Source organism: Oryzias latipes, chromosome 16, assembly GCF_002234675.1.
Source record: "Oryzias latipes chromosome 16, ASM223467v1".
In the NCBI taxonomy this organism is placed as follows: domain Eukaryota; kingdom Metazoa; phylum Chordata; class Actinopteri; order Beloniformes; family Adrianichthyidae; genus Oryzias; species Oryzias latipes.
The window spans coordinates 7,893,785-8,160,711 of record NC_019874.2 but is presented as its reverse complement, the minus strand read 5'-3'; the positions used below and the strand labels follow the sequence as shown (position 1 = coordinate 8,160,711).

General features: G+C 41.7%; 2 protein-coding genes across 8 annotated transcripts; one reads left to right on the top strand and one right to left on the bottom strand.

Moving 5' to 3' along the window:
- The first annotated feature begins 33,074 nt into the window (after window positions 1-33,074).
- On the top strand, window positions 33,075-219,649 carry adgrb1 (adhesion G protein-coupled receptor B1). Of its 7 annotated transcripts, none has more exons than XM_023963830.1 (32): window positions 33,075-33,670; window positions 83,633-84,539; window positions 139,687-139,845; window positions 140,194-140,298; window positions 141,878-142,042; window positions 142,385-142,549; window positions 144,529-144,693; window positions 145,069-145,233; window positions 145,320-145,421; window positions 145,503-145,609; window positions 145,814-146,008; window positions 146,459-146,527; window positions 148,585-148,693; window positions 150,193-150,336; window positions 159,636-159,711; window positions 163,186-163,288; window positions 163,398-163,441; window positions 173,449-173,575; window positions 183,567-183,670; window positions 183,761-183,863; window positions 183,938-184,088; window positions 184,178-184,247; window positions 184,506-184,572; window positions 186,827-186,912; window positions 195,420-195,518; window positions 202,514-202,685; window positions 205,035-205,130; window positions 205,218-205,257; window positions 207,571-208,220; window positions 211,821-211,856; window positions 212,004-212,162; window positions 218,035-219,649. In XM_023963830.1, exons 2-32 carry the CDS (start codon window positions 83,810-83,812, stop codon window positions 218,230-218,232), a joined length of 4,761 nt encoding a protein of 1,586 aa, XP_023819598.1. In that variant the 5' UTR covers window positions 33,075-33,670; window positions 83,633-83,809; the 3' UTR covers window positions 218,233-219,649. The 7 variants fall into 7 exon arrangements, with proteins under 7 accessions (XP_023819598.1, XP_023819599.1, XP_023819602.1 ...); XM_023963831.1 differs by lacking the exon at window positions 195,420-195,518 and adding an exon at window positions 188,166-188,225 and having other exon boundaries at window positions 141,875-142,042; XM_023963829.1 differs by having other exon boundaries at window positions 33,076-33,670; window positions 141,875-142,042; window positions 218,038-219,649.
- Window positions 219,650-259,525: 39,876 nt separating this feature from the next.
- On the bottom strand, window positions 259,526-265,991 carry LOC111948933 (girdin-like). The gene is made up of 2 exons (XM_023964112.1): window positions 263,787-265,991; window positions 259,526-259,704 (listed from the first exon to the last, which is right to left on the bottom strand). The coding sequence occupies exons 1-2, from the start codon at window positions 265,879-265,881 to the stop codon at window positions 259,526-259,528; spliced, it is 2,274 nt and encodes a 757-aa protein (XP_023819880.1). The 5' UTR covers window positions 265,882-265,991.
- Between the last annotated feature and the right edge of the window lie 936 nt (window positions 265,992-266,927).

The following is a 266,927-nucleotide window of genomic DNA, read 5'->3' as shown; positions in this document are numbered from 1 at the left end:
AGAGAGAAATGTGCTATCCTATTGAGCATCTTTGTAGGGAATTGAAACATGCTATCTGGAAAAGGCGTCCTTCAAACCTGAGACAACTGGAGCAGTTTGCTGATGAGGAGTGGGCCAGGTGCATGAGTCACATTGACAGTTACAGGAACCGTTTAATTGCAGTGATTGCCTCAAAAGGTTGTGGAACAAAGTATTAAGTTAAAGGTCCCATCATTTTTGTCCAGCCCTGTTTCATGATTTTATTTTTGTGAATAATTCTGTCGAAGAATGGTTGAAAGCAATGTCTGACTTTTAGTGATGCGATTTCATAAATGTTTATTTATAATTACTTTTGTCAGATTCAAGTTATTTCTGTGACCATTGTGACTTCTTCTTTTAATTACCAAGGGGTACCAACGATTTTGCCCATGTGTAATGTCTAATCAATTCACATTTCAGTTTCCTAAAGTTCCACTGTTGTATTTCCACATCCAAATAATCCAAAGAGAACATTTTTAGAACATTCTAACACACTGTATGGTCACATGTCTTTGCTGAATTCAAAGTGTTTCCACACATTAAACTGGAGTAATGGACTGATCAGTTTTGCTGATGTCATCACATGTGTGGTCATTTTTATGTTATAGTAAAATAAACCTACCATGCCTCAATCCAAATGGTTTTTAAAAGATTGATTATAATTGATTTAGTTCATTTTGAAACAATTACAGGCTGTTTGTTGTTGGTTGGCTTATTTAGCTACACAGCTACTGTACTTCCTGCCGTTGGCTATACAAACAAAACTAATAGAATCTGTGATTCTAAGGATTGTTCTTCTATTGTGAAATTATAGTAAGAAGATCATGTGAAATGCCTCGCAAAGTAAATAAATGACTAATGAAATTTAGTTCTGGTGAGAAGACAGTTGAGTGCTTGCTGGATAAAACAAATAACAGCCACAAAAAGCCCTGCTGACCTTAGAGACTGAGGTTGACTCAGTGGGCCTGTGAGCTATAGATCTACTTAAGTAAATCTGTGCATGTCTCTGTGTTTGTGTGGTGACTCTGATGAGGGCTGACAGACTTGTTTTCTGTCACCAGATGGATGCATGCATTATTCAATCACAAGGCAGTTTCATGCTGTTTCTCTTCCTGTCTCATCACTGCTACCAAAACCAAACAAAGCAGAATTTGACAACAGAGGAGCAGCAGGGCTGCACATTTTCTTCTATATATCTGGTCCAGCAATTGTCTGGTGTGTTTCCTCCACTCTCTTACCCATGCATGGGTAAAATGACGATGACCAGGGTCAAAATAAATCCAGTGTCTGAAACTGTGCTGTGGATGGTAAAGTACCTATTCAACTTGTAATAGTTTACAAATGATGTTTTAGGGTTATTAACTACATTAAAAAAGTAAACTCATCCGGAAGATTCCCTGATCTATGTCAAAGGTAATATTAATTTAATTTTGCCCTTATATCCCCTCCAGTTTCTCGTCTCATGGATGGTGGTCCGGTCGCAGGTGATAGAATTTCTTGCTTTCAGACGGGTAGGTCGGGTATGCAGTACCTTATGGACTGGGAAGGTTATGGCCCAGGAAACCGTCAATGGGTCTCAGACCGTCACATCCTCGACTGGGACCTCATCACCTGTTTCCAACCCCTTGATCAACCTTGTTGTCCATTTGGCAGTTGGACTTAGCGGGAGGGTCATGTTATGAATTGCTCTTTGTTGTGGTTTTATATTTTGTTTAGTCTGGCAGGCTGTGACTTCTCCTGGATGACCAGTGGTCAACCCCTGATTGAAAGATCTGAGGTTCTGTTCCTGCCCTGCTTGCCCATGTGTCGAAGTGTCCTTGGGAGAGAGCCACTGAACCCCACATTGCTCCTGGTGGTTATAGGTTGGTGGCAGTGTTCTGCAGCGGAGCTGCCATCGGTGTGTAGATGTGTGTGAATGGGACAGTGACTCAAAAGAACATTAGGGCTTGAAGCAAGATAGTACAGTACTACATAAATGTACCGCATCTACCATTTACAAAATGGTTATTAGTCATTAATGAAGCTGTCATGGTTGTTGAACAAATTCACACATTTCTGACTTAAAAAAACTCTAAATTAAATCATTAGGCAACTATGGCTTTGCTACACCAAGACTGCCATGTTGTTATTGTGGTAGTGGCTTTTGCAGAAAGGTCAAGAAGGTACTTGAACACTTAGACAAATGCACATTTTTGTCTTTTAGCTTCTTTTTAGTTGGAAGGTCATAAAGCAGAAATCTCACTTTCAGCTTAGCTTGTCAGTGTTTGTTTCCTTCACCAGAATTCCTTCTGGTCTTCCAGCTTTATGGAATTTAGCAGTGTGGAGCTGAGTTTTAGGCTGAAGCATCTGTCTAGATACATTTTCATCTGCTGTTGTCTGTTCTGCCACTCCCCACTGCTTTCTGTTTACAGCAATTTTTGCATGACATATGCTGCCTTGATTTCTTTAGACCGTGGTCTTAGTCATAATAAATAATGGTGCAGAATCTTCTAGTATGGTGCTAGCTTTGGCATCTCCTCAGAACAGCTGTAGACTGATTTTAACACCCAGTATAGAAATTACATGGCTAAGTTATTCCTACCTCAAAACGGTAATCTGAATCTTAAAATTTCTGCCTTGCTGACACCATAACAACATTTGGGATCAAAACCCTGACAGCACCCAATCCAGCCTTTAAACTTGATGTCATTTCACAGATCAGAAGAGGTTTTATGAAATAATTTGTTCTGAGAAAACTGTGATCGTGATCATAGTTTGATTGCTGAATACCTCTTCATTTGACAATGTTGATAAAGTAAACTAACCCTAAACCTTTTTTAACATCTTTCATTAACGTTTTTGAATATAAATATAAAATGCAACTGTTATCATTTATTTTTTCCATGTAGAGTGTTCTGGTTCTGCAGTGACAATGTGTCGTCATGCATTTGACATGAGCTTTTCACCTTAAATTGGCTGCATTCAAGTCCCAGCCGGGGGACCTGAAACAGAATCTTTGATGGGGACCTTCCTGTATCCAGTAGTCCTTCATGCCAAATAACTTTCAGTTGAAATGATAGACGAACGTCATCATCCAATCAACAATGTCCCAAAATACCTTCCTTTTTCCGGCTTCTGTAAAAAAGAAAATGTCCAAAAAACAAAATAAAACGTTGAAAAATGAAACATAGTGAGAAACTGGAAAAAGTCAGTACTATGGAACATCACTGATTGGATGATGGTGTCTGTTCATCATTTCAACTGAAAGTTACCGTATTTGGCATGAAGCCCTGCTGGATATCATCATCCAATCACATTCTTTAATTGTTGTTTTTGCATCACGGGATTTGTTGATGTGATTTGGCCTTTCTTCTAGTTTCTCAGACTAGAAGAAAATTAAAAATTTTAGAGAATTTTAACACGAAGTATTTAACTAGATGAACAAATGATTACATGTACTGGAACCTATCCATACCGACAATATGTGCACCACAACCCCAATCTAATTGCCATTAACCAATTTGCCCTGCTGTCAGCAGATGAAACTGAGCTGTTCCTTGAAGTTGATCAAGGCGTAAATACACTGGGGTTGCAGCCACGAGACTCAGAGGTATTGAGTTCGGGAATATCCATCAACAAACTTCAATCAAGGTTTTTGTAATGGAAGTAAAAAAGTCAACTGCAATTGTTTTTTCTACTTCAGCTATGAATACATGTTGAAGGAGCAGGTGTATTTTACTGCCACAGTTTAAGAATAAAGTGATAAATAATACTAAATAATCAAATGCAAACCTTCCAACTATGGTTCAAAAAAGATGTCATCTGTAGGGATGTTGCATGATCAGAGATTTTCCAGTAGGATGAAAGGAGTGGACTTGTCAAACTGAATGACAAGCTGTGCTTCTAGTGGCCATATGCTTGTAATGTAATTAATGTTGTTTCTAGTGATGTCGTTGGATCAACTTTTGTGCGATTAATTAATCTATTTTTGATCGCACTTACCTTTTACTTAACGGTCTTTACTTAATTATTGCTGTAAAATTCTTCATTTTGAAATATGTTCATTTAAATTCATGACATTGACTTTGGTTGAATAAAATGTTTGCCAAGCACACAAACTCTAATCTAAAGAAATGTGCTTCAAAATTGTGTTTGGAAAAATCTTTCCATGTCAGTCCCTGTCTAAATCACAATTTGACTGAATTGTATATTCTGCTTTTTATTCCTTGTGTTTATGTCTTTGCTGCTTTCTTTTAACTGCTTGCCATAGTTGCTCTATTTTATTCAAGACATCTCAGTGACTTTGTTTCTCTTTTCTCATTGCAAGATCCTTTTGTTGTCTTTGTGCATTCCATTCATATTCTTTCAGTTTACACTGTTCAGTTTAATAGTTTCTGTCCTCACAATAGCTTCTACTGGTTTATTTTTCTTTAGTGAATCAAGATAAGTTGTAATTTTCCATGCGATTGCCTCCTCATTGCCTCACACTGTGCCTGGTTTCTTCTCCAGAGCCATTAATCATAACACCCTCTGAGAAAAATTCAAATTAAATCAAATATTAACCCTCAAATCTGTGTCTGTGGGGAAGTGAACCAAATTTGTCATTAATTGGTGAATCATTAATATTGTCATTTAAAATTCATTCTATGTTTTACTTTTTAAATCAATTTGTCGACGCTGTCAGTGGTAAAGAAGAGGATCTTAAGTGTTTATTGAAAGTTTACTTTCTATGGATGCATTGTCAATACTTGCCTCAAAATTGATTTGTTTAAAGTTTTGCAGTAATTATTTCTTTTTTCTGCTCTGCTCCAGCACATTTGGCTGATGAGTCTGTTTTCTGTGTCAGCATAGTGAACATGGCTCCATGGTGGTTCTGCTAATGTTCTAGTGGAACACAGGACTCCCCCTCTGGGTTCGGTCTCTGTAATTCAGCTCCATCAGTGGTGTTTGGAGGTTCATCATGATATTCTTCTTAAACCGTGTATGCTTTCATTTGTGCACAACACACATGTACAAACGTTCAGTGGTGCTGCCAGGGGGGCGGAGCTGCTCCCCCCCTGCAGAAAGCCCCTCTGAAACATGCCCGGACTATTGTTAAAGCCACACAATCCTCTGGATGAATCAATATTTTAGGAAAGAAAACTCTCATCCAGAAGCAAAACACCACTATTTTATCAATATTTTGCAGACACAACAAAGTATAATGTGTCCAACTCGTTACCCTAATTTACAGTAGAAAAAAATTTTAACATTTTTAAAACATAGATTAAAAACACACAAAAATTTGTTCTTGGTTGTTTATCACAGAATGGCTTTCTTTAGCATAAAATGTCCATCCTGTTAAATTTATATACACAGTGGTGGGCAGTAAGAGGCCTATGTGAATCTATTTCCACCATGTAATGCAGTTACTATTTGTTTTATCCTTATCAGTATGGATCAAGGTTTTTTTGGAATCTAAAGGCTCCGGAGCCACATACGGCTCTTTCACACTTTTGTAGTTATATTTTGGTAGGGGTAGTTATTGTCAGGGCTATTCCTTAATCATTTTTGCTTAATGTCCATTCTGTCATTTACCTGTTTTTATATATTAAAAAAAACGGAGTTGGGTTGCTTTTTCCCAGAGCCTTCTGTGTGAAATTTGCATGTTCTCCTCATGCACACAGTTGTTTTGTCTGACTTCTTCAAAATCAGTTCAAAAACATGCTTCATTGGTTCATTGGTATCTCCAGACAGTCCTTATGCTGGTTGGGGTGGTCCTGCAACAGACTGGTGACCTGTTCAAGGTGTATCCTACCCTTGCCTATTAGTAGCTGGGTTGGCTCCTGTGACCCCTAAATGGATTCAGCAGGTTCTGAAGATGAATGGATGGTTGGATGATCCAAGACAGGGCTGGCCAGTTCTGGCTTCCCAGCTCTCTCTGGACTTTGACGACCTAAATTGGGTGTGTTCAACCAATTAAGACGTTGAGTCACTTGATTCAACTAATCCGTAAAAATCTGGTCAGGAAGAACTGGAAACAGGCAGAGTTGTGGCTCTTGAGGACAAGGATTGGCCAGCCTTGTCTAAGAGGCTTCAGAAATAAAATAGGCTTTTGCCTTCTCTGGCCAGGATGTCTTTGCAGATCAGTTAGTGCACATGTCATCATGTCAGATTTTTTTCATCCTGCCCCTCATCTTCTTCAAGAAACTATATGGATCACTGATGTTACAGCCCATCATTGACCAGGAAGGTTTAAAAACAACTTGCTTCAAATAAACTGTGGAAACCTAAGTGAGCCTTGCGGTCTATTAGACCTGTGCAGGATAAAGCGGAGCTTACAGAGCTTTCAGTTGTTGTAAACAGAAAACTCTGCCTTCTTTCATAATTAACAAGACGCTCCTCCAACTTTAGCTGAATGTGGAAAAGTTAATATTTTATTAGAGTTTAATGGATGAAAAGCCTGCTAATACTAAATAAATGAAATGTGTTCATTATTTTGTCTGCTACTTTGCTTTTGTCTAAGAAGAAACAATTAAGTGAGCCTTGCTGGGATGTCAGCACTTAAAGGAAAGCGTAATGGTGGCTCTCATCTCCCCATTCTTTTCTCTCCTCATAATGTGTCCCTCTCTGACAGTTCCAGCAGCTGTTGACCTGGAAACTTGTTTTGGCCAAATTACACGCATAGACAAAATGACAGGAAAATGCTGCTTTGCTGATGTCAGCTCCTGCTTTAGATGAATAGAGTAGTGATAATTATTATTCAGAGCTAACAACTTTGAACAAAGTATGCTGGTTGAAAGCTGCACAGAAAAGCTGTTGCTCCTGACCCCCCCGAATCTCAACACATCACACACCATTCGCTTTCTACTTACAATTACTTCAATATGCTTGCTGTCAGTTACCAAATCAAAAGGTTAAACATGCCCAAAGTGTGCTTCCTATAGCACACTTTAGCAAAAGAATATATATTTGAGAGCCTCAGTTTATGTGTTCCAAAATAAAGGAAAAAGGTTGGATTGGCAGCATGTTGCAGTAGCAGGTAGCAAAAAAAAAGTTCCCACACATCACAAAAGTCTCCAAACTTTTGCAGCTGGCGAAAGAGAACCTCTTCATCGGGAGTTGCTATCATTTTTGGGGACACTGACTGCACATGTCATGGTGCCTCTGTCAGTTCTCCTCCCCCACCCAGCTCTGCTCTGCTCCTGACTCACAAGCTGTGACTACTCACCTCATCAAACCACCTGTGCTACTTAAGGAGACCCAGCTCCAGCCTTCATCGCCAGTTCGTTAACCCTGATGGTGCCTAGTCTCTCTGAACTCTCGGTCTGGCCCCCTTGTCTGGCACCTTTTGCTAACCTTGTCTTTTTGTGCCTCAGGAATCTCATGTCACGAGAGTCACCTTAGTCTTACACCACCTCGAGCAGCAGCTGTCCTCCTTGTTACGCTGAAGCCTTCCTTCCTTCAAGATCCCCAGCCACGCCACTCATCAAGATCTCCAGCCACACCACTCGTTCCAACTCCGGTTCGTCACGGAACCTCATCTGGACCGCCAGCCTCGCCTCGACCTCGGCCTCGCCAAAACCTCCAGCCACGCTAACGCTCAAGACCTCTTGGATCCGCAAAAAAATCTCTTTACTTACCAAACCACTTACCTGCCTCCTCCTTCCGGGCTACAGCATCTGGGTCCGTCTCGTGCTCGTATCATGACAGCGCAGACACAAACAGTCTATCTGCAGCTGGGATGGAGGAGCGATCCGAGCGCGGTGCTGGTTCAGTGACAGCAGTGGAGGTGCTGCTGTCCTCATGTTTGCAGGACACCTCTATTCACAGCAAGACTTCACTAATCCCACTTTATCGTGTTTTGCTGCAGGTGTGACATATTAAAGACACAATGCAAGGTTTGTTGTCACCCTATATCTTCAGTTTCTCTCCCCGTACATACAAACAGGAAATTCAAAGCACTTTATAAGAATGCAAAAACGTTGGTAACACACAAAATAAATTTTTGCAGAAAAAATATAAAAGATAAAATACATGCTATTCCCAGGCCTTTAGTGACATCAATTCTGTCCTCTGTATGGTGTGGAGGACATCTGCCTGCTGAGAAAAGGGAGAGATGGTTTCTGTGAAGTTAAGATGGTCGGCGATCCTGACCCGCTAATCTTTTTGCTCATTTAAAGAGCCTGAATTGATGCTGTGTGGAAGGGCTGGCAGAAAAGATCAGGACTTTTTTCTCAATTTCTCATTTTATGTCCACTTTTTCCTATCGTTTATTTTTTTTGTTTGTCTTTTCATCTAATTTTATTTGCTACTCAGCTTTTCTGTGGTCTCAGGTGTCGTTCCTATTCGTTTCAACACGAGGAAAGTTGACATTTTGATTTTATATGGACATTTATTTTCATTTTCACTTGAATGTTCTGTACACTTTATGATGAACGGTACAGCGTGTGAGTGACTTCCACCTCAGGTCCTCTGTGCCTGTGAGCAAATACAAAGCTGCAGCGCTTTGCCTAAATAAGCATGCTGGCAACTGCATAAGAAACATGGATTTTCTGCCAGTTCAGGTTTATGACCACACTCAGCCACTTTTTCCCCTCAACGGGTTTGTTTAGATTTTTCATGGCAATGACAAAGTCACACACACTGGTATTAACTGTCTGTATACGCCATGTGGAAAAGAACATAGATGTGTAAAAAAAAAAAAGACAGTATTTTCTTTATTGTGTTTTTCTTTGTGTCTACTCAGCTTTAAAAGCATCAAACTGGTGATGAATAATGTTTCTAAAATGAAATGCTTTGATCATAAAAAAGGACTAGGGGGTCATTTTCTGGATTTTCTCAACCGTGATCTTTGCTTTCGGGAAGAAAATCATTTAAACACAAAGTGCTTTTCTGTCTTGATCCTACTGATCTATGGATAATTAAAAGGCATTTTTCATGATTTGTGGTTTTTAATCTAAATCTTCTTAAGTCATTGTTCTGTGTTTGCAATAAACACACTTAAGGTCGAAATCTGTGTCTTTGTTGTGTTGGAAACATGTAACATTATCTAGTTGTGATGATTCTGTCATCATGATCGTCTTGAGAACCTCACATATCTTAGGCTCAACTCTTGATACATAATCTTTTGTTATCACTCAGAGTGACTCGCTGGTGTGGGGGCAAACCCCCTATAAATTACAGCCTTGTGGTCAGGAGCAGTGGTCCCACCGAGAATCAGTTGCCCCAGATGTTAAATCTACTATTCATCTGTTACAAGCAGAGTCTATTAGGACCTGAAGCATTTTACAGAACCGCTTAAAATCTGCGCACAGCAGGTAAAACTGACCGCATACTAAAGTCCTCTGACTTCTCCAGACTGGATACGACTTTTAAGTAAACCACTCCAACGATCTTCAATGCAATTTAAGGAGTTGAAAACTTTAATTACTTTGATAATATTGAAAAAAGTTCAGTTTTTGTGTGATATTGTTCGTTTTTTTATGTCTAATTCCTCTCCAGAATCTACTAAACTAGCTAAAAAGGTTTTCTTCACTTCCACAGGACTTGTAGTAATCCAGCAGGTGAAAGCTGAGGTTAAACTACTGACTGTATAAGAGAACTGGAGTGAGTGAGAGAGACGTCATCCATAGAAAATGCTTTATTTCTGGCTCCAACCAAATTAAGTTGGCATTTTTATAGAGCCAGACGCAGTCAGAAAGGAGTGCTTGATCCAAATCGGTCTGAGTTGTCGTTTCTGTGGCAACCACACTCACTAGTGTTTAATTGAGCTCATTGGAAGGCCACACCCATACCATTTCAAAGAAGGCTTGAGAGAATCTCACTCTCATCTGATTGGTCTGTTCATAACTTAAATATTTTACAGGAAAAACATCATGATAGAAAATGAGGATTATCAAGAACATGTTCATAAAAGGCTTCAGAGCAAGAATAGTTATTCTGACCAATAATGAGGTTTCTTTTTTCCAGAAGCTTATGAGGTTTTGATTTCTTGGAACCAGCGGATACTTCCTGTTTAGAATGCCATGGGGTCACTCAGTCCAGTCCCAATTTACAGTCAATGGGTTAAACTGACGCAGCATCAAAGCAGTGCTCAGTTCAGACTGTAGGGTCTCAGGCTGGTTAAGTGATTCCGTAACTATAGTCTGAAGCAGAGCAGTTATTTCCAAAAAGAGGATGCAGGTGAAGAAAATATAGTATGGCTATGAACTAAGGCACTGCTAATTGAATGTTTTCTGCTTGTTGGTGGACGCTGTGAGTTGGTGTTTGCTTTGTTGAATCTTAGAGTGATATTTAAAGAATTTGGGACTAAACACCATTTGACTCTGATGTGTTTCTGAATTGAAGCCAAAGTGCACCTGCCTGAATGAATGTACCGCCTCTGTAAGAATTGCCTTTAAAATGGCTGCTGCATTATATCAACATAAAAGGGAAGATTTTGAGTGCTGCAGCCTTCTGCTGCTTGCTTCATTAGGAGGTTACATCCATCACTTGCTGAAAGATAATACAAGTCAGTTCTGAGGCCTCAGGCTTTCAACAGTAATGAAAAAAATACAGGTAGATGCAGAATAAATTAATCCTACACATAAGTGATAGTGCCATATAATAAAAGAAAGCAGAAAGCCGGAAGTAGAGAAATAAGACATGTTTTTATCATTTTGTGAAGGTAGTGGATAGAGACAGGGAGAGAAAAAAGCAGGAAATCAAGGATTTGACTTTTCATTGGAAAAACTCTGTTATAAGTTTATATTAGCTTCAGAAGTAAACAAAAGGTATTGATTACACACAGAACCATAAGGAAGCATTGTAAGTTTAGCTTCAGTTTGTGAAGGAGGACAGACTCTTGTAGTGTATGAAAACCCAGAATGACGTATCTTCATAATTCAGTCCTTCAAACCACAGGCTCTGCAATGTAAAGCCATGCTGCAGTGAAACTCAAACTCATTCCAAATCTATGTTGTAACAAAACTGTGTGAACATCTAAACCTAAACATGAATTGTTGTAATTTTCTTTACAAGAACTGGATACATCATGAAAATCAAAAGGACTTTAAAGGAAGATATGCATTAACTCTTGTGCTATCTTAGATGACCCCACCCTTCCATTGACGTATTCTCCCTACCATGACAAAGGTGGATAAAGGTGGAAAGATTTCATGTAATCCATGGAAACCAGTGAAGATCACAAATCATTGGAGAAAAAAGGTTCAGCACACTGTCTAGTGCGGGGGTCGGCAACCCGCGGCTCAGGAGCGACAAGCGGCCCTTTAACGCTGCCCTAGTGGCTCCCTGGAGCATTTTCAAAAATGTTTGAAAATGTAAAAAGATGGGGGAGAGAAATACATTTTTTTTTAATATGGTTTCTGTAGGAGGAAAAACAAAACACAAACATTCTTAACGTTTTCCAATCCTGTAAGAATGTGTAGAAAATACATTGTAACGCCCGGCAAGTTGCAGCGGACGAAATGAGAGCCAAGCTGTCAAAAATATTGAGTGGTCAATCAACTGGCTGTGCTACATAACTATCCGTGTCCCATACACCGCACGACACCGGACAGTCTCAGAGAGGAGTAGGCAACACGAGAAGCTAAGGGCGCAGCCTCGTCCGACATATCAAGCCTATTTATTTTGAACAAACACCACGTTGTACATTGCACAGGTGTAATCAACCTTTCTCCCTTCCACACTCATGGTGCAACATAAAGAACCAACATAACAGGAAGAATGAACTAAGGTGGAACAACAAAACTGCCATATGCCAAAAGAAATGTGGCCAAACAGAAACGCTCCTGCTGAGGCCTAATAAGATCATCATCCCACATCCCACAATCTCCTGCTGCTAACAGACCTAAAATGCACATGACCGCCACTACAATTTCAACATCAACATTTCTGTCAACGAAAATTTGCGTCATGGACTGCGACACACGTTTCTACCAGCAGGGCTTCTTTTATTTTTATTTTTTTTAACCTTTAGCGGACCGCTAGGCAGGTGGCTGATATAAATGAACCACTGTCAGTTGCGGGCATTGCTTGATGAAGTTCAAAGGATATATTTTGAACTCCTGCTGCACAACAAAGTCCGATGGATGTCCAGGGGTGACGTTTTGGGTCGCTTTGTCGTCTGTTTCGAACACGTGAAAACATTCCTGAAAAGCAAAGACCTGAACTACCCGCAAGTGGAGGATACTGTGGCTCGAAAAACTTCACTTTTTGGTGGATATGACTGTGACAAGCCACCTAAAACGACTGTCATGGGGCACGCACGTTCCATTTTATTGTTTTGTGTTTGAATCCTCAAATTAAAAATGACATCAAAAATCGGATTTCTTTATTACATCTCTTTAATTTTATCAAAGCAAGAAACATAATTTCTTGTTATTATAATGAAGTTAAACTTGCACAACAGAGCAGTCACGTGACGCGCCGTTCTCCCCGGAATGCACTGCAGGGCAAATAAACATTTAATCGTTATTGCTCATTATGTATTTGTAGCAACTTACTCATTTTGATAGTAGGCTAATATAGCTAATATAGATACATATTGCATGTGTTGCCTTCATTATAAGGCTTAAATAGGGCTTTTTAATATTTTGCGGCTCCAGACACATTTGTTTTTTGTTTTTTTCGTCCAGTATGGCTCTTTCAACATTTTGGGTTGCCGACCCCTGGTCTAGTCAGTCTAGATGACCCAACTCCCAACGTTAAAGTGCCTAGGATAGCACAAAGGTTACAGAGAACCCATATATTGGTTTTATATACTGATTCACAAAGCTTATTTACAGCAATGATTTGATATTTATAAATGAATATGTGATCTTTGTCGGAAAATACCAAATTATAAACACAGTGGAGGACTTCAAATCCCTGGGAGTATACATTGACAACACCAATGCATGTAAAAAGGTCAGCTTCTGCTTTTTGAGGAGGAATAGGACATTTAACATTTGTAGAACCATGATGAGGACGTTTCATGAGTCAGTGGTCTCTAGTGCTGTCTTGTTTGTTGTAATCTGGTGGAACAGCAGACTGAAGGGTTGCAGACTCAAACAGATAAGATAACCTGATCTGCAAGTCCAGGACGTGATGGGTGTGAAGCTGGACTCCTTTGAGACAATAATTGAGAGAAAAATGCTTCAAAAACTGCAAAGCATACTGGATAATTCCATCCTCTGAATGTCAACACTGCAGGTCTGAGGCCATGGTTCTTGACCAGAGAAAGGTAGTTTGTCCTCTCTAGGTGGAGTGCTCTTTTCCCAGCTGGAGGAATTTCTTGGGGTCTCGTTCACGACTGAGGGACAGGGATTGTGGTGTAAGATTAACAGGAAGACTGAAGCAGCGTCCGTTGATATCCCGTCGGTGCGTTGGTCCGTCGTGAGGAAGTGGGAGTCTGAAAGGAAAGCTCTCAATTTACCGATGGATCTTTGTTCCTCTGGAGCATGGTCAAGAGCTCTGGGTCATGACTAAAGAAACCAGGAGAAAAGTCTGTGATTTTTAGTAGACAAATATTTCTGAGGACAAAGCTGGATTTTATAAGAGTTTAAAGCTTTTTTAGCTGCAGTTTTTACACGTTACAATTTAATTTTGTATGAAACCAGTGCCTAACCCTGTTAAAAAGTATAGACTAATAAGGTGCATCAGTTACAGAGTGTCATGGTACCCCCGGGAGTCGTGTCCCCCTTCCATTCTCTTCCACTGATTGGACCCAGCTGCCGACACTTCCATCATCAGCCCTGCAGTATATCAGATGGCCGGTTTCCAGTATTCATTGTCAGTTCGTTGCCAGCCATGGTGAAGTACCTGGTCTCATGTGTTCCTCGCTCTTTGTGAAACTCTCGTTGTCTTTGAATCATTTACTCAAGTTATCATTCCTGTCTGTAGGACAAGCTAACTCCACCAACTGCCTGCCTGGGTCCAGTCCCGCTGCTATCTCTCAAGTCATCACTACATCAAGACCTCCAGCCACGCCACGTCCTCGAGCCATGCTCCGCCAGCGGTCCGCCAGTTTCTCTCTCAACTCGCCACGAAGATCTTAAAACAGACAAGAGGTGTATTTTCCATCTGGTCCTCTCCTCGTCACGGACTCCTCCGGAGCTTTCCGTCCACGTATCCATTCATCTATTGCCAAGAACAATAAAATCCTCCACTGCAAAAACTCTTGAGCGTGATCCTTCTGGGTTTCAGCGTTTGGGTCTGTTCTTGTCATTGTCAGTTATGACACAGAGAAGCTTTTGCACCTCTGCATCCAGTCTGCACTTCATGTGTTAGATAACATGTCCTGTTATTTGTGTACAGCACAACCATCAGCTTAATACTTCATGACACATAGACCACCAGCTAGTGGTTAGGAACCTTTACACTCAGATGTTCATAAGACATTTTGAAAGTCTTTCAAATGTTTTTTTAAAACTAAGCGTTAGCCTCAATGACCAAGAAAAACCCATCTGTCGAAAATCTGCCACAAAAAAGCTAAGTTGACGAAATAAAATGCTGAAAAATGAAATGAAACGATAAATAATAGAATATGTATCTGAATTTCTATAGAAATATATTCGGTGTGTGGTCGTCATAGGTGAATTAGTCAGAAGGTTCTAATAAGCTACAAGTTCTGCCTGTCTCTTTTTCAAACATGTTATTCTTAAAATCAGTTAAATGGAGAGTTCTTTTTTCCTTCTTTTTAATTCCTAAATTGAAAATAATGGAATGACTGAATGACTATAATGTTATTTAGTTTCTCTATGGTTGTTTTTATGGCATGTTGGAAATAAACAGACAAACTCTTCACTGCTTTTTTTGTTTTTTCTTTTATAATGTCAAATGCAATAAGGTATTTGGAAAAAGCTCAGTGGAATTTTTGTCTCCTGGAGTTAGAAACCACTAAATGCATCAGCAGTCATTTTTTAGGATAAAACATATGAGCAGACATAAACAATGGTCCTGTTTTGTCAACTCTTCTCACTCAAAAGCTTTCTCTAGCAGAATTTCTTCTCATTTTCCTAAAGGAGATGCTGGGCAAATTTAAAGCTTGAAGCAGATGAACACAGTCATTTACTGAAATGTCAAAATGTACTGAATGACATGACAGCTGCAACTAAATGTTGTATGTACTGCAGCTGCAGGGGAATTCTGTCTAATGGTGCAAAACAGCACATATGGTGTTTGGCTCTGCACATGTGCGATATCACTAAATAAGAGTGTGTGCGTGTGTGTGTGTGTGAATGTCTTTAAAATGCTCAAGACCACTTATTTTTCTTCAACCCCATGTGTAAGTTTACTGTAAAAACCAAAAGGACTCGGTTTCTTCAGTTTCTAGGGCTGGAAAACTTCAGAAATGAGGTTCAGCCTAAAAACTGTTTCCCAAGTTTGCAGTAAAAAATATATCAAATGTGAAAAAATAGAAGATTCAAAAATCTCATCGTGTACTGGTGGAAGGGAAAAGTAAACTTTAAATTAACTTGAACCTCTTGTGGATTCCCGGGACACACATTTTCAGCTTTCACACACTAAATCTGCTTTCCTTCAGCTGCTATGTGCTGATGCCAGAAAACCCTCTGAAGATCAAATGCTCTGTCACTTTTTTTCAGATCTGATAATACTGAATACTACCTGATGTGTGCTATTTTAAAAAAATTGTTTTCGCTTTTAAAGCTAAATATGAACTACAGCATTGTTTCTCTTACGTAACAGTTACAGCTAACCCCCTTGGCAATGAATTAAATTTACAAACACTCTCAATAAAATTAGAAGGTCATGGAAAAGTGTATTCATTTCCACAATTCCATTCACAAACTTTCACAGACATTTTAAAACTTTCCCCTACTGTTCTAATGATTTTCAAATATTTGTTTGTTTTTGCATAAATTGAGATTCCAGCTTCTAAAACCCACAAAAACAGGATTTCAGAAAATTAGAAAACGGTGGAGAAATCATCATTTACTTCTCAGTTTTTGCAGAAAGATTAAGACAGAGATTATGATCATATGTGTCATGGTGGCCTGTCAGACTCCTCCCCCTCCAGCTCTGCTGCTCATCCCTCTCAGTTGTGACCACTATACTCATCAGACACCTGCTACTTAAGGAGACCCAGCTTCATCATTTTCCGCCAGTTCGTTAACCCTGATGGTGCCTAGTCTCCTGAAGCTCTCTACGTCTGGCCCCCTTGTCTCGTCCGAAGTTAACCTTGACTGTTTTCTTCGCTTCAGGTCCTCACCTCATGCCAAGAGTGTCACCTGAATCTCACCTCCTCGAGCAGCAGCTGCCATAACACTCCTCGTCGACGTCACCTGTGTTTGTCAGCCACAGTGTCTGTGCTCCTCTGGATCTCCAGCCATGCCACGAACTCTGTCTGGCCTCCCAGCTCTTGGGACTCTGCACGTACGGTACCGGAGACTACAATCAAGAGCCGCAGCCACATTACCCACAGCCTCGTCAGGAATCAGCAATAACTTAAAATAAACTCTTTACTTACCTTTCACTCACCTGTTCCAGCGTCTGGGTCCGTTCCGTGTACTAGCCATGACAATATGATCACAACTAATCAATCCAAATAAAGTCTTCAAAGTTATATTTCCATCTTCAATACTTGGTTGAGAATTCATTTGTGTTAATAACTGCCTCAACTTGTTGGACAAGTTAGAAATGTCATTTCAAATGATGCTGGCGACAGAATAAAGGTGCTGTGAAGGAAGTCAACATAAAATGTTTTTCTGATTTTTGATGCAGCATATCATCAAAAGCCCAATGTCCAGTTTGAAACTTAATCTTCAGTCTGCTTCAAGCAGCTTGTACTGATGTTTCACCTACTTCAGGTGAAGACTTTCCATTAATAAGGTCAGTTTCTGTCTCATGGTTCTTATCCTTCAATTGCAGTTTTTGTTCTGCCTTTTTCGGCAGGTTTACTTTACTGGCCATCAGTGTCCAATTACTTTTGGACTTCTTACAGGAGATTGTCTATGATAAAGCCATCAAAGTCAAAATGGAATCTCATCCCTTATTGGCTTTTTAAGAGTATTTTTCCTCAATCAGTCCAGCTGTTCTTCAATCATCAATGGTAGTCTGAGTTCAGGTGTTGTTCCTTTATGTTTTCAACATGCCACGGCATGTGCTATACGGGTTTCCACAATGTTTACTAAATTTGGGCCAATTTTTAAATGTACCTTTATCTCCAAAGTTCTTGAATAAATAGTTTACATCCTACTGATGGTATTTTTAGAAGAACACTATCCTCGATGATACTTTTTTAGCTACAGACTCTGCTGAGTGTGTGGTTCCTGTGCTTTGAGACTTGTCCATACTGAAATTGTCGTCCACAGAATTTTAATTTTCAACCCTTTGTGTTAGTTTGGTATCCTCTTTAGAGCCCTTGTCATGGGGGGTCCCTTAATGGCCTTCTTGTGTTCTCCTTGTATCAATTGCCACTTAGTTCTGTTGGTAGGAAACCTGATGTCTTTTTCCCTGTTTTGCAGACCATTGTCAACCATGTGTCTCTCAAACAGAAAGATCTGTCTGCTGAAACACAATATAAATGCCTTTTGGCTGTGAAGACATAGACACATTTAAAATGTTTGAAGCCCCATTGACAGTAATACAGAGGTAGTGGTTTTTAATAAAAAGGTCTGTGTCCCTTACCGATGATTTAGGTACTTTCAACAAACAACCGAAATCTACTGCAGCTAATTTGGACCTTAGACTGAAAAACAAATCAATTCAGTTGTAAAGTTTTTACACGTAAGGCAGATGGCAAAAGTGAGACCCACCCTTTCTTTTAACCTTTCAGCTACCTGCTCAACCAAACAGTAAAGCAGACATTTAGAAAACGTTAATAGTCAGTATTAATCCCCAAAGGCAATAAGAAGCACACAAAAAAAGGATTTTGCCTTGGTTGGTTAGGTTAAGTATTTTGATAGTCGTTCATCACTGTTGCCAATAGGCTGGATTATTGCAATTCCTTACATATGGGGTTTAGCGCTTTAGTCAATGCTCGACTCCAGCTGATACAAAATGTAGCTGCACATCTTTTAATATCCTCCTGTTTCCCCTATTTTAGCATTATTTCATTGGCTGTCCTGACTATTCATTTTGGAATCTATTTTAGATCCCTGCTCAGCTTGGAAACTGTCTGCCTCTCTGAGCTGCTGCAACCTTATGTTTGCTCTTGCTCTCTTAGGTCAGCTGATCAGCAGCTTCTAAAATCAGCAAAAACAAAGATACTTTGAGAGCTTTGCTTTCTGGTTCAGCGTCCCCTTTACCACAACAGATTGGTACAGCGACCGCATAATTGTGGACACCGCGCCAATCTGCATGTCAGTCTGATGCTCTGATCTTCCCTCACTCGTGAACTAGACCCAGAGACACTTAAACTCCTCCACCTGGGACAGCAGCACCCTCCCTTATCCGGTCATGGACCATGGCCTCAGACTCAGTGGTACTGACCCTCACCCCAGCAGCTTCACACTTGGTCTCAACCCCCCCCCATTGCTGGAGGTCCTGGCTCAATGTAGGCAATAGGACAACAAAGAGCAGAGAGGAGATCATGTGGTCCACAAACCAGACCTTTTCCGGTCCCTGGCTGCACCTAGAAATCAGTGACGTGCAGTCAGGAGAGGCAGGTGAGGCTGTGCCTCCCCTATCATTATGGGAAGAAAAGAGAAAAAAATAAATTCAGTTATTATATTTAATCAGTAATTTGTGCTTTGCAGTCATTTTCCATTTAAATGTACCATTTCTGGGTGTTTTTTCTTTTCAAAATCGCTGAATTTCCGCATGTGCCGTTCAGATACTAAGTGACGTGCGATGAGGCACCAGACCACTGAGCCTCACCTTGGATTGCGCAATACCTATGCAGTCAGACGATACTGCTGTCTCTCTGTATGTCGGTTCAATCACTTGTACTATATGAGCTGAGTTTACATAATTTAGCAGATGTATATGATGTACAGTGTTTGTTTTTATCAATAACTGTATGTGAGGGACGTGTTTCTTGTGCTGAGCGCTAAACGCCGGCAAAAAAGCCGCTGGGTGAGGCCAGCAGTTCTCGTGCCTCATGTTAGGGGGCGCCGGTGAGCCCTGAGATTATGACGCTAACAAATACTAGAAGAAGTGATAGCAAGCGGCAAGTCATTTTCTTCAGAAGGAGCGGCGTATGGACTTTATTTACAAGTTAAGGTAAGACAATAACAAGGTTTGTGCTTTTTTCTATGCTGCAGTTTGTACATGAAAAAAAACATGTTGAAATTATATTTTAAACAAAACACGTTAACTGTTGTCAATCAAATGGTGAATAAGTTAATCATTATGGTTCATATGTTTGTAAATCTGACTGATGACGTCAGTGCCTCACCAGCCATTAACCTCACCGCACGTCACTGCTAGAAATTCTGTCCATGGAGACTATGAACTGAACCGGTAATAAAGGGCAGCCGTGACGTAGTCCAACATGCACTGGGAACAGGTCCGACTTGCTCCCAGCTACGCGACCCAAGCTCCTGTTCCAGGCATACAGAGACCAGGCATCCCTCAGTAAGGCCCCCTGGACCCCATACTCCCAGAGTACCCTTCACAGGATATCACAGGAGACGCGGTTGAACGCCTTCTCCAAATGAATAAAACACATATGGACTGGATAAGCAAACTCCCACAAACCCTCCTGCACCATAAGAAGAGTGTAGCGCTGGACCACTGTTCCACAACGACGATGGAGACAGCACTGTTGTTCCTGGATCTGAGGTTCAATCATCAGACGGGTTCTCCTCTGAAAAACCATAGCATAGACTTTCCCAGGGAGGCTGAGGGGTGTGATTGTAGTTGGAACACGCCTTCTGGTCCCAATTCTTGAAAAGAGGAATCCCCACTTCTGTCTGCCAGTCAAGTGGTACAGTTCTCGACTGTAGCACTCAAATATGTTTATGATACCAGCTGTGAAAACAAATGTTAAATTTCACAGGAGGGGATCAGAAATGGAATAGATGCAAGGAAGACATTAAAAGTTGTCAACTGTTAAAATTTTAAAGCATTTATGGAGGGTGACAGAATAAATAAATATCCACAAGATTTATTGATTTATTTTATTTTTTTAATTTTGATCCTAGTTGATCGTTTTCCGTTTTTTTCTTTTCTTGTTATTCTGTGAAAACCCTTTTTGTATAAATTTATGTTTAGACTGAATTGGAAAAAGGGGCCATAGACTCAAGTTCAAAACAAATAAAAGACATTTGAAAATCTTGAAAATAATATATCATAAAATTATCTGCAGACAATCTTAAAAATAAAGATGATTTCTGAAATAATACAATGTCGATTTACAAAATGATAATGTACTTCATGTTTGTCGTGTGATCTATAGATACTTATAGGTTTTCAAGTGACCTGAATTTGTGCTTGTAAAGAAGTTAAGAACCTGATACTAAACTCCTTTTGACGAACAGTTTCTTTGTGTCATGTATTGTATACAAAAGAGCAAAAGGGGTCTATTTATGATTAAGAGTAATATTTTAGTGGTGTATGTGGACATATGTGCATTTTCAAATCAATTTTAAGACTAATTGTCCTATTTTTGATACTTCTCTATGTAGATATATACTTCTGTTGCTTTGTATTGTTTTTGCTTTGATCTTTTCGTGTAAAAAATTTCCAAATTCAAGAGAAAAAGACACACAAGCAGGGAATTTAAGAGGATAAGAAATGTCAGTTTCTCTTTGACCGGACAAAATTAAAAGGTAATTCTGTATGTTTCAGTGTATTTTGCAATGCACAGTCAAATTCACATAATAAACTGTACAAACATCTTAAAAGGTTCAGCTTTTTGCATTCAGAATGATCAGATTCCAGCAAATGTACCAATACCTATCCAGTGTTTAACTACTAGCTCTGCAGCCATGAGTAGAGAGCAGACTTCTGAAAATGAAAGGGCTTTCCATCTCATCCCAAGAGCCCTTCAAAGCACCTTGGAACATGATCATTTATTCCAAAGCACCAACGCAGTCGAGGCTAAAAGCAGATGCTGATGAAAAAATGCTGAGTGGAATAATCAAAAAAGACAATGCTTTCAAGGACATCAACAGCCAACATACAATAATAAACCCAGGGGATGGTGGGGACCCAAGATTAGGATTCCATTTCAAAAGGTGACAACCATCAAGTTTTGCTTTTAGATGCAGATCAAGACTATACATTTTCCAAATTATTAATCAATTAGTTGTTTTTGCTTTTTTTTAGCTTGATGATTGGATGTTTTTGAAAGGATGCCATTGACTTTGGCAAAGGTTCCTAATAAAGAATGAAGAAACTACCCCTGTTCATTCCATTCAACTATTACACACAAAAAGAACTAAACACAAAGTTATTGAAGAACTAAACCTTAAAAAATGCCCATGCTATACTGAGTTATGACAGCCATTACTACAGGAAATAAATGGCTGTGGAAACAGTTAACAGACACCATATAAAACAAGTACTATAACAGAAAACTCTACTTAACATCTACCAACAGAAAAACTTAACAAAAACATAAAAACAAAATACATAAAAGGCTGTTTAAAGAAAGACAAAACTACAGATTTTTATAGAACCACCACACTCTCAAATGACCGGGGGGCTGCTGGGTCCTGACCTCCGTCTCCGTTTCTGTGGTGGGGGTCAGGTGCACGGGAGGGTGGTTGCTCCTGGATCTTTTTCTGACGGTGAGGCTCTTGGATGACTGGATCGTCCGGGTTGCTGCGCTGTCTGCCCCTAGCTCTGGAGTGTGGGGGGCCTGGCCTCCTGCCTTTGCTGGAGCGTTCAGTGTGATCAAGGTACACTCTAAGAGGCACACTCAACCCATCCCCTTACTCACCTTTGCACAAATATGGGCATGGGTATTTTTTTTCTCTTTTTCTACACCGCTCTTCACATATATTGGTAGTGCGAATATTATGTATACCTGTGCAGTAATCTTGGGAGATAAATCCTTAATCATTAATGTATGATTATACTTCTAACCCGTAAATAGTTGTTTGCAGACTATTTTATTTACTTATTTTTTTTTTTTTTTTAATTTTCGTTTTGTGAACAAAGTTATGTCATTTACTCACGACACTTTATGTTTTGACTTTGTATTAATGACTACCCCCCACTCTAACCCCTTATCCCCTATCTCTGACATCCCACTTTGTTTCTTTACCTCCTCTTTTTTTTCCTTTTTTCCGTCCGGTCCAACAAGGAATGCATACAAATATAAGTTTCATAAATAAAGCTTAGCCTCAAATACAAAAGGGGTTTCTACAAATATACACTCAGTCTGTCTGTAGATCCATAAACCCCTATCGTAACAATAAAATCTGTCCAATGCAAGAGGCACTCAGCTCTGATCTGCTTGCTCAGCTGTTGGACAGGACAAGTTTAAAAAAACAAACAACAACAACAAAAAAACATCACAACTCTTAGAATGGACAGTTTTGTTTGTGTGCAAATAAACTGATAAGCTTTTTAATTTGGTGACATTTATTGTTGAGTCACAACCTTACAAAGTGCTGAGTTTGCTCTTTGTTACTCCCCTTCACTTGCATTTACACTTAAACACTTATTACAGACTCAGTATAGCACATGCATTGATAATTACATCCTGCGCTCTAATTATATATAAACCTTTTTAAAGCAAATGGAAACCTAAAGACGTTTCTGTATGTTGTGGTAATTCCAGTGACAAGAGGCACTCACCATCACTGCCTTTACTATATATAGGCCGCCTTTGATTCAGTCTTCAAGATATGCACATTCACAATCCTTCCACTCAGTCACACACTCATACTTTGTTAAATTCATATTATTCCCTCTATGTTCCATAAGATGACACATATTCACATCTCCTGCATCCCTTTCTTCCTCTCTCAGCAGAAATGCAGCTGAGAGATGAGATGTAAGCAGCAGAGATTTTTCCAGCTTGGATGGTCCCGTCCTCCCCCGCACATCCCAGCCACCGTGGAACTGGACTGGCTCCAGGTCCTAGCTCAGATCGCCAAGCTTGTCAAGGCCTGAAAATATTCATGTACCAATGATCAACATTTCACATTAAAGACGCCTCATGAAGAGTTTTACTTTTAAAAATAGCAGGATGTGCTGTGTGCATTTAAATTTATGTCAGGATTGGACAATTTGCTGTATTAAAAAAAAGAAACAAAAGCTAATTTATTAATAGCCATTAAGCAGACAGAAAAAATCATTCCACTATTAACAAGGGTTCCTTTTTCTGAGTCTATTAGATAATAGAATCTTCAAAGGTCAAGCTGTAATTGGGGTTTAATGTGCCTTACAATGTTATCCAGCATAAGCTTAACGAATCAAAATGACACAGAACTGCATCACAATATAAAACAGTAACCACAGAACTAAAATGAATCCATTTAGAAAGAAAAAAAACTGTAAAAGCAAGAAGAAGAAGATTTTTCAGAAGTTTGCATTAAGTTCTCTTCCATTTATGTCCAAATTGACACAAGAAGAAAGCAAAAGAGCTACTGTCTGCAGGTAAGGTCTGGGTTGGCTTTCTGCAGAAATGCTGCACAGAAGCTGCTCTTCCAAGGTGGGTGGATAGTCTGTGGCCTTATTAAATATTTAATTACACATTTAGACTCTTTGGCCACATGCTAAATTAGTCATGTCTGATAATGGTGTGCAATGCAGATGACAGGGCACAGCAGCCCCCAGGGCAGTGTAGCCCACAGAGTCCTTCAAAATATTCTGCTCATCCACCTTACTGAGTAAAGGAAGAATTCCAGGTTGAATATTGGTACAAAAATAATTATGATGTGTAATTAACAGAAAATATACACTCACCGGCCACTTTATTAAGTCCACCTTGCTAGTACCCGGTTGGACCCCTTTTAGCCTTCAGAACTGCCTTAATCCTTGGTGGCAGAGATTTAACAAGGTACTGGAAACATTCCTCAGAGAGTATGGTCCATATTGACAAGATAGCGTCATGCAGTTGCTGCAGATTTGTCGACTGCACATCCATGATGCCAATCTCTCGTTCCACCACTTCCCAAAGGTTGAGATATGGATGAATCTATTCAGCCTGAACCGTTGATACAAAGCAGGATAAATCCATGCTTTCATGTTGTTCACGCCTAATTCTGACCCTGCCATCCAAATATGGCAGCAGAAATGGAGACTCATCAGAAAAGACAAAGTTTTTCTAATCTTCTATTGTCCAGTTTTGGTGAGTTTGTGTGAAGTGTAGCCTCAGTTTCCTGTACTTAAGCTAACAGGAGGGGCACCCATGTGGTCTTCTGCTGCTGTAGCCCATCTGCCTCAAGGTTGAACGTGTTGTGTGTTGCTCAGACCTCGGTTGGTTCCAGTGGTTCTTTGAGTTCCTGTTGTCTTTTTATCAGCTAGAACCAATCTGGCCATTCTCCTCTGAGCTCTGGCATCAATAAGACATTTTTGCCCACAGAACTGTCACTCAGTGGACATTTTGTAAACCCTAGAGATTGTTGTGGGTGAAAATCCCAGTAGATTAGCAGTTTCTAAAATGCTTAGACCAGTTCGTCGGGCACCAACAATCATCCCAAGATCAAAGTCACTTCAATCACCTTTTCTCCCCATTCTGATGTTCAGTTTGAACTGCAGCAGATCATCTTGACCATGCCTACACGCATAAATGCATTGAGTTGCTGCCATTTGATTGACTGATTAGAAATTTTCCTTAAAGAGCAGTTGGACAGGTGTGCCTAATAAAGTGGCCATTGAGTGTGTACAGAGTTTATTAATTTATTTTGTGCTTCTGCAACTGCCTGTGTTGCATGCCAATTAGCAGCCTCAGGAATCCCAAAAACTAGCCAGAATCCTTAGAACACCTTTGTTAGATTGATAGCAGTTCATACTTCCAGGGCCTGTCATTGAGTTTGTTGAATACTGCCCTGACAGGCACCAAAACCTCACAGCCACAACTTTGAACAGCTGAAAAGACATTGGAGGCGGAAAACATTCTCCACTTGAACCCACTCTGTCTCTTGGTATCTGGGTAAAGCTTTCTCAACTGACTCCCACAATGCTTTCACACCTACCGGAGTCTGTCTGGCCTCCTCCTCCACCAGTGAATCAACTTCACCACCAAACAGTGATTGGTTGAAAGCTCTGTTGGTCAGAAGATACAACTACAAAGTTGATCATGGATCTTGTGCCAAAGGTGTCCTGGTGTGATGTGAGCGGATGGCCCCCCTCATGCTTGTTGTAGATAAACTGTGAATGGAACAGAGATATAATAGCTAAGCACCACTTGGTTTCAGATCAGTTCCTTGCAATTGGTTCAGCTCACCAAGCTCTTGAAAGGCGCTCTGTTCAAAAGCTTTGGGGGCTCAATGGGTTTGTATACCAGACTTATTGTCAAATTAAAGATCCACAGTAAATACAAACCCTACTCTTTTTAACAATACTGTAATATAAACATGCCCATGTATTAAAGAAAAGCATCACAACCTCACTATTATGAGATCATAAAAATGTGCCACAACATGAAAAATGTTTGCAATTAAAAGTAATGTGCCCCAAATTACAGCTTCATTATAGCTGAAAAATAAGACGAGGGAAAAGCTTTTAACAGTTCTTAATTCCATTTTATATGATGTTGAATGGCAATCTTCATCCATGTCAAGCATTAATTAATTCCTGAGTACGTGGCAATCATTATTTCTTGTGTTTCACAGAAAGGCATTACAAGATGAAGTGCCTCGTTTTGCTTTGCTGGCACAGCTGCTTTGTCTCCACACCCACACACTTTTCTCACACTGTGTGCTCCTATTAGCTCAACAATATTCCAAAACAAAAGGCCTCTTAGCTTCTTTTAAATACAGTTTTCCAACTGACTAACACAGATTTAGATTTTCCAAAGAACTGATGACTGCATAAACACATTAGCTTTTGGACATGTGAGGATAAAATTAACGCTTGAAAATAAAACAACACCACTATGCAGCACAGTTTAGATGTATTGCCCATCCATCCATCTTCAGTACCCACCCACTCTTGTGCAAGTTGCTGGAGCCTATCCCACCTACATCTGGACAAAGGTATTGGTGGGTACTGCATGCTTCACCAGGCCATAGACTCGCACATGTACGTACACATACACACAGAAGGAACAATGCAGTTGACAAATAATCCCTGAATCATGCATTTGGACAGTGGGAGGAAGCAGGAATACCCAGAGAAAACTCACACATGCATGAGGAGAACACACAAACTCCAAACAGAAAGAGCCCAGCTGCCCTGACAGTCATCAGAGACCTTGCATGCAGGTCCTTCATGCTGAAAGCTGACAGCACTTCCCACTGTGAAGTCCTAAATGTATAATTACTTGTTTTGTTTTTATTAGATTGATTTTTCAAATATGCCTTCTCATATTAGTAGACATTGTCTACTAATATGAGAAGGCACAACCCCACAGGGGTTGCAAGCCAGTAACTTCTGTGCCGGTCCCAAGCCCGGATAAATAGAGAGGGTTGCGTCAGGAAGGGCATCCGGCGTAAAAAATTGCCAAAATAACCATGCGAATCATCCACAACACTTTAGACATACCGGATCGGTCGAGGCCCGGGTTAACAACGACCGCCACCGATGCTGTTAACCTACAGGGTGTCGGTGGAAATTTGACTACTGTTGGTGGAAGAAAGAGGGGAGGCAGAAGGGTCCGTGGCCAGAGAGAGAAGGGAAAAGGCAGGAACATAGGTTTGAGAATAGGGACTCTTAACGTTGGCACAATGACAGGGAAAGGCAGAGAGCTGGCAGACATGATGGAGAGAAGGAAGGTAGATGTACTGTGTGTGCAGGAGACAAGGTGGAAGGGCAGCAAGGCACGTAGTATTGGAGGAGGATACAAACTGTTCTATCATGGTGTTGATAGGAAGAGAAACGGGGTAGGAGTGATTCTGAAGGGGGAGTTTGTAAACAGTGTTCTAGAGGTGAAAAGAGTCTCAGACAGGATGATGAGCCTAAAGTTAGAAATTGAAGGGGTGATGGTGAATGTAGTCAGTGGGTATGCGCCACAGGTTGGCTGTGAGTTAGAAGTGAAGGAGAGATTCTGGAGTGAGTTGGATGAGGTCATAGAGAGTTTTCCCAGAGGAGAGAGAGTTGTTATTGGAGCAGACTTTAATGGGCATGTTGGTGAGGGCAACAGAGGTGATGAGGAGGTGATGGGCAGGTTTGGTGTGAAGGAAAGGAATCTGGAGGGACAGATGGTGGTGGACTTTGCGAAGAGGATGGAAATGGCTGTAGTCAACACTTACTTCCAGAAGAGAGAGGAACATAGAGTGACATACAGAAGTGGAGGTAGGAGTACTCAGGTGGACTACATCCTATGTAGACGAGGTCATTTGAGAGAGGTTAATGACTGCAAAGTGGTGGTAGGAGAGAGTGTAGCCAGACAGCACCGCATGGTGGTGTGTAAGATGACTCTGGAGGTCAGGAAGAAGAAGAGAGGGAAAACAGAAAAGAAGACCAAGTGGTGGAAGCTACAGAATGAAGAAACTTGTGAGGAATTTAGGCAGAAGTTGAGGCAGGTCCTGGGTGGTCAGGATGAGCTTCCAGAGGACTGGGAAACTACAGCAGAGATTATCAGGGAAACAGGTAGGAAGGTGCTAGGTGTGTCATCTGGAAAGAGGAAAGACGGTAAAGAGACTTGGTGGTGGAATGAGGAAGTACAGGAATGCGTCCAGAGGAAGAGGTTGGCTAAAAGGAAGTGGGATGTAGAAAGGACTGAGGAAGGTAGACAGGAGTACAAGGAAGCGCAGCGTAAAGTGAAGAGAGAGGTGGCAAAGGCCAAACAGAAAGCTTACGATGAGCTATATGACAGGTTAGACACAAAGGAAGGAGAGAAGGACTTGTACAGGCTAGCCAGACAGAGAGACAGAGATGGGAAGGACGTGCAACAGATAAGGGTGATTAAGGACAGAGATGGAAAGGTGCTAACAACCCAAGAGAGTGTACAGAAAAGATGGAAGGAGTATTTTGAGGAGCTGATGAACGAGGAAAATGACAGGGAAAGAAGGGAGGAAGATGTGGTTGTTGTGGAGCAGGAAGTAGCAGAGATTGGAAAGGATGAGGTTAGGAAGGCTCTGAAAAGGATGAAGAGCGGAAAGGCCGTTGGTCCTGATGACGTACCTGTGGAGGTATGGAAGTGCCTAGGAGAGACAGCAGTGGAATTTCTAACAAGGTTGTTCAATAGGATTTTAGAGAGTGAGAAGATGCCTGAGGAATGGAGGATAAGCGTTCTGGTCCCAATCTTTAAGAACAAGGGTGACACGCAGAACTGCAGCAACTATAGAGGAATAAAGTTGATGAGCCACACAATGAAGCTGTGGGAAAGAGTAGTGGAAGCCAGGCTTAGGAAGAAGGTGGAGATTTGTGAGCAGCAGTATGGTTTCATGCCCCGTAAGAGCACCACTGATGCCATTTTTGCTTTGAGAATGTTGATGGAAAAGTACAGAGAAGGTCAGAAGGAGCTGCATTGTGTGTTCGTAGATTTAGAGAAGGCGTATGACAGGGTGCCGAGGGAGGAGCTGTGGTACTGTATGAGGTCGTCTGGAGTGGCAGAAAAGTATGTCAGAGTAGTTCAGGACATGTATGAGAGAAGTATGACGGTGGTGAGATGTGCTGTAGGTCAGACAGAGGAGTTCAAGGTGGAGGTGGGACTACACCAAGGATCAGCTTTGAGTCCTTTTTTGTTTGCTATGCTGATGGACAGGCTGACAGACGAGGTAAGACAGGAATCTCCCTGGACAATGATGTTTGCGGATGACATTGTAATTTGCAGTGAGAGTAGAGAGCAGGTGGAGGAACAGCTAGAGAGGTGGAGGTTTGCTCTGGAAAGAAGAGGTATGAAGGTCAGTCGTAGTAAGACAGAATACATGTGTCTGAACGAGAGGGATCAAGGTAGAAGCGTTAGGTTACAGGGGACTGAGGTGAAGAAGGTGCAGGAGTTTAAGTACTTGGGGTCAACAGTTCAGTGTGATGGGGATTGTGGAAAAGAGGTGAAGAGGCGAGTGCAGGCAGGTTGGAGCGGTTGGAGGAAAGTGTCAGGAGTGTTGTGTGACAGAAGAGTGCCAGCAAGACTCAAAGGAAAGGTGTACAAGACAGTGGTGAGACCAGCTCTGCTCTATGGGTTAGAGACGGTAGCAGTGAGACAGAGACAAGAGGCTGAGATGGAGGTAGCGGAGATGAAGATGTTGAGGTTCTCCTTAGGAGTGACCAGGTTAGACAGGATAAGGAACGAGTACATCAGAGGGACGGCTCATGTTGCCTGTGTCAGCGACAAAGTCAGAGAAGCCAGACTGAGATGGTTTGGACATGTTCAGAGGAGGGATAGTGGATATATTGGTAGAAGGATGTTGGAGATGGAGCTGCCTGGCAGGAGGGCAAGAGGACGGCCAAAGAGGAGATACATGGATGTCTTAACAGAGGACATGAAGTTGGCTAATGTTAGGGTAGAAGATGTCCATGATAGAGTGAGGTGGAAAAGGATGATTCGCTGTGGCGACCCCTGATGGGAAAAGCCGAAAGAGAAAGAAGATATTAGTAGACATTGTCTTCTGTGTTCTTTCTGTGTTAATGCGTCCTTATGTGCTGTTATGCATGCCACATTATTCCTGACTGAAGTCAGCACAATGACAGTAATGGAGTGAAGATGCATTTGTTTGTGCTCTTGATCTAAAAGCATCTGCTGATTTCACATCAGAGGGTTTTCCCAGCTATGGGGGCAAGCCTCGTGGCAATGGTAACTATCTTTATGTACATGTGTGCCAGGCTGTAAGAGGGTTAGTGCCTGAATACACATCATTTGCAGCTTGAAGAGAGAGGGCATGAATCTAAGGGCATGCATGCAGAAGATCCTATCATGGCGGTTTGTTTATGAGGATTCTGAGTCACCGTGGTGCATACTGTGGCTGAAATCCTACATTATAGGACACGGAGCCCCAATCAAAAAACATCTGAATCAGTGAAGTGAGATGACTGCTTCTTGAATTGTTTACGGTTGTACTTCTCTGGACAGAGCTAATAGCTGCTGAACTACATAAACTGAATTAACTGATCAGAAAAAATAAGCCAAACTGTTGTTTATGCTGATTAGCTGTATGGTGCTTTTTATGGCAAAATATTTACATTTAAAAGAATAACTTCAACTGAAATTGAAGTTATATATATGGCTCTATACTCCACCACAATGGATTTGAAATGAAACGTACAAGATGTGTGTTAACTGCAGACTGTCAGCTTTAATTTGAGGATATTTACATCCAGATCAGGTGAGCAGTGTAGGAATTGCAACAGTTTGCATTTGTGCCTCCCACTTAAGGAACCAAAAGTAATGGGACAGAAGAATAATTATAGATCAAACATTCAGGTTGCAAATCCTTTGCAGTCAATTAAACCCTGAAGTCTGGAACGCATAGACATCACCCGACGCTGGGTTTCATCCCTGGTGATGCTCTGCCAGGCTTCCAATGCAACTGTTTTCAGTTCTTGCCTGTTCTTGGGGCATTTTCCCTTCAGTTTAGTCTTCAGCAAGTGAAACGCATGCTCAATCGGATTCAGGTCAGGTGATTGACGTGACCATTGCATAATATTCCACTTCTTTCCCGTAACCCTTGTTCTATCCTAGGCACTTTAAAATTGGGAGTTGGGTCATCTAGACCCAATAGACAGTGCTCTTAACCTGTTTTCTTCAATGATTTGTGATCTTCACTGGTGTCCATGGATTACATGAAATCTTTCCACCTTTATCCACCTTTGTCATGGTAGGGAGAACACGTCAATGTAAGGGTGGGGTCATCTAAGATAGCACAAGGGTTAAGAAAGTCTTTGGTTGCTGCTGTAGTATGGCTGTGAAGCGCCATCCAATGAGTGCTGAAGCATTTGGCTGAATACGAGCAGATAATATTGCCCGAAACACTTCAGAATTCATCCTACTGCTTCTGTCAGCAGTCACATTATCAATAAATACTTGAGAACCAGTTCCATTAGCAGCCATACATGCCCAAGCCATGACAATACCACCACCATGCTTCACTGATGAGGTGGCATGCTTAGGATCATGAGCAGTTCCTTTCCTTCTCCATTCTCTTCTCTTTCCATCACTCTGGTACAAGTTGATCTTGGTCTTATCTGTCCATAGGATGTTGTTCCAGAACTGTGAAGTTTTAGATGTCATTTTGCAAACTCTAATCTGGCCTTCCCGTTTTTGAGACTCACTAATGGCTTACATCTTGTGGAAACTCTCTGTATTCACTCTAGTGAAGTCTTCTCTTGATTGTCGACCTAGACACACATACACCTACCACCAGTGTTCTTGATCTGACCAACTGTTGTGAAGGGACAGAACTCTTCGGTCATCCACATTGTTTCCATGTTCTTCCGGGATGTTTGGTGTTGCTGAGCTCTCCAGTGCATTCCTTCTTTTTAAGAATGTTCCGAATACTCGTTTTGGCCACGCCTAATAATTTTGCCATTTCTCTGATGGTTTTCTTTTGTTTTTTCGACCTAATCATGGCTTGCTTCACTGATAATGAGGAGATAAAAGGTCCAGAGTTTTTGAAGTGTGTTTGGAAACTGTTGCTGTCAACTCTCAAGATCAGATCCAAAGAGCCGTCATTAGCCGCGGTTACATGCGCAAAATATCAATGGTCGGATTAAAATTCAACCGTGTGCTCAGAACGAACGTTAACATGGTCACACTGAAAGTGTGACCATGTTAATGTTTCAGAATAAATCATTTTGGGCATGCGCAGTAGTGCTGAAAAAACCGGAAGAGGAAATGAGTCCCGTTGTAAACACATGGAGCTGCCATATACATTTATGCAGCAGCTCGGTAATATACGAGATGATCGTGTAAACGTGCTTTTATTAATGTTATGAATATTGTGAAGCGCCTGGAGGTTGGCCTAAGGCAAACCTGCGGCAGGCACGTGACAGGAAGGCAGCAGGACAATACTTGACCGATAGGAGGGTCTCCAAGGTCCCCAAAATCGTCTGATGTCATCAGTATAGAGGTTATAGGGGAAGTTTGTGAATTTTTCTTTTTTTTAGTACTGTTCCACTGAGAGGGCTTCATTCTCTGCAGTAAGGCGGACATCATGAATGATCACTGGATTTAACCATGACCATGTATTTGAGAAGGATACGTCACCAAAAGGACAGCAACATGAAGCTGGTAGAAAGACATACGCCTGAATGTCTCACATTTTTTCATCAAACAAATGTTAAAAAACATCAGTCTCCTTCAGAGTGCACGTACGGGACAACAGGTGAAAGTAAAATTATATTTTGTATATGGTGTACATTAAAATGCAAAATGTTAAACTCACAGAAAAAAGAGAATCTCTGGAAACATTACAGCAAAATGAATAAAGAAAAATTCGTCTGTTGTCAACTTATTCTCTGCCATGATAATTGCAGGTGGTGCAAAAAAGCAAAATCCTTAATACAACATCCATCTGACGCATATTCACTCCAGAAGAGGGGGCTGATGGGTGTGTTCTTTTTCTTTTTTTAACCCACAGACACCCTTTGAGCTTTGAGACAAGTAAAGGTAGAATCCACATGAAAAAGTGTAATTTCACTTCAAAATAAGAGCATTCCCAAGAGAGAAGCCTGCATGATGTTACTATTTCTCCTTTTGTGGCACAAATTATGTTGATCATTCCAATGTTCAAACAGTTGTGACATTTTGGCATTTAGCGTTACACCTGTTCATCTATACAGCGATTTCGAAATGAGATATCACAAGATGGAATAATAGATTTGTTAAATTAAATGTAGAACATGAATAATAGACATGTTGCCCTATGTGATTTTGGAAAAAAAAATAGAATTCTAAAAATTGGAGAAAAAATAGAATGAAGAGGACAGTTGTTTTAGTGATTAATTTATCATATTTGATTCCACGTTCATTTTAATTTACACTCTGAAAGTCAAGTCTCAAGTCTAGTTTGTGTTTTGAACTAGAGGTCATCTCTAGGTGTGTCCGGTGACTGTGAGTTGGAGGTTTATTTTGAAAGATTTGCCTGGAAGTAATGTTGGTGCGCTTTGGGTCACTTGACAGCAGCGTGAGCCCCTGGCTTCCAAATAAGGAAAGTGGCTGTCGCTGCGCGCGGACTCGCGGACAGACAAGGACGCTCCTGAGAGCAGAGCCGGGAGACGGCGGCTCCCAGACCGCCACCAACCTGCCTTGGTTCGCCTGACCACTGAAGGCGCACGTCTACCTGCGCGCCGTGCGCACCTTGCGCGCGGGAACAGCTCCACGTTGGGAGAACATCTCAACTTTTTCAGACCGAGGAGAATTTGAGGGGAATTAAAAAGAAACAGAGCAATAAAGGAAAAATCTATTGAACTGAAAACGGAGCTAAAACTAAGACATCGTTTTATTCTGTGGAGCCAGGAGGAGCAGAAGAAGTTTATTTGGGGGACTAAGTGACAGCAGGAGAATTGGGACGGAATTGTCTGGAGCTGCTTTACGCACTGGGGGCGCGTAACGGACATCCAGAGCAGCCGCCGTGCGTTTTTGCGTTTTCATCTTCCAAGCACAACCTTAGTTAGATTCAACATGAGGCAACTCTTCTTTGAGTCCACGGAGCGCTGCGTGGACTTGTAGGACTTCCCTTTTTCTCCTGTCGGAATTGTTCTGAGCGCCCGGAACGCAGCAGCTTTGGTCACTGAAAGCTCGGTCAAGGTAAACGGTCTCGGTTTTTTACTTGGATTCTTTTTTTTTTTTTTTTTTGAAAAAGGTGTCAAAGTCATTTCGATGACCTCTCAGTGACTTAACTGTAGGGTTCATCGAAAGTTTACTTCAACCCGTTCCGTGTGCGCGGACTGCAGGTGAGCATCCGGGAGACGCAGGCAGGCAGGTGGAGGGAATGTAGGAGCCGTCTGGATGTTTGCTCTGAACGCCTCCATGTCTCCTTCCTGCTGGGCAGCAGAAGCTCTGCAGCCCGAACCGGTTCCTCCGGAACCATCAGTTCTGGGGTCTCTGGGGGGGAACGCAGCGCAGCGTCTTTGTTCTCCGCCACGTTTAGATTGCTCTCCAAATGACAAAGTACAACTCTTAACTAACTTGTCAAAAATGAATTCAGGAATATACACTATTAAAAATATGTTATTGTTTTGCGCAAAATTGTGGCTTTTAAAAAAAATCAATTAATTTAATTGAGTTAATTAATGACTTAGCTGCAATCCAGCGTCCTCCTGTTAGGGGGATATGAAGATGAGCAGCGTTTGAGCTCTTCATCCCAGAGAAGGACCTGAGTGCGTCAAGAAACACAAAGTATCTGTTTTATATTGACATAAACCTCTAGTGTTTTTCCCTAAAGATTTTTATTTCACTTTTTTGCTCATTTTTTCTCCACCTGACTTCACTCCAGAGGGGAAGGTGATGGGATGTCAAGGTTGGGGTGTGATGAGGAGGTGACCGGGCCAGCGGTGTTCATGGAGAAAGAGGAAGGCTGTGAGCCTGCAGCCCTCAGCTGGCTTCATCGCTGATGGCTTGTTGGTGTTTGGACCTCATGGTGTCCTCAGTTGTGAAGGAAAGCCCAGACAGGACAGGCTTGGCCTGTTTGTGAAACTTTGAGAACTGGATTAAGGCTTAAAAATATGTCATTGCTTATAACCATAATAAAAAAAATAACTGGTGGATTGATGCAAACTTTAATTTCAAAGTTAAAGATGATGGTGGTGGGAAGAAGCCATGAGTTCGTGTTTTCCCGTTGCTTCTGAGCAGTGTGTCGACCGTTGAACGAGGTGCCAGAGGAAGCAAGAGCAGATATGTTCCAAATACCAAACAAGAAGGGGGGAATCTCAAGGCTTTATAAAAGCAAAACAGATTTTGTTAAGTTTTCTTGCCTTTAAGATGCTTTATTGTGAACTTGTTTTTTTTCCTCAAATCAAAAAGGAAAAGATGGAACAAGAAGAACGCTTCTAAAGCTTAGATAAAGAACATTACTGAAATCAATATGTTGATTAATACTAAGATGAAACTATAAAGGCTCCACGTAGTTGAACTCTTAAAAATGGACGCTGTTCACTGAGGGAGCTACAGCTTTGGCTAGGGAGGCCGACGCCATGTTGGCAGAGTCCGTCGGCGTGTTGTTTTTGTGGATATTTTGGATATTGTCAGATTTTCCTTTCCAGTAACGACCTTTCGTCCGCAGCAGATGACATCTTAAACTCTGCGGCTTCATTTCCCGCCTCTGCTGCTCGTTTTGTGTTGTCCTGTTTTTTTGTGTCCGTGGTTCAGCGGCTTCCTCCTATTTCTTATCTTATATTAATAATATCAACATTTCAAAGGCAAATACGTTCAAATGTGTCTCTGATAGCCATATAATCAAATGCTTTTTCCACGCGAGACTTTAGTACTGGACGTGCATGGATTTGAATCTCTCATAGTTTATTGCTAAATCTGAGTGCTGACCCTGCCCCCCACCCCTGCTTCCTCCCCTCAGGTGTTCCGATTTGCAGTCAGCTGTGTTCTGCATCAGTGGCGTTGCAGACATCCGCGCATGTTTCTTTAATCCAGAAGTCCTCCTTTGTGTCTGCGCTCCTGGAAACACCCTCGCCGTTGACTGCACCCCCCCCCCCCTCTCCGTCCTCCTTCTCGATTCCCAATTTTCAGACAAGGTCACAGTGTCCAAGGCTGCGCACCATCAGAGAACCTCACATCTGTGAAATCAGAGGGCCAAAGATGAGAGGGTGAGAGGGACGCTGGGGGTGTCACTGAAATGCGTGGGTGACAAGGTGACAGTCAGATGATAAAAGATGGATTAAAAGCCAGATGGAGAGGGGCTGTTGACTCAAGACCTTCTGATGTCAACAGGCGGCGTCTGTCTGAGTCTGCCCATCGCTCAGCGACTGAGACACGCCATGGAGGAAAAGCACTGGAGTCAGTCATTACAAAAGCCTTTTTTAATGTTATTCTACATGTACTCACAGAGTTGATCCTGTAAAAATATTCCTGTGATCGCCTGATCATTGGTAGTTTTGGAAAGAAGAGTGACTCGGGCAGAGGTTTCATTGTTCAGTCCTTCAGAACCAAAGTAGAGGCTCACGGCTCAACCACCAGGTAACCTCTGTGTCCCTATCGGCTTCATGCCAATAAATATGTCCGAACATATGTGGCTGCACATGACGGCGCAGGTCTGACTCATACACACTCGCTGCTGCTTTATCTGTGCAGTCTGTGTAATCTCCTGTCATCCATTACAGCTGCTCTATCAGAAGTTTTCTGCGTTTGAAACCCTTTTCAAACTGAGCAATGGGTTTTCTTTTGAAATATGATGCAACACAATAGGCAAAAACATCCTGCATTTATGTGTCACAAACACGTTTAAACCTGTTCTAATTATTTTAGCTTGTCTGTGGTGCCAGAAACCGTTTCGGCTGTTGCTGGGATGGTGTGGCCTGGCTGATGTCCTGCTGTGTGGGGCTGGGGCTGGACAGCCTCAGCATAAAGCTCAAAGACCTGAATGTGGAGCGTTGATATGGTTCACATTTGTGCAGTGAGAATTCAAAGCGGCGGCAGACCTGAGAGCGGCAGCTTGCAGGAAAGTGTCGGATCACTTAATCATCCCTGTTGCTAAGGTATAAAAGCAGTGCAGCATGGCTCGTCTTTTGTCTGGAAACAACTGCGGAGAGAGCAGCCAAGCAGAAACTGAGCTTAATACTGGCTGCTTGACAAACATGTTCATAATCATCGTCGTACAAATGCAGACTTTGATCCTTTGTTCAGCGACTGCCGGCTGAGCAGTGAATGTTGTTGCTTTCAATCAAACTACAGGGTCTTTGTGGATGTGGAGCACATCTCCAGGAGCTGGATAATCTTCATTGGTTCTTTTGGTAGTTGAAGGACACTCTGAGAGGTCAGAGGCAGAACTTCCTAACTCACCAGTCGTCTTACATAAAGCAGGCTAGCCAAGTCAGTGTGAGAAAAAGCAGCAAAGCTACATCAGAGCAGATTTAAAGTATAATTAAGTCTGTACTTAGAGAAGTATGTTGAGCTGCACAAACTATTGATTTATCCAAAGCAGCGGATTACCCAATTACACCCCTGATCACTCTGGAGCGCCAGGCTTTAAGACTATTGAGTTTTCTGAACAAACAACACCACGGCTTGGCTGCATGCTCACAGATTGGAAATGATGAAGAAAAAAAAAATCTATCAATGAATTTTGTAATGAATTCCACTATACTTGTCTTGGAGCACAGAGTTGCTGCTGGTGGCTCGGCGGATTCTTCTGCACTGGGGCTTCTCAGCTGATGTGCACAACATGCCAGACAACCTGCTACACTCATGGTCCATGTTCATTTGATGGACCTGAATGTAGAGGATGAAGGAGTTTAGGGCTAACTCTGAGGAGCATTAATGCTGTCAGTGTTTGAAAAGCATGTTTAAAGTAGCGAGGGGTAATACTTGAATCTTTATCTTTAGTACCAGTGTTCCTGTTCATGTCTGACATACAGAGAGATGCACAGTTGGAAACGCATGGTCTGACAAGAACTCTGTCCTTAATTTCTCTTTTTGCTGCTGTGCAGCTTCAGTTTGGACTGAAGGACTGCCAGGGAGAATTCTTTCTCCCTGCTCTGAGTTTAGATGCTCTGGTCCAGTTTCAGAGTTCTGGATGTGCGATTTGCTGATTTGGGTTTTTGAGTGTCAGTTATGCCCTAATCACAAATGCCCTTGTAGGTGGATACCGACTGTCTGTGGGCAAAGGATGGGCAAATCTGCCCACGCAGGTGGCCCACAGGAAATATCAAGGTCGTCGACCACTCTTTGAGTACGTAGAAACAAAATGTTTGTGCACATTTTTTCTTTGGTCATACTGAGAACACTTCTACAACACACCAGGGTAGGTGAGGGAGGAATAGGTGTAATACAAGCAGGTCGTATGAATATTTCTTTTTTTCAACCCCCCTGAACCCCGAGGACTGTGCAAGGAGTTGGACAAGTGAAAGGTGCTGCACTCCCTACGTGCAGCTTGTCTGTTACCGCCGTGTCACACAGCCACCACGTACATTTTGCGCATATTGCACAGATGAAAGTTGGTCATACATGAATATACGTATAAAAAGGGAAAAAGGTGTTCTTTATGTGTCGTTTTTACAGATGTATCACGAACGCACCACCTTCAAATCACTGAAGAAGTACGAACACGTAATCCTACGTAAAACCCAAATGTGGCCCAAAATACATGCGTCAGTTACATCTTTTTAAGGTGGTATGTGCGGCGGATACATGAATAAAAGTTCTACATTGATGGTACATGCATGAAAAGTCTGTTAGATATATGTGAAATGGTCGTGGAAAGAGACAAATTTACGTCTGCATCCTGCAAAAATCATGCACAATTGAGTAAGATTGAGGTATTAATTGTGTATACACTACGTAAGATACGCGTAAACAGAGTAATTCTGAACTGTCCAAAAATTTTGAACAGCTCAAAACCAAATTCTTATAAACCCCTGTTGGCCAAAACACTCGACAGACATCTGAGCACATTGACCGATGACAAATGCAAGAAACACTTAGGAATTACGTAGATCATGCATGTATCGTTAAAGACTGACATTTCATACGTTGAAAATGTATGTAGTGACTGTGTGACGCAGCCTTTAGAAATTAGAAAATTAAACAAAATATAACTGTAGTTTTTGTGGATGTCCTACAGGTGTTCTACAGGCACTTACGTATTACCTGCACACTCCGTGTACGCACACCTAACTAACGACTATAGTGCTGCATAATGGACGCCATACAATAGGAACACTCCCACGTCATAAGTGTGTGTAACATCCATTATCTCTACAAATACTTCCTGATACACTTACCACACACACAGGACAATGGTGCGTTCTATTTTGATGACGTCCTTTAAGGTGACTGCAAGGGAACTGCGAATTCTCTTAAGGTGCAGCGGCTCCTCTCTATGTCGCTCCACGGACCCGGACAACCCAAAAACCTGCAGCACCCGTACAGGTCAACCCCCCTGTGAGGTGTGGGTGCAGTGACCTCGTCTGTGTGACACATAACCTCAGTTTTACAGAGGTTTAAACACAGGGACTGATTCTCAAGCTTATGTACACACAGGAGGACAAAGCAGGATGGGTTCAGCTCGGCTGCTTTCTGTCTGATCTGATCAGGCGGAAAACTGCAGATTCTGATCACTGGCTGATGACTGTTCATCTCCAAAGAGAGGTGACTTATATCTGCTGGTATTAGCTGCTACAGATGAAAACGGAGGAGTTCAAATGGATCCAGAGCAACGCAAACCCTGTTCCCTAGCAGTAGGGAGCGCAGCGAGTGGACCTCCTGGAGCCAGCCGGGGTGGGGGGTTCTGCTGATTGTGTGCCATTCTTGCTCAGTGCTTGCTGGAAACAGTCAGGAGTGTCTGATATCTCCAGTCCTCTTTTGTTTCACAGTTTGTTGGAGCAGCAAATGCATGACGCACAGCTGAATGCAGAGGCTGGACAGTCTCTCCTCTGTGTCTCGTTTGCCGCTGGGCTGTCATGGGGAATGCCCTCGTTTTCATACGTCCCCATAGCTTCAGTCATAAATTTTAAATCATTTGAGACTTTTTTGTTTAGCCTAAATGAAACTAAATCATGTTTTCCCTTCATGGGGAACATAAAACTGTTTAAATATCCTGCTATTGGAAACTGTGTGACTCTTGTTGCTGCCTTAAGCAGATCTTATCTCCATGACAGACATGAAATGTAAGAAGCGTTCTATTTTTAGCATTTATGCTCATTAATCACTTTAGTTGGTCTGAAAATAAACAGACAAAGGTGCAGCCCTCAGGCCAGAAAAACCCTGAGCTTTTCAAAATGGAGAAACTTGCATCCCTGCTCCTGCCGAGTCTGCAGGGCTGCACTCTGCTGGATTTTGAGATGAAAATGATTTCATTTGACTTCTGGTTCCAAACTTATTCTCCTGGAAACCTTATGTAGAAGCAGTTCGAGTATGTCAGCATATAAGACATGTGGCTGTGAGTCAAAGCCTTCTGTTAGCAGGAATCTCTTGTCTTCTATTTCTGTCGACACGTTGGCACGTCGGAGAAGGAAGCCGAGGAAACACCTTTACACCTCGGTGTGTTCTGATGACAAAAAGGCTTAGCCAGCGGTGGATTTAACAGCTGCAAAGCGTCATGGATACAGGAAAATCTCGCCACATTTGCGTTTTTTGCAGAAAACCATTTTTAATTGTCAAATTTTTTAACATATAATATTTATAGCATAGTTAGTTATTTTAGTACAAAAATCATTTTTTGCTCTAATGTGCACAGACGTGAAACCCCAAAATGCTCTTCAGTGGAAACGTCCAGACGTACAAATCAGTAAATCAGTTTCATTGTTCGGCGTTTTGGTGGCTGAACATTCCAGAGCGTGAATCCTGAAAATATCAGCAGTCAGAGCTTTTAAGGCGTGGCTCTGGGCAAACAAACCCTCTGCATCCAAAAGCTCCTGTTCGGGTATCGAGGGGGGGGGGATACAAAATCCAAGAATAGCCTGTTTTTTAAAGTGGCTGCATTACATGCAGATTTTCATGATGGTGTATTGGGCGGGGTGTATGTGGGTCACAGTGTACAGGCTTGTGTCAGATTGGGGGAGGGCAGGCGGTCATGACCAGCAACCTTTTTCTGGGAGGGCTGTGACTCAAAGAGGTTTAGAGCCAGTGAGTCATTAGTCTGCCTCAGTTCAGCACCGCATCACAACAAGGTGTGCTGTTTTCTGTTTTTGCAAGCTGCGTCGTTAAGTTGGTGTCTGCGTGGTCACTTTGCTCTACAGCTACACACTCGGAGGGCCAGCTCACCTTGGGAACGAGAGGTGCCACAATCCTTAGTTTGAAAGTCAAAGATACACCATTGAACCGAATGGGGGGGGGGGGGGGAGCGTTGTGTCCAGACTGCATCCCAGTATGCTAACGTTGAAGATGTCAAACCGCGTATGTCAAAGGAATTTATTATTTACTCTTTTATTACCCCTTGTGCTATCTTTGGGGTCCAGATGACCCCACTCCCAAAGTGCCTCCAAGGCACATTAACTTTGGGAGTGGGGTCATTTGAACCCCCACCCGCTGAGCCTTTTTTCTTTAATGATTTGTGATCTTCACTGGTGTCCATGGATTAGATGAAATTCTCTTCACCTTTATCCACCTTTGTCCTGGTAGGGAGAACACGTCAATGTAAGGGTGGGGTCATCTGGACCCCACAAGATAGCACAAGGCTTACACCAGGCTAAGTATGAACCAACGGAACAATCTTTTGTCATCGCTACTCACCTATTAGCAAATTAAAAATAGGATTTTGAACTTTAAACAAGCTTGTATCCATCATGGATAATCCTGAGCATCCTCTCCATCCTGTTCTGGACGGTCAGCGGAGTACCTTTTCCAAGAGGCTAAGGCGGCATCGCTGTCACACCAACCACTATAGGAGATCATTCCTTCCTCACCCCATTGGACTCTATGACACATCATTCATTTGTAGTAGATAAACTCATTTGAGGTCTGTCTGTTTTTTTAGAGCTGTTAGGTGAACCGATTGTTGTTGTTTTATTCTGATTGTCGCCCACTGTTTGTGTGTTTGTATTGGGGCTGTATGCGGACGCTACAACAACTGGGATAAATAAAGTATCTTTATCTTATCTTATCTTATCTTATCTTATCTTATCTTATCTTATCTTATCTTATCTTATCTTATCTTATCTTATCTTATCTTATCTTATCTTTTTAAACAGAAAAAAAAAAAAACGTGACCCAAAAGTCTAGATTTTAACAGAATTGTGGGAAAAGTGAATCATTGCGTCCCTACTGGGAAACAGCTGCATTTCCGAGAGAAAACGCCAAAAATTGTATTAAATGGCCTATACTAAGATAAATTAACTTTTTGAGCTTTTAAGTGTATAGAAATGTTCATTCCTCACTATAAATAACCCCAAAGCGGTGTTTTGATCCATTCACGCATTTCTAAGTATTCCTCTAAAAACCTGCTTTCTGAGCACCAGCCCCTCCCAACTCACGAAGATGAGCTGATCGTCACATTGTGATGTCACAAAGTGAGGAAATGTCACTTCCAGGAAGAGTCTGTGCTGCCAGCCCCGCCCCTAGGCTTACACACACACACACACCCACAGACACACTTCTATGGAGTTAAAGGACAAATCTTTTGCGTTGTAGCGGCTTTGTTGTGCGGAATTGCACCTTTTAAACAGATTTGCTGACCTTGTACTGAATCCTCTTGCATCCCTAGCAGACCTAAGAAGCCTGAATGGCTGCATTTTAGGACTCCGTGTCAGTAAAGTCGTGGACAAAAGTGTTGAGAGCTGCTGCAGGCGTGCCCGCGTTCCGAAGTTTCTGATAACGATAAGAGCATTTGCTGTAATCTCAGGAACAGCTCAGCGTCTCCTCACAGCCACGTCAACTCCTTCATCACAGCATGCTGTGAAGCGAAGCAATGCCTCCAAATTTTCTGCATGCGTGTGGGCACGCTCACGGCATCTCCCCCGCATGCACACAGACACAGATGGGTCACTCTGCTTCCTCCACAGCTTACTCAGCGGTGGCGTGACCCTGTTTTTGGCTGAGAGTGTGAGCTATCATCAACACATTATGTTGTAAATTCTGCTCTTTTATAACTAGTGGCACTATTCTTTTAACCCCCACAGGCTCGTGAGGGGTTTAAGAATGCTTTTCACATCATTTTTGTCTGTCACCAGCAGCGTGTTTATGACAACATATAAACTGAGGAGAAAACATGCATCACATACTCCATATTCAGGTTTTGCTGTGGTGGTTGGGCCGGCACTGCAGCTGCTTTAGTCTCAACCAGTAAAACAGCAGAGGTGCTTTCACACTGCAAGGATCTTTTGATGATCTTTTCTTTATCCTCCTTGATGAGAAGAAGAGAAGCCTTTGATCTGGAGTGGCTAGATAATCATCCATAGCAGAGCCCTGATTTGTGTCTCTGCCCTGGGCGCCCCATCAGGAGCCATCAGTTCTGGAACTAATCATCTTTATCCCGACTCTCCTCGCTGAATAGCGCACCTTTACAGACGGGGAATCTGCGTTAAGGGTGGGGCTGTTTTCACGCCAGACCTGTGCAGGGAAGGAAGTCTGTTGTCTGAGGTTATTTGGGAAAACATGTGGCTGAGGCGATTCAGTTTAGGCATCTCTGCCAGGGTTTGAGGTGAAAGACCCACATCCAGAAGATACACTTCTTGATGGAAACTGAAAGACTTTCATAAATAAACAAAAGACAAACTTACTAGACCTAAGCATGACAAACGACTATATTATTGACAGACATTCAAAGAAAACTGAACATTACAACTAGGGTTGCACAATAATATCGTTGCCAGCAAGATGTCTGCTCACCCCGCCCATCCTGCAAGCTTCTGTCACATGTAAGTGATGTCACCTCTCAGTGCCTGCACTAGAGAGCTCTGTCTGCAACACGTTTGTACAATAAAGTAAAAAAAAAAAGCTCTGTCTGCAACATGGTGCAGCACTCACCCATGTGGGCTTGTTTTACTGTGTCTGAGACCAACGGCTCACTCGCTGTTTGCAAAATGTGTTCGACCAAAGTACCACAAAGACGGAAAAATGTCCAAATTTAACACCACAAATCTCACAAGCTATTTAAAAAACTACCACCGCGATGTGTGGAAAGAATATGACAGCGTGCTAGAATGCTTGCTAGCGCTCATTCTGGAAAAAGACAAAAACAAAAATTTGCCTTGTGAATGAATCAAAGGCAGACACTTGGTTGTGATGAGTTTTCTTAGAGTATATTCAGACAGGACACATTTGGTTTGCTTAAAGTGAACCAGAGAACCAATTTTTCAGTCTCAATACATCCAAGGGGACTCTGGTCCGGGACCAGGAACCGCTCTCTGACTCATCTTTGGAGGTGGTTTTGCTTCGTTTCCAATCAGTCTGAGCTTTGGTTCGTCTGAGATTCCTCAACGGACGTAAATGGAAGGCAATGATTATCGTGTTATCAAACAGAGAAAAGGATCCAGCTGTTTATTTGTTAGAACGTTTATTTTAACACTGCTGAAAACGCTTCTAACATGCTTTTCTGTGTCTTGTTAACACACCCGACTGGTGCTGCTGTGACGTCATCCTAAAAGCCACCTTGTAGCTCCTTAATAGATTTTTCTCAAAATAATGTCATAACACCACAACGACGAGACACAGCAACTCAATTAAAATGTGATGGGATGAATGCAGGCTCATTGAAACAACTTTTAATGTGACACATTACTGTTCACTGTTTTCCCAACAATCTATAAACACTAAGCAGTGTACCGTCTAAAACGTCGTCTCCTCAGTAACCATCTTGCACCATGACTCCGCCATACCAAAATAAAAGTGTTGTATCTGATGCTGATACAGGTCAGCGAAATATAAAGTTTGAATGAGTGAACTATCTCGACAAGGATTGCAAAGCGCAGAATTTCTGCCTCTAGTTGCTTTGCCCCGGCTTCTTAATTCCTCACCAATGAGTGAAGAGATCTTTAGTCATGTGGTTTTGTTTACAAGCTTTGGTCGGAAACAGGAAAGTCTGCTTGACGGCAGTCTGAATACAGACCAAACTCAAGGTTCAGGACTTGGTCTGGACCAAATTTCCAGTTCCAGGCTTAATCGTATACATTGGAAAAACGCACATAAATGCAATTTGAGCCTAAAGTTAAAGCAAAGTATGATTGGAAAACGTAAAATTTGTGAAATTCTGTTGCATGCAAAGATGAAGAATGGCAAAATCAAATGTTTGAATCAAAAGCTGTGGGAGGAACTGTCTTTATTCTCAGGAAACAAAAAAAGGAAGACTGCTTTTGGCAGTGTGGATGAGTGGAAGGTCTGGAGTCTACTTTCAGACTCTTCACTCTTCTTACTGCCGTCAAATTCTCTTCAAATAGATGTAGGTCAGATGGCAGAGTTCCCTGCCGTAAAAAAGCCTGATATTCGTCCAAATATTGATTTGTATAACGACTGTGTCTAGCAGCAGTTTGTTCTGTGTGAAATGAATGTCTTAGTAAAGTTTTTGTGCCACCAAAAAGAAAGCCATGTGGTCCCAAAGTGCAGAATTTCCAATTTGCTTTGGTCAGCTGTGTTGTTGAACAGCTCTACTTAAGGGAAGCGTTTGACCCCTCCAGGTTCCACTTCATTACATTTTTCTCCACTTATCAGATATTGCAGCTGGTACTGAGCTCGGCACATTTTGTCTGCTTGATCCTTCAATAATTTGCTGTTCTGGCCTTTCACATGGAGGTAATGATGGATGGAACAATGGGCAAGAAGTAGTTTAAAAGATCTCTTATATTTATACTACCAACCTATTCCTTTTAACTATTTTCAATCTTTTCTACTTTTGTCATTTTCTCTTCACCCATCTCTATTATATAAAACTCTTATTGCAAATATTTCATCTTTTCTGTCCTCTTCCATCCTCAGCAGTGTCAGTTGAATGCCCTCCCTTCTTTACCTGCTGAGGTCTGTGTCCATCTGATCATCTCTGCCAGATCTCGTTACTCAAGATATCAATTTGTTCTGCTGTTAAACTGTGAAACTGTAAAATGCTCAAAGATGCCCTAAAACTTTAGATTCGGAAATCATTAGACTTCCCTGACCCTTTGCCCGCCCACTAAACACACGTGCACATGCACACACAAACATATGGAATAACTGTGCTCCCATTTTGGTAAACCTCAGTTTAATGTCACTGGACATTCAGGCCTGATTGTTCCAAGGGCATGTTGACTGAGGACGTGGCTCAAAGACCAGCTGACACTGTGGGGCAGCGTCTACCTGAAGACTTTAAGAGCTGTCTTTGATGAACGGGTTAATTCATTACGTTCTTACCTTAATTATACTAAAGGTAAATGTCATTTCAATATGTAGAGATCATCAGGAATTCAAGTCAAGATTCAATTGTGGTACAGAAAGATGTGCATGAAATAGGTGTGTAGTCTGTAGGGTTGGGGTCTTGGCCGACAATGTCATGCATACCTGGGATAAGCTCGAATCATAGATGAATATACTCCCACATGGTGGTTAAGACCAGACTTTTGAAAGGCATCACTCCAGGTGGGGAACAGGGTGGAGTTAATGAGCTGCTTATTTAAAGACAAAAATATCCTTGTGATGGGCTGAGAATGAGATTTAGCTCTTGGTATAAAGTGAAGGCCCAATGATGATGATGTGTCGAGTGGCAAAAAATCCAGCATACCAGTAAGTGAGGTAGATCTTCCTTATAAAAGCAAAGCTTCAATAAGGAAAGATCTTGGGAATTTATGGTGATATAGAAAATTGACATCAAGTAAATTCGTAATCTTTGGTGGTGTGACTCTGGACCAAGATGAATAATACCCCAAAATAGAGAAAAGGCTTACTTTAAAAAATCCTATCCTAGAAAGAAATGCAGACAACTAAACAATCTATGAACTTTGTGAAAACACACTAGGTAAAGATTGTTTTGACAAAATTGCATGATCCATGAGATCTATGTCTTTTTAAAGACTTAGTCTTTAATATGTATCTATCTATCCCTTTCTCTTTCTCTCACTCTCTCTCTCTCTCTCTATATATATATATATATATATATAAGTAAAATTATAACTGTTAATAAATGAAAAAAAGAGCAGAAAAGGGAAAACTTATATAATCTGCCCCTATCTCTTCATCGGCAAAGTTAATCACGGTACACCATATGAAAGAAAACAAAAATGATTTTTTGACAACTGTTGTTAAACCCAGCCTACATTTTTAACACATTTACATGCGTAGTGAGATTTGAATAAGTGTTTCTCGTTTAAATAATCATTCATCAGAATTTTGTGTTCCCTTGTGTTACATTTAATAGAAAAGTGCCTTTTTGTCCAGTCAGATTTCAAAATTTCCCATGGTGAGACAGATCTGGATCAAAAGAAAATGAACAAAACCTGGTTGTGTTCTAAATTTAGTGGTGGAGAACTAAGCTCACATTAAAACATTAATTAACACATTAAAAGTTGTAAACCAGTGGGCGTCTGTTTCAAGCTGTTCCTTTAAGCAAATATAATGGATTGATTGAGTAGCTTTTGACGTTATTTTCCATGTCAGCAAAAACAAAACACTTACCTCAGTGTGACACTGCATGTGTGTGTGTACATGAATGTGCATGTGTGTGAGAGTTGTGAAACTGATGGTGATGATGAAGTGCTGAAAATATGAGCAGATATATGCTACATAACATTCAAATGGATGCTGGCCTGCTCTGATGGCTTTTCTTGGATCTGAAAAGTCTTGGTCTTCAGCTGCTAATAGCTGCACTAGATCATCTGAGTGTCTCACTGAGTTTGTCTGCTCTGTGCTGAGGGGGCAGTTTACAACGGCTTTAACAGAACTGGACGGAAATCAAGCTAAATTAGTTTGAAACCCCGAAACTGTCGAGCAGTGGCAAAAGTTCTACAAGGCTACGGATAAAGAGATATTTATCTGCAGGGATTTCATTTTGAGTGCCCTGCAAGGTTTCATTTCTAAAGCACACCAATACATGTTGGGGAATGTCTGCTGTCAGCACTTGTCATGTTCATAAACTGTTGAGTTTCCAATATCTGAACGACCACTGGATCACCTCGTTGGCCTCTTTGGGGTTAGCATGCTAAGATCAGGTCTGTGAGGTCCATTTGGCGCTGTAGACACTTTTTATCAGAGTATCAAACTGCTGACCAGAAAACTGGTTAGTACACAGTTTGGTTTTCACAAAATACCTGGATTTCATTCCAAAGCTAGTATTAGTTCTCCTTTCTTTCTCATTCCTGCCATCATGGAAAAAAAACTCCCGCCATCCGCCTCCTGAGGAACCTTCTTCATTTTTTCACGTTCTCCAAGATCAGAGGAGAATTCTGATGGTAATGAAAGGGGACTTTCTGTGGTAAGCGCTGTTTTCTGTATTTGTTCAGTCACAGCCAACACAGTCTTTTTGCTTTCCATAGCGAAGGGAAACACAACCTGCTTGGCTTGATGTGCACCCAACGGTTCTCACTGATAAAAGATTCATTTTCACACACCAAATGGTAAAAGTTTGATGAAGATGCTAAACTTTCCAACAGCATGAGTGCAGCAAAGCAGACTTTAATTTAGATAGAAATGCTACAGATCATTACACTAATGCTGGGTTATGTTGTAAAAAACATCATTGTGACAAAAGAAAAAAAAATACATTTCAACCTAAAACACAAAGCCTGGGGTTCAGTTAACTGTAAGAAAAATATTTGAAAGGAGAAGCGCCTCCTGCGCTCTGTGGAGTAATGAGGCCATCCTGTCTGAGGAAACTTTGAAAGTTTCTCCGCACACCCTCAAGTTTCATCAGTGCTGACCCAAGCTCCAGGAATTCTCCATTCAGCAAACCGGTGGCTGAATATGTGGCAATTCTGAGGAGCTCCAGAGATTGATTTCTGTCCACATCATCTGATCAGTTCATACGTACACACTAAATCTGCTCTCCCAGACCTCAGCATGGCTTAGACATGGATGCAAACATCTCATCTCCAGAGTACCGCCTCAGAATGGAGTAAAGGACGTGTGGTTTTATCTGACCCCTCCCACTAGAGATGGGATTCCTGCCATCAGATGACATTGTTTCCGTTTGTTGTTTCCCAGTTTAGCTCCACTCAAGCTAACCCTGGCTTTGATTCCTGGTTTTTAACTCACATAAGGAAAATCTGCTGACTGTGTCCTTTGAGGGTGTTGCTGCTTCTCAGATCCTGCTCTGTGCACTTTAGGTCAAGTTCAAGTGGTCATTCAAATTCTTGTTGCCTTTCTGTCTTATGTGTCCTGTCTGCCTGCTTTCCTCTGACCTCTGGCATTTTCTCTAGAGCACTGTCTTTCACTGGTTGTTTTTTAATCCTTTCTTTTTCTTTTCCTTTTGGCTAAAAATTGTAATAAAAAACAACACAGCACATGGTCTTTGAGTGGCTCCGTCTGTGGCTTGTAGGCTTGTAGGCTGGACTGTGCAATATCTTAGTGACAGCTGGGATAGGCTCCAGTAGGCCCCAGAGACCCCAAGAAGGATAAAGTAGCATCAAAATAGCTTTTTTATATTTTATTCATTGTACTTTAAGAGCTTATCATAGTAAACATATATTAAAAAACAGAAAATTAAAAACTTTTGACCAATTGTACACACAGTATAAACAAACAAAACTCACTTACCATTCTCCTAAAAGAAAACAAACATAAAAAAATGATTGTGTCACCCAGTTTGGCATCACCGGGGCAACACTCTGTAGCCGGGCAGAGTGGGAAAGGGTCTTTCCACAGGTCAAGGTTGGGTCCAGGCCAAAGTAATGACGTTGGATCACTCCTTGGTGGCCCCGCCACCTGCAGGAGAGCTGTAAAAATGTGCAGGTGGCGGTCCATGCTAGGTGCCCTTTGCAGCACAGCCCCTGATCATGGAATTTGGCTTTTAGTACTTGAAATGTCACTTTTTAGGAGGTAAACAGCCTGAGCTTATGCAGGAGGTTGAGAGGTACATAGTCAGGCTCTCCTCCGCGCTTTGCTTTGGCCCTGAAACTCTGAGGACTCAACCCTCTTGGTGTTTCTCTGAGAAACACTGGAAGGTGCCCCTTCGGGGGACTCCATTGTCCTCCTGGGGGAATGCCCATGTGGGCTACGACAGTGGCACGTAGAAGGGCATAATTGGAAGGAATGGCCTCCCTGATCTGAATTTGAGCTGATTTGTTGGACTTTGGTGCTCGTCACAGACTGTCCATAGCAAACACCACGTTCAAACACGAGGGTCTCCATAGCACCACGGAGACCTTGGCAGGAGGAGGACGATTGACTTTGTAGTCATTTCTGGGTCGTTTTAATTTTTAATCAATCGTTTAAATTATTTCATTTTTCTATTTCTCGTTTAGCGTTTTTTTATCCGCTAAACGCTAATGTTCATTAGAAATACAATAGGTGAGGCCCGCAGTACACCTGCCTCAAGGCAGAGGGTGCTGTTGATCCCAGAGAATGTGACACCATGGCTAAAGAATTATAGAATTAGCAGAAGCAAATCATGTGCAGAGATCCAGTTGTTATTTAATATTAATATAGTTTAGCATCATTTTTTTAAATGGAAACTTTTGTGTCTAAACTCAGGAATTTGTGGAGACACGTCTCTGGTAAAGATCTCCATGGAGATAGAGAGATTTTAAAACTAAGGAAAGAAAAGGAACACTTCTTAAACAGGTAATCATGGGTTTCTTCAGGAGGAGTTGCGCACGGATGTCGTTTAGAAGTAAAAGTAAGTCAATAATAAAAATTCTGTTGACTTTTTTTCATGCTACACTTTTTAAACAGAAGAAAAATGTTGAAATTACATTTTAAACAACACACTTTAACTATAAATGTTGAAGAAGCTTCTCTGTAGGGTTTTGTGATGGATGACGTCAGTGCCTCACCAGCCGTAAACCTCACCGCACATCTCTTTTCCTTTTGTTTGTTCTCTGTGCTTGGATGGGTGGAACTGTGTGTGGTAGTGCATCATGTTGGGGTTGTGTGTGAAAACCAACTGCTGGTTTCAAACTGAAGTTGTTGAAATGAGGCAGATTTTAAAGGGAGATTTGACCTGAACACCAAACAGTGACACTGCAAAGGTTTTCTTCCCTAAATTTTAAATAAGTCGCTTATCTAAAACTAGAAAAAAATTGTTGTATTCAGTTTTGATGGTGCAAGGGTTTTTGAAGGTCTTTCACAAAAATGTTGTGAAAGACACCCCACCCCACCCAAAAAAAAAAGAATATTGTTACTTTGTAATATTCAAAACATTGACATGTGTTAGTGTTGCATGAAATTCTTTCAGGCCTCCACCGGTTTGTCTCACACTGAATCAATAAAATCATCCATGGGTGAAGCCCTTCTTTGCTCACAGACATTTTCTAGATTTAGAGCCGCTTTCAGTGAAACGATCATCAGAAGAAGAAAATGAAAGTGAAAAACAGCGTTATTCATGAAGCTCACAAAGAAAACCTGCACTAAACAGTCACACTGAGATTTTCTTATCAGGTAGAGAATGAAGATCACTAACATTTAATATCTAAGATAAAGAGCCGCTTCTCTCTGACTGAGAGTAGACCTTTTGCTGTTGCTAATAACTAAATATTCCAGTAAAAAAAGGGTGTTAAACTGTAAAGAGGCTAAAGTAGTAAATGATTCTGCTCAGAAAGGAAATGTTTGGTCGTTTCTTTTTATAAAGTAGAAAAATAGCTGCAAAAATTTCCCATTTAATCCTATTCAGATCCCGTTCCGAGAATGAGGCAGCCAGCTCGGATTACAAAACCTTTTTTTTCTGACATGAATCATAAAAATCAGACATGACGCACAGACTTTTGTGAGATCAAAGTGAAATGCAGACGGTTAGCTCCAGTGATTTCAGACCGGTCTGGAACGGCACAGAACAGCCTGTAGTGCGGAAAGCAGGTGACACACAGGGACTTGAGGGAAATATATTTAATAAAATGCACTCTGCTTGTGTTGATTTTATTTTGCTGGATGATTATGAAAAACCTGAGCTCTGTTCCAGAAAAGAAAACCTTGTTTGAAGCTGATTTTACAGTCCAAGCCTGAGGGTAAAGAAGACTAATTTGGTTTAAGACCCAGAAAGACGTTATGAAATGATTTTTCAACCAAATGAAATGTTTCATGTTTGGATCTCTGGAGCTCATATCTTCCTCTCTTACAGACGCACAGATGCACACGCATGCACACACACATTAATGCTGCCACTGCAGTGAACTTAAGAGCAAAACATGAACGTCTAACATGACCCATGTGAAGTTTTTGCCTACGACAACGCACATTTTTGTTTTCTAAGCTGATGTTTAACACAAACAAAAGGACAAAGAGGTTACTTTTTTTGGGTTTGCATTGTGAGCTTTGAAGTTCAGAGTTTATAAGAATCTTTTGAATCAAGTTGGGTTGTTGGAGGGAAGGAGTGGTTCACAAACAAAGCGCTTCAGGGGAATGCGCGCCTAGTTAGCGATAGACACGCTGCTTAAGCGGTGCATTGCAAAATTAATTAGAAAGCTTCATGCTGAAGAAGATCTTTTACTACCCCACCCCCACCCATCTAAAAGTCACCACTCTGTCTTTTATACGGTTCATTTTACTGGTTTTCCATGTAAGGTGGGGAGGTGCTGTGTGAAGCCCACACCCCCCTGGGAATGCCTACAAAGAAAGTGCAGTAACAGTGCCCCCACAGGCGTGTCGTGGTGTTTTCTGCTACAGAACCACGGCAGCAGCCTTTGGGGGGTTTTGTGGCTTCTATATGCGCTGCAGGATGATAGGAGGTCCGGGAGCAGGGGGGCGGTGGGAGGAGCAGTCTTTTCTGCAGAGGAGCATTCGGTCCTTCAGGAAAGCTTTGGAGGAATTTCAGGGGTTTTTCTTTAATATTTGGCATCAAAAGCAATGGGAATGAAATGTGATTTTTATGTTTTGTCCTCAGTTTGGTGGCAAATTGTAAATAAATCTGTTGCTCAACTGTGAAACATTGGCAGAACTGCACGGCTACACAGCAGCTTCGGGTTTTTTTTCCACAGTCTAAAAACTAATCTTGAAAAAATGTGGAGACTTCAGACATGGAAAACTTCCCCCTGGCCCTGTTCACCTGTACGCAGCAGCTGACGAGGTTCTGTGGTAATGTAGGCTGTAGGGTTTCCCGAGCTTCAGTCCTGCTCGTTCCTCTCTTTGTCAAACATCCTGAAAAGCTTCCGAGTCTGTTGTGCTTCAGTGCTGACATTTTGGATAAAGAAACAGACAAAAACCGTGACATCCCTACTTACACTCTTTATTACTGATAATTACCAGTTACTTTCCAAAAGTCCAGAAGTTTGCATGTCACATCTACCCAGAACATGACTTTTCTGGAGATAGTGTGTGCGTTTGTGTGTGAGAGAGAGATGAAGGCAAACTCAGGGTAAGCAGCATCACACAGTGTTTAGCATTAGTGATTTGAAAGCCATCGTCTCTTCGTCTGGATCTTTTGTTTCACAACTGCAGCAGAAAGTGAGTAAAAATTGTTTAAATGTCAGTTTGTGTTTGATCAAAACCTGCGTTTGAACGTTCTTTATTGTTTTGAGAGAGAGAAAAACAGATTACCAGGAAATGTACTGAAAAGTATTTACAATTTAGATTGTTGCTGTAGGATGAATAAAAAAGAAAAATTTTACACAGGGGATTCATGCAATAATTATCATTCTAAGTGACTTTGTATCAATTACACTGAGCAATGAAATAAAAGTCATGTTAAACTCCAATGAAAATAGTGTTTTTGGTGTTTTTAGCTCGTTCTTGTAGCTTTTTTTCATATACCGTAATTTATTCAATGATGTGGTTAATTAATGCATTTTTTTCTTCTTTTTTCTTTTTAATGTATTTTTTCTAACGGCCGCTAGAGGCGCTCGAGCAGAAAGGGTAAGAGTGAGACAGGAGGAATACGGTAAATGTGTCAAGGAAGTGTGTCAAGTTTAATATAAATTACCGCTTTGTGAATAAATAGCACGAATAGAACCTCATCATGGAAAATTCAAGAAGAAATGCATATAATGCAGCTTTCAAGTTAAAAATAATCGTTAAAAGCAGTGTGAATCACCGCGGTGATGCGGTTATCATCACACCCCTAGTTTGGGAAGGTATATTATGAAAACTATGAAAACTATTTCTGTGTACTGTCTTTCTTTGTAAATATATCATGTGTTGAAACTTTCCTGGATTAATTGTTTTCTTTCTGACGGTGGTCAGAAAATGCAGGGAGATCCTCTCTGCGAAGGCGGATCTTCCTTTGGGTTCACTTTTCTGTTCAGATCCTCAGAGCCTCCAGAGCGGGTTAAAAAAGAATCATTCACCGTTCTTCTGGAGGAAACCTTCTTTTATAACAGTTCTCCTTCACTCTGTATATCAAACATGAACAAGCTCTCACTCCCTCTTGTGCTGCACGAGCTCTCCCTTCCTTCCACTGCGAGTGCTCCCTCCTCTTACTTACACACAGCAGTGTGAGGTTTCAGCACATACACATCCTCATTCTACAACACATGTTTCATTGTGGGCACATGCGGCCTATGTATGTACAAAATGGTTTGTTCTTTAAAAATGTAATGGGTGCGGCTTGTAATCAGGTGCGCTCTATAGTCCGGAAATTACCATATATAAAGAAAAAATTATCTTAAAATTACCTAAGTATTTTTTTATTGGAATTGTGTAGAATTAGTAGCAGATAAAAAAATGCAATTTTTGTTATGTAGAAGTTACAATCAGTGGGCCATGAGTTCCCTGCTCTGCTCCATTTTGATGCATCCACCTGCAGACAAAGATATACATGAATGTCTTTGTTTTCCTCGTCTGAGCTGGAATCTGGATCTAAACTGTTCGACTGGATAGCTCTGATGTTGCTCGCCATTTCTGTTGCACTGCTAATGTTAGGTTGGCATTGTGAAGGGCTGTAAGAGTGGAATCAAAGGGATAATGGGAAATGGTTGCAGACTTGCTTTGTGCCAACAGCCACAACTCAGAGGTGAATTTCTAATATACTCCTGATGCTCTGCAGAAACTATGTCCCAGAAAATGACAACGATTTTGGCTAAAAATGGCATCATTGTAATTAAAAGACCACTGGGAACGCTTTGAATAAAAGATTAAAAGATGATCGGAGTGGGACCTAAACCTAAAGCTGTTCAAATAGGAGCACTTTAACCTTTCAACACCAGAGCGTTAAACACTGCAAATTATTACACATTAATGTTTTAAACACTGCAAATCTGCACTTGACTGGATATTGCACATAGCTTCTTCCTCTTTTCTTTATCTGACCGTGTAGAAACTCTGTGACAGGAGTTCTGCTGTAGATGCAATTTCCTTGGGATGTATGAAGTCCTCAGACTTTGATTCTGATTTAGTTCCAGTGTTGACGTTCTCTGTACTATTGTAACTGTTCAGCCGTTCACACAGTCACTGTAATTCCAAGGGATTCTGAAGTGGAGAAAAATAGCTTTGCGCCGTGAATGGTGCTACATATTGGTGCAAAGGTAAAATGAAAAGCCACCATCCTCTGCGTTATAATCAGCTAATTGACGTTGACTGAGTAGACGGTTTAAGCTTTACGTCATGTCCTAAAGCTTGTGTTACAAGTTACAAAAACTGTTATTTCAATCTATTACGGAAATTCTGTCAAAAATATTAAGTTTCATATCATAAACATTTTGTAAACCCAAATCAAGATCCAAGCAAATCAAATAAAAGAAAAAACTTGTTTGTGTCCCTAAAAAATAGAAGTAGAAACAAAAGCATTCCTGGTCTTTGTTTACTTTTTATTAATATATCTTAACGCTGGCTGGGGCCACACGCCTCGGCACACCAGGAGAGGTGGCTGAACACTACCTAAATCCACAGTGGAAATACAAATGAGAAACTTCACAAAACACATCAACCCAAGACATTTTTACAAGTCGGATACATTTCTTACATGTGTTTTTTTTTCTTAGGAAATGTTTTTAAAACATGAATCCTGATGTATTTCTTTTTGATGAAGAAATTGCAGCAACAGAACCAGCGTTCTCCATTCTGATGACAGTAATTCCCCTGAAGAAGCAAGACGGTCTTTCAGAACGAATGCTCAGCCAAGCCAAACAAAAACAGAATGCCGACGTGATGGAGGAGGCCCACTTTAGTCTGTTTTCATGTCACTTAATCACGCGGGTGCGCCTCGTTTCTGCACATGTGACAAAACACAGATGGAATATTAAGAAGCGCTCACTGTCACCCACATCAAACCCTTCCAAGCCTCGCCGCCTCTTTCCCTCAGCGACTGCTGCAGAATCTTAAGTCCACAGGTGTCAGCCGTAAATTTGTCCGCTTGATTTGCACCATTTATGGATTTCTTTCTACACCCTTCAACCCCAGACCAAAATAAGCTTTGTTTGGTGGCTCTTGCACTTGTAAATCTGCCTGTGGCATTTTGATAGTGGCTGACACACTGCTGGGAGAGCAAATATTATGAGAATAGAACAGGATTAAAATCTGTCACTCAGACAGTTTATTATCCACACAGCTGGCATAAGAGCCCCGGAGCCAGAAGAGCGATGAGGAAACGGGGAAAAGGGCGAGGAAGTTTTAAGGAAGAGGCTTGGCCTGTCACTCAGGACATCCCTGGTAAATAGAGCGGTAAATATTTCAGCCGTCACAGCCGAGTGTGGGCCACCGGTTCCTTTGCATGGCAATGAGAGGGAAGCAGGAGAGCCGGCTTCAAAGGAGCCCTTTAACCGTGGGAAAACTCTGCACACGCGCACCATCATGCACGCCACCTGACACTAGAGGTCTGTGCTGGCTGGATGGACACTTATTTCCAGTCACTCTCCTCTGACTTCTGAAATGACACCTTTGAAGTCAGCTTCTGAATCAAAGCCACTTCCTATCGGTCATGCTAAGCTACGTACACACACTCACACACACACTAGCTTCAGAAACGTCATGTTCTGGGTAGATGTGACATTAGGCAGTGTTTTCTTCTAAAGGCCGTGTCACACAGCCACTACGTACATTTTGCACATATTGCATCGATAGAAATTGGTTATTCGTAAATATATGTAGAAAAAGTTGTGGTCTTAATGTGGAATTTTTTCACAGATGTTTCACGAATGAACCACGTTAAAACCATGTAAGAAGTATGAATAAACCACACAAAGAACACATAACTCCACGTAGAACATGAACCGTGCATGATTATTGCGCCGTTTATAGATAATTCATTGGTGATTCGTGCATCAATTACGTAATTTTAACGTGGCATGTGCGCCGTACACGCATTATAAAAGTTATACATTGGTGGTATATGCGTCAAAAGTCTGTTAGACATACGTGAAATGGTCACGGAAAGCCACAAATTAGCTTATGCATCTTGCAAAAATCCTGCACAATTGCGTAAGATTTACATAACAATTGCGTATAAACTATGTAAAAATACACATAAACTCTGTCATTTTAAAACAGTTCACGTAAAGACCTGTCGACCAAAACCCTCAACTGACATCTGTGGCCATCAACGAATAACGAACACAAGAAACACTTAAGAATTACGTATATCACACATGTATCACTAAAGACCGAAATGTCATACGTGGACAATGTGCCTGTTAAGATGCATGTTTGTAAGAAAACACATTTTTCCAATTATTTTATAAATCAGCCTTCTACAATCAAGACTGCAGCTCAAAGGAGGCCGAAGCTGCACAAAAAAACCTTCAAACGGTGCGCGGTCCTCTAAGTTTTTGTGTCAGTCGCTGTGTGCTATGAATCCACATGATTGTCAGTGTGCTACGGTAAGAGCGGAGGTTATAGCTTATTAAACCTCAGAAAATTATTGATAATCTAATGAGATGTTCAAGAACTTAAAACACCCACAATTTAATGGCCTCATGTCTTTGACACTGGGGCTTTTTCCTAAATTTCCCGCATGCACATTTTACATTTCTGAGGAGCTGACTCCTAGCTTGTTCATGAGCTCATTGTGTCTGCGAGGCCCTCCTCTGTCAGCTGTCAGTGTCTTACTGCGTTAATCTCAACCTAGAATAGACAGAAGCATTTGAAAGCCCCAGGACCGCAAGCTGTGACATCTGATTTCAGCATCTGAAGTGGTCTGAGGAGGAATTTAGCCAGAAAGTCTGCTCAGTTTGGTTCTCACTTGGTGTCTCATGCTGCCATCAGCAGTTTGACATGTAACCGTGAGAAGAAGCTCTGAAAATGTCCTTGTTTTCTGACTTACTCACACAGACGCACTCACACGCATTAACAAGGTCCTAATTTGACTTTTAACTTTTCTGGCTTGCAAGGCCCATATTGACTTTGAGCAACACCTTAAATTAGGGGTCGACCCCAATATTTGTTAGTTTGACAAATTTCGGCATTTGCCTTTTTTAATCATTCCATCTGGGAAAAGGTACATAGTTATGGTCATTTCAGCTCAGGTGCAGCCGCCCATCTCGAACTACTAGCAATTACAGCTGTTACTTGTGATCCATTAACCCTTTTAACACCTGGGATGTCACTGGCGATGCTTAAATCAAACATAATTTTTTAGGTACCATAGCTATTCATCTGTTAACACCATCAACGTCATTCCATCAGATTAGCTTTTCTCTCCGATCTGATTGGCCGAACTAAAATGGATCCAGGACATCTTTTGCCAAAATTTCAACCAGTGTGACTCAGAGATTTTCCACATCCGAAGAATCCAAAGGGAACATTATTAGAACATTCTAGCACACTGTATGGTCACATGTCTTTGCTAAATTCAAAGTATTTCCAAACATTGGACTGGACTAATGGACTAATCAGTTTTTGCTGATGTCATCACACGTGTGTTGTCCTCTGTGATGCACTTGGTCCTTTTTTAACTTATAGTTAAAAATAAATGTAGCTAAATAAACCTACAGTACCTCGGTCCAAGTGGTGTTTTCCCAGATGGATTTGATCATTGATTTATGTAATTTTGAAAGGATGTTTCATTGGTTTACGTCCATTTGATTTGATTCTGCCTCAGACAGATTGATCTGGTTCTGTCATAGGAATACAAATCCATACATTCTATTGTTAAGTTATTGGAGATTATTCTGTCACGTTAGTTCCGATTTTAAACTATCTTCTTTTCCTCCCGTGCACGTTTAGTAGTGCTGCTTGTTCTTTGTAAACTGGCTGTTGGAACTGCCAACAAAACTCAGATCCAAACATCGAAACATCCATAGCTGTAATTCAATAACTTTTGTGATAAGCACAAATAAAAAAACTACTGGTAACCAAAGAAATAGAAAAAATGTCTAGATGTTACCATTATTTTTTTTCTGTTTGCACATATTTTCTTTCTCGCAGTGTTTGGCTCAATCTTACAGTGTTCTTCACTCCTGCTAGCGCTTTATTTTGAAAAGCATTTCCAGAAGATAAGAACGTTCTGCTCTGTAAAACTATGTACCTTCTTTTACATTGATATTTTTTTTGCAAGAATGAAATAGTAATTGGGAGAAAGTTGGAATCTGGAGGTCACCCTGTGTATGCCCTATGATATTTGCTGCTCATCACTGTAAAGTGACTAATGAAGCAGAAAGACTAGTAGGACGTATCTTTGTTGCAGTGTACTAGGTGGTCATGTAGCTGATCAGCTTCAGATTAAAATCCTAATGCAATAATTTTGAAATGTGTTTATGGATGTAAAAAATTGGAGCTTTGCAAACACTTTGCCTCTTAAAATGTTTCAGGAATCAAAGCAGACTCACAGCTTCACTAACCGTTTCAGCAGGAGACGCTATAACGTTTCAGGGTCTGTATTCTTGTCTGTTAAATGATATAAATATTTTTTAGTGATTTTCCCTAAGTGTGTAGTACTTTAAAAATGTTTCATGTTTGATCAAAGTTGATAACAAACTTTTTATTTTGGGAGCTTCTGCTGATTGGAGAGAGTTGTTGCTATAGAAATGTAGACTCAGAAAGACTCGGACCAATCGCTCCTTACTGACGATGTCTGGTCCTAATATGGCGGTGTCGATACTGCAGAAAATGCAGACTGACTTAAATTGGAAGCAGAAGCTGTGAGTGCTGTCAGACTCACTCTGTCCAGTTCTCCTATACAGTCAATGAGCTGCAGCTTCTTTCTCTTTACTCTACCTTGATATTAAAACAGTTTAGGTCTGTGCTGCTAAACTCCACAGCCATGTTTTCTTTTCTTTTTTTTATTTATTTGCAATGCTAGTGTCACAGTGGAAGCACAATAGGAATACTGTAAGGCAGTGGTCCCCAACCTTTTTTACCCTGCGGACCGGTATGACATCATAAGAATTATTCACGGACCGGTTTTTAAGATGTGGTGGAGGATTATTGTAGCAACCCTACGATGAAGGAGGAACAGAGAAGTGACAAGACGAGCTTTCAGCTTTTTAATTGACAGGCATGTCATTGTACATCGCACAGGTGTCATCATCCTCTCCCCTTCCCACACTCATGGTGCAAAAAAGAAGTACTGTCTATTAATTGTAGCTTTCTTTTTTTTTGGAAGTCAAAGGCTCATCTTCTGTCACCTGGCTGGGCGTTTTCCTCTTGGCAAAGAAACTTTCCAAAGACGTTTGTTTTTTACTCATTTTTCTAGCTCCTAGGTTTTATTTTAGCAGTAACCTATCACTGACCTATCAATGACCGAGAAAAGCGCCTTGGCCTGCGTCAAGAATGACATAGACAGATCTAACAGAGAATCCGAAAATTTTTCTAAATGAAAGATCTTTCAGATTCCAAAATAAATAAAACGTAAGTAATGTAAGTGACTTATTCTTTCTGTGCGGCCCGTTCCCAAATACCCATGGACTGATACCGGTCTGAGGCCCTGCTGTAAAGAATCAAAATCTAGTTCTGAAAACACAGTTGGGATAAGGGCATACGATGGTTGACTTCATCTGGATCCTGATCTCTGGCTGTTATTGGTCATTAATCAGTGGCTGTAGAGGTAATGTAATCATTTTAGATCCTCGTTGTTTCTTCTGTATATATCAAGGTAACCTAGAATGTCTATAAATAAGATGCTTTGATGAAAAAACAAACTTTCCGAATTTCATGTTTTTCGTTTTCTTTCAGATTGATTTATATACTTTAGTCAAATCAAATTTGACCACAGTTGAAATCAGTGCTATCTAAAATACCAATGCCAGCTGTTTTAATGGCAGCTTCATTTCACATGGAGCAGCAACCTCAGGGTTCCTAAAAATGGAAATTTAGCAGGGTCCTGTGAAGCAGCATGTAAGAATCCAGACCATGGACATAAGTTAATGAGACATTTTCTGATGCATTTCCAGGGGAGAAAAAAATGTGTTTAATACTGTATCTGGAGTGGGGGAGGGGGGTATATTCAGGAGATGGTTTTCAGTTGGTCTGTATCAGAGCTTTGGAAGATTTTATTCTTCCAAACATATTAATTCTGAGTTTCTCTTAGTGATGGGTTTGGTGAAACTTTGTCAGAGTTTTCCTTTTCAATGCCCGTTCAAAGAAATGCAACCTTATACCAATGGGTGAAAAAACCGGCATGCACTGAAATGATGACGTGTGTGTAGTTAAATATGCAGCCAGCCTTGAATGCACTGAATGATGCAGATAAATTGTAAATATAAATGAGTGAATCCTTTAGTGGAAAATGTTTCACTGAGTGAACTTTGTAGAGACCTTGAGATTGGAAACTTGAGGATGCCATCCATCAATCCATCTATCTATCCATCCATCTATCTATCAATCTATCCATCTTCTTCCATTGATCCAGAGCTGGCTTGTGGGGATAGCAGTATAAACTGAGATGTCCGGACCTCCCTCTCCACAGAATCTCTCTCGAGTTCTGTTGTGGGAACACTGAGGTGCCCTCAGGTCACCCAAGAAACACAGTCCCTGGGGCCACCTTCTGGTGGGACAGGCCTAGAACACTTCCTTAGGATGCATCCAGAGGAGATGTCCAGTTAACTCAGCTGGCCTCTTTTGATGTGGAGGAGCAGAAGCTCTACTCCGAGCTCCTCCCAGGTGACAGAGCTCCCTGTTCTATCTCTAAGCAACTGTGTAGCCACAGACGCTTGGATCTTATCCTTTCAGTCATGACCATGGGTGGGGTAGGTACACAGATTGACCAGTAAATCCAGAGATTTGTCTTTTGGTTTAGCTCTGTTACGGCTGTGGCCGTATTTGATTTTGTTTTGTTTGTTTGTTCTGTGTTTTGTGTATTTTTGTATCGGAGTGGGACTTCTGTGTTTTGTGGATCTTTGGGTTTGTATTCTTTGTCTGATTATTTTCAGGTGTGGTGGCAAGGGTGTGGCCTCCCATTGGACCAGCTGGTGGAGGCAGCCCTTAAAGCCACCATTTGGACATCCAGTCAGTGGGAAGGGAGCCTTGCTGCAACAGTCGCCACTGCTGCAACAGTCGCCACTGCTGCAACAGTCGCCACTGCTGCAACAGTCGCCACTGCTGCAACAGTCGCCACTGCTGCAACAGTCGCCACTGCTGCAACAGTCGCCACTGTAGCTTGGCCCGCTTCTCCATTTTGTTTTTGATTTCACCTCTTGTTTAGTTGTGTGTTGCACTTTTGTATTTTGTATTCTTAGTTCTTCGTAGTTTGTATTGTCTGTGCCCACTCTGATTAGTCATTTGGTTTTTAGTTGTGTTAAGTGAAGCTGTAGGGGTGAACCGCCATTTTCTTTAGTACATGTTTTCTCCTGTTTTTGTTAGGTTAGGGAGGTTAGCGTTCTGTCCTTGATTTCCCTTTTCTTTCATTTGCAGGTAAGTTTACATGTTTCAGTTAGGTGGGGTTTTGTTTGTTATTTTGGCCTGGGTTCACCCTGAAGCCTTTGCTTCACTTTTAGTTCGTATTGATTGTTTGTTAATTTGTAAATACATTTGATATATTTTGTTTGGAGACATTCGTTTTGGTGTGTGTTAATTTAACTTTGGTTGCCAAACCTTTACTTTTTTATGTTATGCCCCCTCGTCGCCCCTAGACACACAAGGGGGCGTAACATAATTGGGGGCTCGTCCGGGATCTTTGAAACCAATTGAGTTTGCACAGTTTGTGGTTTGTTCTGTATGAGTTTTGTTCGGATTCAGTTGAGTTGACGGGTGCGTGTCCTGCGGGGCGCGCACCCCGAGTTGATGGGCCCAATTATGTTACGCCCCCTTGTGTGTCTAGGGGCGACGAGGGGGCATAACAAGCTCTTTCTTCTACACAATGGAACCATGAAGCAGCTGCATTGTTGCAGCCGCTGCATATACCAAGAGGACCTAGTTGCAGACAACATGGCGGCTTGACATCATTAGCTGGAACGGAAGACCAGGACTTTTCAATACTCTTTCAAAATACTCTTCTTTTCGTTCCAAAAACACAAATTTAACTAGCGACTCTAATAGTTGCGTGTCTTTTTCAGCTTTAAGCGTTAAAACGTTTACACTGGAGATGCCTCTGTCAAAGCCTGCTTTGTTCTGACCGTAACTCCTTACACAATCAACGTGATTCAGCTGATCAGCAAAGAAAAGCATATTTTTCCGGCAGTAGGCAACACTTACACCGCGGATTTTCACCGATATGCATATCAAGTGTTGCATATCAGCACAAAGCTGTGTTTCTCCACGACAGAATATGCTGATTCACTTTGATCGCGTTAAGGGTTGAAAAATGACGGTTGTGAAGGAATGTAAACACTGAAGATAAAGCTCCAGTGTAACAGTGACACAAATCTGAAAACTTTTATTAGTATCCTTTTTGAAAGGAATAAAACAATGATTGTTTTTTTGCCCCGTTTTAAGCTCATGTTGTACACTGAACCATTTATTCACTATAAAAAGTTGTAATGAAAGGTGCTAGAATTTTGAAATCTTGCAGAATTTCCGCTTTTGGCTAATGATGTCTGGGCGCGATATTGTCTGCAACCAGTCCCCTTTGCATTTACCCACCTGACAAGCTAAAGGCCCGTACACACCGGGACGAATATTCGCCAGCGTTTTTCAACACGTTTTTTGTGTTCACACCCAGGTGATTTTCGCTGACGATGAGCCGAGCGAACATGCAATTTCATTCCCTGACATTAGATGGCGCTTAATGTAAAAAAAAGAAATACTCCTTTACACAAGGTGGCGCTGAGCAACTTCACGCTTCTTAAAGTCGCTTTTCACTCAGAAGAAGAGAGCAAGTATTTACGTGCTTGTCAGAATCATACAAAGAAAACATGAATATTTCCAGCACCAGTAGCTCTGCTCCAGTTCCAGCGATGAAAAAATTATTGTTCTGTTGAATGATGAAAGACGCCGGAAAAGACGCCGATTTTGGGTACATCCCATAGTTACGAGAAGAGAAGAACGTGGGGAGTCTTATGGACTGGTACAAGAGCTGAAAATGTATTATGAGCGTTTTCGGGGATATTTTAGAATGTCCGTCATTATTTCTTTGCGGCAGTGTAGATGCTACTTGGCGTATATCTTCTTCGCTGGTATGTGTGCTCAGCAAGACAGTTTTGTGTTTGAGCGCCCCCAAGTTGTGTTTTAATGTAACTTCAGAAGCTCTAGACACGTGTGCAAAAGCGCCATTGTCATTGGTCGTATATTTTTTGACGCGGTGCGTCAAACCAAAAAAACGAACCCGAGGCGTTTTTTAAAAAGTGACGCTTTCACGCGTGGCGTTTTTTCGCGTCGGTGTGCACACTCACATTGGTGCCCTTTGTTTGGTCACGAGGCGTTATACGTCGGCGAATATCGCGCGCAAAATTCGTCCCGGTGTGAACGGGCCTTAAGGCTCTGTCCTTACCCCACTTGTTAACGAGACCCCAAGCCACCAAGGATGCAAACAAGCAAAACTCCACAAATGATTCTGTTGATGCACCATTTTTCTATAGTTTCAATTCCCCAAACCCCTCTATGTAATCTGCTGGTCACACACAAAAAATACAGCTAATGATGGAGAGGTGAAGAAAATGTGGATGGAGTTATATGAGATGAATCTGGAAAGTTGGGAATACCATTGCTTTTTTGTGGAGAACTTTAAGACAGTTTGGATTGTATATTGACACTAAATCTAAAATTGATTGGAATTTAGTTTTTGAGGGTCTATAGTTTTTCTTTTTAACATTCTATAGATTGCATCAAATGTGTTGTCGAGCTGGGGTGGTGAGAGAAGTGAAAACAGTCAGTGGGTTGTTCTCTTTCAGGTTTAATCCCCTTCCTTTGTGCTAACACATAGCTTTTTTTGATTAGCTCATTTTCATCTAAATGCAATCTAGCCTGATTTGATTTGCTATCCAGTGCCATTGCCTTTCATATTAATGGGATTACATTGTAGAACAAAGCAGCCATTACGCAGAGACTTATGGCTCTAGTGGAGAAAGGGACATCACATTGCCATCAGTAACATCCCTGCTGAGAGATATGGGCGTTAGGAGCGGGAGATAACACGCATCATGACTCTGATCTTACTCTGCCCCCACTCCTGGCTGTGGGCAGCACACGGCTGCATGACTGGATGGAGTGAGAATGCAAGAGCCAAGAATGGTTTTTTCCCTTTCTGCCCACTAATTTGTTTGTAAAACTGCTCGGGCTGTTTGCTCTGTATGCAGCAGATCCGTTGGCTGGGTTTACAGTCACTGCGAAAGCCACGTTTTGTTTACCTCTGGATTTATCTGAACCCGGTCATTGGCTGTCATTGGTAGAGTAATTGCTCACTGAATTTCCAGTTCTTTCTTTCTTTGCTTGAAGACAGAGCAGCAGTCTTTACAGTTAACCTCATAACAGACTGGTCCCGTAGCACTAATGGGCCTTTAGTAGCTCAAGTGTTACAGTGCTGTAAACAACACTGACGTCTCTTTGCTGTCTGCACCCTGCTCTGTTGGCTTTGACTGATGCAGTCTGACAACATCACAATTTTTTTTGGTCCAAGTGCGGCTCAGGGAAGAGAGCATCATCTGTCTGTCCATCCAACAGCTTGTCCGCACAAATGGACCAAAGAACAGTCAACAAACACCGCAACTCTTAATAAAACGGGAAATACCTTTCTTAACGGCTCACAGTCAGTAACTTTAGCTGTCACTCTGCCACTAAAGTTTAGGATTTTAAGATTTTAATTTTCTTAATTTTTTTGAACTTTTCAATAAATCATGTATTAATAATAATGTCTTTATATTTGCATAAAGCTGTCACAATTAACCGCATTACATCATTGGTTAACTCACAAATAAATTCCAAATAGTTATATTTTTAGCTGCTTCAGTAATTGTAAAAGTCCTTCTCAGGTTTTGAGTTTTCATCCATCCATCCATCCATCCATCCATCCATCCATCTATCCATCCATCGTCCTCTGTAGGGGCAGCAGTCTCAGCAAAGATGCCTGTACTTAATACTAAAACAAAAAAACAAAGAAACCTGAATCTAAATATTCTGAAAACCGTACATGTTCAAGATGGTAATTGACAGCAGCATTACTTAGTAAAATGAACACAATGTAGACCATTGACTGTATCAGAGAACTGGACACAGCTGACTGTGATGTCACTTATAGAGAAGGTCTTACCTCCAGCTCAGCAGAATGAAGCCAATTCAGTTGCCAATTTTCTGCAAACAGGTGCTGCTTTTGGAGCCAGATTTTTCTATGGCAACTAGTGTCACCAACCAGAAATCAGCTTGTTGAAGTCCACAACTTTTCACTGAAATGGCTCAATAGAATCTGTCAGTCAAATGTTTGAGGTGGGGGCCAACAGGCAACACGTGCTTTTACGGAGTCATCTGATAGGTCAGTTTATTACTTCAATAACTTGCAATACAGAAAAAAATATAATGAAAAAAGAGAAAAAGATCCTAAAAAACGTATCAGATGCAGAATGGTTCTTCTGACCAATTGAATGAGTAACTCCCTGGAAGAAATGAAATTCCATTCAATAGATACTTCAGAAAACCGAATAAAATGTTGACCTTTATAATTAAATGTACAAAATGAGTAGTTACTACATTACCCAGCACTGTCTGTTCTTAAGATCCCTTTATAATGCTGTTGTGGCAAAAAGATGTAAGTTTTGGTTCTAGATAATTCATAGTGACCCCCTAAATGTTCCAACATTTAGCGATAGCCTAATGTAACAGAATCAATGATTGATCTTTGCTCAATACCACACATCCTGGACTGCTCTGGGATGACTGAACATTTAATGCTGCCGTCAGTCTGGATCATTTGATGGAAAAGACGAGCAGACTTAAGCATGGAGACAACAACCAGAGCTGGAGACAAACATTGAAACATGATCAGACTGACTTCATGTCTGTGAGCCGGACTGCAGGAAAACATTTTTACTTATATTTTTCTGTCTTTGATGTGTTTGACTGCGCAGGTATGAACACAAATGCTAGAAGAGACTTGAGTCCATTGTTTCATGTTTTAAAAATGGAACTAATAAAAATGTTATGAGCCTCGGTGACCTAAAAAATCTAGAGGAAAGCTAGATTAAAGATATTTTCGGTTCTGTTTTCTTTTATACAAAGCTCTCCTGTAGCTGTTGGGTTTAACATGAGATCAATGTGGAAAAAAATGCTGGGCATTACAGAACGCTTGAGTAAATGGATTAAAAATCCCAGAAAGTTTTTTTCTTTTTTTTTTTTCAGAATGCAGACCAAACTCAGGTGTCATGTTGACTTGTGGGTCCTCATAGATAAATAACAATACCAAATAAAGCAGAAAAGTTGTGGAACAAGTGAACCTTGGTTGAATAACAAATTCCGAGTGAATTGTGTAGCTGTAGAAGCACAATCATCATCAGGGACTGTCCTGGGTCCTACAGGAGTGGTGCCTCTTTACATCAAAAGATGTCCCTGTCTCCTCAATTGTCTTTTGTGTGGGATATACAACTGTCCAATCAGAAATCTTACATTCATTTTAAATTCTGTGTGAATGTCAGTACCTGATGAACTGGTACCATAACAACGGTCTTTCTGGGTCAGAGTTGAACAGTTTTATGACAACATGCCTGATCCATTGTTCTTATTTAGGCTCGTAACTTCTGGTAATGTGAGCCTGGTGTAGAAATTAAAATCTCAACTCATTAAACACGTCTACATTTTCATTGTAATGACATACAGGAATGTATTTATTGCAAGTATATTGCAGTATGTCTCAGGGTCAACAGAAGGGGAACCTGTTTATGGAGCCCAGAGTCATTTAATAAATAACCTTAAAAAGTAATTGAAAAAAAAATCTAATACAAGAATACTAATCTTAAATGTGACAAAACAACAAGAAAACCGAACTGGTGGCAAAATTCCTCTCAAATATTAGCACAGTGGGGCGTGTTTACACCGACTAGCACCATTGCCTCACAGTAAGGAGGTCATGCTTTACATCTCTGCTCTTTTTACCTGCAGTTTGCATGTTCGCCCTGTGAGTCTTCTTCCTTCCAGTGTCTTCCATAAGGTGAATAAAAGACTCTAAATGGCCCCTTTAGATCAAGAGGCTGTTGTTGTATGTCATCAAGTGATAAAATGCCAAACTATTCTTTACACTAGGGCTGCACGAGGAAATCTCGCAATTTGCAATATTAGTGATCAGTATTGCGATGATGATATAACTTAGGATACATAAAAAATTAGAAAAACAACCAAAAACAACATTTCCATTTTACCGCAACAGTTTGATTGAAATAAGAGTCAATACAACTTAGACTCCAAATTACCCTCGTCTCCATAGTAGACATGCATCTAACATAAAAGGGGTCCATCCGATTGGTCAATGACGTAAAGGGGTCCATCTGATTCATCAAATGCATAAAGGGATTTATTTGATTGGTTAAATACTTAAAGCTGCCATTAAATGGTCGTAGCACATTTAAGGTTAACATTTATCGCAATTTTCGCTGACTTTTGCGATATGCATATTGCACAGCTTGATATTGCAATTACGATAAATTTGAGATTTATTGTGCAGGTCTACTTTACACTAATCGATCAGAGCTGAGAAGCTTCAGGAAATCCCCTTACCCTAATCAGGATAAAGTGGGAATAGATGGATTGCGCTTAGAGGAGGTGCTTTTTGAGACATATCAAAATTGACATATTTTGCAAAACTGCAATGGAAACACTTTTTTTCAATTAAATGAGTCACATCACCAACAAATGGATGGCAATGTGCTTCTTGGTAGGAACTCGCTGCCTGGGACACTGCACAGCGGGCGCCACACAGCATCACACAGCTCATCAAAAGTTTAGCGTGTCATGTGGAATTGTTGGATCCACAGCTCCTCTGTAAAATCACCAGCCACTATTTCCCAAAATGGCTTCATCTGTAATCGCTTCTAGGTGTAAGGAGCTCGCCGCTCCACGGCCTGAAGAAGACGCCGACGTCTCCTTTGATAGATTATAATGAGTGCTAGTGCCGTGGCAGAAATTTAAAAGCATCTCTTGGAAATCAAAGTACTGTTGACGTCGGCGGCCATGGGCGGCTGTGGTGCAGCGGTATGGCAAGCGACCCCGATCAGAAAATTGTAGATTCGATCCCCGCCTTGCCCGTCCAGGTATTGAAGTGTCCTTGGGCAAGACACTGAACCCCACCTTGCCTCTGGTGGAAAATTGGCGCCAACAGAGCTGCCAACAGCGTTTGAATGTGTGTTTTAATGGGTGAATGGGACTGTGACTGTAAAGCACTTTGGGCTTTCGAGGAAGGTAGAATAGCACTAAATAAGTATGCGCCATTTACCATTACCACATTCGTTGCCATGTTTTTGAATGACTTATTGTTTGAGGTGGTTTGTGTTTTAAAGGAATCAGTGTAATTGTGAAATAGTGAGTTTTTCAAAATTTCCAGAATTTTGATAAAGTTTTGCACATTTGTGTGATGGAAACGCTGCTTGTGATAGAGGAAAATGTTGTCATCCCATAGCACTAACATAGCAATACCCCCTCTCCCTCTGGACACCTGATTGGGTGAAGAGTATTGAAACTCTGATTGGAAATCAGAACTATAACAGATGCAAGCAACATGCACCACTGGCAGCATGGGACCCTCCCCCCATCTCCCCCCTAAGACTTACAGCTTAAACGTTGTGACCTGATGACTTGAACATTCAACATCTCACTTTGTCTTATTTAGTGATGCCATTGAGCCCCCCAGTCCCGCTAAGTCTGTCACAAAATCAATGTTTGATGTCTTAGTCCATGACAAAGTAATTGTTCACCTCTGCTGGTCTACATTTAAAAGGAAAGGGGAGGATTGATTCATTGGTTTGCTGACCTTGTGCTAGAGTGCTAAAATCATGTCCTGTAAAGACTTTCTAAGATTGATGGATAATCACAGACACACGCACACAAACACATATAAATATATCAGTGTGTGTGTGTGTGTGTGTGTGTGTGTGTGTGTGTGTGTGTGTGTGTGTGTGTGTGTATGTGTATATCTGAAAATATGTCATATTGTAAGCTCATCAAGAGAATGCCAAAAGTGTGCAAAGCAGTAATCAAATCTAAAGGTGGCTAGAATATGACATATTTTTCAGTTGTTTCACGCTTTTTTGTTATGTATATAATTCCACATTTGTTAATTCATAGTTTTGATGCCTTCAGTGTGACTCTACAATTTTCATAGTCATGAAAACAAAGAAAACTCTTTGAATGAGAAGGTGTGTGCAAACTTTTGGTCTGTACTTTATGTCAATATATAAAGTCCAAGACAGCATCACACTGATGAATCACAACTTCAATCCATAACTTGTAATAGTACTATGTTGTTGGATGTATGGACCAACGTATTGAGATCATGTTGCAGGCTGAGACAGTGTTCCCAGAAACTGCAATGCTGCATTACGGAGCGACCTCTAGAAACTTTAAGATACAATAAGACCTGATGGTTGGCCAAACACTGAAACACGAACGCCCATCTGACTCCAGTCTTGGTGGCTGGTTTTGGGTTTTGCTCTGGGAGGACCCCCTCGATCTGCTTCTCCTCTTTCCTCTTGTCTCGGGGGTCCTTGCTGCCACTACTTTCTCACCTTCTGTTAGGGGTGGGATAAGCTTGCATTCCTCATCTTTTGTTTAACTCTTCACATTCCATGACATCATCGTCCACAGTAGAACACGGACACTCGCCTGAGCTCAGGTGTCCGCCCGCCTTTGTACAACGGTGGCGCAGTGCTCTTGCCTCACAGCCAGAAGTCTCCCGGTTCAAGAACACCAATGGGGGAACTTTCTGTGCAGGTTTTCTCCAGGAACTCCAGCTTTCTTCCACTGTCCAAAATAATCAATGTCAAAGGATAATTGGATACTGTAAATTGTCCGTAGTTGTTAATGTGAGTGTGCATGGGTGTGTAATTGTGACCCTGCAACACACTGGCAACCTGTCCACAATTTTCCTTGCCTTGCCAGGATAGGCTCCAGCACTCTTGTGACCCCAAAAGGGACAAAATGGTTAAGAAGATGCATAAATGAAAAATAAATTACAGTTATGTGAGTTTATGTGTATGTGTTGATATGCATGAAAGTTTTTGCACTAGTAGTACTGTAGCATTTGAGTGTGGTAGAAAGTGTTTTTGGACTATCAAAGTAATAATGATAAACCTCGAACAACTCGTTGCATCCTTTTGTTTGTAATCTTACCCCCTCAATGTGTTTCTTTAATCATTCTCCAACTACTTTACCCAATTTTTCTTTTCTTGTACCATGTCCCCCTATCTCTAATATCCCACTGTCCCTCTTTCAGTTTTTCCATCCAGTCCAAAAAAAAACAACAACAATACAATGGTAAAATGTTGCGGCACCAAACTGCTTTTCTTCACGTCAGAATCCGTTGGAATTACAACAGAGTTACGATAGTTCAAAGACTGTATGTTATTTCCTGTCTGCCGGAGACAGCTCTGGGCTTTAACATTTAAACAGTGTTTTAATCACCTCCAAAAAATGAAAAGAAAGAGAAACGTCTCTCTTTCCTGGGTTCCTGTAACCCATCTTCATCCCTGTAGAACTATTCCCGTCTAGTGTTTGACCAGGTCGGGTCAACGATGTTTTAATCTGAGAAATAAAAGATGAAATAGATCGTTATCTGAAGGATGAGAGCTAACTGTTAATGCTAGTTATTAAACTGGTGGACTAACTGCTACTTTCAGTGACATTGTGGGCATCATCGCTGATAAATCTATTATTCAAATAAGAGTTAAATAGATTGAACACAGTCAGGCAAACCCTTTCCACATCTGCTGACAGCTGGAGGAAATCACAGTGTTTTTCTGTTTGAGTAAATTGCAGTGATAAACTATTAATTGGTTAGCCTATTTTTTGAACGATAGGTTGTTTAATACAGTGTCATGGGCTGGTCGGCGAAGAGCCAGAAAAGAGTCGAAAAGTCTAATGATTTCATAACAACAACCTCGCCAGAGGAACAAAAGCGAAGTCAGGGAAGCCATCTGAACTGAAAATCACAGAGTGAGCATACAAAACAAACCAACACCGAGTACAGAAAGCAGTCAAGTTAATAAATAAGAAGCGAGCTAAATCAGCGAAGTGCAGACAGCTGTGCAGAGATCTACAGGGATCAGGTGAGGGTTTAGATCAGATGGGAGGAGCCACAGTCAGACAAGGTGAAACACCAACAAAACCCAAACAAACATGTAGAACCTAACATAAACAAGACACAGTAAGTCAAACTTTTGGGAGAAATGTATTTAAAAAAGGAACAAGATTGGCAAATCATAATAATGAAGAGATAACATCAATAGTCTGAATATTTGCACACTTCACACGTAACCGTATTTAACTTCATGAAACATTGGAGGAATCTAGTGAATTAGCACAAAATATGAACAATTATTCAGACAACCATATAGCATAAAGAACATGCTAACGGGTCAATCACTTTAAATCACAAAATCCATTAAATTCATCATATGTGTTGCTTTGACTCCGCCAAGCCCACTGTCAGACTGATCAGTGCCTCTTCTTCTGCAATGCTGTCAGTAGCAAATACTGAGACACGCCTACAGTGCCCTCTGGCGGTTGTTTAAATAACAACAACACATTTTTAGTAAGTTGCAGAGGGCTAGGGTGTACATCCCTCAAAAGTAAAAACTGTGACTGTTTGTTGTAAAAACTGTGAGAAACTTTACAGCTGTGTAAACATTTGTAGCAGATGGGGCGGGGATGTTACAATTACTATTACAATTTGCTGGTCACAAAGGCAAAGACATAGGCAAATATTGGAGCAGAAAATACAAATGAAAACTCTTTTGTTTTTGTTACTGTTGGCAAAGTGTGGGTTTGGCTTGCTCTCCCTGGGACAACACAGGACTGCTAATCATTTAAAATGCAAATTCACAACATCTTCATCCTGCAGATTTATTTCTTGGACAGAAGTACATTAAAGAAAGCATCCTGGCCTGTCTCCTCTGCGTTTAGTACATCGGGTTTTTAATGGCATAAGTGCAACTGATCACAAGTCAAACTGTAGCTTTATGGCAACCAGAGCAGCATTTCACCTACTCTGTAATGTGAAGTCAAAACTGTCACTACAAACTCATTTTTTTTTTTATGAATCGATCAACTTAGTGCTTTTTTCTATTGTGTGAGGCCCGTTTTGGCGAGCTTGTTTTGTTTTTGCATTAAAAGATTTTTGTAACAATCTTTTAAATATTCAAATAAGTATTATTGTTTTTAATTTAGTATTTTGTCTGGCAGAAAGGTCTGCATGGGCAGTGGTAAAGTGGTAACAGTGCTAATCAGAACATTTTTAAGTAGCTGTGTGTTTTTGTATTTCTTTGTTGATTATTCCAAACTCGGAAAAAGTTTAGAAGGAGTCTATTTTGTACAAGCAGCTTTTGTTTGTGTTGTTTTGGGTTCTTTTATTGGCTAAATGTTGTGCCAAAGCTCAACTGATTGGATTGTTTTATTTTTTTAGCTCTTTTTTCCATGATGTCTGCACCATTGAGTGATTAGAACAGTGTTTTTCAACCAGTGTGCCGCGGCACACTAGTGTGCCGTGGGAGATGGTCAAGTGTGCCTTGGGAAATTGCCCTCATTAACTGAAAAATTAAACATTTCCCATCTCCAGGATTTCAGCTCTCTGTTCATCCAAACAGGCCCTGATAAAACACTGAGGAGTTAGGAATATAAAAGATCGTAAAATACTTTTTCTTTGCGTTTATTTTATTTTATTAAAGACATTTTGATAAGAATGACGTACCGCGATTCAGCTGCAACTCCGGCTGTATTTTGGAAAAGTCCCGTCCTTTTAACTGTCTCCACCAATCATTCTTGGGGAGCTTAATCACATGTCATCAGTCTGACCAATCAGAAGTGGTTAAAGTCTTTACTTCCTTGTCCCGATTTAGCTCGTAAAGTCGCTCAGTTCTAACAAAAATACCAGCTAAAGCTCGTCTTTAGCGGTGTAGCCTTCCACAGAATCTGGTATCAGACCGTGGAACAAGTGAACAAAACAAGGAAGCTCAGAGACGCGATCTCCGCCGGCCGTTTAATGCACTACATCTCCCATGATGCATTGGGTTGTGAGAGTGACAGCGCTCAAGGAGATCTGTTGCTAAACGTCTTGAAATCAACGAACACACATCAAACTGTTTTTACATCTTCTAACTTAACTTTTATTACATCTTTTAGAAAAAAACAGCTGCAGTTTCAAGCTTTTTCTGCCACAATTATCTCAAAAATGCATGTGAGATTGTGGAGGGGCTGTAGATCAATACAGACTATGAGTTTCTCCGTTTTTTTTTTTTTTTTAAATTTTTGGATCCTGGTGTGCCGCGGGATTTTTTTTAAGGTTAAAGTGTGCCGTGGCTCAGAAAAGGTTGAAAAACACTGGATTAGAACACCTCAGACGGTCTTGCAGCTGCCCCAGATGAGCAGACATCTACAATTATTTTGTTAATTCCAGTTATGGATTCGGTGTCCCGATGCCGCACCCCCCAGCTGTTAATTGCAAAATTACTGATAATTCGACTTGAATGGAGTAGTTTTTAGAAAATTCTGTGATAATTTTCCCTTTGGTTTATGCTTGCAGATAGGGGTGTGACTATAACCGCATCACCGCATCAATGCATCAATGCAGGTTTTTTTTGTGAAAGTTTTTTTTTTTCAAGTTTGGCATAAGGTGCGTGATTTGAACAATAATAAACACATTCATTTTTGCTGATTATTTTCTTTTTCTGCTAATTCTGTGTTCGGACTTCAAGGGCTAATGGGGGAAACCTTTAATTACTGTTCTCCTTCACTCCATAACACCAAACATGAACGCGCACTGTTAGAGTGCGATAAATATCACAACATGTTTTGTTTGGGAACTATTTTGTGCAGCGCAACGTTACGTGTCTGTATAAACAAAGGCGGAGCCTCCTGCCCAGCCACCAATTGTGCAAATCCTCCCACTTAAAAAGTTGGAGGAGGCCTGTAATTTTCCTCATAGGTAAACCTCAACTATGAGAGACAAAATGAGAAAAAAAATCCAGAAAATTATATTGTCTCACTTTAAAAAATGTCTTTAGCAAAATATGGTGGTAAATAAGTATTTGGTCAATAACAAAAGTTCAACTTAGTAGTTTTTGTATGCCCTTTGTTGGCAATGACAGCAGTCAAACGCTTTCTTTAAGTCTTCACAATGTTTTCCCAAACAGTTGCTGGTATTTCGGTCCATTCCTCCATGCAGATCTCCTCTAGAGCAGTGATGTTTTGGAGTTGTCGCTGGGCAACACAGACTTTCAACTCCCTCCAAACATTATCTATGGGATTGAGATCTGGAGACTGGCTAAGCCACTCCAGGATATTGAAATGCTCTTACAAGCCACCCCTTTGTTACCCGGGCAGTGTGTTTAGGAAGGTTGTCATGCTGAAAGACCCAGCCTTGTTTCATCTTCAAAGCCCTTTGTGATGGAGGAAGCTTTTACTCAAAATCTGACGACACATGGCTCCATTCATTCTTTCCTCTAGACAGATCAATTGTCCTTGTCTCTTTACTGAAAAACAGCCCCAAAGCATGATGTTTCCTCCCCCATGCTTTACAGTAGTTTTGGTGATCTTTGGATGCGACTCAGCATTCTTTCTTCTCCAATCACGACGAGTGGAGTTCTTACCAAAAAGTTCTATTTGGTTTCATCTAACCATAGGACATTCTCCCAATCCTCTTCTGGATCATCCAAATGTTCTCTAGCAAACTTTAGACAGGCCTGCACATGTACTTGCTTTAGTAGGGGGACATGTCTGGCACTGCAGGGTTTGAGTCCCTGGTGGCATAGTGTGTTACTGATGGTAGCCCTTGTTACTTTGGTCCAGCTCTCTGCAGGTCATTCACTAGGTCCTCACGCCTGGTTCTGGGATTTTTGCTCGCTGTTGAGCACTTGGGATCATTTTGAAACCACTGGGTAAGATCTTGCAGGGAGCCCCAGATGGAGGGAGATTATGAGTGGTGTTATATGTCTTCCATTTCCTAATAATTGCTCCCACAGTTGATTTCTTCATACCAAGCTGCTTACTTATTGCAGATTCAGTCTTTCCAGTCTCCTGCAGGTCAACAATTTGGTTTCTGGTGTCCTTAGACAGCTCTTTGGTCTTGGACATAGTGGAGTTTGGAGTGTGACTGTTTGAGGTTGTGGACAGGTGTCTTTTATGTAAATAACCTGTGCAAACAGGAGCCATCAATGGAGGTAAACCAGTGAAGGACAGAATATCCTCTTACAGAAGAAGTTACAGGTCTGTGAGAACCAGAAATCTTGCTTGCTTGTTGGTGACCAAATACTTATTATCTACCATAATTTACAAATAAGTTCTTTTAAGCTCTGCGACAGACTGGCGAAATGTCCAGGGTGTCCCCCGCCTTGCCCACAAGTGGCCGGGATAGACTCCAGCAGCCCCGTGACCCCGAAAGGGATAAAACGGCAGAAGATGAATGAATGAATGAATGAATGAATGAATGAATGAATGAATGAATGAATGAATGAATGAATGAATGAATGAATGAATGAATGAATGAATAAAGTTCTTTAAAATCCAACAATGTAATTTTTTGGGGATTTTTTTTCTCATTTTGTGTCTCATAGTTGAAGTATCTGAGGAAAATTACAGACCTCCCTCATCTTTTTAAGTGGGAGAACTTTCACAATCGAGGTAGACTAAACACTTTTTTGCCCCACTGTATAAAAGGATGACCAAAACAGTTACAGATGAAATTTAAAAGCATCATTTGAACCCTAAAAATGTCCACATTTTAGATGTTGAAACAGCAGAAAATACATAACATTTTTCTCAGCAAATATTTAAAATACTTTAAATAATTTATGAATATTAAAATAGAACAATTAACACGATGAATACTTTTTATTTTCCATTTTCTAAACCCACTCAATCCCTCTTGAAGTCATGGAGTTTTTGGAGCGTATCCCAACTACTGCTGGGTGATGGCGTGGTACACGCTGTATGGGCTGCACACATCACATAACTTCATAACATGCACACTCACATCTAGAGACAATTTAGCGTATTTTTGGACTGTGGGAGGAAGCTGGAGTGGCTGGAGAAAACCCACACATGCAGAAGGAGAACACGCAAACTCCGCACAAGAAGAATCCAGCTGGGATTCGAACCCTCTCTGTGAGGCAGGAGTGCAAACCATTCCCCCTCTGTGCAGCCCCAATGTCTTATTTCTTAGTTTAGGTAATAGTAATGGTTAGTATGAGTAGTTATAGTTGAAAGGAAGAATAAAAGGCTTTTGCTGCCCAGTTTTGAGTTTCTGCTGCAGCAGCAACATCTGACTTGTGGGAGGAAATCTGTTCATGTGAGGAATGGGGCTTGTCCCCCTAAAGTCACTGGATGACAGACATTCACAGGCCGGTGCAGCATCCAAAAACTGTTCAAGACAGTAGTCCTGCAAAAGAAGCAGTAAAATACACATACAAATCAAATCACCTCGGGCAAAACACAACAAACTTTGCCACATTTTGTATTTTCTCACACACAAAAAAAGAGTTTTCACCTATTTTAGCTATATCAATGATTTTCTAATATGCTGACATCATTCAAACATTGAAAGTTGGGCAATATTTGAGTTTTGTTCTCTTTATGAAAGATGGGATTCATAATCTGGAGTGAGAAATGTTTTTGTTTCAAAAACCCTGGGAAACCCAACAACCGTTTTTTTCAGGGCTTTTGATGTTAATTATTAAACAAACTTGGTTTTTGTTTGGTTATTTTGAAGCAGCAATTAACAGCCGCCAAAATATGTTCAATAAAGACACACAAAATAAATTGGGGGAAAAAATGACATTTAAACAAAAAAGAAAAAGCAAGGGCTAAATTTGACCCAGTGGGTTTTTCAGGTTTAAATACACAGTGTGGTTGGGCAACGCCCCTTCCTTTCAAGGTAATCATTTGCCTAAATTCAACTAACTGGGTGCAAATAATTTCCTGCACTTTTAGAAGTGACAGTTTTTGTATTCATTTAAGCCATTTTTGCTCTCTATTTTACTTTCAGTTTTCTATTCCGTTTAGTCCCTTTTGGGGTCTGGGGATGCTGGAGCCTATCCTGGCCACTTGTGGGCAAAAGGAGGGGATGGACAGGTTGCCAATCTGTTGCAGGGTAGAATGTCCACAATCACACACCCATTCACTCCTATGGAAAATTTAGAGTTATTAACCTATGAAGCATGTTTTTGGATGGTGGGAGGAAGCTGGAGATCCTGGAGAGAACCCATGCATGGGTGGAACAAACTCCACACAGAAAGGCCCCCATTGTTGTACTTTTCATGTCCCCCTGCTAGGACTTGAACTGGGGGCCTTCTTGCTGCGCTAACCACTGCACCACCGTGCAGCCCCTTTATTTTACTTTTTTTTTTTAATTACTTGGACCTTATTTGACTCATCATCCCACCGGAGGCGGAACTGAATAGATTTTTTTTTTCTCAAAATATAACACACTTCTGATTGTGACAGAAAACTTGGATACTAGGGCATCAAACAGCATCAACATCTGAGATGCATCAAACTTTCACCAGAAAACTTCCTGCTCCAACATAATGGAGAAAGTTCCTGAATCCTGTGTGAAAGTGTCTTTCCTTTCCTTAATAAAGGGCCTTTGACATTTTCCACAGTAAACACATTCATCAGCAGAGACAGATGATTATCAGTTTAATTTTGGAGCGCTGCAGGTTTACTTTTTGCAGTCTGCAGGGTGCAGCTGTAGGAGAGCAGCAGCTGTTGAGAGGGAAAAGACTGCAGACTTTTTCTCTCTGCTTGGTTCTGTTTTCAACTTCGTTACCCAGCTCATTTTAGGAACTCATTCACGTTTTGGACACAGAAATGGGATACTTCAAGGCAGGTTCATTTTTTATTTTTTTGGAAGGATTTATTTAATGTATGGTAAACACTACCTTTTATTTTCTGTTATTTTCTGTTCTAGTAAAACATTTAGGGATGAAAATATGTATTTTATATAGTACACATTAATAAGCTATTTCATACATCATTGTTAGTAATTAAAAAGTTTAAGCAACAAAAAAAACTCAAGGATCCATTTGGTTCTTTTAAAACTGAAGGGTCCTAGAAAAAACTGACCCCTAACTTTAACCCCTTAACCCCTACACTACTCCAAAAATAATGATGATGTTTGTTAAGATATCCTTGACAAGAGAGTGGATTTTTGCTGTTTTAGATGTTCAGGTAAAATCAATTAAAACGTTGATTTAAATTGTGTGGGACGATTCCAAGATCAGAGAGTTTTGTTGAGTCTTCTGCATGTTAATGGGATCAAATGTGAGGCATAACCCATAATTTAATAAAAACCTCTGACAATAAAATATCACCCTTCACAGCTATGTGGGTTAGGGCCATAAAGGAAACACATAAAATGCCTCCGTTTCCATTTTTATTTTGACAAATACTTAAGACTTTAGGAATCAATCAAAAGTATGAGTCGCAGCAGCAAACTGACTGCACCATATTCACAGAACTGCTTTGCATTTGGCATTTTCAGAAAATGCTATATCTGGCAAAAACCCAACAGATACTGTACAGCAAAGAACACCATTCTCACTGTGAAACGTGGTGGTGGCAGCATCATGCTGTAGGGATGCTATTCAGCAGTTAGTACTAGAAAAATGGTCAGAGGTGAGGAAAAGATGGTAAATACATGTGGTGGTCTCAAACAGATCCCATAACAGTCTGTGTGATCTGAGGCTAGGACGGCGGTTCACCTTCCAGCAGGACAGAGACCTCAAACACACACAAGTAAATCAACACTTGAGTGGTTTACAGGGTCTATATCATGCTTTTCTTAAGCCTTTCAGAGTAAACTAAATCCATATATATTATAATATTTCACCTTTGGCACATAAAAGGAAAAAAAGAGAATAATTGAGTCATTTTCGCAACTCATTTTCCTAACAGGAAGTAAGACGCCAAATGTGGGTGAATGGATCAAAAAAATGCTTTGGGGTTGTTTTTTTGTAAGGAATTAACATAATACTCTTAAAAACGAAAAAAAAATGGTTTTGCATGATATAGGATATTTAAATTCTAGTAATTTAACCAGAAGACCTGTCATCTTAGCATCTGGACAATCTTTACCATTTGCTACAACTTAAATAGCAAAAATGTTTTTGGTGATTCTATAACTCACAAGCTTCTTTTAAAAATATCTATATTCAATTTTCAGTCACTCACTTTAGCTTCACGTCTGACAGCAAAGTGTTACACTCTCTAACTGAATGGCCTACACCACGATTTACCTACAAAACTGTCTATAACTGAAATGTAATGCTGAACCTCAAAGAAGTAAACATACAGATATGTTTGCACACGTTTGGTCTTCATAGACGAGCAAATCTTTTTTTCTGGGAGATAGCAGTAAGGTCCATGTGCTGCACTGCTAATCAGTCAGCGATCTCTGAGCTGCTGATGTGAAAAGTGATGCTGAATGTGACTCTATCATTTTCTCATCAATGCTTCCCTTGTCTCTCCCTGAAACATCTTTATGAGGGGGACCGTAGCTTCCTAGTGATTGAGCCATTGATGGGACTGGCTCACAGAGCCAGCCTGTTGGGTGTGTTCTCGCTGATTCCTGCTCCCCGGCTGCTGGCTAATGCAGCCCCTTTGTTCTTATGATTGCTTGCTGTTTCAGCCAGGAGCTTAAATGAATAAGAAACTCTGAGCCTCTGCGATCTGCATTTCTGTACAGACCACAGAGGCTGCTGTTATAGTCAAGACAGAGCATTCTTAGATTATTAACAGCAATGAATAAAATACACAACAACACATGTAGTGTCAAGCAGATGGTAAAAGCAACCATTTTTTCATCAAGATTTAGACACCCTTCATGCTTGTATTTATGAGCTTATCATTAAAAGTGATTCAGCCTTTAAGTGATCCATTAAAGCAAAATTATTTAACTGGTTATTTGAAGGGATGGGGGGCTGCAGGAGAGGAGGGGCAGCACAACAAACCAAAAAACAAAACAAGGACTAATTTTAAAAGGCCATTAGCAAACGATTCCACTCAGCAAACAGATTTGAGAATTATACGGAGTCATATGTAAGTCATTTACTCTCCCAGTCCAAATAAATACATAAAGTAATGATGAAATGAAAAAAAAAAAGATTTTTTGAATTCTTGAGGCTAAGCACCTTCTGTTTGTGAACGAGCTTGCTAGATAAAATCAGAAAGTACTTGTTTGAAAAAAGCACATATTCCGTTCGTCCATGCATTTTCTTTGGGTGGGGGCAGCAGTCTATGCAAAGACGCCAGACCTCCCTCCCCACAGACACCTTTTCCAGTTTTGGCCCACAGTGCCCCCATGTCAGCAAAGGGACGTAGATCCTCCAGAATGTCCTGACTCTTCCTTTGGGTCTCCATATCCAGAGTGAGGTGTTCAGGAAGCATCCAGAGGAGATGTTGCATCTGTCAATACATCCTGTTCAAACATTCTCTTCATTGTGAACAGATACTCAACTCTCCCACTCAGACGGTTCATTCTCCATCCACCCACAGAGGGAAAGCCACCTTTTGACAACCATGACCTCTGGTTTCTCATTCCAGCTGCTTCACACTCGACTGCAAACCAGCCCATTCAGTGCATGGTGAAGGTCCTGAGTTGAGGAAGCCAACAGAGCTTCTACAAAAACAGATAATTCTGGGGTCCCCAAACCAGACTCCCTTCACCTCCTGGCTGGACCTCAAAGTTCTGCCTGTAAAAAGGATGAACAGAACTGGTGACAAAGAGCACGCATGCAACATGTGCAACACACAACATTTACAAGCTTGAAAATAAAGTTTAAACTTTAAACCTGTTCATGTGTTCAAAACTTTAATCGGTGTACATTTCTCATCATACTGTATTTAGAGGAAAATAACTCTGCCTACTTCTCCAGTAAATGCTACATTTCCTAGAAAGTCAAAATGAATCTTTTAAAATGTAAGCTTTTGTAGAAACCAAATGTTTTTTGTGTCGGAGGAGCTCTTACTTAAACCTGAGACTTTAGAAAGTGAGGTACGGTACCGATGGAGGAAATGCCAGAGATCTCAGGCTATAGACGGCACAATCACACCAAAGGTGTTGGTGTCATGTAAACTCCTCTCTTCACTAAGTATAACAAAGAATGAGCCATTTAATGTGCTTTTTATGAGTCCACAAAATTCATATAATGGAGTAATCAGATATGTGCACATAAAATGTACAGATGTAAAACAAAATATATCTTATAAAAGTGGAAACATGAAATATCGGCTTTTAGGGGAAAAATCTGCACGTGATTAACTTCTCTTAATAAATGAATGACATCAAATTATTCTGACTAAATGGTATTTCATAAATCGGATAAACCAAAGACATCAGCTGATTGTAAACAGGCTTAATCAGCTTGCAAAGGAGAAAAAATGTAATCATCTCAATGTAGCAGACCAATTTAACGTACTGTATACATACATTTGAAAGGTAAAACAAAGTCCTAGTAAGCCCACTGATTGTGGCTTGTGGTAAAGCCATTTACTATTTTTTTTATTATAGTTATTCATTTTATTTATCTACATAATATTTATTAATTCCTCACTATGAAAATATTGGAAAAAGCAAATGTGGCGGAATGTGTTATGATCTCTATTGGTGGTCAGGTGGTATCTGTTTATAAAATGACGGATTGCTTTGCTGCTCAACAACAGATTCACCACACCCCACATTTGGCTTGGCCATTACAATAGTAAGAACATTGGAGCATTACTTTTCCTGTAGTATAATCTCTGAGTTGTTGCTGTTTTCATTACATAACCGCTAAAGTGACAGTTGGTGTAACTTATATAAACATGTAAAGTTATCAACTGTTCATTTAACATGACTTCAGGGACGTTTGCCTTTTTTGGCGTACACTCGGTCAAATCTCTTTAAAGATTGTAGTCAATGCACACAGAGGCAGCTCTCACCAGCGCACAGCTCTGAACGGGGCATGTATCAAATCTAAGCAGGGTAGATAGTATATGACAAAGGTCACAGAGACAGAGGGACGAAAAGTTCTATCATTTCAGTGGGTATTTTTCAGTCTCTCACTACTGTGTGCCTCCATGCTAGCATTCAGTTGCTTGTTGTAACCACAGTCCTGAAGCACTGCTTCTAAAAGCCGTGTCTCACAGTCGCTACCTGTATTTTGCACATTTTCCCCATATGAAATTTTGGTCTTTCATTATACATGCGTGATATACATAATTCAGATGTCTGTCAAGGGTTTTGGTTGTCTTTATATGATATAATTATATCTCTGATATATTTTAATATTGAGCTTTTTAAAATTTTGGGTCAGTTGAGAACTGTGGTAGTTTGTGTGGTTTATGCACAATTATAACATAAATCTTACAGAATTGTGCATGATTTTTGCGACTTCATAAGCGTAGCTTTCTAACGGAAAAAAAATGACTGTTCTGACTGATGACATATTTGATCAGACAGGAAGAGCGCACTTGTTTCTCAGCTGGAGACCAATTTAAACTTACATAATGAAACAAAAGTTGCTACTCGGGCTGCTCTGAGTTTAATGCACAAAGAACCGTAGCTGTAAATGTCTGTCAGTAAACAAAATTGATGTTTTATTGTTGGGTCAGACACAACATCTAACTCTCAACTTGTCCTTTTGTATTTCACAGGTTCCTTTTCATCTTGAGGTTGACACACAGCTGTGGGCCTGCTGCTGGATCCCAGGACAAGCACCGTTCCCCCATTCCCTTTGTCCTCATCCTCTGTCTCCCTCTTTTTATTGAACTTGAGGAGAGCAGAAAGTTGACTCATTCAAAGAGCTGTCATCTCTTTTTTAACATTAAGTCATGGCAAACATATTTTTCCTTCCTGGCCAAGCAAGGTGGCCTTTTCCAGTGCTGCTTTTGTACTTTGTTCCTCTTCTTCCAATGAGGAGTTGGGGTCAGGTTGTACCCTCTACTTTAGATTTTGATTCCTGCTCCACTTTAGTCCAGAACCGGTTCTTTGGGTATTTTTTATCTTCATCTGTGTTTCCCACTGTGCCTTGTTCTTGGACCCTGCAGAACCCAGATCGACGGCGCTACACCATCTTCATCAAGTTGACCAAGCCTACTAATGACTGTGTGCCCTCACAACTGCGCACATTCCAGTATGATTCCTTACTGGAGACCACACAAAGCTACCTTGGCATGGAAAGCTTTGATGAAGTGGTGGGTCTGTGTGATGCCTCTGTCCCAGTGGCCTTCCTTGAAGCCGGAAAACAGTTTCTGCAGATCAGGAAGGGACCTCCTCGGGCTGGCACGCCGACTCCTCGCACCAGTGGGGATTTCAAAACTGAGTACCTTGTAGTTGGCAAACGCAATCCAAGTATGGCAGCCTGTCAGATGCTCTGCCAGTGGTTAGAAGACTGCCTGGCCTCCAGCACATCTAACAGGCCTTGTGGCATCATGCAGACCCCTTGTTTGTGCTGGGAGCCCCCACCACAGCTCAGCCAGGCTGACAACTGTTATCACAACGGGCTTTATCTGGAAAACTGCTTACCCAGCATCAAAGACAGTGGAAAGGTTGATCAAAGTGGTGAGTACAGATTTAACTTTTTAAATGAACTTACTTTGTGGAGGATAAACTGCAGTATTTCAACAACAAAGTTAAGCTTTCTAACAGGTAAAACAGATGTTTGCATGTAAGACATTAAATATAAATGTTGTGATGTTCCTTTCTGATTTTAAGGGGCATCGGTTTTGGTCAAAAAAATGGATTTAATTCGTAAGAAATGAACAAATGTCTGCAGAATTGGTTGAAAGGCGATAAAACTGTTGGGCTGTTGGAAGCTGGAAGAGAGAAAGAAAGAAGCAAACGGAGGTTTAAAGTTTCTTCTGATGGAACTGAGCTCTGTGACCTTGTAATGTCGGCAGCAGATTCAGTCTCTTAGTAGTCTAGGAAGTGACACTTGATCGGCCCCAGGGAAGCTTTTGGGAACAGAGGAGAATCAAGAGCTGATATTGGATAGCTGTGGGGATACTCGTGATAGGAAGGGAGAGAGGAGAAGAGTAATGCAAATAGAGATAAAAGAAGAAGATGGATGGAGAGAAGGGCAGAAGCAAAATGGGTTGAGGGGCTTGTAGCTTGAAGTTTAATTGTCTATTACTTGATCCCAGCTCCCTTTCGTTTCCCTCAGTGGACAGGATGTGGTCTGACATCCTTTGACGGTCTATGGTTAGAAAATCTCTTGGCTTCCTTTTGTCTCTCTTGCCTCTCTATTATCTATTTCTCCCTCCTTCATCTGCTGGTGTCCAATGTTTAACACATGGTCTTATTATCTGTGTCCTCTTCCACTTCTTCCTTCCTTTGATCTGAGCCATCACCCTCACCTCGCTGACTTTCCCACCCCAGGCGGATAGTGGGCTGATACTGAGCCCGATGTGGGAAGCCAACTGAACAGAGAAAATGGTGTGGTTTGTATCTCCTGTGTTATCCTCCTCCAGTCTCCAAAGCAGCTAATATTCCCATGCCACCCTGGCCTTCCCTTCACTAGGTATTCCATTTATGCAATCCTGCTTATGGTTTACCAGCAGGGTGTGGGCTGTGCATGCCTTAAGGTGAGAAAGGAAGGAAAACATATTAAACATCCCTCTTTTGGTGCGTAGAGCAATGAAACAAAGACACTTTATGGCTTTTCTGTCTTGATGTGTCGCAGCCCACGTAGGCAGATCGTCTCCCAGCTGATAATCTCAGCTTCAAGTGAAAGAGTCACTATGAAGCCCCTTTATACGCTCACATGGCTTTTGAATATTTGGCAGGATGAGTGAATGAACGGATTAAGTTGGTTGGATGAAGACAAAGAGGCTGGGACGAGGAAATGGGTTCTGTGTGGAAATAGGTCGGAGACCCAAGCAGTTAAGTGGAGCCTTACAGTGGAGAAAGCACAGCACGAGATTGTTGTGAATGATGAATGAAGAAAAAACAACAGATACAGAGCAGAGAGAACGGCGAAGAACAATAAAGGAAGCGGACAAAAGGAAAGGCGTGACATGGTGTGAGGCAAAGCAGCCTTGATTAGGATAGATCAAGCAATACACAGCTAGGCCTATTTGGTTTCAGAACTATCAATAACCAAAGACTTTGTTGATTAGAGTCTGTCTCGTATGTTGTCCCACCTTCTGTCTCTAGCACATGCATGTTTTCATCATGGAGGTTCATTTCTTGCCAACGCTTAAGCTCTGCTATTTTGCAACAGAAGGGGTTTCAAAATAGCTGCATGTAGTTTACATATTTAGCAGTTGTACATAATAAATAGCAGCATTATGAGTAAATGCATTAAGAGATTTATTTCAATTTATCTATAAAGCACCAGCTTATAACTGAGGTTGTGGGAGAGCGCTACACAAAAAGCAGAAAACACCAGACAAATCTCTATTTACCATGATTGCTAAAATTCTATTGAGCCCAGATGCTTCCAACTAGACCCGATTATTGTTATTGTACAGTAATGAGGTGACCATGGAAGGGTTTTTGGAGGAATATCTGTAGTGAACAACCACAAGGGGACAGTGGAGAGGAAAACTCATGTAACTGTAACAATACGATAAGAGGAAAAAGCACAACAAACACAAAATCTGTGGAATATCTGTTAAACCAGTGGTTCCCCAACTTTATTAGGCCACAAACCGGCTTAAGGTCAGAAAAATATTTTCACGGACCGGCCTGTACATGGCTAAAAATTGCGTCTGATTTTCTTGTTAGCTTCCAGTTTCCAGAAAAATCCTTTTATTTTTTTACAATAAAATGGTCCTACATGAACTCTAGTTTAAAAACACAGTGTGCAAACATGTTGTAAAATAATTGAGATTCAATAAAACAGAGTTTCTTATCTATATAAGTTATTTCGGATTTGTGTCATTTTATTACTAAAACAACATAATTCAGGTCATATTATTCTTCAGGGAAAAAACCTTACTCATAGTTTATGTTATTATTTTAGTCAATTTTCCGGTGCTAAAATTTGTTAACTGTAGCCTAATGTAGCTTTGCGATAGGAAAGTTTTTCGGTGATACTATTCACAAATCAACAACTTTGTTTTATTACATCCTCTCTAAAATAACTGCAGGGGGTTTAAACTTTCTTTGTTCACTTGATTTTGAGTTGTAGCTATTAAAACGGATACAGATTATCCCAGAACCTTACCCTGAACCAGTAAAAGGGAAAGCTAAAATCCAGACGCCAACTTCCGCCATTTCTTACTTTCAAGGTGTGGTGAATATAAAAAAATACTGATGTCATCACAAAAACTGTTATTTTCTAATTGGAATAATAAAAGGGAAGCTACTGTGTTTGTTACTTTATTAGCAGCATCGCAACATTAGAATATCAGTTGCTCCACATCATACATAGCAGGTTTAATGTGTGGGATCAACTGTTGCTAAACTTTCCTGGTTTTGTATGTAAATGCTGACATTTTTCTTCTTCTGTTTCCTTCTGACTCTTTTCTGTCCAAAGACTTTTGTTTTTATAACTTTCGCTACTTTGGAGGTTTTGATGTTGCGATCAGAACTGGCACTATTAACCCTTGTGCTATCCAAGGCCCTTTAACATTGAGTGTGGGGTCATCTAGACCCACTAGACAGTGCGCTGAACCTTTTTCCTTCAATGATTTGTGATCTTCACTGGTGTCCATGGATTACATGAAATCTTTCCACCTTTATCCACCTTTCTCATGGTAGGGATAACACGTCAATGTAAGGGTGGGGTCATCTGGACCCTATAAGATAGCACGAGGGTTAAGAAGGTGATAAGTGGATTTGACACACTACACAGAGGAGAACGACTTGACATGAGTCAAGATAGAGTCATTGATGGATGTAGAGAAGAGAATCTGGTAGTTTTACTAAATAAAACAAAAAAACAGAAATAAAATAATTTGTTTTTTTTCTCTTTGGCCTAGTACCAAGTTACCCATGAACCAGTACCAGTCCGCATCCGGGGGGTTGGGGACCACTGTGTTAAAGGACAAAAGAAACGAATTAGTCATTGCAGGAGTTAGGAACCATGTAACCACTGAGCACAAAGTCACATACCATCTGTTTTAAGATAAACGAAAATGTGCAAAAGTGGGATAAACATAAAAAAAACACACTCACAACACCTTAAACAGTTTGAAAAGAGCAGAAAAGATAGAAATCAGTCATTGAAGCAGGAAGAGAAGAGAGACAAGATTACAACCACTAGAATATCTGATATAGGACAAAAAGATGTGATAGTAAATCCAACAACAATTCAGAAAAGCAACAAAACTATGTAGTTACTGCAGGAAGGCATACAGTCTCCTTACCTACAGGTGAGACACAGAACAGAGTACAGCCGGATTTTTTGTGTCTACTGAAAGACCTTTTTTCACTTCCTGCCAACCGGGAAAAGATTTGGATGTTATCACAATGAGTGTTGCCTCATAAAACCTTTTACTTCATAAATTTTATTATGGGGATCCCTGTTTATAACATTCATATACACCAGCATTCATTTTGCATTCTCAAAAAGCTAATCTATCATTTAAAATCCTTTTTACTTCTCTCTCCTTTTGAACACAAGCATATTTTTGGGATTGATAGGACTGACTGTGGGTTTGAACTGCCTCTGTTTAAACCTTACACTGGCTTACAAGCAGAGAAACAGGTGTTTGGAAGACATGGGACACCCTGTAAATCATACAGATCCATGTGTTCTATTTGCTTCCCAGGAAACATTTTTAACAAACAACCAATCACAACCTTCCACCTGGTTTTGTATGCTGTCTTTAAAATTACTGCCTCCATCAAAAAGGGGTTGTGAGCACACATTTGCTCAATGGTTTTGATCTAGGCCAGTAGAAAGAGACTTTATAATTGGATTGTCTGCAGAAGCAAAAAGAAAAGAAAAAAAGGTTTGAACCTTTTCCTTCATCTGCCAGCAGCTGGCTGCAGCAGATGAAAGTTCAGTGTTTCCCCCCCCCACAGGCCTCTGCATAGCTGGAGCACAGGTACTAAAGCAGGGACCTTCCAGTCCGCCTCCATAATGGCTGCTGAGGATCCAACCGCAAAGCCAACACATCAGTGCCTCTTCACACAGTAATGCATGGGTCCTCACACGCCTGCGCTCACACAAACAGGTTGCATGAAGCCCACGAACATACAGTGAAATGTTGGAACAGAAAGAGACTTGGATACCAAGGCGACCAGCTCCTTCTGTCTGGGAGTGGGAGACCTACTGACGAAGACAAGTTAGGTGTGTGTGAGTGGGTGTGTGGAAGGCGAGGTGTGGCGCTCTTAGCACAAACGAGTGAAAAGTCTTCATGTGGGGGCCAGTTCACCTGTGGGGGTGGGAAAAAAAATTTACTGCATTCTTTTTCATGTTGATCCTTCTCTTTAGCTCTATCATACTTGATTTCTTTTTATCTGTACACTCATCCTTGTTTGGTTGATTTTAGAGCTTCTACACGGTGAACAGTTATCACAATAACATCATTTTATTTATAATTTCCAAATTCCAAGCTGTAAAAACTCAAATACTCATTGGATTTAATGAGCTGATGTGTATTTTTTTTTTGTTAACTTTTCCTGTCCAGCAGCTGAGCAAACAGATCAGAGATGAAGACCTCTAGGGTTGAACAGATGTTACCGTTACAAAAGGAGATTATGAATCTTCCGACACGTGAGGTGTATATTTGTATAAACCCCTTTTGGATTGGTGCAAAATATTTTTTTTTAATTATGTTTGAATACATTTCTTTTGGGGCCAAATGGAGAAAAGAAGAGAGAGAGAGTGGAATGTTAGAGACGGGGAACAAGATCCAAAAAAAGGAAAAATGTCAAAGGTGTGTATAATATTTAAGCAGATTAATCAACTCAGTAAAAACGGGCTTAAAAAATATCTGATGTCAAAAAGTCAAAATTGGTCTTTTCCCACGAATGCAGAACTCTTGAAATATCAAGAGTGAAATATCTAAGCTATTTAGGCATGAATGCAGAACCATCAGACATTTTGTCGCAAACAGTCAACATGGTCAAAGGAAACATGTCGAGAAAAGAAGACGTGACTGCAACATGCCTGGAGCGTCAAGAGAGAGGTGTTCAGTTCTCAGAGACATGGTCTAGGGAAGAAAGTCTGAATCCCGACCACCTCCAAACAAGACTCAGAATTTCAAATGTCAAGAATGGTCAAAAAATCTCAAATGACAGTGATGAAGAATGATGACCTGGCTCCCTTTTCCCCATTGAGAACTTTTAGGCCCTTCTGAAAGGCCCTAAAGGTAAAAGTTACCTTTTACAGACATTCCTGTGTACTGTAAAGGTGTACTGTAAAGGTAAAAGTTACCTTTTACCTTTACAGTACACAGGAATGTCTGTTTGTTTCTTATTCTCACCTCAACAGGTGAAAATAAACAAGTTAGATGGGAAAATCTTTGTTTTTCAATTACTTGCATCTTTATCTGGACACGAATGGTTGCCCAATATGGTGCACACATTCTCTTTAGAAAATCAAGACTTTCTTTCCAACTGAAATGTTCAGGACTGAGGGTTTGTTTACATTGTGGATTGACCACGAAAACAGGAGATGTATAATAAGAAAATGCATCCTCAAAATATAACTTGCTTAATAATCGTGTTCACAGTGTATAATTATTGTGATTTAATGTTTGCACCATGGACTGCAGCTAATTCCTATGTGAAGCCTTCCACTCCTGTGGCGATAAACTAATTCTGATTTTGATTACAGCATTTATTTCAGAGCAAATCCTGCATAAATGAACAACAGCTTAAATGTTATTACAGAGTGTTAACGTAGAGTTCTTCACAGGTAGGATTATTTGTTTTTTTATTCCAGTCCCTTAGGGACACTAACACCTTTAACACCCTTTAGAAGGGTTCACTCCATCTTCCAGTGTTCTTCATCTGCATGGTGTTCCTTCAGGCTGCTTCGGCTTTCTCACATGGTTTTTTTTCCTTTGCACTCGTTCGTCCTCAACCTGCCTTTGTTCAGTGGACAGTTGGAGAGAAGAGCCAAGTCAAGGGTTCAGTATTTGAGTTGAAGGACTCAAGAGATCCTGGACTTTTCCTGATAAGCATTACAGTTTTATGTAATTTACTAGTTCAGTCTTGTTCCTCATTATACGGAATAGACATTAGGCATCTGTTAGGAGCCATTTGCTTGGAAAAGCCCAGTCCCTCACATGGTGCTCTTTATCTTCAGCTGAGGTGGTCAGAGTTGGGGCGGTTCAGACAAGTCCCTGCAGGAAATGGCCTATGAGCAGAAGCTCACATTCTCCCCTGAGAGAGAATATTGCCCCGTGACCTCAGGTCAGGGGCAGATGATACATAGGTTGACATTTACAGTAAATTATATGAATAAAGTGAACATTTTGGAACACAGACATTCTGTTCAGATACTACTCTCCCCATTTGATGCTGCTATGCTATTGACATCAATAATCATCTTGTATACTGATGCTCTAGTATGACCTTTTACCATACGGCAAGGAGGACACGATTCGCATTAGGACCTTCTTTGAGAGGATGAACTAACTCCCTCTGACAACCATGCTAAACATCCAATTTTTGTCACGTATGATCAATATTTAAACAAGTACTACACAATGACAGGACACATCAGCTTCAGTGAGAGGAATTTTAAAGTGTTGGACCTGAAAAAAACGTGGTGTTGCTGTGTTATTTATGACAGACGTCTATCAGATGTTTAAATCCATCCATCTTCTACACCTAATCTTAATCCTAAAGCTGCTGGAGCCTATCCCAGCCACCGTCATGCAAAGATGGGGTGTAATTATGAATGGCACATGTGAGTGGATGCTCAGAGGAGTGTGTAGTGAGTTTGCTGTACATTTTTCTTTGTTTCCAACATATGAATGATGTGATTTAAATCTGATGGCCGCTGGGAGGGTGGCACTGATCCAGCAGAGAAAAGGGAAACACAACATTTAGGAGTTCATGGCTTTGTCCTTGAAGCATGTGAAGCTTCTGCTTTTTATCTGCTCAGCATTTCTCCACCAAATAATGAGAGTTGCATGTGAGGTTAGTGTGAGGAGCTGCCGCTCCATCCTGGAAGCGAATCGTCAGTGAGGGGCCTTTTTCAGGTCCCTCCCCACAGCGCCTTAGGGTTTATTAAAAATTCATGCTTTAATTAAGCAATTTTACAGCTGACAGTTATTGGTTGATGATAAAAGCTGTGCTCCAGGATGAACGTGGATAAAAGGCGCATGTGTGTGTGTGTGTGTGTGTGTGTGTGTGTGTGTGTGTGTGTGTGTGTGTGCGTGCGTGCGTTTGTGTATGTGGATGCGCGTGCATGTCGGTGGTGTCTTTAACGAGAAACCATTCATTTCCTATCATTCAAAAAACATGTGAATTAGGAAAAAGAGGGGACGAGTTGAACTGTTTCAGCCCTCCTCATCAGTCATGTTGGACTGAAGGAGACCAGGCTGCTGATGCAGGCATGTGATAGGAATCCTGGTATTCTGTGAAAGACAGCTTGTGTCCATAGGTTCCCTCCTGTTCCTCCATTTTCTCTTCTCCACTCCAACAGAGCCGCAGAGATTTGAAGCCCTTCTCCCCTCAGAGAAGAAGTACTCCATTGTTGAGAGGCTGGGCTGTGTCTTCAAAGGGTGAAATTGTGTGAGAGAGAAAGAAGAGAATTAAAATGTTTGTTGCCGGTCTCCTTGGCTGCGAGGACATTTAATGCAGCTGCGACTGTTGCTGTCGTTCTTCAGGTTTGATGTCTTGGACAATGAAGATGAATTACTACAGATCCACTGCAGTACATGTTTATTGCTGCAGTGTGCCAGAGCTGGAGGGAGCTGGGTGTGTGTTAGTGAGTGAACGTGCCTCCTCGTCCTTGTTAAAAACAGGCTGTGGCTCCACAGGGCGGCTGTAAAGGCAGCTCTTCTTGGCTGTATCACCTGGAATGACACCCAGAGGTGACACAGTGTCACACCCACACTCGGTGTGGGAAACACATTCAGAGATTCAGAACTGAGTTCCAGTAAATTCAGAGGATGTTAACCAAAGCCTGCTCTACCGGCCCTATAAGAGTATCTCATTAAAACCGACATCTTCCTTTAGATATTTGAAGACATTTTTCTCAGTAGACAGACACACACATACAGACTGGACTTTTATGCAATGAAGAGCTCACTGGTTAAAAGGATTTCTTAATGAAATCCCAATGACGTGATGATCCAAATGAGTCTTTCTTGCTGCTTTTGGAGGCGTTTGGAAGCGTAGCAGAGTGAGAAACGTCTCTGAGGTGGCTTTCTTCACCGCTCTGGAGAGCATGTTATACATAAAACCACCGGTTAGAGTTAAAGCCTAAAAGGATGTTTTCCTTAAAGTTCAGTGTTGTGATGAATGTAAACACAGGCGTGACCAAGTCTTCTGGACTTTAAAAGGGTCACATTTTACTCTAAAAAGCATCTTGGCATGGTTTGGTAAAACACCATCAATCCCCCATAGAGCAGGCGTCGGGAACATTTTTGGCAGAGAGAGCTATGAACACCACATATTTTTAGATGTAATCTCATGAGAGCCATACAATATGTTTAAAACTAAAAATACAGGGGAATTTGTGCATTTTTTGTCATTTCAACACCTTTAAAGTACAATAAATCTGTGGATTATTTTTAATAACATTGTTATTGTAGGGACTGGGTGGCTCTTGGGTCCCGTTCTAAGTTCCAGAGTTCATTGAATGCATCAAGCAGAGATGCTGGTTGGCCCTCAGTTCTGTCTCTCAGCCTGTCATTGGGGAGTAATGGATTTTGTGATTTTTAAACAAGGCTAATGTTAGCGCGTGTTAGCCCACTCCTAACCCTGTCTTCTTCCAGCTCCGTTCTTCCACAGAAAAAGTACTGACCACACGGATTAAAAATAAAATGATGAGCGAACAGGTGCTTCATAATAACCATAACAATAATAAAAGCATGTTTAGAAGATCATCTTGTATATTACCGAGCTGCCAGTTATCTACTGTGTGGTTGTTTGCTTACCGCTTCCGGTATTTTCAACACTACTGCGCATGCCCAAATGATTTATTCCGACTGAAAATGAGACCCATGTGAACGTTTGTTCTAATCGGTAAAGGTTTTTCTGGCCCCATGTACGCGATTGAATTTTATTCCGACCATTGATCCGATCAAGATGCTTTGCACATGTAACCGCGGCTATTGTCAGTACAGCAATACTCACGCTGCAGTCTGTGGTATGTGTGTGTGGTATGTGACGGGCACCGTGTCCTAATCAGTGCGCTGCTTCACCTTGTTGCCTCCCCTTTTCCTTTCTCACACGCGGCTCCTTCTCAAAGAAGGGAGCGCCCATCTGCTGGGACTGCGATTTGCAAGCTTCAGGGCGTTACAAACTGGCATTGCATCGTGCCCAAGGACTGGTCTAATGAAACTTTTTTTATTTTTTTATAGTTAAAGATTTGTCTGCGAGCAAGATGTGGGCATCAAAAGAGCCACATATGGGTCACAAGCCATGGGTTCCCAACCCCTGCCCTGGAGGATACCTAAATAAAGGATTCAAACATAGTGGAAATCAGCGGAGAATATCAGAGAGTACTGTCACCAAAAAATATCAGAGTACTGTCACCAAAAAATATCAGAGAGTACTGTCACCAAAAAATACCTCAAAGTACTGTCACTAAAGAATGTCTCAGAGTACGTACTGTCATCAAAAAATACCTCAGAGTACTAATATCAAAACATATTTCAGAGTACTGTCACCAAAAAATACCTCAGAGTACTGTTATCAAAAAATATTTCAGAGTACTGTCACCGAAAAATACCTCAGAGTACTGTTGCCAACAAATGTTCTTCTTCCCACAAATAATGGAAGGTTGTAGTCTATTGCGACCGCTGGTGTTCCCTGCATGTTCTTGCGTTTTATCTCCTGCAGAGGTCCAGCTCCTCCACAGCTGCTGACTCTGCCCCCCCTGCAGAGCTGATTGAGGCTGCCACTTCCCACCAATGGCCTGACTGGAAGGGAAGCTTAAAAGCTCCCATGAACCTCTGCTCTAGTGGCGGCTGCTTTCTAAAAGGAATCTGTTCTTTAGCCTGCTCCTGTTGTCTGCCTGGCTTTAGATTGTGAAAGCATTTGGTTTCCTTCTCATTAGTTTTATTATGGCTTTGACCTTTTTTTTTATTTAACCTTGTAGTCTTTGTTTACATTTATGGTAGGTGTCATGTTTTGGAGACTGCATTTCAGCAAAAGTTTTCTTGCTCTAAAGCCTTAGCACTTAAGTTTATTCATCATTTCAGCCTCATTCTGGCTTTTATGTTGTGTCACCCGAATAAATGGCTGTTTGTTTAACTTTAACCTCAGATGTTTAAATCCATCCATCTTCTAAACCGGCCAAATCTTAATCCTAAAGCTGCTGGAGCCTATCCCAGCCACTGTCTGGGTTTAGTTTTCGTTTAAGTTACCGGAGGGACGTAAAAGATGCTCTCCTCAACCTTTGCTGATGTTCTCTGAGTTACTCTGCTTCTGTCATACAATTCTGAGGCGATAATGTAACAGGATTTGACATTTTTAGGGAAATAGTTAAAAGAAACACTTGGTGGTTACGGTACATAAAGTTTGGGGTCAAACTCTCTAGCCATTTGTTAATAATAAATAGTCTTACATCTTTCTTTGTTTTGTACACGTCAACAAGATTATTACAGATTATTTTTGACACCCCTCTATAGCGTCTCCTAAAGACTGAATGCTGTCAAAGACTCTGGAATGTTGGGCCCTAACTAGGCTCCAGCTTCAGTGCCACAGAGCTGCAGCTCCCTCCCAAATGCAACATCAGAACCCCCAGACATCTGCAGTGCGGTGTTAAACCAAAGTACACTCAAAGTCCTGATGAGTGTGAGAAGCTGAATTTGGGATTATGGTGATTTGGCATTTTACAAGGAACAAGGACATTTAGACTTAAGAATGCTGATAATGCTGGAGCTTCTGGCTCCTTTTAGCAATGCCAGGACGGAGAAGCCAATTCCCTTAAGTTACAACACTTAAAAAGAAAACTCAGCATATAAACTAATCGCTGAATGAGATTGCTTTGTAAAGAAAATCAAAAATGATTGTGTAGAGTTCTTCTCCCTCTTACTGTTTTCTATTGTAAGTTTTGTAACATCAAACAAAATTCCGATGAATGGAATCTCAGACTGAGCCTTTATTTTGCCGTAAAGTTTTGTGCCAGAGCCTCTCTGAATGTCTTTCTGTACACTCTGAACATCCAGCGGCTCCTTTTTCTTCATTCGTAGTTTATATTCATTTATTTACTCATTTTGCTTCTCATCAAAGCATAATAACAAAATTACAGTGGGCCTTTTCACAGTTTCTCATTCAGGCTTGATAGACTTCTTATTTTTTCATTGCCTCCAGATCTGCTAAAAATATCAGTGCTCAATTTAATCTCAAAAGAAATGATAATTTATTTTGGAGATATCTAAAGAAAGCACCTTCACTTATTGCAGCTCTGAAGCCTTAAGGCAGAGCTTGGAGGAAATGTTTTCAGACTACTCAGGCTAAATTGAATTTTCTCTCCTTGAGTTTGGCTCTTCTGTAGCAAAAAGATCACTAATGAATTACCTTTCTCTGTGGGGTCTGGAACGTTGTGTCATGCTTCTACTTCCAAGTTAAAAAAGAAATGTGTTCTTAACATGCTGCTTCTTTGTTTGGTGAAGGTTAAAAGCTTCCATGAGTGAGCGCCGCTCTGAGCTTGGGCAGAGTGCATCACGGTTCTGCTGTTAGAGAGAAAGACAGGATACGCAAGATGATGAAGACTGATGCACTTCCGTGTTTCAACGGAACTTTGTTTGCAACTAAAAAAGATGGAGAAAATGTTTGAACAGAACAAACTTCATCTAGAGAGGTGTGACGCTCCCAGTGAGTCGTGTCACGCACCGTCAACAAATGTCATCAATATTCCCACAAACGCAGAAATGAAGGCGGATTAAAGCTGCAGCAAGTTTATTTTTGGGAAGATGAAGCTGTCCGTGTGTGTCAGCGAACAAAGCCTAAAGCTCGGTCTTCATACGTTGGTGTACCATCCACTGAGCTGCTGTTTGGAGCTCTTCACGTATGTTTAGCAGAGGTGCTACCATGGAGACCAAGCCTTGTGGAGCTGCTGGTAAGACAGTGGCAAACTTGCCTCCTGAAGTCTGCTAAAGCCTGTGAGCTATTCTTGGTCTGACGCTAACTTCCTGCTAGCTGCTAAAGCTTTCCACCCACTTATGCTTGGTTTAAAGAACACCATCTGAACATTTAGATTTGGGTTGTTCCAGCGGCACTATATTTTACTCCTTATTTAATGGCTCCAGACTGATGTGACTCACAAGTCAGTCAGCACAGGGAAGAGTTTTTACAGGACTCCCCTCCTGGCCTTGTAACCCTTGTGCTGTCCTATGCACTTTACCATTGGGAGTTGGGTTATCTAGACCCACTAGACAGTGCGCTGAACCTTTTTTCTTCAATGATTTGTGATCTTCACTGGTGTCCATGGATTACATGAAATCTTTCCACCTTTATCCACCTTTGTCATGGTAGGGAGAACACGTCAATGCAAGGGCGGGTTCATCTAAGAAAGCACAAGGGTTAAACACTGTAGGGGTTTCTCATTCTTTAGTGCAACTTCATTGGGCTCAATCACTTCCTCATCAGTTACAAAAAAAATTAATTATTTTATGGAATTCCATTAATTTAAAAAATGTCGGTCCATTTTGAAGTTGACTGAAACCGTGACTCATTTTCACTGAGTGGTACAGTCCAGTCAGGACTGGTATTTTTAGCATTAAAATTATGAAATGGACCCATTAAGCTTCACCAAACCGTGCCAATTTTGGGCTCCTGTTGGTTGTAAGTCCATAGAAAACTGGAACAGACCGGTTAGCGTAGCTACTGTAGTCACACGATGAAATCCGTTGACTGGCATAAGGTCAGTACGACAGAAATAAAGCGCCAAACCAGCGCCAGCATTCCTCTTTGCGTCCTGCATTCCTCATTAACATTAAATGACTTGTACATATAAAGTACCAAAAGACGAGCTGCTGCGTGACCTCCAATGTTGTTGACTGCTTCGCTCTTGCTGTAGTCAGTTTACTACGATACAAATCTACGCCATCGGTCTACACCCTGTATGCGCCGGGACGATCCAACTTTGAACGGAAATGCTCACCTGAATTGCCTGGAACATTCTAAACCAGACTGGACCGGACCGGACCGGACAGGACTGCTCAGTGGAAGCAAGGCATTTGTGTCCTCAGGAACGAGACACTCCACTTCACTCTGACCAGCTCTGATTGGTGTTTGTTAAGCTAATCTAATTTGAAAACTCAACAATTTAATTTTTTTTATGTGTATTTATATAATTGAAACATTTTTTATGGTTCTTCTTGATTAGACTTTAAAATATCTCATCGTCACTTCTTTTTTCTTCTCATGGTGCTAAAGGTGGGAATGGAAGTTCATGCCAGAGCCTTTAGAGGATTTTATCAGGAAAACATGGACGTCTTTGTGCTTGTGTGTGTGTAGTAGGGTATATTTGAGGGTAGAATTTTTAAATTTTCAATCCATCCAATTTCTAAGCCCGCTTAACCCCTTTTGGGGTCACTGGGATGTTGGAGCCTATCCCTGGTGGACAGGCCACCAGTCTGTTGCAGGGCCACACACCCACATACACACAGTCGCATTTACACTTAAAGACAATGTACAGTCTTCAGTGAACAGAGGATGCATGTTTTTGGACTGTGGGAGGAAGCTGTAGAAAATCTACACAAACACAAGGAGAACATGAAAACTCCACAAGGAAAGGACCCAGCTGGGATTCAAACCAGGACCTTTTCAGTGTGAAGTGACAGTGCTAACCACTACTCCACTGTGCATCCCCATTAGGGCAACTTCTCCCTGAATTTTGTTTTTTTGGACATGTGCTCTTTTTAAATAAAGATGTCCTCATCCTTTCTTCTAAACAACAACTTTCAGATGTTTTGCAGTGAAACGCTTTAATGTTATCTGTTCTTTTAGGACATTTTTTTGTAAACTTTTTTTAAAGTTGCACCTTTCCCTCTTCTCTGGTCTCTGAGTGTGGACGCGCTGGTTACTTTCACAGGAATGTGATGGTGACAGCAGAATTACGGTGATATCAGTTCAAATTTACCAGCTGCTCGCTCCACGTTTGCATCAGGTTTCTGGATCGCAAAGGCCATTTTGAATGGTCAGCCGGGATGAACCCCACGGGAGCCCCCTGCTATCTTCTCATCCTCATCACTTTCTGTCTGTTCCTCACACTGTGTCTCTGAGTGTGAGTCACAATGCAGTCACCGTCCCACGCTGTGTGGGGAGACAAAGGCCTGTGATGTATGAGAGCAGTGTAAGGCGTGGGAAGAAGAAAACGCATTGCTCAGAGATCTGTGTGTGCGTGTCCTTCTGCGCTCATGTTTGTGATTCGCACACCTCTCAGTGTGCTTCATATGCTGGACAAAGCTGCAGCATTTTAAAAGGATCCATGTAATGTTGCTCCCATCACACAAACACTTTAAACCAGTGATGCATTCATGTAGTGTGGAGAATTTTCTGTCTTAAAGCCATGCAGTTCGGTGGAGAAGTCCACAGAGGAGACGGTTTGGGTTTCAGCCTGGGCCCATCCTCTGGTTGCGCCAGAACATCATGAACTGTCTCATGGTGTATATCCATCTATATTTCCATTTCTTCCATCTCAAATTGATCTTCTCTACTTTATATTCCACAATAATTCAACAGGTACAGCTTTGGTGACTTAATTTAGCTGCGATTGAAGGTAATTTAACCCTAAACCCTATTGGACATTCATATTGGTCCATGGTTTCTATCTTTCATAAGCAGAGGTTCTGTGTATTACAAATAAAAGGGTTCTAACTCGGATGTTTTATTCTAAAAAGTCATTCTATCAGTGAAATGTTACTGATCAAGTCAGCATGTCTCACATCAAGAGTCCATTTGACTTCAGTAGTTATTTCTGTGACACACACATACATTTCTTAGAAAAATCCTGAGGAGGTTGACGTGTTGCACTTATCAGCCTTGTTGAAAGGCATAAGCCTCATCGACAGCTTTCTTTGCTAAAGATGGATGTGTAGAACGGGAAAAGAGTTAAAAGCCTCATTCCAGCAGGCTGTCAGTCAGGCTGCAGAAAAAAGGATCTGATGGCGCACTGAAAGACCTGGAGAGCATTTTCTTATCGTTCCCACTGAAATGTGGCATCCATCTTCTGAATTGAAATGTCTGGTTAGCTGACCTGCACCTGAAAGTGAAGAGCATTCCGTGTGAAGCTGTTGTGGATCTGGGCTTGTGGAGATGATGCGAGGGGAACAGCGTTAACGTTTTTCCTCCACTGATAGGAGAAAGATGCGCAGATGCTTGGTCCTACCCGCCTGCCAGAAAGTCAGGGGTTGTTGTCACCCAGTCTGTTAGTAGACACAACACTATTACACAACACTGTAACACAAACACAAATCCTTTCTCTCTGAAATCAGTCTGACTTATGGTGTAGTTTAAAGATTTGCCATGTCCTCTCATCTGCATCCAAACACCTGTGTAACTAAAGAGGTCCAGAAGGACCGATGTGAAGGCGTGGTAAAGAGCCTATATCAAGCTTTTCTTAGGCCTTTCAGAGTAAACTATATCCATGTATATAATAATACATTACCTTTGGAAAACTAAAGAACAATCTTTTTATGAAATAAGAGTTATTTTCGCCTCTCTGAGGCTCCGCCTCTCTCTCCTTATGGGTGCCGCCCATTTCATGACGTCAACCTAGAGCCGGCCTCAGCAGCGTGTCTGTGCAGAATTAACATTATAATACGCTTAAAACCTCAAAAAGTTGATGTTGCATGTAAAATAGATGATGGTGTTGGACCCAGAACCTTCAGGAATGTTCCAGAGGAAAGTTCTGTTAAGAAGCTGAACCTCTGAAAACATCTACGATGTCGAGCATCTCTGTGGCGCTCCGTGTGCATGTTCTGGCGACACAAATCCATAACGTCCCATTCTGTCAATGCTGCCAAATCAAAAGAAATACTTCTGCATAGGCATGTGTCCGTACACATAAGATGCCCTTTGAACGGAACCTCCTATGATATGAAACATTTGTGATAATTTGGTTAACAAATAAATGTTGTGGACATCAGTGAGATTAAGTCAAGACATAGTTCTTCAAATCTTAACTTTACTTTGTTCGATTAGTCCTGTTGGTGTAGTTAACCCTCCCTTCCATGGTTTATAGACTTCCTTTTTTCAGTGTTTAATACCATCACATAGTTATGCAGGGAATTGGTGAAGTCACTCCTGGCTTACATGTTTGTCTAATGAGGTGTTTTTAGATTAATTTCAATCAGAAACCCAAAATTCCCTAATCCTCACGCATTTCTGTGAACTTTGAGTTGCCTCTGATCCCTTCAGCAGACGGGTTGTCTGACATTTCCAGGCTGGAAGTTGCTCGTGGCCATCTTCCAGCATATATGTTTTGGCAGAACTATGGAAGTGCAGCAGTTGCTGCTGTGACCTCACAGCAAGTCTGCTGAATTTGCATCTTCCCTGTGTGCCAGTGGGGGTTTTCTGCGGCTTCTCTCTCACAGTCTCTGTGGCGTGTCACATTCATTCCAGCCACAGGCAGCGTTGGCGTCTCACTTGTCAGTCCTGCACAACGCTGCTGCGCGCCATAAAAATGGAACCACATTTTACTGACAGAAGAGACTTTGGTCGGACAAAAGCGCCGTTGTCCATTTTTGTCACAACCACTGAAGCATGAATCCAGGTGAAGCTCAGAAAGTTTTGGACGAAAAGAAAAACCCTAAAGGACACAAGCCTGGCCGACATTTTAAAGGTCCTGAAGTCAGAAGTCAGTTGAAGCGCCCTCTAGTGAGGAAAAAAGCTTGAGACATATAGCCCTGTTTTAACCCTTGTGCTATCCTAGGCACTTTAACATTGGTAGTTGGGTCACCTAGACCCACTAGACCAGGGGTCGGGAACCTATGGCTCGCGAGCCATATATGGCTCTTTTGATGGTCACATGTGGCTCGCAGACAAATCTTTAATTATACTTTTTTTTTCATTAGACCAGTCCTTCTCGGGCGCGATGCGATGCCAGAGGCGCGCAGTAGTAGCGTTGCTTGGAGAAAAAACTATCAGTTTACTATTATCTATTATTTCACAGAGTTTGTACCAGCCGGAAACCTGTGAATTGCCGTGCCTAAAACGGCGCGCTCCCGTCTCTGAGAAAGAGCGCGCAGTTGCGGGGACGGGATGTGTGAGGGAGAAGGGGGGGGGGGGGGCAGGTGAATCGCGCAGGGATGGCAAAAACGTAAACCCCGCTGCCCGTCACTCACTGCAGCGTGTGAGTGTGTGTTTAACTCCGCGTCTGCATGTGATCAGTCTTTCTCACATCTACAAAACATTCAGACCTACGATCACGTTTAAAGTCTCAACGCCTGCATGAAGCAGAAACTCACCACGTATCAACCGGACAAGACCATCAGCAAAACTACCACGAATCATTTATTAGCAACAGCATAACGATGACTTATTGTACTTTAAAAGTGTTAAAATTAAATCAAATGCACACATTCATTTGTATTTTTAGTTTTAAAAATATTGTCGCGGACTGAGTTTAACTTGGCTGTTGGGCCTCGTTAAAAGTTCTGGAGTTCATGGAACGCATCGATCAAGCAGTGATCTGATTGGCCCTTTGTTCTGTCGCTCAGCCTGTTGTTAGGGAGTTTGGACCAATGGGGTTCAGCTATGGGCCGAATAAGGGAAATGGGAGGACTGGAGCGGGAGCAGGGGAATAAAAAGTTGAGAGAAGCGCTCTCGTCTCGTCTCGGCGGGCGAAAATAAGGAGTTGCTGAATTAATTGTACGGCGTTTGTTGCGGTCTGCAGTAACCAGAACAAAGAACCTTAAAAGAGGTTAAGTCTCCGTGCCTCAGTGTGGGAAAGGGACGCTACATTATTGTATGGCTCTTTCAAAATTACATTTAAAAATATCTGGCATTTATGGCTCTCTTGGTCAAAAAGGTTCCCGACCCCTGCACTAGACAGTGCACTGAACATTTTTTCTTCAATGATTTGTGATCTTCACTGGTGTTCATGGATTACATGAAATCTTTCTACCTTTATCCACCTTTGTCATGGTAGGGAGAACACGTCAATGTAAGGGTGGGGTCATCTAAGATAGCATAAGGGTTAAAGGTTATTCTCTGGTTTAAAATAGAAAAAGTCACTGTTTCTGTGCTGTGGGAGGCACTAAGACGACAAACCAGAGGAGGTTGGGGATTGAATTTTTAAACCGCCGGGGGTCCTGAGCATCGCGGGGGTGGATTAGGTAGTGGCTTGGTAAGAGCAAATAAAACATAATGCATTTTATCTCAGTTTATTGTTACAGTAATTTACTGCACTTACATATACGAACCGGTTGTCAGTGGAATCTTGTTTAGATTATAGTTTGCATTACTTTTAAAAAGACTAATTTATGCATTTAACTCCCCTTTACACATGTATTTTGGTGGTCCCCAACCCCCAGGCCGCGGGCCGGTACCAGTCGGTGGGCCACTTGGTACCAGGCTGCAGACAGAAAAAAAATGCTTAAACCAACTTTGATTATTTCCATTTCGTTTCTTTTCTGATACTGAAGGACGTTTTATTTTGAAAAACGACCAGGTTCATGTGATGATCGGACCGCTAAGTTAGAAGGTCAAAGCTAAAAAGCTAATGAAAAACAAGCAAAAAAACGCATTTGGAAAGTTTCTTTGGGGAGAAAAGATCCAGTGAGGAAAACCAGATAACGGTCTTCGACTTCACAGAAAAATAAAGCTGCCATTTACAGACAAAACCAGGAGTTCTCCTACAAATACCGAGACAGTTGTTCTCACGTAACAGAAGCTGTTCTGCCTGATATGTAGCAACTGACTTTTGAATATTTCACATAGACAGATAACAAACTTGCAGACACGGTGGGTTCATGTTTATTAACATATTTAGAAAATACCAGTTTTATGCTCCCCCGTGAACCGCCACGTTAACGTGGTGGGGGAGTTTGAGAGCTTGGGTGATCCCAGGAGCTAAGCTGTCTGCGGCTTAAGCCCCTGGTAGGGTCTCCCATGGCAGATAGGTCCTGGGTGACAAGCCAGACAAAGAGCGGTTCGGAAGCCTCTGATGAAACGTAATACCGAGGACCCGATTACGTCGCCCGGATTGGCGTCACCGGGGCCCCGCTCTGGAGCCAGGCCCAGGGTCGGGGCTCGCAGGCGAGCGCCTGGTGGCTGGGGCTCTTCCCACGGGCCCCGGTCGGGCACAGCCCGAAGGAGCGACGTGGGACCACTCTCCTATGGGTCCACCACCCGTAGGAGACCTCAAAAGGGGCCGGTGCAATGTGGTTTGGGTGGCAGTCGAGGGCGGGTGCCTCGGCGGCCCAAACCCCGATCATGGAACCTGGCTTTTGGGACATGGAATGTCACCTCTCTGGGAGGGAAGGAGCCTGAGCTGGTGCGAGAGGTTGAGAGATACCGTCTAGATATAGTCGGGCTCACCTCCACACATAGCCTGGGCTCTGAAACTCAGTCCTTAGAGAGGGGTTGGACTCTCTACCACTCTGGAGTTGCCCAAGGTGAGAGGCGGTGGGCTGGCGTGGGCTTACTCGTGAGCCCCCAGCTCAGCCGCCAAGTGTTGGAGTTCACCCCGGTGGACGAGAGGGTCATGTCCCTCCGCCTCCGGGTGGGGGACAGGTCTCTAACTGTGGTTTCGGCTTACGGGCCGAACAGCAGTTCGGAGTACCAGGCCTTCTTGGTGTCTCTCGAAGGGGTACTGGAAAGTGCCCCAACGGGGGACTCCATTGTCTTCCTGGGGGACTTCAATGCCCACGTGGGCAATGACAGTGGCACCTGGAGGGGTGTGATTGGAAGGAACACCCCCCCTGATCTGAACCCGAGTGGTGTTTTGTTATTGGACTTCTGTGCTCGTCATAGTTTGTCCATAAAGAACACCATGTTCGAGCACAAGGGTGTCCATCAATACACCTGGCATCAGGACACCCTAGGCAGGCGGTCGATGATCGACTTTGTAGTTGTTTCAGGCGACCTTCGGCCCTGTGTCTTGGACACTCGGGTGAAGAGAGGGGCGGAGCTGTCCACCGATCACTACCTGGTGGTGAGTTGGATTCGCTGGCGGGGAAGGAGGCCGGAAAGACTTGGAAGACCCAAACGTACTGTGAGGGTCTGCTGGGAACGTCTGGCTGAGCCCTCCGTCAGGGAAGTCTTTAACTCCCACATCCGCGAGAACTTCAAACAGGTACCGAGGGAGGTTGGGGACATTGAGTCCGAGTGGACCATGTTTTCCGCCTCCATTGTCTCTGCTGCTGCTCGGAGCTGTGGTTGCAAGGTCTCTGGTGAGTGTCGCGGCGGTAACCCCCGAACCCGGTGGTGGACACCGGAAGTAAGGGATGCCGTCAAGCTGAAGAAGGAGTCCTACCAGGCCTGGCTGGCCTGCGGGACTCCTGAGGCAGCTGACAGATACCGGCAGTCTAAGCGAGCTGTAGCCCGGACTGTTGCGGAGGCGAAAACTCGGTCCTGGGAGGAGTTCGGTGAGGCCATGGAGAAGGACTATCGGTTGGCCTTGAAGAAATTCTGGCAAACCATCCGGCGACTCAGGAGGGGAAAGCAGTTCTCCCCAGGCACCGTTTTCAGTGCAGGTGGGGAGCTGTTGACTTTGACTGGGGACATTGTCGGGCGGTGGAAGGAATACTTCGAGGATCTCCTCAATCCCACTGACACGCCTTCTTTTGAAGAAGCGGAGAGTGAGGACTTTGGGGTGGGGCTGTCTATTACCCGGGTTGTAGTCACTGAGGTAGTCAACGAGCTCCTCGGTGGCAAGGCCCCGGGGGTGGATGAAGTCCGCCCTGAACACCTCAAGTCTCTGGATGCTGTGGGAGTTTCTTGGCTGACATGTCTCTGCAGCGTCGCGTGGCAGTCGGGAACCGTACCACTGGACTGGCAGACAGGGGTGGTGGTTCCCCTATTTAAGAAGGGGGACCGGAGGGTGTGTTCCAACCATAGGGGAATTACACTCCTCAGCCTCCCTGGGAAAGTTTATGCCAGGGTACTGGAGAGGAGAGTCCGTCCGATAGTCGAACCTCGGATTCAGGAACAACAGTGCGGTTTCCGTCCTGGTCGTGGAACAGTGGACCAGCTCTACACCCTATCTGGGGTGCTGGAGGGATTGTGGGAGTTCGCTCATCCAGTCCATATGTGTTTTGTGGATTTGGAGAAGGCGTTTGACCGCGTCCCCCGTGGCATCCTGTGGGGGGTGCTCTGGGAGTATGGGGTCCGGGTAGCCTTACTGAGGGCTGTCCGGTCTCTGTATGACCGGAGTAGGAGCTTGGTTCGCATAGCCGGCAGTAAGTCAGACCTGTTCCCGATCCACGTTGGACTCCGGCAGGGCTGCCCTTTATCACCGGTTCTGTTGATAGTTTTTATGGACAGAATTTCTAGGCGCAGCCAGGGGCCGGAAGGGATCTGGTTTGGGGACCACAGGATTTCCTCTCTGCTTTTTGCAGATGATGTTGTCCTGTTGGCTTCATCGAACCGGGACCTCCAGCGTGCATTGGGGTTGTTTGCGGCCGAGTGTGAAGCGGCTGGGATGAGGGTCAGCACCGCTAAATCTGAGGCCATGGTCTTTGACCGGAGAAAGGTAGCTTGCCATCTCTTTGTGGGTGGAGTGTCCTTGCCCCAGGTGGAGGAGTTTAAATACCTCGGGGTCTTGTTCACGAGTGAGGGAAGATCGGAGCGTGAGATTGACAGGCGGATCGGAGCGGCGTCCGTAGTTATGCGGTCGCTCTATCGGTCCGTCGTGGTGAAGAGAGAGCTGAGCCGAAAAGCAAAGCTCTCAATTTACCGGTCGATCTACGTTCCAGTACTCACCTATGGTCATGAGCTATGGGTCATGACCGAAAGAACGAGGTCCCGAATACAAGCGGCTGAAATGAGCTTCCTCCGTAGGGTGGCTGGGCGCTCCCTTAGAGATAGGGTGAGAAGCTCGGTCACCCGCGGGGAGCTCGGAGTAGAACCGCTTCTCCTCCACATCGAAAGGAGCCAGCTGAGGTGGCTCGGGCATCTAGTCCGGATGCCCCCTGGACGCCTCCCTGGAGAGGTGTTCCGGGCATGTCCCACTGGGCGGAGGCCCCGGGGAAGACCCAGGACACGCTGGAGAGACTACGTCTCTTGGCTGGCCTGGGAACGCCTCGGGGTCCCCCCAGAGGAGCTGGAGGAAGTGGCTGGGGTGAGGGAAGTCTGGGCATCTCTGCTTAGTCTGCTGCCCCCGCGACCCTGTCCCGGATAAGCGGAGGAAGATGGATGGATGGATGAACCAGTTTTATGATGGTTGTGTGGTTTCATGTTGCTTTATTTATCCATCACATCTTAACCCTTGTGCTATCTTAGATGACCCCACCCTTACATTGGCGTGTTCGCCCTACCATGACAAAGGTGGATAAAGGTGGAAAGATTTCATGTAATCCATGGACACCAGTGAAGATCACAAATCATTGAAGAAAAAAGGTTCAGAGCACTGTCTGGTGGGTCTAGATGACCCAACTCCCAATGTTAAAGTGTCTAGGATAGCACAAGGGTTAAAAGTTGGTCACAGCTAGAGTTAGCATCTGGTTGTCAGCATCCACTTTGATGTTGAAGGGAAAATCTCTATCACAGATTCTAGGTTTAAACATGTCCAAAAATTTGACAGAGAATGAAGATTCAATCAAATAAAGTTGTTTCTGATTTGTGGAATATTGTAAAAAGGAGATTAAGACGGCTGTTAAGAAACTTTAGCACAGAAAATGTTCCTGTGAATCAGGATTTATGTAAAATGTAATAAAGGCATTCTTTGGAGAAAAAAATACTGTAATATGGCTTTTATTGAATTTTTTTAAAATCAGAAACAACTTCTCCTTCCTTTTCCTTCTTCAAATCATGGTCATCTGCAAAAAAAATCAACTAATGTTTTCAGATTATTTAAACTACATTTATTTTATTAACATTTTAACGTGAAAAATAGTTTTTTCAGAAACCGGAAGCTAAAAAATATCAAACACCAACTTGGTTCAAACCGGTCCGCGGCCGGAAAATAGTTGGAGACCATGATTTTGAAAGTGATTGAAATAGTTGTTAAAAAAAAAAGCAAACACTAGCAAACTGATTGTCTTTTGGCGTCCTGCACCACAAAGTGCTGTTACGCCTCTGTCCCAGCACCCCCTCTTGCTCTCCAGGCAGGCTTCTACGTCACATGACAGAAAAAGATAACATCAGCCCAAGAAGTCCAAGTGTAGAAGGGACTGAGGCAAACAGCATATGGACAGTGAGAACAGGAGCAAGAACTCTGTTCTGCTTTCACAGGGATGTTACTTGATCTGAATGCACATTTTCTCCTACATTCTGTTTAGAATATTCCGATTATGAATGAGTGTCATCATTTCTATTGCAACAAGTAAAAGCACAGGTACAACAAAATACTGTAGCTCTTTTTCTAGGTGGGTAGAAAAAGGAAAATACAGGCGAAAAAAAAACAAAGGTGGCCAAAAAATCCCCAAAAACACACAGCAGACAGCGGCATGTTCTTCTTTTGTTTGCTGTACTATTTACTAGTGCTTGTCCGCCACATACAGTGGGATGAGGCTTGATGTGAAAAGTCAAAGTGGTGCAACACTTGCTCCAGGCTTTTTCTTTCACAGCTCTATTCGGAGATATAAAAGTCTTGTCATAGAATTCAGGCCGGGCAGAAAAGTGCAACTATCAATTACTCCTTCATGATCATGTTTAAAACGGTTAGCACATCCGTGTTATGAATGGTATGGTACCCATACATCACTACCAAATCTAAGTCCCTGACTGGTCAAAGCTCAGTGTTGTCACATTTTAACAGCCAAGAAGTTCATCAGCTGTCCGGAGAGCCAGATTTATCAGCTGCTCTAGTTTTCATTGAGTGTGTTTGGCAGAAGCAGCTAATCCAGTTCCAGACGGCTGCAGTCTTCATTTCGTTACTGCCTGCCCATTGTCACAAACGCCCCTATAGGGGGGCTGATTGGGTGCAGTGCTCTGTGGTAGGTTCAAATGCAGGTTAAGTGTCAAGCTCCACAGGAAGAGGCTGTACCAGCAGAAGCTGTTGTGCTGAGGTTTAGAAGGCATCTATTAATCATGAGGTTCCCCACATTCATTTTCAACAGGCTAATCAGAGCGTCTGAGCAACTGGAACACCACCTCCACTCTGTCAACCAATCTGACAGGGACAGCACCTATTTAATGAAATCTGGCAAATTTTTGAGCCACTTCTATTCCAGTCCACTCAAAAGTGAATGTAACAGTTCCAATAAGAAACTGAACTAAGATATCTGTGTTTCTTCACAGACCAGAACTACAAGTTAGTAAATCAAGGACTGTCTGTCTGAAAGATAAGATTTCTCTCCATCCAGCTTCACTCCCACCGTCCTCCCAGCCCTTCAGATCAGTTTATTCAGCCTGCGACCCTCAGTCTGCTGCTTCAGACCACCACAGCAAATAGGATGGCACTATAGACCCCAGACTCTTAAAACATCCTCATCATGGTTCTACTGATGTTAAATGACCTGAACCTCCTCAGGAAGTAGAGCCGGCTCTGACCTTTTTCCACAGAGCATACGTGTTCCGACCCTAGTCCACTTTGTTCTCAGTGTGGACTCCCAGCTACAGTATCTGTTGTGAACAGGACCTTTAACATTTGTGGAAACAGTAAACAAGGAGCCAAACTGTCACGGAAAAATCTTTCTTTTCCAATTAGATTGATTTGATAACTTCAGAATACTAAAAATAGTCATTTCTTTCCATTCTGCTACCTGCAACAGAAAAACAAAAAAAACACGCACGATAAAAAAAACTGGCATATTTACAATCATTTGAGCATAAACTTGAATTAAATGAACCGTTGTAAAACTGTCAGGTTTAATCAGCTGTCACACACCTGGATGTAAGAAACTTGTTTTCTGGATTCAACCCATTCCCCTGGGGAAGTGATGAGCTGCAGTTGTGCTAAGAAACAGTTTGGTGAATTTGTGACCACCCCCCAACATTCAACCACCTAATGATGAGGTCAAACGGGCAGGTCCATTGTTCAGTGTCTTTGGTATGACCCCTTTGTGAATTTGAACCAACAGCCTCTCAGTCTACCACTACATCACTGAACAGGTGTTCTATTTAGCTGTCAAGGACAGTAAATCTCATTGATGAATTAGCGTAATGTCAAATGTTTTTTCTGAAATATTGTGTGTTTTTTTTCCTTTTGTTTTTTTTGAACAGAATTGTTTTTTGTTTTTTTTTCTGTGTTCCAAGTGTATATAGTCTGGCTGGGCATCTGTCTTCTGAAATACTTGCATTTGCACATCCAGGTTTACTGTTGGACCAAGATTTTAACATAAACTTTATTTTAGCCTTTTTGGCACCTGTCACCACCAGCAAAGGCTCCTTCAGAGGTTAAAGTAATTTACATTTGTACATATGTGACTGATGAGTGTCTGTTCATTTTTATAGTGTTTGTAGAATCAAACATGCGTCATTAGTTTTTCTAACAGTTTTTAAAAAAGGGACTTTTTTACTGCATTAAGATCACACAAAAGCATTTTCATTCCCTTCCTTGCAGCTGGAGTTTGGCTTAGCATTTCTTCCTCCTCTCTTCTTATCTGCTTCTACATTTTTTTTCTTTCTGCTGCTGTCTTCCTTCATCTTCCTCTGCCCCCCTTCCTCGCCTCTTTCCTTTCGCCGCCTGTTATCTCTTGGCTGCAGTTGACGACTTCTGTCCTCTGGGTGTCAGCACTGGCCTTATCCTTCATACAGCCAACTCACTTTGTGTGAACCGCTCACCCTGTTTCTGCCGGGGCTTCATGTTTCCATGATTATTTCTCTCATCCATTTGATTATGTCTTTTTCAACATTCGCCTCCCCCCCATGCCCCCCCCCCCCCCCCCATGAGCTGTATGTGACATCAGCTCCACATTTCTGCTCCCATCACTGCTCTTCACGCTCCCTTTTTTTGGTAAATCTATGAATTTGTTGTAACCCTATCTATGTAAGCCTCCCTGAGTCTATATGTGTGTGTGTCTGTGGGTGTGTGTGTGTGTGTGTCCATGCACGCGTACGCTTGTGGATGTATATGTGTGTGGTACAATAAGTGACAGCTATTGATCAAAGGTGCAGAAAGTGGAGCGGTAAGAGGAGATGCCCGTCCAGTCATCCTCTCTCCAAATGGAAGATGAAGGTGACTTTCATCAAGTTCATTGTAGACAGAAAAATAAACGCACAACACACACACATATGCGTGCATTCAGTGAAGCATAGAGCACACGCAGCAGCAGACTGAGTAATTGAAAAAGAATGTGTGTTTTGGAGAAGACTGAATGTCAAAGTTAAAGAGGGATTGTGGGAGGTGAAGGAGGGAAGATGAGTTTAGGGCTTATTGAGCAGAATTGGACTCTGCTGTCTCTCATGCTACCACGGCTGTACTGACAAAAGATCCCCTCTGAATTGAGGACGTAATAAAATGTCCTTGCAGAGAGAAAAAGACAACATTGCCTCACTCTCCTTCCATTTTTCTCTGCACTATCAGTGATTATTGGACAGGAAACAGAACCTTTGTTCATTTAACTTTTTTGTTTCACTTCAGCAAAAGATGCCTTCTTATCGTGACATTGACCCACCCACTCCTCCTTTTACCTCACCAAGGTTTCAAGTGGGTGGAAGAATTTCTTACTTTGGGCTGAGTATCATTTCAAGTATTTCTTTACAGTGAAAACTAATGTTTCATAAAGACCAGCTGAATGTTACTCAGCCATGTTCCCTCTGTACAGCTGCACCAAAGCTCTGGCAGAGACCGGCTAACGTTAGCTTTAGTGCAAAGGATTTTTGAAGAGTGCTATCTGCCATGCAGCCCGGTTTGTTTAGATGTGTCTCTAAATCTTGATTTAAATTTTAGTTCAGTCATAAATGTAAAATCGTCAAAAAGATGTATAAAGACTGCAATTTTTTTGCTTAATTCAATTCAATTTTATTTCGATAACCCAATACTGCAACAATTGTCGTCTCAATGGGCTTTATGCCAGTAAGTTTATAATAAACTTGAAATTATAAAGGACATGAAGTCATAGAATTCAGTAGGTAATGGCTAAATAAAACTAAACAGACTAGGCTAAACTGGACATCCTTGCCCTTAGACCCTCCTTCTCGCTTTGGAATAACTCCTAAAAAAAACGGATTATGGAAAAAAAAAGAATAAACCTCAGAGATGTCTAGATGAAGTTGGGGGACGGCTAGGGGCACGAGACGAGCCAGAGGCAGGGTCCACGGCCAAGTACAGAAGCACAGACGAACCAACTAGAATCTGGAATCACTCCCGCTCCCCCGGAGGGGAGTGGGTATAGAGGGACAACACATGATTCGCACTGCACCAAACAGAGGCATAGAGACCTGAATGATAAATAAATGATCAAGAATAGAGGAGAGTAGAAGTAGACCAGGATAAAGAACAGAACCCCAGTAAACCATACTTTTCCCCAGCTTCAACCTTCTAGCAGCCTACCAACAACTTTATTGTTATTGTTAAATTTAATTTAACAAATTAACAGTAAGGTAAATAATCTCAGAATACTAACTGGTCTGATAATAAGCCTGATCAAATAGGAATGCTTTAAGTCTAACTTTGAATGTAGAAACTGTGTCGGCCTCTCTTACATGAGCTAAATTATTCCATAAAACAGGGGCTTCATGGCTAAACGCTCTACCTCCAACTGTACTTTTACTAATTCTAGGAACCACAAGCAGTCCTGCATTTTGTGATCGAAGCAAATTCCTAGGAACTTTAACACTTGAGTTGGGTCATCTAGACCCACTAGACAGTGCTCTGAACCTTTTTTCTTCAATGATTTGTGATCTTCACTGGTGTCCATGGATTCCATGAAATCTTTCCACCTTTATCCACCTTTGTCCTGGTAGGGAGAACACGTCAATGTAAGGGTGGGATCATCTAAGATAGCACAAGGGTTAAGGCCTTACAGGTTAGCAGGAGGATTTTGAACTAGCCAATGAAGTGAAACTAACACAGGAGTGATGTGATCTCTTCTGCTAGTTCCTGCTAACAATCTAGCTGCTGCGTTCTGAACAAGCTGGAGACTTCTTAAGGAACTCTTAGGACACACTGCTGACAAGGAGTTACAGTAATCCAGCCTCAACGTAACAAATGCATGGATGAGTTTTTCAGCATCACTCTTAGAAAGTATATTTCTGATCTTAGCAATATTCCACAGGTGAAAAAAGGCAGTTCTACACGCCTGAGATATGTGAACCTTGAATGATAAATCCTGGTCAAATAAAACCCCAAGGTTTCTAACTGTGGAATTAGGGGCTATACTTATGCCATCCAGGGAGACTATCTGATCAGACAGAGCATCTCTGAGGTTTTTAGGACCAAGTATAATGACCTCAGTTTTTTCTGGGTTCAAGAGGAGGTAATTAATTGTCATCCAGGTCTTGATGTCTCTGATGCAGGCATTCAGTTTCTCTATATGATTAGATTAGATTAGATTAGATTCAACTTTATTGTCACTGCACATGTAGGTACAAGGCAACGAAATGCAGTTAGCATCTAACCAGAAGTGCAATAAGCAGTAGGTACAGAATAAAGTTCTATAGTATGTACAATAACTATACAGGTTAGTATTATGGACATAATTTACAGATATTAATACTATAAGCACGATATACAGATAGGTGTACTATGAATATACTATACAGATGGGCTATGTAAAAGGGTATGAACACTATAGGCAGAACTATGAACATAATTTACAGTATTGCAATGGACAGTAAAGTGCATAGAAAATATTACAATGTGCAGATGGATTATACAGTGTTCCTGGATGAACAGACAGTAGTGCAAGTAATAACAAGTTACTGTTTTTGCTTGTTGTGAATAAATAAATGATTCAGAGTGTTGAAGAGGGGGGGAGGAGTCTATGGTGGTGTGGGGGGGTGTTTTAGGGGTGTCAGAGGGAAGAGTTCAGCAAGGAGACAGCTTTAGGGAAAAAGCTGTTCCTGAATCTTGTGGTCCTTGTCCGGAGGCTCCTGAAACGCCTCCCGGAGGGGAGGAGGTTAAACAGTCCGTGGTCAGGGTGAGAGGAGTCCTTGAGAATGCTGCGAGCTTGACGTAGACAGCGTTTCCTCTGGATGTCCTCAAGAGCAGGAAGTGGTGTCCCTGTGATGCGCTGGGCAGTTTTCACCACCCTCTGCAGTGCCTTGCGGTCAGCCACTGAGCAGTTCCCATACCAGACTGAGATGCAACTCGTTAGGATGCTCTCGATCGCACACCGGTAGAAGTTCACCAGGATGGATGAAGACAGCTGGTTCTTCTTCAGTGTCCTGAGGAAGAAAAGGCGCTGGTGAGCCTTCTTGACTAGGCTGGAGGTGTTTGTGGCCCAGGACAGGTCCTCCGAGATGGTGGTTCCCAGGAACTTGAAGCTGGAAACACGTTCAACAACCATCCCGTTAATGCGGATGGGGTCATTCTGGTCAGGTTTAATAGATAAATACAACTGCATGTCATCCGCATAACAGTGATAATTGATGCTGTGTTTCCTGATAATGTTTCTTAAGGGTAGCATGTAAATCATAAACAGGATGGGTCCTAAAACTGAGCCTTGTGGGACTCCGTAGCTAACGCGAGTGCAATGAGAGAATTGCCCGTTTACATTAAGTACCGATTGGATAAATAGTATTGTAACCATTGGAGGGATAAACTAAAAACTACAACAATCAAAATATAAACATCAGAACTATTAGTTCAAAATTATACTATACTATCATCACGTCTCATTCCATGTAAAATGAAGCATGCTGAAATTAAAAAAGGACAAATACAATCTAAAAATATTCAAAAACTGGAATTAAAAAAATTTATTACATACTTAAAACAAACATTTTAAATGTGAATTTCAGAGTGGCTGGCCTGCAAATGCGATGTTTATGTCATGTTTTGGGTCACATCATGTAAAAAGTGTGTCCGTATGTTGATTCTTCTTTTTGTGAGAAACATTTATTTTGGTTATGTTAAACAAACAAACTTAAAAACATCAACATAAACATTGACACTGATCAATGTCAACATAAACATTGAAAAAATAAAATAAAAAATAGCATAAACATTGAACAAAATTAACCGAAAAAGGTTTTGGGTGAAGCCAAGGCTTATTTCCCCAACCCTGAATACAAACATCACATCTACCACAAATTGTTAGAACCTTAAATCAGAAAAAAAAGAAGAGGAAAAAAAACAAAACAAACACTTCTCAAAATTACCTCACAACCACCAAAGTCTCTCAGTCCATGAGGTATTTTTGAAACATTTTAACTTTATACATTTTCTTAAAGTGCAATATGGATTTTGCATTTTTCAGTTCGTCTGATAATAAATTCCACATGTTGACCCCCTGAACAAAAATACTATTCCTTAATGCATTAGTTCTGACCACTTTGTTTTTAAACATATCTTTACCTCGAAAATCATAATTATTAACTTTTATTTCGAACAAACCCAGTATTTTGGCAGGTACACATTGTTTTTAACTTTAAACATAAAAATTCCAGTACTAAGATCTACTAAATAAAAAAATTTAATTGCCCTTAATTTAGGAAATATTTGTTTTGTGGATTGATTGTATGAAGAGTGATTTACAATTTTAATTGCTTTTTTATGCAGAATAAAAACAGGTTTTGTGTTTGACTTGTAACTATGCCCCCAGATTTCTAAACAATAGGTCAAATAAGGAATTATGAGGGAACGATATAGAATATACAATGTAGCTGTGTTTAAAAAACACTTGACTTTATGTAGGATGGCTAATGGTTTGAACAATTTAGAGAGAACATAAGTTATGTGTGGTTTCCATGATAATGTATGATTCAAAATTACTCCCAGAAATTTTATTTCATTTACTCTTTCAAGAACAACATCCTCAATTTTTAACTCAGAGATGTTTTCCCGTTTTCTATAACCAAATATAATGTACTTGGTTTTATTTTTATTTAAAGACAGTTTGTTTGAATCGAACCATTGTTTGATTATGGATTTGATTCCTAAATGTTTTTCCTCTTAAATAGCAGAAATATAACACGCGCAAACCGTTAGCAGTTGGGGTGTGAAGAAAAATCGATTTGACGATATATCACGATATTATATTTATCGATATTTGTATCGATTAAAAATGCTGTCAAGACTATATTTATTTAATTATTTATGAGCGTCCTTCAGCGGCTGATCGTTGTTTTCCACTTAAACGCACAAATTTCCCACGTGTGGGATCAATAAAGTATTTGTCATTCTGATTCTGATTCTAAACCTCCGACCGCTACTTGGCAGCACCACACATTGACTCTCTTTGAGCAGCTCTACACCGCACAAAACAACTACAAGATCTCAGAGAGAAACAGCTCATGTTTAATATTCAGTCAGCCTCACGGTGTTTGTTGTTATGAGACGTGCACTACTTAGTTTTTACTTGGGATGGGTACCGAACTGAAACTCTGTGCAATGTTGCTGCGAGTATCATTTAAAAATGCGAATTGTGGCTAATGCACAGAGCATCAGTCAAAATGCTGTCGGCTGTCGGCTAGGGCGGCCGGGCTTATGGGTATCCTGTCGGCTGCGGGAATGGTCGGGGATACGGCGCTGGGGGTCGGCCGGCTGGGGGGGGGGGGGGGGGGGGGTTACTGCGTGGTGGCGGGGAGTAGGGAGGGCACTGAGAGGGTTGGGGAGGGGGGATCAGATATTTTGGCGGGGGGGGGGGGGGGGGGGGGGGTTGTAGAGTGTAGGGTTGTAGGGTTATGGGGGGTGGCTGTGGGTGCGTGGCGATCCCTGGGTTACTCAGGTCGCGTGCCTGGGCTGGCTTGCGGAGACGGGGCGCCGGTCGGAAGCTGGGCGGCTCATGGGTTCTGGGGGCCCTGGCTTCGTCCTTGACCCTTGTCTCTGTGTCCGGCGCCCGGTGGCCCCCATGGCTGCCGCCTGGTACGGCTAAGCGCTCCTGTCCTGTGGCCTTGGGGCCGGACACTGGGTTCGCTTATGCCTCTGGGCATTGGGGGGGGCCCTGTAGGGGGGCCTTCTCTGTGCCTGGCTGGTGGGGTGGGCGGTCCCCTCCTCCCCCCCTCCTGGGCTGCCTGGGTCCGGATGCTGGGGGGACTCCTGGCCTGGGGGGCTCTCCTCCCCTCTCCTGGTCTGGCTGGGTAGGATCTGGTTCCCCTTATGAACACACGGTTCACGTCGGCAGCATGCATGTATCTCCACCCCCACGTGCACGTGCACACTGCCAAACTGCTCCCTGTCTGCTTCATCCCTCCTCCTTACCTACAGTGTATTGATGGACAGATATTTTTCGCTCATCTTAGTGTCAGATTTTCACATTGATGTAATATTTGTCTTTCCAGCAGAAATGGTATAATTGTTACAGCTTAAAATAATAACTTATTCAAATCAGTGCTTGTATCCCCCACCTTTCCACCTTTCTTCCTTTTACTCTCTTCCTCCCCCCCAATCTGTTTGCTCAGCTGTTGGACAGAACAAGTAAAAAAAAAAAATGCTGTCGGCAAAGCAGGCCTAAGTTCTGCAGAACCTCACGGCAATAGTTTCTACCTGATGGATCAGTGATACTACGCTCTGAAAAAGGCCAACCTCGTGATAAAAAAAAACACGGACTCGCGGGGAAATCCATGTTTACTTCCGCGTCTGAGAAAGTAGAGCTGGAGTTGCCGTGCAGACTGTCACGTAAATAACGCATCTTCGCCACATTAATGCGCCTCCTTCCCACTGTCACGCTGCATCATCACACTTTACTGTTTTCGGAAAGAATTGACATTTTTTTATTCCTTTATTTTTGAAACACCGTTCAGGCTCCTGAACCAATAAAAAGTACTGACTGGAGAAGCTACATTACTGCAAACTGCAATATTAAAAATAGACAGCACTTTATTTCCTCAGTCCTACTTTTAGAACCTCATTGGTTAAGGTACATTCATTCTATTTTATTTTTCTTATACTGAAAAATATTTTGGAAATCAGATAATGTTGACTGCTACCTTTAAAAAGAAAATATATTTGAAGTTATCATGTGAACTTGCTTGAGTTAAAGCGACATGTATATGAGATACAACTGCAGTCCTCAACGATGGTGTTCGGTAAACAAAATGAATTTTACCATTTTATTAAGATTCTGGGTTATTTCGAAGTCATTCTCTAAAAGAAATATAGAAAAATTGTTCTGATACAGTCTTGGGATTCATCGTGATATGTATTGTATCTTGAGCCGCATATTGATGCGTATCGTAATCGTCAGGCTCTTGTCAATACACACCCCAGCGTCTTTCAAGGTAACCGAGTGTGTTCAACCTCACCATGAACTCTGTGTTCTGATTGGATCTTTTTGTGTTTCCTCTCACCCTCTTTCTGCTGCACTCATGAGATGCCATCATCTCTGTGTGATGATGGGTGTGTGACATTTGTCTTTCACATTTGACCCCTCCCATGGGTCGAGCAGACACAGTAGTGTTAAGGAACCATTTAGTGGTTTAACCGCCCCCCCCCAAATCAAACCCCACAATACTGAGTATCAAGCACTGGGTCTTGTATTTAGAATCTTCAGTATGACTCAAGCATGGATTTGAACTCCCTAACTTCCATATTCAGGACAGACGCTCTTCTTCAAGGCCACTTGCCAATGATCTGTATGTTTTTACAAACTCAATCTAATCTTTGTAATATTTACTAAAAATCTTTTCTTGAGTCAGAAGAGAAATGCATTTTTCCATGACAATCATTTCTTGCATCACATTACTCCTCTCAGAAGTGGAGGATTTTAGCTCGGCTGTTTGTCACTAGGGAACAAATCCTGAAAACTTTTTATGTGGAAGTTATTTCTAAACCTTTTCCTAAAATCTACAGTGTGCTGCTCGTCACCAAATCCAAATTTGAGCAGGTATTCTTAGTGGATGGATTTACCTCACGTGCTAAAAAGGGAGCAAATCCCACATTCGTAGCTGTGGCTCCTGGATGCGAAGGTTCAGCTCAGTTTCTGCAAATCATGGAAATTCTGTTAAGTCCAAACTTGTCACCACAGAACTCTGCAGTCTCCTATAGGTAATTAGAAAACAGAATGCATAATAAACAATCAAATGCAAAGGATATGTGTATTCTTGGGCTTGATGAAGCTAAACGGCTGATTTCATTTCTGAAGGAAGGAAGGAAGGAAGGAAGGAAGGAAGGAAGGAAGGAAGGAAGGAAGGAAGGAAGGAAGGAAGGAAGGAAGGAAGGAAGGAGGGAGGGAGGGAGGGAGGGAGGGAGGGAGGAAGGAAGGAAGGAAGGAAGGAAGGAAGGAAGGAAGGAAGGAAGGAAGGAAGGAAGGAAGGAAGGAAAGGAAAGAAGGAAGGAAGGAAGGAAAGACCATTTTTCACTTTTCTTGCCTATTTTTAGTCTGCAGTGTGGGAGCCATTGTGTTTACATGGTGCGAGGATGCACTGCTACAATGTTTGTCTCCACAAAGTTGTGTGTGCACGTTTGTGCGTGCACATGTTCATCCACCAGTGTGTGCGAGGGAGCGAATAGAGTGCTCTCCAGAGCGGCCCCTCTCATTCCGACCTCACCCCAAAGGAAATTGATTTGCGAGTAATTAAAACCGTGTGTGTCTGGATGTCTGCCAACTTCATGTTCTATTCATGCAGATTAATACATATTTGTCGTCGCCTGCGGGGGCTTAAAGGCATCTGTCTGTGCCATTAAACATTTATGAGCATGCAGGACACAAAGAGACGGAGAGGAAAGGAAAAGACATTCGGCAACACTTCAGCCGGCTCTCCTGATATCAGCACACATCTTAATGGAGTACATTAAATCAGACTGGCCAAACGGGGAATTTCACAATGACAATGACATTCATCACACCTCTTTTTTTTTTTTTTTTAAGAGAAGAAAGCGCCCTCTGTGATCCTTTTTTAATGGTAGATACCATCCGTATCTGATTTGCGCTGCTGGGTGTAGCGGGATAATTTTGGTGTGCTCACTCTTCTTGTCTGTGCATCTGCTTTGATAAGAAATTTAATCCATTTTTGACAAACGAGATCCTTTCAAATGTGGGATACTGGAAACTTGTTGGTGGAGTTAAAGCTGTGATGGATGGTAACAGACCGTCTCACCGTGTGACAATAAGAAAAAAGAATATCAAAGGGCAGCATCTTTACAACAAACCTTCTACCAGCAGGCCCCTCATTAAGATGCATGATGACATTACCATGTATTGTAGCCTATTGTTGGCGTAATGTGTATTGCGGTAACACAGCCTAACATGACTCAATGTGCAATTAAAGTGTCAACGAACTCATGGAGACCTTTGCCATGCTTTCGATTTTTTTAAATGTATCTATATATGTTTGCCAGCAGGCCAAAACCTATAAATAGGCGAAATCACAGAATAAATCACAGAATTTTCATATAAATTATACCAAATAAATGTAATAAAGCATGTAATTAAACAGTAAATGTAATAAATATGATCAAAATAATTTGGCCTACTTCTAACTTACTTCTGAGCCAAACAAAACCCTTTTAATCTCTGATCGGTGTGTTCATGTTTATAAGAAGTCATTTCAGTCGAGGCCTAAATAGTCTTTTTTTTGGAGCATTTTCTTCGTGTGGAACCAACCGATTCGATTCCACTTTTCTGTGTTCTTTTTCCTCCATGTCCGAGGCGATAGTAGAGAAGAGCAACACAACTTTCAGCCGAAATACCAAGGAAAAGCAAAAAATGACCTCAAGGTGTTTGTGGACAGGAATGAGATGAACACACAACATATCACTGAGCAACAATCTGACTGGATGAGTAAAGATTTATTTGTGAGACAGAAAAATGTTCATGAAATAAGTCCACAATCTTTGGCAGGTCAGTTCTGGACCAGTAATGTCGTGTGTGTTTGGGATAAACTTGGACTATAGATAAATGAACCTGGAGACACTGATGGTGGGTAAATTCCGACTATGGCAAAGTATTGTGCCAGGTGGGTGGAGGAGGGGTGGAGAAACCATCTAGAATGCAGAGAGATAAATATTCATGAATTCTAAATCCATATTATGGTGGAGGTTGGCTGAGAAGAAAAGGTTGGCTGTTGGTTCAGGATGATGAGTAGCTGTAGAGTGAAGGAACAGCGTTTCTGGAAGTGAGGAAAAATCCTCCTTACTGAAAAATCTGCTATGGAGAAGCAAGACAAAGAGGAGATTTTTGTACAAACTCTCTTAATTGTGCTATCCTAGGCACTTTAACGTTGGGAGTTGGGTCATCTAGACCCACTAGACAGTGCTCTGAACCTTTTTTCTTCAATGATTTATGATCCTCACTGGTGTCCATGGATTACATGAAATATTTCCACCTTTATCATGGTAGGGAGAACACGTCAATGTAAGGGTGGGGTCATCTAAGATAGTCTCTAGTTCTCTGTCTCCAGGCAGAACATGTTTTTCATGGTCTTGCTTAAGCTGCATGGTGAGTGTCTTGACACTTTACAGAACATTTCTGATAAACGAGGAAATCCTCATCCAGCAGATCACCAACAGGTTACAGGCCTCGACTAAATTCACACTTATTATCAGTTGGGACGTCTTTAGATTGAAGTGAACCACAAAAGAATCTAAAATGATGTTGACAAGGTTATCAGAGTTCTCTCAACTTTCATGGAAACTAGCATGGAAGGGACTGCCCATTTTCACAAGTGGAAAAATGACTTTAATTTACATAAATAATGATCAGCCCTATGAGACAATCATAAGCTGCATTTCCATTGACTGTGAAATGCACAAATTGGTTTTGCAATAATAAATTCTCCTGATGGAAACATGACAATTTAAAAAAAATTGCATTTATTGAAAACAAGTTTTCGAAGGGGGGGATTTTTGACAAAACACATTTTTTTATTTTATATCATTTATTTATTTGAACAGTGCATATGAATCAATGTTTCAGCAACTGCTTCAACATGAATATGCCGGAGTTATTAGAACAGGAGCTAAATTTCATCCTTTGTCCCTAAGGTGTATTGAAATTGACACATTTCGCAAAACTGAAATGGAAATACATTTTTTTAAGTAAATGAGTCACATGACCAACAACCAGATGGCTATGCGCTGCTTGGTATAGGAACTGGCGGCCTTTGGGCACTGCACAGCGAGCGCCACCTGAGGTCCCACAGCATCAAACAGCTCATCAAAAGTTGAGCGTGTCATGTGGAACTGTTCTATATCTGTTCTATATATAGCTCGTCTGTAAAATCACCAACCACCATTTCCCCAAATGGCCTCATCTGCAGCCAGTGGCTACAGCTCGCCGCTCCACGGCCTGAAGAAGACGCAGACGTCTCCTTTGAAAGATTATGATGAGCAACTTTGCCCCGATAGACAGCATCCCATGTTTATAATGGGTGGCCCATCCCGGCAAAGCTGTCAGAATCAGCTGATTCACATCCTAAACAGTTGAGGAGTTACAATAGTTTATTTAGACGTCGCCGGTGACAGTTCCAGTGTTGAAGGGTTAATAACTGGTTCAGACCAAGAAAAGGAAAACTGGTCAAAATCAGCTTCAAACAAAACGTTTCTCAAAAGTGAAACGTCTGAATGTTTTTGCTCATTCTTCCTCCTTGTGAGTGTTGTGTTTTGTTTTTTTGTCGACTTACTCTTTGGACAAAACGAAAAAGTAAAGACTTTTCTTTAAACTGGGGGCAACATGCAGGCTCCAAATTCCAGTCGTCTGCAGCAGATGGGGGTTTCTTCTGCTCTGCACTCCTCATATCCTGTCAGAGGATTCTAATAACTCAATCTGGGAGCAGTTCTGAATTTGGAGGGGGGGGGGGGGGGGGGGGGAGAGACTGTCACAGAGGACAACAAAAAACACAATGAAGTCAAATCACTTTGCATTTTGCATTAATGTTGTAAACCTGAGGTGTGGTCAGTAGTTGGTTATTAGTGACCCAGCTGACAGTAGAGGCTTGAACCACCCTGAGGACCTCAGCTCATAAAGAGACGTGTGGTTGGCCCTGAATTAAAGAAACATCTCCATTTGGAGGCGCTGTTGCTCCCTTTTCTGCAAGGATTAAAGCTGGCTTCATTCCTTCACATAAAATCCATTTTTATAAAAATAGTTCAGACTCAAATTTGAATTTTGTTGTTTTTTTATCTGAACATGAAGTCGACCTTGTGTTTGTTTATCTTTTACTAATCAATTTTTTACCATAAAAATCTTCAGGGTGAAAACAAAACAGGAAAAAAAAGAAAAAGGCAGATGCAGTTTGATATTAAGGACTATATATAAATATTGTTTTACATGAAATTTAACTCTGGGGAACTCAACAACGATTTTCTTCAGGGATTTTAAAGCTAATTAAAGAAATTTGAAGTGTTTTTATTTCTTTTTTTATTTCATTGTGGGAAGCAGCAAATAACAGCAGCCAAAAAACGTAAACTAAAAACACAAAAAAAAAAAAATAGGAAATTACAATAACAATTTTTTCCTTGACAATCATCAAAAATTTGCTAAATTTGACCCTGTGGGTTCTCCGTGGGTATATAAAATGTCAGAGTTGCCAGATTTGTTTTAATGGAATCACATCTGCTTTCTTCATGTCTGAATGAGTCTAGAGACGACTCGTGTGCTGGCCCCGCCCACATTTCTAGTCATGTCAAGTTTTACATTTCAATGTCTGTGTGTTCACTTCCAAAAACAAAATGCAAAAGGTCAAATCAACTTTTTGATCTTTTCATTGACCTTTAGTTTTTTAAAGGTCAGGGAAGGATGCACAGATCTTCCACCACCTTCTGGTTCTGAAGGACACCAAATGAAGCGGGCGCCGGTGAGCGGCTAGGCAAAGGTTTCTGCTGTGTGTTTTCAGTTTGCTGCTCACCTGGGGCCTCATTTATAAAACTTTGCGTAGGATTTGCGTCAGAAGTGGCGTACGGATGAAACATAGGATGTGCGTACGCACAGAAATATTCGGAGTTATAAAACCGTGCGCACGCACATCCTACGCATCTTTCTCTTAATAAATCACAACCAATTCTAAATGCTGCGCAGCTTTTGCGGCCTCATGACACGCCCATAGTTGCCCATAAATAGTCCGTGAAACGCCCACAAATGAATATTCATTGATTGCGAAACCATGGCGAACACGGAGAGAAAATCAAAAAAACGTAACTTCACTCAATGTGAAGTAGAAGTTATCGTTGGCGAGGTGGAAAAGAGGAGAATAATGTTGTTTGGAGGGCACAGTGTGGCCTTACTAATGCCTAAAAGGCACGTGAGTGGCAGACGGCGGCAGACGCTGTAAATGCTGTAGCCTCACAACCTCGGACCGTGGCCGAAATAAAAAAGAAAAGGTCGGACATCAAAGTCAAGGCAAAAAAACGTCTAGCGCTGACACCCCCCCCCCCACACACACACACACACACACATCCGTGTCTGCCACGGGTGTGTTTGTGTGGGGGGGGGGGGGGGGGGACACCGGAGCTGACCCCTCCTGATGAGAGACTGGCGACTGCGGTGAAGTTAGTTTTACGTTGGATATTCGACAGACATTCAGCGCAGATCTCCACTGAGGACTCTTAGGGACCGTCAACAAATTCACAATGCATGAGCTGGAGAAGATTGTAACTTGCAAAAATGAATAAATTATCATTAAAAAATGTTCATTTTCTGTCTTCTGTCTTAATAAATTTTTTCCTTATTTTTGCAGTTTGTGTCTTAATAATTTAGTTCCTTTGCAAATCTTACATTACTTTTTGTATTAAAATTACAGCTGTTCACATAAAATGTAATTGTTTCTTCAATAGCTCCCAAATTAAAACGCCTCACCCAAAGATATATAACCTATGCCGTATGTTTGTACTGACATCCCAACATCAGACACACCTCTTTGTTTTGTAATCAAAGATGTGAAATATTTTATATGAATTTTTATATAAAAATCCCATAGTTGGCATATGCAAGTTGGTCATTTTTTTCAATAGTTCCCAAACCGTACAATCCAAAAATATGAAACCCATGCCAAATTGTAGTACTGACATCCCAACATCAGACACACCTCTTTGTTTTGTAATCAGAGTTGTTTTATATTTTATATAAATTTTTATATCAAAAATCCATATTTTGCATATGAAAGTTGGTCGTTTTATTCAATAGCTCCCAAACCACCTGACCCAAAAATATGAAACCAATGCCGAATTGTAGTACTGACATCCCAACATCAGACACACCTCTTTGTTTTGTAATCAGAGTTGTTTTATATTTTATATGAATTTTTATATCAAAAATCCCATAGTTTTTCAGTTGGTCAATTTTTTCAATAGCTCCCAAGCCGTACAATCCAAAAATATGAAACCCATGCCAAATTGTAGTACTGACATCCCAACATCAGACACACCTCTTTGTTTTGTAATCAAAGATGTGAAATATTTTATATGAATTTTTATATAAAAATCCCATAGTTGGCATATGCAAGTTGGTCATTTTTTTCAATAGTTCCCAAACCGTACAATCCAAAAATATGAAACCAATGCCGAATTGTAGTACTAACCTCCCAACATCAGACACACCTCTTTGTTTTGTAATCAGTGTTGTTTTATATTTTATATACATTTTTATATCAGAAATCCATATTTTGCATATGAAAGTTGGTCATTTTTTTCAATAGCTCCCAAACCACCTGACCCAAAAATATGAAACCCATGCCGAATTGTAGTACTGACCTCCCAACATCAGACACACCTCTTTGTTTTGTAATAAGAGTTGATTTATATTTTATATGAATTTTTATATCAAAAATCCCATAGTTTTTTAGTTGGTCAATTTTTTCAATAGCTCCCAAACCGTACAATCCAAAAATATGAAACCAATGCCGAATTGTAGTACTGACATCCCAACATCAAACACACCTCTTTGTTTTGTAATCAGAGTTGTTTTATATTTTATATAAATGTTTATATCAAAAATCCATATTTTGCATATGAAAGTTGGTCATTTTTTTCAATAGCTCCCAAACCGTACAATCCAAAAATATGAAACCCATGCCAAATTGTAGTACTGACATCCCAACATCAGACACACCTCTTTGTTTTGTAATCAAAGATGTGAAATATTTTATATGAATTTTTATATCAAAAATCCCATAGTTGGCATATGCAAGTTGGTCATTTTTTTCTTTTCTTTTTTTTTTTTTTTTTTTTTTTTTCTTTTTTTAATACTTGTTCTGTCCAACAGCTGAGCAAACAGATTAGAGCTGAAGGCTTTTTGTGTTGGACAGGTTTTACTATCACAAAAAGAGGTTATATAGCTTCAAGAAACTAGAGTGTAGATTTGTATAAACCCCTTTTTGTCGTATTATTTTTTATTTATTTGTTACATTTAGTGTGTGTGGGGAGGGAGAGGGGAAGAATGTGAGGGGAGGGTGGAAGAGAGTAAAAGGAAGAAAGGTGAAAAGGTGGGGGATACAAGCACTGATTTGACTAAGTTATTAATTTAAGCTGTAACAATTATACCAGATCTGCTGGAAAGACGAATGTTACATCAAAGGTGAAAATCTGACACTAAGATGAGCGAGAAAAAAAACTGTCCATCAATACACTGTAGGTAAGGAGGAGGGATGAAGCAGACAGGGAGCAGTGTGGAGTGTGCACGTGCACGTGGGGGTGGAGATACATGCATGCTGCTGACGTGAACCGTGTGTTCATAAAGGGAGCCAGATCCTACCCAGCCAGACCAGCCAGACCAGGAGAGGGGAGGAGAGCCCCCCAGGCCAGAAGCCCCCCCAGCATCCGGACCCAGGCAGCCCGGGAGGGGAGGAGGAGGGGACCGCCCACCCCACCAGCCAGGCACAGAGAGGGCCCCCCTACAGGGGCCCCCCCAATGCCCAGAGGCACAAGCGAACCCAGTGTCCGGCCAGGCCACAAGACAGGAGCGCTTAGCCGTACCAGGCGGCAGCCATGGGGGCCACCGGGCGCCGGACACCGAGACAAAGGCCAGGGATGAAGCCAGGGCCCCCGGAACCCAAGAGCCGGCCACCACCCGACCGGCGCCCCGTCCCCGCAAGCCAGCCCAGGCCCGCGACCTTAGCAACCCAGGGATCGCCACGCACCCACAGCCACAGCCACCCCCCTAAAACCCTACGCACTCCCCCCCCCCCCGCCACAATATCTGACCCCCCCTCCCCAACCCTCTCAGTGCCCTCCCCTCTCTGTGATGGGGAGGGAAAGCCCCAGAGGGTCCCAGCGAGCCAGCCCCCAGGTCGGTCCTACCCATGCACTCACACACACATACTCACAATCATCTGGTTACCCTCCCTACCCCCGCCGCCAAGCAGCAACCCCCCCCCAGCCGGCCGACCCCCAGCGCCGCATGCCCGACCCCTCCCGCAGCCGACAGGACACCCATAAGCCCGGCCGCCCCGAGAGGACCAGGCGGGTGAAGACCGGCCGCCCCCCCCCGACCCCACCCATGTATGGAGGTGTGGGAGTGCTGTGTGTGTGCTGCAGGTAAAATAGGAGGTCACCAGTGTGGGGGGATCTACCGCTGCCAAGCCGCAAAGCCCCCCACTCCGGAGTCCCTCTGTGAGTGGTGTGTATTTGCTGTGTGTGTGCTGCTAGCATGCAGTGTGTGTGTCTACAGAGGAAGTTAAAATTGTGGGGGGGCCAGCGAAAGGTGAGCACGGATGTTTCACCGTGCCCCCCTCCACCAGACCCTCTCCACAAGGCCCTAGATGAATCAGAGTGTCTAATATGCAAGTAAAAAGCGGGGAGGAGGGCGGGTGCCAACGAGAACCCAGAGAGGGGCATCCCCAGTGAGCCCCGCCAGCATACCCCTCCCATCCAGATCCCGGGGCCCTATGTGCCTGTGTGCAATATTTGTTTGGGTGAGAGCGGGGAGGAGCGGGCGGATGGGCACAACCGGGGGAGAAGGCTCCCCCGAGCGACCGGCCCCCCAGCCGGCCGCGGTAGGCGCCCCCCCTCCCAGAGCGGCCGGGCAGCCAGAAACGCCAAGCCAGCCGCAGTCGGAGGCCAGAGCCTCGCGGCGCCGAGAGACAGCCAGCAAGGAAGGGTCCCGGTGCCAGAACGGGGGGGCAGGGGGTCCAGCCCCACCATTCATACCCTGGCCCCCCTAAGGACTAGCACACTGCCCCCCCAGCCCCCCCCCCCCCCAAAAAATAAATAAGTAATAATAATAATAATACTAATAATACTAATAATAATAAAATAATTAATATAATAATAATAATAATAATAATAATGAAATAAACCCACCCAAGTGAACCCATTAACCCCTGCTGTGACTGCGGCGCCGACCCCCGGGGGGCCAGGCCACGCGCCAACTACCGGCCACGGGCGAAACACCGGCCACGGGCAGACGACCCCAGGCCCCAGAGCCCCAAGCCCCCCCCCCAGCCCCCGCCACGGCGACCAGCCACCCAGCACGGCACCCGGCCGCCGTTCCCGGTCAGCCGCACTGCCTACCCTGCGCCCAGCAGGCACCCGCCCAGGAACCCCTGCCAAGTTGCCGGCAGAGTGTGCGCCCCCACCACCACCCCACCCAGGCAACCAGAGCCCCGAACCGGGAGAACGACAGGCCCGGCAGAGCCCACCCCCCCAAACCCACCCCGGCCCACCCAACCAGCCAGGACCCGGCTCAACCTATCACCATCCCACCCCCACTAGGTGATGTGACTAACCAGCTGGAGCCAGGGAGAGTCTGAAGCCGACAGGTTTTTTGTGGAGGACATTATCTCTGAACTAATATGCTCTGACATGAGGTTTCTGTAGTGGTTGATGCTAAGATTATTTTTAGATTTCCAGTTTAGGAGGATAGTTTTCTTTGCTATACATACAGCGGTGAGAACCATATAAGCCTTGTTAGATTCCATGTTGATGTTATTCAGGTCACCTAATAAGCAGAATTTGGGGCAAGCAGGAATCTTATGATTAAACCAGATTGATAAATCCTCACAAACCTTACGCCAAAATGATTGGACAGGTGGACAGACCCACAGGGCATGCAAATAGTCGTCTATGTTGTTACCTATGCACTGTGTGCATGTAGCAGACTGATTGAGACCCATTTTAAATAACCTCTGTCCGGTGTAGTGAGTTCTGTGGAGAATCTTGTATTGAATAAGTTGCAGATTAGGGCTTTTGGTCATATTAAAGGCATTCAAACAGATCTGTAGCCAAAATTGATCACTAGAATTCAATGATAGCTCAGACTCCCATTTTGTCATGGGTAAGTAAATGGTTTCATCTATGTCTGATAACATTTTAAAAATTTTGGAGGTGAGTTTGGGATTTTTAAGGTCCATGAAATGTGTTACTGTAAGGGGAGGGTCTAGGTCTATTTGGGTCAGGCAGTATTTAGTGCTTATAGCTGATTTAAGCTGCTGATATTCTAGAAATTTGTTTATATTAATTCCATAGGTTGAGGATAACGTTAAGAGGGACATAAATTTTCTATTCTGAATTATATGCTGGAACTGCTCGATTCCTTTGTTCTTCCATGAAGCAAAATGAATCATGTTTTTGTTAATCAAAATGTCAGGGTTATTCCAAATGGGGGTAAGTTTACATGGAAATAATGTGAGGTTGTTTTTTTTAAGAAAATCCCACCAGGCTGTTAAGGATGAGCTGATGTTTAAACTTCTGAAGCATTTGTGTTGTTTAATTTTAGAACTGAAGAAAGGTAAATTAGAAATATCTAGGTTATCACAGAGATTTTGTTCAATGTCTAGCCAGGATTCATCCAGCACACCAGGATTCAGCCATTTTTGTACATAACACAATCTGTTCGCGGAGTAGTAGTCCTGGAAGTCTGGAAGGCCTAGTCCTCCTCTATCTTTAGGTTTTTTAATAGTTTTCAAACTAATCCGTGGGGGTTTACCTTCCCAGAGGTATTGGGAAATGAATGAGTCTAATGATTTGAACCAAGTAGTTGGAGGTTTGGAAGGAATCATTGAAAATAGGTAGTTAATTTTTGGGAGAATCATCATTTTTATGGCTGCAACTCTCCCGATTAGAGAAATGGGTAGAGTTTTCCATCTAGTGAGATCAGCCTCGGTTGTTTTAAGTAGTTGGGTGTGGTTTAGCTTGAGTAGATCAGAAAGCCTAGAGGAGATATTTATACCTAAGTACTTTATGTTGCCTGTTTGTATTTTAATAGATGACGGATTTAGATAATTGCAATTAATTGGTAAAATTGTGCTTTTAGACCAGTTTATGGAGTATTCTGAGACTGAGGAAAATCTATTAATTAGGGAGATGATTTGGCAGATGGAAGATTGTGAATTAGGAGTAAATAGTAAAACATCATCTGCATAAAGACTTATTTTGTGTTCTAAATTTTTGGTTTGAATGCCTTCAATGTCTCGACTTTGCCTAATAGCAGCAGCTAGAGGTTCAATAAATTGTGCAAATAAAGACGGAGATAGTGGACAGCCTTGTCTGGTTCCTCTTTGTAAATTAAAGCTTGGAGATGTTTGATCATTTGTTCTGATACGAGCATTAGGAGAGGCATATAGTATTTTAATCCAGTTAATAAATGATTTTCCAAAGCCAAATTTGTTCAGGGTGGCTATTAAAAATTTCCAGTTGACCCGATCAAATGCCTTTTCTGCGTCCAGTGACAAAATGGTTGCTTCTCGGTTGTTGATGGTTGTATAATCTATGAGGTTGATTAATCTGCGCATGTTGGTAGATGAATGTCTACCCTTTATAAAACCTGTTTGGTCAGGATGTATTAGAGAGGGAACTACCTTCTCCAGCCTTCCCGCCAAAGCTTTGCAGATTATTTTAAGATCTGCATTAATCAGCGATATGGGTCGATAGCTGGATGGTGATGTGGGATCTTTCCCAGGTTTCAGAAGTAAGATTATATTAGCAGAATTCATATTTGGAGGTAGATAATTGTTGTCCTTAATTTCTATTGTCATTCTGAGAAAAATGGGAGCTAAGATTTGCCAAAACTCTTTATAAAATTCTGCTGGGAAGCCGTCTGGTCCTGGGGCTTTTTTACTAGGCATGTTGGTTAATGCTTTATGTAGCTCTTCTTTAGTAAAAGGGGACTCCAGGGCTGTGATTTGTTCCTCTGTTGGTCTAGGCAAATCTATGCTATTGAGAAAACTGTTGATGTCATTGTCAGAGGGATTAATTTGGGATGAGTAGAGAGATTGGTAAAAGTTTTTAAAAACTGAATTTATTGCAGCTGGATCATGTGTTGCATTTCCTGTTAGGTCTATGACTGATGAAATAGTTGTCTTCTCTTTGTTTATTTTGAGTTGATTTGCCAAATATTTCCCAGATTTATTACTGTGATCAAACCTCTCCAAGCGTAGTCTCTGTAATAAAAACTGTGTTCTTTGATTAGTTATTTCATTTAATTCGATTCTTACTTTCCTTATTTGTTGTAGAGTTTGTTCATCCGGAGAGTTGCTGTAGGTTTCCTCTAACAGTCTGATTTTTTGCTCTAAATCCACTAGTTTAGAGTTTTCTTTTCTTTTTTTGTGGGATGAGAAGGCGATTTTTTTTCCTCTCATGACTGCTTTCCCGGCCTCCCATAAAAGGCACGAGGAAATACCTGGGTGGTCATTATTTTGAAGATATGAGGACCATTCTTTAGCAAGAAAATCTATAAAGTTAGGGTCTCTGAGCAACGATGTATTGAACCTCCAGCTCCTTAATGAAGGTGGTGATGTTTTGTTTTTAAGAGTCAGGGAAACTGGTGCGTGGTCGCTGATAGTAATGGGGTGGATCTGTGCTTCCGTAGCTATGCTCAACAAGGAGCTGTTAACCAAGAAATAATCTAGCCTGGAGTATGATTGATGAACTGTGGAGAAAAAGGTATAAGTTCTTTTCGTGGGGTGGAATAAACGCCAAACATCACAAAGACCAAAATCCTCCATGTACTGTTTAACAGTGTTTCTGGATTGCCAGATTCTAAGATTTCCTGTGTTATTTAGCCTATCCATCTCTGGATCTAAACACATGTTGAGGTCACCTGCAATGATTAGCGATTTGTCTGTATGTTCAGATAGCGCAGAGAAGAAGGAATGAAAGAATTTAGGGTCATCTACATTGGGGGCGTACACATTAGCTAAACACAGCTGCATATTTTGGGTGGAAAGAGTGACTATTATAAATCTTCCTTCTGGGTCTATGACTGTACTAGTTTCTGTGAATTTAATTTCCCTATTTATCATAATTGTTACTCCTCTCTGTCTAGAATTATAACAGGCTGAATATACGTTGGGAAAATCTGCTGTGGCGAGAATATTCACTGAGGAACTAGACATATGAGTTTCTTGAAGAAACGCAAAATCAGTTTTGAGATCTTTTAATTTGCTCATTACTTTCAGTCTCTTCTCTCTGGTTCCAGCTCCGTGCACATTCCAAGTAACTAACCTTAGGGTGGACATGCTGCTGTTGAGGTGAATGCTAGAAACTGTATGTTGTTGATGGAGGCAAAAATGAGTATATATGTACACATAATTGTGTGCTTGATGTTGCTATGAGGCTTAATGTGTAATGCACAGTGCATGTGATGTAATGCTGGACATCCTGAGTGTCTGAGTGTGTTGTGCAGATCAGTACTATTGTAGAGTGGCTGGGTTATGTGGCAGCTTAGGTGAGGGGGAGGGAATAGTGTGTGAAAAAAGAAAAAAGGGAAAGGAGTGCAGAGGGGGGGATAAATAAGGAAACAGGGAGGGTAGAAACAGAACAAACCTATCATAAACAGGCTTGAAGCTGCTGAGGAGACTGGTGGTGATTTTACCTAAAGTGGAAACCTTTATGCCCCGTGAGTTATGCCCAGTGTGTCACATATAAGCATAAACTAACACCTGTGCAGAGAGTGTAAAGGGTGTGGATACATATCTGGTTTAGAAGAGCCAGGGAGTGACGTTTGGGTCGCGGTGGAGCTGTCCATTCACATAGAGTCGGTCCACAGATATGACAGCGCGGGCCCCTTCGCTCAGAAATTTCTTCCTGATGGGGAACAGGATCCTTCGGCGCTCCAAGATTTCTTTGGGGAACTGATCATCCATCCTGAAGTCGGTTCCCCGGAGCTCCCTGCCACGGCGCCTCACCTCTTCCTTCTCCTTGTGAAGGACAAACTTGGCCACGATGGGTCTGGGCCTGCGGTTCCCAGGTCTCACTGCTCCCATGCGATGCACACGGTGAAAGTTTATGGTTTTAACTTTTTCCTCTGGAAGCTTTAGCTGGCTTTGAATAAAGTTTTTAATTTTTTCCTCGGCCTCTTTGTTTTGTAATCAGTGTTGTTTTATATTTTATATAAATTTTTATATCAGAAATCCATATTTTGCATATGAAAGTTGGTCGTTTTATTCAATAGCTCCCAAACCGTACAATCCAAAAATATGAAACCCATGCCGAATTGTAGTACTGATATATATATATTTTTATATTATATTATTTATATTATATTATTATATTATTTATATTATATCATATTAATATAAAACAACTCTGATTACAAAACAAAGAGGTGTGTCTGATATTGGGAGGTCAGTACTACAATTCGGCATGGGTTTCATATTTTTGGGTCAGGTGGTTTGGGAGCTATTGAAAAAAATGACCAACTTTCATATGCAAATTATTTCACTTTTCTTTTTGCAAATAAGTGTTCATTTGAATTTCTGTTGTAATTTTCGCTTGATTTATTTTATTTGTTTCACTGCTGATCGATCAAACGGGTGTTCGTGTTGGCTGTTAATTGTAAGACTTGCTTTGTGAAATTATGGATTTTTATATAAAAATTCATATAAAATATAAAACAACTCTGATTACAAAACAAAGAGGTGTGTCTGATGTTGGGAGGTCAGTACTACAATTCGGCATGGGTTTCATATTTTTGGATTGTACGGTTTGGAAGCTATTGAATAAAACGACCAACTTTCATATGCAAAATATGGATTTCTGATATAAAAATTTATATAAAATATAAAACAACACTGATTACAAAACAAAGAGGTGTGTCTGATGTTGGGAGGTCAGTACTACAATTCGGCATGGGTTTCATATTTTTGGATTGTACGGTTTGGGAGCTATTGAAAAAAATGACCAACTTTCATATGCAAAATATGGATTTTTGATATAAAAATTTATATAAAATATAAAACAACTCTGATTACAAAACAAAGAGGTGTATCTGAAGTTGGGATGTCAGTACTACAATTCGGCATGGGTTTCATATTTTTGGATTGTACGGTTTGGGAGCTATTGAAAAAATTGACCAACTAAAAAACTATGGGATTTTTGATATAAAAATTCATATAAAATATAAAACAACTCTGATTACAAAACAAAGAGGTGTGTCTGATGTTGGGAGGTCAGTACTACAATTCGGCATGGGTTTCATATTTTTGGATTGTACGGTTTGGGAGCTATTGAATAAAAAGACCAACTTTCATATGCAAAATATGGATTTCTGATATAAAAATTTATATAAAATATAAAACAACACTGATTACAAAACAAAGAGGTGTGTCTGATGTTGGGAGGTCAGTACTACAATTCGGCATGGGTTTCATATTTTTGGATTGTACGGTTTGGGAGCTATTGAAAAAATTGACCAACTAAAAAACTATGGGATTTTTGATATAAAAATTCATATAAAATATAAATCAACTCTTATTACAAAACAAAGAGGTGTGTCTGATGTTGGGAGGTCAGTACTACAATTCGGCATGGGTTTCATATTTTTGGGTCAGGTGGTTTGGGAGCTATTGAAAAAATTTACCAACTTTCATATGCAAAATATGGATTTCTGATATAAAAATTTATATAAAATATAAAACAACTCTGATTACAAAACAAAGAGGTGTGTCTGAAGTTGGGATGTCAGTACTACAATTCGGCATGGGTTTCATATTTTTGGATTGTACGGTTTGGGAGCTATTGAAAAAATTGACCAACTAAAAAACTATGGGATTTTTGATATAAAAATTCATATAAAATATAAATCAACTCTTATTACAAAACAAAGAGGTGTGTCTGATGTTGGGATGTCAGTACTACAATTTGGCATGGGTTTCATATTTTTGGATTGTACGGTTTGGGAACTATTGAAAAAAATGACCAACTTGCATATGCCAACTATGGGATTTTTATATAAAAATTCATATAAAATATTTCACATCTTTGATTACAAAACAAAGAGGTGTGTCTGATGTTGGGATGTCAGTACAAACATACGGCATAGGTTATATATCTTTGGGTGAGGCGTTTTGGGAGCTATTGAAGAAACAATTACATTTTATGTGAACAGCTGTAATTTTAATACAAAAAGTAATGTAAGATTTGCAAAGGAACTAAATTATTAAGACACAAACTGCAAAAATAAGGAAAAAATTTATTAAGACAGAAGACAGAAAATGAACATTTTTTAATGATAATTTATTCATTTTTGCAAGTTACAATCTTCTCCAGCTCATGCATTGTGAATTTGTTGACGGTCCCTAAGAGTCCTCAGTGGAGATCTGCGCTGAATGTCTGTCGAATATCCAACGTAAAACTAACTTCACCGCAGTAGACTGGCGGCAATAATTGGGGAATCCCTTTTAAGTGGAGTGGTGACTGAGGCGCAGGGGGACACCGATGCGCCAGATGCACCGGGTGACACCCCCCCAAAAGCCCGCAGAGGAAGTCGGAACCGGCTCATAAGCCACTCGTTCTCGTTTTCCAGCAAGTCTCCTTGCTGTCTAAAGATACGTTCACTCCGAATTCTTCCATTTGCCACATCTTCTAAGAGGGCAAGATCAGCCATTGTGCGTCATTACGCATTGTGATGGGGCATTTTATTTCCCTCCATTTAATTACATCTGACAAGCTGCAGATGTCGGTAATAATCGACGTGGAAATGGGAAATTGATCAGCGCAAATCTAATTTCTTGTTGCTTTCTGAATGGTTGAGACATACGCCATACATTGTTTTATGAAAAATAAACCAAACTAAAGGCATATGCATGAATACCATTATTCTGTAGCTTATGAAGAAATGTTTTACTATGAAAACAACTTTCCCTACTGGACAATTAATGCATCTCTCTCTATCTATCCATCTGTCTGTCTAATTGCACCTATATCTGCTCCGCCAGACGGACACATTGACGGGAATGTCAGTTTTGTACATTATTTCGTTCTGTTAAATATATTATTTATGAGGATGAATTGCACAACATGCCAATATTGCAGAAAATATTTCACTTTTCTTTTTGCAAATAAGTGTTCATTTGAATTTCTGTTGTAATTTTCGCTTGATTTATTTTATTTGTTTCACTGCTGATCGATCAAACGGGTGTTCGTGTTGGCTGTTAATTGTAAGACTTGCTTTGTGAAGTTTTCATGTTATTTCTGAGAGACAGTATTGTCATTTTCACTTTCACGTGTTTCTTCCATCTGCCGACGGTGTCGCTGTTTCTCATTTCCCCCGTTTTTGTGCGTACGCCTGGGTCAGAGCTTGCGTGGAGGACCGCACATTTTCCCGTCAAGTTTGCTTTTTATAAATCTCAACTATTGCGTAGAGAGTGGCGTACGCCTTCTTTTGTTCGTACGCAACGTTTATAAATGAGGCCCCTGACCTCCATCGTTGTCTGCAGAATGAGCTGAATTAGGAGAGCAGAGCAGCACATGCAGGGTGGGGGCAGAGGCAGTCAGTGGGAATGATGGTTTTCTTCACTAAACAGACGAGTAAAACGATGGGAAGATTTGACAAAAGCCATTTTTTAAACTGAATTTGTTCTGAAAACCCTTAGGATCAGAGTTAACAGTCAATTGAACCAATCCCACAGATGGAGCAGTTCTTCTCTTGTTCTGTGTGCTTGAAGCTGAAGAGTCAAGCTAACGTTTCACATCTTCTGAAAAAGAGCAACAGGTCAGAAGTAAGTTCTAACATGTTCTTACAGCACTAAAGAGAGGACATGGAGGGCCTTTACAAAGGAGAAAATAAATGTTTTGGAGGACGTGGTCCACACGTGGTCCAGAGCTGAAGCGCACAACAAATGAGGGGAGGCTGAAAGCTAAGAAATGTTATGAATGCTGCTCTGTGAGTGGAATGGCATTGAACATGGACAGCAATACAGAAAGTCCTTCATATTAAACACAGATGGGAGTTTAACTGAAACAAAATGTAAAATAAAAGAATATCTTAAGAAAGGACAACGCACAACAAGACAAACCAGGGGGACATTTTGGATGTATATTAGAGGCCGGGAGAAAACTGAACTGAAGCTGTAGACAGGACAGAAGGAAGGAGCAGGACCATCAGGAGACACAGAGGTGACCTTTCCAGGAGAAGCAGCGGCTGATGGGGAACAAAAAGCTCTCCTGAAGCTCACCTGATGGCTGCATAAGACTTTTACAAAGTCCCATGATGCAGCGAGGCTTAAGCATGCCGTGATCCAAGGAAGCAGCAATCCAGACCAACAGAGAAATCCAAAAGTGGGAGGTCAACTGTCAGGAGTTTGGAGAACATGAGGACAAACATTGGCGAAAGAAAGTTCCTGACAGGGACTGTTGGAGTCCAGCCTATTGTTTTGTTTAGTAATGTGCTGCATTTTTCTGGAAATAAGTCAGAATAAATAAGCATTTGTGACACCTCTATTTTTACAGTTTGAGGGGGTTTGGTTTTTTAATATCCAGGTTCTCTCCAAGGAGGGGGGGGGGGGGGGCAGAGGAGCGAATTTGTGAGGAAAATGTATCAAGAAATTTCTATGAAAATTCAGTGAATCCAGAATCAGATTCTCCGTTTAAACCCAACAGCTTCTGTGCAGAAACTTCAGGCATTCTCCATCGTTGTCGGGGTCACACGGCGGTGGGAGTTGCATAGAACATTACATTTTCTAAGTCAACAGTTAGATTTTTTTTTTAAACCTAATACTCAGCCCGTTATTTTTTTGTTGTTTTTTTAAATTACTTTTTCAATTCTTTTCTGTTTACTGCTTGCCGACCGTAGTCATCAGCACAGGGGAGCCACTCCAGGGACGGGCGGCTCGCCTGGTTCCGACCCGCTCCAGGTTCAGACCTGCTCCCAAAAATAAACAGCTGGTTGACAGACAACCTGGAGAGGTTCTGCATGATGAGGCTTTTATTCACTTCCCCCCCAAACATGACTGCCCCTGAATGAGGTGAGAGGTGATGGCAGCTGAGTCACAAACGTAGCCTTGGACCATCCGGTCAGGAGTTTTCCTCGCTCTGAATGAATATCCACTTTATTATTGGAATATTACCCCAAAACTGCAGCAAAATAACTTTAGAAATACCAAAACCACCAGGATTTTTTTGGGAGGGGGGGCCTCTGGCGTCAGATTGTTCTGTTGCTGCTCATGAGTGATGGGACCCCTGACCAAACCGCCTCCTGAAGTTGCCATAAGGATTCTGACAGACAGGCTGTTTTGAGTGTTTTGGAGCGGCACTCACAGAAAGTGCTTTTGTTTCCTCAAAGAACATTGGAAGTGCGTTCTGACAGTCACTTCATAACAAGCAAACAATGACAGGCGAAGGACAAATCCAAACAGGATTCCAGTCATCATCTCACATAAATGCACCAGAGCAACATTGGAGGTGGTGACTTCCTCCATCTCCTCCTCCTCCTCACTTTAGTTCCTTTGGTTTTAGCATGAAGCAGAAACAGACAATAACAGCAGGCTTTTAACACATAAGCAGCTAAAGTGCAATGCCTGGGTTTCACTAAAACACAATAGAGATAAAAGCCAGCACGATTTCAGGTGCACAAATGATTTATTATCTTTAATTGTCAAATGCATTATGGAGGAAGACAGCAGAGAGAGTCAGGTGGAAAACTGAGGCTAAATCTAAAGCCTCTTTGATCGCGTCCATGACAGTCTGCGGAATCAAACCAGTGGATGTTCTTTACTGAAACATGAAGAAGGGTGCATGATTCATGTTATGAATGTGCACTCTTGTCCTCTGGTTCCTGTCCAGGTTCTGCTTTGACCCGACACCCCTCTGCGTCCAACACTTTGATGATGCTGGTTTTTTAGTTTTCCAGGCCACACAGACATGTTTCATTTGTGCTAAACTGAGATCACAGGAGACCGCTCGAAAACCCATGAAGAATTAGCGCTCATCAAACAGTTATGTAAGAGTCAAGAAATACAGAATGTTTTCAGTCAGAGAACAAATGCAGAGCTGATATGCAACACGTCATCCTGCCAGTTTGCATCAGTGACAGGAGAGAAAACCTTCTTTCTGCACTGAGGAGAATTCTCTTTTCCTTGTGATTGTCAGGATTATCTGCAGTTTTCCACACTGGTTTGTGTTTTCCATGAGCCTCCATGAGTAAAGCTCAGGCCTCAAAGAGCAAAAGCGTTCACATGGAATGGGCCTCAGACATGAGTGGGATGTTTTGTTAGAGAAACAAGCTGCTGGCCGTCATTTCCTCACAGTGAAGATGCTGTTTTCCTTCAAACTGATGTCGTTTTCCATGCAGAAACACATACAGAACCTCAGTTGGGTTGAGAGTGGTCACAGCTGAAGTGTAGTGATGCAAGCCGCCGCAACGTCTACTCCTGTGTGCAGGTGGCTGGAGCGGGTGGAGCTCATGGGCGCAATGCAGCAGCGAGTGCGGAGGCGGGATCCAAACGAGGACTCGGACCTGTCAGTCACCTCCAGACGAGGGGTTTCTGTGTGAGGGCGTCGTGGAGGAGGGCCGGCCCTGCAACTCACACTCCTGCTCGGGTGAGCCTTCCACCTTCACCGCCCTGCATCTGCAGGGCTTCTTTCTTGTGGATCTGCTGTGGTTCAGCGGCCTGCCCAGGCTCCCTGATGACCATGCATTTACAGTTAAAAGCATCTTGAGTTTGGGACATATTTTTGGGAGGACCACAGCCTCCGGCGGCGATGCAGGTCTGACCTTAAGGGTCCTGACAGAGGAGGCATGTGAAAACAGTGAAGCACAAGGAGAAAGGCGCAGCTGCACACAACACAAATCACAGCTTTGATCCATGCTGCTCTGTTTGAATAGTTCCGCTTCACATACAAAATGTTCATGGAGATCTGGTTCTCCCCTCCCCACCCCCTCCTCAGGCAAAGGTCTCCATCTGTCTCGCAGTCAGTCGCTCCGCTCGGTGGACAGCCTTAAGCGGGATGATGTGGAAAAGCCCCGCAGCGGACAGAAGAGCCCTCAGACAGGTGAGATGCCTCATGCATCTTTTGGGGAAGGGTGGTGGTGGTGTGTGTGTGTGGGGGGGGTCATTTAAAGAAATTTGTCGACAGGTTCCGGCCTGAGTCAAAACTGACACAGAGATGATCTCTGTGAGGAGCTGCTGGTCACGAACCCACAGCTCTGCACCTGTGTGCAGACAAACATGTAACTCTGAATCATCTGGTCATTTTTTTGTTTGCCATAAGTTGGGAGAAGCAAATGTGGACAACAGTAGTGTCCTTCAGTTGCAGAAATAGGTCATCTAATTTGATTTGTCTTCAGTTTCGGTCACAATCCGGCCTGCTTCTCCTGTTCAACAGTTCAGGTTTTCCAATTCTTCCCATCAAAGTTCAATAACTCTCATTTCTCTGAAGCTATTCTGCAGCGGATCTGCTTCCATTGTTCTGTTTCATGACCCAGTTTCAGCCAGTCCAGGTGCACAGATGGCAGGATCCAAAATTCCACACATAGGTCATGTGTGTAATCACGCCTTGTGGCTTTCAAACAAGCCCAAACCATTATCACACACTGCCATGCTTGACAGTGGGATGGATTTTTGTTTTACAAATTCAAAGCCACGGCTGTCGTTGGTCATAAAGTCATCCACTTTGGTCTCACGTGTCCACATGACATAGAACACAAGTCTATGTCATATGTCATATGGACATTTTGCACATATTGCACCGCTAGAAATTGGTCATACATGAATACAAATAAAAAAAGTTGCTGCTATTTATATGCAATTCATTAGTGATTTGTGCATCAATTACATTATTTGAATGTGACGTGCGCCGTATATGCGATAGAAAAGTTATACATCGGGTGTACCTGCATGAAAAGTCTATTAGACATTCGTGGAACGGTCGTAGAAAGAAAGAACTTTGCAAATGTAACGCACAATTGTGTAAGATTTATGTAATAATTACGTATAAACTACATAAAATATGCATAAACTGAGTTATTCTCAACTGACGCATTGGCCGAAACCCTCGACGGACAAGTTTCTTAAGACCGCTGAGACTAAAGCTTTTTCAAAAAATGTTCCAAACAGTTTGCCGTTTACTTTTTTAAAAGGCTGGTCATTATTATTTCTTCTACTCAGAATAATGAATTACTGGTGAAAATATTGTAAGGTGCTCCTTCATTCCTTTGTCCCCCCCCCTCTCCTTTCAAAGACATGGCTGCCTTTTTATCTGCCTGTTGGTTTTCTGAAAACCCTCAGTGAAAATGGATTCTGGGTGAGCAGCATTCCCGTCTGCTGGACATAAGACATCAAAAATGAGTTTATCAGCCGACAGGCAGAACCATTTTTGGTGCAACTTGCAGGTTTCGAACCCTGCTCCCTGCCACAGAAGCCATTTCTGTGTCAGAAAGCAAGGGGGGGCAGTCACTGGACTTGGAAGGAGCGTATGCTGGCACTGACGACGGCGGAAGACAGATTTAACCTTTGACTCCTCGGCCCTCGTCTTTGTGACCACAGAGGCAGCATGCTGCATGATGAGTCATCGCCTTTTCCTGTCCTTTTCTTCCCCACCCCCCGCCCCTTGCCCCCCTGTTCCCCAGTAGAGTCAGTTTCAGGTGAGGAGTGGACAGCGTGGAGCGACTGCTCTGCCACATGTGGGGAGGGCTGGCAGAGCCGCACGCGGTTTTGCGTGTCCTCCTCCTACAGCACGCAGTGCAGTGGGCCGCTGCGAGAGCAGAGACCCTGCAACAATTCTTCTGTTTGTCCAGGTAAGCCTCCCACCCCCACCCCAACCCCCACCCATCTTCTTCTGGTGTATTCCTAACACCCTCCTGAATGCAGCCCCGCCCACTCCAGCTGTTGCCTGCCCACTGTAGGCAAAAAGCTAACATGGTGACCCCTTTGGGTGATTTTTTACTATCTCACAGCAGGTGACTTAAATGTTTGCGTCGTAGCAAAGTGTTGCTGCTGAAAAACTGGATTAACTTTTATAGCCCTGAATCCAACAACAGTGCAACAGAGTACAGACCCCCCCCCCCCCCCCCCCCCCCCCCCTGAAATGATGGAGAGTTTGGGAGACTTGGTATGTAAGAGTCGTGTTGTGATCACAGTGCATGGCGCGTGGGACGACTGGACGCCTTGGAGCTTGTGTTCGTCCACCTGTGGCCAGGGTCAAAGGTACCGCACGCGAACCTGCACCCCCCCGCAGTTTGGTGGGGACCCCTGTGAAGGACCAAATAAGCAGAACAAGTTCTGCAACATAGCTGTCTGTCCAGGTAAGCACAGCAGACACCATAGGTGCACAAACAAACCATAATTGACGAAACCATAAAATGCAGAAATACTGTTTAGAAATACAGTTTATGGTTTCATCCATTCACATGAAGTCCTACCTGCAGCGCTCGGACTGGTACACGTGTCATCTTCAAAGGCAGCAACCATCCTTTCACTAATCAAGTGTTCTTTACAAGATCAACTTTTACAATTGAAGCAATCAATTTTTGACTTGATTAACTTTTTAATAATATAACTTAGTATTTGTTGTTACCAACCAGCCTGGAATGACATCACTTGACCATATGTTGTGCAGTTATGGTCCGTAGGTCTGCTTGGCAGCGCAGACAGTGCACCGTGTGTGTTAGCACCTAATTTCTCCTGAAGGGTCCAACATGTCGTCTACCCCATGAAGTCAACCATGAAAATACACCTATTCTCACAAACCTGTCTAGGTTTTCTGTGCCTGGACATTCTGCGCTTCATATATTTGGAACGATCAGCTCTTCAGTTTTGTGTTCATTTCAGTATTTTTAACTGTCCCTGGATTCTTTAAATTGATATATGTACACCACAGATTTGACTCTTTGTCATTCAGTTTATTTTATGTAGCAAAAGAAAAACAAACCAACCCACAAAAACAAAAAGGACATAAATTCTCAGCCACCCTAAACCAATCTTTAAAGTTCCTGTGTGTCTTCCCTGCAGAGTTCACAGTCACTCCAACTCCTGATATGCTTGCATCCATAACGAAAAGAAACCCAAAAAGTCGTTTGTTCAGGCGAGTCAAACTGAAAGAAATTCCCAAAACGGAATCCGATGCGTTGGGCGATAGATGTGCCTCTTTATCTCGTAGACTCCCTGAAGTGCTCCTCCATCTCTTCCCTTGGTCCCATTTATCAAATCAGTCCCCGTTACATCAGTCACATGACTCACTGCTGACGTGTCATTCATACAGCGGGGGGGGAAATACAAAAAACATGTATGATGAGACACAAAGCTAATGTGAATCACGTTTCCATGAGGAAATGGGGCTTGACATTTTACACGAGTTTGACACAGAATTTATCATGTCAACTTTTTGTTAAAGGTTTTGCGGCAACACATTCTGCAGTCATTTGCTGACTGCTGAAATACATCACAATCCTGATGTTCTGATATGAAAAGAACTGCATCATTAAAGAGAAGAAAGCTAATGAAGCTGCAATGAATCCGAGTCAAACTGGATCTGAATACTGAGATCCCAATGTGTTTAACTCACATGATAACATCAAACATGAAAGCGAGAACACTGTCATCCCCAGCAGGGTTCCTCTGGTTCTGCCCCTTCAGGACATGCGAGGCAGACCTTACAAATCTAGGATACTGTGTGTCTTAATGTGTGAATAAAGGCAGATGCATCCTGTCTCAAAAACAATGCAGGAGGGCTAGAAAGTGGAAGTTGACTGAGCGGCTGCTGCCTGGAAGAAAGCCAGTAACAGCTCAGTTAGCTTAGCTGTGTGTAATCTGACCAGAAGCTGAAACTTCAGGTTTGTGCTGACAGAACTGCATAAGGAAAGAGGCAAAGCGTTTTTTTTTCTTCAGAATCCAAATCAGATCAGCCACACTTCCCTTTTCCATGAGGACAAAGCATTAGTCAGAGCTTAAAAGGTTAAACATACACACATTGATGTTTCTGCAGCTGCAAACTATGTTTGCACTTTTTCTTTTTTTTGGCTTTCTCCAAAATGTATTTGCACTTGCAATGTTTGTATGTTGTAACAGCACAATCCTGATGTTTTAATCTGAAAAGAACTGCATCATAGAAAAGAAGAAAGCTGATGAAGCTGCAATGAATCAGACTCCACTTATCATGGATCTAAATGTTGAGATTCCAATGTGTTTAACTCACACGTTAACCTCAGTTAGTGTTATCTGACTTCCAACACTCCAGGAGGCCACGTTGAAGTTTGTGTTGTCTCTGTGGTTTCTGTGCCACCAGTGGATGGAAAATGGAACGAATGGGCCCCCTGGAGCTTCTGCTCCACTACGTGTTCCAATGGGACCATGAAGAGGACCCGGCAGTGCAACCCTCCCTCGTACGGAGGCTCTGAGTGCAAAGGGGAGTGGCAGGAGACCATCCACTGCGATCTCGGGGAGTGTCCAGGTACAAGAACCGTGGTTACCTTCTGCATGTCAGACATCAAGAAAGCCCAGACTTTGTGGTGCATTGGACACTACACAGGCTTGATTCCTGGGAGGTCATTAGCTTGACCCCTGACCTGACCCCAACACCAGCTCAGAAACGTCAGACAAAAAATTACTGTCAGTATTTTACCAAGACAAGAAGAAATACATGAAAAAGCGGACAGCTGAACATTTATGACTAACACTAGGCTGTCTTACAGACAGCAAACAATTCTGTTAAATGTTTGTTTTGGACATTTGTTGTTTGTCTTCAGTTTGGAAGGACCTGTGTGGTTGTATGTCTGATTTATCAAGTGACCTGTTTGTTTGTTTGTTTGTTGCATTTGCTTCTCAGTGGACGGCAAATGGCAGCCTTGGTCCTTGTGGTCAAGTTGCACCAAAACGTGTGGTGGGGGGAGGCAGCAGAGAAACAGGATCTGCTTCGGCCCCTTCTTTGGAGGACAGCCGTGTCCCGGAGAACGAGAAGAGGTCCGCCCCTGTAACGAAAAGAGGTGTCCAGGTGTGTGGATGCAGCCACAGTAGGCGGTGTTGCGTCAGACAGAAAACCCTCATGCTTTTTGCTGCACTTCCCCTTCTTGTGGGCAGAACCCCATGAAATCTGCGGTGAAGATAATTTTTCCAACGTTGTGTGGAAGATGACCCCTGCAGGGGAAACCGCAGCAGTCCGCTGTCCCCCCAATGCCGTGGGTGAGTGCCCACTGCACACAGAAGAATCAGACACAGCCAGCATGGCTCTGGTAAAACATGGTCATCTGCCCCCCCCCCCAGGTCTCATCCTCCGCCGCTGCACCCTGGATGATGAGGGCATTGCCTACTGGGAGAATCCAACATATATGAAGTGCATCTCTAATGACTATCGCAGTATACAAACTTTGGTGAGCTCTACTTTTAGATCCTGCTGCAAAGATTTGACTGCTCTTTAAAATTACCTTTAACAGGGCAGAGTCTTCATTTATTGTAGAACCATAGTTTTTAGCCTGCTGGTTGTATTTTGCCAATACCCTTCAAAAAAGTCCTTCAACACAAAGAAAGCCCCATAGTTCTAGATGACAAAGTGCGTTGTTGTGTTTCTCCGTCAGACTCGAGAACATCTGTCCAAAGCGCAGCGCGGCCTGGCAGGAGATGGAGTTTCAGAGGTCATGACCAAGCTGAAGGTCATCTCCAGCGACGGAACCAGCTACAGCGGGGATTTGCTGGCCATCTTAGACGTGCTGAAGAACATGACAGAGATCTTCAGGAGGGCGTACTACAGCCTCAGCAGTGCAGACATGAGGGTACGCCGTTTTGTGGATGAAGCACTAGTGGAGCCAATATTGAACGCACTTTCTACACCTTATTTAGATTTCTCTCTGAAAATGTTAATTTAGACACAAGAGTTTAACTCTCTACAACTTGGGACATAGACGTTAGTTCTTTCAAACTTCTTATAAAGTGAACACCTTTTTCTACGGAGGATTACCGGTACTCTGATGTTTGTCCAGTATTTTAGAAAATATGGCCAAGACTTTGTGACCATCTTGATGGTGGACAACATTTTCACTGAAGTCACATGGTTTGGTCTGAACAGCTGGTTAAACCTAGGAAGGTGGACTGTAGAATGTCTTTGGTTGATTTCTGTACGTGAAGGCAGACCTTGGCCTTGTTAGGGCCGTGTCACACAGCCGCTACGTGCATTTTAACATACCGTGTCACAGAAATGAAATCTTCTCTTTTTTTTCCCCCAGAACTTTGTGCAGTCAGTCAGCAATCTGCTGATGGAGGAGAACAGGGAGAGGTGGGAAGAGGCACAGCTGGTTAGTATCACTGCTTCTGTAACCATCTTCTTCATCTTTCATTACTAGCTGGAATCAGCTGTTTGTGCGGTGAGGACAGGGTTGCTGAGGGACACATCGTTGGAAAGGGTTTATTTCAAGCAAGCAAAGCAAAAAAATCAAAAGAAAACAAACAAATAACTAAACATACATTAAACTTATCAAGTCATACATTAATTACAATATAAAATAAAAATGAAGAAATGCACACACATGTTTATCCTGGATAAAAACAAAAAAATTCACATCTAAATGCATATGTAAATAATTATAATTATAAAGAGACATCTTTACACTCACACATACAGAAGTGTGTGAATGTGTGTGTGCATGGGTGAATGGGACTGTGACTGTAAAGCGCTTTGGGCCTTCGAAGGAGGGTAGAAAGCGCTATATAAGTATACGCCATTTACTATTTAGAACATGATACATGGAATCCATTAAATATGAAGTTTGTCAAACAGAGTTTGATTAATTGCTTGAAAAGAAAAAAGTGAATTTAAGCAATTTGTTTTTATGATTTACTTAACTTTCTTTTGTTTATTTTACATAGTTAATATAGTTCTTTGCATCTATTTAGAATTCTTAATACTTTATCAGTCCCGGTGCAGCCCCTCTGGCTGTTGTTCTTGTTTAGATTATTGTGATGCGGTAGCGGAACAGCAGCTAAAATCAAACTAGCAGACGAGTGAGCAGCTGAAACCACCACGCCTCCATCCACTGCACCTGTTCACACCTCCCAGGTGTGTGTCACTGCAGGTAGGGGGGCAGCAGCAGATGATGTAGCTCTTTTCAGAGACATTTCCTGCACTGTATGAATCCTGATTTTAGAAAAGAAGCATCCATGCTGCCGTCGCTGATCATATTCGTGGCATTAAACCCAGGAAATGAAGCAAAGTGAGAGCGTTTCCAGGTTTGTTTTAATCGCAGCTTTTTCCTGTTTTGTTTTTTAAATGTTGTGTTTTCTAACACCAGACTGCTCCTTCATTTCTCTAGGGGTAAAATCAATCTCACTTTTAATGTGGTTGAGATTAAAAGTGCAGGTATAATGTTAGAAAGCCCTGCTTTCTGTGATGAGGGTCAAAATGGATCAGGAAAGGCGAGTTTTCTCCTGAGGCCACAGAGCCGGACAGCAGCTGATCGTATCTCGGCCACAGCTCTGGCTGATTGACTTAGTCCTGGTGAAGTATGAGGAAGGCCTACAGCTTGTTGCTATTAAGTTCTGAAGCTTCAACATACTGAGCAGAAAACATGTTTGTATTACATCATCTTCTGTAAACGATTCTGTCTTTGTCAAATCAGAGGTTATGGTAAAATATGCAAAAATGACAGAGGTATGTTCAGCTGTCTGTTTGTGCTAAAACTCTTCAAACTTCAGCTTCTTAAGTCTTGATTTTCTTTGGCAGTTCTATGAGTTGCATCAGCTAAATGGGTCAGCTGTCACATGATCTTTCCAGAAGTACGTCAAGTCTCCCTCCACCCAAAGGGGCCTCCTCCTGCCAGCTCTGATTGGAGGATTGTGTCCATGTGGACTTTAAGGAAGTGCAGTTCTTGACAGGAGCAGGTGTTTGAACACAAGACCAGAGCCTGGTTCCTCTGTGGAGAGAACAGTTAGTCGATACCACACTGGGCTGCAGAGGAACTAACTGTGATGTGATGTTGACGTTCACCCAAGGTTTCTGCCCACTTGTGTGACTCTATATTAAGACACGCACACCCATTGTTTGCATGTTCAGTTTTGCGGCCGAAAAAGTATTAGTGTTAAAAAAGATGAAAGAAAGTGCCAAGTTTTGCTGCAGCGAAGCAGTGACCGGTGATAATGGTCATCACCTGATCAACACGTGAGCGTCAACATTTGAAATTCCTAAAAAGATCTTGTGATGCTTGCATTACCACTTGTGAAAAGATGTTGGATGAAAACAGAAGAAAGTTCAAAAGTTAGCGTTGTTTGTGACTGAGAGGAAAACGAGTGATTCCATCCCTCCATCGACAACCACGCTGGTCCATAATGAGGTTCTTGTGGTTCTGTGTTTTCTCAGCTGGGGCCCAGCATCAAAGAGCTGTTCCGGCTGCTGGAGGACTTTGTGGATGTCATTGGCCTCAGGATGAAAGACTTCCAAGACATGTATGAAGTCACCGATAACCTGGGTCAGTCTTATCTTTATCCCTCAGCGCTGTCTGTTCTTAAAACGTTTCACACATTTTCCCTCTTTTTCAGTTTTTATTCATTTCAGCAACTTTCATTCCTCCACCTTTTTTGTTTCCTTGCAAATGATAAAAAAAATAAACTATGGTGGTCATCAAGGGGTCTTTGCTCTGTGGGTAAGCAAATGATCCCTGGGGAGGGTAACCCCCCCCCCCACCCCCCCCCACCCCCAAACACAAACCAAACAAAAGCAGAATGCAGGGAAAACATTTCTGATGAGAAGCACAACTTTAACAAAAAAAAGAAAAATAACAGGAAAAATCCAAAGAACTAGAAGATGAAATGCATAGAAATATTAGAAAAGAAAGAAAACAATGATGAGCAGATCAGACAGCTGACGTGGTTATAAGAGCTGAACACAAACATTCAAACTAAGCATTGTGATCATGTGAGGAAACTAAACTGATTTAGTTTCTGATGCTTCTCTTTTCCTTAAACCATAAAAATACATCAGTTTATAGGAAAATGTCTCTTCACTTCTTCACTATTGAGTCGTGATAAGAGGAGGACCATTTTTTTTCACAGAAATATTCAGTATTTTACTGAGTTGTTCAGCTCCATAAATAAGTGAATCCTGGTTTGTTTTATGTTGCCTGAGGTTCAATTCCGTTTAATTCAGTTTGATTCATAGAGCCCAATGTCACAACACAGTTCACACCAAAAATTGCACAAAAACACAGAATCTGTCATAAAATATGAACAATAGCTGATTGCTAAACTTAACTAGACAGACCCTGGACATCCCCGCCCTTAGACCCTCCTTCTATGTGTTCAGGTTGGCTCTGAAAAGAACTCAAGCAGCTGACATGCTGATTTTTCCCTTTCCCTTTAGGAGTCGTTATCGGTCCACCTTAAGATGCAACTCGTTCAAATACTGGTGCTAGTGATGCTTAAAGCTAGTAACTGAAAAAGTACAACAGAGTTCTAAAAAAAACATTTAAATGTTTAGTTTAAGGTTGTTCACTCTCTTAATGTTGATTCAACCTTTTCATGTTGTGGCGGTAGCCTGTATAGTCTAATACCACCCAGTGGTGCAGCGACGTGTGCCTCACCTGCCTCCCCTAGCTGCACTACACTGAGAAAGTTTCTGCGGTTTCCTGCCTGCCCTCAAATGTGTTAATATGTTTTCTTTTGCAAACATCAGACTTCCTTTGCTGTTCGTGGGATTTTGATGCAAATCTGAAAACAGAATCTTGACTAAACCAAAGCAGTTTCTCATTTCTCTGTAATGGAGGCTTTCACTCGTGTTTTTCTATCTTGTTTGGTCAGCTTGGTATGGAACCAAAACTGTGAAAAATATTCCAAGATGAAAACAAACCAACTCTGGTCAAATTACAAACTGAAATTAACAACAAAGTGAACGGAGTCTCAGACAACAGGCGGTCAGTACTTTACAGGTGTGTAACTTTGAGTAAATGGTCCATTTGTCTGTTTATTTCAGTTTTGAGCATTCACAAACGGCCTGTGATGGGTCACGCTGACATCACCTTCCCTATGAAAGGCTGGAGGGGCAACGTGGACTGGGCCCGCAGCTCTGAGGACAGAGCCAACATCCCAAAGAACATCCTGTCCACAGGAAAGCCGGGTAAGAGGCAGAGTCGGAACGTAATCCTCTGTTCTGCTGCAGGTCTCGTTTCAGACGCCAGGACTGGGCGGGGCGCTTTTTCTGGATGCTTTCAGATAAAGACATAAAACAAAAGAGAAACAGCCTTTTTGATTTGTAAAACAGTATTCACGGTCATTAATCTGCAGAGCCGAGCCTCCTGCTCAGATAAACACTTCTATTTAATGTTGCGTGTGAAACCTGCTGGCAGACACCAACACTGGGTTTCAATCACCTGCAGTTTTGCTGCTGTACCACAGAATGACATTCAGATTATCACGAGGATGTTCTATACTAAACTAATTGGCTATAAAAAAATATGGGTGTCACTGAACAGCATAGAAGCTAACCCAAATACTATTTTACTTTCTGAATGTAAAATGAATACTTCCATTTTTACCTGCTTCTCGTTTATATTTTTGTCAATTTCCATGCGGGAACCTCCCAAATGGATAAATAAAGTTGTCTATCTATATGTAAACATTTAGTCATTTTTACTGTCGCTTTGATTGATCACAGATTATGTTTTATTTATAACTTTAAAAGTCAGTTTTCTGTTCACTGATTCTCCTGTGATGATGTTCAAAATAATTTATTAATTTATGTGGAACTCTGATTTCCTGATGAAGAGCAGGTTCCCTTTGGTGCCATTACTGCTTAATGGAGGTGGGGGGGTGGGGGGTTCTGCTTCAAGTCTGTAATGTGGAAACTTCTGCTGCCGGTCTGACTTAGGCTTTATCTTGATTTTTAGTCTTACTTTGACTACAAAATTGTGCAAACTGGATTGGTGGAAACACGACAATTAAAAAAAAAACTCACATTTATCAAAAACAAGTTTTTACACTTAGAGGTGGATTTTGAGGCGTATTGAAAGTGCCACAGAGGACAGAGGCATCCGACAATTCAGAATCAATGAGATCAGCGGAAACAGCTTTGTTTTGCATTTTACCAGGAGTTGAGAAAAACTACGACACGCAGATTCACATCGGATTGTTTTTTCTGTTAAGTTAAAGCTTTTTATTAAAGTGGAGGGAAAATGTTTGGTGACGCGAAAAAAATGAAGCCGCAACCTATGCCGTTGTTTTGCATTGTCTATTTTTATTCATAGAAATAAATTAGAGGAAGGGAATAAAAAGTTTACTTCTTATGAGTTAAGAAACATGATTAACTATGGGCGGATAATGGTGGTTACATAGAAACTGATGGCGTAAATATAACGAAAAATAGCAGTCAACAGAAATACACAGGCTAAGCTCTCCTCTCCTCCTCCTTCCAGGGTGCAGGTGAGCTGGTGATTATCCAACCTTTCACCCAGGTGTCGCTAATTCACAAACCAAACAAAGTGAAACATGCAAAACTACCAAAGAAATGTGCAGAGAACCTATATTTTGCTTTCCACAATGCTGACTCGGCAAGTTTGTTGAGTCTGTTCTGTTTCTACAGTCCAGAGCACTGAGCTGCATTCTTTCTCTAAGAAAAGCTCACAGATAAAAGTTGACTATCTGCTTTAAGATGGCCGCAGTATTTGGTTTACATTACAATCCTAAAATGTTCTGAGAGACGTTTAGTAAAAAAAAAAGCAAAAAGACACGTTTCTTGACAATTGAAACTTAACTTCTTCAGACCTGAGCTCTTGTTTGATATAACTTTTTTATTTCTTTCTGACCACACCACAGTTAAGCAAAATGAACTAGTATGGTAATATAACCCAAAATGTGATGCCCTTACTGGTGGAGGTCAGGTCTTAACAGGTTATCTTGCTCTCAGTGGCATGAAGTCTACAGTCGTTCACAAAACCAAAAAAGCAATGAAAACATTAGAGACACATCAACACTTTAAAAGAAGAAGCTCATTTTAATGAGAAGGCTATATGTAAAAAAAAGGTCCGGGCCCTAAACACTTCTACCTCGATGTCAGTGTGGAATGACACAGTTCACCGGGGGGGGGGCTCTGCAGTCAGAACACACCCTGCGGTCAGATCCAGACTGGCTACTTCTCCTGGTCCCCTTCACCTCTTCAGGTTCCCGGTCATTGACCGCGTAAGTGAGAAAATCCTCCAGTCGTCGTTTTCAAGTGTTCCCCCCCAAAAATGAAAAAAGTAGAGGTGATGGTGACCTTGACTTTGAGGGAAGACTGAGAAAATAGCCAGCATGCTGCCTACAAGCTGATGGGCCACTGGCGGTCCAACACCCGCCTGTCACCTCCGGCGGGGACAAATCAAGACTCCAGAGAATGAAATCCAAACACGATTCTAAACGAGCCCAGAGTCAAGAGTTAGCCAGAATATCTAGTACCTCTTAACCGACCTCATGCATGGCACAGCACTCCCACAAGAAACAAGGTGAATGTGTCACCCCACCAGCATTTGAATACCAGCCTAATCATCACACCTCTGTGCAGCATGCAGCTCAAACCACAGGCTGGTAACACATCAGCTTGTGGCTTAAAAGGGCTTTAATAAACAGCTGGGATCATTACAAACCAAAGCCAGGTGTAACCAAAACCTCCAGGGCTCAGACGTGGGCTGCAGGAATGAGGAAGGAACCACTTCTAAAAGCCACTGGACTATATGGAAGAGCTCAGGGATTGGAAATATGTTTAGGTACTTTCAGGTGCAGCACAATTATTGGATGTCAACACAATATACACAATGACAAATAAGCAAACAAGATTTAAAAAAAACATAAATAAGCCCACACCCCCACATTTACACAGAGAATTTCCATAGCCGCAGTCACATGCACCCGTACCGAGGGTCGACCCATATGGGTGATACAGGTTTTTGGGTTTCCAGCCCATGTGGGGTTGTAGACAGTAGCGACTGCACCTTTAAGGGGGGACAAGTGTGTCTTACAGTTCTCTTGAGGCTTGTACATCCATCTTGAGGCGCGTCATGAAAATTGAATGTACCATTGTTGTACATTACTTGAAGTGCAACTTATGACGCACGGAGGATGATCCTGTTGTATGTTGGCTTACCCCACACCCGGGTCATTAGTAACGTTTTCACACTGGTTCCTTACTGGCCGCGCTCAAATGCTCCGTACACAGGGTGTGCACGTGATACGCAAGTGCCTGTAAAACTCCTATAGGATGTTCACACAAACTGCACTTTGATTGTCTAATTTCCAAATTTATAACAGCCAAACTGCAGCAAGGAAAACGCACTTACAACTTGATCAGCGCTAACAAGCTCTTTGAGTGGTCTGCAGGTTGTTTTTTGAGGCGGGGGGTCAAAAAAAAAGAAGAAAAAATAAGGTACAACACGCCAGTATTTCACCCTTACATACCTGTTGTACAAAACTGTGCATGAACATTTTGCTCTCCAGGCTCACGTAGCAGTCTATGACCTTTATATTTTCTGTGGGTCACCTTTGTGTCCCATACAGATTTGCCCATTTTTTGGCCACAGACTGCTCACGTCCACCTACAGGGGCAGTTATGACTCGGGCTTTAATGCACTACCACAAGTAATGTATCCTTTATGGTACCTTTTTGAAATTTGAAATAACTACTTTTCTGATGTTGTCGGAAATCAGAACATTTCAGAACAAACGCCTTTTCATTTGGAATTGTTGTTTAACTTTATTTATTTATTTATTTTAACTTGTTCTCTCCAACAACTGAGCAAACAGATTATAGCTGAAGGCCTTTTGTTGTGTTGGACAGGTTTTACTATCACAAAAAGAGGTTGCATATCTTCGGAAAGCCAGAGTGTAAATTTGTATAAACCCCTTTTTGTTTTTTTATTATTTATTACTTATTTGTTACATTTAGTGTGTGTGGGTAGGGAGAGGGGAAAAGTATGTGGGGGTGGGGGGGTTAGAAGAGAATAAAACGGACAGAGGGTGAGAAAGTGGGATACAAGTGCCGATTTGAATAAGTTATTATTTTAAGCTGTGCAACAATTATACCAGATCTGCTGAAAAGACAAATATTACATCAAAGGTGAAATTCTGACACGAAGACCAGCGGGAAATGTCTGTCCATCAATACACTGTGGGTTAGGAGGAGGGATGAAGAAGACAAGGAGCAGTGTGGCAATGTGCATGTGGGGGTGGAGATACATGCATGCTGCCAAAGTAAACCGTGTCTTCATGAGGGGAACCAGATCCTACCCAGCCAGACCAGAGGGGGGGGGGGGCCTTAGCACCCCTTGGCCAGTAGCACCCCCGGAGACAGGACCCACGCAGCCCGGGGGGGGGGGGGGGGGACTGCCCACAACCCAGCCAGGCGCAGAGGGGGGCCCCCCACCGGGGGACATAGGCTAACCCGGCGTCAGGGCCCCCAGGCCACAGGACAGGCGCGCTCAGCCGTACCAGGTAGCAGCCATGGGGGCCACTGGGCGCTGGACACCGAGACACGGGCCAAGGACGAGGCCAGCCCCCCCCCCCCCCGAGGACCCATGAGCCGCCCACCACCCAGCCGGAGCCTTGTCTGCTACTTTATTTGTAACAGAACTTCTGTCAATGTTGGTCCTCATCACCATCAATATTACTGGAAGACACTATCAGCTTTGCACTTATACAACACATTTGTTAACGTCAAGTGTTACATAACAGCGCAAAACCGCTTTTCTCCGCCACAGGTTTCACTGGAATTCTGTTAATTGTGTTGAAGAGTTATGGTAGAAGAAAGATTTGATTTGATTTCAGACATCTACTTTAATAGAAGAAAGGAAAGAAGTGGAGCTACACTTGAGCCAAAGCTCCAGTGTTAACGACATAAGGTTTCATATCAAGAACCTTGCTTCCACGCAGGTATAATACCAGGATGACAACCTTGAAACTTTAGTTATATTGAGAAACTTTATTTTTCTTTGCTTGAAAAATGTTACCAACATTGCACTCACTCTCGTTCTTGCACAGAGGAAAAAATTCCTGCCACTGGGAAAGAGAAAAAAGAGTTTTCCCATGGTTCTCTTTGGAAAGAGCTTCTTTGTTCTCTTGGATAACCTGAGGAAACCTGAGGAAAATTTCTTCCTCACATGAAGGAAAAATACAGAATTTGTAAGCTGTGCCAAGTTTGGTGCCATAAAATCCAGTAGGCTTTGCATTCTTCCTGCCTCCTGGTGCCAGAACCACAGTTTTAAGGAGCAATAGGCCTTTCTATCAGTCACAATGTCTTTGACCATTAAAAGGTGCCACAGCTACTATGCTAATGAGCCCATCACTCCTAATCAGGAGCCGGCAGGAGCCAATCAGGTGCAATTAGAGGTAGTTTTCTCAGCAGCAGGAAAAGTATTTCAAAGAGGGCAATGTCACCCCCCCCCCACACACACACACACACACCCGATCTGCACTCTTCCCAGACTTATTTCCATTACTTTAAACGTGGTTCCTTCAAGCTTTTATCTGTTTCTCTGACAGTAGTTCAAAATAACATCTTTGAGCCGTTGGTCTCAGTTGTTGTCCTCATGGTTTACCCAAAGCAGTTTTATGGCAACCCATCCCCCACCCACTGAGGATCAGCTGAATCATGTGATCCAGCGATCTGATTGACTCAACACATCTGAGCCAGGTAATTGACAGCAAGGAAGACAAGAAACACAATCATGATAGTAAAGCTGGAGGACCAGGTTAAAAGGTTCAATCATATGATATGGCGTGACGTGTGTCTGTAATCTATTGAGTGGTCACCAAAACAAGAAGGTTGGTGAAAGTTTTCTTAATGTAACATTTTGTGTCTTAATATCAAAACTATCAAAAGTTTTAAAATGAATACTTCAGCTGATCGCCACTCCATTTACTGAAGGTGAAAAAAATGAATAATGACACTGATCAATTTAAAAAAAACTATATTACTATAATTAGCAAACTAATGAAAAAGTAGAAACATTTCATTTTACATGCCATGACAGAATGAACTTGCATTAAGTTATTCAGGCCCTAAGCCAAAAGCATACGCCTATTTTTTCATGTTAATGATTGAGAGGTTCTCAGAAGTATTAATGGTATTTTGTTCGGACGTATCAAATCCTATAGCTGTAGGTAAGACAACACACAAATGTAGTTATTGCCAAAATGTGTTTGAAAAAGATATATGACCTGCTGTTTGTGAATTAAATAGCTTTTTAGATATATTGGAAAGATATATTGGAAATGTTTTTTGTATTTCTTTGCATTAGAATTCACATTATTGTTGGTGATGGCAAAGTTGTTAAAAAGAAAAATTCAAAATGGCGCTTCATGTCATGGATATTCAGTCAAGTGGGTCAGTTAGAATCCGAATACATGAACCATCATTTCCCACTTATGTGGAGCTGTGATGCGGAGGGAAGCAGTGTCAGTAAAACTGTATGCCCCTACCCCCTTTCCACAAAAACTTCCTCTAGCTCTGCCGGGGGGTAGAGTTTTTCCATTTTGCATAAATGTCAATTATTTTACTATCGTTTTATCCATTATACTTCATTTCCTTACCGTGCTTCATGCTCATCACATTCATCATCATGACATCATCATTAAATGGCCGCAGCTCTGTCATACACTGCATCCCTCTTTTTTTTAATTGACATTATAAACATGAACACAAAAATTAACAGAAAATCGCTTGGCACCTTATTTTTGTCTAAAACATCTAATAAGCTTATAACCATGGGCTGTAATTTACTATTTGAAACAGTGATGTTAACTAAAAAATTCCAGTAAAAATAAATTTTCTCAAGTTTAATTAAATTCAAAATGTAAGTTCTGTTCTGTGTCTGTGATGTGTTCTTTGCTCACAATTAATATAAAACCATTTCTCACTTCAAACGTATTCTCCAAAGGTACATAACTCACAACTTTCAAACATAACAAAGAACATTCTGTTCTGTCAAGCCTTTTCTTTTTAACCTTCATGTAAACGGGGTGAACTACAAACAATGCCGGGGATTACCTTCCTCCTTTTGTGGTGTTGTTAATCTTTGTGACTAAGTCCATACGATTTTGAGCTCAGCAGTTCATTCGAAAGACAATGTCTGGAACTTCTGGTCTTAACAGGTGTAGCAGTTTTTTTCACAGCTGATTGCTACACCTGTTAAGCTGATTTCACACCTTAAAAGGTGTAGCAATCACCATTTTTTATTTCCTTTCCATGCTTCTCCGCACATGCTCCCAGGCCAGCCAAGGGAGGTGATCAGGAGGTTCTGGAAAGAGATGCCCAATCCACCTCAACTGGCCCTTCTTGATCTGTAGGACCATCACCTTCCTTTGCATTTCCATATCACAGCACATGCAACACAAAAGTGTTCTAAGAAAGAATTCACATTTCAACCTCAAAGAATCCCAAAACCTTACAGCGTGATGGACTTCTGTCTCTCATAGTGCTCTGTTGTAGTGACTGGCAGCCTGGTTGAACATATGTTAGGGTTAACTAACAAGAACATGAGCAAAACACACAAAACATCTTCCTCCTCAAACCCCTCATGTCATATTTGTTTTCCTCCCTGCTTGTGGGAGCTGCTGTTCTCTCAGTCTGCTACAGGACGTGCTGAAGCTGGAGAGTCTGTTATTTTCTGGTGGCCTGACAGATGTTGCTGGGATTTCTGCAAAGAGAGAGAAATATTTGATCACAGATTGTGCCTTCATTTAGCCCAGGTGTCAGGTTTTGACAGATTCCCTTTCACGCTGCAGAGTTCCTTCTGGGAGATGGGGCGCTCGTGAAAACCACAGCATGTTGAGCAGGGCAGATCAATAACAGCAAGCAGATATCCCCTTAGTATGTCACCTACTCTAGATATATTAATCGACCTGTCAAGGTTTCTAGATTAGGGCCAATTCATCTCTTCCTGACCTGAACAGCACATATGGCCTGAGATGAATACTTTCAACTAAAACAGCCCCTCTTTTTACAAACTAGAACAACATTTTATTTAAGAAGCTCTAAATATTTCAAAATCATCTTGATATCTTAGTTTGATGGTGACTTGCCTCTTCTGTTTCATATGGATTGTTTACTGACGATGTCCCTTGTGGGAACATATTGTCTCCTCACACTAAATATGCTTGAAGAAGCCCTGCAAGATATTATCTGCTACAGAAATGCAATAGTTGGCGATACAACTATCTTGAATCAAAACATGGTGGTTGAATATTACAGCTTGGATGTTTGTCCAGTTGCATGACTCAGGACTGGGAAAGGAAAAGAAATCCATCCAAAAGTGATTGCATTTGAACCTCAACATTCCTCCAGGAATCAAGGGATCAAGCTTTAGATTAGCCCGTCATCCCATCAAGACTGTCAGAGCAATGATCAGCTTTTAAATGCACTGCTGTACTGACAGCAGTGAGATGATCAATCTGAACCAAAGTCTGAAAGAAAATTCCTGAAAATGCCATAAAATGTAGCTGGTGAGTGAGACTGGACCAAAAAAAAACGATCTGGCTCAGTTTAAGAAACCCAGAACCCTTAAGTGCAGAGAAGCAACGTTGGATCAAGTGGTCTCATGCTCTTCAAGACCAGCTTTGGAAACAGGAAAGGACCATCTTGGTGAACATAATCACCTGCCCAAAATTTTGCAAACTTTGCAAAGACATTTATTGCTAAGATAAGCAAAGACTGGGAAGCTTTTTGCACCAAGAAATGTGGATCAGACACCCACTGAAGGAGGAGATTTACACCTACCTGCTGATGTTCGAGACAGGATCTGGAACAAGCATCAGGTCCTCCCTAAAATCAGAAGGACTTGAGAGATAGAAAGTTAAGAACATTTGATGTAGTTTTATCTAACCCCTTTAGCTTCACAACGAGAATTTGTTTTCAAAGAGATAAAAGCATTTCCCCGTGGTGAGATAGATCTGTTTCCCTATCACAGTCGTTGGAGTCTGCTGTGCTGCATGGTTTTGGCTTAAACAGACACCCGGTTTTCCACAACTCAATCATCCAATAAGAAGCTGATTCAGGTGTTTGAGCATGGTTTCAACATATAGGATGTGGGCTTTGAAGGCCTCTACATCACATCTTACTAACCATCCTCAGTAATTCAAACAGGAATAACTGCCATTAAAAATGGTCTTTTGAAATGGAAACCCTGTTCCAAGATCCAATGAGCAGGGAGAGGGACTCTGGATTATCCCAGCTCGTCTCCCAAAACACAACTGAAACAGTCATGCTGACTCTGCAGTTTTTTTCATTTGGGACAGACATAAAATTCATAAAGAGGGATTTCGGGTATGGTGTTCTCCATGATTTTTTGCAGTTATTCACAAAACGTTTGTTCATTTCTAAATGCGGACTGGATTGACTTTCCCTGGCGTGTTTTTGCTGTTAATGTTTTCACACATCTCTTTGTTTCAATGCAGATGGAGATGACTCCTCCGCCTTTGTGACCGGCATAGTTCTGTACAGAAACCTGGGCAGCATTGTGACTCTGCAGAGGTAAGAGGGATTTTTCCCACAGCGATGATCTCTACCTTATCAATGACTTCTCCACTTAGACAGAAAAAAGGTAAAATGTGTGGAAAATGTAACCCAAACTTAACTACACTGAGCCAAACCGAAACAAAATTTACCAGACCCATCCAAAATGAGTGAAAATGAACTAAAGTTGAGCCAAAATAACTGCACCAAACTCTGCCAAAATGAACCAACTGCACCAAACTTAGCAAAGTTGATTCAAAATTAACTGAAATTAACCAAATTAAGAAAGATGCTAAACTTTTCAAATTTGAAAATGAATGAAATAGTTAATAAAGACTGTGGAGGCCATTTGAGTCCAGTGAACTCGTCATGTTCAAGAAACCCGTCTGAGATGGTTCCAGCTTTATGACATGCTGGAACCATCAGAAGATGGAACACTGTGGTCAGAAATCGATGGACATGGTCAGCAACAACACTCAGGTTGGCTGTGGCGTTGGAACCATGCTCAATTGGTACTAAGAGGTTCAAAGTGTGCTAAAAAAAAAAATTCTCCCAGACCATGACACCACCACCACCAGCCTGAACTGTTGATACAAAGCAGGATGGATCCATGCTTTCATGTTGTTGACGCCAGTTCTGACCCTACCATCTCAATGTGGCAGCAGAAATGGAGACTCACCAGACCAGACTAAATTGTAGCCTGTTCTTAGCTGACAGGAGTGACACCTGGTGTGGTCTTCTGCTGGTAGCCCATCTGCCTGAAGGTTGGAGTTGTTGTGCGTTCAGAGAAGTCATTTCAGTCACCGTTCTTACCCATTCAGATGCTCGGTATGGACTGCATCAGATCGTCTGGACCATGTCACAGGCCTAAATGCATTGAGTTGCTGCCATGTGATTGGCTGCTTGGAAATGTTGGATACGAGCGGTTTGAAATGTGTGCCTAACAAAGCAGCCAGTGAATGTATTTCTAAAACGCTTGTTGTAATTATGAATCTCTTCTACTGTAAAAATACCTATGCATTTATTTCATTATAATTGTTAGAATGAGTTAAGAAGCTGTCAATATAGCACCAGTTAGTCTGTGAGGCAAAAGCTGCTGTTCATCACAGTGAGGCATAAAATTATTTAGTCAGCCACCCATTGTGCAAGTAAAAAAGAAGAGTGAGGTCTGTCATTTTTTTCACAGTGTGAGGGACAGAATGGGAGGAAAGAATCCAGGAAATCACATTGTTTGACTTTAAGGAAGTAATTGGTAAATTGCTTGTTAAAAAAAACCACATTTGGTCACCTACAAACAAGCAATATTTCTGTTCCGCACAGACCTGCATCTTATTTTAAGTGGATCCTCAGTCCTCCTCTCGCCATATTCATGGTCAAGCTCCTTCATATGTCTTTGGAATGAGCTTCTGTTTTCCCGGCGTTCACTGCACCCTGTGAATTCTTTTAAAAATGACAACTGAAAACCTTTTTGTTTTGCAAAGCATTTGAACTGAAAATGCTTTTATTCGGGCTTGGCATGATTGTTCTACGTGGTATACGTTTTTTGTCTTTTACATTTAAAAGGGACTCAAATCCTGCAGTGCTTAGACTACGGCATGTCCAGGCTCCTTTGAAGTTTGTTAGAGATCAGAATTAGGCAGCCCAACAGCAAAGGTCAAAATCTGTGAAACTTTACCAAAGTAATTTATTCGGAGCAAGCGCAGTCAAAAACAAGGAGTTGGGGTCACCCAAGGTGTCAATATGTGATGCGGAGGGGGATCACTGTCCGGGTCCATACATGACGAGTTGGGGTGAGAACGCGTCGGGTGTTTCTATCCACAGTCCGCTGCTGCCTTAGTTCCTTCTGAGCAACATTCCCTGACTTCTGATCTGAGGATCATCTGCAGACTGTCCAGAATGTGCTGATGCATGTGGAAGACACAGCTACGCTAAAGAGGAAACGCATTTTTAAAATAGCCTCTGACAAATTGAAAACAGGACATGATACACGCGACTACCTCCAAAAGTAGCGCAGGGTGAAGTGGTTGGTCCCAGCACTGCAATTTAAACATGCACCCACTGCTGCAGGGGAGCCTGTGAAAGCAGAAGCAGCAACTCCAACACTGTCTTTGAGTTTACCACATGCTCCTTTAACAATTATGCATTCAATGCTAACCAGCAATTGTGCTAGAATGAGATTTTAGCAATCTTCTTTACCCTGCAGTGCACATTTGAGCAGAACTATGTGACACGAGTGTCTAGAAACTTGTGGAAGTTACAGCATCTAGCTGTGGTTAGAGAGAAAGCTGCTCTTTACCTCTTTTCAGAAGGCAAAGGCATTTGTAGAAGATGAGGCAAACACCAACTCCAGCACTCCCCCCATTTTTCATATTTCACTTTACTTCTCGTTTCCTGCTTTGGGTTTTCATGGATGCTTTTGTTGTTTCCATCCATGACCCCTCCCCTGTTTTTAAATTGATGCTGCCTGAAGAAAAATGAGATTAGTATGAAGAAACTGAATGACATAAAAGTTTAGGTTGACTGATTGCGTTTTTGAAAGCTGAAAATTTGATTGTGGATTGAGGACACAATAAAAAAAAAAACTACCAAAGAGCTGCTGAGCATATTTTACCAGCTTTGGTGTTGGTGCTTCCAGGTGCAATTCACTTTTTTCTTGATTGGGTCTTTCATCACAATTCATCCCACATGCAGTTCAAAAAGTAAAAATAGCCACCCATTTTAAGCAGCCTCCAAAGGGTTTGAATAAATTACCACAAAATGAGTACGAGAAAGGGGAAGTTGAAATGAAATAAACCAAGTTTAGACGGTGAAAAAATGTTTTAACCCGAAATTGTGATGCTTTATGTTCCAATGTGTCATTCCTACCCAAATGTTCTTACAAGTAAGTGATAGTTAGGTAAATGATTGGACGATCATCTTTCAGAGAGACTTTATAAAATAGACGCTGAAGTTCTTTTGTGCCAGACTGTGACGTTGTGCCGTCCAGAAAGTTACCAGCTCATGCAAGCTTTTGCAATTACAACTTAGTCGGTTTGGGCTACAAGGCAGGGGCTGTAGGCGCTTCACTGATCAACCTTCCAAAATTTCTGATGACTAATCAGTCCTGCATAATGTGGTACTCACTGACTAAACAAACAGGCCAAAGCTGTCTGCAGGGACTCCACTTTCATTATTTCTACATTCAGCTTTCACCAAGAAAGGGATCGGTTTGACGTCATGATGGGTTGTCTTTGCTTTATTTGCCAGCAGGTATGTGTTTAGTTTCTTTCAACCATATTATTTGTACCAAACACGACACCAGATGGTGATGGTGCAATTAGGTGTTGGGTGACAGCGAGGAAGGGGACAGGTGCTGAACAACCGTCTTTGCTTTGTCCTTGTGAGCTTCTATAAAGATGCATCACCATGCAGAGGGTCAGGCCAATGCTGCAGACTCTGTCCTTGTTTGAAATGACATGTTTCTTTCTCTCTGTCTTTCTTTTCTTTTGGAAGAAATGCGACTGTCCTGAACTCCAGAGTTCTGTCCGTGTCCATCAAGCCCAGCCCTCCTTCCCTCGCAGCTCCTGTTGTGGTGGAATTCTCTCACCTTTACAACGTCAGTTGCCAAATCCCTTTTGCTTTGCAACATTTGCAAATACAAAACTAATATGATGGAGGATTGTGCTGGTTTAATCCGTTATTATGACTCTGTCTTCATCCCTTAGGGGACTTCCAACCAAACCTGCATATCATGGGACGAGAGTGACAGGTAAAGTCTATTATTCTCTGAATCTCTGCTTTGTGATGTGATGTTCCAGGCTAATCAAATGTATTTAATGCCAAATCGTGTTTAACAGTGCAAATGTTTTGGGTGCTCATTACTTTTCGCCTTAAGAAGCCAGATGTTCTCATTTAATTTTAAAGATGGATAGAATGGGATTCTCTGAAACCCTCCCGAGGTTTGTCTCTGGGACATTCCCGTAAGAGCATTACACTGTACAAACTTAAGTAAATGAAAAGACCCCAAAAAACATCGTCTAATTTTCTGTCTTGCAAGGAAAAAAATCTGATGCTTTTTCAGTGGTAAAATAATCTTAGTTTGACAAAATATGTCTTAGTGACTACAAATATTTTCTTAATTTACAAATTCTGGGTAATACAATTTTTCTTTCCCTATTAGCAGATTTTTATTTTATTTTATTTATTTATTTGCTTATTTGCTTATTTAAAGAAAATCTACCAATGGGATATTGAATTGTTGACTTATGTCTAAGTTTTTGCAGTGTAAACTAGTTTTGTGTCTCAGCCCGTGACCTGCTTTAGGTGCATTAATCTTTCATCAAATGTGAGCTTAGCAAAAGAATCTTTCTTAAGAAAGTGAGGCTGGAGAAATAGGCTAAATTGACTGACAAGAAAAACCATAGACTTATGTGGAAGACCCTTGCTGAGTTGTGCCAGACCGACAATGTTTGACCAAACTGCTGTTTGATTAGCAGGTGTGGCGAGCAAAGTTGGGTGAGCGTCAGTGTCACGACATATCCGGGGTGCGGCGACCACAATAACAAAAAGCATAGTGTCTGTAAAATGAAAACAAGTCTCAGCAGGCGAACAACAGGAGCACTCACTTCGTTCTCCTTCTTCTTCTTCTATTAAAGTATTTCAACACAATTACACTTTCCATTCAGTGCATTTAGTTGTCCAATATACAATTTGACCTCAAAACTCTACATTAAATATCTGATTAATACGTCAGATCAGTAAATACTCAATTTATTTGTTCTTTTTTCTTTCTAAAACAATACATTTTAATTTCAAAAGGAACATCTAAGAATCACATAAATTTAATTTACTTTTACTTTTGTAATTGTAGTACAAACAACAGACATACTGCTATGTGCTGTTACTTTAGCCTGTTTTAGCTTATAAATGGTGGACATTTCACATTTAGAAAAATAACTTTACCATAAAAACAAAAGAACATTCAATCTGTAAAATTACAACTGCTACAAAAACCACTTTATATTTGTCTCGCTTTTGAACATGCTTAAAGTCACATCAGGAGTCTTACAAAATCATCAAAACACATGCAGAGTCATAGATGCAGATAATTTACAGAGTTGCTATGGCAACGCAGGCTCATTTAACACGGGCTAACAACATACTGTCTTACAAACACAAAATAACGCGATGGCACCGGCTACTTCCGGTCTGGCTTTTCCCGCTGTTACTCAGCAAAAATAACTCAAACCTTCTCGATTTACATCAAAAACACAAATCTAGCAGTGGCTTCATTGGCCAAAGTGTTTTTAAACAGAAACAGGAAGTTGAGCTGTCTTCAGCCAGCTGGTGGCGCTGCTGGCGTGCCGAAGGTTCCGCCTACCAGACTCTTAATGCAGTTCCTTTTTTTCTTTTATTTCATAGGCTACTTTTAACAAATGCGTACATTTTTTTTCTTTAATTACTGTAAAATATTGGCTTTAAAATAAATAAATAAAATAAATACCAAACGTGGATGCACATATTTGGGTGCATCACATCACCATGACTGGGTCATGGAAAGATGCAAATCTGATGTGAGAAGGGGACATTTTCTCCAAATCTAAGACATCAAGAACGTGACACTTCCTGTCACTCAAGTGACTAATTACGTGGCGCAATGTAAACAAAACTGCAATCATCATCATGTCAAAGGATCAAACTCAAATGGAGTCTGTTGAATCGTGAGACTCCGACTCTTCTGAAGACAAACTATGAAGGAAATTTAAATGGTAGCAAACTGCTTTTCCATTTTAATGTGAGTTACTGTGCAAAGCTTGACTCACTTTCATGCAGATATGAGGCACATCTTGCTCCTCAGCAGGTTGGGGGCCAGCTTCCATATGTGTCGAGCCTCTAAATTGAACCTGTAAATTGATACCTTCTGGACTTAGTGTTGTGATTCTTCCCGATCGTCTTTTCAGGCAGTAAAGACGATGAGCCACTGCCACTACCTACAATTTGCACATATTGCACAGATGTAAATTGACCATATTTGAAAATTGGTGATAAAAGTCAGAAAACTAGTAATGTTTTCGTGAAAATTTTAGAGCTATATCACGAATGAACCACGCAAAGAACATGTAAACCAATGTAGAACATGAACCATGTGTGATTATTGTGCTGTTTATTTTGCGATACATTTGTGATTTGTGCGTCAATTACGTAATCTTAACGTGATATGTGCGATGTAAAAGTTATGCATCTGTGGTTCATGCGTGAAAAGTCTGTTAGACATACGTGGAATGGTCATGGAAAGCCACAAATATGCATATACTTCTTGCAAAAATCACGCAGAATTGTGTAAGATTTACGTAATGATTGTATATCAACTAAGTAGGCGTAAACTGCGTAGTTCTTAGCCAATCAAAAATTTGAAAAAGCTCAAAACCTTCGATAGACATCTGCGCACATCGAAGAATGCAAGAAACATTCATGAATTACGTATATTCAGAGATGCATCACAAAAGACCGAAATTTCATACGTGAAAAATACGCAAATTGTACGTAGTGGCTGTGAGCCTTATTGTTAAAGCTGTGCACTGACCTGACCTGTTACACTAAAAATGATGGCTGCTGTACCTTGAAGGTTTGAAGAAGGTCTCAGTCAGAACATCAGCAGCCTCTTTGCAGTTATGTTGGTGTCTCATTAACAATCTGTATATTTTAAATTGAAAATGGGGCATTCATGTAAAAAAAAAAAAGATGCATAGTCTAGAATCATAGATAGTGAGTGGATTCAACATGAACTGTTTGTATGATTGTTAACATGGAATATAATTTGACAGATTTTTGTAATTGTAACCTAACATAGCAAAGATCTGTGACCTTAAGAGACCGCAAACCAGCAGGAGCCACCAAAACCCAGTCCAGCCTTTGGAAAAAATACTCAACTGTCTGTTTTTCTGTTACCATTAAGCTATGTACAAGTGAACTATGGTTACTAGCATGAATAAAATAATGACTGCTATATAATGGTCACCCCTTTACCACCAGAGATGTAGCTGGTGACACCTAAATAACATGTGCTCCTTGAAATACAGTACCATAACTCTTTAGACGTTTACATCAGGGATGTCAGAATCCAGCCCTGAAGGGCTGAAGGTCCTACATGTTTTCTAACCAACCTGCCATTGAAGCTCCCTATTGGCTGAACAGCATTTAGATGAGCAGCAGATCAGGCAGGATTTCTGGAAAACCAGCAGGAGGCCGGCGCTCAAGGCCTGGATTTGGACAGCCCTGGTTTACATGAACAGTGGGAATCTGCTGATTCTAATGAAGAGAAAAGAGGCTCTCCATATCGTGTCAAGTGTTGGATAACGGCGCAAAGCTGCTTTTCTCCTACACAAAATCAGCTGATATGTCGATGATGGTTCTCTCTCATTCAGGTGATGCTGTCTTGAAGTTGAATGAAGTTAGCAACTGGAAGAATTGAAGTCCAGCTGCTATGATTGAACTTGAATAAAATCAGCTGATTTACGTTGATAGAGTAAACACCTCACTGCTGTAAAGTGTTGCATGTCAGTGCAAGGCGGCTTTTTTTCACTTGAGTCTACTGGATCAACAGCAACTGTGTCAACAGTTGATGAGTTGTGGTTGTCAAAAGAACAGGATACTGTTTACATTCTAGTAATAAATAATAAATAAAATGTAAATGTCTTATTTTTCCCCACTTTCTTCCGTTTATTCCCTTTTGGGGTCACGGGGCTGCTGGAGCCTATCCCGGCCACTTGTGGGCGAAGGCAGGGGGCATCCTAGACAGGTCGCCAGTCTGTCACGTAGAACAAATGTCTTTTTGTTTTTTACTTTTTAACAGCAGTACACATAAATCCTGTTTAAAACGAAATACACCTTAAACCAAACCAGATCACCATTCTGCTGCATATGTAAGTAAAGAAGACGAGCCAATACCTTCTGTTAGGATTCAAGCCCCCTTCTAGATATACATTGATAGATTGATAGATTGATAGATTGACAGACGGAGAGAGTTGTCAGGCAGTATCGATAAAGGCTGATGCAGCAGTTTAACCTTCATCATTTAAGGAAAGTGGCAGGTTTGGGTTTCCCCTCTAATTTTATCCATTTGTTTTGTTTTTCTTGATGTTTGACACCATAGCAAAATAACCGCTGCATAAACAGCTAAGAGCAACAGCACTAAAGAAAGTGTGCCAAAGAGAGCAAATAGAACAGGGACTGATGGGAATCTCTTTCTGTTTTAACTCACACATCAGTATATTGGCTTTTATGACTTCAGAAGGACGTCTCCAGGCCGCTGTCTTACTCCCGCTTTCTCTCATGGATGAGCTGCCTCCCAGTGAAGGACGGCTGTGTTTGTGCCTGCTGTACATCTCAACAGCTGTTGTCTGAGACTATGCAGCGCCATTGCTGTCACGGCTGCAACACTGATGCAGCATGTGGAAAATTAAAAATGTCACTCAGCGGGATCTTTCCTCTCCCTCCCAACTCGAGTCCACATGTCAACATGCAGAGTGGGGCCGTGCAGACGGCGCCAGGAGGAGGGGGCCCACTGAGTGCGGAGGAGAACAAAAGATGCAAATTAAAACGTTCAATTTCAGTGATTTTCTGGGTTTTTAAACAATTACTATTTCACTTCCTGGATTTTCTGTTTAAGTAAAACGAGAAAAACAGGCAAAAGGGAAAAATGTTTTACCGTCTCGTGAGTTTGGACATTTGCATTTAGATGGCTGCACACATTTGTGTTCCAGACATTCAAAGGAATAATCTAATGTGAGCTAAAGTGGATATTGAGCTGTGCACACTGCAATGTTATGACAGAAACATGAAAAAAACTCTTGAACTTTTATAAAATAACTCTTTTCATATACATCAAAAATATAAAGCATGGGCTTGTATTTATCAGCATTTGTTTGCAGAATCTAAGCAAGAAACCTAAAATATTTTCAGAGGAATTCATAAATTTGCATTAAGTTTGCATTAAGTTTGCATTATTTAATTAAGCAAAATTTGCTTTTGCAGTATCTTAGCAGTCACGCCTTGTATTAAAAACCTGCTTAAAGAAATGTTTACAGGTCTTACAGTAAATAACATCCAAATGAACAGACCCGGTTACCTTGGTACAGACAAACCCCTTCCAGCAGCCCATGTTCTTCAGGGAAAACACAACTGTTTTTTGGTTTGTAGACCCTTTCCAAAAAATTTAAACATCATAGAAAATTGTTTTCATTTACATTCTTCCATTAAAAAAAAAACTGTCATAAAATATAAACTCAGATCCAATGAAATCCCCCAAATCAGGATTTCAGAAAATCAGAAAACTGTGGAAAAATCTGCCTAAATTTCTGCATGACGTGAATGTTTGAAACAGATTTTCACCACCTAATCGTCTACTAAACTCAAATCACCTGCACAGCTTCCCCAGATGTTATTAAATGGTCATGATGTCATGAGGAAAGATTTCAGGCTTGATAACTTTCCAGAAGACCATCATGGATCCCCTCCATAGTCTGGGTAAGCCACAAAAGTTCCTAGCTAAGGACGCTGGCTGTTCACAGAGCGCTGTCCACATACGGTAGATACACAGAAAGTCCAAAGGAAGGACAAAATGTGTCAGGAGAAGATGCAGCAGCTAATGACTAGACCGTGGGCTTCAGTGGATCATCTAAAGGACAAGATTCAAGAACCTGCAGACCTCCAGAGAGAGTGGAATGAGGTGGAGGAACAGCTTTAAAAACCACCACATTCAGACGCATTCTGGAGACGACCTCCAGCTGACAAACCACTTCTGAGTCCGGACCACCGAAGAAAATGTCTCAACTGGACAAAGGAGAAGAAGGACTGGACTGTTGGCCAGAAGTCCAAGGTCCTGTTTTCTGATGAAAGGAAAGTGTCTTTCTCATTTGGGAATCAAGGTCAAAGGGTTTGGAGGACAAGCGGTGAGGAGCTGCTGGAGGTCCAGAGTGAAATCTCCACAGTCGGTCAGGATTTGGGCTGCAATGTCCAGAGCTAGTATTTGTAAACTCTGCTGTCTTCAATCCAACATCACTGTAACGAAATTGAAGTTAATTTGATGTGATCATAATCTGTATTTTTCTGTATAAAGAAAAACTGAGAAGTCGATGGAGATTTCTCCAAAAGTCTTCTGCAATCCTGTTTTTGGGGTTTTATGAGCTGGAACCCCAATTTATGTAAAAAAAGAAAAAAAATCAAATAAATAAATGTTTGAAATCAATTAAACCCTGGACCCTGAGTCTACTATATTCTATGAAAGTCAAATTTTTTTAAATGGAATCATGGAAATGAACACTTTTCCATGATATTCTAACTTTTAGGAACAGGTCTATGTAGGGGATCAGTGGTGATGCTTCAGGGTCTCAGGAACTCTCCTGTGGGTCCAAACAAAAGACAAGCCTCACTTTAGTGCCCACCCATCCACCACCCCCCACCCACCCATAGATCACTCAAAAACGTTTGTCAAAACGGATTTTCCAAGTCTGAGTTTTATGTTTTCCTCCTCAAAGAGCAGTAAATATTGAAATGAAAGGTAGTCATCTCGGAAAGTAAAGACATTTGTAGCAAAATAAAAGTGTCCTTTAGACTGTAGGGGGTTTAAAGATGCAAATAATAACTAAAAACATTCACTATGTTTGTATTTGAGAAATACAAGTGGCCTTTTCCAAGATGTTTGACATTAGGAGCAATATTTATTTATATTTGGGAAGCGCTGAGGGAAAGGAAAGTGACTGACCTTATCCGCATGCAGCACCTGATATGAAGGACAGAACTCTGAAACAACCTTTTAACGGTTGTGTTTGCAGCTTGATCCAAGCAGGGCTTTATCCTCCGCTTCCTTCCCACTTTCTTTACGCCTTTGTCGACGCTCCACAGTCCAGACATCTAACTAAAGCTGTGATTGCAGTCTGCACTCCTGCTGCAAGATCAGAAATGTCTTGAAAGGTGGAAGCGGACTCTGAAAAGGCAGAGAACTATATTTATTTAGCACTTAAAGCACTTTCATCCTGCAGTCCATTTGCACTGCAGGTTTCTTTCATTTACACATAAACTCACTTTGACGCAGGTGTCGGGGGGTGCGGGTGGGGTGTAAGCTTCATCATAGGTCTACCCATTGAATTGACTGTGTGTGTTTTGGGGGGGGGGGGGGGGGGGGGGGTAACATGACTTTAGAAACTCTCCTGGTTGACGTAGATCCCGTAGAAATGGAAGGTTTTCTCGTGCTAGAGAAGCTTGAATACTGCTGAGGAGGAAGGTTTGGTTCTCTGCAGGGGCTTTGCTCAAATTGATATTATCATCCACATTGGCTTTTTGGAGTAGTGAGCATTAGATTGGAACATGTTTGAAAGCTCCTTTAGCCTGATGAACCCTTTATCTCCTACCAGGCAGATGAAGGGGGACCTGACTGCAGAGAAGAAACAGAAATTATACAAAATTTCAGAATGTTAGCACCTTTATTTAAAACGTTTTAATATGAATTAACGTTTTTGCAAGATGAGCTTAACCCCTTGTGCTATCTTAGATGACCCCACCCTTACATTGACGTGTTCTCCCTACCATGACAAAGGTGGATAAAGGTGGAAAGATTTCATGTAATCCATGGACACCAGTGAAGATCACAAATCACTGAAGAAAAAAGGTTCAGAGCACTGTCTAGTGGGTCTAGATGACCCAACTCCCAATGTTAAAGTGCCTAGGATAGCACAAGGGTTACAATGGCACAAAACAGATCATCGTTTTATTCCTTTCATAAAGGATATTAATACAAGATTATTAAATCTTTGACATCGGAGATTTAGCTCCAGTGTTTACATTCCTTAATCAACTATAAGTGGCTTTGCGCCGTTACACAATACTTTATATTATCAAAGTTGCATATTGGAGAAAAGACGCTTTAAAGTGTTGCTTGCAGCACAAAGCTGCTTTTCTCTGCCGATCAGCTGATTCACGTTGATCGTGTAAGGAGTTACGGTCAAAGCAAAGCAGGCTTTGACAGACACATCTCCAGTGTTAAAGTTTTAAAGCTTAAAATGGAAATAAAAACTGCAACTATGGGTCACCAGTTAAATTACTCTTTTTGGACCAAATAAAAGAGTAATTTTTCGACCGAAATGTGGAGCCGACACCGCTGTCTTTTTGAAGACTTAGGTTGTGTCTGAATTCCTTCACTACTACATAATGGTATAGTTGTCTGAATCTACAAACCAAAAATCCAGTGCCCTAGAAACTTCCCACAAGTCTCTGCGAAAACCAGTGTGCATTGATGTTCGATAGATTGGCAAATAGACCATAATGCATTGTGTTTGAACAGTTTCTGTTGAAAAGAAGATTAATTTAGTTATAAAACATCCACGTTTTCATCATCTGAACATTGTGGATTCATAAAAAGTCATCATAAAATGTTCGTGTTGATTACCTACAGTGGTGGACAAAATTGTTGGTACCCCTCAGTTAAAGAAAGAAAGCCCACAATGCTCACTGAAATGACCAGAAACGTTCAAAGGTAACAATAAATAAAAAAAAATTGAAAATTAAATATTTCAGAGACTGCTTAAATCTGGAAGAGCAGACTTTGACATCTCCATTGATAGGAACAGCATTATTTAGTTTTGTAGTAGTTCTGGAGTAGGGAGGGAATTATAATGTAGTTCGTGTCTGTGCAAGTTTAGCTTTGTTTTGCTTAATTGCTTAAGGATTGATTTATTAAAAAAAAATTGTTGAGTTTCATATTGTTGAGCAGATTTCTCCTGAAAAGGCGACACTTTAGAGACATGAAGGGAAGAAATTAAGAGAAAAACAGGACAGAGACAAAGCAAGGACGAAACATCCAATCTTCTGTTGTTGGGGTATTGAGCTGGGGGCTGATGGAAGCCTGTTCTGCGCAAAATTAAAATCTATCTTGGACAGCAGCTATGATTAATGAGTTAATATTTTGGAAAGAAATTGGAATCCAAGGAGGCGTCCTTATCATGTTGATAAGAGCTATGAGGCTGTGACTTCAACACACTTCAGTCTAAAAATCGATAAGAAGAAGATCAGCAGCAGCAGCTCTTCGTCCGTTTGCCTGTCAGTGCTGCTTAGTTTGTCTATCCGCTTTGCTGGACAATTGAGCTGAATGGCTGTTGTTGTGAGGGGCATGACAGAGTGGGAGCACTTAGTGATACATGTTTGGCTTTGTGGTAGGTAGACAGTTCCTAGAAATGGAAAAGTGCATCAAACATTTTCTTAGAACACTGAAAGGGAAGTGACACAGGGGAGATGCCAGGTGTCACATATTTGATGCAAAAGTATATATATATATACATATATATACTCTATATCACAAGAGAATTGTTTATTGGACAAACTTTGGCAAACATTTGTCTTTTTTTTTTCTATTGACTAGAAAAGATGTTTTCTTCTAGGTCTCAGAGGAATCCATGACTTTCTTTGCCTCCTTGACATTATTAATGTGAATAAGGCTGCTGGTGACAGAGCGGCGTGCGGGTTGATGCGGACGCTGCAGTGCGTTCATGCAGGCGGGCAGAGCGCGCGCGGACGCGTCGCTCTCTGCACCTTCTGCGCTGCAGCCGCGGGAATGTAAAATGGAGTAAAAGCCAGGCATCGTTGCGGATTTGAACCGCTCTCTTCCTCCTTTGGCTGGAACTGTCTTCATTCACCGCATCCCTTTTTCTCTTTCTGTGCGTGTGTGCGCGCCTGTCTGCGTGCGTGCGTGCCTGCCTGCGTGCGTGCGTGTGAATGTGTGTGCAGCTCCTCTCTGCTCGGATCCTGGTCTGCCAAAGGCTGCAAAGCCGTGCTTGTCGACTCGTTCCGAACCAAGTGCGTGTGTGACAGACTGTCCACCTTCGCCATTTTAGCCCGGCTAAACCCAGACATGGTAAGTGTGCCAGCCTCCCTTTCCTTCCTTGACGCTAAAGGTGTTTTGCAGGCTTTGGGGGAACGCATCAGCCTTCTTTCTTTCATTTTTCGCCGAAGGGCGTCAGTGTCTGACATATCAACAGATCCTCCCTCTCCCGCCTTTCCCTCCCCCTTCCTTCCCTGTCTTCTCTCCGTTTCGACATGCCAAAGCCATGATGCTAGAGGTTCACGCGGGCTTCCACGCACGAGCTCCTCTAGTCTCTGTTCCTTTGTGTCGGTGTGTTTTTCCATCTGCACACGCAGCAGGCTCGTATGTTCACACTAGAGGTGTGGATGTGATTCAGACACAGCTGATGATGGACATACGGTTACCCCCCCACCCCATCACCACCTCCACCTCTCCTCAGATGCTACACCAGCTATGGATGTTCCTTCCAGCACACTTGTAAATGTTAGCCGGTCTATGCTGTCACTATGGTTACCATGTCCCCCCCCAAGAAGGTCATGCATCTGCAGGTTAGCATCTGTTTAAGCATTGGTTTCCACAACCAGCACAATGGCGAGCACACAACGTCGATGCGGCCGGACGCAGCCTGCAGGCAGACGACGCCGCGCCGCTCAGAAACGCCTCACTTTTATCTGGCACAGGGCAGCGTCTTCATGTGGGATTTTCGTATGTGCAATTAGTTATTATTAGACTGAACACTGCCTCAGAAACCATTTGTGCAGTTGTTGCCATGGCAACAACACTGGCAACAGGGGTTGCGTAAAGACACAGGAAGCAGCAGGGCAGTCGGCCTGCTGCTTTGGGCCCAGAAGACCATCCATGCCAGAAGATGATCACGTTGGAGACGGCTGTTCAGCTGAATGCTTTTGGATCCCAGCAGACCCTTGGATTGAGCGTTTTCATCAGTCCCATACGAACTCTCAATAATTACCCTGAATTCTAGAACCACCCGTGTATGTATCCTCCATTAACCTTCATTTGGGTTAATTTACATACCTTCCACAAACCTGAAAAGGTGGGTTCAATGGCACTGACAGGGTTAAGGTCCCTAAACTCGCATCAACTGTATATGAGAACTGGAATGAGTGAGTGTAATGTCACCTATAGAAAAGGGTTTATTTCCTGTTCCAACCAACTGACATCAATTTAGACGACTTCTTTTTACGATATGAACCCCATGTTGGAACCAGAAATCATCAGTACGCAGTGATTGGTCTGAGTCAGTCTAAGTCAAGATATCTGTGGCAACTACTCTCTCCAATCAGGTGTGATCTTGTTGGAAGGCCACACCCCAACCACTTGAAAGTGGGTTACACAAAATTGATCAAACACTTTGAACGTTACTTTTATTGAGGCATCTGATTCGACCGTTTATAACTTGAATAACTTGCACTAAAGAAAAAAAATTTTAAGTGAGGATTATCAATAACATGATAAAATAAACGTTAGTAGAGCAAGACTGGTTATTCTGACAAATAGAATGACTGAGTTATAGCTGCTTCTCTTCAGAAGTCTATTAGATTTGTGTTTTTAAGGACCAGTGTCTACTGCTGTTTGAAACATAATGGGGACAGGTCACTCAGTCCAGTTTGCTTATACAGACAATGGAAACGACTCATGTTAGGATGGACTAATGCGAGTCGGGATCAATCTGTCCACACACTGGAATTTAAATTGGAGTCCTCATCATAAAGTCGTCACAAATACCCCCTCCCCTCCTGCGGGGGATTTTGAAAGTTTCAAATCTGTCTCCTAAAGTTAACTGGTTAGAGTCTCAATTGGAACCAGTGATCATTGGTGCGTCAGATTCTCTTTGTTTCTAATGTTCTTCATGTTGCAGTAATCAAAATGGCGTACTTCCTTTAATGTGTTTCCCATGAAATGAACTTAAAGTGTTTGGCCAAATCCAAATTGCTTCCCTGTCCCTACAGCTTCTCCCTACCCCTACATTTAGCCCCCCAAGTGGAGAGATGTTGAAAAAGTAGTGTCTTCAAATCCGGACCTTACTACCGCTCGATGATGTCATCAATAGCCGCCAGTCAGCCACTTTAGCGCGTAGCTGCTAGCGCTTGGAAAATACCAATATGGGTTTTATAAGGTTAAAAAGTCATGCAAAAACAAGTCATTACTTACATTTAAATGTAGACTCCTGTGCTTCAGAGCACACCTACGTTAGGAAATTTGTTTCTCCTCCCCACCACAATCGTATCACCCTACCAGCAGAGGGATAGCCAACCCTAAATCGCTACGGCTCCTCCTTTAAAAACACTTTGGACTCCACTATACCTTCAAATGCCTCTATAACTGGAGCAACTGGGGGAGCCAGAGCAGTAGGGAAGCAGTTCACATTTGGTCTTTGTTGTAAAAGATAGAGCAGCGATTTTTTTTCATTCAAAGAGTTTTCTTTATTTTCATGACTGAAAATTATAGATTCACACTGAAGGCATCAAAACTAGGAATTAACACATAAAGGTGTGAAACAACTGAAAATATGTCATATTCTAGGTTCTACAAAGTAGCCACCTTTTGATTTGATTACGGCTTTGCACACTTTTGGCATTCTCTTGATCAGATCCTTAGTCAGATCTGACTCTGGCACTAACAAATCCAAAACTGAAACCCTGGATCTGCTGAGACTCCTGTTTTGTTCTGTTTTTGTCCACTTTGTTGGCCATTTTCTGTCTTTAAAGTCAAAAGTAAACTTTCTAATCGTCAGCTGCTGTTTTCAAGCCGAATGCCAGTGTTTGTGTTGACTTCTGGAAGGTGATTTTGGAGAATATTTGCATGTTAACATGACTGAGGAATGAAAATGAGCTGCACCTTGGGAAGTCTGGATGTGCACATGAAGGGATGAAATCCAGCTAGTGTTGAACTCTGATGTCTGTGTGATGTCCGCCTGTACCAATGACTCATCTTCCATGAAAAACCTTAAACCTTTGGCTTCAAATGAGGGGAGTTGTTCTCATTGCCGATCCCCCATGTACTATTACTTTCCTATACAGCCACAGCCCCCATGCTAATTACTCCGACAGCAAGACGCAGTTGCTCCTAAATGGCCCCTCCGCTCCGTCTGCAGCTAGACTCTTACAGCTTCAGAATAACAAACACCCCAGTCTTCTACTCCTCCATCCTCTTCTTCCTCCTGCTCTTTCTCCCCTTGTTTTTATGGTGCATTGTTTTTCTTCTACTACTCTGCTGGAGGCATCTTTTGATTTTTTTTGCTCTCAACTATTCTGTTCATTTAACATTTCCTTTTTTAAATCGGTAGCTCTCACTCAGACAGTAAGAGCAAAGCTTAGAGGCCTAACTGAGGGTTGTGGGGTTTGAGGCCACGATATGCTGTGGTTGCCAGACATGTATGTTCCTTGGTAGTGAGGCGTTTACAGACAGGCAGTTGTCTGTTTCCAGTGGGACTTCAGCGTATTCTCTGCTGTGTCCTCAGAGGCGCCCCATTCCAGCCATATGTAAAGAGATGAATTCTTTCAACAACGATATGGCATCACACAAACAGGATGTTGCATTTGTGGCTGAGGCGGGAAGCCAGCCGGTACCCGAGGCAGTGGGAAATCACAAATAAGCGAGTAAATAGTGGGTCTGGTGTCCCGCTCCAGCCTGTGAACAGGCAGAGTGCAGCAGCTGCCTCCAAAAACAGCTCCCAGGGTGCTGGATCTGTCGCAGTTGTAAGAAACTTTACTCCAGAAGAAACATGGAGATTTTTTATCACTACATCCTTTCCTTTCCCGGAGTTCAGCTTAATTGAAGAGATGTTTTTAATGTAGGAGTGACTCAGAGGAGAAAAAGACAGTCAAAGGACACCTCAGCTTTTCCAAACTCCAAGAATGACTGAGCGTGGAGTCAGTGTAGGAGGTCCCTAAACAACGGCTGTCTGGGCCCTTCATGGAGGCATCATCTCCCAAGACAGAAATGATAACATTGTCAATCAATTATATACAAGTTTTCCTGAAAGACTTAAGAGGACTTTTGCTAAACACCAAATGCAAGCCTGTTTCATACTTACCAGCACTGAGGCACTCCTGTACTCCTGTCTGCTGTTCTGTCCTCTCAGTATCCCACTGTATTTTGGTTAACTTTTTCTCATAACACTCCTGAACTTCTTCATTCCACCTCAAAGTCTTCTTATCTGCTTTGCTCATTCCAGACGCACACCATTTATTTTTGTCCCAGTCACTCTGATCACTGTAGTTGTAGCTACCTATCCATTTATCTGGAAGAAACTCCTGATATCCTGTTTAGCTCCTCCCTAAAAGCCACACAGCACTTTTCTTTTTTCACCTTCCACCACATGGTCCTCTGCTCTCCCATTATTCTCTTCATCTTTCTCAGCACTAGAGTCATCTTCACACCACTGTCCTTGGCTTCCTGGTTACACTCTCCCAAGCCACCCCTTTGCAGACGTAGATCACTTTCAGTTTACAATGTCTGGACAAGATGTTATCCGTGTTTTCATCCCTCCACTCTAATATGTCTCCTGGCGGTATAACCACTGACAACATACAACATCAAATTTTAACTTCCAATTTCTGTCTCATCCTACTCTCTTCACTTCCAGAAGATTCTTATCAAATCTCTCCCTCAGTATCTTCTCCTCTCTTCCTCTTTCCATCCACTCCATGATCTTGAAGCTGCTCTCTTTCTGGCTGCTTTCTTAAAGACATTTGAGATCCATGGCTATGTCCAAATTCCCACCCTAACTCCTATATAGTGCACTATATAGTGCACTATATAGTGCGTTCGCCATTTTGTAGTCCTGTCCGAATCTACAATTCATAAATCCAGTGCCCTGGAAATTTCTCATAAGTCTCTGCAAAAAAACAGTGTGCATCAATGCTCACTTGATCGACGAACATAGACCACAATGCATTGCGCTGGAACATTTTTTACCTCAAAAATATATTTAAATGTATTTTTTGATAAACCATCAACGTTTTTATCTTCAGAAGACAGTGGACTCATCAATAACACTCGCAGAAGGCTCATTTTAATTAGATTTTAACTTGAAATTGATGACGTCATATCCAGCGTTAGAAAAAGAAAAAGTAATGAGCTTGGTGTTTGAATTGCTTTCAAAATTCACAGCACTACATAGTGTAGGGTTGGGCGATGTCCCTTAAATTGGCAGTTGACGATGTTTGCAGTAAACCATCGGGATGGACAATGATATCGTCGGGGGGCGGGGTATTTTTAATCTTTCGTTGTTATTTAATTATTATTCGTTATTTTACTTTATTACTCTTTATTTATCTTATTTCCCAACTAACGACTCATCCGCGATGATCCAGTATAAACTGAGGGAAGTGACTTTAACGAAAAAAATAAAAAACAAAATAGAAAAGAAGTAGTCCACTTGATTAGTCAAGTGGACCGGTGGACGGAGTGTGTGGGAGACTTCGGACTGCTCTAGGTGAACGAGTTACTGAACTCAGGAGAACCGGGTCTCCCGGTAAAAGTGTGTGTCCAGGCAGAGCTCGAACCGTCAGCTCAAACAGCGGCTTTGGGGCAGTGTGTGAGCTGTTCAAAGCAGAAACGTAGCTCAGTCCGTAGAAACCGTTCAAACAATCAACGTGGATTTGTTTGTCCAGTCGTGTCCTAACAAAATAAAGGCTGATGTTATTCCCACATATTTACGTGCAGCCAATATGCAGATTGCAGAATTTCCCGCATGGATTTTATGTTCATCAAAGGCTAAATGTTGTTAGCCCGTGTTAGCCTCTCCTAACCCTGTCTTCTTCCAGCTCCGTCCTTCCACATAAAAAAAGCACTGACCACACGGATTAAAATTAAAATGATGAGCAAACAGGCGCTTCATAATAACCGTAACATTAATAAAAGCACGTTTAGAAGATCATCTCGTATGTTACCGAGCTGCCAGATGTCTATGTATATAGCCGCTCGGCGGAACTCATTTCCTTTTCTGGTATTTCAAATACTACTGCACGTGTGCGAATGATTTATTCCGACCGAAAGAGTGACCCATGTGAACGTTTGTTATAATCGGAAAAAGTATTTCTGGGCCCATGTACACGTTTGGATTCCAATCCGATCATTGATCCGATCAAGAAATTTTGCACATGTAACCGCGGCTTATGGTGTCAACTCGCAGTGTGGCAGGGGCGTGGCATCACGATGGTGTCTCTCCATCGTGATGCCAGTCAGTCACGATGGTATCGTCCATCGGCACAACCCTAGCAGCACTATATAGTTTTTTTGTAGTTAGGGGTTAGGGTGGATATTCGGACACAACGCATCTTTCCTCTTTTTTCTGACAAAGTCTCTACATTTAAAGTTCCTACTCCAAGTCCTACACTCCACCTTTGTTTTCTTTGCCTATGAACATGCCTTCCTCCTCTACTTCTTTCAGCAATAGTTGTCCTATTTCGAATTTGGTGCTGGTCATTGTTAACGTTACAAAGCACCCTTCCCTTCCGCAAACACCAAGACTCCGGCTGCACTGATCAGAGACATCCTCCCTGGAAATGCTCACTGGTATTGAGTTTTGCTACAGTTTTTGCGGGGTGGATGTGAAAACGAAATACCATCCCCTCTTTGCATTTTTGCTTTAATTATGTCACAGAATGAGCGATGTTAAAGAAGGAAATGAAAAAGAATTTTAAAGGAGTGACATTTAATTTTATTTTTGAGTCATTTGATGCAGTTACATAGTGAAAATGAAAAAGCATTTCTGTAAATCCATTTTAATGTCAAATTAGACATTTCTAAATGAATTTTGCTACACATTTACCAGAGAACTTTTTGAAATTGAAATGTCAAATACCATTTTCTTTATCATTTTAATTAAGTGACAGAATAAGCAGTGTAGAAGAAGAAACAGAAAAAGCGTTTGGCGGATTGCTTTTTCTTTCTAATTTTGAGTCAACAAATGCAGCTTCATTTTGAAAATGAAAAAGCATTTCTGGTATTGACTTTTCTATTTAATTATGCTCCAGAAAAACTTCCATATAAAAACACGTCTAGTTTGCTTCTCCTCCAGAAAATAGACTCCGTGCACCTTGGTTACTGTTGCCTCTTATAGAAACCAACACATATATTTATGTTTTTTTGTTTTTTTTTGCAGAAATGTCCATGCAGACTGGTCAGATTCAGTTTAATTGATTTCAACAGCCAAGCTCAGCATTTTCCTCTGTGACACATGCATCTGTCCACACATTTGTATGTACGTACGTTTGAAAGTTTCTGTTGACCTGAGGACCATTCATGTTCCTATATGGACCCTGCCAATGACATGTTCTGTCACTGCACTGAAGGGTGTGGGAGTTTCTAAGCCCCCACCCCTCCGTCTGAGATAGAAATCTCTGCAGTACAGATTAATCAGAGGGATTTAATTAACTTGGCCATCGCACACTCATCAAACTGAGATACAAGACAGGCTCTAAACTCAGCCAATTATCTCTTGCTGGAGTGAACGAGCGTGGGGGAGGGGGGTCACCACATGTCCACCCACCTCCACCTGTGAGCAACAGCCAGGCTTATAATTACTGTTGCCCCTTCTCCCACTTCTGCTGTGTTCACCTGGAGAAGAGCTGCTGCAGCCACTTTGGATAATTACTTCAGTCCCAACGAGAAGCGCCCCGCCCCACATCTCCACAAACAGTAACACCCCCCCCAACTGTCTTTGACTTCAGCGTAGCGTAGCTTTAGCCAACATTTTGGGTTAAAAGGTTCACAGCATGGCAATCCAGACTGAGTTGACTAAATTAATCAGCAGCTTTTTGGCGGACTTCTTTATCTAAAGTTTAGAAAAGAAAACCTTTTTGGATCTCAGACGGAGACTCGGCTTTCATACGGGGATTTTTTTAAACGAATCAAAGGCAGAAGGAATGGTTTGATAAAAACTTGTATCATTTCAAAAGTTTATTGTGCTAGAAAAACAAAAAAAGAAAAGATTAAACAGCTGCAAAGCTCAGAAAGAAAACCGATGTAAACACAAACATCCCTCTACGATGGTTCAGAAGGAAAGCCTTGAGGGCTGAGGACAGTTATCAGTTTTACACAGAACAAAGAATGGGAACTGGCTCTTCATCCTCCTTCAAATATTCAGATTTATACAAGACAGTAAGTACAGACTCTACCTTTACTGTATGTATAGGGGGGGGGGGGGGGTTATATCTGGAAGGTTTTTTATGAGATGTAAACATGTAAATGTAAATTTCATACACCCACATTGCCATCTGGCTGTATCATGGCGGTGTTGGTGTTGCCATGGTGACAAGTTTACTGTTTCCAACTACACAAAAAAATGTTTTTTCTTAATGGCCATGTACTGATTTATTGTGTGTTTGCACATTTGAGGCCTTGCATTTTGGTTAGTGTGGGTGTGTGTGTGTGTGTGTTTCTGTGCATGTGGGGCCAGTCATGTATATGTGTGCGTTTTGTGGGGATGTGTGTTTAACTGAACGGACCAACAGATAAACACGACAATTGCAGGAGGGAAGAAGTGAGAGTCACCGTTCTTTCTGACCAGGTCTTTGTCTCAGCCTCTGATTAAAGACAGTTCTGCTTCTTTGGTAAAGTGTCAGAACCCTGCTAAAGTACTGGAGCAGTTTGATCCTGATTCACACAAACACAATTCAGTTCTATGTATAACTGAACATGATTCGATTAAATGTTGATTATTTGTCGTCTTAGCTTAATCCAACCTATGATACACAACTCACGGCCATTTGCTATTGTTTCATAAGTTGTTTAAATTTGAAAATAATTAAAAATAGGGGTCTCTGTCAGTTGATTATAGCTAGACCGAATCCAAATTGCCTCCCTACCCCTACATTTATCCCCCAAAGTAGAGAGTTATGAAAAAATAATGCCTTCAAATTCAGACTCTACTACCCCTCGATGGTGTCATGAATAGCCACCGGTCATCGACGTTAGCGCATAGCTGCCAGTGATCGTAAAATACATGACAATATTGGTTTTATAACTTCAAAAAGTCATGCAAAAATAACAAGTCATTACTTACATTAAATGTAAACTTCTTCACTGTAGAGCACACCCACGCGTTTCTCCCCTGGGTCACCCTAATTAGAGAAATATACAGCCCTAACTCCCCCTTAAAAAAACACTTTTAGACACCTTTGTTTCATTTAGGTTCAAAGGTTATGCTCAGAAAGTTCAAAGTTATACAGCAAAAACCAAAAGTGTCACAACCTTAACCTGCACCTGCACGGACATGGCCTCTAGACGCCTTCTAACCCACTGAATTGAAACCTGAGGAATTATCATCAACTATTAGTTCAGAAGGTTAGACCCTTCTAAATCTCATAGTAACCTGTCAATACTAAATACTAAAATACACAAATAATTGGTCAGAAACATGTTTGCATTAGTGCTGATCTTTTTGACTCTGTTTTTCAACTTTGCAACCTTAACTTTTCTCTGGCATCTGTACCAGTGTGTGAAAGATCGACAACAGTTACTCACTTTGTTCACTTGTAGTCTTAACGCGTGTGGGGGTACACGTCTGCACGGGGGGGGATGTGGTACTGCAGATGACATCAGGCACCACCTGAGTGTATGCTTCTTTGGAAGGGGCTTCACTTACATTAGCAGTGTCTGGCCGGCCTGCAGCTGAAAGAGGAATGTGCTTTAACCTCTGTCACTAAGTTGTGGTTGGTCCACAGACATACGTGCGCCCCCCCCCCCCCCCCCCCCCCCCGCCAAGGTCACGAGCAAAAAGTGGGGCAAAGTATGGTTTCCATTTAGATTAAATAATAACCTCTAAGGGGCACGGACAGGTGACATGGCTACATGGATCTCATGCAGTCAGCCCATCGGAGTCCCACCTCATTTACTTGCTGATCCCATTCAGACCCCTTATGGGCAGCTACAGGGAGAGACACCAAGAAAGGCTACAAACTGACATGGGAGCCGTTCTTGACACCAACAGTTAAACCCAATGGGTCCCAGACTAAAATGCTGCCTAGAGTTTGATGTTTTATGCTTCTTTGTTTTCCATGGCTTTTTTCAGAACATGGATAAGACTCAGCTCCCATCTGTGACCCTGATCGTGGGTTGTGGAGTTTCCTCACTCACTTTGCTGTTGCTCATCATCATTTATGTGTCTGTCTGGAGGTAAGACCATGGCATAACCCCACATTTGATTGCTTTCCATTGATGCATCATCTTGTGTAAGCCTTCAGAGTTTTGTTGACCTTCCTGCAGGTATATTCGGTCCGAGCGCTCTGTGATCCTCATTAACTTCTGCCTTTCCATCATCTCCTCCAACGCCCTGATTCTGATTGGACAGACTCAGACGAGGAATAAGGTCAGAATCTCTTCTCATAGAACCCCAGTGACGTCACTGGCATGTTTCAATGATGTTATCTTCTTCTGTTGCAGGTCTTATGCACCCTAATTGCTGCATTCCTTCATTTCTTCTTCCTGTCTTCATTCTGCTGGGTCTTGACAGAGGCGTGGCAGTCATACATGGCAGTAACAGGCCGCCTCAGAAACCGTATCATACGGAAGCGTTTCCTGTGTCTTGGCTGGGGTGGGCCTTCTTACTGCTGTCCTTCTCTGGCTGCATCGTACCAGTCTCACTGCAGAGGGTTGGCATTCAGTTGTTTGTCTCTTTTCCAGGTCTTCCTGCTCTCGTAGTAGCAATTTCAGTGGGCTTCACCAAAGCAAAAGGATATGGAACACCGAGCTAGTAAGCCTGTTGTCCAAAGCCTCTTATTGAGTACCTGCTCTTCTTTAAGTATTAATGCTGGAAAATTAAACACATTCAAATGAAAGATTAACATTTCTCTTGTTCTCTTTTCAACTATTTTTTTCTATCAATCACTTTATCCATAAAACACTCAACCTGCCTCTTTACTTCTCTTCTCTTATCGTTCCTCTTTTAATCTCATTTGTCTGATTCTTTCTCTACCTCTGTGTCTCTTTTCTCTGCTGTCATGTCTCACAGTTGTTGGCTGTCTTTGGAAGGAGGTCTTCTCTATGCATTTGTTGGACCTGCTGCAGCTGTAGTCTTGGTATTTCTCTTCCTCTTAAGTCTGTGTTTGTCCACTGCCAGAGCTTCTGTTTTAATTCTGGATCTACTTCCCAGCATGCAACAGTCAGTTTTAGATGTTTTAATTTTACTTTGCATGACCCCAAGGTTAGGGACTGGAGTACTTGTGCAATATTTATTATTTTCTATACAAAACTATCAATGGGTTTTATGTGGTAAATAATAATTATTAGGAGAGAAAAAAACTCATCTGATTTAAGAAGTGAAAACCAAAACAACAGTTTAACAACACATTGCATGTTTCATTGTTTCCATCACTAATCGATAGATAGATAAACGATCATCAAAGGTCAAATGTTCTCCAGGGATAACAGTAAACGACAGGAATATTCTGCAGTTAAAGACATTTTGGTTAATCTGTTTATCATTTTTGTGCTTGTTTTTTTCGTCATTTTCTTCTTATTATTGAAGTTTTGCTCCTTCACATGAAATGAGAATTTATCCCTTTCTTTCTTCCCCTCCCTGTTTGGGTCTGTGTGTCTACAGGACCCCATCATGCTTTGCTCCCTCATATTTCCCATTTTTTCTTATCCGCACATTCAGCTGAATCCTCAATTTTCTCTTTTTGTATTTTTCTCTCTTTTCATGCTTTTTTTGGCTGTGTCCTGCTCTGTCACTTCTGTTTTTTTATTTCTGTCTCCGTGGATTATTTTTCTATCCTCCAGTTGTTAACTTTTTTCTCACACCTTTTCTTTTTATCTTTCAACACCTCTCTTTCTGCTGGCACTTTCTTTTTTGTAATATTGTTTTTCAGAGTATTTTTCTTTTTTCATTGTTTTCCCGTTCCTCTCTTTAGACTGACTTCCTCCTCATATTTGTATCCCTGTTTAGCATTTCCCCCCTACACGTTGTCTTGCATTGTCCTCTAGATCCAGCAAAAACCTATTTTTTGTTTTTTGGTTAAATGTACGGTGGCCCTGGAGTGCAAATCCCTCGACACCAAAACCCTTTTAAAGATCACAACGACATGTGAAAAAACAAACAAATATTAACAACACAGCATTACATTTTAGAAAACAACACAAATGAATCAATCAATATGAAAGCACTTTAACATCTAATAATTCAAAGTGTTGCACAGGTATATATAAAAGTATAAATAAAAATTAGTGCAGTACAATGAAGCGATAACAGTAAAATCAACACAAAATTCCTGAAACCAAAGCGTAAAAACAAAAAACATTTAAGAAAAGAAAGTGAAATGTTCAAAAACAAAACACAATGAGAAACCAGAGAAGGTAGGTATTATGGGATTTTGCTGATTGGATGATGATGATGATATATAGTATTGCTTTATGTCAAATAACTTTCAATTGAAAATGATGGACAAACGTCCTCATCCAATCAGGGATATCCCACAGTACTTATCCTTCCACTTTGTTTTTCTTTTCTTTTCTGAAATGTTTTTTCGTTTTTTTTTTCTACGTTTTTCTAAAATTTAACGCAGTTTTTGTAAAAATATTTGTTTTGCTTTTTAAATTGTCAATAATTGATCTTTACAACATTTTTGCGTCGAGTGATTTGTTGATGTGATTTGCACTTCAGCGCCACCGTAGAATAAGTAGAATGCACAATACTAGTGACAACAGCTAAACTCTTTTTAGATAAAGTAAAACACATCAGGTTTATCAGTGCTGGTTAAAAATAAATGAAAAAGTAAATGTGAATTTTTAGGAGAACGTAGAATATTGAGAAGATGTCCAAACTTGAACCGCTGGAACAGGAAGCCATGGGCTGAGCAGCAGTTCATATGAGAATCACTGCAGCACCATCAATGCACGGCTTGATCTGCTGATCATTGTTTCAATGTTTTCACATCAAACTAATCAATGGTTTGGGAAAACACTATTACTCTGGCCGTGTGTGATGCTGCACTGCTGTTGGAAGCCATGATGGCGTCCCAGCTCCTGCAGGTTTTTACTGACGGGCATCCTCAAAGCTCTAGAACTGTAAGAATGTCAAAAAGACTGCACTCTTTGTAATCTGTGCATGATTGTTTAATAGATTTATAATGCAGCAACTCATCCTTTCACATCTTTTGGTGTGTCTCTTGCTTGAATGTTGCTTACCACCAACATTCAACATGAAGCACATCAGTTCATAACTAACACTGGTCACTCTGATGCCACCGCTACCACTGGCAGAGTCATCGTGCATGATCAAAGTGAAGCAAATGCCTTTATCCTCTTTAATCCTGTGACTTTTCTCTTTGCCAGGTTAACATGGTTATTGGGATTCTCGTTTTTAACAAACTGGTGTCCAAAGACGGCATAACTGATATGAAACTAAAGGAGAGGGCGGGGTATGCCTTATACCACACATTCATTCTTCACAGTGACCCATAACCAGCCTGATTAGTTATGAGAGTTTCAAACTTGCCTTGGTTATCCTCCACGTTTTGGCAAAAGGGTTTTATTTTCCGACTTAACGTCTAGTTCTCACATCAAAATCATTTACAATCTGATTTGTCACTGACCGACTCAACCAGTGGATCACTGTACCAATTGTACAAAGTGCCCTGGAATCGGAAACCTGTATTGAAAGAAAAGGTCCAAATTCCTCCTATCCATAATGTACATTTTGGTTCTGAAATCCAGGAAAAGTCTGGATGAAGCTGAACACAGGAACTGAGGAACGACTCTCTGGTTATTGGTCCTGCCCAAACTGAGCAAGACGATGAGTGTTGTCATTTCCTTTTTCTTTTACGCTTCACATTCTCTGCTCCAACCACTGTGTGCTTGCAGATTGTTTGATATCTGCCTTTTTGCAGATCCATCCGTCCTTTTTTGTTGTTTTTCTGTCTGAATGTTTGTTGTAAAGGGAAGCAGGGCAAAAAAAATCAGAATGAAAAACAAGAATAACATTAAAAAGAACTTTTTTTTTTAGGTATGGATCTCACTTTTCCAGCTCACGTGTTCTTTGTAAGTGGCTGGTCCTAAATGACCTGTTTTAGTGTTCTCAAAACGTTGATTCTGGGATTTTATTTTGATTTACAAGTTTACAATTTATTTAATTTTCAATTTAAGATATTTTATAACAATTAGATTGATTACCAAAACCAGTTTTGTAGGGTTATGACAAGCAATTTTGATGAAACTGATATTTTAAACTAAACTACGCTAGTACTTTGTTCAAATAAAACATGGAATTATTACAGTAAATATGTCTCATTCTTATTTACAAGAAGAAAATGGATTCATGACCTTATTAAAACATTCTGAGTAAAAAATGATTGAAGTTTAATAACAGTTTTTAAAGCCCGGCCCTGATTCTGAATCTTTCCAGCACATTTAAGGGGTCTGGTGTGATAATGGAATCAGGTAAAATCAATGTTTAAAGGCATTATGCTGATTATGATCTGTTTTGCCTGTTGCTTCCCTTTACTCTGCAGGCTGGTCTGTGTCCATCTCTACTGCTGATGCGTTGAGTTGTCATTTTGTTCTACCTCATGAACAATGTTGGCTGTCTTGAATGATCTCTGGGTTCAGCTGCACCTGTTTTTCTGTCTGAAATGTCATGTTTGAGTTTGCACAGAATCCCCTCTGTCTCACTCAGGGCTGTCCAGTCAGGAACACATCAGTCTCAGAAGCCCCCTCCCATCTCACCAGTGATTGGGTAAAAATATCTGCCCATCCCACTCTTCTGATCAAACTGGCTGAATCCTCAGCTGATTGGCCTACTGTAACGTTTGCTTCCACTGTTTCACTGATGACTTCACAGCTTCTCCCTGCTCTGTTAGTTGGTTAGAGCCTAACGTGACTCAGCCATCGTCCTTGTAGCTTGTGTGCTGTAGCTCTTTTAGAGAAACTCTGCATTCCTTTCCCTCGTGCTCATGTTGCAGAGCAATAACCTTCTGCTTTCCTGACGGTACTCTGACCGCAGCCGTTTCTTTGCATGAATCTGGTTGGCACACGGAAGCTGTCCAAATCTGTTCTGTTGAAATCAACTTTGCGTTTGTCTTATCAACGTTACCTTTATTTGTATTTGAGCTGGATATTTTTACCTTTTCATGTCTATAAACTCTAACTTATTATCTTTACAAAATCAAAAAGGGGATCAATAAACTACAATAAAACAATAAAAAGATTAGTCTTAGAATGCTAGTTTTTAACCAAAACGATCCCAGGTATAGCTATAATTTTCCAAAAAGAGCTACAGGATTCTGAAAGGCTCAGCCCCAATAAGGATCCATTTAATTTCTTAAAACTTCTTACATGATGTGTTGCGAGCAAAACAAATATCTCTGGTGGCTTCGTTGAGGTCAGCATTAAAGCTTCACTTGCGTAACTTTTATGAGGCAAAAGCACTGGCTTTTTTTGACAATCCTAAAGGGGGGATTTAGTAACAGCTACGTCTTTACAAGCAAAATGAAACCAAAAGGATTTCCTCCAAAAACTCAGAGCTTACATTGTTGGGCCGTGCCACTGAAGTTCCCCAGTGCGTGCTGCACTTTTTCAAGACAACACTGGTTACACTGAAGCCCTAACTCCAAATGATATAAGTGAGAATTACACTGAAGTGAAAAAAGTCAAATATAATAAAACGGCAGGAACAGCAGATGGAGGATTTCCCAAAAGAGATGATTCACACAAAAAAATGTTCTCTGATAAAAATAATCTTTAAAAAATGTGTACTCAGCAGTAATTTAAGTGCAGTGAGTAATATTGTCAAAATACGTACAGGGATCAAGAAAAACTAGTTTATAGAACCGACTGGACGGACATGGCATCCTGTCTGTCAGAATACACTGAAAACAAAGACCCATCATGCATCAGTGATGTAATAACTTCTCAGGCATAGTTTAAATGTCATTTTAAAAAAAAGTCCAAAGTGTTAGGGTTTAGTTGAGAAGAGTCACTTTGTTGGATAAAATGAATCGTATGACTTTCAGACTGTTAATCCAACCTCTTTTCAGTAACAGGTCTGCAAACCAGCTCCTGCTCCAGTGTTTGAGTAGATCTGTGCCTGTCTGCACAAACTCAATTTGAACTCAAATGTTTCCTAAGGGTTCCTAAAGGGAAGCTGAACTGTAATTAAGAAGTCAAAGGTTTGTGTTCTGAACATGCACTTTTGCAGAAAATTGGACCGGGGATTTTGTGAGTAACTTTAGATCTCATACAGGGATTTTAGTTACAAAGTGTTTTGTTTTTCTTGGAGGCTTTGTCTTGTCTTTGCTAGTTAGCCAGCTCACAATATTCTGCCCTAATCTTAGGTTTGGTCTTAATAAAGCAGTGGTTCACATGTGCATTGACAATCTGTGAGCACCTGCATGGCTTAGCCATTCATCATCTTGGACTAAGTTCTGCTCACAGAACACCATCTGTACCAAACTATGCCCAAATGCAACAGGGGGTTTGTTGCCATCACTAGCTGCACTCAAGAGAGTCCATTAGCAGTAGTTCCTTGGCAGAGATACTAAGTACTCTGGTACAGAAGATGGAACTGTTTACCCCTTCTGTCAGCCCTCTGACTACGCCTTTGTCACCAAGTATTTACATTTGCAGTCAATATCTAGTCCTGCAAAAACTATATTTCATTTTTGCTAGTTGAACTCCTTTTACTAACCTCCCCGATTCATCAATTTTAATGCTTATAGCACAACTGTACCGTGGTGGAAACCTAGAATGGTGCAGTTGAACAGTTTTACAAGTAGGCTAAGTCTTTTATCCTTCAGAGCAGAGTGAGAACGAGGCCCTGAATCTGTGAAGTTTCTCACAGTATAGATCCATTAGTGCTGTAGATCTGATATCCTATGGTGATCAGCCTTCATTAGTTAACATTCAAAAGACAGAAATCTTCTTTAAGAACTTAAAAAGGTTGAGATAGTTTAACTTTAAGTGTTTATATGCCCGATGTCAATGGTACTTTTATTGTACACGTAAAATATAAGTTTAGTAATATGTGCAAAGGAACTGGAGTTCAGGTCTTTGCAGAACAGCAGTGAAGAAATAAGCAACATTTTGGTAAATCCGACATCTGACGATGGCTTGTGGAACAGCTTTGTGTAGTTCTTGATGAAGGTTCTGAAGGGCCAGGCATTCTAGGACTCATTGTAATATCACTGAGTCAAACACTTTCCTGTGATCAGTCAGCATGTTTATGCACTTTGACACGTGTCTCTATTCATCATAACCTCTGTGTTGCCTCACAAGAGCTTCAATGTAGTACCAGAACAGTTTATTAGGCGATGATTGGACAGTGCAGCTTCTGTGTGGGTGGGTTTCATTCTTTTGTGTGGGTGGGTTCCATTCTTTAGGCAGCCTGGCAGTCATGACTTCCTGATTAAGTTCAGACAATAAGTCTTAACGCCGTCATCCTTCTCACACCCTGTATCTGTAAACTCTTATGCTGTGCTCACACCGAACGGGATCAGCACGTCAAATTTGTGTCGGCCTCCTTTATTTGGATGCGAGGTGGCCTCGCTGCTCGACGCCTGTCCAAAAGTATGTTTATAAGCTTGATGCTCCAGCCATGTGTGGGAGGAGCTAATACTAAATGTTTTTAGCCGGATAGCTGTATAGCTCTTATAAACATTGTGTGGAAGAAACAGATGATGTTGGGAGATCATGTTAATTTATTATGAAGAGCTCTACAAAATCATCGGTAATCCCATCTCCATATCTGCGTTCATGACATCATTCAGAGACAGTCCCAGGACGGTGCAGGAGCTGTGAATAAGTGACGACGCTTTCACCGGTACTTCTGTCTCTCTGTGACCCAGTTTGATGACTCGCTGTCCCGCATTAGTCAGAGGAAGGAAAAATAAGAATAAAATTAGAGGATCTTTGTATTATTGTCCATATTCAAATAAGAAAAATATAATGAAATTTAGGAAACTATCAGATTCTCCTCCATGTGGGTTTTGGACTCCCCCCACTTAGACTCTGATTGGTTGACGTGAGGCATCTTCTCAGCCAAAGTTCACATTTTTTAACTCTGGACGTGCTGCACCGGTCAAATCACGGCTGGTGCGTCTAAGATGGCGTCTGGACATTGACTTAACATTGCAACTGCACGCCCCTGCTGCGTGAATCAGGTTTGGTGAGAGCACAGCTTTAGTTTGGATTTTAGTGCTGGAACATTCCAACAACTCTGCTGATTTGGTTTAGTTGGTGCCTCAATTGGATTTTATCTGTTGATGATTGAATGTAAAAAAGAATGAATGTAAGAAAGGATGGATGCATGAATGAATGGAAGTCAAACTCCAGGCCTGGGGAGCATGTTTGATTCCAGATCCCCCTGCCCTACCCACTGCTGTTTGTTATTAGAACTTCTTGGACTTGTCAGTCTCAGCTTTACCCATGAAATCCATCAGCCATGACCATCTAACTAGAAAAAGAAATGACCGGCTGTGCCAATGAAACCTGTCAAGGTCACTTGCAGCTGGACCTGCATCATGTTTTTTGGGGGCTTCTCCCACTGCAGAGTGCCATCCCACCCTAAAATTGAGTAGTAATCAATTTTGGAAAAAGAAACATGCTCAGTTCAAAGTAAAACCTGTATAGGGCACACTGGTAGCCCGCAGAAAATATTTTACTTTCATGCTGCGGGCGACAGGTTGTAGTGAACACTTAAGCAACACGTAAAGGTGAAGTAGGTGAGACGCATGTGCGTTGGATGTAGTTTAAATTTGTTCTACCCTCCCCAAATCTTGCAGACTGCTCAAGGTGCCCGTTAGGGGTATTCAAGTGATACGTGCACGCTCGTTTCTTCCTGAAAGGAGGAAATTTGACAATTAGAGGTTAGTCTGTGTGGACGTCCTACAGGCAGTCACATACCCATGCAGGCAGCATTTATGCCCAATCGGTAAGGATCCAGCACGGGTACAACACTAATGACTAGAGTGTGGCGTAAAGTAAACTATACGAGCGCATGAAAGATGCACCTGCACTCCTCTCTACGACCCTCTACAGCAGAGGTCCCCAAATCCAGGCCCCGACAGCCGGTGTGCTGCTGGTTTTCCAGAAGCCCTGCCTTATTTGCTGCTGATTACCTGGATCAGGTGTGTTTATCCAATAAGGTGCTTTAATGGCAGGTTGGTTAGAAAACATGTAGGACAGAGGCCTAGATTTGGGGACCCCTGCTCTACAGGCTCAGACAACCCCAAAACCCTCAGCACCCGTACAGGTCAACCCCCATACTGGTGCAGTGAAAGGATTCTAGCATGTGGGTTTATACGTCCTTGGAGAAAAGTAATAAAATGTTTGACCTTTCAGTTGAAAAGATTTTTATCATTCTATCTTTAATCTTGTGTTTCATTTGTTCTCCTATGATGTGATGGAGGTTTCTGACTGAAGTATTGCCTTGTCTTATGTCCGTTTGATTTTTATTTTCAAATCTCAGTGCATTTCCTCCTACCTGTTCTCCTCTGAAGTTTGAAAAATGGTGTAGAGCAGAAAGTGTTGATGGCTTTTTAATATCACTGCCTGCAGCGTACATTAAACAGCTGTCTTGCCCTTTTACCTGAAATTAAATTTTCTTCCATGATGTGATTTTTAATCTGGCTTTCTAGAGGCTACGAAAATCGATTCTTTCAGCGGCTCTGCTTTCGCCGCTGTTTTACAGAAGGTCGTATAATATTTCATTAGATTGTTTTTGCTTTGAAATATCTTTTCACGCACCAAGGTTTTATGTATTTATTTGTTGGTGTTCTTTGTGTTGCAAAAGCCGCATTTACACACTTTGAAGTGTTGCAACTTTTTCTGCTAGAAGGAATAAGACGAGAAAATACCTAATATTCAAATATATTTAAATGTTTTTTAAACATAGATTGGCAGACATATTCAAATAGAAACATTTACAGATTTACACATTTTTATGTCAAACAGGGCCAAAACATCAAATGATACTTGCACTATTGTTTTGAATTTACTAAACCCCATAAAACCATTCGTATCATATTTGATACACACATTTCTGAGACCCCTTTCTAATCAACATGATCCAAACTGTTCTTAAAAACCCCATGGTATAGAATTTGGTTCATGTTTTCTGCCCTGTAGTGGATTATTATTCCACTAGGGGCAGCAGAAGAGCTCTTCCTGGTCATTTCAAAATGGCTGCTTCCACTTAAACTAAATCTCTAAACTGTGTATTTTGTTAAAGTTTGGAATCATTTTTAGAAGTGGAGATGATTCAGTCAGAGCTTTGATTTAATGTTCTGATTCTGTGTACCAGAACATACCTGGTAAAAGAGCTCAGCCAACCCAAACTCACAAGCACATTTCTATTCATTGACCTTTAGGAAGAAAAACAGCTTTGGTTTTTACTTTTACTCTTTTTGATTTTTAATTTTAATTTTTAAGCCTGTTTGGTAGTTTGTTTATTTTTAATTTAAGTATAGATCTCTTTTTGTATCATTCTATCCTATATTTAGGTGCCATTGTTCAGACCGTGCCATATCAGGATCCCAGTTGTGTTAATATTATTTTAAATGTTTCCATGCAATAAAAGCTTTGTAACTCAATATTAATTACATAGTAAAGTAATGTTCAAATCATATTATGTATTAGTTATCTTGTATTTGATTAAAGTAGGCGTGGTTTGTCTGTAAAAATGAATTACAAAAATCTTATTCTTGTTAAATAAACAACAGGGATTTATTTTGACAGTATTTAATGCAAATAATTCTGTTTTATAACTTTTGGATCACCCCTTCTATGACTGTGCATATGCATACCGCAGCTTTTAAAATTCAATATCAAACACTCTGTCTGACTTTCAAACCATGACACACGACCAGCAGCACTGTTCTTTGTATGGTGGCTTGCATTAACTCTAGTGTGACATGGACATTGTTCTTTGTCTTTTCAACAATCAGCGAGTGCAGCCATAGCCCCTCACCCCCCCAGGTGGAGCAACTCACCCACTCAAAATCAACAAGCTCACTTATCTAGAAGTAGTCCAGCTCTGAAGTCCTGCTGTTCTCAGTGTGTTGAAGGAGTCTCCTGATGGAACCTGAAGCCACAGTGTGGTGCTGCTGTCTGTGCTTCTCTTTAGAAAACCTGCACAGACTTCAATCAGTTGTCTAGCATAGAGATTGACCAACAATGCTATAGTTTGTTCTCCTGAGAATAAGGTAGAAATTGATTCAACGAATCCGGTTGGCTTTGAAATCTTTGCCAAGGGAAAAAAAGAGAAGCTACAGGTCTTACTTTTCATTGGTCCAATATGTTTTTTTCAGTCAGAGCACTTCAACTGTCAGGGAAATTTCCGGTGCAGAAAATGTAAATTGAGCTGACCTCGACATGGACAGTGCTTACACAGTGATTACGCTGTGACCTGCAGTGTGTTCTGCTCGAGCCTACGTGTTCCTCTGGATTTGTGAGAGTGGAGTTCTGAGATGTTTCTGTGTCAACAGTGTCTGTGATCAGCTCCCAGCACAGAAGGACTTCACCAGCTTCAGGCACATTCAGACGGTTCGCTTTGTGAAGTCATCTGCAGTAGAGGCTGTTTGGGTAACAAGCAGATCTTCGGTTGGGTCGGTCACTGACGAGTGCGTGTTCTTTTATGTCATAAAACTGACTTATGAATAGAAACATAAACCAGCAGAAAATTTCCAAAAACAATTGTAATCAGGCCCCGCCCCCCTGCCCTGTGAGCCACAAACAAGTCAACACAGCAAACGTCAAACGTTCATAGCCCTGAGAGAGACTGAGCGAGAACCCTGTGACCCTCTGTGCGTGTGTTTGTGTGTGTGTGTGTGTGTGAGAGAGAGAGAGAGAGAGAGACAAGCTCAGGTGTGTAAGTGTGTGTGCTGGTGCTTTTGTATCTGTTTGTGTGTTACAGCGTGTTGATTTGACTTTGCAGTCAGATGACAGTGCCACTGTACAATATGACGCTCAAATGTGCCAAGTGCGGGGTTATCTCTTCGGCTGACGTTTCCACTACAGCTACCAGTAACGCCATGTTAGTCCCGCTAATTATTTTACCTTCACTTTTCTTGCTTCTGTTCTCTCCTCTGCTGTATGCCTCCCTCCCTCCACACTCGACCCGTTCTCTGTCCTTCCTCCCTCTGTCATTCTTCCCTCTGATGCGCTGAGAGTCAGGACTTTGGTCTAAAATAAGGTGCAGTAATGTCCACATCTCTTCTGTGGGGTCAAAGCTTTTTGACTACCCATAAAAAAATTAGACGCTGTTTTAACTTTCTGTTTTACACTTTTAGCTTTTGATGAAATCTGGTCATGACTGCACAGGGCAGGGATCACATGACAAAAAATGTGGATGAAGGTTCTTATTCAGGTGATGTGGTCTTAAAGTTGAGTCATGGCAAATGGACTTAAAGTCTTCTTTCTTGGGGTATTTCCCCATTCATCCAATAGAGTTTTACGTCCTGTTGCCATGACTCAACTTCAAGACCACAAAAAATTTGACACCCCAGAATAATGTCACATGCTGAAACCATGTTGAAAAATGTTGGGTTGAAAACTGACAGAAAGATCTATTTAACTTGTTTCCTCTTTCAGTTTCACTAAAATCTGTCTACAGCAGGGCTACCCAATCCCAGTCTCCAAGGGCTGCTGTCCTGCCTGCTTTTAGATATCTTTGTCTGATATGAAGCTGGGGTTGATGGATCACAAGTCGGACAGTGGCCTTTAAGGACTGGGATGGGACTCTCCTGGTTTAGAACTTTGACCTAAGGCAGTTTTCCTCCTGAATGCAGAAGCTGCTGCTGTGTCACCATCATCTCAGAACAACTGCTGGAAAGAACAAAAAGGGTGTAAATGTTGGTGACCCGAATGACCTGTGTGTCTACCATTGATGGTCAAATGATAGGACCTGATGAATCCGTAAAATGACACACGGAATCAAACAAAACAGACACATTTTTTTGTTTGTTCTGACTCTAAATATGATGTCATAGCTGTCTAGTGTTTCGGAAAATAAAAAATATTTTTCTGCTATTCCTGTTTGCACAGAGTGTATTAATAGGCACACAGTAGCTGCGTTTCCATTAACTACGAAATTGGGCAAATTGGATTTGCTTTAATAAATGATGAAAACATGTAAATTTCGATTAAACACATTTATCAAAAAGGGTTTTAACGCTCGGAGGAGGTAGTTTTTGGGGCAAACCTGCAATGCAAACACTTTTTTCGAATTAAATTAGTCACATAACCAACAAGTGGAGAACATTGGCTGCCTTGAGCCCTAAACAGCAGACACCACAAGACATCCCACAGCATCACACAGCTCATCACAAGTTGAGCGTGTCATGAGGAATTGTTGGATCCACAGCTCCTCTGTAAAATCCCCAACCACCATTTCCCAAAACGGCTTCATCCATAGCCCCTCTCACATGTAAGGAGCTCTCCATCACTGCTCGCCGACGTCTCCTTTGGTAGATGATGATGAGCGCTAAGGCTGTGGCAGAAATGCGAATATATCTAGTTGTGTTATCAAACAGGAAAAAGGGTTCAACTGTTTACTTGTTTGAACATTTATTTTCTAATACTGCTGAACAGGCTTCTCACATGCGTCTCTGTATCTGGCTCATTGACGTATATAAAGGCTCTCAATGGTCTAGTTGACCGGCACCCGCCCGGCACTGCTGTGTCGTCATCCAAATGCTCCCTTGTTGTTCTTTAACAGAATCAACTTTGAACGAAAGGCTTGTTCGTATCCGTCGTCATGTTTTTGAATGACTTATTGTGTGAGTTTGATTTGTGTTTATTCACATAATTAGGATTTACCAGAAATGGTGCAATTGCAAAATTGGGTTTTTCTAGAATTTTGATAAAGTTTTGCGCACATGATGGAAACGCAGCTATAGAGTTAGTCCTTTTTATTTAGGTTTTTCTGAAAACCATTTGGCAAAACAAAGTGTCACAGTGAAAGAAATGTGAAAGTTTCAGATTTAAATCGTTGAACTGCTTTTATCTGAGGCCAAGCAGCTGTTTTCTTGTTAGAGTTGACCATTGATTAGAAAACGGCAGACAGATAGCCTCTGAACATAGTTTTTTCCACCAATCTCAACAACATTCTGAAAACTGGTGACGGGGCGATTAAAGAAAGGATTGTCTTGGGTTCACCCATGGGTCCAGCTTCCTGCCAATAAAATTAACACCCTTCTAAAAAGGTACAAGCTTGAGCTTCTATCCAAACATCAGATATAATCCTCCCCTTTTCTATACAGAACTGCACATACATTTATTTTAGGTAAAAACGTGAGAGTAATTTGAAACCAACCTCTAGTGGTCAGCCTGCATGGAAAGTGGGGGCTTTGTGTTGGCTTGAGGTCTTACCAAGCTCCAGCAGGTGCCTGTTTTCACCTGTTTTTCCATGTTACTGTGATCAGTGATGTCTGCTTCTAGAACTTCCATATCAGTATCAATGATCTGGAGAGGGCCTGTGTGGAAAATTCAAGCTTGCCTTTGGCTAAATAAAGCTGCAGGAGTGAGATGGAGTAAAATCTGATAACTTAGGACAAAGTTTCAAGAAAAAAAGGCTAGAAAACAGGTGTCTGGAAGGACCATGTTGTCTGTGGAACACTGAAGAACCACGACACAGTTCAACACATTACCAGTCAGAGTCTGAAGACAGGATCTCAGTCCAGACAATCTGGAACAGACTGGAGTAATGACTGTCTGTTGCCAAAAGGCTAAACTGACTTTCAGCATTAAAGGGCTATATCACGCTATTCTTCAGCCTTTCAGAGTAAACTATATCCACATATTTCCTTTGGCACACTAAAAAACATTTTTTTCATGAAGGCTGAGTTATTTTCGCAAGCTTATTTCCTAGCCGGAAGTAAGATAATTTGATCTCTGAGGCTAGGCCTTTCATTCCTTGTAAGTGCCGACCTTTTCATGACAGACAACCTAGAGTCGGCCTTGGCATCATGTCTGTTTTTCGCCCACAAAAAAAAACAATATCTGATGGATGTGCATATAAAAGGGAAGCGTTTAGCCGATCACCGCTAGCTCCACTGAGAGAAAGTGGGTTAGCCCTGGGGGCGGAGCTGGCAGTGCAGATTGGAAGGGGCTGTTCTCACTTTCATACATATGAATGTGGGAACCTGCTCGGTTTCGTGGATTGAGAGGGGCTGTTGCTCAGAGCAGGGTTCTCGAGGAATACTCAGAAATGCTTGAATGGATCAAAATACCACTTTGGCATTTTTTTATTGTGAGGAATGAACATTATAATACACCTACAATCTTTATGATGATGTGGAACAGCATCTTTGTTATGCCTGACAGATGAGCTCTCTTCTGATGGTCAGATCGGACATCAAAAACATGAATCCTGTCACAGAAGGAGTATTAGAAAGATTACAAAATCTGACAAAACTTGTAATACTTAAAGTTTTATTTGATATTTTATTTCTCTTAAGAGAAAGTCGTTACATCTGAGCAGAACTGTTGAAAAATACAGATCAGCCCTCTTGATTAGAAGGCTGATTGAGTGAGCCTCTTGCTGTAGGCAGCAGAATGAAAAGACCACAGAGAGTTTCAGAGATGTCCTCTGCTGAGGCTGCCAGCTAAATCTGCCGATCGGAGCTAAGCTAGCACTAAGTATTATGTTGCCGCGCTACGCAGCATTCAGTTTTGATGATGCAAAAATGCTTCATAATGATTCCATGCTTGTTTGCTGCCAAGTGTGACTCACACTGCAGAGAATAGAAGCCAGACTGCAAAATGTCATTCTCTGGTTGAATTATTACCGATTTGTTTTAACGAGTAGAACTAATCCGGCTTTGAATCCGCCAAAAACCTGTACAGTGCCTCACCAGGATCATGCTTCACTGTGTGCAGCTGAACACCGTCAAATGTGGGACCTCCTGAAAATTGTCAGGGAGGGCCATGGTGGGTTCAATAAAAGATTTTAAGTGGCACATATTATGGCCCTTCCTGTGGTAACTCTCATCCCGTTTAGTCACAGCATGACGGACAAATAACACTTTTGCTATTTATACTTAAAAATATATAAATATATATTAACTCATCAATTTAAAATGTATAGTTTATTTTATCAAAAAATCCAATCAATTATAAATTCTCAACATTCTCTTAACAACTGAATTATTCTGTTTTTGTGTCTCTTGGAAACTTAAACTAAAAATATAGTTAAAAAAAATGTATATTAGGATTTAGGTTCTTTTTTTGATTTAGTATTTTAGACCTAAGCAGAATTCCCCGACAGGGGGGCACAATCCAGAGCTTTCGTGTGCCAGTCCCAAGTTCAGGTAAATGAGGAGGGTCGGGTCAGGAAGGACAGCCAACATAAAAACCAAAACCAAATCAGTCCTAAAAATGAGGAACTGAACTTGCAGACTGGATTAGCTGTGGGGAGAATGTAGACAGACAGCAGTGAATGGTGGTGTGAGGATGACTCTGGTGGTGAAGAAGATGAAGAGGACAAGGGCAGAGCAGAAGAGGTGGAAGTTGGAAGGAGATGGACTTGAGGGAGGAGATGAAAGAGGAGATCAGGAGGTTCTTCCAGATGATTGAACAGCTTCTATAGTGATCAGAGACTGAGAGGAGAAGATACCTGATGGTTCTGCTGGAAGGAAGAGAGCAGATCAGGAGACTTGGTGGTGGAATGAAGAGGTTCAGGAGTGTGTTCAGAGGTAAAGGGAGGGGAGGGAGGTGCCAAAGGTCTGGACTTGGACACCAAGAGGTGGATCTGTACGGGTGAGGCAGAGAAACAGAGATGAAAGGATAAACAGTAAGTTAGGAGGATAAAGACATAGATGAAAATGTGTTGACAGGTTGTGATGAAGGAATAAAAGAGGAACTTTGACAATCTGATGAAAGAATAACATGATAAAGATCACAAATTAAATGAGGAGGCTGTTGTGGAGCAAGAGGTAGCAAAGATCAGTTAGGATGATGTGAGGTAGACTACAAAGATGATGAAGAGGGAAAAAGCAGCTGGTCCTCTTTCCAGACCTGTGGAGACATGGAAGAGTTTAGAAGGTGACAGAAGAGTTTCTGACTGTTGAACAAAGAGGAAGAGGGGGAACAGAGGAGACATGTTCTGGTTTCATCTTTAGGCAGAAGGGAGAAAAACTACAGAGGAATAAAACTGAGGAGACACAATTAAGTCATGTGAAAGAGTAAAGGAAGCTAGACTGAGGTCAGAAGTGAATATTTGTTAGCAACAGTTTGAATTTTTATGTCAGTGTTGTGAAGACGTGTAAGAGTGAAGGATATATAAAATTGTTTTAAACGTTTGTAATAGTTTTGTGGTAAAATAGGAAGTTCTGTTGTTTCCTAGCAGACTTTCTTTATGCTGGTGATTAAAATCCTGGTGTGTGCAGTTTAGTGATTCCTTGACATTAAGATTGGACTAGGGGTGGGGGCGGGGATTATATCTAGAAAACAGTTTAGTTTAGTTTAGTTTAGTTTAGTTTAGTTTAGTTTAGTTTAGTTTAGTCTGTAGCTGCGTTTCCATGACATATGTGCGAAAAATTATAGAAATGTTGAAAAAAAACACAATTTTACAGTTACACTGTTTCCTATGCAAATAAACTCAAAATAACTTACATGATAAGTCATTCTAAAAAATGGAGATGGATGTAAACAATACTTTGATTTACAGCAGAGACATTGAGGCTTTAGCGGTCACCATTATTGTTTTCTTCAGGCCATAGAGCAGCAAGCTCCTTACAAGTGGGAGTGGCTACGGATGAAGCCATTTTGGGAAATGGTGGTTTTACATTGTGGATCTATGGATCTATGGATCCATGGATTCCGCATGAGACGCTCAACTTTTGATAAGTTATGTGATGCTGTGGGACGTCTTGTGGCGCCCGCTGTGCATCGCCCAAGGCAGCCAATGGTATCCGGTTGTTGGTCACGTGACTCATTTAATTCGAAGTGTTTCAGTTGCGGTTTTCCTAAAAATTTCCATTTCAATACGCCCTAAAAAACACCTCCTCCAAGCGCAAAAAACGTCTTTTGATAAATTCCAATTATTACGAAATTGTCGTGCTTCCGTTAGGAGAATTTATTATCGCAAATCCAATTTGAGCTATTTTATAGTCAATGGAAACGCAGCTTAGGACAGCAGCTCGGCACCCTCCCAAAGGGTGGGTTATATGTGGAGAATCCCGTCATATTGTGTGAATCTAGGGACGCATTCACTTTTTAGTTCTAGAAATCTTTTTCAACACTCATGACAAGAACATTAGATAAAAGTGGTAAATAAGGGCATGTGGGCGTTCCTTCTGAAAGAACTGCATCATGGGTTTTTCTCTTGTTAATTCCAAAATGGACATCACTTTGCTTATTTGAACATACGACTGTTATTTTAGAAGGATCATTTAGGCTGAATGTGCCTCGATGAATACGTGAGGATGTTTGGCAGCTGTAGATTTCTGTAGTTGGAGCTTAATGTGCTCATTTCGCTTAAATTACGGAGACATTCGGGAAAGCCTATGAGAGAAGCAGATCGGAGCAGCAGCATTGACTGGTCTTCTTCAGACTCTCTCTGTCTGTCCTCCTGTCATCAGCTTCCTCTGTTTGTCTGCCTTCTTTGGTTTATTATTTCCCCCCACTGCCCCCCCCCCCCCCCCCCCCTCTTTCCTGTGCCACTAGATCCTCTGTGCTGACTAAACCATCTTAAATGCATACATACATGCATGTCATATATGTGAAATGTAAGCATATATATCTGAAGACAATGGATGCATGTTTGTGTTAGTAACAGACTTTCTTCTTGTGATGCAGCTCTGCATGTGCAGAGTTTGCAAATGTTGACAGTATGCTATTGATAAAGAGAAGCAGGAGAAGATCATTTATTTACAGTAACAATAAAGAGAGACACTTGATTATTTGGAATTATTGTATGTAAAACCATCAATATAGCAAAGGACAAGCCTAAAGTGTTATTATGCATGTATCTATTGATCATGAATGAAAACATGCAGGCGCTGATCGGGGTCCATTGCTGTCCTGCAGGGCGTCGCTGTGGAGCTCTTGCGTGGTGCTGCCGCTCTTGGCTCTCACGTGGATGTCGGCCGTCCTGGCCATCACCGACAGACGCTCTGCGCTCTTCCAGATCCTTTTCGCCGTCTTTGACTCGCTGGAAGGCTTCGTTATCGTCATGGTTCACTGCATTCTGCGCAGAGAGGTACCTCACCTACACACTCATCTGAGGCTCCCTCAACACCACGGTGGCTGTTGAAGGTCACAGGTTGTGTCGTCGCTGCAGCTTATGCTCTTTTTCGAAGCACAGCCTTTTAAAGTTGTTTTGCATGAACATTATTACAGTAGCATGTAACCACAAAGATGTGTGTGTGTGAGAATCTGCCATCTAAGATTACAATTGATTGTATGTATTTTTAATATGGTCTAAACCTTACAAAGACGATTAACAGTGATTGTAACAGGTGGTACATCATTTTCCCCGTCCCTGTACGTTATTTTTTTTATATGATGGTTTGAAGTCCCAAAACACAGCATTGTTTCCAGTAACTGATATGACTGTGCAGCAACAGACGTACTTTCAAACACGCTTTCCTCTGGCGAGCAGGCTGCTCTTCATTTCTTTCTATTGTTTGATACGTTACTTGATGCACAGTTAACCCTCGTGCTATCCTGTGATAGTATCAAGATGACCATTGACATGTTCTCCCTACCATGACAAAGGTGGATAAAGGTAGAGAGGATTTCATGTAACCCATGGACACCAGTGAAGATCACAAATCATTGAAGAAAAAAGGTTTAACGCACTGTCTAGTGGGGTCTAGATAACCCCATTCCCAATATTAAAGTGCCTAGATAGCACAAGTGTTTTATGCTGACTGTTATGCAGTTGAATGGTTTTGAGTGTCTTGAATGTTGTGAGTTGCTTTGAGACCAAAAACGAAAAGGTCATAGAAAATGGGGAATTGTGGGTTAAAAGATAAACAGATGCAGGAATTGTGGGTTTCACAACAATTTGGAACCATTCAGCCACCAGGGCGATTCACCTGACTCCTACGAGTTAACAAGTACTAACATTTGTTTAAGAATCACCATCATCTGTAGCAGGTAGGCTTGCTGAGGTGATCTGATTAAAGTAAATAATGAATTTATTCCAAAGAGAATTAGCCACTTTCGAATTAGCCACTTTCAATAAAAAGTCTATGTACAGTTATTGCTTGTATATGTGAATTTTGGGATTCCGTGTTCACTCTCACATTCTTGCATAGCTATGCAACATTTTATGAACTGACTGACTGATTCATAAAATGTAGCTATGCAACATTTTATGAACCCAACTGACTGACTGATTGATCGATCCATTGATTTGGTCAAGCATTTATTGTAGTCAATACAATAAAAAGATCATACAGATTTATCAAACTCATTACAGAAATAGTGAAAGCATTGGTTTAAAAACAAACTCACATTAGATTCATTAAATATTGTGATCATTAACTAAAGTCAAGTAGAGCTTGATTTATTGTTTGAAAAGGTCTGGGAAGAAGCAAACTTGTAGAATTCCAAACTGAAACTGAGTTCATTCATTTTATAGTTTTCATATTTCTATTAAAATATATGGTTCTGATCAGATCAAGAGTAGATTTTTTTAGGATAACCAAATCTAGTGCTTATTGATTGTTGATTATCCATAAAAAATATTCTTAAAATTGATCATGAAGAAGAAATTACTAATTGCAGTTTGTGCACCATGGCTGAATGCAAATTCTTCCCCTACCCCTCTGGCTTTTCCCCACCCCTAAGTTTAGCCTTACAAGTGGAGAGTTATGGAAAAATACTCTCTTCAAATTACTACAGCTCGATGTCATCAATAGCTGCCAGTCATCCATGTTAGAAAATATGTAACAACATTTGCTTTATAACGTAAAAAAGTCATGCAAAGACAAAAACTCAATAATTACATTTGAACATTAACGTTGTGTGTAGAAATGCGTTTGTCCTCCTCGCTACAAGTGCAACGTGAAAGGATACCAAGCGTTAAGTTTCTACAGCTCCCTCTTGAAAAAATTAATTAGGACATCAATAAAGCCTTAAATGCCCCTACAGCTGGAGCAACAGGGAGGAGCCAGAGGGGTAGGGGATGAGGAGTAGGCCCAAGTCCTTCATAAATGGGAAAAGAGCTGAGAAAGAAAAAGCTTGGAGCAAGATTGACGAGTTTTGCAACGCTTCCACATTTTCCACCAAGCCTTATCCGACTGTATGTGGAAGACCGCTAGTAAACAGTAAAAAAAAGAAAAATAAGAATCTCCCTGCTTGCCTAGATTGAATACCATATGCTGAAAATGTGTTCAAGACTGCGTGTTTAGCATGTGCATCACATGTCTGGTTTGAACTTATCTTTAGACACAGTTCCTTCTTCTTCTGACCAAAATCCTCTTTGGTGTTTGTTCTAAGAGGAGCAGAAAACTGCTCAGTTAAAACTCACTGCATGCTTTTTCATATTACTTATGTTGTTTGTAAAATAATTCCCAAGGTCTCTGGTTGTTTGCTTCAGGTCCAAGAGGCAGTGAAGTGTCGTGTGGTAGACCGGCATGAAGACACTAACGGCGATTCAGGAGGGTCTTTTCAAAACGGCCACGCTCAGCTCATGGTGGGCTCAGCTAATACTATGTTACTGATCCAAGAAAATGGTCTCTAAAAATAATTCTCTTTTAACATGCGTGTTTTATGTCCTCAGACGGACTTTGAGAAGGACGTGGACATGGCTTGCAGATCAGGTAAGCTCCAGGCTGAGTGTTTCTCATCAGTGTGTGTTTCTTCCTCTGGCGCGGGCAGATGCTGCTCCCCAGAAGGCTGACTATGTTTTATGGGTGGCTTTGGTTTTGGCATTAACTTGCTCGTAGTTCCTCTCCCCATCTCACTAACATCTGCTTGTCAAAAAAGTGTTTGACAAGAAATGCAGCTTGAGTGCTGCATAATTGAATTTTGCCCATGCTGACAGGAAAGAGACAAACATGTGCTGAGTGGGTACAGGAGACAAAAATGGCCGCCTGAGCCGGTAACATATTGCTGCCATTTAATGAAGTCCCTCCTGACTGCGGTACGCCAGGCACTGGGCTGCATATGAAACCTCATGGGACTTCAAATCATTTTAGCTCCTAAGACAGAAAGAAGACAAAAAACTTTCAAAACACAAGACACCAAATGGAGAAGTGACAGAAAAAAATGTTTCATTTAATTTATTTGATTTGTTTTTGTTTTGTCCTACACATCTGTTCAACAGGAATAAATAAATTGCTGATACAAGCTGCCAAAGCACAACAGTGAACTTGTGCAGTTTAACCTGAAAATCTTATGCTACATTCACATCGGCCATGTGTTGTGCGTTCAAGAAGGTGTTATATGTGGTTTCATGGATGCCCATTCAGCCTGTGGTGTTCACACCGGACAAGCAGTGAGCGGCAGGGAGGGGCGTCTTCTTCTGTTTGTTGTTCTACTGTTTATTAGCGCTTGGCCACCACCTGCAGGGGAAGAGACTTGGTGTGAAATGTTGAAGCGGTGGTAAGCTCGTGAATCTTGCTCCAGGCTTTTACTTTCACAGCTGTCAGTCCACAGACCGTAATTATTAATTTCTCATCCATGTTGATGTTTACAACCGTCTGGCACTTCTGTGATTCAGAAAGGACGCCACTGTGAAATCTGGGGCCCCTGATTGGTCAAGGTTCAGGTGTTTCATGATTTAGCGGCTGTGGGGCAGTGGGAGGGCGGTCAACCTCCGATCGGAATATTGCGGGTTCGATTCCCGCCTTGCACGCCCATGTGTCGATGTGTCCTTGGGCAAGACACTGAACCCCACCTTGGCTCTGGTTGAAGGTTGGCACCAGTGTTCGGCAGTGGAGCTGCCACCAGTGCGTGAATGTGTGTGTGAATGGGTGAATGGGACTGTGACTGTAAAGCGCTTTGGGCCTTCGAAGAAGGTAGAAAAGTGCTGTATAAGTAAACGCCATTTACCATTTACAATGAAAGGCTAATTTTTACATAGAGCCAGAGAACGGACATAAGAACGCGTGAAAGCAAGAGGTCTGAACACAGAGACCTGAAACTCAGGTTTACATGTGTTTACATAGGCTTGAATAAAACACAAGTGTACGAGGGCGGTGTGAATGTAGCTTCAGGGTGGTACTCTGGTCGCATCTTAGGCACAATAAACCAGTTTTACCCAGAAACTCTAGAAACATTGTCCTGCATTTTTCAGTGCTCCTCCAGACGACGAGTGGTCAGGAAACTGACTCTACAACTGACACATCAAACAAAATTTTGCTGGTGGGGATGGAGACACACCCACACCATTATAGGGTCCCTCATATCTTCTCAATCTTTTTATGCAAAGCTTCTTGACTCATGACAAATGCAGAGTTCTGTGTTGGGAGTGCCTTCACCCTGATCTCTTGAGTCAGCTCAGCTCCTGCCGTACTACGCCACCATGAGATTGAGATTGTTGAGTTGGAGCGTAAAACGATTCTTTTGGTTTGGCGTGAAGTGACCTGGGGGGCAAAGATGTCTGGAGACAATCAATTAACACAAAAGAAGGAGAAAGAAAGAAAGGAAGACCTGTACAAAAAAAAACAAGAAACCAAACAAGACCATAATAGTCTCTAGATGTTCTCATCTAGAAGAAGAAGAAGGTTTCTCATGTGGAAATACACTGGGATAAATGTCTTCATGTAAAACGGAAGATGAGGAGCTCATGAACATCAAACGATGACACAGATATTCACTTTTAGCACAACACCATAAAACAATACAAAGAAAGCAAAGGCAGCTAATTATAGGCCAAAGCAATATTTAGTGGATCCCTGTGGAGCTACAAACCTTTCAGTTCTTCTCTGGTTGTGACGCAGCAGACGGGAACATGGAAGTACAGAAATTAATGTGCTTGATAAATCAACCCTCTGTATGTTTACAGGCTTCACACAAGCGGGGCATACATGGGAGTGTGCGCTGTAACTGTTTTATTGTCATTAAAACAGTTTCCAGAAGCAGGCGGGTGGGATTATTCTGAAATGTTTTTCAATCTATTTATTTGTCAGGAACCACAAAGCGCGCATCCCTCCAGGGGGACGACAAGGCCTCATCTGGAACCCTCAAGCTCCAGAAGAACGCTAACTTTAACACCATGCCAGCCAACATGGCCAAGGTTCACCTCCAGATTGTGGCTGACTACACAAGCCACACTCTGACGCTACGCAGGGAAAAGGGCGCCGCCAAGGGAATCAGCACTGAGCTTCCAGGTGCAAAGTCTGTGTACGTCCACGAAGGTGAGCTCCTGAAGCAGCTGGACGGAGATCTGCCTCGAGGAACTGGTGAAGGCAGCAGCAGTGAGGGCACAGGGAAAGGTCCAGGATACATCATTCTGCCAACAAACAATACGGGCACCTTGAAACCAGTAAAGGGGAAAGAAGATCAGACAGCCAAGTACAGCGCTGAGCAGCTTCCTCAGACCAGGCTGATACACCTGGCAAACCCGGCGGTTGTTGAACCCGTTCCCGGCTTTGGGATGAAGAGCCTGCCTGCTGACCAGGTCAGTGTGCCCTGCTCTGACAGAGACTCGCCTGCACATCTGCAGGGCAAGCCCAGGGATCCCCAGCTAAGCGGTTTGTGTGACGGCGGACAGTCTGGAAGCTCTGGGGTGATGTCCAAAGGGGAGACCGTCTCCACTCTGTCCATGAGCTCTCTGGAGGTAAGACAGTGACTTGCCGTGGATGCAAAGCTTATGCAGCTCCGTCTCTCCTCACAGAAAACCCACCGATCCAGGCGACAAATGTTTTATAATTAACAGCTTTTAATATTTAAATCCTAGCAACTCTGTTGAATTCTTTTTCCATCCAAGTCATTTTTCAAAGCAGATTATGTTAAAACTTCAGCTTTAGGAATTTGAAATGACTCATATATCCAGTTAAAATGAATTACACATTTTTAAGTAACTTTTGTTTATTATTAATCAGTAAAAATGAATATAGCCTCTATTTACAACCGGTAAATATAAGTTATTTTTCTCTTCCATATGATCTAGAAACTAGCATTTTTTTAAATAGGTCATAACTGTATTTATGGATGCTGTTGCAATCACTGGTATGTTATTGGCCTTCATGATCATTTGTTGGTTTTTAAATACAAATAACAAACGGCAGAATTTCCTGGCTGCAGTTTAGCTCTCAGCACTGAAACTCAGCTGTTCAAATAATGAGAGCGACAGCAGCACTTCTGTTTTCCCCGACAATCTATTCTGAATGAGAAATCAATGCCTTGTATGTCCAACATTCACTCATGATAAATACACCAAACATCACACCTTTATTTTTAGGAGCTTCGGGTGGGAAATGCCTCTGTAAAACAACATTCAGCTGGGGTAGTTGCTAATAGATAAAAACATGATGAGGAGGAGGAAGTGGAAGCAGTGTAAAGTTAAAACAAAAACTCTGCTTTTGGTTGTTAAAATAGACCAAGTGGGATCTCTTGATGAGAAAACTGGAAGAAGTTGAGGAAGTGAAGCTGTGCAGTAGAAGTTCTTAGAGCCCAGCCAATACTTATATAGTGAATTTAAAGGTGTACAGAAGAGGAGAGTAGCTGACAGCTACCATTCCTAACTCTGTGGCTTTGATAGACATCTTGAAATTACCCAGTTTAATAACAATGTTGTGTTTTAGCGAGTTACTGTGATACGTTCAACTCCAAAGTTCTGGTGTTTACATGAAATTTTGACAGATTTATCACGAATGAACCACGTTACAACCACGGAAAAGGTACGAATAAACCACACAAAGAACACGGAAGTCAACGTAGAACACGAACCATGTGTGATTATTTATATGCAGTTTATTAGTGATTCATGTGTCAATTACATAATTTTAAACTGATATGTGCACAGTATAAACGAAATAAAAATAATACATCTGTGGTACGTGCATTAAAATCCCTTAGACATATGTGGACCAGTTGTGGAAAGACACAAATTAGCATATGCATCTCACAAAAATCAGGCACAATTGCGTACGTTTTACGTAAACTGTGTAATTCTCAACCGTACAAAAATTTTAAACAGCTCAAAACTGAAAACATGTCGGTCAAAACCTGCGACGGACATCTGTCTGCATCGAAGAATGACGAATGCAAGGACCACTTATGAATTACGTAGATCACACATGTATCACGAAAGACGGAAATTTCATGCGTGGGAAATGTACGTAGTGGCTGTGTGACACAGCCTGTAGCGTCAGAGCAGAGAGATCTTTGACTCCTGCTCCTGAGTGTTGAGACAAAATCAGTCTGAATTGAGTAAATTAATTGTTTTTTGCTTTAGTAAAGTGAAAGATTCTCTTTTGCTTCGGTCGTAACTATGATCTGGAATAATCGCTATCATGACACTCACAGCACACAGCTGGTGTCATCAGAAAACAACCACTGACCAGCTAAGAGAACAAAGTGGATTCTGGGTTTGGACGTTAAAAAGGATTAAGCAACTTCTGCAAGGTCCTATATCAGGCTATTTTTAAGCCTCTCAAAGTAAACCATATCCATAAATATAATAATAAATTAGCTTTGGCACACTAAAGAACGCATTTTTCATGAAATATGAGTTATTTTCGAAGCTCATTTTCCTACCTGGAAGTAAGACGATTCAATTTCTGAGGCTCCGCCTTTGTCTCCTTGTGGGTGCCGCCCATTTCGTGACATCAACCTAAAGCCGGCCTCGGGAGCGTGTCTGCGTTTCTCCCACGAAAACAAACAACATCTGAACTTTAGCAAAGATGGATGTGCATACTGTGCATAGAAAATGAAAGCGTGAAGCCAATCACCGCTAGCTGCACAGAGAAAGTATGTGTGTTAGCCTGGGGGCGGGAAGACAGCACAGACTCTTCCTGGAAGGGGCTGTTCCCCACTTTGTGACATAACAATGTGTGGACCCACTTGTTTTGGGAGGGGCTGGTGCTTAGAGAGCAGGTTTTTAGAGGAACACTCAGAAGGGTGTGTATCAAAATCCCGCTTTGGGGTTGTTTTTTGTGAGGAATGAGCATTATAATACACTTAAAAGCTCAAAAAGTTGAGTTTGCATGATTTAGACCCTTTACTAAAGTCACTTCAGCGTCACACGTGTATGCCACTTCTTTTGTTTTTTAATATTTAAAGAAAAGACACGTAACACTATCCTGCTGTTACTGTTGACTTAGTTTTCTATGGATTTCATTTTGCGTCACTTTGAGGAGGTGTCGAGTTGTGACTCTTAAAAGGAAGTTTAAAACACTACACATGCTATATTTCCCCTTAAAAATGACAGTACAGTGATAAGGATGTAAAACCTGCACACACACATGCTGTTGTTTTTCCTCCTCTCTGGACTAAAATACAAAAACACTAAATTCTTGTGGTTTCAATTTGTTCTGTAGTAATTCCTACAGAACAAGGTAAACAGCTGACACTGCAAACTGGATTAACAAGCAGACACATTCAAAATGTCCAATCAAAAAGTACCAGTTTTTACAACAGTTTGTCCTGAACGGAGCGGGAAAGTTTGTTGCTGTTTGTTGTGGGTCTGCCACCTCTCCAGGGGGCGCCAGTGTTACCTGCAAATGCACACGCTTAAATATCTCTGTTGTCTGAAGAAACAGTCACAGTTCTTTCTGTTCCTCCAGGCTCAGTTCACCTTGTTTTCCTGAACTGCAGTCATCCTCATAATGACACAGCATTTGTGCATTTTCATGACATGTCTGTGCTTCTGACTCAGACATTGTTTACATTTATCATCAACGTGAACAAAAAAATGATGTAAATAATTAGATTTTCACGCTACAACGCTTTCATTTCATACTCTCATTGCTTTTGACTTCTCCTATCTTACTCTAGATGGTTTTTCGCACAAACACGACCCCACAAAACCTTCCCCAGCCTCTTTGGGCACATGCACTGTGAATGGCGTCTGTGCAGTGGTCAGTTTTCTGCTGCTGACGGGAGCAGCAGGACGAGGGCGCACAGCAGCGAGCACAGCGCGCCTCACAAACCTGCCTGCTGGTGTCTTTAGGCCTAAGCTGACATGTAAGGGAGCTGCTGCCAGCAGTCTGAAGGTCAGGCTTTCCTTCAGCGCTCCATGACCAAGGACTTAAAGGTCATTTGGCCAGAATCTGTTAACAGCAAACATGCGCATGTGGGGTCTGATTGACCCACAGAAACCCTCCTCTGTCCAGTCAGTGTCTCCCTCCTCCCAGAGTCCCAGATTGTATGAACCATTGGAGCTCCACTGTTCTCGAGGCACATCTGTAATCTTTCTGTCTCATCTTCCCCCCAGAGACGAAAATCCCGATATGCAGAGCTTGACTTTGAGGTAATTTTAGTCTCTTCAATTCGATTCTTTCAGAGAACGAGCAAACAGCTGATGTGTGATAAAGAGATGAAATGTAGCAGGGTGACAAAGAATTGATGACAGGCTGTTGTGTTTATTTTGTACGTAACATGCAATGTTCCTGTGTAGAAAATAATGCACACCCGGAAACGCCACCAGGACATGTTTCAGGACCTGAACAGGAAGATTCACAGTGCAGACAAGGATAGAGAATCTCCACCTGTTGATGCCAAAGCTTCCAAAAGATGGAGCGTGTCCTCTGCCAGCAGCGACAAGACCAACATGAGTGTAAAGAGTTTAATTTTATTCTATTCTGCCCCTTCCCTTCCCTATTATCAGAGATGCACCCATCCAGCACTGGCATTTGACATCCTCCCCAATGATGGAAACAGTACGTCAGGAGAAGGTCATACGGTTCTTGATAGGAGGAGCTATGTGGTGTGACATCACCAGAATGCTAACATTCAGAGCAGGACCATGAAGCAGGCAGGTCTAGAGAAAGAAGGGGGTTTATTTCAGTTTAGAGCTCCAACTGCAGAGCTTACAGCCAACGTGTTTAGGCATTAAGGAGCTTAAATGGCAGGTTGGTTGGTTGGAAAACACCAGCCTTCGAGACCTGAATCCTGACACCCCCCTGCCTTACAGTCTTTATCAAAGTTCTCAGGTTTGAACGTTTTTGCCACATGTTCTTACCCGAACTTGTCAAACATGGACGCACGGGCGCCATGTATTGATGCTTTGGGTGAGCCCAACGCGTGCTGCCTGCTGCGATCAGATATTTCATTAGGTTTCACAGATTTGAACTTCTGCCGTACTAATAATAATAAGTCTGAATGCTGCGCTCACTGTGTTGCTTTCACTTCGAATAGCTTAGGCATTTTTGTTGGTAAATAAAACATAAATTAAGTCAAATTATTTTTATAGTTGAACACGTTGATTACTTCCCAGCTTTTTAGGATATCCTATTTTGAGAAACGACGAGTTGGGGTCACCCAAAGTGTTAATATGTGACGCAGGGGGGGTCCCGGCCTATGCCTCCATATATGATGAGTTGGGGGGAGAATGCGTTGGTTTTTGGCCTCTATCTCCACCATAAAATGTATTGCAACTGCAATATTTCAAAAGGTTAATAAGTGAAGTTGATTCATTTTTTGTTTTTTAGCACATTAACAATTAATCGTTATTTCTACTTTGTCTTTGTAACACATGTATGTAGTAATGTCCAAACATTACTGTTGGACAGCATTCTCTAGATCTGAAATCAGGTGTCTTTTCAGACATAAACCTTGTTTTCTAACATCGATTTAGCAACTTGACAATGTTTGGACCTTTTCTTCCACAAAGCAGTCAAATGAGAATATGTTCTAGTAAAGAGATGGAACCCAGATCTCAGAATGGGGGTTGGAATGGCTGGATCGGTGCATCCCTATCAGATTGAAAATGCACATCCCCTATCAAATTAAAAGACTGTATTTTTATCTGCTTACAGTGTCAAAGCTTAAACCTGCATGAAACAGAAAAGGCAGAATTCCTAGCCCAGGCCTCTGGAACTGAACCAAGGAAACAATGTTTTTAGGGCTGACTCCAAATCTCTGTAGAAATAAGACTTGTTGAAAATGATGCCCAACAAACTCGCTCTGTGAACATGAAAGCAAAGTAAGAACAAACTGTGTGAGACACGCCTGGTTCTGATAATCAAGAGAAACGGCAGTGTAAACACTGGAACCAAAGAAGGGGAACAGTTCTGAAAGAAAACCACAGCCTGCTCCCTATTTTTTCCCTTTCCTATTTAAAACATCGATTCAAAAAGTGGCTTGAAGATTATAGGGACCCCCACCTGACAGGGGAGGAGCCCATTAAGACTAAAAGGAGCGTATTGACTTTAGACTCTTTACATTCACAGGATTCAATGTTAAAGCTGCATCTGTAACCCTTGTGCTGTCCTAGGTACTTTAACGTTGGGAGTTGGGTCATCTAGACCCACTAGACAGTGCCCTGAACCTTTTTTCTTCAATGATTTGTGATCTTCACTGGTGTCCATGGATTACATGCAATCTTTCCACCTTTACCCACCTTTGTCATGGTAGGAATAACACGTCAATGTAAGGGTGGGGGTCATCTAAGATAGCACCAGGGATAAACTGACAATGTGTGTGGAGGAATCATAGCATTCCTGTGATCTCGCAGGTTCTTCCACTTAGAAATCATGGAGGGGTCTGACATTGTCATCATTTTTTTTTGTGAAGGAGGATCTACAGGGAGGGTAGCCCAGTTTAGCCCAGTCTGTTTTGTTCATTTTAGCTATCAGCTATTGTACTCAATGACTGATTTTATGTTTTGTACAATTAGTGAACCCCGTTGAGACAACTTTGTTTGGACCGCTCTTTGGATTTGATCATGATAGTATTTGGGTTAGTCCTGCTGATTGGAGTGGACAGGTGTCTATGCAGCAAATGTGCTTCTTATTTAAGATAATAAGTGGAGTAAAGGTGGACTATTTAAAGACAGACTAACAGGCCTTTGAGGGTCACAGTTCTAGCTGATTGGCAGCAGTAGCATCCAAACAAATCATTTTAAAAATCATGCAATGTGATTTTCAAGATTTTTTACATTATGTTTCTCACATTGGACCTGCACCTAAGATAAAAATGTCAGACCCTTCCATGTCACAGGGGGTTCGAATACTTATATGTATTGCTATGTCATTTAAAATAACATGTTGATTTGATTTGAGATAGTTTTTAATGGAGAATTTGTCTTAGCTAAATAATTATTAGGATTTGTGTTTTTGTATAAATGTGACAAAAAAAGGCCAAAACAGCAGAAATCAGGAGTTTATTAGTTTCACTGCACTAGCTGAGGTTCATGTCGCACTCATAACACCAGGGAGACATCTTTTTGTGTACGCTAAAACATATTTAACCCTTGTGCTATCCAATGGGGTCAAGATGACCATTGACGTGTTCACCCTACCATGACAAAGGTGTATAAAGGTGAAGAGGATTTCATGTAATCCATGGACACCAGTGAAGATCACAAATCATTGAAGAAAAAAGGTTCAGCGCACTGTCTAGTGGGTCTAGATGACCCAACTCCCAATGTTAAAGTGCCTAGGATAGCACAAGGGTTAGGATGAACACCCAAGTCATTGGAGTGACCCTCTGACCCGACATGTGACAGCCAAAAACAGGAGAGGAGCTTTGAGGTTTGGAGTCAGTTCACCCAAACATGCAAAGACACACTGCACAACAACAAAAGGAAAGAAAAATCCAGTGAGAGGAAAAGGCAGAGATCTTCTCCACTGTGGGTGTAGAATGAAACTCAATTCTTATTATAATTTTAACGCTGCGTTCACACTGGATGAAATCTATGCTTCAGTCGCTGCTCGATATTTGTCCTAAAATGTGATGATGGCGCCTGTACATTGACTACACATTGAAACTGGACGCCCCCGCTGCGCCAATTACGCTCAGTGTGAACGCAGATTTATGTTATTGACATTTTTCACTTGAGTCGGTGTTTTACAATCCTAGATGCTTCCCCTCTTGACTTTGGTCAATAAAGGGCTCAGATGGATCCACACAGAAAAGTTTCAAATAGTTGTTACAGGAACCACGATAGCTCCAAATGTTTTCCTTTTCCAAATGACTTATGTCTACTGTTTGGGAAAGTGGCCATCTGTCATTGGCTGGGGTGTTTTCAGATTTTCTTTCAGAGCATCAACCATTTTCATGACATTCTCATCCTGCCGTCTTGTTGCCAAGCAGCATCTCATTGACTTCCTTCAGGCAGATGTCGGGGGGAAAGTGAGCTCATGCAAGAAAACCCCGAATGTTCATTTTATGAAAATGTTTAAAGTCTCTGACTTCTGACCAGGTCAAATTATTCCGCCTGTTTGACTGTGTCTGTTTTAATATGTGCTTGTAGGAAACATGCCTATAGGCACAATATGCAAATCCCAAAAAGTCAAACATTGACAAAGTTAATTGATTAAGTTAAAGCTAAGATTTTTTCATTTTTAAAAACATATGCATAATAAATAGTTTCCATTTAGTCCTGTCCTGCACCAGAGCAAACAGGCAGAATCTGAGAGCCTCTTGGACAGAATGTATCTTTGTTCTGTTGGTGTTCTGTTATTTACTTCTCAGAGTATATTTATGTATACCCCTTTTTGTGTCTCAAACAACATTTTATTTTAGGAAGTTGTTTAGTTTTTGAGCAGTTATTATCATAAATATTGTTTAAGGGTTTTTACTTTTCTTCTGGACCAGGTGGAAAAACAGGGGTGGGGGAGAAGAAAGAGGGGAAGAGGTAGTACAGATAACCAGAAACGCTGGACATAAAGAGTGAAAGCAATAAAAGGCTCAGCAAAAGTAGCTTGAGGCTTAAATTTTATCGATGTCATGACTGTTAACAGAAAAACATCTACACACTTAACCACACAAATAAGCATGTTTAACCAATGTCGGCACAAATATGCACATACACAAACCAAGACAAATGATGGTACTGATATATAAATATATATATATATATAAAGGGAAACTTACATTTGTTATACAGTGTTTCCCAACCCTGGTCCTAAGGGAACACTGTCCTGCATTTTTTCAATCCAACACTAGTCGGACACACCTGCCTCTGATGACTGTCATTGTCGGGCTTCTGCAGAGCCTGACGATGAGCTGAATCATGTGTGCATAAGCAGACCAACATGGAAAACATGCAGGAGAGTGTTCCCCGAGGACCCGGTTAGGGAAAGACGAGTTTATACCAACACATAAAGACACGTTACTTACTTCATGCATCTGGCATGTCTGCACAAATACAAACATCCATGTCTGTGCAGAGATGAGCAGGCAGGTATGTTCGGATGAGTATTTGTCTACAAGAATGTATCACGATGTCACTAAATGTAGATTGAAGGTGTGAACCCAAAACCCCCCTTGCACAAAGCCCATGGTGGACAGTGCTGCGGCAAAAATAGTCAGGGTCCCCTCAGTCCCTCAGGGATCAGAGATCACACAAGACCGGCCACTCAGGGACAAGGCTGTAGAGACTAACTCAGACTAACACAGGACCCCCATTTACCTGAAACTGGAAGTATCTGCCGCGTTCTTTAAATCACCTTTTCTGATCTGATTTGGTGATCAGAAATCAGATCATTGGCAGCATTTGTACGCGGTCAGTAAGGGGCCGGTACTTGCACCTGACTAACAACTGGAGGGTACTGGACAACAGCATCATTTGTACATCATAAGTGCATGTAACTTACATTATCCTAAAAAAATACCTCACCTGGATGGATCAACACCCTATGGGTGCATTTGACTAAGCCATTACTAATAGAGTAGGTCTGTAAAGCTGATTAACATCTTGAAGTTTGAAATTCTTGAGTTTGAGGTGTGGAATTTTTGTTAGAGCATCCCAATGCAAGGGTTTAATATGGGCTGCTGTGAAATGTGAAAGTGGTGGAATTGAGGGTCCACTTCCTATCTTGCCATGTGTCAAATTGTCCCTAGACAAGACTCTGGACCAGAGGTCTGCAAACTGAAAGTCTGCAGTCACAAATGGCTCTTTTACCCCTCCATTGTGCCTCTCTGGTTATAGAATCATGCAAAATTTAATTCTAAAAAGTAACTGTAAAATAAAAATTAAATGTAAAAAAAGAAAAGTAATTGATTACTTTGCAAGGCTCCTGCCTACAGTACCCATCATGCTCCAACAATACATCAAGCGGTGCAGCTTCTACCTTCTGAAACAGGTCATGTGACCTTTCCCTTCTGCAGCTCAAAATACATTTAAAACAAAGATTCTGTGCTGTTCCTTTCCCTCAGACTGATCTACAACACACATGAATCATCTCTGCTACAGACATAGGCTTTGATGCTGTTGATGCATACTTCATCTGAAGAGTTAAGATTTCTAATTGTATTTTTAAAAAAAATTGGATGAATTTAATTGCACTATATTAAATATTCCTTAAACAACCGTCAGTAATAGTTTGGGCAAATAGGAGATAGCTTGTAAATCAATGGGCTTCAAAAGCGAGTCAGGTCCTGGCAACCTGACAGATGAAGGAAAAGCAGCTTAACGTGAAGTGGGTCCACCAAACTAACAGAGACACATCACTCATTACCCTGTTCTAATGTCTTTTCCTTAGCAGGACAAGCAATCAACCCCCAGTAAAAGAGCATGGGAGGGCATTCGGAAGGCACATTCTCCTCCATCCTGGGTAAGGAAAGACCTGGAAACTGTGGCAGCCTCCCCTCTGGAGCGGCAGACGGTGGAGTGGGAAAAGACTGGCGCCACCATTCCACTGGTGGGCCAAGAGATCATGGACCTGCAGACAGAGGTGTGAGCCCCAGCTTTGGTGCCACACCTTGCATCGCCTGTTTCTTCCAGTGCTACCAGAAAAAGAATCCATTTCACACATACCGTCCTGCTCTGTACAAAGGCTGGAGCAAAGAGCGACTGTGAGGGCTTAGAAGAGAGTCACAGCATCCTTAGAAGAGAGTCACAGCATCCAAAAAACAAGATATGCAGGAGGGTGAGAACGTGGCATCTCTTTTGACAATTTACTTGGTATTTTGTCTACGGAATACGGCTCATCTTCCTGTATATTATGATCTGCTGGCATGTGAGGGACACAGCTGTCAGTTTGAGGATGAAGCCACTATGTGTGCATCATACTGTACCAAAGGTACAGCACAGGTATCGATCCAGTGTCCCACCCTGTATTGAGTTGTTGCAGTGTAACAATCATGAATGTTTTCTCTGCTCCCATGAGGGCATTGCTGTATTACTGCTGAGAAACACTGAACGCAGCTCAGATAGCCTCAGACCTTCATCGTTTGCAGCATCAGTGAAGACGAGCTCAGCTTTGAGCTCACAGACCACCAAATACACGCCACTGCTCTGTCTCAGTTGTGGGACAAGGCCAGCCCTGCAGTGATCAACAAAAGATCATGGAGACTGGGGAAAGTCATAATGGCACGGATAAACTAGGCTTCCTTGTCATTTAAGGACAGCTCAGATGCTGTAGTGAGAGGAGAATGCCCTCCACTTGTCTCTCATCTCCACGGTCATCCCGCAGAAGGAACGTGGACGACAAAGAGGAGCCACAGTCCGCAGACGCATGCGGTCTGTGTCAGATCCTAACCGAAACTGAAGTGGCCGTCTTTCTAACGTGTTCAAGTTTCTAATACTGAACAACACAAGCAGAGTAAACATCAGGGTGTGTCATGGGGAATGAGGGTTCAGTATTTTCAAGACAAAGCCGGCATGCAGGTGGTCGCACACTGGAAAGCACAAGGCTCACATGGAGTCCTGATGTACAGCATTGTAATTATTTCAACAGAGATCTACAGAATTGATTTTAGCCTATGAGTATCTTTCTTACCTGTGCTTGGAGATAGCTGTTATCATTAAAATGAATATGACCATTATTATTCTGCTACCAATCCTCCCTTTGTCTTTCAAGGTTCAGGACAAGACAAGTGTCGTGTAAAACCATGTAACAGTGTGTGTTTTGATATCACCCGTCCCTTCTTTTGATGTGTTTTTGTCCAAACCATGGCTGCTGACCCGGCCCCCAGCTTCCCTCCACCACTGGTTTATACCCAGCCTTTACATACACAGCCCCCCACCCCGCCCTCCCTTTTTCTATGTTACAGGGGTTGCCTTTTTGTTAATGTACAGTTTTCAGAGCACAAAATGAATGTGTCTTATTTCTAATAAAATCCTATCTACATAGTAAAAGTTACTGATATACAGTAGTTGTTTGTGTCGCATCATATCTATCTTATCATCTACATTTATGAGACGGAGGTGACAGCATACAGGTCATTTTTTTCTCAAAATAAATCCAAAAGAATGTTCTATTGCTGAATGGGGATAGGAAAATACAGTTATAGGATACTTTCTTTGTTTTTCTTAACACAGAAGTCCTCCAAAAGTCGATATTTCTCTGAGTGGGAGAAGAGATGAGCGCTGATACAAGAAAACAGACTGATACACTGATACTTTGCTCAGCGGTATCAGGGTTTATCATGCTTCATTGTCGTCATGCCTTCAGGAGCATGACGAAATTGAAAGCAGCAGTTGAAAGCAAAATATACCACGTGCATTAAGATCATAAGTGAAACCACATCAAAAACAACACAAAAAAAAAATGATCATATACATGCAGGGCGACTGAGTAATAACAGAGCATCATTAAGGAGCCTGATGAACCATGGGTAGAAACTGTTTTTAAGTGGGCTGGTCCTGGCTCTGCAGGACCTGGAATTTCTCCCTGATGGCAGCAGTTTGTAAAAGAGGTAAGAGCAGTCTATTTTTGATTTGAAATGGTTTATTTCAAGCAATTCAAGCAAGAATAATGCACAAAACAATACAATCAGCAGTTATACATTCATACAAAGACGTATCAAACTTAGGATATGTCATGGCTAGTAGGCGAGACAGACCCAGGCGCTGGAACCCGGAAGGAAAACACAGGTAAGTAAGATGGTAAGTAATCGGATTTATTTTTTGGCCTGGAGTCGTGACGTGGTAGAAGGTTCTGGCGTGATTAAGGCTCTTGGTGTAAACGGAGGTCTTGGCGTGGACTGGATTCTTGGCGTGACTGGATGTCTTGGCGTTATCAGGATTCGTGGCGTGGCTGGAGGTCTTGACGCGGTTTTGAGTTCTCAGGATTTTCTGGAACACAGGAACTGCTCGTGGCGACATCTGACTCAGGTGACACTCGTGGTATGAAGTCCTTAGGCAGGAGAAAAAAAGTTAGCATGGTACAAAAACATACGAGCAACACATAAGCTCAGGAGACCAGACTTAGCACCATAAGGGGCAACGAACTGGCGATGAATGCTATAGCTGGATCTCCTTATGAAGGGTTGGAGGATGATGAGGTGTGTGGTCACAGCTGGTCGAGTCAGGAGCAGAGCAAAGAGGGGAGGGGGAGGAGAACTGCCATGACAGGATAATTAGACATTAAATCAAAGGTTGCTTGAAAGGAACTGAATTTATATTATCCCACCCCTGTTCTACCGTAACCATTTTAATTACATAATTTATAGTTATCCGGTTCATACGTTTTTATCAGATGTTTATGCCTTACCAACACAGTTGCAGGTCATTAAGAGTCCTTAAGTATCAATAAATGACAAAGATGAAGTATGATTAGAAATAACACTATATCAGAAAAAATAGACATAACACTGTTTTAGAAATCTTCATTGCATATTTTGATCAAGTATAAAAACATATGTGCAGATAATTTATATGTATATATATATATATGATATATATTATATATATATATATATATTATATTTCTTTTTTTTTTTTTTTTTTACTTGTCCTGTCCAACAGCTGGGCAGACAGACGAGAGCTGAGGGCCTCTTGTGTTGGACATATTTTGCTTTAACAAGAGGGGTTATTAATCTTCTGACAAACCAAAGGTATGTCTGAATAAACCCCTTTTGTAATTGAAGCCAAACTTTATTAATTTCAATCATGTCTGAAAATCTTTGGTGTTGGACCGGACGGAAAAGGAAAGAGGGGAAGAAGAGAGAGGGACGCTAGAGAGAGGGGGGGGTAGGGGGTGATAATAGGAGGGGAAGGGGGATAAGACCATGAAGCAGCATACAGAAACAAGTTTACTGGTTGTTAATCATTATGGTAAGGTTCAAATGCAGTACAAAAAGGGCGGGGCCTGTCCACACACACACTCAAATGTTATAAACACACCTGCTAGCTGCAAAAATGTCCACCTGTCGACATGTACACAAAACAGATAGTGTTCACACACGCATACTTATGCCTTAAAACCAACTAGTGTGAAACATTTCAGTCATTCAGTCATGCAAGCTATTAGTGCAAAGGTGAGCTAACACCAGTGCTCAGGTGAGGTTTTATGTTCTTCTAAAATGGATGGTGGGACGTGAAAAGAAGGAGGGAGAGTGCCCAGCCATCCCCACCCCAAGACCCCCACCGCAGCAGCAGCGGCAGCCGGAATCCCCCCAACGCCACACGGGAACCGGCAGGGAACAACCGCCGCCCGGGCGACCAAGCCCGCCACCCAGGCCAGGGCCAGCAGGGCCGGAGGGAAAGAGAGCGCCGCCCCAGCCCAACCAGGATAGCAGCCCCCCCGCCGCGCCGGGAGAACCCACGCAGAGCCCCACCGGAGAAAGACGCCCACAACCCCAAACGAGCACCCCACCACCACCCAGGAGTTCCGGGCATCCCCCCGCCCCAACCCCAGGTACGAGCCAGGACCCCCCAAGGGAGACCCGCTCCGCACTCCAGGCAGCCATCCGCCCGGCCCACGGTTGGTCCAGGGAGGAGCGAGGCAGGGGGCCCGCCGCCCCCGCCCAGGAGGGGGGAACCCCGGGGAAAAAAAGAGGGCCCACAAGGGGTGTTATAAATATGGCCCGACCAGGCTCGGCCACAGTTGGAAATTTGGCGGGGCCCAGCACTCAGGAGCAAGGACCAGAACCCACCCCCCAGGGACCAGACACCCCCGGCTCAGATGTAATGTGAACTCCCCCACCGCGCGGAGAGAGCACCGCCGGGCCCAGGAAGCCGGCACCCCGGGGACACGGCCGCCGTTGCAAAGGGGCCCGCACCCCCCACCAGGGAAGAGGCAGGGGACAGATGGACCCAGGTCCCACCTTCCTTGCAAAATGTGTGTGCGTGTATGTGTGTTTGAGATGGTGTGTGTGTGCATGTGTGTGTGTTTATGTTGGGATGTATATATTGAGGGGGGAGGGGTGTGTGTACTAAGGGGGGTGCAGTTAAAATTGGCGGGTAGGGCACTAAGGGGACATCTCCTGATTACTCACAGTGACGTCCCCTCACCCTCCCCACCAAGGGGCCCTAAATGTCTAAGGTGCGGTTAAAATTGGCGGGTAGGGTGCTAGGAGGACATCCGCTGCTTGCTGGCAGTGATGTCCAAGCACCCCCCCTACCAAGGGCCCTGCATGTCTAAGGTGCAAGTAAAACCGAAAGAGGGGGGGCCCACTCCATACGGCAACCATAGGAGGGGGGCCACTGCCTAGTAAACCCCCCCCCCAAGGCTCATCGCAGGCTAAGCACCCCATATATATATTATATTTCTGAAATCATCATAGCATTTGCAGATCAAGTTTCAAAAGTCAAAAATATGTGCAGATTATTTTTCATTAGAAACATTATGAATCACTTTTTGGGGCAAGAGAAGTGAAATAGAGATCAATTACTTTAACCATCTTCAATAATTGATTAAGCAATTTCATTATTATAATTATAAGGTAATGCTGTGAAATAAAAAGTTCCATATTCTGTCCATTGTCCGAGGTTGGTATTCCTTTTTCTGCTGCCTGATTGACAGCCGTCCTCTGGGTTTAACACAAGGACGGCTTTTAGTATTTTGTTAGCTCTGGCGATGTTATTCAGGGGGAGAAGAGGGCAACCGATGACTTTTTCAGCAGACCTGGACACCCTCTGCAGGGCCTTTTTGTCCGCAGCTGAGCAATCAGCGAACCAAACAGACATGCAGAACATCAGCACCGGTTCTACGATGGCTCAGTAGAAGGCCTCCAGCAGCCTCTCCTCTACATGGTTTCTCCACAATATTTGTTGGAAGTGGAGTTTTAAACATTAACATTTTAAATTATTATTTTTGTATTTTAACGATAACATGTTAAACATTTATCTTATTGTGAACATTGAAAAATGTTTATTTTCAAAAATGTTCTTGTTTTTCCTTTAAATGGATGTTCAAGTACAATCGCTACTATGCCTGCTACTTGTGTTTTCTTTACCTTACAGAGAAAAAATGTCAGATTCGACAGTTTTATCATGAGTCTTTTTAATGCAATATCCAACTGTTTTTCTAACTGACCAGTGAATTTGCATCAATCTAGCAAGTTCTAACCACTGTCTCTTTACATTGCGATTAAAATTATAATTGTCATTTTAAAGATCATTTTCCTCTCCAGGCTTCCTGAAAGTCTGACAAAGTTCTACTTCCCTTTTTTAATCTGTTTTGTGGGATTTTCCATTTTACTTTATTTATTTATTAGCTCTGCCTTTTTAGACTTTTGTTGTGCCAGTCCATCTAATCCTTACATTGCTCTTTAAGGGTCCATCCAGAGGAGGAACAGTGTTGTAGCTGAAAGGAAAACGAATGGAGAACTTCAGGCTCCTGCGCCTGAGTCGGTTGCACACAGACATATATATCAGAGGAAGACCTGGCGCTTCTCCATGCTCACCGCCCACCACCTTCGGTTTCCTTTGGCGACTCGCCTCCAGTCGCCGGTTAGACTACGTCCCCGCCCCTTTACCTGCTCTGAGTCCCTACTAAAGAGTGGTGAGGAGTTATGTCCATTGATGTCCTGGTGTGAGCAACCAGCCGCTCTGTCTGTCCACAAAAATACTAATATAGAACATGCAAGATCAATAAAACAGCACTGCAAACACACAAGAAACAACAGCAACAAACAAATGCACACAATCTTAAACTTGGATTAAAACATTGATGATCCCAACAAATTTTAAACATCATTCTGACCCACACATTCTTCTAGGTTCATATCTTTCTTCAAGTTGGGCTTTTCAGACTAATAAGAGGTCCAAGGCCTTCACAGCACACAAATGCCTCTGGAGGGTCAGGTGGTGCAGCTAGTACTTGTCTCTCAGGGCATTTTGCCAGTTGCTGACTGGGTCCTAGTAATGGTCTTGTTGGCCACGATGTTGGAGGTAAAGATTGGGGCAAGAGTTCAGTTGTTGGGCAGATGGTATCCGCTAGAAATAGATTTTCTGTAGTTGAAACAACAGGAAATGTTTTCAGTGCGGCGGGTTGCTTTTTTACTCTCTGGACGTAAAATCAACACTGCTGAACTGCCTTCAGAGAGTTAGGACCAGAGTTGGTATCGGGGGACCATCCCACACTAAGCTTCTCCCTTCCCCATCCAAGAAAACTACATACTAGTACCCTTTTTCTGGGAAAAGGGGGTGGTGGCAGTTCACTTGTTGTGGCACCTCAGATCAAACATGTAATGCTTCTGAGCTTGTACATCACATTTTCTTAAGCATCTTGCCATGACCTTGTGGTGCGAGTTTACTTAACATTGCAGTGTCTATGGTTGCTCCTTAAGTCCAAGCACTGTCTTTTTATTTTTCATTATTATCCACCCATTCATATTAACTTCCTGTTGTTAATGAAACCATCGAAATGAATTTTTCTCCACTTGTCTCTAATCCGTCAAGAACCTGACAATGAGCATTAATCACCTTCACTTCAATGACATTTCCTTGATCTCATTAAATATTTAAATGTGGCTGTAGATGACGGAAGAGGATCAACAAGACACCAATAACAACAGCTGCTGCCTAACATTTTGAATGGCCCCGTGAGGCTGGCTAAATATACTCAAGAAAGGGGGGACTGTGAAGTGCAGGAGCTCATAAAATGGAGTGGGAGGTGGACACCAGCAAAATACCAAGCTCTGGAACTAGCTGTTGTAAACTAGAAGGATCAGGTAAGTGGTAAGGAATGCAACATGAGTCAGCACAACCTGTTCTGCTGAATGGTAACACCTAATGCAAAGGTGTTGCAGCTACTGAAGTGTCCTTGTGTTTGTCAGATGGAATAGCATATCGCTGCAAGATACTGTGGTAGCCATGCTGGTTCAGTATGCCTTCAATTTGAATAAATTCCCAACAGTGTCGCCAGCAAATCACCCCCACACCATCACACCTCCTCCTCCATGCTTCACGGTGGAAACCAGGCATGTAGAGTCCATCCGTTCACCTTTTCTGCATCGCACAAGGACACTGTGGTTGGAACCAAAAATCTCCAATTTGCACTCATCAGACCAAAGCATATATTTCCCCTGGTTTAATGTCCATTCCTTGTGTTCTTTAGCCCAAACAAGTTTCTTCTGCTTGTTGCCTTTCTTTGGCAGTGGTTTCCTAGCAGATATTCTACCATGAAGGCCTGATTCACATAGTCTCCTTTGAACAGTTGTTGTAGAGATGTGTCTGCTGCTAGAACTCTGTGTGCCATTGACCTGCTCTCTAATCTGAGCTGCTGTTAACCTGCCATTTCTGAGGCTGCTGACTCGGATGAACTGATTCTCTGTAGCAGAGGTGACTCTTGGTCTTCCTCTCCTGGGGCGGTCTGCATGTGAGCCAGTTTCTTTGTAGAGCTTGATGGTTTTTGTGACTGCACTTGGGGACACTTTCAAAGTTTTCCCAATTTTTCAGACTGACAGACCTTCATTTCTTTAAGTAATGATGGCCTCTCATTTTTCTGTACTTAGCTGCTTCTTCTTGCCATAATACAAATTCTAATAGTCTATTTAGTAGGACTATCAGCTGTGTATCCACCTGACTTCTGCACAACACAACTGATGGTCCCAACCCCATTTATAAGGCAAGAAATCACACTTATTAAACCTGACAGGGCACACCTGTGAAGTGAAAAACATTTCAGGTGATTACCTCTTGAAGCTCATCAAGAGAATGCCAAGAGTGTGCAAAGCAGTAATCAAATCAAAAGGTGGCTACTATGAACAACCTACAATATGACATATTTTCAGTTGTTTCACACTTTTTTGTCATGTATATAATTCCACATGTGTTACTTCACAATTTTGATGCCTTCAGTGTGACTCTACAATTTTCATAGTCATGAAAACAAAGAAAACTCTTTGAATGAGAAGGTGTGTCCAAACTTTTGGTCTGTGCTGTAGATATGCAAATAAATAAATAAATAAAGTTGTTAGCTACAGTTATATAGGTGATAATTAGTCATGTGAGAAAGTTCAGTGACATTAGTTTTAATATCTTCAGAATTATTGAACATAGCCAGAAGGGGGCCCAAGCCAGGGTCTCATTGTGCCAGTCCCAAGCCTGGATAAGTACAGAGGGTTGTGTCAGGACGGGCATCTGACATAACATCTCTGCCAAACCAACTATGCAAATCAGACCCATGATATCTATACTCGATTGGTCGTGGCCCGGGTTAACAACGACCGCCATCGATAGTGTTAACAGACAGGGTGCTGGTGGAAATAGGACTACTGAACAAGGAGAGGAGCAAGGTGTCTTTGTAGGAAGAGAGAGGAGGAAAGTTCTGAGTGTTGGTCTAAGAGTAGGGACTTTGAATGTTGAAACTATGGCAGGAAAAGGCAGAGATTTTATTGACATGATGCAGAGGAGGAAAGCAGACGTACTGTGTGTCCAGGAGACCAGGCGGAAGGGTAGCAAGGGAACGAGCTAAGGAGATGGGTTCATGTTGTTCTATCATGATGGAGATGGGAAAAGAAATGGAGGAGGAGTTTTCTTAAAGGAGGAGTTTGTTAGGAGTGTTGTGAAGGTAAAAAGAGTGACAGTTGAGTTGAGTCTCGAGATAAAAATGGAAGGCATGATGATTAATGTTGTTTAATGCCCCACATGTAGAATGTGAGCTGAAGGAGAAGGAAAAAGTCTGGTTGGACCAGGATGAATTAATGATGAGCATCCCTTGAAGTGAGAGAGTTGTCATTGGTGCAGATTTCAATGGACATGTTGGTGCAGGAAATAGAGGGAGAGGAACGTAGACGGTACGGATGGGGGTTGATTTTGCTAAATATGTGGAAATGGCTCTAGTGAACACGTTCTTGGAGAACAGGCAGGAACATTGGGTGACCAAGAAGAGTGGAGGTAGAAGCACACAGATACACTACATCTTGTGTAGACGATGTAATCTACGATGGATGGATGGATGGATGGATGGATGGATGGATGGATGGATGGATGGATGGATGGATGGATGGATGGATGGATGGATGGATGGATGGATGGATGGAAGGATGGATGGATGGATGGATGGATGGATGGATGGATGGATTTCATGCATTGTAGTCAAAGCATTAAAGAATGTACACAGATTTATCAAACTCATTACAGAAATGATGAAATTCATAGATAAAAACAGAAAAAAACATGTACAAAACAGTACATTTGCTTAAATAAATATAGTGATCATTAACTAAAGTCAAGTAGAGCTTGATTTATTGCTTTAAAAAGAGCGGGAAGAAATTAGTTTATATAATACCACCCCACTGAATTAATTCATTTTATGGTTTTACATAGTTTCTGAATCTGGTTCTGATCACAGATTCTTTTCAAGTTACAAAATCAAGTGCTTAATAATGATTGAAAACATTAATTCATGATTTCAGTAAACAGTAACGGTAACCGTGGAAGCTGAAAAAGGAAGACTGTTGCATGAAACAGGCTTTGGGTGGTCAGGAAGTACTCCCAGAAGACTGGATAACTACAGCTAATGTGATCAGGGAAGCAGGCAGGAGTGGACTTGGTGCGTCATCAGGAAAGAAAGTAAATAAGGAGACTTGGTGGTGGAATGAGGAGGTGCAGAAGTGGGACACTGAGAGCACTGAGGACAGTAGACAGGAGCACAGGGAGATGCAGTGTAAGGTGAAGGTAGGGGGGTCAAAGGCCAAGCAAGGGGCTTATGATGACGTGTATGCTAGGTTGGATGGTAAAGAGGGAGAGACTGACCTGTATAGGATAGCAAGGCAAAAAGACCGAGCTGTGTAGGACATGAAGCAGGTTAGGCTCATTAAAGATAGGGATGGTAAGGTATTGATAGGTGTCAGTAGTGTCATTAAAAGATGGAAAGAATACTTTAAAGAGTTGATGAATGAAGAAAATGAGAGAGAACAAAGAATGGAGTAGGTGACTGTTGTGGAGCAGAAAGTAACAAAGTTTAGTAAGGGTGAAGTGAAGGGGGGCATTGAAGAGGATGAAGAGTGGAGAGAGAGGAACTGTGGTATTGTATGAGGAAGTCTGGAGTGACAAAAAGTTTGTTAGAGGAGTGCAGGACATGTATGAGGGCTGGAAGACAGTGGTGGGCTGTGCTGTAGGGGTGACAGGTGGAGGTGGGATTACATCAGGGGTCAGTTCTGAACCCCTTCCTGTTTGCATTGTGATGGACAGGCTGACAGATGAGGTTAGACAGGAATCACCATGGACTATAATGTTTGCAGATGATATTGTGATTTGTATCTGGGAACAGGTGGAGGAAAACTAGAGAGGTGGAGGTGGAGAAGAATTAAGGTCAGCCACAGTAAGACGGAGTCCATGTGTGTGAATAACAGGGAGCCAAGTGGAAGAGTGAGGCTACAGGAAGGAGAGATGAAGAAAATGTGAAGGATTTGAAGTATCTAGGGTCAACAGTCCAGAGAAACGGAGAGTTTGGAAAAAAAGGGAAGTTGGAAAAGAAGTGAAGAAGGGAGTGCATGCAGGTTGGAATGGGTGGAGAAAAGTGTCAGGTGTGTTGTCTGAGTGAAGAGTTTCAGCTGACAGAAAAGGAAAGGTGTAGAAAACTGTAGAAAACGAGTCTTTTTTTCCCAAAAAAAAAAAAAAAAAAAAAAAAAGGTGGTGCTTGTTCAAAAACTTAATTAGAAAAACGTTTTTAAACCCTTAAAAGGTTAAAAGCCATGAGTGTGATCTGAAGCAGTCACAAAGTGGACTCATTACTGCTTCTCTCTTTGAAATGCCGTTGCTTGGCAGTGCAGTGTGTCATCCATCAGTCATTGACCCACCCTCTCAAAGGTTCAGATCGTAGAACGCCCATCTGCTCAGATCAACAAAAGGTTGTGACCTTCAAATTGGTATTTCACTGGCTTTCATGCCTCTGCCCTCCAAAATAATCACTGAGCTGTTCATGCAGCAGCAGCACATCACAGAGCAACTCAGCTTGCTTCTCAGCCAACAACAGAGGTCAGTTTTTGGACGGCGTTACTTCTACAATGGCTCTAAAGCAAGGGTCTCAAACTCAATTTACCTTGGGGCCCCTGAAGGCAGGGTCTAGCTGAGGCTGGGCCGGAACTTCAGCGTGCACACACAATTTGTGAGTGTCTGAGAGCCAATGCCAGTTTAAGTCAGAAATTTAAAAAAAATCCAATCTTCTCAGAATTTTAACAATATTTTATAACACAAAATAAGATGAACAAGGACCCTGGTGTGAACAAGTTGTGTGTAACTTCCTCAGGTACATCCCTTCTTTGGTAGTAAATTTAAAAGAAACATCTTTTGTTTTTTTTTTTGTTTTTTTGTTAACTTGTCCTGTCCAACAGCTGGGCAGTCAGATGAGAGCTGAGGGCCTCTTGGGTTGGACATATTTTACTTTAACAAGAGGGGTTATTAATCTTCAGACAAACCAAAGGTATGTCTGAATAAACCCCTTTTGTAATTGAGGCCAAACTTTATTAATTTCAAACATGTCTGAAAATCTTTGGTGTTGGACCGGACGGAAAAGGAAAGAGGGGAAGAAGAGAGAGGGACGTTAGAGAGAGGGGGGGTAGGGGGTGATAATAGGAGGGGAAGGGGGATAAGACCATGAAGCAGCATAAAGCAACAAGTTTACTGGTTGTTAATCATTATGGTAAGGTTTAAATGTTAAAAAAAAAAAAAAAAAAAAAAAAGGGCGGAGCCTGTCCACACACACACTCAAATGTTATAAACACACCTGTTAGTTGCAAAAATGTCCACCTGTCGACATGTACACAAAACAGATAGTGTTCACACGCATACTTATGCCTTAAAACCAACTAGTGTGAAATATTTCAGTCATTCAGTCTGTTGAGCTAACACCTGTGCTCAGGTGAGTGTTTATGTTCTTCTAAAATGGATGGTGGAACGTGAAAAGAAGGAGGGAGAGTGCCCAGCCATCCCCACCCCAAGACCCCCACCGCACCAGCAGCGGCAGCCGGAATCCCCCCAACGCCACACGGGAACCGGCAGGGAACAACCGCCGCCCGGGCGACCAAGCCCGCCACCCAGGCCAGGGCCAGCAGGGCCGCCGCAAGGCCCCCATAGCCAGAGAGCAGGGAGGCACGGAGGGAAAGAGGGCGCCGCCCCAACCCATCTAGGAGAGCAGCCCCCCCGCCGCGCCGGGAGAACCCAACACAGGGCCCCACCGGAGAAGGACGCCCACAGCCCCAGACGAGCACCCCACCACCACCCAGGAGTTCCGGGCATCCCCCCGCCCCAACCCCAGGTACGAGCCAGGACCCCCCAAGGGAGACCCACTCCGCACTCCAGGCAGCCATCCGCCCGGCCCACGGTTGGTCCAGGGAGGAGCGAGGCAGGGGCCAGCCGCCCCCGCCCAGGAAGGGGGAACCCCGGGGAAAAAAGAGGGCCCACAAGGGGTGTTGTAAATATGGCCCGACCAGGCTCGGCCACAGTTGGAAATTTGGCGGGGCCCAGCACTCAGGAGCAAGAACCAGAACCCACCCCCCAGGGACACGAACACCCCCGGCTCAGATGTAATGTGAACCCCCCCACCGCGCGGAGAGAGCACCGCCGGGCCCAGGAAGCCGGCACCCCGGGGACACAGCCGCCGTTGCAAAGGGGCCCGTACCCCCCACCAGGGAAGAGGCAGGGGACAGATGGTCCTAGGTCCCACCTTCCTTGCAAAATGTGTGTGCGTGTATGTGTGTTTGAGAGAGTGTGTGTGTGCATGTGTGTGTGTTTATGTTGGGATGTATATATTGAGGGGGGGGGTGTACTAAGGGGGGTGCGGTTAAAATTGGCGGGTAGGGCACTAAGGGGACATCTCCTGATTACTGACAGTGACGTCCCCTCACCCGCCCCACCAAGGGGCCCTAAATGTCTAAGGTGCGGTTAAAATTGGCGGGTAGGGTGCTAGGAGGACATCCGCTGCTTGCTGGCAGTGATGTCCAAGCACCCCCCCTACCAAGGGCCCTACATGTCTAAGGTGCAAATAAAACCGAAAGAGGGGGGGCCCACTCCATACGGCAACCACAGGAGGGGGGCCACTGCCTAGTAAACCCCCCCCCCAAGGCTCATCGCAGGCTAAGCCCCCCACCCCCTCACCCTATTATGAGGTTATATGAGGAAGGGGGTAAGTTGGGGACAGATGATAGACTGTCCCCCGGTGGTCAAACAGCCGTCCCCCGCCCCCCCCCCCAGCAAGGGGGCCAGGCCCACCCAGCCCCGGGGCCCCACCCCCGGAGGCGCAGACACCCCAGGCCCAGCACCACCACCCCCACACAGAGAGAGGGGAGCCAGAAAGCGCCGGCCCCCCCCGTAGCAAGCCCAGGCCCCCACCCCCAAACGCCGGCCCTAGAAGAGCTCTGGTCAGGCCTCGACGGGACCGAGGCAGCCAACCGGCCGGGGAAACCGCCGATGGCCTCAGCGGAGACCCCGACCCGTCAACCCCCCTGCCCCGTACCAATAGTGCCCCCCCCCCTCCCCCAGAATGCCCCCCCACAGGACAGGGCCGACAAGACCCCCACCCCACCCCACCCCCAGACCCCGCAGCCGAAGCGGATGACACCCAGAGCGACCGGGGGTCCCAAGAGGGTTGTCCCGTCCCGCCCCAGAGCCAGGGAAGGGCCGATCCCAGCCCCAGGTGTAGACGGGAAGCCCATCCAGCGCCGCTGGGCCCCCCCCCCCCCCAAGCCAAGCCAGACCACCACCCCACCCCCCCACCACGCACCCCCACACCCAAGCCCAGAGGACCACGCAGCGCCCCAGGCCGCCCCACCCAGGCGCCGGACCCGACCCCCCGACCAACGGAGCCCCCACCACCCCCGGCCAGGCACCGGAGGCCCCGACCCCCACCCCGGCCCACGGCAGAAGGGCAAGGAGCAGCGACGACCATACCCCCCCCACCCCCTAAGTCACGGAGTTAGCTATGGGAGACCAGAGAAACCGAATTCTTTCAAAGTTACTTGAACTTTGGGCTGACATTTTTTCCAAGCTGATATGATCAAGCAGCAGATTTCTGTGTTGACTTATATTTATATTTTTTTTGCTTTTCCATTCCATCTAATGTTTTTTTTTTTTTGCTTTTTTTTTGCTTTTTTTTTAAAATAGTTTTTTTAGCAATGCAAAGAGTTATGAAAATGATAGAGCCTAATCCTCCTTCTACATCGATGGCACTCATGTCACCAAGCACACAAAGTGACGGTGAAGCTGTGATTGAAACTTTAAGCCAGACTGATAGATCGGCACATACCTGCTGCCAGTGAGCCTGGACAGGCGTGCAGAACCATAGTGCATGCATGTAATTGTCGGGTAGATTACTATCACAGTGCTGACAAATGTCTGAGTTACTGAGACCCATCTTGAACATCCTCTGTCCAGTGTAGTAAATTCTGTGAAGAGTTTTGAAATGGATTAGCTGCAATTTGGAATTTGGACTTTTTGTCATTTTAAAGGTGTTTAGACAAAGTTCTGACCAAAAACTTTCATCTGTGCTGATGCTCAAATCCGCATCCCATTTTGTTGTCGGAAGTGAAATATTGTTATCTAAATTACATAAAAGTTTGTATATTTTGGAGAGAGTTTTATTCATTGAGAAATTGATCAGAGTGGTAACTACATCTGGTAGCTTTAAATCGTTGTCTCTGTATTTAAACTTTTTAGTAATAATTGATTTAAGTTGCTGATATTCCAAGAAGTTATATATTCCATGTTTGTCTTGAAGTTCCTGGGGAGTTATGAATCTTCTTTCAATAATTATGTGCTCTAGTTGTTTTATGCCCCCTGCTTGCCAAGCTGGGAAGTGGATAATTTTTTTGTTTATGAGGATGTCTGGGTTGTTCCAGATGGGTGTCATTTTGCACGGTTGAATTGATGATTTTGATATTTTGTGAAATTCCCACCAGGCTGTTAAAGTGGCATTTATATTAATACTTTTGAAACAATCCTGTTTTTTAACTATTTGACTAATAAATGGAAGATCTGACAGGTTGATCTTTCCACATAACGCCTGTTCCAAGTCTAACCATGAGTTGGTTTCTGGATTATTTTTTAACCAATTTAAGATGTATTGTAATCTATTTGCAAGAAAGTAATTGTGGAAGTTAGGTAATTCTAATCCTCCACAGCTTTTTGCAGATTTTAAAGTTTTTAGACTAATTCTTGCAGGTTTATTGTTCCATAGAAAGCTTGATATGGATGAGTCTAATGTTTTGAACCATTTTAATGGCGGTTGTGTGGGAATCATTGAGAAGAGATAATTAACTTTGGGTAAGATTTTCATTTTAACCGTGGCTACCTTGCCCATAAGGGACAAAGGCAGGTTGGTCCAGCGTGTTAGATCGTCCTGTATGTTTTTCAGTAATGGGGTGTAGTTTAGCTGCACCAGTTCTGATATTTTGGGGGAAAAATAAATACCTAGATATTTTATATTGCCTGATTTAACTGGTATTGTGAGTCCTTGCTCCGCATTACTGTTCAGTGGTAATAAAACAGATTTATTCCAATTAATGGAATAGTCTGATATAGAAGAGAATTCATTAATGATTGTTGCCGTTTCATTTACAGAATGTATATTACTTAAAAACAGTAATATGTCATCTGCATAGAGACTAATTTTATGATGGCTGTGTTTGGTTTTAATTCCTTTAATACTCTCATTCTGTCTTATTGCTGCAGCTAGAGGCTCGATAAATATTGCAAAAAGAGAGGGGGAGAGTGGGCAACCCTGTCTAGTTCCTCTTCCAAGAAAAAAACCTGTTGGAAGTCTGTTTATTAGTTCTAACTGATGCATTGGGGTTGTGATATAATATTTTGATCCAATTGATGAATGATTCTCCAAACCCAAACTTATGGAGGGCAGCAATGAGGAACTTCCAATTTACTCTATCAAAGGCTTTTTCAGCATCCAGTGATAGTATAGTCATTTCCTGGTTTTTGATGGTGGCAAAGTCTATTATGTTAACGAGTCTGCGGACATTGTCATCCGAGTGTCTGCCTTTGATGAATCCAGTTTGATCAAAGTCAATTATGTGAGGAGTGACTTTTTCTATTCTCTGTGCTAGTGCTTTGCAGATAATTTTTACATCTGCATTAATTAAAGAAATGGGGCGATAGCTTGAAGGACTCGTGGGGTCTTTGTCTGGTTTTAGAAGAAGGATAATGTTGGCAGAGTTCATGTTAGGTGGTAGAGATTGGCTTTCATTGATAAATTTTACCGTTTTATAAAACGTTGGTGCCAGTTGTTCCCAGAATTCCTTATAAAACTCTGCAGGAAAGCCGTCAGGTCCTGGTGCTTTACCATTAGGCATAAGTAACAGAGCTTCATGAAGCTCAGACAACGAGAGCGGAGAGTCTAAATTTGTGATTTGATCTTTGTTTAACTTGGGCAGGTTTATATTGTTGAGAAATGAGTTGATGCTTTGTTCTGATGGATTGATCTGTGGAGTGTATAAGTTTTGATAAAAGTCTTTAAACGCATTATTAATTTTTACCGGGTCATGGGTGACATTCCCTGTTTGGTCCATAATCGAAGTGATTGTTGATTTTTCTTTATTAATTTTAAGCTGATTAGCTAGAAATTTGCCAGATTTATTTGAGTTTTCATATCTTTCCAGTCGAAGCCTTTGTATCTGGAATTGTGTTTGTTTATTGATGATGTCATTTAACTGCAGCTTTAAATTTTTCAGGTCCCCCAGTATGTGTTCCTGTGCAGAAGCAGCATAAGCAGTCTCCAGAGTTTTTATTTTATTTCCTAATTCTAATAAATCTGCTTTCTCCTTGCGTTTTTTATGCGTTGAATAAGAGATGATTTTCCCTCTCATGACTGCTTTTGCTGCTTCCCAAAGAATACTTGGTGATATTTCAGAAGTATCGTTGAATTCTAAGAAGGTTGCCCACTCTTTTTTAAAGAATTCAATAAATTCCTGGTCTTTTAACAGAGACGTATTAAACCTCCAGGTTGAACCCGAGGGTCTGGGTACTTCCCTTGAAATAGTAACAGAAACTGGTGCATGGTCACTGATAATAATTGGATGAATTTTGGAACTTTTAATTTCTTTCAAAAGGGAGTTACTGACTAATAAATAATCTAAACGAGATTGTGAATGGTGAACTGGAGAAAAAAAGGTGAACCCCTTAGTGCTTGGATGACATGAGCGCCAAGCGTCGCAGAGACCTAGATCATTCATGTACTGCTTTAGAATACTTGCAGACTGCCATGTACGCTGGTTTGCTGCTGTGCTGAGTCTGTCAAGTTCAGGGTCCAAAACAAGGTTGACGTCTCCTCCTATAATGATTGTGGAGTCAGAGTGAACTGAGAGTGAGGTGAAGAATCTGTGAAAGAAGGAAGAGTCGTCAAAATTAGGACCGTATACACTCGCTATACAAAAGTCCTTGTTCTGAATGGATATATTAATGATTACAAATCTGCCTTCTGGGTCAGTAACTGTATCCTTATGAGTAAATGTAACATTTTTATTAATCAAAACTGCAACCCCTCTTTGTTTGGAGTTGAAACTGGCAGAATACATAGCTGGATACTGGGAACAGCACAGGAGATGACCAGCTGATAAAGATAAATGGGTCTCCTGCAGCAGAGCTATATCTGCTTTAAGATCATTCAGGTGATTTAACACTTTCAGTCTCTTTGGCCCAGAACCAAGTCCACGCACATTCCAGCTAACGATGTTAAGACTGTTCATAGCTGTTCTAACCGGGAGAGTGCAAGGCTAAATAGTGCGTGTGCCCGTCCGTGTGCGCGTGCACGCTGTGCGTTCCTGCTACACTGACAAGCGCTGTGCGTTGTGGGTGAACGTGTCTTGGCTATGAGCTGCATGAAAGAAAGAAACATCTAATATTAAATATACTCTATTATTAACTGTTTTCTGTAAAAAAAAAAAAAAAGTACTAATAAAACTCTGGATAAAATTAAATTAAATACCAAAATAAAATATCAATGAGTAAACATATCAGAAACATATTTCTGTTTAATTAGTTTTCTATATCTACTGTTTTCAGATTTAAACGTCCTTATTAACACTGGTCAGTTAACACTGTTAATTTATAACTATTAAACACAAAAGAAGACATAAATTTCACAGTTCTTTAACCTCAATCAATGGGTTCTTCTGAACACGGCATCTCTTGCCTTCTTCTTCTTACTGTTGGACACTTAGCATCTTCCTCTGGTACAGCTGGGAGGCTGAGAGCCTCAGTGTGACTTGAAGATGGTCATCATTACGTCTGGACCTGGACTTGGACTTATTGAAGTTCAAGGTGGAGAAGACAGTATATGCTCCCAATTTTAAATCTGTGTTGAATGTTTTATTTTTTAAGTTTGCTCTTTGAAATGCAAATCAGTAAGGAAGAAACTAAATTTAGTAACCAGTTTTTGATTTTCTTTCTTGTGACTTTTGTACATTTCGCCTGGAGTATGACGTATGTTTTTGCTCCAACGTCACCTGTCAATCATCACAAAAGCAGAGCGGGAAAGGGGTGCGAGCAACAAGGCGCCAACAAGGCGAACGCAGCCTGAAATGCCGCCTGCTCTCGCCAACGATCCAGGTGCGGCGCTGGGTAGGAAAAGAACAAATAAGTCATGTAAACATGTTCACAGACTTGGGGTGTTCTTGTTCCAAGTACATCACAGAAATATATCAGTCAATTAACATATCAGAGCTAATATGTGCCCCTTTCCACTCAAGAAGTTCAGTATAAACTCTAAAAAACTCTTTTTATATGTATTTAAAGGGCCTATATTATGCTATATTGCTGAACTGTTGCGGGGTAAACTATATCCATATACATAATAATATTTTACTTTTGGCACAATAAGAACAAACTAGAAGGAGCTGCATTTCCAAAAGAAAATGCAGGGTTGAATGCTATATTGCTGAATGAAAGCAGAAATATGATGAAAAAGCTGAACATTGTAAAAGTAGAATGTCTAAAATAGGCCAAACATTGTAGAAAGAGTTAAGCATGAAAGCTGAAATTGTTGAAAAATGGCTGAACTGTCATGGAAAATCCTGGAATATTTAAAAAAATTAAAGGACCAAAAGTCAAAGGTGAACATTGTAAAAATAGAATGACCAAAACAGGTCAAAATTTGTAGACGGAGTAAAGCATGAAAGCTGAAATTGTTGAAAAAATGGATGTACTGTTGAAAATTTGAAGATGATGCTAAAATGGCTAAAAGTGCTAGCATCATCAACTGACTCAAAAAAACACATTGTTTGAGAGTATCATATTGGTAAAAGCTACTTGTTCTAAGTTGATAAAAAAAAATCCACTTTTTCAAAATGGCGGCTTTTCTATTGATTTTATATCCATAGCAACCATTTTATGTTTGGGTCGGCATGGGACAACGAACAAATCGACGTCAGTTTCAGGCAAATCGATAAAAGTACACCTTTGGTTGCCTTAGCAACGAAGTTTGTTTGCTAACCACGCCCACATTCCTTATATGTCCAGATCCAGTGAATTTCAGTTTGTTCAGTTCCAGGCATGGATGAAGTTTATTGCAATATTTGCTTCAGATTTTGTCATAAAATGGCCACCAAACAGTAGGTTGTGTCGACATCCCATAATGATTTCTAAACTTATTTTATAGTCGAAAGCCTTGTGATCATTTTAATGTTTGAACGGTGTCTCTAGCTACAAGTATGTTGAAGTTACAATGGTCGAAAGAAACAAAGGTTTGCAAGGATTTTCAATGTATTTAAATGGAGGAAAAATCTGGGAAAATCCTGGAAAATCCTGGAATATCTTGAAAGGTTCAAAGATTTGAAAGACCAAAAGTAATAGCTGAAAGGATTAAGCTGAAAGATCTTAACATTGCAACAGTAAAATGGTTAAAATAGGTAAAAACTGAAGTTTAAAATCGCCTCACATTTAGGCACAAAATGGTCGCAAAACCGTAGTCGGTGTTGCCATCCCATAATAATTTCAAAACTTATATTGAAATACAAAGTCTTATGAGCAGTGCAATGTTTGAACGGTGTTTCTAGCTAAAGGCATGTTGAAGTTACAATGGTTGAAAGAAAAAAAGGTTTCAAGGATTCTCCATGTATTTTAATGGAGCAAAAATCTTGGAAAATCCTGGAAAATCCTGGAATATCTTGAAAAGTTGAAGGATTTCAAGGGCCAAAAGTCATAGCTGGAATAAGTTGAAAAAGTTGAAAATTTTAATAGTTGAATGGATGAAAATTTTTTGAGGTGTCCGAACCGGGTCTCGAACCGGCAACCTCTTGTACCATAACTTCCCAATGTATTTTAATAGGGCAAAAATTCCCGGAAAACCTGGAATATCTTAAAAAGTACAAGGATTTGAAAAACCAAAAGTCATAGCATTAATAAGCTGAAAGAGCTGAACATTTTAAAAGTTGAATGGTTAAAATAGGTTAAAAATTGTAGAAGGAGTTAAGTGCCGAAAAACGGCGGAAGATAGCATAAGAGAAAAACAAAGGGGTTGAATGCTTTACAGCATTCAACCAAGAATGCTTTACAGCATTCAACCAAGAATGCTTTACAGCATTCAACCAATTATTTATCAAATATCAGTTTTTTTCCTTCCCGGAAGTAAGTGGGGACTCGATCTGTGAGGCACCGGCTTTCTCTCCCTGTGGGTGTCACCCATTTCATGACGTACACCTATAGCCGGCCTCATCAGGGTGTCTGCGTCTTGCCTACAAAAACAAACGGCTGAACTTTTGCAAAGATGGATGTGCATATTGTCCATATAAAAGGAAAGAGTTTTTGCCAAACATCGCTAGCTCCAGTGTGAAGGTGTGTGTGTGTGAGTTAGCCTGGGGGCGGAGCTGGAAGCTCAGACTCCTCCTGGAAGGGGCGGTTCCAACGTATCTACGCCACAATGTAAGAACCCGCTCGTTTTTGTGGGTTGGGAGGGGCTGGTGCTCAGAGAGCAGGTTTTTAGAGAAATACTCAGAAATGCTTGAATGGATCAAAATACCACTTTGGGGTTATTTTATGAGGAATTTACATTATAATACACTAATCTTACATATGTACATCTCAAAGATGTATTTCTCTGGGGCAAAAAACAAAAACAAAAGAGCTGATAACTTTTTCTCCATTAGAGAACAGTACAGACAGGCCGTAAGGTCGTACGACAGGCCTCTTCTGTGTTCATGTTCAAATCTAGACTTAAAACATTTCTGTTTAGCCGTGTATATGACTGAAAGGTCCTATCTGCACTTTTCTTTCCTTTCCTTCCTTTATTTTTAAATCAATTTTCAAATTTTTTCTTTTCTTTTAAAGTAAATTTTACGTTGATTATTTCTATGATGTATTGTGATTTTGATGCATTTTTCTGTTTTGTGAAGCACCTTGAATTACTTTGTGTACGAATTGTGCTATACAAATAAACTTGCCTTGCCTTACAACTGAAGCCTGAACATTGGAGACGTGGGCGGTGCCCCCCACTCCACCCGCCCCGTCCCTTTGACTGTTTGTGACTAAAATGAGGTGTAAAAAATAGATCACTTGATTATGAGCCAGCTTGGAAAAGGATAAAAATATGATGTAAACGTACTTGATGTGCCTTTTTGTTCATGAGGAAGCAAGACATCACAATGTAGCGCATGGCTCACTGATAGAAGATATCCAACAGCTGCAAGAGGCGGAGGGTTGACTGGTTATCTGTGCTTATTTCAAAGGCCGGAAAAAAATGAGCACAGCGGATAACTGTGGGATGTGTGCAGAAAATCTTTATGCAACAGCTTTTGTCATTACCTTGTGTGATTAAACAAAGAGCAGAAGTTCTCGGATTATGGAACCGGCTGGTGACTTTACCTGAAGAGAGACTTGCATGTAAAATATTTGATTGGGATAGAGCTCATATTTATCCCTGGTGTAAAGATGTGTTGAACATTTTGTCCTCTGTGAACCTACAATCATTATTTTTTAATTGTTTAAAATGTTAGATAGTTAATGTTAAAGAAACTTTAGTTAATTATTATGAAAACGACTGGAAAATGAAACTGCTTCAAAAACCAAAATTACGAACTTATTTGCAATTTAAGGACACTTTTTCTGCTGAGCCATATATGTTCAACTTAAAAAGAGGACAAAGATCCTCATGTGCTCAAGAGCAGGAGTGCTCCCCCTACAGGTGGAAGTAGGGCGCTGTAACCCTTATGCTATCCTAGGCACTTTAACATTGGGAGTTGGGTCATCTAGACTCACTAGACCAGTGGTCGGCAACCAAAAATGTTGAAAGAGCCATTTTGGACCAAAAAAACAAAAAACAAATATGTCTGGAACCGCAAAATATTAAAAGCCCTATTTAAGCCTTAAAATGAAGGCAACGCATGCGGTATGTATCTATATTAGCTATATTAGCCTGCTATCAAAATGAGTAAGTTACTACAAATACATAATGAGCATTAACGATTAAATGTTTATTTGCCCTGCAGTGCATTCTGCGGAGAACGACGCCTCACGTGACTACTCTGTTGCGCAAGTTTAACTTCATTATAATATTAATGAATTATGTTTCATTGCTTTCATAAAATTAAAGAAATGTAATAAAGAAATCCGATTTTTGATGTCATTTTTATTTTGAGGATTCGAACAAAAAACAACAAAATGGAATGCATGATGACGTGCCTCTCTGGGAAATAAAAACAGAGTGCAATAAAACGCAGCCTGCGTTTATAAAAAAAACAACAACAGCCTTTTGAAAAGGTAAAGTATATAAAATCAAATTAATACAGTTGAGTTGGATTTCTGTGCAAATGCCAAGCAAGTCAGTGCAAGGGTAAAACGCAGCAGCATCCTCTTCTTCGCTGTACATCTCTGGCAAAGACAGTCAGCTTGCGCTCGAATGTGACAGAGCACAAGTCTGTCACGATTTGAGTTAAATAAAGTGTATTCAGTGGGTGCACACACTGTATAGCTGTAAACTTCCAACAGTTCTTGCAATTCACTTTATTCATTTTCTGTTTTTGGTTGTTTTCTATGTCTTATTTGTTTACTTCCTGATTCCATAGGAGTACTTCCTGTATCCTGAATGTCCAGTGGACCCACCTATTGTTTTGGTTTCCTTTGACAGGCCTGTTTTAAATTCAAAATGGTTTCTTTTTATTTTGCATTTTTGTTTAAAGAATGTTGTTAAAGTTTGGACTTTTTTGTCTAATTATTGCTTTGGTAATTAGGAAAATGCATGTACTTGTTCTTTTGTTTTTAGGAAATGTTTGATTTTGATTGTTAATTGTGTTTGTTTGGTAAGGGGTGGAGCCAACCACCTATAAAATAGGACCTCTTCAAGATGGAGGCTCTCTGGTGATGTCTGGCTGCCATGCTGCTGCACTGTAGGCTGCAGCCCTGCCACATTATTTTCCATGGGTGCATTTTTCCCCACATTCTGCCTTACAACTACATAAAGATTGAGAGCACCTTAACTCTTTGTGTGGACAGTAGTTTGTAATTCTGACAAAACAGCTTCAAGCATTTGCGGCGCCTGGAGACTTTCATTCAGCTCGTTTAGGTGGCTTGTCAGTCACATCCACCAAAAAGTGCAGTTTTTCCAGCCACTCAGTATCTTCCAGTTGCGGGTAGTTCAGGTCTTTGCTTTTCAGGAATGTTTTCACGTGTTCTAAACAGACAAAGTGACACAAAACGTCACCCCTGGACATCCATTGGACTTTGTTGTGTAGCAGGAGATCGGAATATTTGCTTTCAACTTCATCAAGCAATGCCCGGAACTGACGGTGGTTCGATTTACATCAGCCACCTGCCTAGCGGTCCGCCGCCCTCCTGGTAGAAACATGTGTCGCAGGCGATGACGCAAATCTTCGTTGACAGAAATGTTGAAATTTAATATTTATTCTACACATTCTTACAGCATTGGAAAACATTAAGAATGTTTGTGTCTTTTTTTTCCTCCTACAGAAACCATATTAAAACAAAAAATATATTACTCTCCCCCATCTTTTTACATTTTCAAATATTTCTGAAAATGCTCCAGGGAGCCACTAGGGCGGCGCTAAAGAGCCGCGGGTTGCCGACCCCCGCACCAGACAGTGCTCTGAACCTTTTTTCTTCAATGATTTGTGATCTTCACTGGTGTCCATGGATTACATGAAATCTTTCCACCTTTATCCACCTTTGTCATGGTAGGGAGAACACGTCAATGTAAGGGTGGGGTCATTTAAGATAGCACAAGGGTTAAAGGCGTTCCTGAGGAGGAAAGACGCTGTGAGGTCTGTGAGCTGCAAGTGGTGGAGGATAAATTTAATTTTTTGTTTTATTGTCCTTTATATGAAAAACACAGACTTTGTTTGTATAAGGTAATAGAAAAGAAAATTCCTGATTTGTTTTGGTTATCTGAAAATAAAATTTTATGTTGGCTTTTTAAAATTAAATTTTTTGTTTGGCAATATTTGTGTCAAAGGCATGGACAATAGGAATGGAGACTTTGTACTCTGCTAGACTCTGATTGGGTGAGTTATTGTTCTTTTGTGATGGCCTTTTCCTATATTTTTTCTGTATTTTGTCTTCCACTGTCATATAAGCCCGTGCGGGCTGGGATTATTAGTGCATGAGAAAATAATCAAACTCAGACATTACCAATAGTCATTTTAAAAGGATTCCCTGACACACAGAAACTAATTGAGTGGCATTTATTTCTGGATGAAATACTTTTATATTGAAAAAAAAATCATGTTTATTTTGAAATTGTAAAAAAGAAAAATCTCTTTTCATTTTTAAAATGACATTTATTGACGACATTTCGAGAGGTTACAAAAGTATACTCACACTGGAATCTGTATGGGTAGTTTTGTTAGGTTTTCCTGCTCAGCAGCACTTTCTGTTTTGGAAATAAACCCTTGACTTGGAACTGTGTGCCTCCTTCTCTCTGCATTTTGAGTCCTTCGTCAACCCGACAGTACACACACAGGTACCTCAAACAGTTTTTATCTTTTCCAATCAAAAAAAAAAAAAAAAAAGACAAGAAAGAAGAACTTACCCGACTGCCTCTGGAACATCTGACTGCTTCTTCACTTTTTTCAACAGTTTTTTGATTATGCAAAATAGCATTTATTAGAAATTACAAAAACAACAAAGAAAACTGAGCCACAAGCTTTTCCTCTCTGCTTCTAGTCTCATAATCATCTAATAAACCTCCTAACCATTTCACAAAACTGCGTGAAAACATTAAAATGACTTTTTTCTTTATCTTTTTCTTGTTTTTACACTTACAAACAACACCACAGGAGGACACTGCTGATAATAAGAATCTGTGGTTACGCTGTAGTTGGAGTTAAATATCTGCAAAATCCCTCATTTATTAAAGGAGGTTCAGCAGAAAAGGTTTTAATAAAAGGTTATCTAGTCTTTTTAAGTTGAAGACAAACGCCTAGCTTGGAGGCACAACATCTTCAACTGAAGATGTTTTGTTGGGGGATACAACAACATATTCATCCTGCAACACATCACTCTGACCGGCACCTCCTCGTACACACAGACATGAATACATAGGATTACGCGTCCAACAAACACACAAACATCTACAGTGTTTAATCAGTTTAATCAGCATGTAAATAACATGGCTGTGTGTTTCCAGATACATGAATGAGATCACAAATCTCAATCACTTATTCCCCCAAGAGCCACAGCCGACAGAGCGATTATCAACTTTAAAACTCCTATTTTTGGATATTTCCATTGACGACTTAAATCAAAAATGCAGCAAACAGATAAAGAATGTTTAAATTCCTTTTATAATCTGTTGTCTGACACAGAAGGCTCACCTGAAAGTAGTTTGTGGAGTTTTATTGGAACGCTGCACGCTAATGTCTACGGCTGCTCGACTCATGCTATCAACTATTGTCATTTTCCAGGTAAGAATCAATTCTATGATCTTTTCTTTTTTCAGTCACATGTCTCTGATGATGTTTGCTAGAACTGCTACTTTGATAAGATTATTGTTGCTGTTTTAAACTCGCAAATGCGCAAGAAAAACCTTTATTTCATAAGACTTTTCAACCTGGTAACACAAAATGAAAAAAATAAGAATAAAACAAATGTAAAAAATGCTATGACATCACAGCTTTTTTTTTTAAAGCGATGACATCATAACTAATCCAGGTCCTTAAAAAACATGGCTGTGATGACGTGTCATAACGTGTCATCACAGCCTTGTTTTGTTGTTATGATGAAATATGACATCACTGATGACATCAAACACACCAAGCAACATGTCATTTGACTCCATCATATTTTTTAACATATATAACCCCTGACTCTCTAAACTTTAATTGGACAGACTGCAGTTTAAGTACTAGATCCGCAATCCCAGGAGCATTTGCTGTTAAAGTTTTTAAAGCCTTTATTTAGGACAGTTTTTAAGAACTTTCGTGATGAGTTTCTTTAGAAGAACTGCTGTGAACATGGGCTTTCTTCAGGATGGCCAACTAGATTCTTTGCAACAAGAAAATGACAGTTTACGTCAAAGGATCGAAACTCTTGATGGGACTTTGGGTAACAGCAAAAAGGTTGAGGAAATGTACAAAGACGTTGACAAACGGAAGAAAGCGGCCTCTAAACTAAACAAAAGTTTGAAGAAAGAACTTGACAGACTAAGCAGGCAGCTTCAGATTCAGATCGATTTGGAAAACAAATGTAAACGTTACCAGGACAAGATAGAAACACTCAACCGCATGAATGAAAAGTATCAAAGACAAACGACAAGCGTCATAGAAAAACTGTCGGACCAGAAAACCCTGGAAAACAAACTGAAGGGGCTGAAAGCCAAGGAAGCGCTTCTAAGAAACAATAAACTTCAAATTGAGGAAGACTTAAGGTGCGCTGACCCTTCACAACATGATCATTTCAAAAAGATCAAAGAGAAAGAAGCTGTAGTCCAACAGTTAGAACAGGAAACAGAAGCTCTTGAACAAAAGCTCAGAGAAATGCAGGTTTCTGTCCAGGAAAAGGAAAACTTGACCAAACATCTGCAAGCCTTACAGAACAAAGAAAACTCTCTGCAACATTCTGGTTCCAAGCTAACAACTAAGATCAACAAGCTGAAGAAAGAAAATAAAAAGTTTGACTTGATAATAGAGGAACTCGAGGCACAACAAAGGACTCTTGAAGAGAAGAAGAGACAAAGTCAGGAGTGGGAGGAAGATCATGAGGAGATAAAAGCGACTGCAAAAGCTTATAAGCTTAAGATTAGACAAATGAAAGAAAGAAATTTGGCTCTTTCTGAGGAACTCCATCAAACCCAAACTGCTATTAAAAGCAAAGAAAATGCTGAAGCAGAATTGTTGGCTTTATGGAACGAAAAAAGTCTTCTCAAGAACAACAAACTCAGGCTGGAGCAGGAGATTCATAAACTGAAGATGGAGAACGGTGTCCAGATGCACACCATGAGTGTTGAGAGGGACGCTTTGGAGTTAAAGATCCAGAAAGAAAAAGAGTCCATCCAGCAAACACAACAGGAAGTCTGTGCTCTTCAACAGGACCTTCAGGTAATGCAGGATGCTATTCAGCACGAAGAAGAACTGAAAGAAGAACTGTCTGAACTCAAGGCGCAGAGAAAAATTGCTCAGAACTCAAGTTTAAAGCTGAAGTGTGAATTACAAAAGCTTCAAAATACTGGTGGCAACTGCAAATTATTGAAGCACGAACTTGAAGTGGAAAAGAAGATTCTTGAAATAGAAAGCCAGAAATTGAAAACTTTAAAAAGACAATATGAAGATGAAACCACAGATGTCGAGACTGAAAAACTAGACATTAAGTTATTCAAGACTGAAAACCAGGCTCTGTTGGAGGAAATCCAGTCTTTAGAAAGAGTTGTGGAAATGAAGGCCGAGGCGGAAGCAGAGCTGGGTGGTTTGAGGAAAGAAAGCTCACATCTTAAAAACAGCGTCCAAAGACTGAAAGAAGAGATTCAAAGGAAAAAGGCTGAGCTTGAACATCATTGTAACCTCCTTTTGGAAGGAACTGTCAGCTCATCTGATCCACAAGCTCTGTTAGCGGCAGTTAAAGAAGAACAGCTTGCTGTTGAGCTTTTAAAAAGGGAAGCCACTGACCTGAAAAGTCAACTGCATGAATTGGAAGAATCTTCAACATTCCAAGGAGGTTTAAGAGTAGAACTGAGTGGCCTGTTGGCTCAGAAAAAGTTGGTGGCAGAAAATAATTCCAGGCTGAAAAAGAAAATCCAACAACTTCAAGAGGAACACGAACAGGTGATCGAAATACAAGGAGAAGTTGCGGCACAAAGCAAGGCTCTGGATACTTTAAATGCAGAAGAAAAGGAGTTGGAAGAAGCTTATAACCGCATCAAGACTGACATCGTGGCTCTTCAATACGACAAAGGTCAACTAGAATTTGAAAAAAAGGTCCTATCGGGGAAAATCCAAGAGAAAAAGAAGGTTTTGAAAAAGAAGAGCAAGGTAGAATCTGAGCTGCGTGCTCTGAAGGGAGTTAGCAATGCTCTCAAAGACAGCATAGAACGGATAAAACAGGAGATTGAAAGAGAAAATGCTGAATTTGACCGGATCAGTGAGTCTAAGGAGCTTCCTGACACACTGATCTCAACTTTGTCGAGGAAAGTTTCAGAAGAAAAGTTCGCTGTTCAAAATTTAGAACAGGAAGCTAATGTTCTCAGGCGCAAGCTCCAAGACTTGAAAGTTTCTGTTCAGCAAAAACAAGCCGTAGAAAAAGAACTGCATCATGTTTCTGCAGAGAAACGGTTGGCTCAAGACAATATTTCAGAGATGGAGCGTGAAATCACAAATCTTCAGAGCACGCTTGATAAATACAATAAGATGACTGCTGAAGTTTTGTCAGAAAGCAAGACTCTACGTACTTTGCATCAGCAACAAAGGGAGTTGGAAAAAGAACATGCGAGCATCCAGGCAGAGATCTCAGCTCTTAAAGTCAACAAAAGTAAACTGGCTGCTGAATACCAGACCCTGTCAGAGGAACTCCAACAACAACAACAACATGTGAAAAAGAAGACAGAGGCAGAAGAAGAGCTGCGTGCTCTGAGGAGAGTTACCGTTAGTCTCAAAGACAGCATAGGAACCTTGAAGCAGCAGATTAAAAGCCAGAAAGCTAAGTTTGGAGGCGTCTTCCAAGACGGTGCGCAGGAAGCGATGTCTGACCCATCAGACGTCTTAAAGGATTTCTCCAGGAGAATTGCAGACCAGAAGGTTGTCATTGAAAATTTAAAACTGGAAGCCGACAGTCTCAACAGCAAATCCCAAGAAATGCAAGGACTTAACAAGCAAATACCATTAATGGAGAAACAGCTTTTGGACCTTGATCGACGGAAACAGCTTTTGCAAGAAAATATTTCTACGACGACGCAAAAGATCTCAAAATTTCAGGAGAAAAAAAAGAGTTACGTCAGCATGAATGAAGAAGTTGTGGCAAAGAACAACGAACTTAAGAAACTGTATAGAGAACAAAAGAGGGTGGAAAAAGAATGTGAGGCAGCAAAGACTGAAATTAATGCTGTTCGAGCCAGCACTAGCAAACTGAGGGAGGAAAATTACATTTTAACAAACAAACGTGAATCTTCAAAGAGACGTGTGCAGAAAATGAAAGAAAAACAGGCAAACCAGGGGGCTTCAAATGTTAAAGAGCCAGTTTTGGAGAAAAGCGTATTACCAAGTAAACATTTGAAAAAACTCCCTCCACTGAAAACCCCCAAATTGAAAAGTCCTGATCCTGTCTTAGAAAGCTCATCTGATGATGATTTAACACTCAATGACATTTCAGAGCTTCCTTTTGACAGTCCTTCCCTCAGTGACTTCTGAATTCAGCAAAACGATTATAAAAGGCATTTTTTTAGATTTATAGATCATTGGATTAGTTGTTAGAAGACTCAGACTCTTTGTTTTAGTTATTTTATTTTTAACTTTTGTTTTATATTCTTTTATTTTATTTTATTTGTTTGACTTTGATTGTATCTTTGATTATGTATTTGTCATTATCTTGAACTAGAAGTAGGTGTTTCAAATCTGTAGTTTGGTTTTTATGGTAATCTTCTGTTTTACTTTAGGAAAATAAATTAAATCAGTAAATTCAAATTAGTGAACCATAATGTTCTTTGTTTAATAGGTATTAGTATTATTTAGATGTAGGAATATCTGTGATTAATGGTTTAGATGTTTAGATTTGACGGGGTGGGGGTGGGTGGGCATCTGGGGGAATCGGATCTCCTTGTGACGGGGCCCCAAGAGAGACTGGGGGGGTCTGACCCAGGGGTAAGCCTGGGGGGGAACAAGTTGGCAGTGGCCCCCCTCCCATGGTTGTTGCACGAAATTAGGCCCCTCCCCTCTCAGTTTTAATTGCACTTTAGACATGGGGGGTGCTTGGACATCACTGTGAGAAATCAGGCGATGTCCTCTCGGTGCCCTCCCCTCTATAAACTAAGACTGCACATTACTTAATAAAAGAAGTGAGACATTTTTACACTTTAAAATAACTGAGTAAATATGAAAGCTCTCAAATCAGTCAAAACATATGATTATTAAGTATATCTACTTAATATTTACATTACATATTACATATATTACATATTCCATTGCAATAAAGTGACTTGACACAAATAGAATTTAAATTGAGTAGAAGTAACTCAAATACTGTAAACTATAGAAATAATATGTAAAAAAATGGAAGAAATTGAATTGATCTACCTGAAACCATTCACAGGAGATAACTTGTAAAATGAGGACAAAGAAAATCTGAAAAGCAATACTGCACATTACTTAATGAAAGAAGTGAAACATTTTTACACTTCAAAATATTGAGTAGATATGAAAGTTCTCAAATCAGTCAAAACACATGATTATTGAGTACATCTGCTTCATCTTTTCAATTTCATATCAATGAAGTGACTTGGCAGCTCGTTCATACTGCCAGTTCACACCTATGGTCCCTCTGACCATCACTGGGACATTCAAACTCGTTCACACACCAGTGGAGAACCACTGCTGAAGTGTCTTGCCCAAGGACACAACCACAGCTGAGTGGGGAGAGTGGGAATTGAACTGCCAACCCTTAATTCATTGGATGACCTGCTCAACTGCCTGAGCCACTGCGGCTGAGCAGGTCAGAAATAACTACTTTCCTTAAGTGGTTATTTCTACAGCCGAAAAGCAAATTTGGAACATAGACTGTGCTCCATCAAATTTCTTTGACTCATCAACACAACATGCAGGCATACATCAACCTGGAGGACGAGGTTCGGTTGTTAAGGCTGAACCCGTTGAGTTGGTGACTGAAAAAGTCATGGCGGCCTGAAACTTTCAAACTTTACAAGGGTGCTTCCGCCTGGCATGAGAATGGATTATGACTCTAGTCCCAAACTTTCTCCAGAAAATGTCAAACAACATATTGAAATTATACAAAATATTTTTAGAAGTATAACCTCTAAAATGTCTATTAGTAACATTCAGTAGCTGCGGACATGTCAATTCAATTCAATTCAATTTTATCAATATAACACTATGTATTAACCTCAGTTAGCCAAAGTGTTGTACAGCATTAAACAGGAGAAATTTCAGACTAACTGATAAAACAAAAACAAAAATCAATTTTTGTGCAAATGAATATAAAACATTAAAACAGTTCAGTAAAAAGCAATAACTACAATTATAAAAGTTATAAAACAAAGATTGTAAAATAGAATATTAAGCACTGCTTGTCCGGGGATGGGGTCACAGGCAGGGCCCCTCTTTCGGGGTCACGGGGCTGCTGGAGCCTATCCTGGCCACTTGTATATAAAATGTAAAAAATATGAATAAAAATACATAAATGAATGCACTGAAAATAATGTAATACACACATATTAATTATAAATACGTATTTAATAATAATAATAATAAAAAACATATAACTCTGCCAGAGTGTCTCTTTTGGATCACTCTGCCAGTCCCAAGCCTGTAAAAAAGAGGAGGGTATGTTTCTTGTTTTTCTATTCCATGTCACATCTAAGCACTGCTTTGTTTCCCTTCTGCCATCTCTGTGCCTGCCAGGTAAATGGATCATGAAGACCTCCTGTGACTGTCCCTGTAGAGCAGGGGTCTCAAACTCTGTTGACCTTGGGGCCACTGAAGGCAGGGTCTAACTGAGGCTGGGCCGCAACTTCAGCGTGCGCACACAATTTGTGAGTGTCTGAAAGCCAATGCCAGTTTAAGTCAGAAATTTAAAAAAGTCCATTCTTCTCAGATTTCTTTTACTATATTTTACACAGACACAAAATAAGATGAACAAGGACCCTGGTGTGAACAAGTTGTGTGTAACTTCCTCAGGTACATCCCTTCTTTGGTAGTAAATTTGTAAGAAACATCTACTATCAACTATACTCTATTATTAACTGTTTTCTGTAAAAAAGATACTAATAAAACTCTCAAATAGAATTAAATACCTAAATCCTAAAAGGAAGAACCAAAATTCAACCATTTTTTGATTTTCTTGCTTGTGACTTTTGCACATTTCCCCAGTCAGAGGTTTTTTTTAGAGCAGTCAATCATCCACTCCTATTTTCATAGTTGATCTCAAACTACTGTTCATTGGAGATTGGCACAAGCGTTACACATACCTGAGATCAAAGAAAGGCTCAAAAACGGATGGAAATGCATGTTGGCAACACCAAATACGGGCAGCCAAGATGAACAATAAGCGTGTTTGAGATCACCCAGGTGGATTGGAACAAAAGTGGGTCCACGCAGTCCAGTTCTCTGACAACAGTTGGTACCCTCCACAAAACCTAACATTGCAAAATGGCTGCACAGATCGCTTGGTGTATGACGTATGTTTTTGCTCCAATGTCACCTGTCAATCATCACAAAAATAAAGTGAGAAAGGGGTGCGAGCAACAAGGCGCCAACCTAAGCAAACGCAGCTGGAAATGCGGCCTGCTCTCGCCAACAATCCAGGCGCTGGTTCATCTCGGTGAGCTGCAGTCACAGCCGCACTCGGGAACCATTTGGTTAAGGCTAATACGTTGCCGCGTGTTACGCCCCTTTGTGTCTAGGGGCACCGAGGCGGCATAACATAAAAAAAGTAAAGTTTTCGGCTAATAAGTTGACCGTAGCAAAAAGCACCAAACAAATGTCTCCATGAAATAACCAAATTTATTTACAAATAAACAAACAATCCAACCATAACTAAAAGTGAAGCTAAAAGGCTTCAGGGTGAACCAAGGCCAAAATAACAAACAAAACCCCAACTAACTGAAAACTTGTTTTCTTACCTGTACAAAGGAAAAGGGAAAACAAAGACAAAAACTAACCTCCCTAACCTAACAAAAACAGGATAAAAAAATGTACTAAAGAAAATGGCAGTTCACCCCTACAGCTTCACTTAAACAAAATCACTATAAACCAAAAGACTAATCAGTGTGGGCACAAAAATACAAACTACGAAGAACTACGAATACAAAATACTAAAGTGCAACACACAACTAAACAGGTGGTGAAATACAAAACAAAATGGAGCCGCAGGCCAAGCTACAGTGGAGACTGTTGCAGCAAGGCTCCCTTCCCACTGACTGGATGTCCAAATGGTGGCTTTAAAGGCTGCCTCCACCAGCTGGTCCAATGGGAGGCCACACCCTTTCCACCACACCTGAAAATAATCAGACAAAAACAGACACACATAGATCCACAAAAACACAAGTCCCACTCTGATACAGAAATAATACACAAAACACAGAACAAACAAACAAAACAAAATCAAATACGGCCACAGCCGTAACACCGCGCATAACCCTAATCACAACCTTTACCTTCCTCCGAGTCCGTGTGGCCCAGAAAAAAGTTTAGCACCGACTGCATGTATCTAGAAAATTACATGTGAACAGACACTTTCTAAAAGGGCAAGCCAGGAACTCCTCCTGGTCTGGGAAGGGGGCTGTCGGGTTTCCTGCCCTAAATGTTTTCCTGCTTCATGCGTGGTCAAGGTCATGCACCCAAGAGTCTTATACCCCACCGTGATTGGTTGGTTTGTCCGTTCCTCACACAACACTGGAAAAGTGTCACTCAGACATAACTGGCGGGATACACTAACATTAAATTTTCATATTAAGGAGGGGGCCGCAAAATATTTTCTTGGGGCCGCAAGTGGCCCGCGGGCCGCAAGTTTGAGACCCCTGCTTTAAAGGAAGCCAGGACAAGGGTTGAAAAATTCTCACTGTTTCTACTGCAGAGTGAGTCTCACGTTGACAATTGTACAGGGCATCTGTCCCTCCACAGCTTAAAACAGCCTGATGTGAATAAGTCTGTGGCGTGAGGCTTCTCACTGTGGCTCCTTACAGTGTGAAGCCACGGGTTCAAATCCCAGCTGGGACCTTTCTGTGTGGAGTTTACATGTTCTCCCTGTGTGGGTTATCTCGTCACGCAGACCAAAGAAATGCTTCAGAGGTTGACTTATCACAGAGGTTTCTTCTTCTCCCAACTGATTCAAAAAGAGATGAAGACAGTTCCTACAGTGGAAATGCTCACCTCACAATGAGCTTTCTTCCTGTTTGAGGCTCTTGAAAAAACAGATGCTCTTGCAGGATTTTGAGGACTTAGACACACCCCTGGACCCGACAGCAGACAGAGAACAGCTGGCAGCTTCTTCCATGTGAGTCTCCCACATAAACAGCCAAGTTTTCAAACCCCTGAACAGAAGAATGTGATGACGATATTTCACGGAATAGTACGCCGGCTGAGAGGTGCAAGACACGCTTACATTTAACCCTTGTGCTATCTTAGAAGACCCCCCCCCCCTTTACTTTGACGTGTTCTCCCTACCATGACAAAGCTGGATAAAGGTGGAGAGGATTTCATGTAATCCATGGACACCAGTGAAGATCACAAATCATTGAAAAAAAAAGGGTCAGCGCACTGTCTAGTGGGTCTAGATGACCCAACACCCAATGTTAAATTGCCTAAGATAGCACAAGGGAAAAGGCAACAAGTAGCTGGATGTTTATAATCTTTGCAGCTAGGTTCAGATTTAATACAAATCTAGAATGGCGGGGCCTGTCCACACACACTCAAATGTTATAAACATACCTGTTGGCTCCAAAAATGTTCACATGTCAACATGTACACAATACAAATCTCGTTCACACACGCATACTTGTGCGTTCAATCCATCTAGTGTGAAATATTTCATTCAATCACGCAAACTACTTGTGCAAAAGTGAGCTAACACCTGTGCTCAAGTGAGTGTTCATGTTCCTCTAAAAATGGATGATGGAATGTAAAAAAATAGGAGGGAGAGTGCCCAGCCATCCCCACACCAAGACCCCCGCCGCAGCAGCAGCGGCAGCCAGAACGCCCCAATGCCCGCATTATAGCAGATAGAGAACAACCTCCCGTCGGGAAATCTCATCCGCCAGCCAGGCCAGGGCCAGCAGGACCGCCACGGGGGCACCCAAAACCAGAGAGCAGGGAGGCATGGGGGGACAGAGAGTGCAAGCTCAAGCCCAATCAGAAAAGCAGCCCCCCCGCCACGCCGGGAGGGTCCACCGCGGGGCCCCGCCCCAGAAGAGCGCCCACAGACGAGCACCCCACCACCACCCAGGAGTTCTGGGCATCCCCCCACCCCAACCCCAGGTACGGGCGAGGACCCCCAAGGAAGACCCGCCCCATGCTCTAGGCAGCCACCCACGTGGCCCACGCTTGGTCCAGGAGAGAGCAAGGCAGGGGCCAGCCATCCCCAGCCAAGGAGGAGGACACCCAGGAGAAGAGGGGGTCCACAAGGAGTGTTGTAAACATGGCCTGACCAGGCTCGCCCACAGTTGGAATTTTGGCGAGGCCCAGCGCTCAGGGGCAAGGACCAGAACCCACCCCACAGGGACACGGATACCTTCAGGCTCAGATGTAATGTGATCCCCGGCTCTTGGTCTTGCAGGAGAACTCTTTTACACATTTACATTTATTTATTACTGTTTTTTTAAGTGGACATTTTAAATACACGAGACAGTCCAAAAGCATTTTTTAAAATGGTATTACTACAATAAAAATTACAACAATATTTAACGGAAACAGAATACCCTTACTACCGGATGTGATACAAAAACTTTACCTTGCTAAACATTGTTGTAATTTTTATTCATTTGAGCTGATATAGCACATTTTGTGCAACATTTTAGTTTACCACGCCCACATGCCTTTATCAATCTTGTTGCCTAATTGTTGGCGTGGGCCAGGGAATTGCATATAATCTTTTTTACGACATTCGGATAAAAAATGCTAAGAACAAGAACAGTTACAAATTTGACACGTACCACCATTACAAATCTACAACTTCTAGGTTCAACATTTTTTCCACAGTAGCTTCCCATTGATGCCCGAGAAGTTACAAGATGATCGATAAAAAAAACCAAAGATAAATTAAAGATTGTGGCCTCTTCCCAAGGTTATAGGTCGATGAAATGCCTGTGGTGCAATTTGTGAACACCGCACAAACAGAAATGTTTTCGAATATAGTCGCAAAATAGGAAAATGGCCAATTCTCAGAATTCGCCATAAAATGGCAGCCAACCCGGAGTTCATGTGGCCATCGCATATGGTTTCAAAACTTCCCTCGGCCATCCCCTACATGTGTGTTTTGGTTTTGTAATGGTATTTTGACTTTTTCTTTTTTTGGCCCCATTAGCCATTTTTGGCCCTTTCACTTTTTTTACGGTATCGCTCGCTGTGATGTCATCTTCTTAGTAGGGCGTCGTTCACTTTGCCGAAAAGTCATTTTCAGTTTATCCTAGGTGTGTGCAAATTTTGGTGATTTTTCACATATGTGGTGGGGTTACATTTTTGCAGAAATCTTACAGAATTAGAAGGCCTAAAACAAAATGGTCCTTGCAGTCAGTGGCTAGTGCTTTGAGCCATAAAAATTCTAACACAATGGAAAATATGCTGTCCAACACAATAGAAGAACAAAATTGGTTAGTTTGAGATGCCGGATCATTCAGATTCAAGTAAGACTGATGAGTAAGGAGAGTAGATTGGGTTTCAAGGTTCTACTGAGATTTGAACTCATACCACTGGATTCAGAGTCCACAGTGCAAACCATTACACCATAGAACCTTGCAATGCAGCAAGTTTTTACAGGTTATGCTAAGAAAAGCTGTAATGAATTGGTAAAAATGCTGACCAAAATAAAGATTTATGATTAAAATTTGAATAATATGATCACTCTAACAGTGAAGTGCATTGAAATTTTTTATGGAAAAGAAATATTCATTCTAGAGACCAGTAAAACTAAAGACATTGTGTCTATAATTTTCTATTTGTTAGTTGGAGGCACTGGATTGTGTAAATCCATGCAACAGTTGCTGTTTTTACATGGACAAAAGTAATCGGAAAGAACGACTGATCGGAAGAAAAATGGCTCATGTAAACACGCCGTTCAGAATACTCTGCCCCGATCAGACTCGTTCAGATCCAAATTTCTTTACGATCGACATAGGTGGGTTATGCTGATTGTTCATCCAATGGTGTTGCATGTAAACAATTAAAGCCGATCGTGTGTAACTACAGCTCCAAATTAGTTCACGGATATACGGTGCGGTGCTCCAGAGAAAGCTTTGGAGCTCATACAGGACTGACCGGCTGCTCCGCGCGACTGAACCGTGTCTCTGAGCAGAGCAGCCGGACTTATAGCTTTGTGTTTGTGGGCAGGGGGGGTTTGCTTTGGTACGTGTGCGCTCCGTGGGGGAGGCTTCTGTTCTGTCGCTCTGGGTTAGCGGCTGCCTCACTCAGGAGAACTGTGTGTCCGAGCAGAGCTGGTACCGCCAGCTCACACACCGGCTTTGGGGCGGTGTGTGATCTTTCCAAAGCAGAAATGTCGCTGAGTCCTTAGAAACCGTTCAAACAATCAACCTGGATTTGTGTTTCCAGTCATGTCCCGACAAAATAAAGGCTGATGTTAATCCCACATATTTACGTGCAGCCAACATGCAGATTGCGGCATTTCCCACATGGATTTTATGTTCTTCAAACAAGGCTAATGTTGTTAGCGAATGTTAGCCCACTCCTAACCCTGGCTTCTTCCAGCTCAGTTCTTCCACAGAAAAAGCACTGACCACACGGATTAAAAATAAAATAATGGGCGAATAGGCGCTTCATAATATTCATAACATTAATAAAAGCACATTTAGAAGATCAGTGGCGGCTCACTTTGTGTACTGAGGGACTCATTTCCTCGTCTGGTATTTTCAACACTATTGCGTATGCCCAAATGATTTATTCCGACCGAAAGTGTGACCATGTGAACGTTCGTTCTAATCGGAAAAAGGTTTTCTGGGCCGAGGATAGGGAGAATAGGTTGGGTTTCCAGGTTCTACTTAGATTTGAACTCAGACTACTGGATTTAAAGTCCAGAATGGTAACCATTAGACAATAAAACCTTACAATGAACTGAATTTTTACAGGTTTTGATAAGACAAACTGCAATGTATTGGAAAAAATGCTGACCAAGACGAAGATTTAATATTGAAATGAATATCATATCTAAAAAATAATGTGGGATCATTTGTACACTAAAATAAATTCATTGCTGGAGACCAGAAAAGAGAAGGAATGTTTGAGGGTGTCTGTTTTAGTTTATGCCACTGGATTGTCTAGATCCATGTTACAATGATGAGTAAGGGGAGTAGGTTGGGTTTAAGGCGCTGGATTGTTTAGATCAGTGTTTTTCAACCTTTTTTGAGCCAAGGCAGACTTGAAATCAGAAAAAGTTGGAAGTTGCAGCTCTATTTTCTAAAATATGTAATAAAAGTTAAGTGAGATTTCAGGAATAATTCTTAACTAAACTATTTGAAATTTCACCCTGGTAGTTGTTTTTCCCCTTCAGTTTATTAACATGCAATTTTATGTAACCTCACAAAAAAACAAATTCATTCTTTCTAAATAAGGCAACTGTGGGTTTTTTTTAAACAAATATATGATCACAATATGTTTGATAAAATTTACGTAAAAAGACTAACATTACATTTATGCTTTCTGTAGCTACACAAAAAGTGAAACATGTTGAAGTTTTATTAGTTTTTATCTTGTCTTAATCAAAAATAAAGTCTTTGAAAACTTTAACAAAAATGTTTTATTTCTTTTTAGATGATTAAATTGTTTCAATGTAGTTTAATTGTGTCTGTTGGCCACTTCACCTTAATCCTGTTTCTTAAATGTTGTTATTCCTTTTTCTTAAATTTAACATGTGAAATAATCCAGACGTTATTAGAAAAGTGTTTCAGCTAGAAAGATGACTTGGACCAAACTCTGGGATGTTTGGCTGTTAAGAAGCACAAACCTTGAAGGAGAACTAAACTGTTGACCTCTGATTTCATCAAGAAGATTTAAAAACTGTTTGTGTGTTCGTTGTGGTTTCAAGATGTTTAACAGGGAAGACTACTCTGAGATGCTGTCACTTTAACCCTATGAATCATGGGAGATGTAGTGCAAACAGCCGCCAAACGCAGACAGACTCGCTTCTCGGAGCTTCATTGTTTTGTTCACTTGTTCCACGGTCTGATATTGGATTCTGTGGAAAGCTATACCGCTAAAGACGAGCTTTAGCTGGTATTTTTGTTGGCACTGAGAGACTTTATGAGTTAAATCGGAACAAGGAAGTGAAGACTTTAACCACTTCTGATTGGTCAGACTGATGACGTGTGATCCAAGAATGATTGGTGGAGACAAGTAAAGGGGCGGGACTTTTCAAAAACAGAGTTGAAGCTGCGGCTAAATCGCGGTACCGTCATTCTTATCAAAGTGTCTTTAATAGAATCAAATAACAGAAACAAAAAAGTATTTTATGATCTTTCATTTTCCTAACAAAGTGTTAGGGGGCAGGCCTCGAGGGCTGCTAAGGTTAGAGGACATGAACCACTCATCCACTGGGGCAAACTCCGACACTTGGGAGCTGTGCTGGGGGTTCGTGAGTAGGCCTACACCAGCCCGCCCCCTCTCACCATGAGTGATTCCAGAATGGCAGTGAGTCCAACCCACCTGGAGGGACTGTTTCACAGCCCAGACTGTGGGTGGAGTTGAGCCCAAGCGCAGTCCTAGGGAAGGAGTTGAGCCTTCCTGAACCATTTCTCTGAGAGGCTAAGGAATGTGAGATATATACATATATAAATTGAACTCATCTCTGTTTTGTGATTCATATGTTCATTTTGTTTTGGCACTCACACAACCCTCTGCATTTATCCGAACTTGGGACGGGCATGAGAGAGCACTTCATCGTGTTCCCTTGTGGTTGCATTACATTCATTCACTCATTTATATCATTTCATTACATCTGTTACATCTAACACATGTAATGTCACTTTCCCATCCATTCATTTCATCCATGTATCCATCCATTTGTTCAAACATTATATTCACATGTAAATGACAATTTTGATTCACCAAAAATACATATACATATTATCCAGAAACATTGATAAATTAAAGCAGCGAGTGGCGGTGTATGGCCCTCAGGTGCTACCCGCAGTTGTCGCCCACCTTTACGGGCCACCCGCCCTCCCTTCCTCCCTCCACGCACCACTGCCGCCCTTGCTGCAACTATACAGTTTTTTCCCCACTCAAATTTTGGGCATGTATTTAATTATATTTTTTATTATCAGTGTTTCCAGTTTTAGGATGAGTGAGTGGCTGACATTTTGTTTTATTAATATTCTTTTCTTATTTATATTTTTGTTTATTATATTTTTTGCAATGTTAGGTTTTGAGGAGGGCCCCAACTGTTGACTTTATAAGACAACTGGACTGAGTGGACCCCCTTGTGTTCTAATTAGGAAGTTCCCAGTGATTCCAAAAACTAATAACCCAAAGACTTCTACTAAAAAATAAACAGCTATTACTCCATCCATGCCCAACCATCAAAGGCTCCTACACCTCTGCGGCTGTGACCGGCTCCTTTATTCCACCCAGTGGTGGGGTCTCAAACTTGCGGCCCGCGGGCCATTTGCGGCCCCCAAGGTGGTATTTAGCGACCCCTGCCTTAATATGACCGTTTATTGTTATCCAATCACGGTGGGGTATAAGACTCTTGGGGGCGTGACCTTGACCTTAAATGAAGCAGGAAAACATTTAGGGAAACCCGACAGCCCCCTTCCCTAGACCAGGAGGAGTTCCTTACTTGCCTCTTTGGAAAGTGTCTATTCACATGTAATTTTCTAGATACATGCAGCCAGTGCTGAATTTTTGTCTGGGCCACACGGACTCAGAGGAAGGTAAAGGTTGTGGTTAGGGTTGTGCGCGGCAGCGTATTAGACTTAACCAAACGGTTCCGGAGTGCGGCTGTGACTGCAGCTCACCGCTCCCCCATAGGATGGGTCACTGCGGAGAATAAATGTCTCACACCTGCAAGCGTGAGCTAACAGGTCTTTAACATTAAATTCATGCGAGCAAAAACAAGATTTAGTCTTAGAAACACTTAAAATATGTGTGGACAATGCAACAATAGGGGAATTCAAGATGAACCAGTGCCACGCCTGGATCGTTGGCGAGAGAAGGCGGCATTTCCAGCTGCGTTTGCTTAGGATGGCGCCTTGTTGCTCGCACCCCTTTCCCACTTTATTTTTGTGATGATTGACAGGTGACATTGGAGCAAAAACATTCGTCATACAACAGGCGATCCGCGCAGCCATTTTGCAATGTTAGGTTTTGTGGAGTGTTATCTGGCCGGCGGCAGAAATCATCCACCAAACGGATCTTGTTCTGGACTTTATTTTCAGCTTCAACAAACTACAACAGGCAGTTTGATGAATTTTGTTTTCTTCGTTACTGATTTGCATTTTAAAAAACAAGCTTAAATAAAACATTCAACACTGATTTAAATTTGGGAGCATATTCTCTCTTCTCCACCTTGAACTTCAATAAGTCCAAGTCCAGGTCCAGACGAAATGATGATCATCTTCAAGTCACACTGAGGCTCTCAGCCTCTCAGCTGTACCAGAGGAAGATGCCATGTGTCCAACAGTAAGAAGAAGGCAAGAGAAGCCGTGTTCAGGAGAACCATTGATTGAGGTTAAAGAACTGTGAAATTTACGTCTTCTTTTGTGTTTAATAGTTATAATTTAACAGTGTTAACTGACCTGTGTTTATGAGGACGTTTAAATCTGGAAACAGTAGATACGGAAGACCAAATAAACAGAAATGTATAACTGATATGTTTACTTATTAATTTTTTTATTTAGGTATTTAATTGTATTTGATTGAGAGTTTTATTAGTATCTTTTTTACAGAAAACAGTTAATAATAGAGTATAGTTGATAGTAGATGTTTCTTACAAATTTACTACCAAAGAAGGGATGTACCTGAGGAAGTTACACACAACTTGTTCACACCAGGGTCCTTGTTCATCTTATTTTGTGTCTGTGTAAAATATAGTAAAAGAAATCTGAGAAGAATGGACTTTTTTAAATTTCTGACTTAAACTGGCATTGGCTTTCAGACACTCACAAATTGTGTGCGCACGCTGAAGTTGCGGCCCAGCCTCAGTTAGACCCTGCCTTCAGTGGCCCCAAGGTCAACAGAGTTTGAGACCCCTGCTCTACAGGGACAGTCACAGGAGGTCTTCATGATCCATTTACCTGGCAGGCACAGAGATGGCAGAAGGGAAACAAAGCAGTGCTTAGATGTGACATGGAATAGAAAAACAAGAAACATACCCTCCTCTTTTTTACAGGCTTGGGACTGGCAGAGTGATCCAAAAGAGACACTCTGGCAGAGTTATATGTTTTTTATTATTATTATTATTAAATACGTATTTATAATTAATATGTGTGTATTACATTATTTTCAGTGCATTCATTTATGTATTTTTATTCATATTTTTTACATTTTATATACAAGTGGCCAGGATAGGCTCCAGCAGCCCCGTGACCCCGAAAGAGGGGCCCTGCCTGTGACCCCATCCCCGGACAAGCAGTGCTTAATATTCTATTTTACAATCTTTGTTTTATAACTTTTATAATTGTAGTTATTGCTTTTTACTGAACTGTTTTAATGTTTTATATTCATTTGCACAAAAATTGATTTTTGTTTTTGTTTTATCAGTTAGTCTGAAATTTCTCCTGTTTAATGCTGTACAACACTTTGGCTAACTGAGGTTAATACATAGTGTTATATTGATAAAATTGAATTGAATTGAATTGACATGTCCGCAGCTACTGAATGTTACTAATAGACATTTTAGAGGTTATACTTCTAAAAATATTTTGTATAATTTCAATATGTTGTTTGACATTTTCTGGAGAAAGTTTGGGACTAGAGTCATAATCCATTCTCATGCCAGGCGGAAGCACCCTTGTAAAGTTTGAAAGTTTCAGGCCGCCATGACTTTTTCAGTCACCAACTCAACGGGTTCAGCCTTAACAACCGAACCTCGTCCTCCAGGTTGATGTATGCCTGCATGTTGTGTTGATGAGTCAAAGAAATTTGATGGAGCACAGTCTATGTTCCAAATTTGCTTTTCGGCTGTAGAAATAACCACTTAAGGAAAGTAGTTATTTCTGACCTGCTCAGCCGCAGTGGCTCAGGCAGTTGAGCAGGTCATCCAATGAATTAAGGGTTGGCAGTTCAATTCCCACTCTCCCCACTCAGCTGTGGTTGTGTCCTTGGGCAAGACACTTCAGCAGTGGTTCTCCACTGGTGTGTGAACGAGTTTGAATGTCCCAGTGATGGTCAGAGGGACCATAGGTGTGAACTGGCAGTATGAACGAGCTGCCAAGTCACTTCATTGATATGAAATTGAAAAGATGAAGCAGATGTACTCAATAATCATGTGTTTTGACTGATTTGAGAACTTTCATATCTACTCAATATTTTGAAGTGTAAAAATGTTTCACTTCTTTCATTAAGTAATGTGCAGTATTGCTTTTCAGATTTTCTTTGTCGTCATTTTACAAGTTATCTCCTGTGAATGGTTTCAGGTAGATCAATTCAATTTCTTCCATTTTTTTACATATTATTTCTATAGTTTACAGTATTTGAGTTACTTCTACTCAATTTAAATTCTATTTGTGTCAAGTCACTTTATTGCAATGGAATATGTAATATATGTAATATGTAATGTAAATATTAAGTAGATATACTTAATAATCATGTGTTTTGACTGATTTGAGAGCTTTCATATTTACTCAGTTATTTTAAAGTGTAAAAATGTCTCACTTCTTTTATTAAGTAATGTGCAGTCTTAGTTTATAGAGGGGAGGGCACCGAGAGGACATCGCCTGATTTCTCACAGTGATGTCCAAGCACCCCCCATGTCTAAGGTGCAATTAAAACTGAGAGGGGAGGGGCCTAATTTCGTGCAACAACCATGGGAGGGGGGCCACTGCCGACTTGTTCCCCCCCAGGCTTACCCCTGGGTCAGACCCCCCCAGTCTCTCTTGGGGCCCCGTCACAAGGAGATCCGATTCCCCCAGATGCCCACCCACCCCCACCCCGTCAAATCTAAACATCTAAACCATTAATCACAGATATTCCTACATCTAAATATTACTAATACCTATTAAACAAAGAACATTATGGTTCACTAATTTGAATTTACTGATTTAATTTATTTTCCTAAAGTAAAACAGAAGATTACCATAAAAACCAAACTACAGATTTGAAACACCTACTTCTAGTTCAAGATAATGACAAATACATAATCAAAGATACAATCAAAGTCAAACAAATAAAATAAAATAAAAGAATATAAAACAAAAGTTAAAAATAAAATAACTAAAACAAAGAGTCTGAGTCTTCTAACAACTAATCCAATGATCTATAAATCTAAAAAAATGCCTTTTATAATCGTTTTGCTGAATTCAGAAGTCACTGAGGGAAGGACTGTCAAAAGGAAGCTCTGAAATGTCATTGAGTGTTAAATCATCATCAGATGAGCTTTCTAAGACAGGATCAGGACTTTTCAATTTGGGGGTTTTCAGTGGAGGGAGTTTTTTCAAATGTTTACTTGGTAATACGCTTTTCTCCAAAACTGGCTCTTTAACATTTGAAGCCCCCTGGTTTGCCTGTTTTTCTTTCATTTTCTGCACACGTCTCTTTGAAGATTCACGTTTGTTTGTTAAAATGTAATTTTCCTCCCTCAGTTTGCTAGTGCTGGCTCGAACAGCATTAATTTCAGTCTTTGCTGCCTCACATTCTTTTTCCACCCTCTTTTGTTCTCTGTACAGTTTCTTAAGTTCGTTGTTCTTTGCCACAACTTCTTCATTCATGCTGACGTAACTCTTTTTTTTCTCCTGAAATTTTGAGATCTTTTGCGTCGTCGTAGAAATATTTTCTTGCAAAAGCTGTTTCCGTCGATCAAGGTCCAAAAGCTGTTTCTCCATTAATGGTATTTGCTTGTTAAGTCCTTGCATTTCTTGGGATTTGCTGTTGAGACTGTCGGCTTTCAGTTTTAAATTTTCAATGACAACCTTCTGGTCTGCAATTCTCCTGGAGAAATCCTTTAAGACGTCTGATGGGTCAGACATCGCTTCCTGCGCACCGTCTTGGAAGACGCCTCCAAACTTAGCTTTCTGGCTTTTAATCTGCTGCTTCAAGGTTCCTATGCTGTCTTTGAGACTAACGGTAACTCTCCTCAGAGCACGCAGCTCTTCTTCTGCCTCTGTCTTCTTTTTCACATGTTGTTGTTGTTGTTGGAGTTCCTCTGACAGGGTCTGGTATTCAGCAGCCAGTTTACTTTTGTTGACTTTAAGAGCTGAGATCTCTGCCTGGATGCTCGCATGTTCTTTTTCCAACTCCCTTTGTTGCTGATGCAAAGTACGTAGAGTCTTGCTTTCTGACAAAACTTCAGCAGTCATCTTATTGTATTTATCAAGCGTGCTCTGAAGATTTGTGATTTCACGCTCCATCTCTGAAATATTGTCTTGAGCCAACCGTTTCTCTGCAGAAACATGATGCAGTTCTTTTTCTACGGCTTGTTTTTGCTGAACAGAAACTTTCAAGTCTTGGAGCTTGCGCCTGAGAACATTAGCTTCCTGTTCTAAATTTTGAACAGCGAACTTTTCTTCTGAAACTTTCCTCGACAAAGTTGAGATCAGTGTGTCAGGAAGCTCCTTAGACTCACTGATCCGGTCAAATTCAGCATTTTCTCTTTCAATCTCCTGTTTTATCCGTTCTATGCTGTCTTTGAGAGCACTGCTAACTTCCTTCAGAGCACGCAGCTCAGATTCTACCTTGCTCTTCTTTTTCAAAACCTTCTTTTTCTCTTGGATTTTCCCCGATAGGACCTTTTTTTCAAATTCTAGTTGACCTTTGTCGTATTGAAGAGCCACGATGTCAGTCTTGATGCGGTTATAAGCTTCTTCCAACTCCTTTTCTTCTGCATTTAAAGTATCCAGAGCCTTGCTTTGTGCCGCAACTTCTCCTTGTATTTCGATCACCTGTTCGTGTTCCTCTTGAAGTTGTTGGATTTTCTTTTTCAGCCTGGAATTATTTTCTGCCACCAACTTTTTCTGAGCCAACAGGCCACTCAGTTCTACTCTTAAACCTCCTTGGAATGTTGAAGATTCTTCCAATTCATGCAGTTGACTTTTCAGGTCAGTGGCTTCCCTTTTTAAAAGCTCAACAGCAAGCTGTTCTTCTTTAACTGCCGCTAACAGAGCTTGTGGATCAGATGAGCTGACAGTTCCTTCCAAAAGGAGGTTAGAATGATGTTCAAGCTCAGCCTTTTTCCTTTGAATCTCTTCTTTCAGTCTTTGGACGCTGTTTTTAAGATGTGAGCTTTCTTTCCTCAAACCACCCAGCTCTGCTTCCGCCTCGGCCTTCATTTCCACAACTCTTTCTAAAGACTGGATTTCCTCCAACAGAGCCTGGTTTTCAGTCTTGAATAACTTAATGTCTAGTTTTTCAGTCTCGACATCTGTGGTTTCATCTTCATATTGTCTTTTTAAAGTTTTCAATTTCTGGCTTTCTATTTCAAGAATCTTCTTTTCCACTTCAAGTTCGTGCTTCAATAATTTGCAGTTGCCACCAGTATTTTGAAGCTTTTGTAATTCACACTTCAGCTTTAAACTTGAGTTCTGAGCAATTTTTCTCTGCGCCTTGAGTTCAGACAGTTCTTCTTTCAGTTCTTCTTCGTGCTGAATAGCATCCTGCATTACCTGAAGGTCCTGTTGAAGAGCACAGACTTCCTGTTGTGTTTGCTGGATGGACTCTTTTTCTTTCTGGATCTTTAACTCCAAAGCGTCCCTCTCAACACTCATGGTGTGCATCTGGACACCGTTCTCCATCTTCAGTTTATGAATCTCCTGCTCCAGCCTGAGTTTGTTGTTCTTGAGAAGACTTTTTTCGTTCCATAAAGCCAACAATTCTGCTTCAGCATTTTCTTTGCTTTTAATAGCAGTTTGGGTTTGATGGAGTTCCTCAGAAAGAGCCAAATTTCTTTCTTTCATTTGTCTAATCTTAAGCTTATAAGCTTTTACAGTCGCTTTTATCTCCTCATGATCTTCCTCCCACTCCTGACTTTGTCTCTTCTTCTCTTCAAGAGTCCTTTGTTGTGCCTCGAGTTCCTCTATTATCAAGTCAAACTTTTTATTTTCTTTCTTCAGCTTGTTGATCTTAGTTGTTAGCTTGGAACCAGAATGTTGCAGAGAGTTTTCTTTGTTCTGTAAGGCTTGCAGATGTTTGGTCAAGTTTTCCTTTTCTTGGACAGAAACCTGCATTTCTCTGAGCTTTTGTTCAAGAGCTTCTGTTTCCTGTTCTAACTGTTGGACTACAGCTTCTTTCTCTTTGATCTTTTTGAAATGATCATGTTGTGAAGGGTCAGCGCACCTTAAGTCTTCCTCAATTTGAAGTTTATTGTTTCTTAGAAGCGCTTCCTTGGCTTTCAGCCCCTTCAGTTTGTTTTCCAGGGTTTTCTGGTCCGACAGTTTTTCTATGACGCTTGTCGTTTGTCTTTGATACTTTTCATTCATGCGGTTGAGTGTTTCTATCTTGTCCTGGTAACGTTTACATTTGTTTTCCAAATCGATCTGAATCTGAAGCTGCCTGCTTAGTTTGTCAAGTTCTTTCTTCAAACTTTTGTTTAGTTTAGAGGCCGCTTTCTTCCGTTTGTCAACGTCTTTGTACATTTCCTCAACCTTTTTGCTGTTACCCAAAGTCCCATCAAGAGTTTCGATCCTTTGACGTAAACTGTCATTTTCTTGTTGCAAAGAATCTAGTTGGCCATCCTGAAGAAAGCCCATGTTCACAGCAGTTCTTCTAAAGAAACTCATCACGAAAGTTCTTAAAAACTGTCCTAAATAAAGGCTTTAAAAACTTTAACAGCAAATGCTCC

Coding starts and splice junctions, on each gene's coding strand:
- adgrb1 (XM_023963828.1), top strand. CDS start 83,810: ATGGCAAACATATTTTTCCTTCCTGGCCAAGCAAGGTGGCCTTTTCCA. Junction 145,234..145,319: donor TAACGAAAAGAGGTGTCCAG/GTGTGTGGATGC, acceptor TCTTGTGGGCAG/AACCCCATGAAATCTGCGGT. Junction 146,009..146,458: donor TCAGCAGTGCAGACATGAGG/GTACGCCGTTTT, acceptor TTTTTCCCCCAG/AACTTTGTGCAGTCAGTCAG.
- LOC111948933 (XM_023964112.1), bottom strand. CDS start 265,881: ATGGAGAACGGTGTCCAGATGCACACCATGAGTGTTGAGAGGGACGCT. Junction 259,705..263,786: donor AAAGAGGGTGGAAAAAGAAT/GTGAGGCAGCAA, acceptor GCTTCATTTAAG/GTCAAGGTCACGCCCCCAAG.